We start from the raw sequence: 282354 nt of genomic DNA, 5'->3' as shown, positions 1-282354 counted from the left end.
CTGCGACTCCGTGTATCGCCCCGATAAAAAAGATATAGCAGGGAGATACATGCTTTCCGCTAGCTATCAAATAAACTTCTCCTCTATTTTCCCGATCCCTTAAATGAAGGTATATCGATGTGCTGTGCAGTTTGTTTTTATCGCCACCGACTGTTCCGATTTGGAAAATTTTTAATACGTTGAATGATACTCTAACTTTCAATCAATCAATTATGTCTACTGTCCTACTTATAAAACTTACCTTATGGAGTTAGTGATGGCGAAAAATATTTTTTTTCTTATTTAAAAGCCAGAAGAAAACATTGCTTCATAGTACTAATGCGAAAAATAATAAAAAATAAAAATATATATTAAAGAAAACTCTGTTATGTAAAAGGAAGCATTTCTGTTTGCACGTAATATTTGAGAAACTTTTTACAAAACTTCCGGATTCCTGCTGCGTTGTTTTCTGGTGACGTTTCGCCAATCATCTTGTTGGCTTCTTCAGAGCTTGACCGAAACTGCCTCGTATTTTACTCTGTGCCAGCTTATATATTGTTTGAGGGGGGCGAGCTAAATGAGGGATGACTGATTCCCAAATTGGTGATTTTCAGAGGTGTATTTTTTTTCCTCCGAACTTTATCCCGACCATCGGACCCAAAAAGATTAATTTTTGTTTCGTCCTTCTGGCAACGCACCCAGCAGTTTCGAATCGTTTGAGGGCTAACATTTTTTGAGAACTCTTCCCTGCAAACCATGGAGCGCTTGTTTTATAATTAATTCGATTTTTTTTCACAACAGAAGATTCTTCTCGTGCAGTTAACTCCCTGTGACGACCAGATCCGGTGGATTTGTATTGATTTATTACATACCGTACGTGACTTTTTAATTATTTGACCGATATCTCTAAAGGTTTTTTTCTCTTTCCATAAATTTCCTAATCAGTAATGGGAGATCTATTAACAAAAATTACTTAGACTTGTAAATATAGAACAAGTTTAATTTAAATTTTAATCGCTTTATGAAATTTAGCTAAAGACAGCGGCGCTCGGTGCACCCAAAAAGGGGTTCGACCTCGTTATAAACTCAGTTATCGCTTACATCAAGCCCTCTACAGTTTGAAATTGATAAAATCCCATTTATAGGTGACGGTTGGTTTCACTTATAAAGTATTAGCAATCGCTTTACGTGATATAGACTCCGGATTTCCCCTCGCGACAGTTTATCATCATACGCTTTCCCATAGCGTCTACTATTCTTTCTTTCTTTTAACCGGAGGCGGCGTTGCCGCCCGGCGACCCGAACCGTGGCGATCCCACTTCTGAAAATTGTCAATTTTTGACATTTCGTTTAATTCTTCCCGCTTTTGCTGGTATACCTTGTCTCAAAGTATATCGTCTTAGTTTTGGTCGGCGATGATCGCAATAATATGTTTTAAAAATATAAACATTTTTTTAGAAAATACTATAAAGACAAATTTTCATAAATTTACATAAGTACTTTTTTAATTCGAAATCTAATTCTGTGCGATCGTCAGAATAGCCATTAAGATTAATTAGGATTTTCAATGTTGAAAATGTACTATACTGCATTTTGACAGCTCTAATATCTAATATCTGGACTTGAAGTATAAGTAATATCTGGGTAGTAAAACAGTACGCTCTATCTCTTCAGCGAAATTGTTTTGTAATTTTATAATTAATAATTGTTGAATTTCAGTTTTTCTACCCGATGAAGTTGGTCCTGTTTTAGCGGGAGGCTGTAATCTCGGAATATTTTTAAAAGGTAATTTTGCCAGCAGCTTTCAAAAAGATCTGCACTCGTATGCTGGATTTATAAAATTTTCTCTTTGTGGAATAGACATTTAGTAGCCATAAATTCCAGATATATAGTTTCCGTGTACATTCATCGTGGAATATGGTCAGAGAATTCAATTGTTTTTTGTATATATTCGCTGCAGTGCCATATAATAAGGTCGGTTTTGTTTGTTTATTTTTCTTGAAATGCGGCTATTTACCTATAAAACATTATTATATTTTTCACTGCTATTTTAATCCACTGGCATGCGGTTTTATTCTCCAATGCCTAATAAGGCGTATTAACAGTTTTAAAGTATAAAGGATTATACAAGAACAATATGCCGAAATTAATAGTATATTATGCAACAAGTGCGGTAAACGAGTTTATTTGGCACCAGCTAAGTTTACCAAACGAAGATAAGAGGCATTTAATCACAAGTTATGCATTCAGAATAACCAATTTTTTGCTATTAAAAGCTTTTCTCTCTATTTATAAGATTACTGGGAATTGTGGCAACGTCGCGAGCCACCCTCGCAGACGAGTCACACGTCACGCCGTTACGTCACGGGACCAAATTAAGAATATGATCCCGGATATTATGTCACCCTTTAGTGTCCCGCCCAGTCTCTAATTGCGGAACGTTTGTAATTTTAATTTAGTTATAAATCGGGGATTTCAGCGAGGGAAATCGTCGTCGTAAACGACGTTAAAAAAGCGAGAATCTGGCAATCTCGACAATTCTTTTTTTGATGTAAAGAGTCAGGCAAAACTCGTTAAGTTGAGAAAAAAAAGAGAAGCGACTTTGTTATTTCAAATATAATACATATAAAATATAATAATAATTCAGATGACGAACACCAGTTCTAAACTTTATCTTATTAGGTAAGTCGTTTGTTATTATATTTTTGGTACGTTCCTTCAGGTTTTCTGAATACCTTGATTAATTTGAAAAAGAATCGGACTTTCGAAATTGGTATTCAGATTTGATTTATCGTTCACAGGGTATGAAAATATATATCCAATATATCACAAAGATGCAAAACTTCATTTTTTCAAATATGCCACCTCGTGATGCACGTTTTAACAGTTTTATTTTGTGTGTTATTTCAAAAGACAACGTGAAATTCCTTTTAGTTAGTTGATTTGGACCAAATTTCGATTTTACTGTTTTGATTTCATGTGACAATTAAAGAGACTTTTTGCCGTTTTTCATATTAATTTAATTTCTGAAAACAAAATTACCTTTAGTTTCTGCAAACATAGCGTTGAAAAAGAAAATATGGAATAATAAGGAAACAAGTAAGGAGAAGAACACTGTCAATAAAAGCAAAATTATTCTGTACCTGAAGTTCTAAACAGGGTGTCACAAAAAAAGTTGAAAATAATGCAATCTCTCATCAAAAGTTGGACACCATCCAATCCAATTGTGAAATTGTTAATCGAAATTCTTGTGCTTCTGTTTACAGCATAAGAGCTTATCAACATTTAATTACCATTCGAAATATGCTGCCGGAGAAGTGAAAATCCGAGGGCTTCAAATCAGGAGATCTAAGCTGTCGGTTCCAGAGTCTCTTATAACTCCTTTGACGTAAATAAAACCAAAAAGATGTGAAACGTTGTCAAAATTGATACTAACTAGAATATCCTAATATACAGGATGACACAAGAAAGTGGGAACACTTTATCACTTTTAAACAGATTCTTGGACTCAGGAGATCATTCTACATAGGATAGGACGGTTTTTCTCATTTGTTTACCATCATAAATACAATTTACCAGGTCACATGATCATTGGAAAAATGTAATGAACCATTATTTTTTTAGGATAACCTAGTTTTTTTGAAGTAGCACCCTAGTGGGAACAAAAACAAAAAAATGCAGAAGGAACTCTCGAAAAGCTCATGCAGTGGAAAGAAAAAAAACAAATTATTATCAAAAAAAAAAAAATTCAAGGGAGATTTTCTTCTGAGATTCAACGATTAGACTTTTTTGTTGAAAGTGTTTTATTATGGTAAAATATTGATACGCTTTTGGAATACGGGTATATCTCAAGGCTATCTCAAGCCGTTTAAAAGTTATAGAGTCACCCGGTATATAATTATTATATCCAGATATGCTCAATATCAATTCAGAGAGAACGATTCGCGTGTTTTTATTTACTGCACAGCCGGCTATCAACAATTTTAGAAACATTGCAAAATAGCACTTGCGGCATCCAAGTTAAAAAAAAACTGACTAGAAACATATTTTTATTATATCGATGCATTTCGCTGCGATCGAATGGGAAGAGAACTATTCTGGCATTAAAAAGACTGGAAAATCATAAAGATTCGGGTTACCTAGTTGTAGTATCAAGGGGACGACATATTATATACATTGCGTGAATCTATTCAACTTTGTACGAGACGGACAACAGAGATGAAAATATTGCCGTTCAAAATTGTTTATTATTTACCGCAGTTAATTACAAAATTTTCAAAACAGTTTACAAAAGGCGACAGATCGGATTTGGTAATACGAGAGGTCAGTCACCCGAGTAACATAAATCGTAGTATTATATTTTGGATCGGGTTAGTAATCAAATTGGTGTCAGTCGGCGAAAATGCTTGCGTCTGTATTTTGCATGTATCGTTGCACCCGTTTAGGTTGACGACTCCGAATTGCAACCAGAAAAACAGAACGCTCCTTACATTTTGAAGTGGGACGTTCTTAGTTTCGAAAGCTAACTGAGACTTGTTATTGGTCCCACTGAAGAAAACTTCATATCAACGTATGTCCTAAACTTTTGAGATACAGGGTGGTTACATTTTCAAAAATAATACCGTGTGACACAATAAAGTGGGAACACTCTATAACATTTAAACGGCTTCACATGGAGATTTGAAATTATATAGCCAATGGTTAGCGCTTCCGGTTTGAGCGGAAACGACAGGAATCTATTTTTTTTTTCGATTCAGGAGATCATTCTAAGTGGGATAGGAAGGTCGTTTCTATTTTTTTTTTAATTTTTACCGAAAAAATTGTAAATGAAACTTGTCTAATAGCATTTAATGTAATGAGCTATTAATTTTTTAGGATGACCTAGTTTTTTTAAAATGCAGAATAAGTAAGAACAATAGAAGAAGAATAAGTAAATACATTTTTATAAAAAAAAATATTACATAGGCGGCTTTGCTTCTGTTCATCATCAAGTCGGCATGATTTTGAAATTCTGACAATTTGTACATTTTTATCTGATCATCGATTTTGTCGTGTGATGGATTTGGATTATTCTGGAAAACAATGATCAATTTACAAATGGAGAAAAAGTTGATGTGCAGAAAAAACTCTCGACAGGTCCGTGCATTGTATGTATTTACTTGTCTGTTTTTTCCTTAATGTGAGCTTATTTTTTAACAGATTTTGAAAATTTTGGTGTCAAAATGTTGCAAAAAAGTACCGGCTCTAAAAAGTTTTTGTTCCGACTAAGGTGCCATTTGAAAAAACCGGTAGTGCCTACATATTGTCAAAAAATTGGACATTCAGCCAATATTAAATAATCCAAATTTCAAATCGCTACCTCAAGCCATTTAAAAGTTATACAATGTTTCACTTTCTTGTGTCACCCGGTATATTGGATATATTTTCTATTAAAAGTTAATTAAAACCCAAATATTTTTCACACGTTTTTGGTTTTATTTACGTCAAAGAAGTTATTAGAGATTAGATGTTCTGATTTGAAGCCCTTGGATTTTTACTTCGAACGGTAATGACACCCTTTAACTGTTGATAAGCTTTTATGCTGGAGATAGAAGCACAAAAATGGCAATGGAACAGTTCAAAAAGTCGAAGCACGTGAATTGTGAGGAGTAATTTTGAAATGTTAATAATTATTATATAATAATATTAACAGTGCCATGCAAGTTTAAAATACTTATCATCACACGTAAAAGCAAAGATTCACCAAAGAAATACACGTTCCTGACCAAAGAGCTTTTCATCGAATCTATGAAAAATTTCAACAACCATCCAGCCTAGCCAGAAAGAAGAGAACATTGAAGATGACGTAAATTTTAATGATGCATCGATAAACCGAAAAATATATCACAACTTTTGTGTTTTACGTTTTTTTCCAAAAAGTTAATTGATCGAACAGTTCATTGGTTAGTTTTGTAGTAGGTAGTAGACATAAGTTGTAAGTTGTTATTTATTTTATGTTTATTTATTTATGTTATTTAGTTCGCAATGATATGGCGGTAAGCGCAGTAAAATTACACTATATTTGTCTACTATATGTTTTGCGTAAATTTGCTCTATGTAGTAGTTGCTTCTTTATGAAATTATCTTCAAATTTTGGTTAGTTTTGGATAGTCTTCTCTATGCGTTATCCTTAACAGCAACTAGTATTATATAACCTTCATTAATCCTCACATGATTTATAATATATAATACTCAATAGAGCGAGGATATTTTTCCTAGTTACAGAGGTGATTGATCCAAGCTGTGAAGGAACTAGTCACGATCTTTGATAGAGTTCTAGCTGAAACGGTTTGAAAACAGTGAACTGAAGTGCCATATATTAAAACCAAGAGTTGCGAATTGAAACATGTACCAATGAGGCCGATGTCAATGTTTCAAAAATATCATCGAGTGTGACATTTATAATAATGTTGAGATCCCAATGCTAAGCTTCCCCTACCTACGTTCTATTATTATTCACTGATTTTGTGTGTGTTAAAAAAAATGTCCAAACAGCATCTGAATATTCCTTACTAAAAAATATCGCCCAAATCGCTGTCAAGGACGACATTGTATTATTGGAATTATTAAGAACCATGAATGAGGTGTATCGAGTTACACTAACGGAGGAACAAACAAATTTCAGATAACAACCATTCACTCGACAAAATAAATCTCGCACGTGACTCATGTAGGAACGATTCGAAATGATCGGTGCCGAAAAATATCGATTACTCCAGTATTTGGGAAAGCAGTGTTCCTTATGCTCCATGTGGCGTCATCCGTTGGCTAATTCAGATATCCTGCGACGAATATGTGTAAAGCGCATCAAGAGGGTGAACGGCGAGATTTAAGCCAGCGATTGCCACGCATTCTTTGGAGAGTTAATTACATAGATAGGCATATATTTCACTTACTATATTTCAGTGCGATACAGATTGTAAAAGGGCAAATATAAAAGTAATTTAAAAGTAATAGTATTAATTATAAGATAAACATTAGCAATATAAACTAAAATTTTTGTTTTTTACTCCCTTTTGCAAAATACCTAATTATGCACCGAAATAGAGTGCGGAAAACGTCACTTTACCACGTGAATTTCGTGCCCCACGGATCCGAGCCACTTTAATTTTCTACTTTTTGTGGCTGTATGTAAAATATCAAAATTGTCGTCAAAAATGTGTTTTTCTGTGTTTAAATGTGTACCATAATTAGACGCTCTTTTATGTTCGTTAATGCGGTTCTTGAAGGATCTACCTGTTTGTCCAATATAAATTTTAGGACAAGATTCGCATTTCAACCTGTAGACACCTGATTTTTTGAGATTTTGGACATTTCGTTTTATTGTTTTTTAAAAAATTTCCTATTGTGTTGTTAGTTCTGAAAGTTATTTTTAAATCACATTTTGATAAATTTTTTCACTAGCTTCACCTATGTATGTAATTATTTTAAATTGCTCGTGCTCTGTATTAAGTTTCGGATAAATAGAGTTTACTGTTGTCTGGATTTGTTTTTTATTCATAATTTTATCTATAATGGACGGATTGTAGCCGTTGTTCAGTTCTTCAGTTATAATTTTCTGTTGAGAGTGGCGTATTAAGGAGTCTATGTATAAAAGAGTGTATTAAATTACAGTATTATTAAATACGAATAAATAGTATTAAATATAAGCAATATAAACAATACACATTTAGACATATATTATTCTAGATACTGCTTTAATCATAGATTCTAGAAATACTTCAATAATAGTTTTAAACTTTATTCAATTAACAACAATTTATTCATGCCATAGAATGCGACGATAAAAAATATTTCTCAAACAAAAACATTAAATATCAAATAGTGTAAAACGTTTTTTTGAATTTTAGCATTCTCGCTTTGGAGATACTTAAGCATTCCGGTATTTTTTCCTAACCCGGCATGCTGATTAATGCTGATTTGAAGTGAAAATATTTCTTAATTTCCACTAATATCATACAAAGCATATAGAATAACAAAGAAATATGCGACAACACAAGTCCAAGGATAAAGTGAAGTAAATAAAAACATACTAGAAATGAAGCTGATTTCGAAAATAACAAAGAATTCAATGGCGTGTCAAGTTGAGAGCAAAAAAAAAACATATTACTCAAAAGAATTAAAACTAAATACCTAAAGACATGTGGCCTGCCTTAAGGAAATTAGATCTGTTCATTATCCGATAAGCATGACATTCCGCGGCACCTTACTGATTATTCTGTGTAATATTTTTCTTTAACTGAAGTACGGTTGATAATCTCAGCGAAATAACAAAAAAATTATCAATCTTACAGTTTCAGTTAAGCTCTGAAGAAGCCAACAGGAAAATTGGCGAAACGTCAGCAATTTCGACTAAGCAGAAACCGACGCAGGAGGAATCCAGAAGTTTTGTAAAAAGCATTACAGTAACCTGTGGAAAAATGAAAAAATTAGCTGAAATAAATTTAATATAATTGCATCAAACTAGTAGGGGTTAATCATTCGTTGTTTCCATCGACTTCGGCTCCGCTGGATTGAGTGGCGCCCGCACGAAAATTAATTGAAAATTTAAAATGTTCTTTAAACGTATCCATTGGAGTTCCACAAGGTTCCATTTTGAGGCCTCTATTAATCCGTATTCCTGTATCAATCGGATATATCTATTATTTCAGATCGCAATTTGTGCAACAAATTACGACCTTCACAAGCTATCACTATTTTCCAAGATCAAGATCAAAACTTACAAAACGACAATTTTGCCAGAATTTGGAATAGCTTTTTTTAGAATTTTTAACCGGGCCATTTTAGCCTCGGTATTACGCAAAGGTCTAAAAATGGACAAATACCCGGAATTTATAATTATTAAAAGAAAAAACGAATAAAAAAAATTGGTTAATCTTTGAGGTGGGCCTCCTTGCCCCACCCACCTTTACGTTTACAAGCGTAGCTTTTTTTTCTATTTTATAGTAGAGGTTACGCTCCCTGGCGGTCATTTTATGAACTTGAAAATAATTTTCGACTTTTTCTCTTGTTTCTGAGATATGGCCGGGGTCTTTTTTTAAAGGGAAATATTTTTACCCAACTAAATCAACAAAAAAAAAATGTTATTACCAAAACCTTCGAGGGTCCGTCGCTAACGTTCTGTCCTTTAATACCTCCATGGAATGCAAAATGTCAACATTGTTATAATCAGATTATCAGACACCCCTTTTCCGAATGGCGAAAGAACAAAACGTGCCTTTTGATAAGTTTTGTTGTTCTCTCTGCCGCAAGTAGATTACAATAACAATGTGCTGATGCATTTCCTTTCGACCTGCGGAGTGTTATGTTACCGCGTGGCCGTATTGAAATCGTACCGCGGTCCTTAATCGCTGACACGATGCTTTTGACGGACACAGTGTCACTTTATATATGTACGTACTCGCGGCTTTGGCGATATCTTTATGAGTTTAGGACGTCTTTGGACACAGTACGCGTATTGTACGTGCGCACGGTCATCGTGAGAATTAAATTATCTCTAATTTGACAAGCCGATAAAATTTCGCCACGATGATAACATTCAATCGCATAATGGATGAATTTTTTAAAACTTTATCAACAAAATAATAAAAACACTATATATTATAATAATACTATAATAATAATAATTAACCAGTATTAGTTTTTCTAATTATTATCTAGGGATAGTAATGGAAGAACTAAAAGTTCAGATTTTCACTCAATTATATACAGGGTGCTTCAAAAAAATGTATACACACTTTAAAGTATTGTAGTTTTCCCGCTCTACAAGGCTAATGTTATATTTCTTCGCCAGGTGCCAGCATAATCGTCCCTCTATGTTATATTATCAGTTGGAATTTGTAATATCAACATGGGGAACGTACGTTTGAGTTTTGAAGAACGTAAGCAGGTTATTAAGTGGTACTGGAAGTTTGAGAATGTAAATGAAGTTCAAAGACAGTGGAGAAGGGAGTATGATACAGAACCACCTTCAAGATTAACAATTACACGCATACGAGACAAATTCGAAGTTCATGGAACAGTGTGTGATGTGCATAAAGGTCATTCAGGTCGGCCTCGAACAGCTACAAGTGATAAGTCATCAACGGCAGTCTTGGAACTGTTTCAACGCTCTCCTAATAAATCTTCAAGGCAAGGGGCACGTGAAAGTGATGTAAGTGCTAGCAGCGTGCTACGCATTCTGAAGAGAGGCAAGTATCGTGTTTACATTCCAAGGCTGGTGCAACAGCTAAATGACGACGATCCAGATCGAAGGTTGCAATTTTGTGAATGGATTCAGGAGATGGTGATACGTGAACCGGGATTTATGGGTAGCATCATTTGGTCGGATGAAGCCCAATTCAAACTTAATGGAACTGTCAATAGGCACAATTGTGTTTACTGGGGTGAAGAAAATCCTCACATTACAATTGAAAAAGCTGTAAATTTGCTGGTGTAAATGTGTGGTGCGGTTTGTCTTCAAGGGGACTCATTGGACCTTTTCGATTTGAAGGCACTGTAACTGGTATTAATTACCTAACAATGCTTGCTGATTGCATATTTCCTGCCATTCGTGCATTATACGGTAATGATGATTTTTATTTTCAACAAGATGGTGCTCCGCCGCACTATCACAGGGACGTACGAGTTTACCTGGATCAAAATTTGTCGGGCCGGTGGATAGGACGCAGGGGGCCAATCGAGTCTCCAGCACGGTCTCCAGACCTTACACCACTGGATTTCTTCTTGTGGGGCACAGTAAAAGATGAGGTGTACAAACGTAAACCACGTAACCTAGACATTCTTTGGAATGAGATTCAAGCAGTGTGTAGAGAAATCTCATTGGACGTTTTGATACGATGTACAGAATCAGTGGTGACTCGTACTCAGAATTGTATTGATGCTGCAGGTCACCAATTTGAACAGTATTAACATTTGTTATTGATGTTTCATTTACATTGGACTCTTTCTATTTTCCTGAAATTTAACTTTGTAGAACGGTAAATAAATTTTCTGTGGAAGTTCAAAGTGTGTATACATTTTTTTGAAGCACCCTGTATATTCACATGACAATTGTTTCGACAATAATATAATATACAATAAAAAATAAATTCAGACAACAGCAAACCCCATTTATCCGAAAAAAGGGGAAAAAAATCAAAAGATTCACTAATGGTAATATATTTAATAGCCCGTTGAAGAAGGTGCCTTATCGAGCACTGGAAACATGACATTGAATTTGAAAAATCTTAGGGAGGATTTAAGAATGTCAATCGAGCTTTGCGATTTCTTTATGAACATTGAGCCGAAGAGGCAAACTGCTTTTAAGCTTTGAAGTGTTCGGAAACTTCAATTGATTTTTTTGTATATTTCTTTTATTGTAATTTTGTCTCCTACGAACATAAATTACCATTCGTATATTTGCGGCATATCTATGGAACATATATATAGAGAATAATGAGCTTTTACTGTAATTATTATTCAGTTTTTTGGGAAGCATTCAGCTCACCACCACTCAAGAGGGGATCTGAACTACAACGATGACCCTCCGTCGGGAAAAATCGTTACAAGTGCACGGCGACCGAGTGCGCTAATGAAAGTGACGTCAGAGCATCGCGACGCCGAGTTCTCGGGCAGGGCGTCGGGTCAGCGGGCGTCGTCGACGGCCAATTGCGCCGCGTCAGCGTTTTCGATTGGAGGGCAACTTGACTACGGCGCGCGCCTGAGACGCCCAGCGTCGATTGTTCTACTCACCTGACGCACAAGGTGGGTGTACAAATCGCGTTTGCTTTGTATTTGCGTAGCGTCGTATTATTGCGATGTTTGTTTACAGTTTTTTTCATGTTGTGTGCTACCACGATTTATTTATTTTGTTCTCGGCTTATACAGCTGACTTCTCTAATTTTCTTAAATTTTGTAAATCTCATCGATACGCCGATGATACTCAGTTATATTTATCTTTTGTTGCTAAACGCCGCTTCTAAAATAAATTTAGATCTAAACACAACACAACCTCTTATTGAATACTAACAAAACGCAGATGTTATTATTTGGAAATAAAAGGGGAGATATCGTAAAAAACGCCTCTTTTAAGATTACACTAAATGATGAGATTATCTGTCCTTCTTCAGACGGGTGTAAAATTTAGCATTATGGTTTGACGGTGATTCGCGGTTTTCTAAGCATGTTGGCTTGGTGTTACAAAAATCCTTTTATAAGTTGTGGACATTGTATATTGATAAACATTTTCTCAGTAAAGAAGCCAAAGTTAAGCTCTGTGATGTGTTAGTTTTATCCCATGTCGTTTATTGCAGTATTCTCTATTGGCCAGCTACACTTAACCGAGATAAGGAGAGACTCCAACGACTTCAGAATGCTTGTATTCGTTTTAGTTACAATCTCAGAAAGTATGACCATATTTCGCAATGTCTCTCTGATTCAGGTTGGCTCAAGCTGGAGGACCGATATAAAGTTCCACTTTTGTTTTTTTACTGAATTCCAATAAGACCCCATCGTACTTGTTTCATAAACTTCGCAGAGGAAATGGTATTCATAATCGAGACCCCCGTCATTGTTTAAGATATTGCGTTCCTGGACGCACTTCGGTAACTTTCCAGAGATCTTTTAGTTATAACGCAGTTAAATTATTTAATGAAATTCTTTACGCTATAACATACCACAATAAAGTCCTCCAAAAAAGCATTAATATTGTTTATTAGACCCGCCGTAACTAGCAAAAGCGTATGAGTTTATGATGTGCGCCTATTTCTTCCTATTTCTTCTGTTTATGATGTATATACGGGTGTGTTTTTTGTTGACTATTATGGTGTTGGTGCTGTTCTTCTTGTGGTTATATGGAAGAGCGCAAATTGCGTATGTCGCCACTCTTGTATTGTTATAAAGACAGTTTATTATTATTATTATTAAACAAAACTTACGAGACCGGCGCAAATATTGATGAAATGCTTTGAAAATTGCTGGGGTGAGACTCTGTAATTCGTTTTATGTGAAGAAGTAGAGATTATTTCGGTAATAGAGCATTTGTAAACTCTATAAGCGTTTTCGGCTACGTACCGTGGAGCCGAACGTATTTCCGAACTTCAAGCATCAGCAGAGCATCAGCATCACACCCCATTTTCATGCGGTGTGATGATTGCTATACGAGTCCCATCCATACAGCCAATAATTCCTGGGGAATCCACACCTTTTTCCATAAAAGCTCTTTTAATTTGAGCATTTCCCTGTTCAGTTTGGAGAAAATAGATCCAACGATTAGACAGTTGTTGCGCAATCAGTTCTTGTTTGCTTTGGAGAATTGGAATTTGAGTCAAATTGAAATTTATATATAAGTTACACGAGTCTCAGTCCTGCTCGCTTGTTTTGGTAATAAGATGTGTTTTACGAAGTTTCTGGCCAATCGCATTTTGTCATTGGATATGTCATCCTTTGCAGCTTAATACTCTTTAAAACTTTACGTGTAGTGTCACCAATAAAATCCGCATCATATCATAACATTTTTTATTAGTGACTAATGAATTAAATGGATCGATCAAGATCGAGAAACATCATCAATTGTAATCACATCAAATTGTAAAACAAATAAAAATGGAAAGGAATAATTGTTTTTAGGAGGGCAATTGATCAAAACAAGAATAACTCCAAAGTTCTATGGAAAAACTTAAGAGTTCTTCTCCCTGGAAAGAATACAACGGTCCCTGCTGAAATATTGTTTGGAGTGGAGGCAGTTTCAGACGAAATGGAAATCGCCAATAAATTTAATGAATACTTTGTTAATGGTGTTGCAGAGAATTTATCCAGTATCCCACAATTCGATAACGTAGAAAATATCTATACAGGGTTTTCTAAATATGTTAAAAAATCTGTTTATAGTATGAAAAATATAGGCGGTGGGACGAGTGGAATCTCGACTGGGGTACTCAGAGATGTCTTCAGTGTAATAGGTAAGAGTCTTTTAAACATTATAAATACTTTCTACAGGAGTATTTTCGCACGAGTGGAAGACATCAACTGTGATTCCAGTTCCAAAGGTTCCAGGCACAAACCAGCATGGAGAATTTAGACCGATAAACACTGTTCCGGTTTATGAAAAATATTGGAAATGGTCGTCAAAGAGAAACTGCTTGCATTCTGCGATAACAATGACATTTTAGTATCCAATCAGTCTGCCTTCCGTCATCAACATTTCAAACAATTTCCTCAAAGCTGTTGATAGTAATAATCTTATTTTGGCTATGTTCTTGGATGTTAGGAGAGCTTTCGAAACTATTGATAGTATACGAGGTTCAGTTTTAAATTGGTTCGGATCTTATTTGTATAACAGAACCCAAAAACTTAGATTTAAAAATAGTGTGTCCGATTCTGCCGATCCAATGTATGGAGTGTCGCAAGGAACTGTACTGGGGCCTCTATTATTCCTATTGTATATTAATGACATAGTTAAGTAATTAACGATAGCAAAATCTAATTATTCGCAGATGATACAATGTTATATATTTGAACCGAATATATGAATGGTTATGTAAACACGAACTTAATATTAACACGTCAAAGTCTAAATTTTATATTTTTGGGAAAAAAACAAAAATTGAGTACTGTTAATATAGAAAACATAAAAATTGAAATAAATAACGACATGCTGGTACACGAAAATAAAATGAAGTACCTTGGAGTCATGTTAGACTCAGAAGTAACGCTACGACGGCATGCTGATCATGTAATGAGAAAATTTTCACAAAAAGTAGGATTTATATGTAGAATAAAATACCTTTTATATAACAGCATTGCGGCACCTCATCTCAAATTTTGCTGCACACTCCTGTATAAGATAAATTAGTTTCAAGTAATTGAAAATGGAGCTTTAAGATCGATCTTCTACACACTCCTGTAAACCCAATGTCAAATGTTGGTAGGAAAAAAATATTTTGTTGTATTTTAAATCTACAAATACATCCTCAATTTAACTGGTCGAACTTCAACTTTTGTCAAAAATCTCACAAGACGCTGATGTTTCGTTTTTCTGACGATCATCAATTGAAATATATTATATTATATTATACTTGCTGACGTTTCGCCAATCATCCTGTTGGCTTCTTCAGTTTGAGCAAGTTCGACTAAGCAAAAACCGACGCAAGAGGAATCCAGAAGTTTTGTAAAAATATGGTACTTTCTCTTTCTAGAGAATAAGCCAATTTTGACCAGTCCCTTCACCAAGACACTATTGATATCATAAGCATCGCTAGAATAAGATTTTTTTAATCTTAGTATGGCTCGGTACGTATCCTCACAAGTTATCGGATGCAAAAAAAAGTAGTTTCCTCCAGTGGAATCCCTTCAACACATGCACTCTGTACATTGTGATTCACCGTTAAGATCTTTATAATATTCCTCGAGACAGAACTAAAAAAACTGTTAAGATCGTTTGCTGATAAATCAGATTCTTTATCACATCTCCCAAGACAATTTCTTTCATAGTTAACGATTTTCCAGACATCTTTGTTTTTATTGGTTGATTTTTCGATAAAGTCATCAAAATCAGCTTTTTTGGTTTGTTGAATTTTTTGTTTATATTCCTTATTTAGCGATTTATACACTTCTGTATAAAGAGGGTTCTGTGAGACTTTACTGAGAGTTTTAACAGCTGACACTCTGTTTCTAAGAGCTACTAGATCTTTATCAAACCAGTTGACCGGTGATTTTTTATGAGGAATGTTGTTAACAGAACAATTTTGTTGATCAAGTCTTGAACTTTGTGCAATATAAATGACGACATAAAGTTGACATCGTTAGAACCAAGGCAAATATTCCAATCCACAGCCTCCAAGGACTTCCTAATATTCACAATACCTGATTTGGCAATCCGCCCTACCTATGCTAAGTTTAATAAACTGGCCTCTGTGGTTTGACATGCCAGGGCCAAGAACTCCCACCTCATAAACGTCTTCATTCAAGTTTGTTATTATATTATCAATGCAAGTTAGCAGAAGAGCGCGCAATTCTAGTGTTATCGGAAATAGTTAACCTCAATCCAAAACTATTTATAATACTTAAAAATTCGGAGACAGCGTTAGATGAAACATTTACATTTATATTGAAGTCACCCACAATAACCACTCTGGTGTTAAACGAGAGAAAATTGTTCAACAATAACTCTAGCTGCTCAAAGAATATCGCAATATTGCCATTACAAGATCTGTAGCAACAAACTAACCAATAATTTCGCCGAAGCAAACCGAAGAGCACAGAACTCTGCGTCAATCTCCCTGCGGTAACTCGATACGTCAATTTTCTCGCAGTCCAGACCACTACGAGCATACAGACACACTCCACCGTGAATGCGAGTAGACCTAGAAAAGAACGAAATCAAATTCTAATCTATAAGATTAATATTCGAAAGAATGTTGTCGTTCACTACCCAATGTTCACTTAAACAGATTAAGTCGAAACAATTACTATTCGCGTACAATGACAAGTCATCATTTGTCATCTCACCACTGTCCTTGGGGTTTATCTCTCGATTCGGTTGGTTCTCCTTAAATGAAATAACCCCAATATTAATATTCCGATTATTATTTAAAAACGATAAAGTGAAACTGTTAAAAAATTACTGTGTTTAAATTTATAGCGTAAATGTTATGAATGAAACTGATAAGAGAGGTTCCGTAAAAAAGCGCATGTGTCGGATATCGAATACATTGTATACACAAATATTCGCGGCATGATAATTTTAATTCGCTCGAGACTATCGACAAATTTAATTAAAAAAAAAAACGAAACAGACGCAAGTACGCATATCGAGGTAGTATCGAGCATAAAAGAATCCAGAAACACTTTTACTATCGATTGATTATTCCGTGTGGTTTGATCCTACGCGTCAGCAAAACATTTCTGCTGCCGATGCGATCTCCTGAAATATTGAATGAATCCTACGCGACTCACATAAGTTACAACTACCATATTATATCGCATTTCTTATAGAATGGGTGCGAACATTTTTTTTCATTTTAAAGATTCAGTTTGTCATTAATGTGAAACAATTTAAACGTTTATATCTTTTAACTTTTTAGCAGAAATATTTACGAATCCGAGCCATTTCGGACATTTCCGGGATTTTACCGCACGAATTTGGGACCGATCGGATGTTTTCGTAGATATTTCCCACGGTTTGAATTTTGACATTTGTCAATTCTGACGGTCATGTCAGTGAATGTATTTGTATTGTTTTGCGAAAATGTACCCAAAAACTAACGGTCGTAGAAAAAGTATAGTATGCAACACCTTCGGTAAACTTTTTAACTCACTCGTTTATTAAAGACTCGCTCCGCTCGTGTCAAATAAACTCGTGAGTCAAATGCCGTTTACCGCACTTGTTGAATAATATGCTATTTCCATTATTATTATGTTATTAAAGATATTGTTTAAAAAAAGGGTTCCAATTTGTTGTCGATTAGGGACATGCAAAAAATTGTTTCTTTTTTTCTCGAAAACGACACAAATTGCGAAAAAATTTCAAGGTAAAAAAAGTGAGCTGTCAAATGAATTCAATGAAATACCATAATTTTAATTTAATTAAAACCTAATTAAAATATCGGTCAATGGATATTGAAGATGTTTATTAATCACCTTTTTTTTAATTTGTATGTGTATCTTAAAAAGAATTTTGTAATTTTTTCATCTAGAATGACCACTTGAATTATTCAAATTTTATTTCCAGACGCCCTGTATAAAATATGAAACATTTTAAAAATTTCAAAAATTATGACAATAATTAGAAATTGATTAAAGATTTATAATTTAACAGTTTTAATTAATAAAACTCTCAAGTTGAGCGTGGATTAAATTTTTTCTCTTAATTTTTATATAAAGCAACTTCGCCATTTGCAAACTTTGCGATAAAGACTTTAAAGAAAAATTTAAAAATATATATTTTGTCTAACTTGCAGTACAAACCCAGTAAAAAAAAAGAAACCAAAATCTAGGGAAAAAATGTTTGTTCGAAATTTATCACTAACTTATCGGCTAGTTTTTTCACCCAAATCAGCGGTGCAGTAAAGTTGTAATATGGCCAATTGCGAACTTTATAAGGGTATCGCAAACAAACTTTTCTAGCAGCACGAAATTTAAATTTCAATTAAAAAAAATTCGGTTTTTGTTGAGCTCGACTGGAATAATTTCAGCCATGCTTTTAGGATGATTGGCGAAACGTCAGGAGGAATCCAGAAGTCTTGTAAAAAGTATCACAGTAGCCTGTGGAAGTTTCTTTAAAAAAAAAATAAATTAAAATTTAAATATGACTATCGAACTGCCAAAAAGTTACTCAAAATACTCAAAATAATATTGAAATTTATAACCCATGAAGAATTATTGTCATCAATATAAACGCGGAAATTTTTTATTTTCTTTATTTAATATTGTTAAAATTTTCACCAAAAAATGTTCTCATTAAATAAATATTTATAAAAATATTCTGTGTGTTTTGATTTGAAATCTGTCATAAATCCAAAATTATTAAAAAAGTGCGTAAGTGACGCAACTAGTATTATTTTTTTTAGTAATTTAATAAACGGCGAAGAAAAATAAAAACACATATCACGTCTACGCCAGCATTTCGCTGGACCTAAATTTTATTTACAACTTCGTTATAACATAACCATATATCATATGCATTAAGTAACATAACCGTACGGGTTTAAAAGGCCCGGCCGATACAAAAATACTTCAGATTATTATAAATATGTACAAAAAAGAGGAAAAAAAAAACAAAAAAAAATTTAAGATATGCAATTGATTTGGAGCGTCGACCGCTCAGAAACGTAATAAACATTTTAATTATAAACGCAAACGCATATAAAATAACATTGTGCGGGTCGATATTATTTACACGAATAAGATTCGATTGTTTGAGGTTGTTTTTTAGTGTTATTATTGCACTCGGCGTTACCATTGAAAAACACACACCTCACTATCACTCAAAATATCCTTTTTTCACGTCGAAGCGGCTATTCTGTTCGGCTTCTGGGTCGAAATCAACTATAGCCTCCGACCCGGGAAGCTGTGTCAAAGGTAAAACTCCGGCGAACTCTGGCCGCCGTCGGAGTTGAGGTTGTGCACGTGGCTCCTGCCGAGCTGCAGCCTTTGCTTCAAGAGGTCCCGCTCTTGCACGACCCTCGCGAGTTCCGACTTTAACCTGTGGAGCTCGTGTTGCAGGCTGCGATTGGTTTGCTCCAGGTCCTGTCGCTGCTGCAGCCTCTTCGATCGGCAGTTCTGCGCGTAGCCGCGGTTCTTCAGCGTTCGCCGTTTCTGCTTCAACCGCACCACCTCCTCCCTGGGACACCCGTGCAGCCTTTTGTTCAACTCGCGCACCGTAAGGGTCACCAAGAGCTCGTCGTTTAGCCCCAAATCCTCGGAACATGTGGAGTAGCCGCTATTATGGTTATTCACGCGTGCGGATAACGCACTGGCACCGGAACACACCGATTGCGATCTGGTGTGGTGCAGCGTGTGGTGGTTTTGATTCTCCAGTATCATCCCCGACGGTATGTACTCCCTACGTTCCCAATCGATATCACTTATGCAATGCAGCGGACGCAAATCTAACGGCTGAGGGTCGGACCGCATCGCCTGCGGGAACCACATCATCTCCTCCACGAGACCCGGGGGACGGTAAGCGATGGGCGACTGGCTCGGAGGTGTTTCCGGGGGGGTGCCCGGGTCCGTCATCAGCGACATATTTATCAAGCTGGGCTGTTGGTACACGGTTTCGGGCGTAGACGACATGTTCCTCCGTTCCTCCCAGCTATCGGGTCTGCAATTCCGCGTGTCCTCCTCGAGCCAGTTCGAGCACGCCTCGAAGTAATGCTTCTTGTCCTCGCGCTTCACCGTTATGTCCTCCAAGTGGTCCAGGACGAAATCCTGAACGTACTCTTCGGCTAAGTTCTGCTGGTCCACCTCCATCGTTGGCGCGCACAATACAAAACCATGTAAAACACTTTTGAGTTTACGTTGAGGAGTTTTCCCGTTGACGCGACGACGGACGGGACGGTTTTGCCGGCGGCAGCGGCTGCCGGCTCCGGGTCCGGAACGGAGAGGCGGCGATTGCCAGAGCCCGCCCATTTTGCGTCGTTTGAGGATAGGTGCGAGCGAGACCGTCGCGGAAATTTGTTTATACCTCAATGGCCAGTGAAAAGTGAGAATGTGAGCTATGCGATCGTACGCGTGTTGTTGTAAATTCGACCCGTAAAATCTTTGGAGGTTTTATTGTCGAAGGACGCGTCCAAGTAGTAAAAGTACATATTGAGGACGTCGGGGTGTGAGGGACGTCCGGAAAACTTTTCGACGGAATGCCTCGAAATCTGCGTGTTTAATATTTTCGCGCATTCCGCTCTATACATTGTATAAACGCGTGAACGTCAATGTTCGCCATCGTCCAATCAGCTACGCTCGCAGCCAAATTTTCTGCTTAAATTGATATTTTTGCCTCGTTTTATGCATTTCTACGTTTTTTCCTCTGAATTTAATGGTATATTATGCAACAAGTGCGGTAAACGGCATATGACTCACGAGTTTACTTGGCACCAGCGAAGCGAATGCTTAATAAACGAGTGAGACAAGGAGTTTACCGAACGCGTTGCATACTATACTTTCTCTACGACCGTCACAAAAAAATCACAATTTTACAAACCATTTAAACATTTAACTCTGTGCGTTAGACAGAGAGAGAGAGAGAGAGAGAGAGAGAGAGAGAGAGAGAGAGAGAGAGAGAGAGAGAGAGAGAGAGAGAGAGAGATGTATTATTGGATATGTCATACAAACAACGGAATAAACACAATTTTAAAAAGTTAAATAAATATTTAACTTTTACAATTGATCATTCAGTAGTTTACTTGAAGAAAACGACAGTAATTGGAAGAAAAATAAATAAATTAAGATCGTATGAGCAAAAAAAAGCAGGTCCTCACTTTCAATTTTGTTTTCTTTGTACTGACATGGATATTCAAAAGTGGTTCAATTGGCGTTGCCAATATATTAATATAAAAACTGTAAATTTAAAATTAAAAAATTAAGTAAAATTTCTGTGGGAAACTTAGATTATAAATGTCACTTTACCTACCGACTTGTAGTATTTAAATGGTCTGATATATTGCATAACATTTTTCTATATATTAATTTTTGGGTACATTTTTGCAAAACAATACAAATACATTCACTGACACGACCGTCAGAATTGACAAACGTGAAAATTCAAAGCGTGGGAAATATCTCCGAAAACATCCGATTGCTCCTAAACAAGTGCGGTAAAATCCCGGAAATGTCCGAAGTGGCTCGGATTCGTGGGAAACGAAAGTGACGCTTCCCGGGCGCTAGATCGGTGGCTAATTAGGTATTTTACAGACTGCAGTAGAAAAAATGTTTTGTTTGAACTGTATTTTTTTGCGTATTTTACAAAAAAAAGTAGTAAATATTTCTGTCGCTTCTAAAGAGAACACAATTAATTAATTACATCAAATAAGATGGTTATTTTAAACCTTTAACAAATATTTTATAAATCTTTTCAGTTCTTTGTTTTATCAAGCAAAAAATATTTTCTAATAAATTTGATTTTTTTTTTTCGAAGATTTTAATTACCTTTTTTGTGTTAAAATCATTATTGTTATTACCATAATGACACATACCTGCCACTTACAGTAATTAAGTAGAGAAAACCATCCAAGAAGATGTAAAGTTAACTCGGATAAATAAAAAACTATCCGAATATCTGAAAAACATCACGCAATGTTATTAGAAATTATTATATCAATTAAGTAACCTACAGATAAAATAGCAGATCCATGTGCATAGTTTTTAAATCGTTATGTCGGATGTGATTAGTAAATTCGATCTTGTTTCGGCTATAAGTTCGCAAAGGTCATTTCATTATTATTGCCGATTATTAAATTAAACCTAAACATTCCCGAAACAATGTAGCTTTATCGGACATAAACTGATTCATAATGTTGCTGTGCATTTTTCTCAAGGATAAAATTTGAACAAATGAGTAGATCTACATATCCTTAAATTTGAAATATTAGAATCATTCGCAGAAAAGTCCATTTCATAAACTCAATATTATACACACAATTTTTGGACCAACTAAAAAAAAACAAAAATAAATTTTATGCATGGCTTTTTCATAAGAATTATTACATATATTATATATAAAATATAATATAATACAGTGTGTCCAAGATAAGGATGCACAGCATGGGGATCTCGGAAACTATAAGAGATACAGTGTCGGTTAAATTAGCCAAAAGTTGCGCATTTTGATACCGAACAAGATCCCGCTTTACAAATTTGAAAATTCCAAGCCGTTCCGGAAATATCCGAGAAAAACCGAAATATTGCGATTTCGTTTTTATTATTTTTTAAAGCTATTTGAAAAGATATGAAAAAACGGAAAACACTTTTCCATTGGCACTTTTTAATCTCTCCAAATTGACGTTAACAAATTTTCATTACAGCGTTTCGATTCCATGGAACCACCATCAACTTTGATTTTTCTTATGGGACGGAAAAAAAGTACACACAGTATTAGGTTGTGCTTTTCATTGCGAATTCAACGATGTACGATACAATACGGTTACTTATGTTTTTATCCAGAAAAATGGATTTTTAATACATTTCTAGTATTTTATTGTAGTAGGCCATGAGATCCGAACGATGAAAGGCAAAAGAAAATGGTTGACAAGTTCGAGTTAATGTGTTTATTTATTTACTAACTCTAACTGTTCATTTAACATAACAACTAAATCCAACAAGTTAATGAAAAACAAATTCTATAACAAATGTTCGAATAAATGACCTCCATTTTCTAGGCATAAGTACGCCCGTCTCACGGTAGACTCCAAAACACGACTTAACATTTCAGGAGTAATTTTATTAAACGCCGCTCGTACTGATTGACGTAATTGTTCCTCGTTGTCAAAACATTCTTTGAATACCTCATTTTTTATGTAGCCCCATAAGAAAAAGTCCAAGGGAGTTAAGTCCGGGGACCTTGGAGGCCAACGTGTTTTATAAATTATATTACAGCCGCAAGTGTTACATAAAATCTCGTTATAACTCTGATAAATAGAAAATTATACAGCAGAATGGCTTCGTCTCTTTTTTAATATTTTTGGACAGAAATGCAGTTCGGGAAACTTGTATTAAGGATACTGAATTATTTTGTTCTTTAGTCATAAAATAAGACCGTTTTGCTGTGCCAATTCTAAAATGTAGTTTTTAATAAGATTACGACTTAAAAAAATCTTAGCCCGTCTACCTTGATTTTAAGTAAAAATATAACACCATATTCGAAGCTCCCCTAAGATTTTTACGAAATTATAAACTAACAAAAAAAAAGTTAAAGTTGCAAAAGATACAAACCCCACACGAGTGGTATTCAGACACTTTTCTCTCAATTTATTGATCTGTTTTTTGTCTATAATTTAATCAACACACACAATACAAACGCCCAATCTCTTTTTAAAATTGAATTTCTCTTTCTTTATGGCATTTTACGGGGCATAATTTTTTTAATTGATGTTATTTACAGGGGTTAATCGAGACGCAAAATTCGAGCAATGTTCGAAAACACTTTAAAAAGAAAGAGCACCACACAGAAAGTTTTTGAAAATTTCGAAAACCTAAAAATTTATTTTTAAAATCGTTCAAAGTCCTATAATTAATGAGAAATCTTAAATTTGTCCGTGAAATCCGTGAAATGGTTGTGTGAAATGGGGTGTATAACATTAAGAGGAGATCGTTAAATGTATTTTTATCCCATTAAAACCTGCAAAGAAACCGAACAATCAAAGTTTCGGGTCATTCTGTAGTCCCTTTGCGTACCTGAGGTTTTACTACTCTCCACCTGTCTGAAATAGACTTTAGTTGGGTTTACCATTCACAAAGTAAACCATTATTTTGTTGCAATTAACTGGCAATCCCGCAGCCGTAATGATGCAACTTCTATAATCTTTGTGTAATCAAACCATCGGTCCGACAAACAGGTACGTACGGAGCGGGGTTAAAGGGTTAATATGCCGAAAATTTTAATTGTGAACAAATAATCGGGTAGCGGGTATTTGAACAATTTGCCCGCCTCGTTAATGAGAGAACTACTATATTTGTTACGCGAGTTACGTTAAAAATAAAAATAGGTTTCGCTTCGACTCTGCAAAGCAAATTTAAGCATTGATTAAACGAAAAATTAAACGCTATTAATTAAATAAATAAAAATTAAATTGAATTAAAGACCAAGATGATACAAAAATATTTTTTTTCACACTATTTCCTACAAAGTGGAAACAATAAATACGGCGCATTCCAACTTTAAAATTGTTAAGCTTCTTCTATTTTTGATTAGTTATTTACTAGAAAAGAAATTTGAACGTACATCTATTATTCAGTTACTTTTTTGCACTATAGTCAGCGATTTGATTTGGCACGAGCGTAGCGAGTGTTTAACACTGTGTTTTTTGCATACTCCTTCTACTACCTCAAATTTTTGGGTTCAATTTTGCGAAAAAATGCCATCACTGGCTAAAATCTACCGAAAACATTCGATAGGGGGCGTGTTGGGTTGGTTACATAGGAGAACCTAGCAAGAAAATTTCGAAACATCTATCTAAATTTGGCATTAATATTGTTTTTAAAACCATAGGACATTTTCTAAAAAACAATAAAACTAAATTACCAAAAACTCAAAAATCCGGAGTCTACAAGTTGAAATGTGGATCTTGTCCCAAAATTTATATCGGATAAACCGGTAAAAACGCATTAAAAATAAACATTCGGATTCTAACTATGCCATTCCTTTAAATTCAGAAATGCACAAACTTTGACGATAATTTTGATGTTTTACATAATCATTCAAAAAGCAAAACAAAGAATTTGTTGGAAGCCATGGAGATAACAATTTATCACTTAATGACCAATTGGATTTAAATGCGTCTCCGTGTTAAAACTGTGAAAATCTGAACATTTTTTGTTCTAATTTAATTTGTTTTACGAGTATCGTCAATACAGAAATTTTGCAAAAGAAATCTCAAAAACAAATACTACTATTTTACTAAAATGGTGTCGCATATTTTTTATTTGTTTGTTATTTAAAAAATGCTTGTTAAAACATGAAACGTACTACCAATGCTGAATTGAACGAGGATTATAAAAATACAAATTTAATATTAGGTGCGCCACCTCCAGCAGGACTTATTAAGGGAAACCGCCGGCCATAAATCAGGGAAAGTCAACTTCTAAGTTTTTCCATCGGGACTGTCCGAACATCTGAAAACTAATAAATCTGCCATGCGACGCGATAAAATAGATATTGCTCGAGAACTCCAGCGGGTTGTAGGGTTAATATTTCAAATCGCTCGGTCCGGTTTAACATCGGAGAAGTGGCCACGTAAGTCCCTTATCTACTCTTGTAAGTTACGTATTAGCTAAAAATTATAAACTAATCCAATCCATTTGATAGTTTTAACAGATTTGGTACTTTTTGTTGGTTAGTTTTTAGCTTAGCTTGGTGTTTTTTTTTAGTTAATTCGATTGATTTTAGTTTTGCACAAACTAATTTAAATTTTAACATAAGGGTTAATACCGTCTAATACCTGTAACAGTAATAATCATATAATTTGCTAGATACCAAAGTGCTATACTTTAAAATTCACCAAAAGCTACATGGGTTGTTTTTTTTTTTACTTTTTAGATTCTTTTGTTAGACACTAAATTCATATTGCGGGAGCATTAAATTAAAGAAAGTTCAAATCGTCGAAACAAATACGGAAGCAATTCTCTAAAAGCAATAAAACTACCCCAGCTCTAAAAACGTGCAGCCATTACATAATAAGCATTCGTTGTCATGCGACGAAGATTAGCTAATAAGTCAACATACAGTATGTCATTAAGTTCGATCATAATAACGGTATTGTTCGTCCTGCATCCTGTCGAATTGTCCTCCGGAAGAGATGAAGGTTACATCGCTCCAGCTTAATCGAAACCTCACAATCGGCTCCAAACGGGTAAAGGGTATAAAAGCGGATGGAATTTTTAAAATTTCTGTAATTAAATGTTTAAACTCCTGAGTCAAATAACGTTTACCGCACTTATTGCATAATATACTATTTAGCGTCGCTTCGAAAACGCTTATATTATCGGCATTTGGTACGGCCTCTATTCATATATATAACGGCTTTTTGGTACATTAATCTTAAATGATTCGCCGCGTATTTCGGTATAATAAATTCTTCGTTCCTGATTTGATTTAAAAATTAAATAAATACAAGACATAATTTCGAGAAATTAATTTTCCTACGAAGTGCTAATTTTACATTTACAAAGTCGCTCCAAAGTGGCCCTTCTAATTCCAGAAAATATATGCTTTAAGGTGCAACTAATACTCCATCAGAAAAAAAGTTTCCGTAGACGCGTTTACCGGAAATCGCTTTTAAATCGATTTACTTTGTTTTATTCGTTAATCAAGAGTTAAAAAATTGGGAATCACTCTCCATGAAACCACAAAACTAAATTTTTGAATGCATTTCTATTTCTTAATGAATACATGAAAAATTATAAAACTATACAGGGTATGAATAAAGGTGTCTCACTAAAAAACTGTTTGCTATCTTGGTGGCTTTTATTTTATAATAAAGAATCGTTCCATTATTTCTAAAATTGTTTTATAAGAAACACACATATACACTTATGCACTATTAGTCTCTCGTCTCTCCCTCTTCATCTTCTTCTTCAGCCCCTCTTATGTAAAGTACATTGTTACACCGAATAAGAACCTCTCCCAAGTTCCCTGAAACAACAGAAAAGAAGAAAGATATTCATAAATTGCTAGCATTACATAAAAAATCACCTGTAACACTTCCGTCGATATATTCCTCTGTATTGGCCAGTTGTAAATTCATGTAACCGTCTACTGATACCAGATATCCCTTGTACTCGTGTCCCCATTTTAATTTAACCAGAACGGCTTTACCTGTGAGACTGTTCAGGAATGGTTTAGGGTTTATCGGCATAGCAGTCGCCATTGCGAAGTAAATATGAAGCCACTTAATTTAAGTAAAAATGTTTCACTTGTAGGAATGAATGAGCGTAGTATTTTTAGGTTAAAATAATGCCGCTCAGCGTAGATAAACTGCAGGTAGGGACTGACGATAGTCTCTGGTACGGTTGGTATGGCACAGAACCCAAACGGTATCGACTAGAATCTGTTTTTTAAAAATACCCTTTTAATTGCCGGAGGTTGTGGGTTCGATTTCCACCGGGAGCGTTGGGTGTGTTTGTGTTTGTCCGATTTTAACGACTACCTCAATTGCCTAATTTACTCGTTGATATGTGGAATAAGCTGGGCAGCCGTCAAGACGCGAGCTCATTGTATAATAGGAAAAAAAAAACCTTTTTCCAATAGTATTTCTCTATTTCCGAAACTATTAGTTTTTCGTCCTACGTTCGCAATATTTCAAAAATAAAAGTACATTCATTACTGAAGTATTTTATTTATAAGATTAATTAATAAATACACTTTAACCATAACCATATTCATAAAACAAAATCAATAAACTTCAAACATTTTTAGTAATAATCTGGAACAGGAGCACAGGCAATTTTAACAAAGTCTTCATATTTAACAAGAGTGTGGTTGTTGACATTAGCCTCACGGAAGATGCGGTCAACTTCCTTGGCAGATAATCTCTCTCCCCAATTTTGAAGTAGATGCCGCAAATGTTTGGCCTCAATAACACCACGTCCTTCTGCATCCCCTGCTTTAAACGCGTCAACTATCTCTTTGGGCAAATGTTCAACCCTTGAGTGGATATGCATCACTTCCAAAAAGTCAGCAAATGACATTTTTCCTCCCTGAAACACCTCAGTTAGTTAAATTAATGACAAAAATTGAGAAACAATTGCCTTTTGTTTGAAATAGCCAGCTAGCTCAGAAATTGTTGGAGATAGGCCTAAACTTCTCATAATCACAGTTAACTCATCTAATGATTTAATGTTACCGGAACGAGCAAATAGGTAAAAACATTCTCGGAATTCTGCAAAATGAAAAGTTATGGTTATCATATACCCAAATGGGGATAATTTCCATTAAAATGGAATTAACATACAAACATACCATCAATGTCCTGTTCTTTAAAATATCTCGCCTAAAAAGCACAAAAAATGAGAAATATTAGAAATTTAAAATAAAAATAATTATTAGAGAAACACTAAATCTTACCATATTTTAATATGAGAGTTCAGCAAACAATTAAATGGTACTATTACAAATTTATGACACGTAAACATATAATGACAGACACAGCTAAAACATAGATCGAACATCACAGAACGTAACGTTTCAGGATTCGAATTTCAGATATCCAATCAACTGTTATTAAAAGAAATCGAATGTAATAAAAGTAAAAAATCCGTCTTGAAGCACTACAAGAATAATGATTTTGTTTCTGTTTAATGCATTTGTGTTACGACGGTTATTCTGAAGTTAGAAATTGCTTTTTGATGTTCTGTGATAATTTCTTTACGGTCACAGAACGCTTAAAAATTATGCGAACAACCAATTTATTTTCATTATTTTTCCGGGTTGACAAAAATTTCTGTTTACCTCTTATGAATTTATAAGACTATCTTCCTCATTGTGCTGGTCTTGAGATTGTAGGTACAATGCAGCAGACATAGCTCGTGTAGTTCAAAAGTAAGTTTCGCTCTTAAAAATATCGGGATAAAGTTTTGGATGCGCGGTCATTTACCCCGGGCAGGTAAACATTGATTTCCCAACATCTACCGCCTATAAAGGTCAACTTTTCATCCAAATATTTAATATGGTGGTTGTTTCATTGGTATGATTTAGCGAATTCGATTTCGCAATGCAAAAGAAGGAGGAGAGTTTTGAACAGAAAAAGTTGGATTTAGAAGTATGGCTTCAGAGGATGGAGTCCAGAATAGCGAGTATGGCACCGGTGGGGCACACCGCTGACGTACTCGAGGCACAACTCAGAGAGCAAAAGGGTTTACATGCTGAACTCCATCAGTTTAAAGCTCAAATTGAGTGTTTCCAGCAAGTTACTCAAAGGTTAATCACTGCTCACCAACATGAAGACACTAGCAGATACAAGAAGGTAAGTTTTAAATATTTTTCTGAGAAAACATTCCTTTCAATATCTCACCATATTTTAGGCAGCTGAGTACATAAATCAACATTATTTACGGTTGGACGCATGTATCATTAATCGTGGCAAGCTGCTCCATTCAGCATTGAGTTCTCTACAAAATTTTGATAGATCTCTGGATAAATTCTTGGCATGGCTCAGTGAGGTTGAGTCCGTGGTAGAGACCCTAGAAGGCGACAGTGAATCAAGAAGAGCAGCTCATCAATTGAAAGAAATTCAGGCTGATATTGAACGACAATCTCAGACGCATGCAGCTCTACGTTCTTCTCACCTGGCCCTTTTAGGTACTCTATCGCCTGAAGATGCTGTGATGGTGCAGCTTAGAGGAGATGAAATGGAACGGAGGTGGCAGGTAAGTAACTTTCTTATTTACAGTTCCGTTGGCTAATTAAATTTAAAATGCGAATAGAACATTTATACATAAAACTACCTAAATGCTATAAAACTCTAGGAAACTTGCACTTTTTTCAAGGCTCTTAAAACCCGTACAGCTGACTTGAGAAATCGTCTTGAGCATAATGTTGACTATTGGAATTCAGTGCTTCTTTCTCTGAGAGAACTGACTGAATGGGTCATTAGAAAAGATACCGAACTAGGTCTAGCAGCAAGGCAAGACGACCACAGAGCATTCCGCCAGCAGCTTGAAGACAAAAGACCTCTTGTAGAGGCCAGCTTACGCAGCGCCAGGCAGTTCGTAGCCGGAGATCCATCTGGAGAACTAGCCAGGAACTTAAGAAGAGAGCTCGTAAAACTTTCGGACAAATGGAATGCTCTTATAGATAAATCAGATAAGCTTGCCGCCAAATTTGAACAGAATTCTTTGGTATGTTCTTGAATGTTATTTCACAAAGGAAAATAGTATAAACCCAAAAAATACTTTAATTTCTCTTTAGAAATTGAAACAGTTGACTAGTGCTCTGGAGGAATCATGTTCTGCCGTCTCTCGACTAGAAAGAGCGACGCTAACATGGAGCGGGCCGAGAAGCGCCGCCGAGGCACGCGAGCTTTTAACAAATCTCCGAATACTGGAACAACAACTTCCATCGCTGCAGCGGTCACTGGAAGACGGCAGAATGCAAGCTATGAATATCGGCAGCGCTTTGCCTAATAATTTGGCAGTTCAATTGGAGGATTGCACCGCTAGATGTAGAGCTCTGCAGGCTGCTATAAGAGAAAGAAGGGAACAGTTGACTAGTAGTTGTCAAGGTTGGTAAATTGTGTTTTGTACTAATTTGATTTCAACGATTTAACTCTTCCTAGGAGAAATATCCCCTGGCCCTTCAAGCGTCCAACCCCCTTGGGAGAGAGCAACAACTCCAAATAAGGTTCCGTACTATATAAATCACAGCACAGAGACCACCCACTGGGATCATCCTCAAATGCTAGAACTGGCCGGCTCGCTCCTACAACTTAATGATGTTCGGTTCTCTGCTTATCGTACTGCCATGAAGCTTAGGGCAATTCAAAAAAAACTATGTCTCGATCAAGTTAACCTAAACGTTGTATCCGAAGCGTTTGATTTGCATGGTCTTAGGGCTCAAAATGATAAAATATTAGGTAAATTCCAAGGCACGGAGTGTCTCGCTATAATAATTTCGAATTGGCGTTCAATAGATGTCGCCGACATGGTTCTGGTCCTTAGAGCGATCTACGGTAGCCTGTCGTCGCAGGATCCTAACGCTATAGATTTACCCCTCGGCGTTGATTTGGCCTTGAATTGGCTGCTGAACGTCTATGACAGCCAACGTACCGGCCAAATTCGCGTCCTCAGCTTCAAAGTTTGTATCGCGGCCGTGGATTTTATCTTCCGTCAGCCGTAAACGTTTTTAGGTGGGGCTTACGTTACTGTCCAAAGGTCATTTGGAGGATAAATATAGGTATCTCTTCAGATTAATCGCGGATCCCCATCAGAAAGCAGACCAAAGGAAACTGGGTCTCCTGCTCCACGATATACTGCAAGTGCCCAGGCAGCTGGGCGAAGTGGCCGCTTTTGGAGGGTCTAATATTGAACCCAGCGTTAGAAGTTGTTTAGGTACTGTTATGGTTGTGTTTAACCGACCAATGACACCGCAAATGGCCTTATTTTCTTAAATAATTATATTTCCTGGTGTGGTACATTTGAACTACTATTAAGTAACAAGGGTTAAGATTTTTTCAAAGTATCAATTTCTTCCACGCCGGTACATTTGAACTACTGTTAAGTAACAAGGATTATCAATTGACGCATCTCTTACACGCTATTACAGGAGAGAGAGAAGACTTGGAAGCCGCTCATTTTCTGGCCTGGTTAAAGCAGGAGCCTCAGTCTCTTGTCTGGCTGCCGGTGTTGCATCGCATCGCCGCCGCGGAGAATTCCAAGCACCAAGCGAAATGTAATTCGTGCAAACAGTACCCGATCGTGGGCATGAGATACCGTTGCCTCAAGTGTTTTAATTTTGACATGTGCCAGAGTTGTTTCTTTTCCGGCAAGTTGACGAAGGGACACAAACTGACGCATCCGATGCACGAGTATTGCGGCGCCACCACTTCCATAGAGGACATGCGCGATTTCACCAAAGCGCTGAAAAACAAATTCAAGAGCAAGCGATACTTCACGAAGCATCCCAGGATGGGTTATTTGCCGGTCAGGTCGGTTCTCGAAGGGGACGAGTTGGAAAGTCCGGTGGCTTCGCCGCAGCACAACGACATGCATTCTAGGTAGGCGAGGAGTTTATATTTTTGCTTATGTTTATTATTCTAATTATAATTTATAAGCAAGGAAAAACAATAAATAATAAAATCACTACAAAAAAATTCTCACATTCGGCAACGTCGCATTAACACAATTTCTAAAGTGCAAGAAAAAAACAAGAATCAAATTAGTATATTTCACAGGACATTTTTGCGTAAGAGTTTTAAGATTAAAGGAGTGAAGTAATTCTTCATATACAGCAATAATAATATTAAAAACAATAAATTGTCTATTGTGCATGAGATACAAGCTTTTAAGTCAACATAACGCTAGATTTTACTGATTACAGGACGTTTTAGGTTAATAACATATTAAATTTAAATTTTGAATTTGGGATTAACAAGAAAATAAGTCGTTATAAATAACATTTGTGATAGAATTCGGTAACACTGAATTAAGCTTGAGTTGCTTAACTCGTCTGCTGCCTTAAGTGTTATTTATTTGACAAAGTGAAATATATAATCCTAGCCTACCATAGCTTAAACATAATTTTCCACTAACCAATTTGACACTTTATAGCCAAACCCTTTAGATGTTATAATATTTTTCATTTCAGCAGGAATTGTGTTACATAATTTATTCCCAACATACAGGGTACACTGTCCCATCCTTTACTTTGCAAATGGTTCTATTAAGTTTTCTTTCGCTTTTTCCCTAGTAAAGTGACCATCATCAATCATAGTGACTTATAAACTAGTTCAAATGGCTGTCCGATGCTATGCCAAGATATATGACACTGTTTTTATTTCTGTTTGCCACAATTCGAATCTTTGTGTCAGGTTTACCACAATATTGTTACTTGGTAATATTAGCGAAGGGTACATACACAGTTTTTTGCGAATTTATGGTAAGTGTTCGTCAAACCAGTTGGTTATTGCTCAAAGACCTGCCTTAGTTTGCAATTGAACATTATTTCAAGCGTCGGCTTCCATCATTTTAGACTGTATCATCCGCGAATGATATAAGTGTTCCATTAGTACTCATCCTAAGTAAATAATTTAGGTAGATATTGAATAAAATGGGACCTAAGACTGTTCCCTCTGGTATTCCACAGTTAACAGTTGGTTTGATTCTAATTACCTACGATTTACTGCATCAAAGAGAAGACTTACCTGTAGAAATTAATCTATTTATTATATAAGATAGCGGTTGGCTCATTTGTTTTTCAATTTATTTTAGAATCTTAACATCAATTCGATAAACCAATTGAGCAATTGACCTTACGTAATAGCAAAATAGTTCTTTTAACAAAACCTACTAATGTGTATGCTTTATTATTATTTATTATAGGTTTTCTTTACTTTTAAGTGAGGCATGAGAGCTTTCAACAAAATGGTTTACATTTGCCGGCGGCATTTAAGTTTTCTTCGCTTTTCAATCACTCGAATCCTAACCAATAGAGAGTTGCAGAGAGATTTAGGGAAACCGTTATCATTCGTTCCTTATGACAATTTACCGTGGGTTACCTTTTAGGTTATGTTTCATAGGTTAGAAATATATGCCTCCCGCTTAGCGGAGGTAGAATTGAGGGCAGCTTCTCCGGAGGATGAACACAGACTCATAGCCGACTATTGCCAGTCACTAGAAGGGGCGCCCGCTAGCCCCGGACAGTTGATGCTCGTAATCGATGAGGAGCAACGGGCGGAACTTCAGGAAATGATCAGGGAGCTAGAGTTCGAAAACCAGGCCCTGTTGCAGGAGTACGAACAATTGCAGGTAGTAAAACTCGAGACGGCATATTGCGAGTATCGGTAACCTTTTTTGTTAGCACGGGCCGACCCCCCATCCTCCGCAACAGCCTCACCACGACGTTCTAGCGGAAGCGCGACTGCTCAGGCAGCACAAAGGGAGGTTGGAAGCGAGGATGCAAATTCTGGAAGATCACAACCGGCAATTGGAAGCGCAGCTGCAGAGATTAAGGCAGCTCCTCGACGAAACACCGAATTCTACTCTTCAAACGAGAAGTGTGACCGCTTCCCAACTTAACCAGGACACTCCGGGTAGGATTAGCCAGCCCCCACCACCAGCCGAAATGAGATAGGCTGGGTTAAAATAAAATTACTTCAGATTAAGAAGTAAGTGGTTACGATGTTAGATTAGTATCTAAACTAACCAGTCTACGTGCATATTTTAAGTTTTGCTTTAAGGAAAAATGTCGAGCTAACCCTTTTTCGGTTTGCAGTTTGAAAGACGGCATTTAATACACTGCTAAAAAAAAAGTAAGGACTAAAAATTATAAGTAAAAATTTCGATATTAAAGGATCGATGGGTTTATAACATTTTTACTTTTGTTCGTTTTGTTTTTGTTTTTTTTTATAAGCCCAACGCAGAACTCATCGATTTTGTAATGCTAACAGCGTTTTAACAACCGCTCACCACTGCAAAATGGCTTTTGGCCAATTAAAAATAAAATTACTATTGGTAGTATTAGTTCTTGACGTTCGGGGAAAATATGAATAAAAACAGTTCATTATTTTGCAACTGTTTAATATTGTTACCAAAAATACAACATTTTGGTAGTGTCACGTATGGAACCGCCGGATAAAATTGTCAAAAAAGTAAGGGTTTTATTCGTAATATTGTTAAAATTTTAGGAAAATTATTAACATTTCACTGAGAGATGTCTCGAAAACTGAACATGGGATCGATTTGGCCCCACTATTGTTCAGAAAGTTAGCTTTTAGATTTTGTACAATCTTGTATGTCAATAATTAAAAAAATATATTCTAGTGAATTTTTCAACAAAAAAAATACATATTTTATAGTATGTGTCGGTGAAATAAGTCTGCTATTATTTTCTGCCTTATTTTCTTCAATTTTAAGGTAGAAGCGATTATTATGGTTGTCTAGTTAATTTCTATAATAACAAATACAAAAATACTGTAGAAAACATGATATCGGACATCAGCCTAAAATGAGATGCGATTATTTTGTATATTTTTTTCCTGATCTACCGATTTATCGACAACAAACTTTCACATTTGTTTTTCTTTTATCTCCAAATAAATTTCGTAAGATATACAGACGTATACGTGACATGAAAACAAGGATAAGTAAGCTTATAATTTGAATTATGACAATACTTGCAGAAAGTAGAATTTCGCCAGTTTAAGGACTTTGCAGAAAGTTGTGCATTAAAAAAACAGTATGAAATCGAAGAAGACTGAAAAGAAAAAAAAAGAACCAATTTTAAAAGAAATGCTAAAGAAACGTGGTGTTTTGGTTAGTTTATCGATATAAAATGAGATAGTCGGCATCGTATTTTTCGACCGAACGTGGATATTTTAAAATCGAAGTGATTGAACATCTTGGCAAGATAGGGAAAGATGAGAAAAACGATTCATTATTTTGCAACTGTTTAATATTGTTACCAAAACTACAACGTTTTTTTATTCTCTGTGTTTTCTGATTTGATTTATGTAATCAGTCACATATGGACCCCCATTAAGGCTTTTATTTATAATATTGTTAAAATTATAGGAAAATTATTAAAATTCCACTTTCTTCAACTTTGAGCAGAGATATCTCGAAAAGTGGGATCGAATTGGCCCCGTGAAGACAATTGTTCAGAACGTTAGCGTTTTCTTAAAAATAGGCCGAAAGCCATTTTGCATAATAAAAGTGAGATGACCGAAACTTATTGAATTTCAAACAAAACTATTTTTAACACATTTTTCATTGACTGTCTAATATTAAATTCTTTCTACTCTAGATCGGTCGGGTTGCATAGTTTTCTCACCTAATTAATTAAAAATTTACTTTTTGTTGATGTGTGGTTAGTAGTTTTTTATATTTTATAAAAATACTTTAATATTTACACTGCCTCTACCCAACATTTCTGTGGTTGACTATAATACGAAGCACAAAGGTCGACGAATCTCTGTATAGTATCTTACTCATAAGCTTATATGTGTTGCATAAATGTGATATTGTATACCATCCCTCCTGTCGACGCACACGAATCGTTGATGAATATTTTTATTCGATCGAAGTTGTTTAAGTGTGTCTCGGGCCCTGGTGTAGCGTTTCTGTTAAACTTCACATATATATATATATATATATATATATATATATATATATATATATATATATATATATATATATATATATATATATATATATATATATATATATATATATATATATATATATATATATATATATATATATATATATATATATATATATATATATACATTTTCGGGGTTTTTAAAAATTGTATTCGTTGTGACGTGTGTATTATTATTTACGAGCATACTAGGAGCCCCATTTAATTTACTCGTTTCGCGATAGAGTTCGCTGCAAATTAAATCATGACTTGATATGTATAATAGGCTAGGCCAAAACATTCAACCATTTTGAATTTTATTCAGAATGACGGGAAAAAAAATATCGTGTTTAAGTTTAAGCTCTTAATATTAATATTAATATTTTCGATTTTTTAAACCTAATGATGATGATGATACGTCAAAACGATTGAGGTACACAAAAAAAAAGCTCTGAAAATTTTTATCAGATTCCTTTGTGAAGTTTAATAAGTTTTTTCGGCGTAACAAACAAATAAATATACAAAAAAACATATCGTTTTTTAAAGGGAATTTAATGCTCTACAATTAAGTATCTTAATATTTTTTTCTAGAGTTATTTCTAAAAAAGTTATTCCGGATTGCACTTGAACCAAAAGTGAAATCCTTTTTTTCTTCGTTTTGCACCCATTTTTTTCAATTCAACGGATCAAATTCATATTCCACGTGATCGAAAATTATTATATCATTAATACAATTACTAAAAATATTTTGAAAATTGTTTATACATAATATTTTAGGCATTAGTATATTATAAATAATTCGTATCCATTTATCACTTTTTTGTATACTTACTATACTATATACAAATTTTTAAAATTGTTTTTAGTGATTGTATTGATTATATAATAATAAATAAAATATATAAAAAAATTGCTGAAACCAAAAAAACAAGGATTTCAGTTTTCAGTTCAATCGTGAATAAATGGTGAGGACTTTTTTTATGGAGGGTTGAATTCCCTTTGCAAATCGGTATTGTTGTTTTTTCTAGAATGAGTTGTTGTTAAGTTAAATCACAAAAACTTATTAATGTTTAAGGCTTAATTTCTTGGAAACGACTTTATAGAGAATTAAATTTTCCCAAAGAGCTGTTTTCAAAGCTCACGATATTTCGTTTCGACATTCTCAATGATTTTATTTCTATATATTTTTCCAATTCCAAAAAATAAAAATGACAGTGTCAAGTAAAAAAATCAAGAATGTTTTTTTTATCCAATAGTGTTTAATTTGCATCGGCTCTATGACCAGCAAGAATTCCATTATATTTGGAACATATCGTAGATCGTTAATACTCGAAGATCCAATTGAGATATTTAGTCCTTAAATATTGTTAAGCTTTGCAACTCCATGTTAAACGATTAGTACAAAGTAGCGTTAATATCCAAGCCATATCATTTTGCACATCATGTTTGTTATGTAGTTCAAATAAATTGGAAAAATTGATATCAGCATTACGCAGTTTTTCTAAAATCTTTTCGCGGAAATCTAGGAATTAAGATATTTCAATCAAATTGTCAACCACAGACCGACCAGACAGCGTACGGAATAGTATATTATGCAACAAGTGCCGTAAATGTCTACATTTTCGCAAAACACGTTCAATTACATGACTGTCAGGATTGGCAAACGTGAAAATTCCAAGCGGTAAAATCCCGGAAATGTCCGAAGTGACTCGGATTCGTGGGAAACGAAACCGATGTGGTAAAGTGACGCTTCCCGCACGCTAGATCGGTGGGTAATTAGGTATTTTACAGACGGGAGTAGAAAAAATTATTTACTGCGCCACCCAGCCGCCAAAAGGGAACGAGCTTGTAGTTTAATAGGCTGGCTTCTAGGGTTGTGAAAGCATTTAGGCGGTGTTAACACACTCAGGATTGGTATATATATTTGGGAGAGTAGTAATTTTTGTTTTCAATTATTAAAGAGAGTTTTCTAAAGCGGAATACGTGATTAAGGCTTTTACCGCTTCATATATATATATATATATATATATATATATATATATATATATATATATATATATATATATATATATATATGGGGTTTGTTACAGCTCGCGCCGTTTTCCCTCTCTCAACCAGACTCTCCATTCATCTTTGTCATCTTTGTCATTCCAATCTCCGTCTTCCAACCCCCTTTCCTCCATGGCTTCATCTATTTCATCCCTCCACGATCTTCTGGGTCTTCCTCTCTTTCTACGTCCCGTAGGGCTCCACTCTGTGATTTTCTTTATCCACCGTCTATCGTCACTTCGTCTGACATGACCATACCATTTAAGCTGTTTTTCTGCTATTGTAGTTAATAAGTCTTTTTCTACATTCATTTGCCTCTTGATTTCTGCGTTACGTATTCTATCCATGCGTGTTCGTTGGCAACACCTTCTCCAATATTCCATTTCTACGGCGGTTACTTTAGATCTGCTCTTTTTGTTCAATAGCCAGGTTTCTGCTCCGTATGTAATTATACTTTCTACTATTGTCTTAAATATTGTTGTTTTTGTTTTCTTTGTTAATTTCTTGTTCCATATAATGGAGTTCAATTGTTTTATACATGTTCTACCCTGACCTAGTCTAGATTTGATTTCTTCTTCTGTTGATCCATCTTTTGTTATTATACACCCAAAGTATTTAAATTTGTCTGTTGCTTTTACGGTTGTGTTTTCATCTATTTCCAAATCTTCGATTTCCCCTTCTTTTGTTGTTAGATATTCTGTCTTTTCGAAGTTTATTTCCAAACCTACCTTCTCATATTCCTCTTTCAGCTTTCTGAGCATGTAACTCAAGTCGTCTTCATCCTGGGCTATGACCACCTGGTCGTCGGCAAAGCTTAGGGTGTATAAGTGGTCGTCGCGTACTGGGACTCCCATACCTTGACATTTTCTTTTCCATTGTGTTAGCGTCCTCTCAAGATAGATTTTAAACAACGTTGTTGATGTAGGGCATCCTTGTAGTAGGCCCTTTGATGTTGTGAATCGATTTGTGTACCTATTACCTATTTTAACCGACAACTCGTTGTTCTTGTACATTGTATCTACGGCTTTTATTAGTTCTCTTTCTATCCCAATATCTTCCATTGCTTTCCAAAGTTGTTGTCTGGGTATAGAGTCATAAGCTTTTCTTATATCTATGAATGCTAAATGGATGTCTCTGTTTTTAGCTTTTTTCTTTTCGATAGTCTGCCTTACCGTATATATCTGATCAACGCATGACTTCCCTGCCGTGAAACCGGCTTGATCTTCACCCATTTTCCCTATTATCTGGTCTTCTATTTTGTTTTTGATTATCTTTCCATATAGTCTTCCCATGCTTGATATAATGCTAATTCCTCTGTAGTTGGTACACTTCCTACGATCCCCCTTCGTGAAAATAGAGCTTATATATGCCGTATTCCACTCCCTTGGTAACGTTTCTCCATTTATTGCTCTTTCAAACATGTTTTTCAATATTCTGAATAATTTGTCCGACCCATACTTAATAAGTTCATTCACTATCCCCCCTGGCCCTGGTGATTTTTTGTTTTTTAATTCTTTAATGGCTTTTATTATTTCTTTTTCTTCTATTGTTACATGCTTTAGATTGTTGTTAGGTTGTATTTGGTATGTTAGTTGTTGCCAGAATTGTGGTCGTGTCTCCGTTAGTAGTTGTTGATAATAATTTTCCCATTCGGTTTCTTTGATAAACTGTATATTGACTTTCTCTTTGGTATTTGATCTGACAGATCTTATTGTTCTCCATGATTCCGAGCATCTTGTACCTCCTGTATACTGTTGTATGTTTTGGCAGAGTCTATCCCATTTTTCTTTTTTTTTTGTTTCTCTGTTTTTGTCCTCATATTTCTGTAGGTCTTCTCCCGAATTTGTACAGAGCCATTTTTGGTGTAAGCGCTTTTTTTCCTGAATAGCTGCAATAGCTTCATCACTAAGTTCTTCTGTATATTTTTTGTTCTTTCCGTCTTCCTCTCCTAATGCTTCATAAGCTGCTTCATACCGCTTCATCCCCTCCGTAACTTTTTCGATAGGTGTTGGTTTCTAGGTTATGTGAAAAGTTTATACCTTAAAATTTCATGTTTAATTGACAAATATTAACTGACACGCCATTAAAAACTTAATAAATTTTATTGACTTACAAATTATTAACAATACGAATTGTATTTATAAATATACATATACTATGTGCGCACACATTTACAAATGAAAAGGGATTGACCATCTTTGCGATGTTTAATTTTTCTGGCGAGGCGCTTGCAAGAAAAATGATTTCGCCCAAAAACCACTGCAACCGGAACTGTGTTTTATTTTCTATTGATAATATGATATTTGCAATTATATCGACACACAAATGGGAACTTTCTTGCGAATACATACTGCGTCACGAAATTGTCACTTACTTTTAGTTTATTATCCCTTAACTAAAATCTCGTTAGAGAAGTTTTACACACACCTTTCGTAAATTAAAAAAAGGCCAAAACAAATCTTAGAAATGGAACAACAAGCCTGCAAAACATAATCAACATTAAAGTTAAGAAGATTTGCACTAAACCTTATGTAATATCACAGAATGTTATGGTGACTACTATGGTGAAATTATTTTGAAGAAAAACAGATATTGAGCGGATTAACATCTCGATGTGAATATTCCACCGAATTAAATCGAACAAAATTCAATCTTCGTTGAATATTTTTAAAACTGACTTTGTAACTAGTGATGCCTTAACTGTCTCTTTATGCGTCTTTCAAGTATATGCTTATTATTTACTATATAATTTCTGTTCAACACCGATACAAAACAAAACAAAAATGTCTGTTAAACTAATTATTTGGAAGAAAATTGCACTTAAGCGTCTTTAGTTTTGGACCACACACGGTATACAAGTCTTCATAGCTAAACTTTAACAACGATCCCCAATAAAATTATTTAAAAACAAAAACAACACGAAGCGACCAAGTGAAAGGCATTAGGTTAAGAACCAACGAATCGCAAAATATACAATTGGCCAAAAATAATCGCACCCTGGTATTCCGTAGACCTACATTTTCCCTAAACAAGATTTCGAATTTTGATTTTTGAACGCGTACCCCAAAAAGCGATGGCCGACGTTCTCAAAACATATCTGCGAAATTTAAATATCTACAAGTTAGTTTTATAAGTACTTTAGCCGTTTTATGTGGTGACATTTTATTTTAAACCCTTTCTATATCAACTTTAACCTAGAACAATGAAATTTAAATTATCAAGCTGTCGTCTTCAGTTTGTCGAAGTTGGATTAATCGCAATTTTTTTTTTTTTTTGGATTTTGTGCCTGTGACGTATTCAAAAGGACAAACAAGAAATAGCATCTAACGTACAACAATAAACTAGCATCGCTAGTGTTAATTATCTGTCTTTTATGCGCTTTTTCCCCGACTGTCCTATTATTGCTATCGAAGCAAGGCTAAATTGTTTGCTGTTTTTTTTTTACCGGCAGATATGTCTAAAATTTCCTATAAAACCAAAACGACAGGGATTTTATACGAATTCCGCGTTTCGCCAAGCTTTGGACGTGCAAATTCCGGGGCCTCTCCACCAATCGTTCACGTCTTCGTAGTGCCTGGGTAGCTGAGGCGTATGCATCATGGCGCACAGGCGGCACCAAAAGTGGGTGTTAATGAGCTCGCCGGTGCCCTTCCACTTAAAATACGAATTGTACAGGGCGTTGTCATTGTCTAAACGGTGAAGGTAAGCGGCCAGCTCTTCTGGACTAGAAAACTCGTCGACGTGTATATAGGAACCTTGAAAAATATATCGTTGTATCTATATTTCTTATTTTCACATTAAAAACGATGATGACTTTAAAAGGTAGTTTTATTAGCAAGGAGATTTAGTGGGTTGCCAACCTGGCATTGCTTTCGTGTTAATCTTCCTTCGAATTTCGGCAGATAAGAATAATATGGGAGTTGTAATGAAATTTGGAGGTGGTTGTATCATTGAATGAGAGTGTTTCTCCTGGAATGGTCTTGGTCCACTTTACGGAATAAACGACATGCAACTATATGCAAAACAGAACAAAATTGCATGTTCTAGTTTCGCGAGCCAAGTTCGCAATATTGGGACACTAATCAGCGTTTTTAATTCTTTTAGTGATACTATAGGTTACGAAAAAGGTATCGGAATGCCCTTGTCACTAGCGTGGTAGACTCTTATTTGATCATCTTTTGGTACAAAAAAATGTTATCATTTCATTGCGAAAATAACGTTTTATTTAGTGAGGTCACATAACGCGCTCTAGCGGCGATGCAAGCAATCTAAATCAAACCTGCTCAGGGCAGCGTTGATGGCCTAAAAAGAGCATTTTTGTGCAAAATTTTACAGAATGCCTACAACAGCCGTTCTGAAGTTAATAAGTTAACGAAAAAGAATAGAATTTATTTTTACTTTTTAAGAAACAACCATTTTAGAAATGTAAAACTAAGTTCCAGCATTTTGTCTTGTTCGCTTTTGTAATACACTTTTTTATTTCCAAGCCTCAATGAAGTTTTATTACTCTACAACTTTCTTGACTTTTCAGTTAACACGGGACTCAAAATAGGTTACTTTTTAATCGAATTTAAATCCACATCATGAAAAGAAAAACAGTTCCATATGCGATTCCCGTCGTGTCATATATAAATATAGGGCTACTAGAACTAACCTTCTGGTGCGCTTTTTTGATAGTCCTCGGGCCTGGCACCCATTACTATAGGAAGAACGCTGTGTCCCAGGCCGTTGACGAAAAACTTTTCGGTAATATAGTCTCGGCAGTTCGAGTTCTCGAACGCCAAGTAGAATTTGTACTCTTTGTCCAGCAATTCGTAGCACTTTTTATCGGACCTGGGACACTTTAGCGGGCCGCAGTTCCCGTAAATGTCCACCGAAATATATTTGCTCAATTCCCTCGCGTACTGGAGCCGGTTGTTGCGAGCGCCACAGTTCGATACGAACCACGCGACCTTTTTCGTCTTGTTCGCCGCGTAGTCTATGTGTTGGGTCTTTTGTCGTACCTACGATCGAGATAAATTATTTCGAAATTAATGCATTAATCGATGGTGGTCACCTCTGGATCGTAATAAGTCCAACGCTCGTAAGGAGCAACAACGTCACTGTCTCGTCGATAAGTCGCGGTCCAGTTGATAACGTCGGCGAATTTTATGCTCTGCGTATGGTAGGGGCATTCGAGAAAGTATAGTATCCAAATCTACCAACAGTAAGTTTGGGCTAGTGTCAATTTTTTAAGGAATACAATTAAACGATTAATGGTCAGGTATTTAAAAATACCTAACGTAACATAGCAATTTAAATTTTAGTTAAGAAAAGGAATGCACTAATACTTTTAATTCTGGGGAACGATATTAAAGGGCCATCTATGATCTAAAGGACGACTCATCCATAAAGTTAAAAAGATGGTGGCTCGACTCCTTTGTTGCCAAGTTGTACTGTCTTTCTACTGTACATATTTTTAAATAATGGTTCTCTCCCTACAACTCAACAATAGAAATGCTGAAAGCCAACAGCAACGTTGCAGCACTGTCAAAGATCATGTACAATTGCAGTAACTTAAGCGCATGTTTACACGCCGATCGAGAAACCTTTCTTTGGGTGCATATTTTAGTTATTTTTTGGTTGCAAATAAAAGTTTGTGAGAGAGTATGTTTGTGGAGACACGACAAATTAAAGTGTTTGTGAACTGCTATTTTTATCGAAATTTCATACAATATAATGTGATTAATGCCGTCCAATCTAGAACGAGCTGGAAATGTTTTTATTTAAAAAAATCAAAACTGGAGACTGCGACTTGTTGAATAATATGTGAGAACTTTTTCATGTGTCCTTTTTTAAAAATAGTAAATTCAATGGTGGTTAGTGATTTTCTTATAAGCAAGAACCTTCTGCGACGCTGAAAGAAAAGGCAAGTTGGATTGGCGAGGAACTTTTTTTTGTAAATCGATATTGATTTGAGTATTGACGACCTCTTAGAAGTGCATTAGACTGTTTTTTTTTCGGTTTGAATGATATTAGTTTATGATATTAAAGCGGGCGGCCGGAAAGAACGATTGAATAATTTAATTAAAAAATAAAATACATTACTCATATAAGCATGGGTCCAACGCATACTTTTCAAGATACAGGGTGTCAAAATTTAAAAAATAGCGGATTTTGTTGAAATTTGGTAGTGTTGTTTGTTGTGACAAGAGACCCATTTAGAATTAATTAAATTAAAATTATGAAGTCCAGTGGCGTCTTCTACAAATTATAATTTTTTCGCAGATCATACTTTTTTGACAACAAATTATTAGCGTTTTTCCATTAATATCTTTATTAACCGTTATTTGAATTCGTTAAAACGATTATGTGTGGTGATAAGAGGCTAACTTATCAATAACTCGACAGTATTTATTTGATTTCTATTTTTTCTCGAAAACAAAACAAGATTTTTTAAAAGTTTAACATCCTGTATCTTGAAAACTATGCATGAATAATAAATATAAAAATAAATAATCATATAAAAAAGTAACATGACGTATTAAACCTAACATATTAAAAAAAAACTTTGAAATTTAAAATTTGTTCTACCTCTTCAATTAAAAAAACTGAGGGTGAAGTAGGCGTTAAATAACAACTCCTAAGTATCCCACATGCCCAATTTCATAAGTGTTACCTGGTTCATTGGTCTGGGGACTCCAGGACTAACGAAGTGATCCTTAAAAATGATGGCGTCCGCGTCGGCGGCCCTACTTTTATCAGCCGTTAGGGAACACCGGCTCACGGGACACTCTTGGAACACGCTGGGACCGCTTTTCGCACCCCAAGAGCCCAGTCCAGTGTACGCCAAAATCACTTTTTCCGGTGAATCGTAGCCTGATTCGAAAGAAAAAATGTTTGTAAGAAAACTGCTTGCTAATACTATGGGCTGGTTCGTGAAAAAGCGTCAGGGATAGCTTGAACGATAATTTAATAGTTTAATTTTATAGCGAATTTAGTCAATTTAGTTCCCGACAGATTTGTTAAATAGTCTAACAAAATAACTAATATTAATTAATATACTAAGTTATTCATTCATTAATATACTAAGTTATTCATTCATTCATTATTAATCATTTCATTGAGTTTGAAAATTTGCCGTAATGAGCCCGACAACGTAGCGTTCTATCTTGCAACACGGCAATACTGGATTCTCGGGGCTTGGAGGGGAGGATCACGTGTTCCCCATATGATCCGTAAGGGTTTGAACTCGCTCGGGTCATTTAGTTGTCTGTGGCGATTTTATTTATTAGATAGGTTTTTGTAGTTTGGTCTGAAAACGAGTGATCAGGTTCTGGTTAAGAATTGGACACAATGCAATTGAAATTGCATTTTCCGAAGAAAGAGAGTCGATGGTTCCTATCGTGTGGGGGTTAGGAGATTTATTTCGAACTTCTAAAGCAAAATATTTCTCCATATTTAACGATCGCCATTGTGGACTACAACATAACTAGATAGAATAGAATTTCTTGTTACGAGATTGCATGTTTTGGTGCAAAATATATAATTTCGTGAAAATAGGTTTTTCCTGTCAAAACACTCCAATTACGAACACCCTGTACACATAAGTATTCTATTGCTATCCCTAGATAATTTGAAAAACTAATACTGGCCGTAGAAAAAAAATAAAACTTTTTAAGTCACTCGTGAGTCAAATGCCGTTTACCGCACTTGTTGCATAATATATCTACTATTACCATTACCCTGGTAATCTTCAGGAATGTACATAAGCTGATCAATAATCCTATCGCCGTCCGCCTGATCCGGGAACAGACGCACCGGACCTTTTGTTTTGACGGGCAACATCGTCCCGTCAGTCAGGTACCAAGGTTTTTCTTTCTCCACGAATTTTTCGTCGATCTCATTGCTCTCACCGAAATTGCTCTGAAACGTCAAAATCCGATCGTACGCGTACAAGATTTTTCGAAGATTAAAATGTATGACAAAATTGATAATCACGAGGAATTTATTACCTAGCCGGGACAGGTTTGGAAAATCAATTTTCCTTGCCGTCGGTGTTATTTATAGCTGCCATTAAGATTATGCTGGCGATAACAGTTTTAGTTTTTAACTCCACGAAGAAGATAATCGCTCGTATTTTTGTAAATAGGAAAACTTGTTTGACAATATTTTTATTTATACACGTAATTTCTTTTATTTAAATACTGGCGATTGGTGATAAAAAATTTTCACCCGGAAAGGGCAAACGGTTTGATTTAAATAAATTAAGAACAACCGAAATTCCTAACTAAAATGCCTGCTTCTGTGAAGAAAATTACTTAAATTTGAAAAAGACAAATAAATAGAAACAAAATTTTGAAAAAAAACTATAACTATTGACAATACTCTTTCGTACTTTTTGAAAAAAGGGTTTTAAATGTATTTTTATATGTATCATTTTTACTTAATGCTTGTTTTGTTATGATTGATTATAAAAATGTTCGAAAATTGAACTGAGGTGGCTTTTACTTGATGAAAATCCATTTATCAAAATAAATAAGAACTGAAAGTTCAGATTTTCACGAAATTATATGTTATGACGTGACAATTGTTTCGACAACACCGTGTCTTTATCAAATGTCATACTTTGATAAAGACTTTTAGTTTTTATTTATTTTGATAAAAATGTTCCATAAATGTTATCCTTTTGGAATAGTGTTTATTTATAATAGTCCATATTTAGTTCACTAGTCTAGAAAATTAAAATCGGTAAGGATAAAAATTTAAAAGGAACCCTGAACCGTTTAAACAGTTTTTGAGAATGTCGAAAGAATGTTCTGATCTGATCTGATCTGATCTGAATGTTTCGCGTTTTATTAAACTAATTGTATTTAACTAACATAACCTTGGTTTTTGACTTATTTTAGCAGTTGGCATTACTGAGTTAACGCAGAAATTTGTGGAAAATCACAACAAGTTTTATTTCGTGAATCAAATTGTCAGTGCTAAAACTACAGTTAGAAAGCGTTTACGAACCTCATCAAGTACGGCAGAAGGTAGTGCGGGCGCATCTTCTACAGAGTGTTCCTCTTGCAAAGCGGCGGATTTTTTCAAAGCCGGTAGCCATGGTACGTTCAGTTTCGTACTTATAAGCACTGTCACGCCTATGAAGATGATGCCTATGAAGAAGAAGCGGCGCGCCGAGAACCGACGTAGCATTTTTACGAAGACATTACCTGTCAAACATAAAAAACATGTACTCAGTTTTTCAGGCGTCAAGACGTCTTTCTGAGCGTCTCTGTTGAGCGCAAAATAAACAGAGGACTTTCCATTTAAGCCTCGTGCCACGAAATTCTATGATATAAAAGAAAAAAAAACTTGTAGTTCTCGAATTTTCAACGACCAAACATAAACAGAGAACAATGTGCAATTAATATAGCTGACGGCTATAAAACAGGCGGAACCAGTATAAAAAATCTAACCTATATCCAAAACTGTGATTTATAACAAAGAATCAACAGAAACAAAAAAAGAAGTGTAAATAAAATGAGAAAGAAAAAGAAACGAGGCTGTGCTGTAAGTCTTTTTGAATACCGGAAGTGTGGTAAAAATTCAAATTTTTGTCTTTGTTTCTTGGTCCGATCTTCATATAATTAGTAGTAGAGTTTACTTTATTATCAACTGCCAGTACCAAGACTGATGAGCAGCAGCTTTTCCCCGTATAAAATGGAAATATTTTTGGAAGGATTTAAGTTGAAAAGATGACCAGTGGCGGAATCATTAATCCTTCCATGGGGAAAGCTTACATTTGTTAATTGGAAATGATCTTACTAGTGAACACGCCCACTTTTCAAATTTTCGTTTTGCAGTATATCAAAAGTCTAGCGGACCAAGCAAGTGGTTGTTTGCAGAATTATGACTTTTGCCAACAATATCGACACTTGTAATATAGAGCCTCTTCTCGCTTAGACTGTTTTGTATGTCTATAAATTTCTATCAACCCTGATTACTCCTGCATACGATCTGCTGGAGAATGTAGCTCTAGTAAACTTTAACTGAGTATACGCCACCGTAATCACAGTGATCGGCGGTGCAATATAATCGGCACGTAAAGGGAAATATGGGATTAAGATGCGACATACCTGATATACTCTCATAAACTAGCGAGCAAAAAAAAATGCTGGAAAAATGGTTGCGCTGATATTTGTGTGGGTAGACTTTGCCTTTTTTGTTCCTCAAATATGTTTACTCATTCAGAACGTATTTCTAGGTTTAGATTTTTGTTCGGTTTAATCACTTTTAACACTTTCTGGGAAGCTGTTCTCTTAGGTTGTGAATTACACGTGGCAGATATATCGAAAATGTGGTTTTATGTAGCACTTACACGTCGGTTAGCACTTAAAGGCCTTTGGATGACGACAGATAGCAACACATTATTTTTGTTTAAGATCGTATGGTATCGATTTTGCGATAAAAGATAATGTGATAAAAAATGCGGCGACGCATATTTACTGATTTATGTAAAATACGTATTGTTCAAGTAACTGTTGCCGTTCTAGCTAAGAAAAGGGTATAATTCAATCAGTTTGGCGGCAATAGAAGCCTTTTGTGTAAATATTCTAAAGTTCACCACATCGAACAGGATCGGAGGAGTTATAAATTTTGAAGTAAATTTGCGACATAATAAATCGCAAATTTAAAAAGTCGCCACAATATTATAAAGTGTAAACCGCAAATTTGTATAGTCGCAGCAATGTTATAAAATATAAATCGCATGCCAAAATTGCCGATCAAGTCTATATTATTTTTTATCCGTTAAAAGGAAAATCTGAAATTCGTTTTGCAAAGACCCGATAAGATGTTATGTGTGCAATAAAAATGTATAAATAGGTTTGTTGAATCTTTGTTTGATGTGAAACCCATGAATAACTAAATAAATATAATGTTCAAATTTATAACATATTTAGGTTGAAAGATATATGATTCTGTGCTTATGCCGCTTAAATTTTGTTTGTTAATACTAAAAGTCATATAATAATAACGGTTTGACACTTTATCGCTATGCAGCTTGAAGTAAAGGAGTTTATTGTTGATCTACTCTCTCTACTATCTCTTGATAGCATTAGTACGAAGTAGAATGGTCTCTTCTTTTTAAAGATAGTATATAAATATACCTTAGTGCATGTAATATACAGGTTGAACGATAAGTGTGCGGTACTGTTATCATATCCTTCAAAGATTTTCGCGTTGCGTTGTACTAGAAGTCTAATACAGGGTGCGATAAAAATTTTCATTGTCCGTACAGAAAGAGCGCGATCTGTGTCCCGTTTACGACGATAATATTATACTTATTTCGTTCTCAAAGTAGTAATTACAATGCGTAAACAACTTACATTAACATTTTTACGAACGTTCAATGAATGTGTGACAGAAATACATAAAAGTCGTCCACGTCGCGTTGGTCAAAAGTGGAAACTGACAATTTTTTTTTTGCCTATTGTACGATTTTGTGCGGCAGAGAATTTTCAAATTAATGCAACCAATTAGACGAATTATCGCGGCAGTACACTTAATTTGTATTTACGCATAATAAAAATTGACTGGCGCGGAAACCACAAAGGTGGGTCGGTTTTTGTGACGGTTATTTTTTATTTGAAGGACTGCTCGTTAAAACGTAAACGTAAGGTTTAAAAAATACGATTTTGTGGTTAATATAAACACTAATGGCAACAGTTTTCAATTTAGTATATTTTAATTTTAATCAAAACCAATTACACTATTTTTTTTTTCAAAATTCCGAAACTTCAGATTAAAAGAGTTTTTTATTGGGTCTCGTCATTTTAAGCAAAAAACTTTATACAAGCACGAGCAGCGGAGCTGTAACTGGTCATTTTTTTTAAAAAGTGAGCTAGGTATCTTAATTATTTTTGAAAAAAATAAATAATAACAGTGTTAGTTCGATATCTAGCTGATCTCTCTAGAATGGATTTGTCTTGAGTTAAATTAGAACAAACGATGTTTTCATATATGATGTTAAGAATTCTTTTTACATATGACTGAGGGCTTCTACGTAGTTTTAACTAGAATATATTTTTTTTAATTTTATTTAGTTATCTATAACTGTGTTAAGGTACAAGCGTATTTACAACGCGTTTAGTTATATAATTAAGTGTGTTACATCTATTATAAGTACTCAAATTATCAAATAAACATATGCTATCACCCCCGTAAAGGCCGATAGTCTAAGTGGGTTTCACCATTCTCGATGTTTCATCATTTGTCACTAGCATATGATATTAATTATTGTTAATGGTACTATGATTAAATATTTGTCATTCGTTCACGCATTCATTCAGTCATATATACGGACTTGTAAGAAAAACACAAAAATCTAACTCAAATTTCGTCTTTGCTAAGGAAATTCACACTTATAATATACTATAATATTTCACACTTCATTTGATTAATTTTTAGCCTTAATCAATTTTAAGTAATTGTGAAAATCCCTGTGCAACTCTTATTAATAATTAATAATTTTTAATAATAATAAAGGTACTACTACAAAAGTACTTGTTGTTAAGTTCCAGTAAAAATGAATATAAAAGTTACGTTACGAAACTTAACCTAGAGCCTAACGTAACATAAGCATTAACTCTAACAAACAAAAAAACAAAAGGAAATGACTGAAATTTTTAATTATGTTTAACGGAGTAATAACGTTTTTACTTTGCTAATGGATTGTGCGAAAAAGTAAAAATCAAATCGAGTATTGCACTTGGAACACATTAACAAAATAGGTGCAAATTTTAAAATATTTCATCGCAATCAAACGTGTTATTTAAAATTTTTAATGAAGTCGTTAATTAATGGTAATCATGATCACTAAGAGACACATAATTTAATAATAATTTGTGCCAAAAGAAATACACCGTCAATTTTGTACTGTGCATATTTCAAAAATTTATGCTAAATTTCTGCAGGTTTTTAATATGACAATTCTGGAACATGTTAATAATGTTATGTTACTGCAATGGTTATAGGTAAATTTTCCAAAAAATATATTGAAAAAGAGCGTTTAAAATAGTCTAGATTCTAATTATGCTACACACTTAAACACAGAAAACCACATTTTCGAAGACAATTTTGATATTCTACATACAGCCACAAAAAGTAGAAAATTAAATTTATTGGACAAATGAGACATTGGAATGTATTGCTTAACGATCAATTAGATTTAAATACCACTCCATTATTAAAGTTAAATTCTCACAACAACATTATTTAAGGTTTATTGTCATTTTTCGGTATATATGGTAACAGGTAGTTTGTAAATATTACATTTGATAAAAACACGGTGTTGTCGAAACAATTGTCATGTGAAAATATATAAATTCATGAAAATCTGAACTTTTAGTTGTTATTTATTTTGTTAAATGGTTTTTCGTCAAGTAAAAGCCACCTCAGTTCAATACCTGACCGCCCGTAGCTCTCCTACTGATTGAGATCGAACCTACGTTAATATAAACTTGCTTCAAATAATGAGATCTGTCGCATATTTCACACCCTGGAAGTTGGATCTTCTCGTACACCCCGTATAATATTTAATGCAAATGTCGTATTACTTTGCGAAGGTTTGTGCACAGGCAAGGTTATCTAATCTACAAATAAAAGTTTGGCACCTTAAACAACTTTTCTCTCTGAACTATTTGATCGGGAACAAAATTTATTCGGTGTGCGTGGACCTTACTTTTCGAGTCGAATCTGGCGGACGAACCTTCGTCCATTAAACCTTTCTCACAGTACCTTAATGGCATTTTGAGCTATACGTTTCCGATGACATTGAATTCCTTTTTGTATAAACATTTTATCAGCACGTACTTAGCTAGTTTTAAACTGTTTTGCGCGCACCTATTTTGTGGTTAGGCACGTTTTATCTCTGCCTCGCTAATAGCCCGTGTTGCACACAAATCGTGTTGCACAACGCCGAAAATTTCGAATTGAAAGTCATTGACGCTTAAATGGCGGAAAACGAGGTATGCGACAGGGTATGCCTTAACAGGACCTGATTATTTTACCTTCACTAGCATTCGGATTTAGTTATCTTTTCCAATTTTCTATATAGAAAGTGAAAATAGATTAATTGTCCAAAAAAAAACCAAAACAAAAATATTGTTTTTAAAAAACAAGATTGCTTTCGAAAAATCGTCACTGGGCGGGACAAGTTCGTGGCGCGTAGCTCGAAGCAGCTTTTTATTATAAAAAGTTTCGTGTGTGGCTCCTGCGGACCACTATGGAATTTTCGCAAAGTCGATGTAATTTAATTGCGCATGCACTCTGTATAAAATGTCTTTCATAACTCGTCGAACTTCAAAGTTACAGCAAACATCGGTAAATATTAAAATGTGTACAAATAATGTTGTCGAATGATATTTTTTGAAATATCTCGCGCCCCGTATAATTGACGAAACCTGAAGCTCGCTCAAATTATCCTATCTTTAATGGTTTTCCATTTATCGCCAATAATTTACCCACAAAAACGGAATTTTTTATATTTTAGATTTTTTGTCCATAAACGACGCACCCTGTATATGATACAATCATTGTTCGAAGCCCTGGATTTTCCACGTTTCGTGGTTCAAAAAATTTTTGAAAATACTAAATGGTTTTCGAGAAAATAAGTTTTTTCTGAAACCATGCGGTGCGCCGTAATAATCAATGACGTCATCGCGTCTTGACAGCCCCCGAAATAATGATTTCAATATGGATTTTTTCAAATATCCCGAGCAGCGTATGTGATAGACGAAACCCGCAAATACAAAGATTGTAGCTCTTGATGCGGTCTATGACACCGTTTGAACCAATTAGCCATATTTTTTACGATTTTTGATTTGCCGCTAATAATTTACTCTGCAAAAGAACAACCTTCTCAGTCTTTTCGATTTTGCCTATAATTTGAAAACCCTGTATATAATCGAATAAATGCAACTCACAGGTTACGTCTTTAGCGATCACTATGGATGAAGATGACATTCGAAGACACCTTGACTTGATTAATTGGTATCTTTTATCATTTCGTCGGAAAGTTCATTTCTATAACAACACAGATATGTCAATGACCTATAAACATAGGTTTATATATTTATAGGAACGTAAGTCTATTGGCTATTTAACTAATTCACAAGTTACAACATGCCACTTCAATTGTGACTGATTAAAAAAGAATTTTTTTTGGAACAATAGTTTTAGAGTACTTGCTTAATCCACAAGTTATCAAAATGTCATTTGCATTATGACCGATTGAGAAAATGAGATCTATTGCGATGAAAAGATTTTTTCTTTGGAACATTATTTTATTGAGTATTTACCTAAACCACAGGTTATCAAAATTCGAACTTGTGGATATCGCTTTAGATGTTATAATTAATAACGAACTACAGACGTTAGACTTTACGAGGTGTGATCAAAAATTAATGTTATCCCCTTCAAAGTAATCCCTCAGATAGTGCCAACTTGTGCACTTATGGTAAACACTTTCTGGCATAGCCTTGAGTTATTCCACCTCTTTCCTTTCATGGGTTTCGTGAGTTTTGAAAACAGGAAAAAGTCGCAGGGGACCATATCCGGTGAATATGGTGGATGAGGCATGATTGTTTTGTTTTTGGCCAAAAAGTGAGACACAAGCAACGATGAGTGATCGTGATGCAAAATCCATGAATTGTTTTGTTTTTTTAATGGAACCCGGTGTATATTTTTAATTATTGAACGGAACCTAATATTATTAATATCATCAGGTTTTCTGGAAAGTTTTGAACTTTGAACTAGTATCTTTTTTAGTTTACCACTCGATTTTTAAAAATGTACATTCTCTATTACGGTTTTTACCATTAAATTAAGTGACATTAATTTTCGTCCATCTCTTGCCAGAAAGGAGAATTTATATTCTTTCATACTGTTGACTTGATTCATTTTTACATTCGATCTGCCATTCATCACCTTTGCGCTTATTAACATGATGCTCTTACCTCGCCGTATCACCGCCCCGTTTCTAATGATCCAAAGCCATAGCAAAAATTCGGCTAGTATAAAATACAAATTCGCCACTAAAACTACTGGTCAAGCCCGCTGACCGATAAACGATACGCCTACAGCGTATAGGGTGACTCACCTCTTTAAAGGGGTGAATAGTGACGACATGATCACTACTGGCGGCCATCGGCGTACAGCATCCTCGCGGTCAGGTCGGAAAATCCATAGTCGGGAAAACCGGGCGTGCGCGCTTGATCGTTCAAAGGAAACTTCGATTCCGCGATTATAGAAAACTGTAGCAAACGCTTAAAAGGCGGCTTTGTTTTCAAAAAAGAAGTTGGCGCATTGTTGTGCGCGAACATCTCTACGTTGCGATCACAGTTATCTAAACAGTAGCTCGAATTGAGGAAAGTGTTAGCGTAAACATCAAAATTGATTGGGTACATAGACGCGAAAATAGTTCATTGTCGTTTCAAGTGTTTATTGCGGTGGGTGATTCGGCTTGCAATTTGATACGTGGGGGCGGCGGGTCTATCGTTATAAATTACCTGTTATCATCGATTTGAAAATATAACACCACGTACACAAAACAAAATAAAGACACTGACGAGATTATTGTAGCAGTAGAAGCCAAACTTAAAAGATGGGCCCCTTTTGCCTCCACCCATAGACCAAATAAAAAAAATAAGACAAAAATAAATTTTTACTGTTTCTAGTGTATCCGGGTATAGTGAACTTTCGATACAGTGAAGTAAATTCCGTCAAGACTAAGTTACATTTTAAGTTTTTAATGAACATTTTCGGGGGTTCCCCCGGTGATTCCCGGGAGAATAAAATGAACTTTTTCGGGGGTAATTTCAAGGAGAAAGGATAAAATACATAGCACATTTGTTTGATGTTTTGATCTCAGTTGTGACTTAGATTTTGTAGAGAATATTGATGACAGACCTTGAAATGGAGAAGCGAAAACGAAAGGCTTCAACTTTGAAAGAAAAATACGATGTTATATAAAAAATTAAAAGTGGTATGAAACAAAGTGTCGTGAAATGAACTTGCCTAAAGCAACTGTCACCATTCTCTCGTCCTATGGTCAAGTGAACGTAAGTTGTAAAAAGCTCAGAAAATCAGCTCATGAAAGCGTCAATAAGGGACTTTTACAGTGGTTTACCCGAAAAAGAAAAGAAAATGTTCCCATAAGTGATCCAGTTCTTCAGCAAACAGCAAATGCAATGGGAAGTAGAATAAAATGAACAGATTTTGTGTGTTCCAGAAGATGGATTGACCGTTTTAATAAGAGAAATTGTATCTCAGGAGGAAAAATTGTTGGTGAATCTATATCAGTTGATATGAATGTTGTTAATAACTGACTCACAACAATTTGGACCGATCTTTTAACCCTTGATTCGAATAACAGTTCTGGTTAATGTAAAGAGAGAGAAAAGAGTAAATCAGTTAATCCAAGATGTTTCAAAAACAAGACCCTACCAGTCAGTACAGGGCAAACAGCAAAGCGTGGATGACATCTGACCTATTTATCGAAGAGCTGCTCCAATGGGATACAAAATTGAAGAATAAGAACAGTAGATAATTGTCCAGCACCTCTCAATGTTATGTTGAACCTAATCAAACTGATTTTTATGCCACCCAATATCAGATTAAAACTGCAGACCATGGATCAAAACATAATCCATTCCCTGAAGTGTCAGTATAAGAAGATTTTGCTGATAAAGATGAGTTTTCAGTGAGCTTATTGGATGCTGTAAATTTTATTCACTGTGCTTGGCAGGAAGTTAGCAAAAATACTATTGCAAACTGTTATAAATATGCAGGATTCTTTGAAGCAGAAGATGATTTTAACTCTGATGATGAGATCCCGAAAATACCGAGGAACATACGGACTCCCAGAAAGCCCTTGAAGCAGAGATTAGGAATAGAATTGAGAAATTGAACTGAGGTGGCTTTTACTTGATGAAAATCCATTTAACAAAATAAATAAGAACTAATAGTTCAGATTTTCATTAGTTCTTATTTATTTTTAATAGAATTGAACATTTCGACTTGGAAAGTTAACAAAAGACGAAATTATGTAGTTAACGTCAACAGGTATCTATAACATGAAATGTTCAGATACAAATGCAGGATTGAGTGAAGCTGAACGAGGAGGCTATTGAGGCAGTGGCCATGATCAAGGTTCCTTCATGACTGAAAAAACAATAGAGATTCCAAGAGTATGTGGCTGCATATATTTTTTTAGTTTAGTTTAGTTAGTTTAGTTGCAAATATCAATCGAACCGAACAAAAAAGTGTGACACTGCATTGTGACCTATATACGGAAGTTATCTTTATATTATTATAATTACCATAGCGGACAATGTTGAAGACCTACTGCGATTTGGATCACCAGGAGAGGGTGTAAAGTTTGTGATCTCGTTTAATAATAAATAGACTTTTTAGTGACTTTTCACCACTTGCCTGATATTTGCACCTCATGATCCCTTTATTAACTGCAAAGGGAAATGAATAACACTTAATAACACATAATAATAGATACTCCCATTTTTAAATTTTAAATTTTTTAATTTGAGAAAAAATATCCACCTTAGATTAGATTTAACGTTAATTTATATGAAGGTACGCACATTGAACTAAAATCAGAAAATATTTGTTGTTCCGATCTTATCTATCTACTTGACACCTTTCGATTATCTAATGGAAATGTAAAAAAATAGTGCAACATTTCTTCAAAAATTCATACATATTTATTTATATTTAATTTGGTTGACGATTCAGATCGTCAATCTGGTTTATAGGCGTTTTTGAAAAATAATCCACTAGACGACTAAAGAAGATTGGTTGTGTTAAATTAATTTCAAAGCTAGGCTGTCAATCAATCTAGAGAGCGCTATCATACTTAATAATAAATTATTATTATTATTATTTTGTATTACATTGTAATTTTGAATATTCCATGGCACATCTTACTAACTCAAGGAAAATACGCACTTTGCAAAGTGTGCCGTATATGTCGTACTTATGTTTTCGTTTCTTTTTATTCTATATATTTTGCTAATTTACTTAGTCTGCTGATGTGCCTATTATGGGTATGTTTCGTTAAAATCGGAATATTATAGTAAAAATTTTGACGATAAATATTTTAAAACTATGAAACCTATGAAACAGTATATGTGGCAACCTTGCATTGTTCCAAATAAATTATCATCGCTCTCTTTTATGACCGCAGCCTAATATTTGAATGCCTATCTATACGCCTATACTCTGACGCAAAAACATATGTATTTAATCTATAATATGTATGTATGTATATTATGTAGGTAACATAAAATAGATTGACTTTGAAAAAATAATTAAAAAAATTTGCGAAAAACATTTCTACTGTAAATGGATGGCCGGACGAAGAAAAATTATTTAAACCTCTGATATTCTCATTGGAGGTAATGAAAACAAGTAAATTTTTTTAAAATAAATATAAAAGGGTCAATAAATTTCCGTTCGTATTATGTGAATACGGGGTTATGCGTCAAATTTATTGGCATTAAAAATTTCGACCATGTCAACGCAAAATGTGTGATGTATCGATTATAGCACCAAATATGCAAAATATTAAATGTCTATTTTTAAAGCTTGAAATGATTAACTCAGCAACATTTTTCTTATAGATATTTGGCACAGAGGTTAAGCACGTAGCAAAAACTTTTTCTAAAATAATTAGCGTTAGTTTTATAATAGTAATAATTAGGATTAGCACTAATTTTCAAAGTTTTCGTACTCTGTCTCTACTACTACTCCTACTACTTTGTCTCTGCTGTGAAAACCGAAAACCACACATTCCGTAATTTTTTGCCGATTCCTTGAATGGTGCTAAGGTCGTTTCGCCAGCACCGTGTTTCGTAACCTACTTAGTTTCAAAGTTACAGTTTTTTATTCAACATAATTTTTGCTTTTTTAATGAAATTCTAAGTTAATTTAAAATTATTAAAGTATATACCGTATTTTAATTTAAAACAGACCTAATTTTTTCTAAAAAACTACAGTTTTCACACAAAAAATAATTTATTAAATTAATTATTATTAATAATTATAATTAATGACTCATATTTGATATTAGCGATATTCGAAGATGACGCGAACGAAATAAACGAATATATTTGGATTATTTTAAATTGAAAAATCTCGATTTTCGGAGATATTTCCCACGCTTTGAATTTTGACGTTTGTCAATTCTGACGGTCATGTCAGCGAATGTCTTCTTGTTGTTTTGCGAGAGTGCACTCAAAAACTAACGGTCGTAGAAAAAGTAGTATAGTATGCTACACGTTCGGTAAACATTATTTTGGACAAAAAAAATTGAATCGACCTTGCTTTAGTTTTAGGAAAATCCAAATTTAGTTTTTTTTAGTTTACTGACTTATTTGTTCAGTTGTCAAGGCAAAAATTTGACAATGTCATTTTGCCATGGCCAACTTCTAACAGCAACCGTCTAGATAGGAAATTGAAGACTTTTGTCAGATCTTTACGAAAAAAAAAACAAATATATTAGATTATTTTGAACACATTAATTCGTATATATCTATTAAGTAATCTTCGAAAAATGTTAATATCAAATATCAAAAAATAATGGTGCTGTCGTATGTTTTTTTAGAAAAATTTAGATATTGGAAGAAATATTATCGGTACGGTAAAAAAGTTGAAGCATTTTCGAACTAATGAAAAACAAAATTAAAAAAAAGGGTGTTCAATTGTAAAAAATGTGTTATTCCCACCGCTTTTTTGAACCACTTTAATATAAGTTTGCATTTAGCATCTTCGAAAATTATAGTATACCTTATTAAGCATCCTAAAAATCTTCGTATCATTGTACGTGCAATAGGCCATTGAGAGAAGGGTGAAGTCGGGTTCCGTTTCGGTGTTTAGAGATTTCCTACTTGTCGAGGCCATTTATATAAATAGTGACTAGGAGTGGCCCTAAAAGCGTTCCTTGTGGAACTCCGAAATTCATAGTTATTTGATATAAATGATGACTTGACATTTCCGATCCGCTTCGGACGACCAAATAAATCGCAAAAAACGGTTAACTTGAACAACGATTTTATTATCTCCAATTTGCCTCGCCGGAAACATGTAATATAATGTGCCTGCGTGTGTTTGTGTGCCATATCATCCGTGTATGTTACACAACAAATAAAAATAACGAATATTAAAGTAAATAAAGGTTTTTATTAAAAATTCTCAATATATTAACAAAAATAAAACACACAATAATTTGTTCTTAATTTAAAAATGGGGGACGGCCGCCGGGCCGCGGCCGTCGCGGAATGTTCGGTTCGTTTTTTGGGTAGTTTGGGGGGGGGGGGGGGTCGTTTTACGCGGATGGTCGGCCCGCGCCCTGCGGGCTGTTCGGGTGAAACCCCTGCGGCGACGGTATCATGTTATGCTGCATCGAGAGACTGGCCATCGCGGATATCGTGTCCTTGTCTTCCTTCTCGTTACGAAGGGCGTCTTGGTGGGAACAGAGGGCGGTTTTGGCCGATTCCTGCAGGCACGGCCAATGGGCGGTCTGTACGGCGAACACCTTCTGGAGGACGAGGGCCGCGTTGGCGCACGGCGCCCTCGAAAGCTCCACCGGCGAAATCTGCGACGGCCTGTCGCCCAGCAGGACGTGGACGCACTCCTCCGCAGAGTCGCAGATCGACGGCAGATCGTAGCCGCCTTCGAGGGCGAAAACCACCCTGCCTCTGGCCAGCTGCATCAGCTGCCGCGTCATGTAGCCGAAACACGCGGGCGAGACCCTGTACCCGCCCAACGGGGGCAGGTGGCCTTCCGTCGCGTCGAATCCCGCCGACACCTGCGAAGCGAAGGAACCAATGACGCTATGTCCGCAGGAATAATCATAACATTGTAAAGTTTTGACTTTAGTCACATCTTACCCGAAACATGAACGTGTTATTTGGAAGACAACGTATGAGTTTAAATTTGTCACGAGTGCTGATTTAACGGTATAAGGAGACCGGATCCTTTGCTAAGCGCCACGGAACCGGGTAGAAGGCGAATGACAACGACCCGTGGTGACCGCTTTATTGTGTCAACAATAATAAGAAAGAGGAAATGCGGTTCAACAGCTCCATGAAGTTTGAAGGGTGGCCATTAGTCAGTGGACGGTGAGAAGAGAAGACTGAAGGAAATTAACCTGACCCAAAAAAAAATGGTCCAAAACTTACTACAGCCAATCGACAAGCACGCCTACGCTTTGCACGGGGTCATCTGAATTAGACAATCAACCTGTATGTATGTAACGTGCATATAAAAAAGTGGCGACTAAGAAAATAAAAAAAAGGCCATTTTAATAGAAACGTAAGTAAGGGTGATGATTTAATATAAAACAAAGCTAGACTGTTCGGCTTATGTATCCGCTATCTTCCTTCCATTTAAGCGACGCTGGAAATGATCGAGTCTGACGACAAATTTTTTTATTAATATGCTAGATGCAATCAACTTCATTAGATAGCTCAGGATTTGCCTATAACAGCAGACTTGACAGAGGAAGCCATATTTTAACAAGGGTGAGGAAGAGCACTGAGAGGAAAAAGAAGTCGATCCGGGACCACGACGAACCATTCAACAAGCCGCCAGTTGAGCCGCTTGAGAATTTTTTTATGTATCATTGGGAAGATGACCCTGTCGAAGAAATGATGAAAATACAAGCCAAAGTACGAGAAGATGCGTATTGGCATACTAAAAAAATTCAAAAGAATAAAGTGGTGATGTCAAAATAAGTATATAAAATATTACAGAACATATTGTTATTTTTCAAGTGCCTATAACTCTATATACGGTAAAAAAAGCAGTCCCTCCAATTTCGACTGTATATTCTACTAATGGCAGTCCATACATTAATTGATTGGCACCCCTGGGTATATCGCGTATTTTGTCTACCACAACCCTTTCTTGTGGTGAACGAACTTTCGTCAGTCCATAAAATGTTTTTCAAAAAATTGTTATTCTCATTATGCCTATTTGAAAAATCCAAACAAAACTGCATCCTCCTTTGACATTGTTCTGCACTTGGTTTTTGAGTTTTACGAAATTTAAACGCACTATATTTATATTCTTTCGAGCAATACCTGTCTTTTCATATATTCTGATAATAGAGTAAACTGGATGCGCGTCAGCGTCATATATGTTTGCCTTATTTTCTTCATTCAAAACGTTATGATTCCGCCACTAATACTAATAACCGTTTACTAATATGTCAAACATATTTTTATTTGTCAGTCAGGGCACTCTTTGAAATTATATAAAAAATTCTTCCGATTTTTGCCGATTTGTCAGAAACGATTGAACTAAAATGTAAAGTGCGTTACGTCATTGTAATCGGAATAAGATATTCTATTGAACGCATGTATAATTTAGAGGGTGTGCGATTTAAAAAAATATGACGTAGGCTTATATGTCAGAAAATTGATAGGGTTGAAAAAAAAACTCGGCCACTAACCCCACATTTTGTTCTTTGGTTTACCTTGATATCTTTAAAAACCAAAAAGTTACAGCCAAAACATTATAGGTATTTAGTTCGTACATACATATTTTCCGCGATGATTCTCCATTGTATATTAAAATTTGAATCTAATGTCCCTCACCAGAACCATGTCCGGATTGAATTCCCTGGCGATGGGCATCAGTACGCTGCGAAACGCCGCCAAATACTCCGCGTCCCCTAGCGGCGGGTTCAGACCGCCCGACCACGCGATGTTAACGTTGTACCCGGTACCGGCACCCGTGCCGCACTCGTCGGTACCGCCCGTGCCGGGGAAAAAATTACCGTCGTCGTGCCGGTGCATCGACAGTACCAACACGCGCGGATCGTCGTAGAATATCTCTTGGGTCCCGTTGCCGTGGTGCACGTCCCAATCGAAGATGAGTATCTTGTTGACCCGGTGCTCTTTTTGCAGCACCCTCGCCGCGATCGCTATCGAATTGAAAAAACAAAAGCCCATCGCTTGTTGCGGTTCCGCGTGGTGACCGGGAGGCCTCACTATGGCGAAGCCGTTCTTTATGTCGCCGGTCCACGTACGGACCGCCAAGTCTACGGTGCAACCGACGGCCATGCGAGCCGCCGGCGCGGTGTAATGCTCGTTCCAGGTGGTGTCGGTGTCGACGCCGATGCCGCCGCAGTTGAGGCGGACGAACGCGTTCACCGGCAAAGCGCTCAGTTTGCTCATGTCGACTTTGTGCCTGCAAAAAGAAACGGAACTGGCGGAAAGCGGAAAAATCCCAACACTACTGACGCCCGCTCAAATTTGAAACGTCAAAAATCCCAAAGTATCCGTTAGCTCAAAATTCTTTTAACTACCCGTGGTCCAAGTCACACTGAGAATACAATGTAGATAGCATCGGCAATCAGATAGATACTACCATTTTAAATACTTATAAATAATAGTTTTTTTTTTTCAAAGAATCGTCCACAGGCTACTGTAATACTTTCTACAAAACTTCTGCTGAATCTGCTGACGTTTCGCCAATCGTCCTGTTGGCTTCTTCAGAGCTTGACCGCCGTGCCTGCTTATATATTGTTTGAGGGTGGCGGAGCTAAATGAGGGGCATAAACACCTTGGATGAATGATTCTCATATTGGCGACTGGTAGAAACCTGAGTCGCGGTTAAGATTGTTAGGTTGTTTATAGATTTCTATAGACTCTCGGATTTTTCGTGGATAGAAGAACTGATCACATGCAAGAATACATTCACTGACATGACCGTCATAACTGACAAACGTCAAAACTCAAGGCGTGGGAGATATCTCCGAAAACATCCGATCGCTGCCGGAAATGTCCGAAGTGGCTCAGACCCGTGGGAAACTAAACTGACGCGGTAAAGTGGCGCTTCCCCAGCGCTAGATCGGTGTGTAATTAGGCACTTTACAGACGGGATTAGAAAAGCATATTAAATGGATTACTTGTACAAATGTTTTGAATTTGCCGGACGAGTACGAGTTTAACCTCGCCCCGCACAGCACAGTCTGCGCAGGCGTTTCGACACGTGTCGCCGCTTGAGTTAAAAAAACGTTGCAAAATTTTACAGCGCTTGCGTGATTCTTGTGACAGTGACATTGTGACGTGTTCAGAACTTTCGTTTTCGAAATGCAAGTGCCAAGTCCATGGCGGACTGGGTTCAGTGCCTGATGCGTAAACTAAACCTAGCCAAAGTGAATTCAAAGAATAAGTAACCTGGCAAAGGTAAACAGTATCTCTATATTTGTTGATTATTTGAAAATTTTGATTACTGCTGGTTTTTTTAAGAAGGAAGCTTTGTTTTTTTCCAAAGAAGTCCTAAGGGACGGATTTGTTTTAAGTTTTATTATTCCTAAATTTAGTTCGGTAAAGTTTTAAATAATTTTTAATAGACGTTGTTAAGTTGCTAATTTTACCCAAAGAATGATCGAAAGACTGAGCCGTTTGTTCCTATAAAAGTGCCATTTACTTCAGTTTTACGGTATATTTGGATAAGAAAACCTTATAATATTTTTTTAGAGTCGAATATCCACAAATCTACGGTATGCATTGAATGATGATATGAGTAGATAGTAAGCATAAGGACTATAGTTGTTACAAATAGTTAACTCACTCGAGTGGTGCTTAAAAAAAAAAGTTATAGTCAGCTTACAAAAAGTGGGGCATCTATCCCACTTTTACCCTAAATTTTCTAAGTGTAGTGAATCTTTTTACACCTCCAGTGCAGTCAGGTTAATTTTCTTTTAATAACTCCTAAATGAAGCGAGAGTTTACTGTTCAACGAGGGAGACCCTAATGTCACTGTTAAAATCATTTCGTACGAATCGCGACTCTCAATTTTTGTATAGTGTCGCCCTACATTTCACACATAAATCTACGACTACAATTTCTATAGGCAAACGCATCTTCACTTTTATATTGAGAATTTCCACTATTATCTCTTGCAATCACTAAAGTTCAGAATTTTTTTTAATAATCCTTTATTCTGTCAGACACATTTTATAATTATGTTGTAATACACCATTATACTATCTAGACTGAATTATCTTGCAAGAATTTAATGAAATGTATTATTTCTTTCATAAATATTTTTTTATTTTTACAATCTGGAGGTGTGGCTATTTGACTTCTTAAGTTGTGCGAGTGTACTTCATTGATACGGGTGATTTTGGTGCGGCATTTGGTTTTGTTCTGTATTATTTTAAACATAAGTTTAGATTCAAATTTTAACATATTATTTTTATTTTTTTCTCTTTCTCTTTCCAAAGTAAAATTATTATTATTTTTCTAATTTTTAATTTGTTATTTAATAGCCAGTTGTGGCGTCGTTGTTGTTTGCTATATTTGCCAATTCTTTTATGTATATATAAAGACCGTATCATCTGCAAATGTATAATATTGTCCTTGCAATTCAGCCAAGCGCAGGCTCGAAACATACAACTTATCCAAAAGTGGCCCGAAGACGGGACCCTGAGGGACCCCACAATTACTCTGCTACTGCGGTCCTCTGTAGTTACGTACTGTCCCCGGTTGCTTAAGTATGTCCCAATTAATCCCTCTTTTTTTCAATCTCATCAATAAGAAAACGATGATCGACAAGATCCCTGGAATAACAACTAAAAAACAACAAATTTGCAATGTTTTCTTTTTTTTAAGATAATTTTTAAAGATATTCAGGTACAAAAACTGTTTTTTTTTATTAATAAACTTACAAAAAAAAACTTATAAAAATAAAATTAAAAAAAAAAATTGGTGATAAATTAATGCCATAAAGTTTCAGCAAAATCGCCAAAAGGACGAGATATTCAGGGAAAACTATTTTTTGAAAACCTACTTTACAACCTTACGATCATTATACGCGATTATTAATGCAGATATTTTAACGAGCGGAACGAGTTCTTTAATTATCGAGATTATTAATCGCCGCTTAATATATGATTTAGTTACAAAAATTTTCCGCAGGCTTACAGATGAAAAGAAAATTCGCATTTTCCAGCATAACGGTACCCAAAGTTTAAGTTTAAGAACATGAATTGAATGTGACGGAGAGAAATATTGTTTCAGAAATACAACTCATTTAAAATTTGTAAAAAAAAAACATGCAGACAAAATACGTAGCACATCTATTTAGATGTGTTGTGTGTGATCATTTATTTAAGGTTTGCAAATAAAAAAGTCAATTACAAAAGTTGTTCAAAAAATAATAAGCTATTTGCAAGATATCTTTTTATGTAGAGTGTTGCAGACATCACCAACACGTAAGTCATATATTTTTAATCGAACACCTCGTATATTATGCGCTATACATCTTATACAAGAAATGTGGGGACATTTCTTCTATAATATATCCAATGGTTTTTGAGATATATGCGCTTTTGATCTAAAAACAACATTAGAAAACAGAATAATCTTCTAGAATTTATAATTTAGATCTTAGGCGGCTGTGAGGCGGGCCGTAGTCAAAAAAAAAGAAACTTCGTTTTGCAACTGACAGTTACAGTTTTAGCAAAACTTACGTTCTCCTTATTTAAAAATGTCTTCTGAAAGAGAAAACAATTGAACAAAATAAATAAGAACTAAAAGTTCAGTTTGTCCAATACAAATTTTAGGACAAGATCCGCAATTCAACCTGTAGATTTTTGGCGCCAACTTTTCCTTCAAAGTATGACGAAATATCGAATGAATTCGACGTACCTATTAATCGAACTGGTTCCGTACAAAAGCGCGTGAGTTTCCGAATGACAGGTCTGTAGTTCTTGAGTGGTGGCTTTCCTGGGCCTCAGGCGGTCACACCTCGACACCAGTCCCGTTTCGAGCAGCCTGGACCATATGCTCTGTAGGCGACCCGCATGTTCCGGATGGATAGCGTTGTTGCCGCATACGCATGCGTGTTTAAGCATTTGGTTGTCGTAGGCGAGGCCGGTGGTGGGGGCCGACGACGCTCGCCGCCTGCTCAGCGCCGGAGCCACGCCCTCTGGCGTTCCCAGATGCACCACCGGCGAACTTAAGGCCCTAGACAACGGCCGAATACTGAAGAAAAACAAAAAAGCCACTGACTTTATGATTATGAAAAAGTGGGCACGTCAAGGTTTCCCTTACACATCATATTTTGTGACAACTTGGTTCAAACCATCTGTTTGACTTTTACTTTTAGAAATAATTGAAATTAAAATAGTACATTATGCGGTAAACGCCACTTGAGTGACGGAATTTATTTGGCACGCTCTGTATACGATTCCCTAAAAACAAATGCCCCTTTACGCCGGTTTCAAAAATATATGGCATGTTATAGTTATTTTGTTCATCAAGGCCAGAATAAGTCAAAAATAATTTAGTTGGCCACTGGTGAGTGATGAAATGACAGTTGCCGCACCTCTTGAATACAAAAAGTTGAATTAAATGATCTATGGATAACTACATTATTAACGAAGAACATTTTTATATTACAGAAAAAACAATGAAATTTGGTTTTGTGACGTCAAGAGTCATTAAAAGCATTTTTATCTAATAACAAATTAATTCTATTATTAAAAAAATCTATATGGAAATGGGTCATCATATTCTTTTTAAAAAGGTTTCCTAATTTGGACTTTACGGATAGAAATAAAAAATACAACTGTCTCCTATAGTTTCCGATATGACCACGCCTGTCTAGTTTACAAAATACGATATGACGGCATAGCAGAACTTCAGTTAATGGTATGTGCCATTTTTTTCAAAATATATTTTCTTTTGTTTGTTATTTTCTTAACTTATGCTAAAAAAATGCTGTCACAAACTTACTGTTATATAAAAACTCCAAAATTCTTTTATAAAAAGTTGAAAAAAAAAATCTATACGAATAATTTTTAGTTTTATTCGAAAACATACTGTTGCGAAAACGGCAACTTGCTATCTATAGAAATGAGGGAGATACCCAGCAAAAGTCCAAAAAACCGAATGCTTACTTTGTAATATAATTTATTATAGGGACCCAAGTGAAAATCCAAAAATAAATACAAAATTAACGCACGTGTTTTAGTTAAAAGTATAAATTTACATCGTTGCGCAAACAAATCGATTTGGACGTTATATCACCACCGAGTTCTTCGTAAGCTTGACGCGCCGACTTATATTTACCAGCTCTGGATGTCGCTACAAAGAATTGCCATGGAAACTTTCGTTGACGCGCCGTTCGTACGTGACCGAACCGGGCTCGGTATTACGTAATATATTTCAGAAGTGGGATTTTCGCATTAAGCAACCGGAATTCTGAATCCTTAAAAAACTGTTATATTGGTCGGAATAAATGAATTAACAGTTTATAACGAGAACAAAAGATGAGGTACTAGGTAAACTGAAAAATGAAGAAAAACTTTTAAAAAATTACAATAGTCACGAAGTTACCGATGAAAAACGTTACCGTATAACCACATTAGTATAGCGTAACTCGAAAATCTGTGATATATATAACTACCCGGCAAGTTTGATACTTTGTATTTCGTATAGTAATAAAATAAATAAGAACTAAAAGTTCAGATTTTCAGGATATTATATATTTTCACGCATTAACGAACATAAAAGAGCGTTTAAAAGCAATAGTCTAGATTCTAGTTATGAGATATACAAATGTATTGCTTAACTATCAATTAGATTTAAATACCTCGCCATTATTAAACTTAAATTCCCACAACAATATTAATTAAGGTTTTTGGTCATTTTTCGATATATATATAGTAGCAGGTAGTTTGTAAATATTGCATTTGATAAAGACACGGTGTTGTCGAAACAAAATACATAATTTCGTGAAAACCTGAACTTTTAGTTATTATTTATTTTGTTAAATGCACTTTCGTCAAGTAAAAGCCACCTCAGTTCAATTAATCGTATAGAAACGTTCAATATCAGCACGATATCTCATGAAAAAACATCTAAATGAGTATTGGTACTTGATTTGATATTTTAACGTAACGGCAAAGTACCTTGTAATCAGAAAGCTTTTCGGTAACCATCTGAGATAGAACTTTTCGCGACCTTCCCTCTTTGGGACCGAAATCTTACCATACATATCCGAAAAGCAGACAGCCAAAATAAGCTACAGGTTTCAACAGGTTTCAAATGCATTAACTAAAAATCGAACGAAATAACTTTTGGTTAGTTACGGTAAATACATTTTGGCTTTTTCATAAAAGCCAGAGCGAACGTTTACAATGAAAAACATAAGGAGGTTGATGAAATTTATGTGTTGGCCAGTGTGAAATAGAAAAATACACACAGAAAGGGGTGTAAAGTCGCGAGTTCTAACGATATTGAAACACAAAAAAAAGACGACATGACGGTAATGAATTCTACGAGGGAATTTATATAAGCAACAGTGCTTTTTATTAGTTCTCCTTTAAATTCCGGCTTGATTAATTACGTTTCTATACAGTGTCGGTGTTCATCATCAGGTTAGGCGCCGTCTCGAGATGCGGCGCCAAATGCACCGTTGCCGGTTGAATAAAAATGACTCCGTATTAGATCCTCGCGACAATTTTTACGACAAAAAAAAATCCATTTTTTTTACACTTTGTTTGGCCACTGTATATGTATATGATAGCGCCCCGGGCGCCGAGCGTCTCGAACTGCGTTGAAGGTTTTATCAGTGATAATTTAAAACAATAACACAAAATATTATTATAAAACAAATTTTATTATTTATGTTATTATATTATAATTATTATTGATTTTTATTTTTTTTTCAATGCTATAAAGAATACTATCAATTTTTTTTTATTATTTTCACCAAACAGTAACGTAAATTTAGAAAAAAAATAATCAACTTTAAAATTTTAAAACTGTTATGGTCTATATTTATTTTTTCTACGCAATTTAGTAAGTTACTAATCAACACTCCATCTTCACTTAACAAAAGAAAAACCGCTCCGTTACGATTTTCACTTGTTTTTCGCGTATCCTAGACATAAGTTTATACGCAAAGTATGAAATAATTATTAGTAGTAGTTTTTTTAGTTAATGTTTGAGTATCATAATTTTTAATTGTAGTAATTTTAAAGGCAGGCTCGTTTCAGAGGATGAAAAAGTATTTATTAAAAAAAAAAGTTTAAAAAAGAAGAAAAAAAAAATAACTGACGACAAATTTACAATTTAATTTATTCGGCAATATGTTATGATTGTTAATATTGTTAAAAAAATAAAATTTTATTCATAATAATTATAACAAAATAACGTAAATAATAATACAATTTGTTTTATAATAATATTTTGTATTATCATTTTAAATTATCACTGATAAAACCTTCAATGCAGTTCGAGACACTCGGCAGCGCTCGGCGCGCTGTCATAAATAAATTCATTTTGTTTAAACTAATGACGAGCAGTGAAATTTTCTTCCGAAATCTTAAACATGATTTTTGTTTACCAAAAAATCAGTTTAATTTTCATTTGTTAACTTGATATTTAGTTAAAAATACGAAAATAAATAATTTTAAGTTTGACCATGGATGCTGAAAATTTCCTAAATTTATCTCTTACGGTTGATTTGTAATCCATTTTTTAATTAAAAGTGCTCAAAATTTTCATTACAAAAAAAAAAGTTAAAATCAACATTTTAAAAAATCGTTCGATCAATTTTCCGTCATAAGTACTTATAAAAAATATATATAGATTAATTTTTTATGATCAAGTTGTGGTCCACTTGCCGCGATATTACTCAAATGTTTCGTGCACCTCGGCAGCTCATTATTTTGATTGCCTAGTGGACTGCATTTCAATTTTTTTTCTTTTACGCTTTTTTTGAGAAACTTATTTTTGTAGAATGACAGTTATTAAATCGAAATCAATATATATGAGTGATACAAAGTTGCGAGGGACTTACTTATGGTCACGATCAGCGCCTCAAAATGAGATATTAATCCAATTATGGTGTCGAAACATAAAGTCATTTCACTCCCGAAAACCGGTGGTAGAGGGCGGGACAACGCGACCGTTCAATTTACTTCAACTGAATTTACCAAATTTTAAATAGAGAATTTTTTAGATATAAAAAACAGTAATGCGACACAAAACCGATAGAGACCGCTAGTAGTGTGAGAATTAAATTAAAGAAAAGAAAGAAAATAGATGTAAAGGAAGTTTATGAAACATGTAGCAGAAAACCCTCTCAATAATAGTAATAACAAATAAAAATAGATAAGAGGTTTAAATCAAAACCGATCACGGAATACGGTATATAAAATATATCGTTTTCATTTATTTTTGCTTAAATTAATGTGCTCGGTTGCTTCTCCTCCACAACAACTCAATCATTTAAAAAACAGTAAGACATCAAAACAACATTTCAAATATCACACAAGTGATAGCTGAAAATCTAGACTCGCGATCTCGAACTTTTTCTATTTTCTTCTTTTTCTTTCTTTCTTTCTTCTTCTATACCGATTTTTCGAAGGCTTTTGACTGACTTGATCATACTCATACTTATTCTAAGGTGGACTCGAGTTTGAAGAGTATATCGGTGTACCTCAAGGCAGCAATTTAGGCCCCCTTCTATTTAATATTCTTATTAATGAAAGTGTTGACGTACGTTGACGATTTAAACTTGTTCCGCAAAATTGATAGTATTCGGGACTGTCCATAATAATTTGTCGTTAAATCCCATCAAATGTAATGTCACGAAGATACATAATCAATATCATCATCATAAATCAATCAAAATCGCGCATTTGTTAGATCTAAATTAGAATACGGTGATATTATATGGAGCCCGTTTTACCAAAACCATTTAACGAAGCCGGAATTTGTACGACGAAAATTCTAGACACTTTTGTCTTTGATATAAGCAATACTTCGCTTCGTAATAGGCATAACGTACAAAATTATTCGTAATCGGGTTGTCGGTCCTGACCTCTTATCAAAATTGAACTGTGGTGGTGTTTCCAGGGTTAGCTCAGGAGTAGATCAAACCTTTAACGTTTCTACGCCGCGTACGAATGTTTTAACGTTCTTTATTCGTTCGTTCTTTAAGGAATGGCACATAATTATTTTTGTTTCATTTTACGCTGTATGCGCATTTTGCTGTTCGTTTGTTTTTTTTTTTTAATTTGTCACTTAAGTTCCCGTTTTGTAGTTGGATTTATCCTGTTGAACGACGTATCTAAATAAATAAATTCAAATTTTTGAAAAAAAAACAAAAATCGAGCGACGACGCGCAAAGCGGCAACGCCGCTCCCGTTCCCGCGGTTCAATTTTCAGCCAACCGATTCTATTTTTGTACCGGTAGGTGGTCGTTACATGCTTTATTGATTTTTGCTATATTTAGAATATTAAAAAAGGCCGCAAGGACGCCGTTTTCGAACCAATCCGATCCTTCTCCTTGAAATATTACCCCAACGGGCAAACATAATTCCTGCCCTCCCCGCCGCCCCCCCCCATATACGCCTTAACGTTTAACGATCAACATCGTCGTTTTCTTTGGAAGAGTTTCTTATTAATTTAAAAACCTACCTTCTGGATTCGTTCGCCCTGAGCTCGAGATCTCGCTGCTCCTGCTCCTCGGGCGGGGGTTGGGGCGGCTCGGGCGGTTCTGGGAGAGGGGGTCCCCGGAGCAACGGGTGTCCCAGAGGTAGAGGGGAGGACTGCGTCCTGCCCAGGGGCCTGATAACCCCTCTGGATTGAGGTTCCTGCATAAATCGAACATTGGTTTCGTGTCATCTAAACTGACTAAACTACTTTCGCAAAATAAGAAGACGCTGCCTCGCATTTTACTTTTGTTAGTTTTTTGCCTATAACGGATACACCCTGTACATAGTTGAAAAGTGACCGGGATCTAAGTGATATCCCCAAATCTCTCGCCTTTCACGGCTGAAGAATTGTTCTGATCCGGTCTGCAACAATGCTTTAAACAAGGTTTTTTGATAAAGGAGGATTCCGTAAAATAATGTTATAATATTTGGACGCCCTATACATATTTAGAATTGTTGGCAGGTCGTTAAGAGTGATCCCTAAAGGAAGTTCGAAGGCATATGTTCCATAATAAACTGCCAATAAATTTCAATGTACGAAATATCAAACCAATATTATTTATCAGTTATTCAAATTAATTCAAATTAATTGCTTCGCTTATTGTTATCTCTACGTTTAAAGGGCGCAATTAAAAATAAAGATTATTCTGAAGTGTTGGACCACATAAATAAAATTCGAGTTATCGCCACTTCACGAAATAGTTACCGTATTAGAATAACTCAATAAATAATCGACGAGCAATGGGAAATTACATTAGCAACAATTTGTGGTTTTAAGTCACGAGATTGGCATTAAAATTAACCTTTTTCTACTGCTTACTCTAAAATGCGTCTCACGGTCGCAAGCCACTTTCATTTCCGGTACTTTAGTCACGGGTTTTCCATTCCTCTTGCGTCATGTTGGCTTTATCAGAGCTTAAAATCGCTTTTATTATGATTGAACCGAAATTCAACTTAGTCCTCGCATAGAATAAATACAACCGTTTAAATATTAGGAAATTGTTTACAGTCTCGCCAAGCGAAATCAAAGTTCTAGACCACCGACAGATACGAGCGATAAACGTAAACGTTTCATTAAAACAACTCCAAGGTCCCTTAGTCCCTGTAGTCTGTTCAAAAGTGGAGCCTTTTATTGAATAACTGAAATAACGTGGGTGTTGAGATCGAGTCTATTAGCCAGACACCACTGTGTGGCCCAAAATTAGAACCCTGTGGCGCCTGATGTGACAATGAACAGGTGAAACTAGTCAAAAACCTTCTGCAGTAATATGTGATGCTGCTTAATCTCGTCTACGCTCCCGACAAGCATCGACACATCAAAGAGTAATCATCGGCCCACACAAAACCGTTCGAATTTTGGATTCGTTAGTTATATAGTTAAAAGCGACCACTAAATAAATACGAATTTTGATGGCTTTTCCTTGTATTTTCGATTGAGGTTCAATCAATCGTTAGTTAGTTGGCGCGAAACGAATTAAAAGTTTTTGGCCGGGATTCGCGGCCATTTTGTCAAATTATTCTGTGTTTTTTTCTGCGTTCTATGTTTCTTTAAAACGGCGTCGACATAAAACAAGCACCGTTGAAATTTGTTGATTTTTAAGCTTCAATTTTTCTAAATATAATTAACCGGCAACGTAACAACTCATCGTAAAGTTTTAATTCCCCTGAGCCATGTTTGAAGACGGAAGTCTATTTTAATTGGTGTTTATTTGTAAATCATTTCAGTCAAACACTAGAACCCGAATTATATTCCGAAGATATTTATATACCATATTATCGCCCCCAGTTACTACAAAAATTTAATAGTAAATTTATAAATATTTTTATATTTTATAAACATAGACACATAGACATATTAAGACTTAAGATTTCAATTTATGAAATTTGGTACACAGATGTATCTAATTAGGACGGGTCCAACGGTGGCAGGCAACGTTGCCACATTCACGTTTTTTTCCCTAAGAGACCTAACTTTCTTGATTTAAATAGAATAGGAAGAATGTTATTATCCTATTTCTGGATTGCTTTTAAAGTTGTATTGTAGTGTATTTGTAACATTCCCTATATCCAAATTCCACCGTTCTTGCGGGAATGAGAAAAACCCAAAGTAATTAACGTTCTAATTAATAAACCAGAATTTAATTTGTGACCGACTAAGTATTAAGTAAAAATAATATATAAAAAACACTTAGAACTTTTTTCCAAAAAGTGAGAAATTATATTATCACAATAAAATCCATAAAATTTCAAAACAGACGTAAACAATTTTTAAAATGGTTTCTCAAAATTTTGTACCTCATTGTTTCTTTCTTCAAGTTTAACTAAGCTTTTTGGCCATTTTAATTTTCTGTCGATAAAAAATTATATTTAAAGTCAAATAGAAAAAAAGCAGAGAAAATATGTTTTATAACCTTATATTACATCTTTTAATCTTTCATTTACCGATCTTCATAAATTTCTTCAAATTTGAATTAAAATTATTTTTAATTTATTCAACAGCATGTTGTTCCTGCCTCGAGTGTTGTATGAGCCTAATGATTCTAATTCAGTTTTATTTTTAAAAGTAAAAGTAAGTAATTTTAATATAAAAACTGAAGCAACAGTTAAAATTCTATGCGTATCGCTCTTTAGTTCATTTATGCCCTGAGAGTTAACTGCAACAAACAACAATATACTTCTTACAAATTCTGACACTGGCCTAACCAATTTTATTGCTTCAAATTTAAGATCTACCTTATCAAAACCTAAGGTAATAGTAGAACCACAACGTATTTAATTAATTAATTTAACAAAAGATTTCGGAACATCAGTGAAGATACATGTGGTGTCGACATCAAGCCAAATCACAACTTACTCCTTGGTAGAATACAACAATAAAACTTAAAGAAAATTCAGCAAATAAAAAACAAAAAACACGAAATGAGACAACTAAAAAACGCACGCATAAAACAAATTGCACAACAGTTCATGAAAGATCATCTAAATACTATAAAACATATGAGCAATAAAGAAGAACTCAAAAAAGTTATAACAACAATTAAAAAAAGGGCAATTGGAATCCCCAAGCCATATTATGACGAATAAACAACGATATAGCCTCCTCCAATTATTTTTAAAAGGAAAAATGTATGGCAAGAGGGGAACAGGACGAAGACGTATCTCCTGGCTTCAAAACCTAAGAAAATGATTTAAAGAATAAGAAGAAGATTAACTTATCAGATAATAAAAAAGTTTTCTTTATTAAGTCAAAGCCCGCTTTTGCTTTGTGCCTTATCAATCGATCAACGTTTTCATTTTCATTTTTCAACGCCGACAAATTATAGTACGACCAAAAATATAGCGCACTTATTGCTTTGACGTTTAACCGTTGTAAAACCCATCCCAACAGAAGTTTATTCTGCATTAAGTAGGTCTTGCCATAGATGGATATTTGTAGGAACTTGAAATTTTTATTTGTAACGTAAATAGATCATTTTAAATTAGATTGATTGATTTGTTTTTTTCGAACAATTAAAAGCATTTATTTTAACATCGGATGATATGTATCGTTCTTAAGAGTTTAATTTAATCTTGGTATATATTAAAGGGGTATTTGACTGTGATCCTTCCAGTAAGTACGTATTTATGTACCTGGTTCACGATCTTTGACCCTGCGAGGCTGTTTGCACTGGATAGTTTAAAGGGTAAGTACTCTATTTATCTTACAGATTTTGGAGTAATAAACAGTAGGCAAAGTTAATCGCGGGGTCGGTTGTGAAAGCACTATATTTCTGGTCGAAGTATAACGTCTTTTCGATGTCAAAACACGCCGCGTATATAATCTTCGAAAGAACTCACCTGTAATTCGCTAATTGTATCCAGAGGGGTTTCCTCGTGTTCGCTCTCGATCGCCGGCAACGAGGGATAAAAGGGCAGGGTTCCGGGCAACATTTGCCCCGTGAGCGGCATGCCCAGACGTGCCGTACAGGCCGCCCTAACCGCAGCCTCGGACAGGTCAGGACTGAGCACGTGGTGCGCGGCCAACGAAATGTTCGGCATCGACGGGCTACTGAATAGCGGTAACCGCTGGTATTCTTCGGCCTCACACGGAGGACTCAGTTCCTGGAAGACGACACGAGGCAATGATGCGCCCATCATAAAAATCACCTCTAAACTTCAATACTTTCCAGGATACTTTCGAGAATATAACTTGCAATGTAACAAGCACCTAATAATAAACGTGCCTCGATATTTGGATGGAAACTAGTATTTGTTTATATAGGTGGCCGTATTGTAGACATGTTATAGCCTCCCTTACCTTCGGCGGTTCCTGCGGAGGCGATTCACTCGGCGGCAAACACGAGCTCAGCAGTTTCTTCTTGAGCGAGGGCGGAAGTCTTTTACTCATTGGGCTACTCCTACGTTCCATTACGCGTTGCTTCAAACGTACCTTTAGCAGATTAGGCTCGGAGGCTGAAACGTACAAACCATTGCACAATCAATTGTTAACGTACCCGATAAGCGGATCCTACCAGTGGCGTAACCTGTTGGAGTGGCGAAATTTCATATTAAGTAAAAGTACTAAACAAATATATATTTGAGCTAGTTGGTTTCGAATGATATGCCATCTGGAACGATCAAAATGATCAAACTACTGAATCGCGTCTACCAGACATTCCGTGGCATCCAAGGTCACCTAACTTATCACCAATTGACTATATGCGAGATATGCTTTGTAAAGTGAGCGGTAAAATTGATCTGATCACCTCGGCGGTAAAACCTAAAACTATGGGCACAATCTCGTTCTTGATTCTTGATTACACATTTCGGTAAAATTCGGGAAATTTTAAATCGCCAACGAGCTTAAAAAGTTTAACAAAGAAACAATACGCACACAATATCTAATATTTCATTAATATTATAAGAACACATTTTACAGCCAAATCCCACAGAATTAGCAAATAAAATTTAAAACTACCCAATAAACTCTTTTTTTATGTAACAAATTTTCCAATATATAAGTATATAAAGGATACCACACAGGACCTAAAATATCTTATATCTACACTGTTCGGAGTCCGATAGTAGCTGACATTTTAATGGATTCTTTAACATTTTAACTGGTTTTACTGGCACTGATAGACAGTTATCCAATTATTTTAACCTTCTTAATAATTTGCACCATAATATGTAAACGTACAACAGAAGAAGATAATTAATAATTAATAACTTTTTAGATATTTCATAAACTTTTTCACACTGATACCGCCATTCCAAATCCTTCTTGCACATAAATTTAAGTTTTTACAGTAGTATTGAATCTACTATAAACGAATTACATATTTAAATAACGTTTATTCGACCAACATCGTGGACAAAATCCTAGAGAAAAACAATATCAAAAATTATTTCAAAAATTATTTTACCATATATAGCATTTTTCATATTTCGCAAGCTTCAGTGCAAAGTGACCAAAATTTTACTTTTACAATTTACCCTATTACTTTAGGCTAACAAACTTTAAAAAATGTAGGTTGAACGTCCAATTTTTTGACAATAACTTTCGAATTTTAAATGGCACAACCTATTTTTTTTTGCATTTTTGGATTCAGGAGATCATTCGTAGGATAGCACGGTTTTTCTCATTTCAGCAGGCTTGACTATCATAAATACTACTAATAGCCGCCTAAGTAATATTTTGGTTTGATAAAAATGTATTTATCTATCTGTTTTTTTTTTCTTCCTTTTGAGCTTATTTTTTAACGTATTTTGAAAATGATGCAAAAAAAGTACCGACTTTAAAAAGTTTTTGTTCGCACTAGGGTGCCATTTTAAAAAACCAGGTTATCCTAAAAAAATATTAGACAAGAAAAGAAAAGTTTCATTTACAATTTTTCCCATGATCACGTAAACAATTTTCTGAAATTAAACAAATCTTAAACAAATGGAAAACCGCCCTAAAAATGTAAGTTGTGCCATTTAAAATTCGAAAATTTAAAAGTTATAAGAGTGTTCCCACTTTATTGTGTCACCCGGTATATAGATGAATTTTTACTAAGGTAACAGGTTTGTAAACATGTGTGAAAATCTTAGTAAATAAATTGTTTCTTTTTTTAAACCTCTAGGGATAATTATTGAATATTGACAATTTTTTGTATCTCGGTGTACCTTTTTGTATACATAAAATATATAATACATGTTCTGTTTAAATTTGTGTGCTACACTACTAGGTAATACACAATAAGAAGACTTAAAATTATAAGGGCCATTTCCGTTTAACTGGGATACAAAAAATATCATTGCAGCTATAAAAACTAATGAAATTGTAGCCCGGATCAAACTCGATCGGAAATCAATATTTTCGCCAGAAATGGAAAATAATCTTTGCTCACATGGCCATCAGGTGGACAATTTGCAAAATAGCATTTTCCTTTAGGCAGATAAAATAGAAATCTGTATTGTTTTATTTTTCTTTTCTCTTTGGAATAGATGATTTTTAAGTACTAGTATTAGATCATACCACGCCCCCACGATGATGGCTAAATAGCCAAACATTTATTTTTATAAAAACATATAATATTTCATCTTGTCTTAACAATACAAAAAAATATTAATTTGAGAAATAAATATTTACAAAGAAAGGGAACATACCGGTTTTCCGTAGTGGAAAATCGTTGTTCGTTGTCGACGAATCAGATCCCGTATCCATTCCCTCGGACCTGCAACAAATATTGTATATACAGGGTGGTTCAAAATCGAGGCACATCCAAAAACCGCAGATACTACGCGTAATGACATAGAGCAAGGATAACGGCGCGAAAGGTCATAGCCATGGTTATAAATAAAACGCGGAAAGGTCAAACACGTCGACGGTCAAGGGAGCGCGGTGAAAAAAAATTCGAAACCTATTACCCCGCCTACGAATACGACGGCCAAATAGGTTAAGGTGGAAAAAAACAGCTCAGAAGACACGTCGTTCGTAATCCACTCGTTAATATTTCAAACTGCGTGAGGTTTCATACATACAATCGATACAAGTGTTTTGCTAACAATAATCGTGTCATTTCATACACATATCGAGTTTCCCGCGAATGAAAACAAATAGATAGCCAGATTTTTTTTTTGAGCCTAACACATTTTTTTGGACTACTCTTTATGAGCAACAGAAAGTCAACGTGGCGCATCTAAATGAAACTCAGCGAACTAAAGTTCGCTCTAACAGAAACGCAAAGTGGGTTCCGGAAAGGCTGAATTACCAGGATCACGTGTTCACTTTAAACAATAACTAATTAATACACCAAGTTAGTAGCTTCCAGTACTTGGGAATTATGTTCGAAGAGACAGGAGGACAGGATACAGAATTAAATTATAGAACAGAAAAGGCAAATCAGGTATGCCATGCACTGAGTAAGGGGCTCGTATATAAAAAGGAAATTTCCAAGGAAACTAAAATGAAATGACTTACAGACCAACATATCGTCAGATAGGGACAAGAATAAAATTGGAGCAGCAGAGATGAAATACTTGAGGAGAGTGAAAGGAATAACCAGAAGGGACAAATAGTTAAAGGTGGAATCCACAGAAGAATTCAAACAACTTGGCTGGTGGGGCCATTTACAGAGATTGGCCAGCACTCGACCGGTTAAAAGAGTTTGGCAGAGTAAAATGCGGGGAAAACGGATAAGAGGAACGTGTGACAGCACATTGGGAAAGATTTTGAAAAAGAGGGGACGCCCATGGGTAAGAGCTAAAAATTTGGAACTAAATAGAAAATACTGGAAACCTTTTATAGGTAGCTAAATTGCATGTATGGTTGATATGGCGTTTTCATAGACGTTCCTTATCATATCTGAATATCAATGTCGACTGTACTTTCTTCCAGTGCATTGAGGATGGCAGGTAATTGAGCTACCCGTAGCGTGTGAGGGTGACATTTCTACATGCAATCTAGTTATCTATGAAAAGTTTCCGGTCTTTTCTATTTAGCATTAAAATGCACAAATTACCATTCGAAAATACCTCGGAAAATAGGCAAACACTTTCGCAACAGATGGAAACGAATTTAATTGCTTCCTCGTCCGACTAATAGGAATACATATCGAATAAGTTGACTAATAAAACGAAAATAACGACGTCGTCGTCGAAAATCGAGACAAGTCAAGGCCGTCGCGGATTCGAGGTATACGTACATTTATATAGACACACGCACACACACACCTTCTCTATAAATAGAACCGCCAAGAACAGTGGTTGGTAAGAACCGGAGTAATCACTTCTATAAATAGGTAAGCCGGTGTTATTTGGAGACGAATCGGGCGATAAATGGTGCTTAGGCATTGGTGGTATCCATAGGCTGATGAAACGGCAAATCTAGTCCGCTTAAGTTTGGTGTCGGCCTATTACACCAAATAGGCTCCGTTACCATTTTTCATCGGACAAGAAACACATATCTGAAGATGGCAGTGTATCAAACCGATTTGCGTCAACAAGTGAACATCAAATCATCAGAAAATACAAAGGGAAAATCACGCAACCGAAAGAAACAGGAGTACGAAAGCGAAACGAAACAGGAGAGATAATATCAGACAGAAACAATTCAATTCACAACACTATGTGAAAATCGGGTTGTTAACAAAATAATAAACAATAAAAACTGAAAAAGGGAGAAAACTTAGCCCGGAAACAAAATTAAAAATGAAAAAAAGGAACCCTCAGGACAGTAGAGAAAATGATATAATCGGAAGAAATAGAAGCATCGAAGAACTGAGGAGAAACTTTGAAGAAGGAAAGAGAGAGACATTTAAATTACAAAACGGAACAGGAGGGACAATATCAGGGAGAAAAAAAAATCGTTTGGTTAGGAATTATAGGTGTTCATTCAACTGGGCGACATTTTCTACCTTTAGGAGTCCTATTTTATTAGGTCCTTTCGTACGTATGAAAACCGTTGGATAGGAAAATATTTAAATCCTTTGGATTATTATATCTGGGAAACTTATAAAAGAATTCGTCCCCACTATTGACGACCTAAGAATTCGAACAATTGCAGGCATATTCCAGCGCAGATATTTCCAATACTTACTATACAAATTGCGTTCTTATTTTGCCTTGTGTCTGGTGTCATGCCCATTGTATATTTTTTAAATTAAGTGTTTTTATGTTCATAGTTTATGCAGAAACGCTTATTGACAAATTATGTTTAAAACTGTAACTGTTTAGAAGATAAATGATAAAAGTTGGTACAAAACGCACTAAAATCTTGCAATGCTTTTCATTTTTATATTTGAAAACCGTAAATGTTACGAGACAAAAAAATTCTAATAATCTGAATCTACCTAAATTTATTTTCTGCACGTCATTGCATAAGTTTTCCATTAAATTTATTAAAGGAAAATATTTGTCTAACGATTTGCGTTTTTATTTATATTTATTTTAGTTTTTCGCAGACACCCTGTACAGACAGCATATGTGTGTCATTCCTCTTTTCTCTAAAACCCTATTCAATAGCTTCATAATCGCCATCAAAACAATAAAACTGTTTTAACAAAAATACACATTCAACATTTCACGTGAAAATAACATCTAATCATGACCGACGCATGGACTGTTTTCAAGGCTGCCACTGATTCATTCAAAACTAAGAATCTGGTAGGAATAAGATGATAGACTCTTAAATATTTGACAGTGTCATTTACATGTACACGATTGTCATTTAATTTTTAATCAGTGTTTACTGGCATTAATCCAGTCTGTAAATCTTTCTGCAAAATTTAACTGTGCCCCATCCTAGTTATGGTTCTGTAAATATTGTAATTAATAAATAAACTTCGACCAGAGATATAGTGCTTTTACATCCGACTCCGCGATAAACTTTGCCTACCGTTTATTACTGCAAAAACGGCAGTCCCTTACCCGTAACCATTCCAGGACCGTCCTAGGAATTTATCTACCTACACTAATAAGTATGTTTCCAATCTTTTTCGCCGAGCAATTCTTGAAACATGTACATAAAAAAATAGTACAAATTAGAACAATTTATTATGTTCCATTTCATTACATTTCTACATAGTATTATTATTTATATACAAAATCGCAGCACTGTTCAGCAATGATCAACCCGCGAAGTACTAGCATCTTCTCTCACTTTCCTCTTGCAGTTGACTTCGGTCATGTCACTCGTTTTTATTGCTGCTCCTACTTCCTCTTCTGAATTTCTTATAAAATTGTAAACATTCAAAACAATTTGTTTAGTATTCGAAGACAAATGGATGCGTTTTTTCATTTGCCGAGGTAGTTCGTCTTCTAAATTGTCATTAGGTTCGACTACCATCTCCACTTCGTCTTTAAATTCTGCGTTGTTTTCCATGTCTATAATAAATATTTATCTGTATTCTTATGACGTACCGCGAACATAACCTATTATCTTAAAAAAGAATCGAAGAACCATGTCGAAGACGCAAAAATACAAGAAGAAGAATGTCGTTAAACAGGCACACAATACAAAAATGATTATTTTCATACTTACCTGTAAGATACCCTTCAAACTATCCAGTGAAAACAGCCTCGCTGGGTAGAAGCTCGTACTTACTGGAAGGATCACAGTCTAATACTTCCGGAATATATACGAACATATTGCGATTTAGATTAAACTGTTAAGAACAATACATATCACCTGATGTTTAAATAAACGCTTCTACTTATTCGAAATCAAATTTAATACGTTGAAAAAAAATTCGAGTTTCTACAAATATTCGTTGCGGTCCATATCAGGCAAGATCTACTAAATGCAGAATAAACATCTGTTGGCATGGGTTTTACCCGCGAAGGCCTGCGGTTAAGGTACGTCAAAGCAATAAATGCACTATATTTTTGGTCGTATTACATCAGGAAAAGCAAAGGCCCGAGAACACTGCCCTGAGGAACGCCCTGCCATTTATCTACTTATACTTAAGTATTTCCTTTGGACACCTAATGAGGTTTTATACTCCGCACCTTTCTGCAATAGACTAATCTAGCATTGACTTTTGGAAAAGCGGAACTATTGCGTTTTTCGATTTAAAAATAACCGCGATAAAAAAAAAACCTCGAAACGACAACAAACGTTTCGCTAAAGTTATCAGATGTATAACAAAAATTTACGTTGAGTCACGTAGAGCGCTCGACAGCGTCGGATTCTATTAATGAAGTGTTTATTTTTAGACACGGACGGTTTTATTTTTGGGCGCCTTTTATCCCGATCGTCACCCGGTGGCCGCCAATAGTAATTACGCTTGTTGTGGATGGTTGACCAAACCAACAACCCGTTTCCGGATTACAGGACCCATCCGAACACCAAAGAAAAATATCGGAAAATTTTTCCAGGTTTACTTTTGCAACTCGTTAGGTTTATTAATAAAATAGATATTCCGTAAAACCATCAAAAATGGGACACGTTGTACTTAAGGTTCCATTCTGGCAGCGTTTTTTTCTCTAAAAGATGATGAATAACAGGCAGCAAAAACTTAAAGGCAAACTTTGATAAACTATTCAAGTTCGGCTAAAATTCTTTGTGCTTAAACAAAACTAAATCAAATTATATACGGTTTCGTAGCTCACAACATAGAAACGATATAAAAGTTGCTGACGGGAGACTCTCAATGGTCGATAGTGCAAACTTCCTTGGCATTGCAGCAGGTTCTTGAGTCTAAATTCCTCTTCCTTTTAGGCAATTTAAGACAAATATTAACAACAAAGCGACTTATAACAGTTTAATATTGAAAATTCTACAGCCTTTCCGTTAGTACAGACGGGACAAATCGTACAAAAAGACGAACACTATAAATATATTCATTATGAGTCGAAGGGATGGATGCTTTGCGACTAAGAACACGACAGAAGTTTCTCACTACTTTCTGTAGCGACAATTGTCACAGAATGATAACTTCCATTGATTTTTTAATTTAATTTAAGACGCAGAAGTTTTTTTTTTAACAATTTTAAATTACAACAAATTATTTACTGTTCAAAACATTATAGATAAATTAAATAAAATATAATACTTCATAGGTGAAAACTATTATGTAGCAATGAAAGACAATGTTTTATATGGAAATTACAGATGCAAGAAAATGCCTTTTAAAGCTGCCTCTGCATGTCCATTACCTTTATATCATAAATTTCGCAGCTAAAAACGTAACTAGTTCCTTGGAAAAATCAAAAATGAATGATTTTCTTACCTGTTCACAAGATTCAAATTCAATTTCCGGGTCGCAAAAAAAAAATAAATTCAAAAAACGAGATTCCAATGGCGACAATAAAATTTGTAGAAGCGTGAATTTTTGAAGTGCAAAGTGGCAAAGTAGGGTGTTTATATATTGGTGGAAAAATGACCACAATCTTACTAGCTTATTTTAAGTACACCTTTCATTCTAGACATATTGCACATACAGTGTGTTTTGTTGAAATTCTATTTCTTGAACACGCTGTATATTTGAAACTACCTGTATAACATGCTATACCTAGGTCTTACCGTTTTTCATCAGATATACAGGCAACTTCATATAGAATGGGAATGGGAAATGGTGGGACTAGACCCAACATTCGTATTATAGTTTTTTGATAACTGTTATCAAAATTGTTAATGTTAAATATTATTTTCTTATCGTTGTCCGTACCTCAAAATACTTCAAACTTTTTAAATGCAAATAAGTTAAAAACCTACGTTAAAAAACCTAGTTGAATGGTCTTTCTATGAAAAATTGAAAACTCTTTCAGATTTGCGTCATGTTGAACATACAAAAATTCAATTTATCTAACTAATATTTTCGTTATAAATTCGTAATTCTTATGTCAAAAAATTAAATTAATGAAAAAAAAACAGAATAAAATTAAAACATTGACTAGACCCAACATTCGTATTATAGTTTTTTGATAACTGTTATCAAAATTGTTAATGTTAAATATTATTTTCTTATCGTTGTCCGTACCTCAAAATACTTCAAACTTTTTAAATGCAAATAAGTTAAAAACCTACGTTAAAAAACCTAGTTGATTGGTCTTTCTATGAAAAATTGAAAACTCTTTCAGATTTGCGTCATATTGAACATACAAAAATTCAACTTATCTAACTAATATTTTCGTAATAAATTCGTAATTCTTATGTCAAAAAATTAAATTAATGAAAAAAAAAACAGAATAAAATTAAAACATTGACTAGACCCAACATTCGTATTATAGTTTTTTGATAACTGTTATCAAAATTGTTAATGTTAAATATTATTTTCTTATCGTTGTCCGTACCTCAAAATACTTCAAACTTTTTAAATGCAAATAAGTTAAAAACCTACGTTAAAAAACCTAGTTGAATGGTCTTTCTATGAAAAATTGAAAACTCTTTCAGATTTGCGTCATGTTGAACATACAAAAATTCAACTTATCTAACTAATATTTTCGTAATAAATTCGTAATTCTTATGTCAAAAAATTAAATTAATGAAAAAAAAAACAGAATAAAATTAAAACATTGACTAGACCCAACATTCGTATTATAGTTTTTTGATAACTGTTATCAAAATTGTTAATGTTAAATATTATTTTCTTATCGTTGTCCGTACCTCAAAATACTTCAAACTTTTTAAATGCAAATAAGTTAAAAACCTACGTTAAAAAACCTAGTTGATTGGTCTTTCTATGAAAAATTGAAAACTCTTTCACATTTGCGTCATGTTGAACATACAAAAATTCAATTTATCTAACTAATATTTTCGTTATAAATTCGTAATTCTTATGTCAAAAAATTAAATTAATGAAAAAAAAACAGAATAAAATTAAAATATTGAACGCATGGTGGGCTTATCAGTGTATTTTGGCGTCGGGTATCTCCAGTTCAGGGATTGGAAGTCTTTATGTCATCATGGCCCTTGTTTCTGTCCGGATTGTTCCCGCAGGTTGGAATCCGGTCCCGGCAGGAAACGTCAAAAACCCGTATATTTAGAACGACCTTTGAGAGATAAAAATTCACTAAAAATACTATAAATTTCAGCGTCAAATTCGTGGGACATATGCGGGGGAGTGCAACAGAAGGAGTCGGCCCGTCGAAACGACTAAATTAATCCGGATTTATTTTTCGCGACGATGGTGAATGGATTTTGGCAAATAAAACCTTGTCTTGTCGTCAAATTTGCATAATAAAACATCGAACTCGTATTAGCGATTAATTAGAGAGACGGCTAATTCTCCCGTTGCTGCGTTCATAATTAGCGCGAACGAGATCTTTACTGCCACCGGGCAATTGTTGGACGCAGGTGTTTGATTTTCGCGCGAAACGCCCAAATACTATTTGCAATTCGGGAAATTAACTTGCGTGTATCTACTGATCAGATCAAAAAAAAAAAAAGTTTCTGCTTTTTAGGTCTTAGGTTAGGGTTATTGATAATTAGCAATTCCACACTTATTTTTTAATTATGGATATGACTCCATCTTGGCCTAATAATATCTCATACTCGATTAGGAATAGATCTAATCAAGTTCGCTATTGCTTCTTGTGGAAGGTTAAGCCACTCTTAAGAAAAAAAAAAGAAATTCTTCTCCATTTATCGAATTATGTGAAAATTCCAGTTCCAAAGGCGATTAATTTGAGTCCATAGCAAGTATGTGACCATCACCACTACTACTGCATGAACACGTTTCATTGGTTTAACCTATACGCACATAAAAGATCAGCACTGTTAAAAAATTTAAACTTGTACTAAAGAATATCAAAATTGTCTTCCCAATTAGCATGTTTGTTTTTTGGGCCAGTAAAATACACCAAAGTCAAAAATTTAGTGCTCCGATTTTTATGCATGCAAGTTTAGTTTGAGTTTCTACACGCACGGGGGCGCTAGAATACGCACAACTTAATGATGATTAGACATTAATCAATTTTACCTCCGTTTGTTTTTATCCATGAATTTACCGACCCCATCAAAATTTGAGTAAATTTCAATGTGAACTAACCAAAACCGATATTGCGAAAAGTAGTGCACGTTCCTTGATCATATTAGATGGCCTTCAAATATTTGCAGCGTACAGGGCAGTGTTAAATTTCCCTTATTTCAAAAACTGACCAAACGTTATTAGGAAAAGTTGCTTAGAATTGAAAGTTATGCACTGAACAACGGCTACAATCCGTCCATTATAGATAAAATTATAAATAAACAACAGTAAACCCTATTTATCCAAAACCTAATACAGAACACGAACAATGTAAAACAATTACAGTGAAAAAGTTTCAAAACATTTGTCAAAATGTGGCTTTCAGAACTAACAACGGAATAGGAAAATTTTTAAAAAACAATAAAACGAAGCGCTCAAAATCTCAAAAATCAAGTGTGTACAGGTTGAAATGCGGATCTCGTCCTAAAATTTATATTGGACAAACAGGTAGATCCTTCAAGAAACGCATCAACGAACGAACACACTTAAACACAGAAAAACACATTTTTGACGACAACTTTGATATTTTGTACAGCCACAAAAAGCAGGAAATTAAATTTATTGGAAGCCATGGAGATTAACATGGAGGTGTCTTTATCACATGTAATATTTACAAACTACCTGCTACTATACATACCGAAAAATGATAATAAAACCTTAATTAATGTTGTTGTGAGAATTTAAGTTTAATAATGGAGAGGCATTTAAATCTATTTGATCGATAAGTCCCATTTTCTTAATTTCCATGGCTTCCGATAAATTTAATTTTCTACTTTTTGTGGCTGTATGTAAAATATCAAAATTGTCGTCAAAAAAGTAAAAGCCACCTCAATTCAATTTTCAAAATAAAATTTGGCTAGTGTCGACGATTTATTGATAAAACCATAGGTGGATATTACTTCATGACATCTGAAAACTGCACTACTCAATGCGGTGACATACTTACTGTTTCCTGAAAGCCAAGTGCAAAACAAAATCCGTATTACTTAGATCGACTGCTTGTTTACGTTCATATATTGTTTGTCAACATTTACGTTCATTCTGACATGGCATTTCTTTCGCAAATTGTTTGTTTGTCCAGCTTTCGTCTAACATTAAATCCTTCTACTTCGCAAGCATAATCGAAAAAAATCAATCAAAAATTTGTACAATAAGGTTGCAAACAAAGCAAATCGTTATGTTTTTTAACTTTTCCGTTTGTTTATTTTTAACTCGTTATAAATCAGAAGCCGATCGGGACAGCTGTAATGTTTTAGTCCGGTTTTAGCTCGGGTCAGGGACGGGAGATTGATTTTGCCACCTGTTCGCAGTTACCAAGACTGGATATACAGGGTGGTCCGTAATGACTGCGCCAAAAATCAATCCCCGATTAAAGTTGTAAAAACGGTGATATATGACTCGGTTAAATGTCGATCGGCATTGAGTAAAATACGAGGTAATGTTACTTCATATTCAAGTTACGGTTGATTTTTATTGATCGAAAGAAAAAATCGCGCAATGTTATTTTAATCGGAATTAAAAATAACTTATAAATTCTGAATAAAAGTTAGCCATATATGGTTGCTGCATTACCTTTCTGGAATAACGTCATTTTTAGTTACTTTTGTGTAGACTGTCAACTGGCCAAACAAATTTTGAAAAAAATCATTATTGCCGTTTCCTTATAATACTCAATGCCGGTTTTGATTAGTTTCAAGTCACGCTTCAAATGGAATTCCTCAACAATTTGATAATGTAAATGAACGAAACAACTTCATATCTCGTCGAACTTCAATGTTACAACAAACATCGCGCCCTGTATAATTTACAATACTGTTCAAATAAGATTATCCCATATTTAACGGTTTTTCATTTATTGCCGATAATTTACTCACAAAAACGGACATTTTTAGGATATTTTAGATTTTTTGCCCATAAACGACACACCCTGTATATGATTCAATCATTGCTCGAAGTAGAGGTTAGAGCCCTGGAGTTTCCAAGTTTCCTGGTTTTTATGAAACCATGCAGTGCGTAGTAATAATCAATGACGTCATCGCGTCTTGACAGTCCCCGAAACAACGACTTCGATATGGATTTTTTCAAATCTCCCGAGCGGCGTATGTGACAGACGAAAACCGCAAATACAAAAATTGGCCGTAATAGTTCTGCCGCTGCAGGTTGACTGGATGGCTATAACCAATCGGTACACACAAAGATCTGGATCTAATTATTAATAGGAGGAATTTGATGTCTTTGTCAAACTTCGCATTTTTCAATCTTCATATAGAAAATTAAAGCGACGGCGTTACCGGTTACTTGAATATTTTCAAAAGGATGTCAATTCAAAGCTGACATTTCAACTTCAAACTCCGCTTGAAATATTTTTTATGTTTTTTGATGACGGATTGAAATGAATTTTCGGTAAACTATGCTCAAGACAATAATCGCCATGAATTCTCGTTGTCAAAAAGTGAACTTTTCAATTTTGTAGGCATTTAATTATCCTCGGGTTATCATTCATTGCCACATATTTAGCATTGTTGGTCTACTGAGAAAGACAGAGGAATTGATCTGATAAAAAAATGTATGAGCCGCAATAGATTCCAATTGATAAAGCAAAACTTGCACTTATCTGACAAAAATCTGTTGGATAAAAATGATAACTTTTCAAAAGTTAGACCCTTCTTTGATGTAATAAATAAAAAAAATCTTCAGTTTGGCATATTTTCGTCCAACTTATCCATAGATGATCAAATGGTACCTTAACTTATGGTAAATGTTTGTAATGTATTGTAACTCAAACGGTTCGAAAGTTATTCAGGAAAAACCAAAAGACGAGAACGGAGAACGGACAAACAAAAAAAATTTGACGGTGATCATTTCTGTACCAACGGCGATCCCATAAAAATCATCGATTTTCAAAATTTACACGACACCTGAAGAAAGTTCTGAAAAAAGTAGTGATAATGATGAGAATAATTATTGCGAAATCAAGAGAAGTCGTCAAGATGCAAGGGATGCAGTAAACGTACTTATTCAATATTTTGAAGAACAGCCTGCAAACGATGACATTCATGTACTTCAGCTTAGAAAAATGAAAGAAATTATAAAATGTAGAAATCAGTGATTTTTTTAAGTGATTTTTGCAACCATAATTTATTGTATACATTTTGCATACACTATATTATATTTTTTGTTACATGTATGTTGTATCTTGTATTACGTTGTATTGTTCTCTTTGGTTGACACATGTATTTATCTAAATAAATTTCAAAAAATAATTAAAAGAAAGGTCTTTGGATTATACGTGTGTTCGATTATCCCGCACAGGCTCGGTCCCGGCCGGCCCGGATAATCGAGGTTCTACTGTATTTGCAATGGTTTTTATTACAACTAAACAAAGGTCTTCGCTTGATTTCTGGCCGGATCGCCAGTACATTTCTAAAAAAAGTATATACCTGCTTTAAAACGCGATCGCACTAAAATCGAACCCTTTTTTCATCTAAACATCGCCACCTGATAACAAAAAATACGAAATTCCTGTCGAAGTATGTAGGTTTTTTTTTCCCGTACGTACGATCGACCGCGCAGAGCATTAACATACGTATCCGATCGCCGTACATTTAGATTAACAATTACGTTCGAATATTATCGCGGCGCACATAGCCGCCCCGAGCTAATAATAATTTTTATTTAACTAATCAACTGCCAAGGACGAATCCACTAATACTTTAAATTAGCAGATAGCGAGTTTTGACGTTAAAAATAGAAAAAAAAAGCTCGGACGTTTTTTCGAAACATCTCTGTGGTCCGCATCAACAGGTGTCGCTGCATTTTGTCTTGGTATTGTTCACGACGATAGGATAAAAGAACAAAAGAACAAGCACTTTGTCGCCGAATGTTTCGTTAGATTTTAACTTGGTCGCTACGTTTTTGTTATTACGCTATCAACGCGATTCTCATTTGTTCATCCATTAGAGTTCGTAAAAATCACCGAAGTGTGGTTATGTTTGAGGAACATTTCGGAAATTTCAACTATTCACAATGCACCGAGTCCGTTCACAAATACCGCCCCGCAAAAAGCTGACAAACACTCGAACACTTACCAACAGGAATTGTCGGGACGGGCCACCTTCGAATTGCCCGACCTCCTCTGCCGCAGGAAATCCTGCAGCTTCTGCTTGACCTCGGTGGACGCCACCGCACTCTCCTCATGCTTCTCCTTTTTCCTGAGCGCTTCCAATTGCTCCCGCTGCCTCAGCTCCTGCAGCTGCTTCTGCCGTTCCCAGAACTCTTTGAGGTGCTGCCTGAGCTGCTGCTCGTGCTGCTCCGCGAGGTGCTGCTGCTGCTGCTGAAAGTGCTGCAGCAGGATCTGGTGCTGCAGCTGGTGTTGCTTCTTGATCTGCAGGATCTGTTGCTCGAGCTCGCGTTCAGGCGTCTCTCCATCCGCCATACCCCTAGTTATTGTCCATGACATCGACGACGACGACGGTAGACACCGCGGGTACGCGCCACCACGCGACGCACACTCACCACCGATCACCAACTATTGACGAAAAACACTACGGTTTGTATTGAAACGCCACCAGAGCGAATGTCAGAATTAATTCGTCAATTGTGTGTGAGGTCATTTCGGTCGCAGTTAGCGCTGGATATTATAGGAACGCGCACGGCGGCGCAATCGCCGCGCTGTTGCCGCTTCTCTGCGTATTGATAAGCCGCGGTCGCGGACTCGCGAGCGCGGGCGGCGTTGCCGCCGTTGCCAACGCGGAAATCCTGCACGCGACTGGAGGGGGATCGCTCACATGCTTAATGTTAAATAATGAAATCGTTTATTATGTTGTATTTAAAAATGGAAAGGCAGTACTTACCTAGTCTTGGTTCAAATCATGGGTTGTCGGTGTGTAAGCTCTATGACAAATGAAAGCCGTTAACCATCCGGAAACCTCCGTTTTACGAGTCGAGTTTCCTTCCGGGGGCTTTTTGATTTACGCGAGGAAATGATTTGTAAATTTAACGTCGCTGACGAAAGCAATTTTATTTCGACACCTCGTAAAAGTGTTTACCGGACTAAACGTTAGACGCGACAACGGCGCACCACCAGCGCCTCCTTCAACGCGAATTTGGTTCGGGAAACGCCGATTCGCGTTTATTTCACTCGCTCTGCGACGGAACGGGTATGCTTGTTTCGTTTTGAACGGGAGCGTTTGCTCGTAGGTCAATGGCGTAACGCGCAGGAGTAGAACGTCCTGCTTTGTTTCCACGTGTCTGGTTGCCACACTTTTTTTTTAAATTGGCCCACAGGTAATACGATTGGGGTAAGACGATTTGGAAAAGCTTAATAAGGTTCAATATACTGAATTCGCCATTATGAAAGTTATTTTTCGACAGTAAATATTTGTTATTGTTAAAGTCAAAAATGCAGTTAATACAGTTAAAAATATAATCAATCACAAATGAAATGTACAAAACAATTAAAACACAGAAGCATTTATTAGAACAAAAGGTTTGAATAATAGAAGGAATAAAAATATCGCATAAAAAGCGAAAAATTTGTATATTATTGATATATATTTTCATTAATAATGACTGAGCTATTATTACAACGAATCACATACAATTAATAGGAAGAAAGGAGGTTTGAACAATGGAAGGAATAAAAATATCGCGTAATTAGCGGAAAATTTGGATATAAATTCATTAATAATTGAATGAGCTATTAAGTTTTTTGAATTCAATCGATAAAAGAATGAGCGACAGATTGTGACGACGGAATATAAAACCAGACTATCATGACGAACTATATTTTTTTGAAAATATTATACAAGAATAAATATTTCCTATTAACAAAGCTTATATAAAAAAGGAAAGGAAAATTAAACGGACAGAAAGGAATATAAATTAACCAGACAAAAAAAAGAAGAAAATATGTAGAAAAAACCTCAAAATAACCAAAATTGAGTATAAATAGAAGGAATAATAATGTTGGCCAATTAAATTGGTTGACGTTTAAATAATCCAAAGCTGGCCTTTCCTGGTCGACCTCTAAATTCCCCAAGTTTATGAAGTCTTCCAGTTCAGTGCGAATTGTGAATTTCGTACATACCACGTAAAGAATGGCGATGTAATTAGCACTCACGAAAGCCCTTCGACGCTCGCGTGTGCTGGGTTAAGTCGTAAGGGCCGTAGGTCGAAAAGGTTTTCAAGGTTTGCCCTGCGATAAGAGCACGTGTATGCCCTCAGAGTCGCGCGTAGTCGAATTGAGTCGTACACGCGGCAACAGGGTGAGGAATGTTAAAATACCAAGGTTGAGACGAAAATAGAAAATCTCCATTATAAATAAATCCGCTTTTTTCGTAACGGTTCACACAAATAGAGTTCCAAGAGGCGGCGAATGGCGAAAGCGATATTAGAGAGGTGCCCCTCTGTTGTTTTTTTGTATCTAAATAAAAATTCCCGACATTATAATTAGTGCTGCAAAAGACCGAAATAAAACGTTTGATTTAGCGGTCTGCCGGCTTCTTTTTTTATTTTTGGACGTCGTATTTAATGTGGCGTTAACTCTAAACCAAATAGCGAAGCGGGATTTAAAATATATGCTATAAGGTTCCACCTCTGCGTGCCAACTGGGAAAAATGACTGCTGATTGGCGGAAATTTGTGGTATTTTTGTGATAAAAGACATCAAAGAAAATTAACAATTTCAAACGCAAGCAGGCTTACCCATAACTTACCTGCCGTACGGAGCAACAGGTGATACCAAATAGCCATGAGATTGTATAGCGACTTTCCTAAATTTCGCACACTACTCAATTTTCTTTCCGGACTGCGATTTTCAGATCTTTAACTCGTCTTCCATTGGAAAAAAAGTCGAATTGAGAAACTGTCAGCGGCCATGTTGGGTGCCGCAAGTGTCCGTTTTATCGTGGTAAAATCGAGACTTGTGTAACTTATTTATTAAGTGCATATCACATATAATATATATGATCATATAAAATTTGTGCAGCTATTAATTATTAGTCGATAAAAAGGGCGTTAAAGTGAAATACAACTCTTAACAAAAGACGGGAGGTAACAATTAACAGCCCTCATAGTAAATTTTGTGTGTTCTGATATTCATTAAATGTGCGTTATTGGCGTAGAAAGAATTACGTATATTCTCTGGTATGACACCAAAGCCGCCTCTGCGCCACCGAGCTCTTCCAGGTTCGAACTAATGCAAGTTTTTCTATTGGAAAACGCCAATGTATACTAATAAAATGTTTTTTATCAACTTGGCAGTTGATACCCTTCCAGAGTCGGTCCTTTATGTTTCATGGTATGAAAATTCGATTATATAAAAACTACTAACTGACAAGAAGCATGGAAAAGTGAACACGTTTCACAATTTCACATTAAAAAGGTCGAAAATTCATTTTTTAGAGGAGCCCGCGTTAGAAGGTATGGAAAAATCTGATTCAAATAAACAAAACCCGCCTTCAACGCATGATTTTCAACTGCCAGTAATACATTCTCTATCAAATTATAACCTATTATCTAGATGGAATGTAAATATAATACTTTTTACAAATATTTTAACTTCAATGAGTGAATTCGACGACCTTGTAAGACGTATCTAACTTAATCAGATATACGATTTCATTTTTTCAAATAGATTGATTTTTTTTTTAATTTACATCCCCTATAGCTATGTTGAATTCAAAATAAAGCAATAACTATCGCAAGTTAAAAACACAAAATTTTGCAAATTGGCTGAAATGAAGAACAGGGTATTTGTAAAATAACATTTTTTTGGTTGGTTGAGAGAGAAATAGGCAGGACATAAATATTTTAGAGGTAATAAAAAGCTCCGTTTATTGCACAAGTATTTAGTAATGAAATATTTTTGGAAAACCAAATAAAATATTGCAAAATTGTTAATATGTTGATATTTTATACCCTTTTATATCCAGGTACTTTAATCATTAGTAAACATTTTAAAACACTGGACTTTCAATCATTGATTAAAAATCAAAGTTAATACGTTACTTCACCTAATCCCTGGCCTGCTAAAGAGGTTTCGCTTTGAGAGAATTGCCTTATCAGGTGTTCCTCAAGGCTCAATACTGGGACCACTATGATTCAACATTTTTATTAATTACATTGGTTGGTGTCTGTTTTGTTAGAAGCTGATTTTTCCAAAATCCGGTGGGAATTATCTCACTTTCCAGCGTAGTGCAATGAAGTGTATTTTATCACTGTGGGTGCAACTGTTAAACGTGACTATCAACTTTTTGAGAGTTGGGAGTAATATTTTTTAACTTGTACCTCCGTTAAAGTATCAGAGTTTGATCTCCTGGGTACAATGGCAATACTAAAAGCCTGGAAAAAATTTAGCGTAGGTTTTTGAATATTAAGGGAGGAGGTCGGTGTTGACTTTAATCTCGATTTAAGTTTTAGGCATTTTTTATTTTTTAGTTTTTCTAATGTTCTCTTAGCCTTGTTAAAACATTTTAGTAAAAAAATGGATGAAAAATTGGACGCCATTACAATTTTTTTGACATTTGAAGATTTCTTACTCTTACCACTTTTTGAAACAAACATTTCATAATATCAGATATCACCAGATAAAAGGCAATTAAAAACGATGAAAATATTTTGCGAGAATTGATTTCAATTAAGACAGGCTCAACTAATTGAAAACTCAACAGTCAAGATAAAAATACTACTCGTTTTGGGACCCGACCCATACTACGAAAATAAATAAATGAACCTTCAAATTGCTTTATTTATTTTAATTACTTTCGCATACACAATCATCACTCTCGTTCATAAATCAACTTAATATACGGAAACTACAAAATTAACGATAAAATAATTGTTTGTGCTTCAATGGGGGTATCTATCAGAAATTTTCAAAATCGAGATGTTAAGCGGAGAAAAATTCAATAAGCGAAAGAAACTAATTAATCTACGACGGATGATTTGTACGCAATACAGATATTTACAGCGACTAGAAACCTTGGCGCTTAGTACATAGGGTGTATTTCCATCGAAGTTCGTATTTGTGGCACATGAGTATTACCTACAATCCGTTGTTTTTATACCGGGTGTCCCGGTAAGAGCAACGAGGTGCGGCGCATTAGGGAAACGGATGCTTTTGAAAAAAAAAAAATATTAAGTACATTGTATTTTCGAGTTTTCTTGGGTTCAGGCCCTTTTTGTTTAAGGCTGCAAGGAAAGTTGTGGGGGTGTTGAAATAATTTTCTAAAAAAAGATATATTTGTTATATCCAGAATTTACCAAATAAAACGCTAATTTAAAATCAACATACAAATTTGTATTTATATTTTACTTTTTTTAAAAAATTAGCCAGTAACCGACGTTACTACGTTTTGATATCCTCGCCCCCGTTTTCAATTAATTTAATATTATCACTTATTTTTTCATTAATAATTAGGTTTAGTCAATTAATTTATTAATTATTGAATTATATAATTAGTAAACTGTAAATTGCATCATTCTTTGTTCCTAAGGCATGATAATTTTAATGAAATAAACATTTAAAAAACTTAAAGAAATTAACCAGTAGGCAAACAAGCGTTAAATATTTTTTAGCATCGTAAACATTAACAAGTGAAAATTTTCACAAAATCCAACTTTTATTCATATTTTTGATTAGGATAAAGATATTAAGATGGGATTTTCATTGAATTGTTGGGCTCCTATTCGACTATCTAAGAAAATAAAAAAATTGCGTGATTAAAATACATTTACCTTGCCTTAAAACCTTAAAAGAGCATTTACTCGCCTTAACTAACTAATAAAATTAGAAAATTTTCCGGAAACCTAGTTTTAAAATTGATGCTCACAATGACGCTCCCTGGAGGCCGTTTGAGAACATCTAAAATAATTTCCAGCACTTATCATTGGTTGATTTACTTAACTTTTTTTTTTCATTTTCCAGGACCGTCTTTTTCTAATGTCGTAACTCGCTGCCCTTACTGGGAGAAACGGTATACAAAAAAAAAACGCAACGGTTTAACACAACTAAAAAATAGAGAGCTTATCGCGAAATGAAAATACACTCTAAATGTTTAAACAAAAAAAAAACATATTAAACGTAGACAATTCTAGATAGCTATTAATAGAGAGAATATCCTCGATATGTAATATGCAGGCATAACAATTCGCCTAGTCACAAACAAGAGTATCAAAATACTAAAATAAAACGATTGAGAAAAATGACCATTACGTTTCCATTGCACTTATATTATTTTGTCTTCAATGCTTAATGAACTAATGTGTTGAAATTATACTTCCTCCGACTTACATATACATTATCGTTAATTCTATTCTGAAGAATTCAATTTATCTGAAAAACTTTGGCACCTTATTATACAAAATGCGAACTTTGTACGAACACCAAAAATTGAAGACTCTAATAAACAAATCCAATAGAATAGCCCTTGCAGCAGCAATTTTACGAACTCAATATTGAAAACAACTACTTAGATTCACTGCTTATAAACCTAGAGACTCCTAATAACTAAATTACGAAAAACTACCAGTCATGAAAATTATACACCCTTCTCTGTCGAGGGAAAGCTTACTACTTAAATCATCAAAGAACTGGCTGCCACGCAAAAAATAGGCAAAATATATAGATATATAATATATATACATCATAAACTTAATCCGTACTGAGATAAACTGCCCCGACACACTTAAACTTGCCAACTTGTGGGGCTACGTTCTATATTGACAAAAAAACAAAATTACTGTAAATAAAGAAAAGGAAAACAAAACGTGATGTAAAACGTGGTGTAGAATTCAACGCGACAACTGTCATGGTTGGAAAGAAAAATGAATAAAAATAAACCTTACGTGGAAAACAAAAGAAAGGCGTGGCCGAAAATAAACGTCAAATAAAATAAGGTTATAAACGCAGGTGATGTCTGCCAAGTGCGCGCGCGTCTACATATACATATATTATAAGTGAATGGAAACAGACTATGCGGATTTTGTATAATAGATAAACCTAAGACCTAAATAAGAGAGCTGGGTTAAATGGGCTATCACAAGGACTTACTTTAGTGAGTTACAGCTCTTTGGCTCCTGTCATAGTTTTGTTTTTTTTTTTTGTTAATATTCAATATATTGTTGTGCTTCTTTGTGCTACATACAAGACAAAGATCGTTTTTGTTTTGAGTATTGTTTTACGATCGGAACTAGGCCGTAGGGAGCCGTCGATATGTTCAATAGGGGGCGAATCGGTTGTACCCACTACGATAAACAGCTGCCTGCAAAAAAAAAATAATTAATTGATAATTTATGATAATCTTGGCGATAATAAGTACATACAAACATAGAAATAGGTTTTAACTCAGCTGAAGTTGTGTAAATAGCTTTAGAAATGTTTTTTACAGTTGTATTTCAGTTCTTACCTGTATTATTTTAAATATTTGGTACCTATTATAATTAAATATTTTCAGTAAGTGAATATAAACGTAATTGGTGGTCTAATATTATATTAATTAATTAATTTAATGTTAACCAGTTTATGTTGAATTATACATGACAAATTGAAATCAAAAATATATCTGTAATAGGAAATACTAACTAGACAGCAATTAACATTTCAAATACTTTTTGAAAAACGTCTGCATTCGTCCTGCGTCGGTTTTTGTTTACTCCGACTTGCTAACGTTTCGCCAGTCATCCTGTTTTCATCTTCAGAGCTCAACTGAAACGTGAGCAAGTTCGACTCAGCAACGCGGGAGGAATGCAGAAGTTTTGTAACGAGTTTAGGCAGCAATTATCTAAGCTCTGAAGAAGCCGACAGGATGATTGGCGAAACGTCGGCAAAAACCGTCGCAGGAGGAATAGAGAAGTTTTATAAAAAGTTTTTACATTTCGTTGTTTGTTAAATTAATTGATGTGTTTATCGCCTTGAATAATTATTGTTTCTCCTTGGGACCTTCTACAATGGTAAATTTACACTATACAAACGTAGTCAAAGAAAATTCTATTTGATTCTATCCCGTACCCTACGGCACATATTATTTTGACACTAATAATACTTTACTCACGACACGATTTTTTTTTATTGACAGTAATGGAGAAAATAGTGAAAGGTGCAATCGTCAATGGCGAATAGTAAAACACAACGGTGACCTACCCCATATCCAGCCATGGGTCCGATTCCGTGTCCTAGATACGGATCCGCGTAGTCCCTGCCATATCCCGCCGCTACGGCTGCGTATCCCGCGACTGGCTGCGCAGCTGCTGCCCCGTAACGCGCAGCTACCGCCGTATACGTGGCCGCGGCTGCGTAACTGGCCTGTTGAGCAGTCGACAATGGCGTTTTAAGTAAAGGCGACGCTGCTGCTGCGGCAGCCTAAAACAGATAGAGCCATGCACAGCCATGCACATCTAAAGCGGACTAAAGATATACATTGAGGCTGTGCGGTTTATACGGCGCATGGTTGTGTAGTAATCATGAAGTGCACCCGATTTTAAGACGCCTATTTAAATTAAACAGGGATCGTTTGCCTTAAAAAAAAACATTTTTATTGAACGCAGTTTCTATAGATTACGTTGTTTGGATAATATATAAATAGAAGGTGTCCAAAAAGTATGGAAACGGTGGAATAACTGTTTCATGGTAATAAAAATAAGTTCCCGCCCAACATACGTGATTTCGATTCTATGCCGCCAAATCGTGGATGGGGTTTTATCCAAGGTTTTTATCTTGGATTCACGCTAGATGGCGCTCTAATCGCAAAAACCATTTACCGATCAATATTATGAATCCAACTTTAGGGAACCTGAAGTAGAAATGGCAATTTCCACTTAACGTTGTATAGTTTCAACAGTGTTTTTATTCAATATTTGAAAGTATTTTTTCTTTTTTGAACATTTGTGTAATTCTGCCGATATTCCAACTTTTTGGATACTTGGTTACGGATAAAGTGTTAGCTAGGCCAGTTTAGAGAATAACTGAATTGTTTTATTTTTGATAGAAAATATTGTTTTATCTAAAATAGCTACGAGTATTGGTTGGTTCGTAGACTACCCAACTAGTTAATAAACTATAGACTTTAGCGTCAAAGTGCAAACCAGAAGAAAAAATATATAAAACTAACTCGTATGGTTATTATTTAAACTAACCAACGCTGCTTGGTTAATTCAGTTCAGGATAGTAAAATATCATTGGTCAAAATTACAATTTATTTATAGGTGCAACATGACGTTGCTAGTACTACTTAAATATATGTAAAAAAAACACACACCAAAGGCAAAATTATTTTTGAATGTAATATTGCACAAGATTCTCTATAAATCATATGCATTCATCCACATTCACGTATTCACCTCACTTGACAAATGTTAATGTTAAATATAACCTCACTCTTCTCATAACTCAACCTAAGTTAATTGGTTAGTTTAGCCCCTAACCAAAGACTTTGCAAAGTAGCCAAAAACGTCGTTTAATTTGTGTTGGGATTATAAACTTGCTGATGGTATATAACTAACCAGACATTTGTTTTTTTTTGTATACTATACAGCTGGCTTAGGAACTAACCAAGTTAATACTTTAACGGTAACATATGCAGGTGGAATCAAATGAAATTGAGTATAAGGCTGATGGACATGCACTAACTTTCTAACATTTAGACCTTAAAAAAGTATATGGATATTTAAATACCGTGAAGGGAGAGCTAACATTTTTTCAATCTGCCGATACACCAAATGGGCGAAAAGAATGTAAAACAAATATTTACATACGAGAAATAGTCGGTATGACGCGTCTGGGAAATTATGGGGTCAAACACCACAGGGTTAAGAGGTGAAAAACACAGTAGAAGTGCGTTTCATCGGCGCTTTTTAGTATAAAGCGTTATTACCGGAAGAAATGAATCGCAATTTCTTGGTCTTGTTCCAAGCAATGGATAAGGTGATTAATGCGATGTTAGAAATTAAGAGTGCCGGCATGCCTCAATGGGAAAGCGAGATTGAAATGTTGATTTTTTAAAATGTCATTTTCTCTCATTTGTTTCTAAAAAAATTTTAAAAATTCTGCTTTATGAGTGTGGTATGAGATCTGTTCAATAAAATAAGTAGTTGAATTGTGCTCATTTACATAAAATTTTCATAAATAAGGGAATTGGTGCTTTCTTTTCCAGGTACATCCTCGAGTATATAAAGCCAAATCGAATTGGATACATATTTTTTTAAATTAAAAACATTTTTGTTTAAGTTTTACCTATATACAGAGTGTTTAAAGAAAATTCAGTTTTATACCAAATGTTTTTCACATTCCGTTGGAATTTCTGTCAATACTATTAGAAGTCTTTTTAAGACTCATCTTTTCGCAGCATCCATTTGTTTATTCACGTCTTTATCTCCGTTATTAAATGAAATACGAAATTTAACCTATTAGAATATTTATTAGGTCAAAGGGTTAGGCACATCGTCGACACCCACCTGCCTCCTTGAATAATGTATAGGAAGCAGGGAAATTGATAGAGCAATGATCAAACGTCTGTGTGTGATGTGGTTGTAAAAAGTAGGTGAGGAAATTGACTTTTTATTTGTTTGATAAATCCCGTATTTCATTTAATAAGCGAGTTACAGAACTGAATAAACAACATGTCCAGAAAAGATGGTGTTGTGGTTTGAAAGAATAATTTCTCTATATGAGTAACATAACTAAGCAGTTTAAATCATACCGTTCTAGTTAGCGTTGATTGCTGATTGCTGTTCTTCAAAACCCATCACACACCTACGCACTGAGTTAGAAAGACACCTAATAGTGCAGCAAGGAACCCCAACAGATTGACTATAAGACTGGTTTTAAGTCAAATCGATTCAGCAGCTCGCGAGAAAATTCGAAGTTGTTGAATTGGAGTTGTCCATTAAAATTTTGATACGAAGTGTAGTATAAAAACATATTTTTTATATATCATAAATTATATTTATCAAAATTACTTTCCGAGTTTAAGAATTCGCAACGTACCGCCTCAAAATGGTGCAATGTAAAAGGAAACTCAGTTGTTGAGATATCCGCTGAAAACGCTATACCCTGTTTCTTAATGCGAGAGAATTAAAAATCACCTTTGAACTGTAAAACTTAAGGATCTTTGCTGTATTCCATAGGCGTGATATTATAGCTATGACGAATGTCATTCGAAGCTCTTCGTCACCCAAACTCAACATAGTTAAAATATGTATTGCCAATCAAGAATATACCCACCAGGTCACCAAAGAGAAATAGAGCTACATGCTACTATATATACCAAAAAATAACAATAAGACCTTAATTAATGTTGTTGTGAGAATCTAAGTTCAATAAAGGAGAGGTATTTAAATTTAATTGGTCGTTAAGCAATACATTTGAATGTTTCATTTGGTTAATCTCCATGGCTTCCCATAAATTCAATTTTCTACTTTTTGTTTCTGTATTAAACAACTGTCTTGTGAAAATATATAATTTCGTGAAAATCTGATGTTTCAGTTTTTATTTTTTATTTTTATTACCCTTTCCCGCATTAAGAAACATGGTACAGTTCTGAAACGTCGAACGACCCATTCGTTGTTATAAATTTATACCTGCAATCTGGTATAGTTCGGGTCCGTAGCTGCCGCGTGAGCCGCCAAGAACGGGTCGTAATAAACTCCGCCATCTACCGGCAGAGTGTTGAGTACCGGAGCGTATCCGTGTAGGGCGCCGGCCAGGGGCGTCGGATGTCTCGCGAAGGCTGCCGCTGCGGCCGCCGCCGCCGCGGGATAAGCCGCCCTCGCTCTGCCCCTTTGAATGGCTGCCACGCCCGCCCTAAGGGTCGCCGCGTCCGCTGGCCACTGAATCACCGGTACTGGAAGAAAGCAAGGGAGTTACGATTTATATTCGAGGTCAAAACATAAGGGCACGTCAACTAACCTGCCGGAAGAGCTGGAGGTTTCTTGGTTTGTACCCTTGCGGTGGCGTTGTTAACCTAAGCCAAAGTGAGGGAAATTAAGAAACGACCCTCTACAATCTAATATAACCACTTGTTTCGATTTTCGCGTTTCGAAACGGACGCGTCGATTGGCTGGGGCATAAACAAGTGCTTATATTAGACAGCTGGACATACGCCCAGTTATTTGTTGACAAACATCGTGCCCATAATCGGGAAAAAAATAAACACGCTCGGGTGAGTTTTATTAGTTTAAAGCTAATTCGGCGTCTTCGTTTCGTTATTTCTGCCCCGACTTTGGTTTACATATTCGGCGGAATATACTAAACGTCGATGACATTTTCTAACCGCTTTTAAAATGGCGATCAGTGGAACAAGTAACAAGAGAAAAGTCGCGAATGCTCGGTGTTAGAAAAGGTCACGACTATGAAACAGTATAAAGAGAAATTGTATTGCCACAGACGTTACGCTTCGTTTGCATATAAGTTCTTAGTTCGTAAATATATAAAACAACAATAACAAAAACAATTCTGACTAATCGTTTTCTTTTTCAAATAATAGTTATTACGACAAAACCAAAATTCGTACTCACAACGCAAGACAGTTTCTCTTTAGAATTTCATTAAATGGCAATGATTCAGAGTGTTCGGTTCTAAACGGTTTCTAGGCAATAAAAAGGGTTTTTTAAAATCTATTTTTGATATTTTTATCAGTAAACATACCCTTCGTTGAAAAATCATAGCAATGCCTTTTATTCTGTCTTTTGCGGCTCATATATAAACTTTAGTAAAGTATAGTAAAGTATAAAAATTCGCCGTATCAATGACTAAAATATAGATGATAAAAAAATTAAAATTAAATCAAAGCGCATTATTTAATTCAATATTGTTTATTTTACAATAAAACTTTCGCAGGTTGTAACTTGTAGGAACACCTCTTATGAATTTCCCCTGAGTAAGGTATCGACCTTCTGTCGTAGACGTTTCGGTTTTTCGAGTCTGTGCGCAGTACTGACGCGCATCGGTTGTGAATAACGTCATTATGAGTGATGGGATGAGATTTTATTAAAATTTATACGGAGAAACCGCAAACTCGATTAGTTCAATGGTCTTATTATGGCAATGGTGTCGTAATTAAAGTATAACCGATAATTAAAGATTTTCCCACATAATTCCAATCCCAAAAAATTTTGGAGTAAGGATGGTGCTACCATAAATTTTGGTGAATGAAATTAACTACCAAATAACATAAAGACTAATTTTCAAAAGTAATATAACTATCGTTACACATATCTTTCGTCGTACTTTAATCCCTCCCTCTTTTGATATATTTAACTTTTCCTGTAAGAACTGAAATTTACGAATAAACGTATATTCAGTCTATGCCTCCACTTTTTTTGCGCACTAAATTTTTAACAACACTATTACGAAAAATAAGTTAAAAATTGGTTTGTATGTTCACCCGCACCTTCACCAGTTCATTCGAAGAGGGTTCCTTCCAAATATATACCTATATCGAATTTGAAGAATGTCTTCATACCCGTCGCTAGGTAGTTATTTTTATTGACTGACGCAGTATTACATTACCACGGTATCATAAATGCTTAAACAGATTCCGTACTCGAACCAAATTAAATTATTTCGAAAAACTCTATTAAGCTCTAGAGGGAGATGGCTCACTGATTCCCTCTCCTCTTCATTGTTATGAAACTAATACGGGTTTTATTGCTCACAAACGCAAAGAGAGATGTCGGTTTAATTGTATTACAGTGTTTCATGATTGATATAGACTCTAGAATTTCTCTTGGACGGACTGATCTTCGTGTTGCCAATACCTGACGCAGAAGAAATCCAGAAGACGCGTAACCTGCAAGATCTAATTTAATAATTGAAAAAGAAAAAGATTTTGAACCATTGCCATCGTTTATCGTACACCTAAAGTTACAATAGCGAAATGGTAACACACTGGGTTGGCGTGAGGCGACACGGGCGCCCTCTCCCGGCTCAAAGGGCGTCCGCGTCGCCTCCCTGGCCTTATCCACTTACCTCCACGGCGGCCCGTGTGCGGGAGGGAGGGGTATCGGAACTACAACTGTCGCGTCATCATTGCGAGCCAATTATATGGCCGACACGGTCTAGAGACAATGTACAGAGATAGGAGAACGCAAAAAACCGATAAAAATGCGACTTATCAAGATTTCTGATTCGTTAACTGACTGATTCGAATATTGGATACGACGCGCGCCCTGGCGAAATTTCGCTTTGTCCGGGGGGACCTCCGAAGCGTCGGGTACCGCTAAATATATCGTTGATCGCGCGACGCGGCAAGATGGCGACGTCGCACGTGGCGACACAAATAAAACTGTCCCTCGGACAGCGTCATCTCGCCGCGCCACCTCGCAGACATATTCGGAACTAACCGGCGCGCCGAACTCCCCCCGGAAAGCCGCTTCGACGCCGTACGTCACAGACTTGGTTTCTTTTGGTAGTGTGTGCGGCAAAAGAACGTCAAAACAACACGTGTGAAGCGGGGAGGTGCTACCGGTTAGTCACTAAAGCCAGCAAGCCAGCCACACGGGGGTTTTGACCTTGTTTTACCGGGGAGGGACGGGACAGGCCAGTGCTACACGTAGAGCTATTAAGTCATGCACACCTCTATTTTTCTTCCCTCAACCACGGTGCCGTGTAGTCGGTCTCGTGCCCGCTCCGCATCAGCACTATTTGCGAATGTTACAAAACCGAACCCCTGCATGCAGAGACAGACAAGACATGCATTATAAACAGCTCTTCAAACTCGTGCAATGACATGATGACGTTAGACATTAGACATGCCTCTGTCTAGAAGCCTCATTCCACACTCTCGCTCTTTTCATTTTTTTTTTATCTTTCTTTTGAAATCGATCGAGGCAGACTACGTCACTGTTAGACTTTGAAGACCAGTAACGTAATCGGCATCTTAAATCGAGTCAATAACTCACATATCAGACTTCTAGCGGCTTTCTCGTCAAATTACAACAAAAAAAAATACTTCTCGTAATAACGACAGAGTGGATACCATCAACCACAAACTGAAAACCTATTCTAAACAGAACAGACAAGTGACACTATCTAACCAATAAAATAAAAAATAGAGACTATACAGAGCTGTTAAATCAATCGCGTACATTTTTTTTTAAACAAAACAATCCGTTTCGATAATTCGTCAAGAAGACGCCTGGCAACTTTAAAGTACTAATTTAGTCATTGCATTTGAAAATTGGTTAGTCGAAACGTCGCTATTAACAAGGCACGATTTAAAGAACAAATTTCATAACACTAAACCGTAGTTCGTTTTAGACTAATGTGTTCAGCAAGGAAAACCTATCCTGGTTTTAAACGGGCTGAGATGGATGCACATATCACGTGACGTTACACTTAACAAACTCATCATGTAATTTGGGATTAAGAAAAAAAGTACTCTCAATTAATTATTTTTTATGGTGGTGAAGTTTTGGAAAGGAAAAAGTGTATATACACTGTTCATCGTTGTTTTCTTTATGAATTATAAACATTATTCCGGTCAAACAATCCAATTTATAATTTATCTACAAAAAAAAAAACGATTTTTACAAATTACATCCTGTATAATAATTCCTCAACGCTAGACTTCTTAATTACTTATTAACATAAAACTGATCTGATCTGGCACACTTTTAAATTTCGTCGCCATTATACATTGGCGTACCACTTTTCATTTACTTAGAAGAAGGTTCAGATATGCACCCCAATATTTCAGAAAACAGTTTTTATAGGCTTAGGATTATAACGATGATTTGATTTTGTTTGGCGTTCCCGAAATATTAATACCTCGTAAAATCTGATATCACCTAATATCAATAAATATAGGAAAATCCGTTTTAAAACGATATCCACGTTTTGGCCTCCCGCGATGATAAAAGAATTGATGTATTGGGAACAGAAGAACCTAACCTAAAAATGTAAACGTAAAATCCTTCCCAAAAACAACGCAACCGCAACGACAGTGATAATAATAAAAAAGAAATAACGAGACAATTAGAGCGAAAATAATTTTTCTATCAAATATTTCCCGAAACAAGTAAATTTATGGAAAAAGTTGTCATTTTCTTTGAAAATTTCCAATATGTGCGCCACAAAAGACAAGAAACAAGATAATGAAAACAATTCGACTTGAAATTTAGATACGGATATACCACTAGATCGAACAGGCTAGTTTTTATTATCTCTACATAGAAATTTACTAGCAACATCAAAACGTCGGTAAAAGAGACAACTGTAAGATCTCTCAATGACACAAGGCGGAGAGAGAAAGAGATAGACGTTTACATGCCAGGTGCACACATAGATACGCACATCAAGCATATAATAGGCTTTTCAGGTTATACAGTTAATGTTGGGTTAAAATTTTCATGAGTCCGTTTTTCGTAAACTGTTACGGTGAACCGGATAGTACTGAGTTAGGTTATGAAGTAAAAAAAAAAACTACTGGTGAATTTATTAGGGTGTAACTTTTTAGCGAGTGGAGATTAAACAAAAGCTTTTAAATCTAATTCTAGGAGCACACATCCCAAGCCACCGTTTAAAACCACACAAAACAAAAATAAAATAGTAACAACCAAAAAAAAAAAGTAAATCCACAAGGCAAAAAGAAACTAACAGATCGAGTTTCGCACCTTAAATGGTAGCCAGACACTATAGGCGGAAAGATGAAAAACAATTGTCCGTTAAGAGAGAATGTACAACATTAAATCTAAACTAAGTAACATAGTCTAGCGAATTGTGACATTTGGAGACGTTGAAATAGTACGCTACCGAATGATCGTTCGTATATATAGGTATGTGTCTGGCCCAGTGCATCAAAACGGATATATGAAGTTGAATGGAACATGTCATCGAAAAAATAAAAGACGAAATTTTCAGCCGCTACAGCACAATCATTATGTATAAAAATTAAAACCAAATCACAGTACGCCATCATATGTCATGTTTAGTACAATAAAAAATTGTCAAATTGCACAATAATATAAACCGTATGTATTCAAATAATAACGAATGGGGGTGACCTCAAAGCATATTGCCGTCTGCCTTCGGTTGCCATTTTTTCCGCAAATTATTATCGGTTTCGTTGTACAGGGTGTCCGAAGTAATATTTCTCTCCGCTTAACTGAGAGATTACAAACTTTGGATTTTTTTTAAACTCTTTATATACTATCACAAATGACGATTACAGGACCCAAAATAATAAAACAATTGTTAAATTTTAAAATTATAATTTTTTCCGACTTTGCATTAAAATTTCAAGAACAAAAACTTAACAACAGAAAAATTCTAAATTGTTTAGGAAACTATAAATTTCCGGAATAGACAACCTTATAAAAAAATACCTAAATTTTTTATGCCAAATCGGATAAAATTTAAAAAATTGAGGGTTTCATTTGAAAAAAAAAGACTTTTAGAGTTTTTTATATTCCATTTTTGCTTACCCTGTATTAATTGGCATTTAAAAATGTCTGAATACGATAATAGGAGCCCCCTTTCACACGGAAACGATCAAAAATTAAATAATTAAGACTTCATTGTGGTTCAAATTGTTACGGCTAAGTTTTGGGACCTGCAAATGTCATTTTTGACATAACATTAAAAATATGTCGACTACGTTTAGACGTAAGCATAAAATATTATATATGAAAAAATCCAAAATTGCAACAAAATACAGGGCGCGCTTTATTTTTTAAATAATAATAAAGCTGGACGCAACACCCTGTACATTATGTGAAATATAAAATCTAGATAAAACAATGCAACTATTTCACCTTTATTTCGAACATCCAGTACAGGGTAAAAAATAAATTTAATTCTTTTATTTATTGTTTCAAAGAAAACCACACTTGCACTATACAGTATGGTAATTTAATTTAATTAAAATGCTACTTTGAATGCATCTTAAATGCACCTAACATAATTTTGGCAATATTTGTATTTTAGTTGTGCGGTTAGTTAATAAAAATGACCGCACTGTATACATTTTACAATGACTTAATATTAAATAAAAATATTATTTATCATTTTTTAAATCTACATTTTTGAGATGTTTTTTTTGCTAAAAATGCCACAAAATGTTTGACAAATTGTGAAAAAAATAGACCTACGATGTTGTAAGCTAATAGGCGAGGACAGTTTATCATCTTCGATGTTCAAAATTTCTGCTGCTTTTGCAGTAAAAAAACACGAATTTAAATGAAACAAAATATCGGAAAAGCACAAGACAAAACCAATAGACATTCCCAAAAACTACCGATAACAGCGGCGGCTCTACGTTGAGGCTCCCAAATCGAAAATATAATATGAATTCATGCATCGGATAATTACATTTCGTATAAAATAGTAAAACGAGTGTGGAGAGGAGCCTACGTCGCTTTGCTGCTATTAAATCTAGCACGTCATCGAAAATCTACACGGTGTTATTCACAAAAAGCCCATAGACGCGAAAAGTGCCTCGAATATTAATAAAAAAAAAAGAAAACTAACCGCTGTGCTCGTTACAAAAGTCATTTCCAAAAAACACTGAACGGCTTCAAGTAGTATAAAGGGCCATTCACGTTGAGTGGCCTATTAAAAGTTCTTGGGAACTAAATAGGTTTTTCTTTTTCAAATTCTATGGACGTAATACGCACAATACGAAATATTTACGCACTTTGCTGCGTTGCCGCTTCAACGCGAAACAGACGACAACGTTGGAAATTCAAATGAACACCTGTTTCTTAATTAAAGCTTATGTCCTAACCTAACTATTTCAAAATTTTTGACAGGATGTCCCAAAAATTTACATTTCAAAAACAGAAAACCTCGTTTGTTATAAATGAGAAATTACGTATTTGACATTATTAACTTAACCAAATATTTCCAAACAAACAATCAACACCGCTGTCAATTATTTCAGTTCTCAATGCTACTAAATGTGTTAAATGTTTTTTGTTGAAATAAAATGAAATACTGTTGAATACAATTCGTTGCTCTACATTTGTGCGATAGTGTGCGTAAAAAAGTTTTTACTGTTACTAGAACAGTAAAACAATTTCTAATGTTGTCGTTTGATTCGAGTTGAATTGGCAACGCCGCAAGCGCGTAACTATTTTAAAACTATAGATCAAGGCGCACCGTGACCATACACCGAATTTGAAACAAAAACAAACTATTTAACCTTCCGGAATTCCTAATCGGACAATCAACGTGAATCACCTTTTACATATCAAATTACCATGCATGTTAACAGCTATTGTTCTGTTCAAAATCGTATTAACTTTCGCTAGACCAAAATCATATCTTTAGCTACATACTGTTGCGATTTATTTAGAGATGGTTTCCGAATTTTTAAATGCCCAGGTAACACCTAAAACTAAAAGAAAACATTCTTCAGGTTTTCTCGGAACAAGATATCCGTTCGTGAACAAGAAAAAATCTAAAAAAGCACACAAATAAGCTGTGGTTTAAGTCTCGATTGATGCAAAGTATCACAGTTTCTCGAAAAGCCATGCCAAACTACGGACTATTTTATTCGATAACAATACAGTTTCGGCAGATGATCGCTAGATGTCGCCGCCAATGCGGAACACTACCGTTAGCGGTGATACTAACGAATCAATTTGTCACTTTGATGGAGAAATTTTTTGGTGTGCCAACTTTTCCGCTGGAAATACAATACCACGCACAATCTTACTCTATAGGCTTTAAACTGAATAATACCATAGACTCGATTAAAAATATTCCGCTGGTTTATAAATAAAAATCCCCTAGCGTGACCTAAAACCTAAATTGATTGTATTTTTCAAAAATAAATAGATACTGACGTTTATTTTCCTTAAATTCTCGAGAAAGAACACTGACGACAAGAACAAACCAAAAAATTTAATAGCAACATAGCCGGGCCGAATTTCGTCATTTTTGAGAACAATTTTTAATTTTACCGAAATAAAAGTGAACATACCTTCGATCCTCGTTCGTTAAATATAATTTCGACGTCTAATATCGGACCGAATTGCTGCAAAAAAGATATGGTATTAACCGAATCTAGACGAGCTATAGCGGGAGACTTACGCCAAACATAGCTCTCAAATCTGGATCTCTAAACCTAAATGGAATGTTCGAGACGTGCAGCCTTTTCGGTTGGTTCGTGAGTTCGGTAGCTGCCTGTGATGTCGGGACCTGCTTGGTACTGTCCGATGCCTCTGAGGTAGGCGGTTGTGCTGTGGTTCCATTTTGTTCAGTCTCCTAAAAACCATTATGATAGAAAACGTGAACAGCTTGGACGCTGCACAGAGGCCAACTTAACCAAACTTGTTGACAAAGGATACTTTGCAAAAGGTACGGTTTGATATCAAAATATTACACGGACTTCAAAGGTTTTGATAATAATATATCTCTTTTTTGTTTATTTAGGTGGGTATAATATTATTAAATTACACTTCGAAAAAACAATTACATTAAACATGTACAATAAGTTAACAGCTAGGAGAATATCTATATGTAATTAAATTTTGTCAGGGTCGGCATTGTGTGGTTTTGTACAGAAATGTAATGGTTCATAATTTTTATAATGTGCTGTACTGAATCTTTCCAGCTTTCGATTGCTATGTCACTAATTACATTTTTTAATAAATAAATATCATTTTCTGACAAATATCCCTCGATTTCAGTTTTGAACTTGATGAGGCTGTTGCTTTGCGTAGCACACTGTTATCGGGAATATTTTTTGAAAAATTGTTTTGAAACCAATTTTCCAAAAGTTCGGCACTTGTATCCTCATGACAATCCGTCTTCTGACCCAGGGTGTGTTTTGGTGATGTGTTTTCCTTTATTTGAAGGTGCTCTTGTCTGACAGTTTCGAGTGAAATCAACTCATCCTTTGGGTACAGTGTTGTGGATATTGAACTGTTTCATCAAGGTAAATTATGGATCCATTGGAATTCCATTACTACATGCCTTTTGTCTATTTTGGGGTACCTAAATCTCATTGTATAAACAACTCTACTGGGAAACGCAGAAAGTACTTTAGTAGGAATAAATTTTTTGTTAACGGCTTTACCCAATAACAATAAGTAAGTCCGTCGAAAGCCAACAAGATGAAGACTGAGACAGACTATATGTGAATTATATTTGACTTAGACAACAACCGAACAACCGAATATTTTCAGAAAAATGTATATACAGAAAACTTTGGAAAAAAAATTGTTTTGAGCACTGTCAAATACGGTACGTTTTTTTTAAAAATTGTGAGTAAGTGTAAAAAATGAATTCCAATTTGAATTTTTGAATTTAGAAATTTCTTTTGATCAGAAATTTTGCCTTGCTTTGTTGCGATTTTTTCAGACAAAAAGTGTTTTAATGGCTTTATGGCTGTAGGAAAATATGTTTATGTAAAATCTTATAAAATATATATATCAAGAAAAAAGTGAAATAAAATTGTTTATAAAAAAAATCACAACCTAGTTCAACACTACTAGAACTGGCTTTGCTTATCTACTAACAAACATCTCGAGACTATTTTGGAAAATCTTTCAAAATCATGTTTACCTACACCCTCAGTAAGCACTTCGTGCCACCCCTGAATATACCGATTGATTAATCACTGCAAACTTTCTCCTAGTGTTACGAATAATCACGAATTATACCTACAGAAAGTTTAATAAACTTTCTTGACAACTTGGTCCCGCGTAGTTTAATGAACCGTAAAACTTCAAACAAATGAAAACTGTTCTTTTTGTAGGAGTTCGAATAAGACGTCCGTAATTTAAAATTTTTGAACGAGTTTTGCCTAGAGCGTCAAGATGCAGGTTTCAAATTGGGGTAGTTGACCTGTCCTTCACTGCAATCCAAATTTTACTTATTTCTTTACTATTTATTTCTTCGTAGATATTTTTAAAGATTTAATCAATTGCTGAAGAGAGCAGGAACATAAAGTTAGGTGCCATGTTACAGCACCACTGGGAAAATGTATAAAGTAGCCCCTAAGGGGTGCCTTGGTAGTTAAGCCGGTGATTTCATTTATTTATTTTTTCCGAAATTGTTGTCTTACATGCGCGGTGTTACCAGGTCGGTGTGAATATCACTTTTTTCAGTTTCCCCTAATGAATTAAAATATTTGTCTTCCTTACCTGTGTCAAAGAATCGCATTTATATTGCTGCTGCGTGTGGTTCTGCTGCTGCTGTGCTAGAGCTACCGCAGCAGCGGCCGCCGCCGCGACGGGACTTCCCACCAGCCCGGCGGGCTGGTCCGGTCCTGCTGCCCCTTGCGGGGGCGGACTGAACGGGGGACCCGCTCCGGTAGATGCCGCTCCGGCGGGCGGCGGTAAAAGCGGCACCGACTTATCCTCAACCCCCTTGACCTCCCCGTTCTGGGCCGGAAACGCCGCAGCCGCTGGAGCGGCAGCCGCCGCCCCAAACGGTGCCGTCATACCCGTCTGGACCATGTGCTAGAAAAGGTAAGGAAAATGTTACGAAGAAACAACAGAAATACATAATCTACGTATACGGTCGAAACCTTGTACAACTCCCTAGTAAGAAGTATATACTTGAGTATGCTTCGTTGGTCTGGTCCACCCTATAATAAAAATATTCAGAAGAAATTTTTACGCCTTTTTGGGAGGTGAAAACATTCCCATATCGGGACACTCAGTAAAGGCCAAAGCTCAAGAAATAGCCGAAAAACTGAATGTGCGAAATTTTAAAGGATGGCTGGAAAAGTGGCGCAAGAGACATGCGATAAGTTTTAAGCGTATCTCCAAAGAATCAGCAGATTTGAGTCAAAAAGAGGTAAATCAGTTTAAAGATAAGTTGCCCACACTACTCTTCGGATATCAGTCACACGATGTTTACAATGGTCTTTTCTTTCGAGTCTTATCTAACAAAACACTTGCTTTAAAATCCGAAAAATGTAGTGATGAAAAATTTTATTTTGTGCTGATATGGTGGGACAATAACATATGGCATTTAAAAATTCACCGGCAATATGGAAATTTAACAAGAAAGCGTAGGTGACACGAGACATTATGAATGAATGGTTGTTAGCATTTGATAGAAAAATGGCGCTACAAAAGCGAAAGATTTTATTATTCTCGGATAACGCAGCATCGCTTCCCCGTGAAGTAAAATTACAAAACCTAAAAATTATCTTGCTCCAAATACGACATCAGTATGTCAACCTGTAAATCATCATTAAGATTAAAACTTTTAATATGATAGATGTAAATTGTAGTTTTTATTTGTATATTTTTTTCGTTATTTGCTCTTCCATATTCTTATATATATATATATATATATATATATATATATATATATATATATATATATATATATATATATATATATATATATATATATATATATATATATATATATATATATATATATATATATATATATATATATATATATATATATATATATATATATATATATATATATATATATATATATATATATATATATATATATATATATATATATATATATATATATATATATATATATATATATATATATATATATATATATATATATATATATATATATATATGAAGATATATATGAAGATGCCAAGTGAGATTTTGGCGAAACGTCTGCAGGATTCCAGTCGGATGCAGGATTTGCAGGATTCCAGTCGGATGCAGGATTCCAGTCGGAGTTCAACGAGCGAACGGATGATATCCCGGAATATAGTGTCATCATATTTTTCCATCCGTGAATCAATACGTGAGAATATATATATATATATATATATATATATATATATATATATATATATATATATATATATATTATTTATTAAGTTATTTTTTGTTTCAAAGTTCACAGAAAACAAACAAAACTCATGTGTCAATTTACGACATCCAATAATCAACTGGATAAAGATTGTCTCATCATAACGTAACTGCACAATCGCTCGGACTGGACTTCAGTTCGATTTACAAAATATTTTAGCATAATTTCCAATTTTTTAAATATAGTCGACGCTCGTACCCATTTCGTATTTGTTGAAAATGTTTCTAAGTTATTTGAATTTGTAAATCACTACTATTTGTAAGTGTTTATTTCATTTTAATTGTGCTATCCTAAAGTATTTTATTTATTTATTTTTTTTTATTTTTCTTTTATTTTATTTGAAAAAATCGAGTAAAAACCGCGAGAACTTTTTTATTGGCTTCCAGTGAGATTTGAAGTTGCGAAGTGTGTTTTAATTGTATTAATACAAACAAGACTAATAATACTATTCACACATAGAACGCTTTCAACTTAAGAACAACAACAAACTCATACATGAGAGTTTGTTAAACTTTAGTAGCCAATAAACATAAAGGATTTTCAGTTAGACAACAGAAAATATTTCGAATTCAATGGAGATCATTGGTTCTAAGATATGAAAATTACTCAATAATGATAAAAAAACGATATCCACGATAATTTGTATTTTTCTTCCCGACAAATCAAAAAATTTAATAAATGTAAATAGTTAGTAATGTAAACACAATGAAAACAACAATTCTCCAACTATGTAACCAAAAATATATCAACAAATTTACGGTTTTTCATTTTTTTACGCATTTTATCGAACTGCCATGCGGAATTTAAATGAGTGACTTCGCCTTGAATACATCTGAATACAACTATTCAAATAAAAATTAATGACGTCACAGAAGCCGTAGTCTTGACCAAGGCACACCGCGACCTTCTTCATGTTTTCAACATGGTTAAGGTCAAATTTTCTGAGATTATTGTGCTGTGTTTTTGGCAACTAAATGGGTATTTATTTATTTGCGCCTACATTTTTGGTTCATTAAAATAAAAATAAATGATAATATTGTATTTGTAAGAATCCAGAGAATCCAGACTAAGGCATGACGTACCAAAAGCAATCAAGGGTTCATTTATTTTCCTTAAAACCCATTAAATTCGTTAACTTAAGATTAAATCTTTTGTAATTAGAGGAAGGCAAAAGATGCCTTCCTCACGATTATTTACTATTTGTCATTTGAAGTATAAACCATCCAAAAGGATAAAACGTAGATTTACATTATTCTCCGATCTGCTGGATCACCACCAGGTCATATCCCGGATGCATAAGTGAGATTAATGTCGATCCAAACAATTCAAATTATTGATTAAAGAGATCGTAAAATTCCGTTAAATTTAGACGCCAACACTTTGGCGAAACGAAGTTCCTGGCAAGTCGCCAACCATCACAATTCGTCAGCGCCGAACAACACGCGAGTATATTCAACAGATCAATTTTACTATTTTTGGCATAAACCTTTTAGATTCCGCCTTTTGTCGGATGTTATAAAGGAGTTTCTAATTGGGTTTTGTGCATCGTTATCCCATATTCACGCTGGTGTCCAGGCTGGATGGAAAAAACCTAAACAACTGCCGTTTTAAATACGTTTTTGCTAGTTCCTGATCTGCGGAACTAGTCGGTACACTTCCGCGCATCACACACCCAACACAAAAACATGAGTTTCACATTCGAATTGGAAAACAACAACACCCTTTGCTTTCCAGTCATTCGTGTCAGTCAAAAACCAGACTTGACCCATTCCATCTATAGATTCTTCAATCAATGAAATTAACAAATATCAATTCCGTTCTTCTCTCCAATAATTTCCATTATAACAAGATATCACATCCATTAGAAAATGCACTTCTCATCACAACCACTTGCATAAAAAAAACTCTAAATTGACACTCCGTTTGTCACTATGGTGCTTCCGCCTGTTCAAAATGTGAGATCTTCTGAAAAAATATAACATCCAGTCTCTTATATTTCTTTTACCTATCAATGCCAAGCCTTCCATATATACCTTTGCCCTTGATGGCAGTGTTCTACTGTGTGTGCTGCGTTGGGTGTTCTACTAATGCGGCTCACTGATATTCTCCCATAGAACCGCATTTCAGATGCGTTTAGGTGTCCATGTTTCGCATCCACACAGAAGCAGGGTTTAGGTGGAACATTTTAGAGTTCAAAGCAGGAGATGGGAAGCTTGAGGTGGCAGAGGAGTTTTCCCAGCTTAGCCTACATAGCGAAGGACAAAATTCCTCCCAAGAGCAGCAAGGGATGAGTTAATAGTATACTGTGCAATTTCCTAGTAACATAAACCGAAGCACATGTTTCTACCTCCATTTCATTTGGGATTCGGGGAACCAATAAAACCCCTCCTCTCCCATTCGCCCATTCAAGAAGCATGCAGAGCATTCAGACCTCAGCCTCAGACCGCGCTCTTAAGAGTTTAATCTAAATTGCAATACGTTCGTATATATTACGGAGGTGTTTGAATGTGATCCTTCCGGTAAGTACGAGTTTATGCACCCAATTCTCGACCTTTGATCCTGCGAAGCTGTTTTCACTGGATAAATCAAAGCTTAAGGGTAAATACATCTACTCTATTCATCTTAGGGGTAAGTTTGAAAATAACCATTTTTGTGTTGTGCGCCTGACATTTAACAACATTTTTCTTCTATTTTTCAAATAAAGTAGAATGTTCTCTACGAAAATGATTTGAGAGAGTATTTTGTGTCTTCTACATAGTTCTTGGATTTTTAAACAACAGTCTTGGTTGTTTTTCAGACGGTACCAGGCGCCAAACATCAACAAAGAGCTCTATAAAAAGCGCCGGCGACATATTTCGTTAATTCCATCACCGCCGTTAGTTTAACCAAACAAAACAGTTTCGCCACGTTTTTTTTATTTTGCGCGCCATCAGTCGTCGACCGGTCGGCCAGTCTTTTTGTTTCGTGCTCTCGTGCGATCCAGAAATAGCTCCGATATCTTTTTATTTCACCGACGGTTACGTTTTGGCTCTGCTCTTCGCGCGACGAAGTCGCTTTGATCCCTTTTTTTTTGCCATTACTTCTGGTTTGCCTGTCGGGGGTATTTTTAGAGTCCATCTATGCTCCCACCGTTACCCACACTCTGCTTGTCCTAAAGCGAAAAAAAGGATGAGTCTATTTCAAAATGGCGTGGGGTAATAAAACCTCACCAGATATGTCAAAGGACTACAGAATGACCGAGCGAATACTTAAGCTACTTTCATACAGACAATTTTTTTAAAACAAACGGTCAATATTCGATATTTTGCTCCGCGTTAGAGACATTGGAAAAAGTTCTTCCGAATGTTACTCTACGCCATATACCAAATTTCATGACAAAAATTCGAATTTTTAGTTTTTTTTTAATATAATTATTACTTTGGTCAATACCTACACACAATAATTAAATCATCAGCTTAAATATTTGTAGCGATGAGAAGAGAATCTTTTGAAAATTTTGTTTTTAAATCAAAATAATGTTATCCATTTTATGTTAAATGATATTTGGAAAATAGAATTTAAAAATATTTGGCATTACAAAGTATATTTAATTAATCAGGCTAAATATTTCTAGGAGACTGACGCAAATATATTTTTAAAAAATTGTTCTCAAATCATATAATGTATAAATGAAATATAATATTTGTAATATCCTCCTCCTCCTAAGTGCCGTCTCTGCCGAGGTTGGCGACCATTGTGGCATACATTTCTCTGTTCTGGGCTTGATGTATGAGGGCATTTCCATCTGTGTGGGTCCAGTCCCGGATATTTCTCAGCCATGATTTCTTCTTTCGGCCTATGTTCCGTCTACCCTCTATCTTCCCTTCCAATATCAGCTGAAGCTGTTCGTGCTCTTGGTGGCGCATGATGTGTCCGAGGTAAGCGGTTTTACGTATTTTAAGGAGCGCGTACAAGTGTGCTCGTGTGTTCATTTTACGTAGCACCGTCTCGTTAGTTGTGTGGCTTGTCCAACTGACCCGAAGTATACGTCGATAAAGCCACATCTCGAATGCGTTGAGTTTCTTGATGTCGTCTTGCTTAAGTTTCCATGTCTCACAGCCATAAAGCAATAGAGCCCATACGTAGCATTTAAGTGCTCTTAGTCTGAGAGTTATTGATAGTCTCGGATGACATAGCACTTTACGCATATTTAGAAATCCAGTTCTGGCGATTTCTATTCTTCTTCTTATTTCTTTTGAGTGGTCCAGTTGGTTGTTGACTTCTCTGCCCAGGTAGATGTAGTGTTGCACCGTTTGAAGTCTGAGACCATTTATCATAATGTTGGTTATGTGCCCCTGTGAGGATCTGTCAAATACCATGGTCTTGGTCTTAGCGGTATTGATTTCCAGGCCCATTCTTGAGCTTTCTTCATTTAGGATGCTCATCAAAGTTTGCAGTTGTTCTTCCGAATCTGCTATCACCACGGTGTCGTCGGCGTACCTTATGTTGTTGATAATGTTCCCATTTATTTTAGCTCCTTCGGGGCAGGTCTGTAATGATGCTTTCACTATAGACTCAGCGTACACGTTGAATAGGAGTGGGGACAGTATGCATCCTTGTCTTACCCCTCTTTCTATATTTACGTATTCGGTGTTTCCAGTCTCCGTTCGTACGCAGCCCTTATGGTCCCAGTACATGTTGCGGATGATGATTATATCTCTACCATCCAGTCCTATTTCCATCAGGATTCGTATTAATTCCTCATGCTTTATACGGTCGAAGGCCTTTTTGTAATCGACGTAGCACACATAGTACATTGGACTTCCATGTACCTCTCTGCTATTAGAGTTAATCCCAGAGTAGCTTCCCTTGTGCCTGTGCGTTTCCTAAACCCGTACTGCGATCGGCTCAGATATTCTTCACATTTGTTATAGATTCTGTTGAATATTATTCGCATGAAGATTTTTGCTGCATGGCTCATCAGGCAGATTGTTCTGTGATCTTCGCACTTTCGGGCTTTGCTTTTTTTGGGTAATGCTATGTAGGTCGATGTTAGCCAGTCTTGAGGCAATATTCCATTTTCATATATTTCATTGAAAAGCCGGGTTAATGTTGTGATGGCGTTGTCACTTATATACTTAAAATGTTCTGCCGTCGTCTGGTCGTCGCCTGGTGCGTTATTGCTTTTTGTGTCCCTGATAGCCTGTAGGACTTCCTCTTTTAGTATGGGTAGTTTGTCCCCCTTCTGGATTTGGGGAGGTTCTTCTCTTCTCTGTTCATTTCCAAACAATTCCCTCAGGTAGTTTTGCCATATCAGTTTTTGCTTTTCGGGGTCGAGTTCTAGTTCGTTGTTGTTATCGCTTATTAGAGATATGTGTTTGGGTTTCCGCAGACCCGCCATTTCTTTGATCTTTCTGTGCAGTTCTCTATCTCTGTGCTGTGTTTGTAACTCTTCTACTTCATCGCACCTCCTCTGTAGCCAGTTTTCTTTGGCGTCGATGATTTTTCTACCTATCTCTCTGTCAATCTGTTTGTATTTCCATTGGTCCCTGTTTCGTGCTTGACGTCTCTTGATTAGATCCAGAATATCCTTTGTCATCCAAGGTTTTTTTGGCTCCCTGCCCTCCCCGCCTATCTCCTGCATCCCTGCTTCCACGACCGTGTCCCTGAAAGTCCGCCACACATTTTCCACACTGTCTTGGGTTGCTTCGCTTCTGGCATTAGCTATTTGTTTTCTTGATCTTTTTAAGTTTTATTCTCATAGTGGTGTGGTGACTACCGAGTTGTGGTCGGAACTTATGTCGCATCCTGGGTAGGTTTTAGTGTTCAGGATGCTGTTACGAAATCTTCTATTGATGGTGATATAGTCTATTTGGTTCCTGACAATTTTCTCTTCCTGGTCCTGTGGGGATTTCCAGGTATACAGGCGTCGTTTGGGCAGCTTGAACCAAGTGTTCGTCACTATTAAGTTGTTTTCTTGACAGAACTGAACAAAGCGCGCGCCTCTGTCGTTTTTGGTACCAAGGCCGTATGGGCCCACTATGTCTTCTGCTGTTTTATCCCCGACCTTCGCATTCCAGTCGCCGAGGTACATGCTGACATCGTTGCTCTTTATATGCTTTTTTACAGATTCAATGTCGTTGTAGAAGTTTTCCAGGTCTTCCTCAGAGCTGTCTAAGGTGGGTGCATATACTTGCACCAAATTGACGTCGAACGGTTGACCATTCAATTTGATTAACATTACTCTATCACTGATTGGCAGAAAGCTTTTTACGTAGTTGGTCATAGTTCTGTTAATTAAGACGCCCACGTCATTCTGTGCATTTTTTCCTCCTGAATAGTAAAAGCCATTGCCGCACTCTGTGCTGACGTGTCCCACGTCCTTCCATCTGACCTCGCTCATGCCCAGTATGTCCCAACTCATCCTGCTCATTTCCGCTTCGGCATTCGCCAACCTGCCTGCTCTGTATAAGGTTTTGACATTCCAGGTTGCTATTCTAATTTTTCTCCCTGTGATTCTTAGCACCCCCTGACCACTTAAGGTCGTGCAGGGACTGGGGGCCATGGTTTGTATTTTGCCTGCCATAATGGTTTGCTTGGGAAGTTAATGCGATGGTTTCCCTCTTTTCCCTCTTTGTAATATAATCTATAGAAAAAAAACGCAACACTATATAATGTCAAACAGCAGCCAGAACGTTTTGTAATAATAATGTATTAATTAATTTAATTAAGCATTTTCAAGAAATGGTAGAAAACGCCCAAATTTTTCACTAATATCTCAAGTGTTATAATTACAAGTAAACAGTTTTTTCATCTTTCACGGTGTATATTAATTTACTACACCGGTATGTGTACTACACATAAAATGTAGTTCCTTTTTCGTCACATTATCTTCAAATTCAATATTTTTGGGGACTAACCAGTCTTCGTTTCTTCGTATTCCCCGACATGAAGTTGGAGTTTTGTCTGTGCGTCGTGAATGATGGCTTGGGTTATTCTTAACTGTCCCTGAAATAACCGGACGACATTTTATATTTTCTTATCTCCGTGGTATAGAACTGACTGGTGAGCAAACGTTTTTTTAAAAATCCCTGAATTTGAGTGTGGCAGCAAGTCGCAAAACCGCGTGTGTTCAAACTGCCGGGCGTTGTTTGGCTTCGGTAAACTTATGTTTAATGTTACTGTTTGCCGTGTAAACATCGGTTTAACAGAAGAGGTCTAGAAGTGATTAGAGCTCGGGGTATAACGACCGCTACTAATAGTGGTTATAAACAACGACAGTTTCTATCGGTTTATGCAAACAAACACGATGCACGAAAAGGGGTACTTGAGAATTAAACTGTACAGAAATGGTAACATAGGATAGACTTTAACAATTGCAGATAAAACCTTTTCGATAAACTTATTTGATTGACATTTTGAAAAACGTCCACGTTTGACTTACAATCCTCTATACTTTCAAATTTACATTTATTTATTTATATTTATTTACGTTACGTTTCGGAGTTATTACGTTTAACATGGATTCCCAAATATTTAATCAAAAGATTGCCGAGTCTGGTCTAATAAATGTGGACACGGACTTTTACTTCTCTGCTAAATTTGAAGTTGATATCTGCAAATTAAAAGCAAAGAATTTTTGCATATGCTTCATTTACTGAAGTTATAAAAGGTTTTCGATAAAATACCCAAATTACAAAGACACTGTAGAAAAAAAAAGGGAAATGGGATGCAATATAAGTATCTAGACACTTTCCCAAAAATCTGTAATAATGTTCGAATCAACCGAGATTTTCATTTAATGCTGATAAAAAAAAAACGTTACAGAGGACAGTAATAATAAAAGAAAAAAAAAGCTTCAATGTACGCAAAAATTAAGTAAAGTAAAAATGTTGAGATAAAATAAATGAGGATTGTCTCAATACGTGTGACCGCGGTTATTCCACGTGTTTATTTTCCAAACAAGCAGCTGCTTCCGACAAAACGAATAACAACAATTCCTCATACGACCCGAATAACACTCGGAACGCCAGACGTCCTGTAAGGCACGAAGTGCGTCATTAAGTGGAACTTAATTTAAACAAATTAATGGCGATCGCAGATGGGTTTATGAGAACAGTCAAGGATACTTAAAAACGGTCATCATCCAATTTAATGCTCCCACCAGTCCAACGTCCAGAATTGCAAGCGTATATGAAACAAACTTGAAAGTAATACGAAAATAAATAAGGTCTATAGTTTGTTTCCGCAATATACAGAGTAATAAAAGTGGAGTTTACACCCATAGCCCTTTTGCATACTTGAAGAGATATCCTCATTCACGGTGTATAAAGAAGATGATTTTGGACAAAACAAGGAACTATCGACTAAACAATTAACGACAGCAATGCGTGTGAAATACTGTTACCCAAGCTAATTAGCATTTGGGGCACTTGTAATTGCCACCTGTCACCTGGGTATCAGGCTCGAGACCAGATTTGAGAGCAATGGCAGAATTTTACAAGTGGGGCAACTATTCATTTTTATGACTTGACAAGTTATGTTCGTCGATTTGCGAAAATTGTGAAAACTTTTTTTTTTCACAGAATTGAATAAAGTATATTCCGATAATTATTGGACTGTACTACTATCATTTAGATAAATAATGTGGCATTTTCTGAAAATAACCATACGCACCACTGCGTTAATTCTATGATTTATTTTGTTACATCCAGGAAATATTTTTGCACATCCATTAAGAAATTTTATGATCATCACTGCTAAAGGACATGACACAGTAAGCAAGAAGTAATCGTAATAGACATTTATTTGCACCCAGTAAGAAGTAAGTAAGAAAATGAATGATGACATTTTTCTTTCAAGAAGACCTGGGTATTCTTTTGGATTTTCTTAAATGGTAGCCGGCTTTATCCATGATTATAACAGACTCGAGAGGAATAAGATTCATTCAAGTTCAAGTGCGATTGAAAGGCTACCAAGCCATCACCCACAAACCCATTTTTTCTACCATTCCTACCTATCGATTTTATCCAAAACAGATATCCCTATTTTCCCTTCGGTGCTGTCTTAACTTCTCTTAAACATCGCCGTTCTCAGCACATGCGTTTTTGTTTGAAGTTTGATGATTTGAATTTTTTGCTAACCCACGGGTAGAATGAAATAATTATTTTGTAGAAGGTAAGTAAGGTTAAGTAAGTTAAGTAAAACGAGTGTATATTATTCTTTTAATGGCATTCTCTCCCCCTCATTTTCAGTTTTATTTTTATGTACCTCTCTTTAGTGGCATGGGTTTTCGGATACAGTCTGTTCATAGATAGTGACTAACTGATACGAATTAAGGAAAGACCCGGGCAAGCTGTAAGAATGAAATATGGCCGAACAGGTCCGTACTTTGCTTAGAATTTAATTATTTGCGGTTTGTTAGGAAAAATACTAAACAAAATTTATTTATTTATGTATGCATTTCTGTTTAAATCTAAAATAAAATTACGAATTACTTAAGTTACTTAAAATTATTCACATAATTTATCAGATCACTAACGCTATCATAGCCTGTTCTAATTATTATTTGTTCTATATTATTTGCAATATGGATATACGATTGTTCTGCTTTTTCTATATGTTTAACAGAATTTGCCCAACTTTGTGGAGGGATGTTAAAAACTTAGGTTTCTATAAGTTTGAGGACATTGGAGTTAACACGGGGAAAAACATTGTTACGACGAATTGCAGATTTCAGTTGGTGCCAACCATGGTCAATGGGAATAAATATACAGTGGTAACGTGGAAGCCTTAAAACTGTATGTCCTAGATTTTATTCATAATTATCACATACGTATTCCTTTTGTAGGTTCAAGCTTTGTAGAACCTCAATTAATTGCTTTTTGGTATAATCTTAGTGAAAATAAATGTTATTATACACGTAGTTTTGGATTGTTGCTTTTGTGTCACATGACGAAGGGGTTTTAGTCAACTCCCTACTGTGATAACTTGCATTGTACAATACAATTACGCTATTAGGAAGAATGTTTGGAACTAGTTCGTTTTTAAACCAACTCTGAAATAAATCAGCAGTGGTGTCTTCACGGTAATCCAGAGAAGAATCTTTAATGTTATTCGCAGACAGAGAAAGCCCATTTGGAATCCAACATGCAAATAGTTATTCTTTTACCTCTTTTGATGGCGCGTTTGTTTTACAACCCAACCCTTTTCCGGGGTATCATAATCTAAAACCCATGTGTTGAACACACCATAAGGTAGTTCTGCCACATTTAACACCGGTGTCATCTTTTTCAAGCCTCCTAATTAAGATATCTAATGTAGACACGCTTTGTTCCTCGTATAATTTCACGCCGTATTATATCATGATCGCTTTCATTTACACTGGAGAAAATGTCAGCATCGCTTCTTTTTTTCCTCGCTGAAATGGTATTATTCACAATTTTCCATACAGTTGAAGTTGGAATTTTCGTTAATGTGGCCGTTTCTTCTAAAGATGCTCGCGGATCACAATTTTACCTGAATTTAAATTCCGAAACTTTAGGTAATAATCTTGTTGCATTGGATAATCACATTCAAAAGCAATTGGTCACTTTCTTATATCTATGAACAGACCATACCTGATATTGAGATTTTATTAGTCTATATATACCTTTCGTTATAACATTCCGGTATAGTTAATAAGTCATTTTCTTCGATGTGGGCATGATAATTTACGCATAATAACGCGACACCACATACTTCCTTTCCCTTTTCAGTACGGTGCAACGTTTACGGAATTTAAATGCGGCACTTAGGCAGCACCGGGAGCTGGATGTGTCAGGCGCGTTCCTCAAAGCTTATGGCCACGACGTCCGCCAAGTCACACTTTGTATTCAAACTTTTTCCTTCCATTTCCGAGAGGCGCGCGACAACTAAATATTAATCGCCGCTTTGCCGACAAAATATTAATACGATATTTATAAGCGTCGGCTAGTGACGTCATACGAAACCGCAGTATACCAGTGCTATCATCCGCTTATTCGAATTACAATCGGGGTTAACAAACCCGAAAACAGTTTTTGCAAGGAACTTTAAATGGCTAACACTGCTCAAAGAATATCCAAATACCAAAAAACTGAAAAACTATATTTGCATTTCAACAATAAGATAAAATTGCATCTTTCATTCATTTCATATAATGTTCAACCAAATCGTCAATGAAGTACACTGATCTACAGTAATTTTGATGTTTGAAAAGCTGTTTGCTTATTTGTATAGTTTTGGGGAAAAACGCCATATTTTTGCTCCATCACGTCATTTTTTACAGAGCTCTAGCTAAATGTTATTTTATTAATATACATACCTATGACATGAATAGGGTTGTTCCATGTTAGGCATGAATTGATTTTTCTGAAATTAAATATAATTTGGCAACACCGGATAATATTAGATTTCTCTGCGAAGCAACAGAGTTGGCGCTGAAGCGACGATACAGCGTATTGGTCGTCGTGCTACTGTTGCGTATTTCTAGCGTACTAGAACGTATACATATGGAAAGAAGATATCGTGTGAACAATCCAGATAACTTTTTGTTATATCTCTGGTAGTTATGTCGTACTAAAGCAAAGGTAAACTATAACTTTGTGTGTGAAAAATTTATTATATTTTTTTATTATTAGACTAGTCCTGGGCTCCTCATAATGTTTGTTCCGTTTGCGATGAAGCATTAAGAAACTGACAAAAATGTGGAAAGAAAATTTTAAGCTTTGGTGGAAACGACAAACCAGCCTCTCGTATACCAGTCACAGGAAATTTTTGAAAAACTTTAAACAGGCAATCAACTGACAAAACCTTACAAATATAGCTGAGTATAGGCTGGATACTATAGCACACACTATAAGTCTGCGAACTTTTGACACGTTGATGTAAATAAAACACCCTGTATAATGTATAATATTGTTGTTTGTGTCATTTCATACTTTAAGTTAGGTAATATAAGGTTTCAAAATTTCTTTAAAATGATATTTAAGTCTCAAAACGCCATAGTTAGCTATCGCAAAAGAAATCGCAACAAATAAGCTAATGACATTTTCTCAGTAGTTTATTAACTATATAATAAATTACCGAGGAACATTTCAAAATTTTATTACATTTTCAAGGTGCCACTCTAAATAAAAAAAAATGGTAAAATCTTCAGTTTTCGTTATGATTCGTATAAACTTTTGAATAATTCTTGGAAATTATGTATGAATTTGCTCCGTAGATATCTATTTATTCTTTCTTAGAATTCTTGGTCCGTTATGGAAAATTTGGTTCGTTAAATGGAAATTAAGTGGAGAGATGTTTGGAGCATTTGTTTGAAAATTTTTGAGTCTCACAATATCGTGGGGAGACGCTCTTGTCAAATTAGATTTACATATAAATTAACACCGTTGTTTTCATTTCATCCTCCACACTTGGTTTGCTATTAATTTTCTTTGTATTTCCTGATAAAAAAAAGTAAACGAATTTTATGTAACGTTTTTTATCAAAACTTCTTAAAAATAAAAATCGCAAAGTTGTCGTATTTGCACTTGTATCTCCGTTTGGGCGACCATGTATATGGTGTGTAAAAATACAGTAGTGAAACATTTTTGAAGTTTCTGGACGTTTCGTACGAGTTGAGTTGTTATTTGAATTTAAATCACCAAAGACATCAGCACTACCGCCGACCTAAGAACCCAAAATACCGATGGAATACTTGGGACATGGTTAATATTAGATCCACGACGCACGTAGTGCAAATCATACCGCCCCGTAATTTTCATGACAAAGGCCGCCAGACAAAGGAAGTATATAAAATTACAGCCATTAGGCCGATGCCCCTCTCGCAGAGACATTTTCAATTGGCATTTGCGTTCATCGCGCTCAAAGCCTTTTAAACGGGCCAGTAATTGATTTAACTTTTGCCCGTTACAGACGTAAAATCGTTTGAACCAAGCCCAACGGGGAGTCGTCAGGAGTGTAGCTCTCAAAGTACAACCCAAAGTTATCTTTATTTTATTACAAGTACGTCCTGCCAGCTCTTAATAATAACAATGATAATATTTGCAACAAGAACACACCACACTCACACACCACACAAAAGTGAAATGATGAAGAAAAGAAAGCGAAATTAAACTCAAACAATGTACAATCACATCACAATGGTCCTGCCCTTGGAATTATGACATCAGACAACACCCAGATCTCTGGACGCATCATCGCTCCAAGTCCACAGCGTTGAGTGTATAGTCCGACAGTATAGGTCAATTTAACGTAATGGGGAAGTCGTTGATAAAAGTCGAAATAAGAAATGGACTTAAATTCGACTCTTGACGCTGACGTAGCGAAAAAAGCTTTAGGCTATAACACCCACATTCAACAAAGAATTCTAGCTTCTTCAGAGCTTCACTGAAATAAAAATTCCGTGGTCTATATGCGGTAATTTTTGGTGGTCGATTTGGTCAAACTCTAAAACTAAAGTTCCTTCCTCCTGTCTTTGAAAATTCGCATGACAGAATCTCCCGATTCAAAGAGCTGGGTGCTTTGTGTCAATGTCTGAGTAAATAAAAATACAAATGGAGAATGCAAGTTGTTTGGTTTCCGTAGTTCTTTTAAAAAGTGGTTTGCCTATTTTACACCACACTGCGTAGGACATTTGTCTACGCGTTTTATATTTTTTTTTTGTAAGTTTTTTGTCCACGATGCATTAATTTGAACTTTCATTCCATCGCACTCGCACTCATCGCACTTGATGAAACACCATCGTTCTTTTTATAACGACGCCACATCCTCCTGTTATCATTGCCTCGCGATCGACCACACGCGGAACCCATCTGGATTTTTTCACAGCCCACAAGTATTACTATTATTTTGGTGGTAGATACTTCCACTGCTATTTAAATATAAGGAAAACGGAGACATCTGCTTTAAGCATCCCATCATATAAAAATTAGATGTGAAACCCCCCGTAACACGGTCCAAATCCTTTCGGATTATGTACGTAAGTTTCGAAATCGGTAATAACTTACAAAGCGACGGATTGAATGCCGGATAACTGGTACAATAAAACGAACCGCTTCTATGGGTGAGAATGTGGGTATGTATGTGGTAGTCCGTATCATGCAGGTCAGTGGCGGCGTTATAACTTTTTATTGTGGCCGTTTCACCGTCTATGCGATTATATCTCGCTGACTAAAATCATATCTTTCCGGCGTTGCGTTACGAGCCATCGGGTAAATGGTATTCTGGGCCGCCCGACCATTACGTTAAAACATATATTACGCTCCGCCTAAATAAGCCCAGCCATGTGTTGCGTGCGCGTGGATTTCTTCTACACTGGAAAGTCAAGGTAGCCATTATATAGGCAGTGAACTTTTACTGACGCATCATAGGTTCACTTTTTTCACTTGTCGAGGATATTAACAGGTACTGCATCGGTTTCCCTCTCACTTTTCCTTAAGACATCGAGGTTCGACGCAATTCAAGCTGGCGCCGGTAAACAGGGCTACCCTACCAAACAAGTCGACAAGATTTTAGAACAACTAGTCGTCTAATGAGTCATGCGTTGAATCTACAAAAAATGAAAAAAATTCGGGTTTCGTAACGGCCTCAAAACACGTAAGGCAGAACAAGTACAAGTATAAGTGGAGGACTACGCTGAGGCGCTCGATAGGTGTCCACACGGTAAAATGATGGAGTCTATGGAGCGATTAGGAATTGATACCAAGGACATACGAATTATCAGCAACGTGATGTGTATTGTCGCCTCTGCTATTCAACCTCTACTCAGGGAACATCTTTAGGAGAGCGTTGGATGTAATTCGGGGTGGAATCAAGATAATGTTACGCCGACAACGCTGTTTTGATAGATAACAGTCTGGAGAACCCACAAGAACTAGTGAGGTCTCTTAATATTCCCAGCAACGAATATGAACTAGACCTTGATGCCAGAAAGAGTGATGATCAGCAAAACTCCAACACCATATATAGAACTGCTTATCAATAATGAAGCTGTCGAAAGGGTTGAGAAATTCATTGATTTAGGAAGCACTCTGCCTCAAGCATGAGAGCATTCTGTGTATAGAAAAAGCTTGAAGCACTTTCACAATGAATATGAATCCGGTGCTTCTGGAGAGTTGGACAAGATCGAGGGCTATGGAGAAACGAATTGATACCTAGACTAGATTCTAGCACAATTCATTGAGGGTGTGAGGTGTACTACTCATCTTACACGAGAGTGCAGCAGGGCTCTTTTACAGGAAAAAGCGAAGATGTGTGGGTCTAAGGGAAGGATCGCCGATAGAATAGGATAAACATGTTAGAAAATGTACAGTGATCAGGCGAGACAATTACTATTATTTCGGGAACACCTTTAGAACAAATTAATAGAAAAGAACGCTCTTTGCTTTCGCACATTTTGCACCTAATATTAACATAGTCATTACAAACCCAACAAAACATCCAAACACTTTCGAAATATATGTCATGAGTGAATCTGTGGCAAACGGCTACCGAGATATGTAAACATAATGTGTTTATACAAACACTCGATCCTCTTCATTCCATACCCGCTCTTCGTTGAAAAGTGTTTATAGTCCAGCGGAAGGAATTATAATCGAATAAAAACGTCGGGAATCACGAGTACTACAATAACCGAAAAGTAAGCAACATTTTTTCAATAAATCCACTACTTGCGCATTATATTTAAAAACTCAAAAAAATATTTTCGATGATTAAGTAGAAAAAGAAGGAGAAACTGCTTTTTGATATTAACAATAATACATAAATAAATAATCGAATTAGATGGAAGAAAACTAACCAAACAAAGGAAAACTAAACTCAAGACCTTAAATTGTTCTCAAACGGAGTGGATTTATATTTAGGAATTTGAAATGATTGTATTCCTAGAGTTGTCACTGGGAATCCTAATTAGTTTGTTGGATAAATATGTGAATGTCTTCGACGTGATAATTTTATCAGTCCGCGCAAGAAAACGATGATGATTGTGAATTGAAATGAATCAGCGGTGCGTTTTGTATTCTTTAGATGCGTGTTTTTATAGAAGATTTAAAAAGTTTGTATACACTTACGCAGCAAACAAAATATATTTATTTTTTTCAAGCTATATAATACTCTGAAAAGTCAAATGACCTACGAATGAACGGCGAATAGCCCGAGGAAATATGATAAAGTTTGCTCCCAGGGGGCGCCACTTGGGATGAATTTTATCATACATTTTTGGAATAAAATCTATTATCTATTTGTATGTACGTATTTATATGCGCTTATTTTCGGCACAGTAATTCCAGACTTCGATCCCGCTAATGAAATACCATGCCAACCAAAAGCTATATATAAAAAAAAAATTGTAATAGTTCTTTCGACTATATAGTATGTACTTACTAATTTAAAAATTCCGTTGAGAGTACCTTATTTCCAATTCATGATCGTCAACATTTAACGCACCTGACGACCCAGCCTATGCGTTATTAAGAATCCTTGTTGACGGTAACAAAGAGTATACTTCCCATTTTACAATTTGAACTGAGCAAATTGTTTGACGCTTACCTTGATTTTTTTCATTTTAATTTTCGATGGCCGCGCTAAAAACTCAACCATCCGTCTGAACTAGAAACACCCCAACTGCGTGTAATTAGACATCCCAGCCGAATTAAAATGTAACTCGCCAATTAAGGTAATTACATACCATACCCGTCTCGCTAACGGGCATAACTTATTTTTAATTGTTTTAAAAGTTTCGGCGGTGTTGAAATAACATATTATATGAATTACTTTTTAAATTGCTACCTCGTAAAACCCTTTGCTGGCCTAGCTATCCGGGTTTGACCAATATAAACTCGCGAACAAAATTCATACACGTCAAGTCGTTTTTTCCATGTAAATTTAATGAGGCATGGCCGATGAGCATATTTTGACAAAATTGGGCTGAAAAAATGTCATATAAATACTGAAAATTCTCAAATTAACTGTCCAGGTCTTATTGGCCGTATATTCCCATATCAAACAATATCTACGTGCATGACGTATTTATTTCGCTGATTCCTTGGTATCACTTAATCGATAGTTTGCTCAAATAGTGCCTTAAGGTCTTTTGAATGTCACGTTATTTTTTGCTACAAATGCGTCTATATAAGTTCTATAGGACTTAATTATATATTATATTAATTGAATATTTGTGCAAAATTAATTTGAAGTCTTCTTTATGCACCTTGAATGATAGCTTGCGTTATCCATAACTATTACTGAAGATATTTTATCACTTCATCAAAATAATCTTCAAAATTATCCGCATTCATATGCTCGTGGTAATCTCCAGTATGACAAGAGTGAAAGACCAGCCAAACCTTGTAAAACTCCCTCTTGGCTTTCCACAAGGGCAAAATAATAATTGTCTTCGTCGTTCTTCTGAAGAATTAATTGATCGTGTTTATTTTGAATAATTAAACTCCTATTATAGGTATTGCATATTTATTAGATACACTATATACTAAAGTACTATACCAAACTGTGAATTGTGGCTCTAAGACGTCTGTCTCCCAATGTTAAATCAAAATAATCTAAACGTTGACAGTGACCCTTGCCTTCATTTTTTTTAACTGATAGTAAATACAAAGTCTACAAGGTACGATCATGAAATGCAATGGTGATATTACTTATTGGTTATAATTCTATGACTATTGATTGTTTTTTTTTTAAGTTTGTTGCAGAGACATTAAAAATTTTAATATGATAATAACAAGACGACTGAGTTTGAAAGGTTAGAACCATGCATGTTTTTTTTTGCGTCAGTTGACTATCAAAACCATAATATACAAGGTGATCACTTTAGTGAGCAACATTTTTTTTCCAACTGCACAATGAAAACACTAGTATTGCCAAAAGATGGCGCATGTTCCAAAGTGATTTCAAAAAATTTGGCAAAATGTTAAGAAAAGTTGTTCAGAATTAATTAATATCAAAACAAGATTAACAAAAAGTTTTTGCTAGAAAAATGCCTTATTATTACCATCTTTTGCAATAATTTTAAATATTGTCTCGAATTACTCAAAATGAAATGAATTTAGCAAATTTTTGTTCCAATTCCATCTTATTTGTAAAATTAACTAAAATTTTTAATATTTTCGTGAAACACAAATTTAAGATTTATTACGACGATGTGTAATTTTTTATTTTAAGTTTTTGATAGGAAACTGTAGGTACAAAACTAAAACAATCCCGGATATAAAGAGATGAGACTTTAAAGTAAACATTATGACAATCTGATGAGATTGATTCTTATTGTCAAATAATAATTGTTCCTAAATAGCATTTCGATCAGTTTTTTGTGCAATTTTTGTCCTACCTTCGGTGCGGTTTGACTTGCATATATTTTAAGTGCCCCTAATATGGTTATGGGACAATTTTTGCCAAAAAAATACATACGTTGCACACTAAAACGGCCATTCCTCGATTTTTTGGCTTCCAGGGAAATTTCTGAGGACGAGAAATCTGAAAATCTCCATATCCTCCAAACGCCGATGGGAAAAGCGTATCACCGTCCCTTTCCGTCAAATCTTTTACTTCAATTTCGCACCTCCCACCTAAATTTCTCCCGAGCCAGCACGTCCAGGTGTGTTTTACCCTGGATGGAGCCCGTCCGACGCGCATGTGCACGTCGTGCGGCAAAACGGTGCGCGACGTTGCCGGTCCATATCGGATATAGGCGTGGCAGCGATAATGAATGGGGATACCGCGTAGCAACCCTTATTATCCCTGAAGATTCGCGTGGGAGATGAGACGGCGTTTTTGTTCTCTCGACAGCGCGAAACGTAATTATCGGAAACGGGCAAAAATTGCTTCCGGATATCTTTCCCCGTTCAGGACGTTTAATCGATTTTCGGAGACATTCCACGGCATTGGTAATGCTCGATGGACTTAAGACTTCGGCGGCGGCCATTTTGATTTTCGCAGATGCCGTTTATTATGCACCAGAAATGCCAGCAAGTTTAAGATTTCTATTCGAAAAATCGGAGAATAGAAATGAAACAGAGAAAACAGATTCTATGTTGCCAAATTTATCCGTCGTACATAGATTATGAATTTGATAGTCAACTGTCTAGTCATTGATGTTTTATTACCTGGCATGGTAAATATAAATATGATATATTATATTATATTATGTTCATACTCAGCAGTCGTCAATAAGATTAATTACAATTAGCTTTATGTTATTTTGTATGTATGATTTCCAGCTCTCACCAGGCCTATGATTTTTAACATTTTTTCTATTTCACTTAGGGTCCTAACTTTTCTATAGTGTTCCACTAAAATTAACAATACGTACCCGATCGGTCAATAGGACTCTATTCGTTAGCAAAATTAGGAATATCTCGTCCGCAGAAGAGCTTTACAGTCGGGGGCACGGTGCACTACTAAGTTAGAATTTCGTATCCAATCGCGATAATGCGTTTTTAATGGGGATAAAATGCAAATTAAAACTGGTATGGCCTGAAATTTTTAAAAATGCAGAATTTACGTGAAATCTGGCGTTCACGACTTGAAAACTATGCCGAGGGAAAGGCAGTCGGACTGTCCAACTAACGTTTTTCGCGGGTTGAGGTTTTATTATGAGGTAAAGCATATTTACGAGAGGTTTATAATAATAATAATAACAAGTACCGCAACGCTTGAGTATCTCCAAATCCGAAAAAGCTGGAACGATAAAATTCAATACTTTGGGGTTTCTGAACATGCAGAATTCAAAAATGCTAACACCAAAATTGTAACCTTTCACCCATACAATATTTAAGCTTCCTATGTCAAAAACCTCCAAAATTATATTTAAAATAACAAAATCATATAAGTAAAACCGATAAAATTTACGCTTCTGTTACCATGTTTGAATTCTGCATGTTCAAAACCATTTTACTGAAAAAGCGGCAAATATGCCCTATTTATTACGATGCAACGTAAAAGTGGTAAATCTGGCAACAATGTTGTTTTCTACCCCCAGTTAATGAATTTTATCGTTCCAGCTTTGACAGTTTTGGAGCTTTTTGGTTAGTTACAAGTTTCGTAAGACGTCATATAAATACCAAAAGACTTGGCGTTTTACAACATTGCATCCAAAACTTCACTTTATCTAAACAAACCTTTGGTGTTGGTTTTTAAAAAGATAAGCGCTCTTAAAAGCGGTATAATAAAACTTTGCTCTTGAGCTTTTATGGCTTGCTCCGTAAAACCTTTATAAATCTTAGAGCAGCTAATAAATATTTCACAACTACTATGAAACGTAAACCCATAGGCCGGCAAGAAACTTCTGGAAGAAAATTTGGCAAAAAACTAACAGCTTTTACAGAAAGTATGCTATGTGAGAAGGTCATAGGCGGTGGTGTTTTCCCTAGCTACTTTCTTTTGTTCAAATTTTAAACTTTATTTATTTATACACTTCTTTCGAGAGCAAATAAAAAGTGAGGTTATGAGACATTAACGATAATTGCCTCGTAACAGTTTTCAATGAGTTTTCGAAGGTTTTTTATTAATGCCTTTTGGTAACCTATAAAACTGTAAACATTCCAAAATTGACTTAGGTTTTATTGCAAAAGCAAGATTTTCATAAGAGTAATACAAGTTTCCAAAATGTTTAAATATTGAAAAACCAAACTTGATGACATAAATATCTACACAAAAAATGAATAATAACCCATATTAAGCAATTTAATTAAATTAAATTAATTAAACTGCTCAAATAAATAAATTTGAGAGTAAAAGAAAAATACAAGATAATATATATATCGCAAACAAAAGATGAATTTGTTTGGTGTTGATAAACACTATAACGTTCATAAGTTGCAAATGGGGAGTAAAAGTTTTATAATGGACTGAAATTTAAGTTTTACTTGTACAGTCTTAAATCGTCATGGAAAAAGGAAGACTATCAAAGCAACAAACCTTCCGTTTTATCATTCACTTGTCCAAAATCAATGGGTAAACTAAAATGTGATCTCGAAGTCGTCAATATACAAGAGGAAAAGTACAGAGCCCTGAGGGACGCCCATTGTTACCATGGGTGAGTTATTTCAGTGCAAACACCAAGTAACTGGCTTTGAGGAGGAAATCGAATTGGCTATCGGATAATATTTTATTATTTATGCTATAAAAGTCGTTCCAATTACGCATCTTCAAACAACTTCGAGAAAACCATGGTGCCTGCAAGTGGTCGGTAATTATTAATATTTGTTTTACTATCTTTTATATGTAATGGAATAATCTTTCCAATTTTTTGACTTGAAGGACAGTTTCCTTGGCAAAGGATTTACGCATGCTTGATAACACAATTCGGGGGGTATCGTCACATCCAGCAGAACGTTTATTTTTAACTTAAACGTCATTCAAAAATATTAGTATTAAGGGAAAAACCGCAGTTTCAGATAAGCAAAACGGAGTGTACGTGTGTGTGATGGATGTAAATCCAATTCGAGATGAAGTTTGTTGCTTTCGAGAGTTTGGACGTAAGCTAACCAAAGGGCCGCCGATGTTCGGCAAACTCTTAATGGATTTCCATTAGGCCTGACCGCAGATATAAAGTGAATCCATGTCATCCCGGATGACACCCGATCCCACGGGAAGGAGCGAAAAATACCAATTTTCAGATAGACGAACGGGACTTCCCACTTTTCTTATGGAAATTGAAAAATTTTCTGGAAATTTTATAGAATACAGTTACAGGTTGATAATAAATAGGTCGTGACGATATATATATATATATATATATATATATATATATATATATATATATATATATATATATATATATATATATATATATATATATATATATATATATATATATATATATATATAGCTATGGCGATAGCTTCCTTTTTCATATCTCTGAAACAGGACAACTTGTTATAGACCATCTATCATATCTTAATGAGATTTGGGGGAAACAATTTAACTGGAGACTTTTATCGGTTTACATATTTTCCTAAACATCACTAAACGTCATCGAGTGTTAAGAAAGTGTTTCAACAAATTCGTTTTTATCGTCTGGAGATAACATCGAGTCGCGCCTCGAAACAAATATATAAGAAAAAAACAAAAAAGGTCAACTTATAAACACGACATACAAAGGCGCCTTTATGCGAAGAAACTGTCAGAAGTTATCGAGATGAACGAACGACCGACACTCGGGTTAAGGATTAATATACGACACGACGATAAACGGAAATGGACGCAATTACAGCAAACATTTTCGTTCTATATATCGGCGCACTGCGATTACGAATAATGTTGTATACGTATGTCGGGCACTTGATCGACACCATCACCATCTCGAAGATCACAACATTCGATTTATAACGCGTCACGTTTTGCCGTACAAATAATTGAGCCGCTTTGATGTACTTCGAGAGAACAAAAGGAAAACTGTCCGTAGTGATTACTATTTAGCACCTAAGATTCTAAAAAAGTACAAATACAGTATTGTCCGCCTACAACGAAACTGCTATTTGCAAACTTTTATTAATAACGAACCAAACCTATATACGAACGAACTGCGGAATTGTGAATTAAAATCCTATTATAACGAATTTTCGGATAAAACCGACTGTAAATTTTGATATGATCCTATTTTTCTTTCATAACGAACCAAAAACGGCATTTCACCGCTAGGGATTCATCTTCATTGTGTTGGCTTTTGCTAAAAAGCTTTGGTAATATTTTTTTTCTAAGTATTTAAAAAAAAAATATGTCGAAATAGTTGAAAATTATTGAAATTACATAGTAATAAAATAATGATTAATGATAATCTTAAAATAGCGAAACTATTTTAGTAATATGAAAAAGCATATTTTAATAAAAGACATGTAGATACGAAAATATGTTTTAACGTATATAATCTTTTCCTCTTTTTTATTGGTCCTCACTTTGGTTTGTTTTTTGAAATGGTCTTCTTCATCCTCTATTTCTCCCCTTTGATCGTCACTATGCTTTGGTTTTTTTATTGGTATTTTTTCAGTAGTTGATTTTTCGAATTTAGACAATTTCCTGTCGTTGATTTTTTTTTATGTTACAGAATCACGTCTGATGAACCAACCAATATCCAATCGTTTGCTTCATTGGCTTATTAATCCAAGTTATCATTGCTACCAATGCACAATGGGCTATTTCATTTGTTGAAACTTATTTCGTCGAATAAAACGCTAACAAGACGATCCTCAGGAGTGCTTTTCACAAATGTATCTTCCAGTTGATTTAATACGGTCCAATTTGATCCTGGAATGGTAGGAAAATCTTTCTGGTATTCATTCAAAGTCCTTATAGTTGGTACATATAGAAATTTCGCTAGCAGCTTATAAGTTTATCTTATATCTTTTAATATTAAAGCTTTTTTACACAAATAATTTGACGATGCATCTATTATTTTACTTCATTTTTCGTTTTACAACAAATTTGTTGTCCATCCTGTCAATTCGGCTTCGTAATCGACCTACACTTCTAGCCTTTTTGTGCAGCCTTAAAGATTTAGGCGTTAACATTTTAATTTTTTTTACTTTAGACTTTAGTTACAGTACTTTAGTACTTGGACACAAATACTAGATGGCGTTCGTAACATTCCCCTATATCTTATACTCTTTGGTTATAGGTAAATTGGACATCACAAACGGATAATAATTTAAAATATATATTATGATAGATAACACTCTACAATATTATTTAAAACATTTTCTTCAATCATGAAATAATACCCAAATTGTTCTTAATTTATTACAGGAAAATAAAACAAATTAAAATAAAAGATTTTTTTTAAAGTAGACCCCTTAAGTACCTTAATACCACATTTTTTATATTTATCAGCATTTATCCGTATATTACGCATTTCGCACTATAATATTTTTTTATTGATTGTCAATAAAAATACTTTACTTCCATCGCAATTTGATGACTGCTGTCAGTGACTAATAAAGAAAAAATCATAATCCTACAAAGACTTGAACTAACACGAGAGACAGCAATGCCTCACTTAAACCTGTTTGATAATTTCGACGGCATCCATTTGGCAAACGAAAAATGCGCAACCCATCTACAACTAACCAAAACATATTCTTTAATTTTTACATCATAGTTGGCTAAGGTCTTACTTAATCAACCATATGGTTTTCTTGGTACCTGCGATGAAAAAAGGCAGAAGTATAGGGCATATTGCTGTCAATGACAGTTAAGGACATAACAGAAAATTGGAACACGCCCTATATCTCGGTCGGTAATAAAAATATCGCAAATGTTTCTCAAAAATCGAACCCTCGACGTGCAAGTCCATTTTGCTTTATCTAGTGCAGAAAAGGGCTAATGCTCAATGAAGATGGTCAATGCCTACTGCTTGAGATGCTTTTCCAAGATGTATGAATTTTGCTGATATTCCATTCACAAGGTCCAAAGTTAAAGTGAAAAATGGTCGAAAAATTCGACGCAGCTAACACTTAAGGCTGGTCCCTGATCGATCTCTAAATTGTATGACTATTTCAGCTTGGTCGGATTATCGGGGATCTGTCTAACCAAGTCCTACTTGTACTTAACCTCCGAGTTGATGTTAACGTGGATTCGGCGCCGAGTTAAGTTGATAAACCTGCCCTTAATCGTGCACGTATAGCGTCCGTGTAGATTAAATCCGATCGCAGGCGAACTTGGAATCCAAACAGGCGCGATTAGAATACAAACACACGTCAATTTATCAATGGTTATTTACGAACTCGAAATGAGATTTTACGGACGGATTAACCTTTATTACATCGACGGACAATACGAAATATTTTGGGACGCGGCCAAATCGTCAGTGTGAGAGCCCGTTCGCCCGCACCAATAATAAATATATAAAAACGAATTGTTATCGGCGAGTAAGTAGCACTGGAAACTGGCAGTTCTCAGGAAACGTTCGAATTAGCCGTTTTCGTTTGACTTTTACATTCGTCATTTAATAGGGCAACGCGTGTTATTTTTCAAACCCAAACTTAATCTGTATATGCGAATCGACAATAAACGTTCGGGAATAAATAATAATATCAATAATAAATGGCTTTATTGGTAAACTTTGGTAAATATTAAAATTTGTACCGGTAATTGCGATTTAAAATTAATGTTTTGAAGCCATGCAGTGCGTCGTAATAGTGACGTTCACCCATTTCGATATTTTGAACAGCGGATGTGATAGAAGAAAACCGTAAATACAAAAATTTAAGCTCTCGATGTGGCCTATAACACTATTTAAACCAATTAACCTTTTTTTTTTAGGAATTTTGATTTACGGCTAAAACTTGACCATGGAAAAGAACAATCTATTTCATAACAATGTTCAAAAAACATTCGAAAATCTAAACAAAAAAGATGGACGCCAAAGTCTGATCAAAACCATTTTTACTGGTTTATGTGTCCTGTGGGCTGTTTAAAGAGCTCAAACGATTCGATAGTTATGGCGATTTAATGTCCCATCGACAGGGAAACGGAGAACAGAAAATTTAAAAAAATATGTAAATTTTGATTCGCATCAATATTGTGAAATTGCGCAGAATGTTAAAATCTAATTTTTCAAAATGGATGAAATCCGTAAAATCATTTGTGGCTCTCGGAAATCTTGGTTAAATCTGTATAATTTGATAGTGGTGTGCCTAAAATTTATTACAAAAAGAAAAAGAAAACATCCTAAATAAAAATCTTTCAGTAAAATAAAGTTATCGTCAGGGTTCTACGAAAACCTAGAATCTTCAATCTTCGGTAAAAATAATTATACGACATAATCATCCTTTGAAAAAACTGACAGGTTGACGTTAAATGTGATCCATTTCGAACGTTCAAGCCAGTTGCGAAGTAAATTACGAAAAGTTTTAAATCGGCTTGAGCCACCCCGTTGCAACGAGTGTATCTATATACGCGGAGACGTTGACTTCTGAAACTGATCTTCCTTTGGTCTTTTTATGTGTTCTTTGTCAGGGGCACACATGCACGGGTCTATTTTTAAACGACGCTCCGAATAGTCTTAAATCTTGTAAAAACTGCACGCGACAGAGAAACGCAGCGGGTCCGGGTCTCTGTCTAACCACGAAAAGTAATTAATGACAAAAATAAAAGGGCAGTTGTTAATGAACAACAATAACGATAATAATAATGAAAAGCCTTTTTGAAGATCGGATAAATCGATTTTTTAAATTTATTTATAGGCATGGAAATCTAATATCTATAAGATTTTTTCATCCTTTCAACAAAACATTAACAAATGAAATGTAAAAACGATTTAAAATATATACATTTTTCCAAATTTTAAAAATTTTCGAATATTTCAATGGGTATAGTTTGTTCATAGATATAAGGAAGTGACGAATTGCTTTTGAATGGGATTATCCAAGAGTGTCATTAACATACAATGCAACGAGATTATTACCTAAAGTTTCGGAATTTAAATTCAGGTAAAATTGTGGTCCGCAATAGAAAATAATTTTATACCTACCTGTGTTTAATATTCTTTGATTTGGTATACTACTTAATTTAAGTTTATTAGTAATCATTCTTATTTCGTGTGTTGAATCGTGTGCGAATTATGCAAAATATGTGCGAGTCTAGTGTATCTCGGGGGATGTTCCCGCCCAAATGTAGAAAACACTATTCTATTGAGACTAAGGAAGTTATAAACAATGTTTATTTGATTCTCATTGAACGTCTTTAGAAGAAACGGCTATATTGACGAAAATTCCAACATCAACTGTATGGAAAATCGTGAATAATAATTTTAAGTAATTTAAGTAGGTAATAAACATTATTTGTAATTTTATTTTAGATTTAAACATAAATACATACATAAATAAATAAATATTGTTTCATATCTTTCCTAACAAAACCCCAAATAATTAAATTCTAAGCAAAGTACGGACCTGTTCAGCCATATTTCGTTCTTACAGCTTGTCCGGGTCTTCCCTTTTCCTTTTTCGTCACTTTTTTATATCTATGAACAGACTTTACCTTCCATTAAAGGTAACCACCCTTCTTTATATGGTCGGTCATTTTATACACACCCCAAAAACTTAATCTTGTCTCCCTCACTCTTGAAAATTGAAAATTTTCAATTTAATTTTATTGTGTTTCGGGAACAATTTCTGTGAGTTGGTTTCGAACGGTTTCTGGTTATTGCTGAAAGTCACGCCACAAACTTACATTATTTTATTAAATACTAGGCACCGATTAAATTCTGTAAAGCTCTATGACTCTCTGAGCTTTTTAGTGCCTTTCTGGCAATAAGAGACAGAAAACTTAAATCACGTGCGTTAAAAAAAGATACCTATCCATTCGTGGAGTCCTAAGTCCCGCTTTTGAGGAGGTAGAGGAAAAGTAATACCGTAATAGGCTCAGCTAAGCGAAACAGCTTATGAAGTATATAAGTGCGTACCTTGAACGCTGAGAGCGAATCCTTTCTCAACCAAATACTTCTCGAAGTTTGCTTTGCTTGATTTTGATGAAAGAGAAATACACCAAAAGATTTAAAATTAATAGTACAATGCATATATGTTATGCGTACCTTCGAAGCAATTGGTTATCTATAAATACCTGGTAAATACATAATGGGAAACTAGCCTGGGTTTTTACCCGATTTGGTTAGTTGTTAGTTGGTTAATAATAAAATGTTTTTTTAAAGAATTTTTTTTTATATTTTTTAACAGTTGGAACAGTTACAGTTGAATACATTAACACATATTACATACTCAAATCTAAATAGCTTAGTTGAATTTTAAACTTACTCGCTCAGCCTGCATTGGTTCTTGGCCGACTTGAAAATAGCAGTTGATTTTAGATTGGTCCTTTTCTTTGCATTTTATTCACATTCGCAAATTTGTAACGCTTCTAAGAGTATTTGCAACAGATTTAATCTCGTTAATGTCACACATTACACATTACAAGACGCGAGAAGATGAATTTTTAATGAAAATAAATTTCTAACAGATCAAATTTCTGACTTGGAAATAAATACAAGAAAAAGGCGAAAAAATGAGGTAAGGATGATGATGATGGGATTTACGTATCGTCTAAATACAAACGGCACATCGCTAGAAGCGATAAATGTTAAACTCGAAATGCACCCGAACGAACTAATGCGAATCAAAAATATTTAACTTCAGAGAAACTCGGGCAGATTTTTGTAACATTGATTTGGTTTCTTCAATTTTCTAACAGCACACGGCAGCATTAGTGCAAGTGCATTTTTTTTAAATCTCATAAAGGATTGGACTAAACGTGAATAAATTAAAGGGGAACTTTGCGCCGTTTTCTTATTAAATAGCTATCTTCACACACTTAACTCGTTTTTCACAACATTGAACGAGATCTGGGCATATTTCGCGAAAAAAGAAGAATCCAAACTTATTGACGATCCGTCAGCGGCCATACGGTTAACGCTAAAGGATAAAAAGACTAAAGATAACATCGCACAAGTTATTCAAACTTCTCCGTAAACGGAAACAACATCAGGTCCGCAGATGTGTTCCATCCTACTTAACACAAACAAACGCGTACGCTGTAAACATGACGTTGTTTTTTGTTTACCAAATTAAATAACGCGTACGTTGCAAATTTCTACCGATCTAGTTGGCGCAATGATATGTTCGGAAACGATTTATTATTTTGTCCACTCAAATTCTGCCAAGCGTTTGATCTCGGGCTCCGGCGACTTTGATCATGACCGTCGGCGAAAACCAAACCCAACAACGCCAAAAAGTCGACCGCTGGAAAAATGATTTAAAACTAATGCTGCCGAAAATCCGCTAAAAATAACTTGAAATCTAATTAAAACACCTAGTAATGAGAGTCGAGTCGCCTACTCCAACGCACGGCAGACAAACACGCATCGTTTATTCGAGATTAAAATCAAAACGACAGCGGGCAAACGATCTTTTGTTTGTGTTTTCGGAATTTATAACCTCAAACCATTAAACTTGTGCGTCGCCCGTATCGAATGTCGCCTTCACTTACCGGGTAGTACATGCCCTGAGGAGGAAGAAAAAATGCCCCGGCACCCCACAGTTTGACTGCAGTTTAAAAACAGTTCACAAGAAGAGAAACACTGCACAAGGCAAAAGTTTGGACGCTCGTTCGGTGACCGATCTGAGCCTTTTACATACGCGTTTTGATCTACGGCTATTGCGGATAAATTTAAAACAAAGAAACACCGCCCGTGGTATACACGACAACAACGCCGTTTCTTGACAATCAACTACCCTGGCCTGGTATCAGGCGGCGGAGGGGCACATGCTCGAGTTTAGCAGCCTGGCGGCACAGGCGACTCAACAAAACGGTGGGGGTAACAATCAATGAACATGAGATCGCGCGCATCTCGCAGGCAGGATAGCTTTGCGGTGGTAAGGATGCCAGTAAATTGGTCACAACGGACGATTGTTCTTTTAATGTTAAAACCACGCTGCCGGAGCAACAGGGCGTGGCGTTTGGCGTGGGTTGCGATCAGACATATTCTATAACGGTTTATGATTAACAAAAAACGTTACTACGACGCAGGGTTACATTGGAATAAGTACGCGGGCCTCTTGTGGCATCCCGATTTGGCATTTTTCGTGACCACTTAAACTTTTAATTGTATCAATACTTCGTGAATGTCACTTCTGTTTACTGTCAAACCTATCCGTCCACGGCCCTCTATAAAAAATGAAACCAATGAAATGGGCACCTTACTTGGCCAGTTGACTTGAGTCGCGAAATCGTAAAAAGAGATAGACGCAAAGCGTAACCTCGTCCTCCCAAATAGGAAATTTCTTCTCTTTAAAAAAAAAACATAAATTTAAATAAAGATGGAGTGTCGAAGCGACAACGCACATACTAATATGCACCGATGCACCGACAGTTTTTGGAAGCAGAGATCGAAGATAAAGCTTTGAAACGCGAGATAACAGATTATAATAACCAATAGATTAAATAGAAGAGAAGTAGTTGTGTTTGAAATGATCGCATCCTATGGCAAAAAATTAAACCTAAAATCCCAAGGACAAAATCACCTCGACCTTGACAGTGACCAGACACAAAAGCTTTAGAAAACAGCTTAATTGTCAAACTCCATCTCTTTCCGCACGCGCAAGCGTACTCTAATTAGTTCCCTACAACATTGTACAAAACTTATAAACTATATAAGCAGAGCAATTAACTGCCTATTCCATTACGATATAATACTTTGGCATATAACTTTCTACTTCCGTTATAGCATTGATAAATTTAGGCATGAAATTAAATCAATAAAATATTTACTTCTTTCATATTTTGTTTCACAAATATGCGCTTTTCTTGTTGCAAATTGTATTTGTAAAATGTAATTTTCAAATCCATATGCCTAGATAATTTTATGGCACGATGGCGATTTAACAAAACAGTTAAAATACCGAGACGCGCAGTGATTGCTTAAAATCAAAAATCATACCCATATATTACAATTCAACAGTTCCCACTCGAAGTCGAGCTGTAGCTTCATAAGATATTTGTTGATATCTTCCGTCGACATATTTGTTTCCTCGAAGATTTTTTTAAAAACTTGCACTTGCATAGAGTGCTGTGGCGAGTCCGCAGGTTTTAAGTTTAAATTCGTTTTAACGGTAGTGCCAACTATAACGCATGGAATATTTGGAATAACAAAAAGGAACAATAATCAGAACTTGGTTATTTATTATTGTATAATTCTCTATAGTAACAATTATGGTGATGCTGATTCTTGCCACGGTTTAATGAAGCAAATTATTTTTACACCGAAAATTACATTTTTTGCGTGCATACCTTCTTATTATGCAATTAATTATCGCACATGAATTTCATTGCCAGAGACGTGTTGAAACGCGTGCGCACAGGCGCTTATCGATCGCGTCGCACGTTGTAAAGAAAAAATTAGGATTAACATGAAAGGCACATATTATTTTATGGGCGGCGCACTTTTATTTATAACGTGCTGTTTGTTGGTAGCATTTGCTGATCAACAAAAGGTTACCTACTCCTTCACCGAATTTCCCTATAAAGAAACGAACAAAAATGTACGTTGTAACAGCGATATTTTTATTAGATTGTTTTATTTTATCAGTATCGATCGATTTCAGGAGATCATGTACAGAGAAATAGAGGCCGCTTGCGAAAGAGGATGTTTGGGTAGAAATAGAGTATCGAAAGTGCTTTGCATTAGGCAGTGTATATCGCCATCTTGCTACCGAGACTTGTATCAATCAGATTTGGTAATAACTACATAAAATAATTATTAACCTCCTATGTCTAAATAATATGAATTGTTTTTCTTTTTTTTAGCTGGAAGAGGGAGAGGTAGATGTAAGATTCAACTCATTCAAAGGATGTTTTATTCAACGTTATAACAGATCTAGACTCTAACAAATCAACATGAGTACAATATTACGCAATTGTTAACAAGTCAAAATATCAAAACCAATACCAAAAAGTAACAAGTCAAACCAGTTTAACATATGGTATGTTTGAACTACTCTCTACATTGAAAACAAATTGAACCCTTTCAAATAATACCTTTCATACCGAGAGGATGATACATTCGAATTACTGACTACATTAGGACTTTTACAATATTATGAAAGTGATATTTTACGCTTCTTACACAGCTTAGAATAATCGAGAGAGCAAATGACCTTCAGACTACATTTGTAAAGTGACAGATGAATTGAATATGGAAAACTTAGGGATCACATTTGTGCTATGGAAAATTAAAACCAAAATTCAATCAAAAGTAGTTTCTAAATATATATCCTAAAACCTTTTAGCCGACAACACATTATGTACAAAGTTTAAAAACTAACTTTTTACATATCACATTTAAATGAATGTTTATCAAAAACACCTATAAATTTTGTTATTAAGTATGAATTGGCTACATTTATATACAATACTTAAGACATCAGAAAGACGCAAAATGGTTTTAATTAACTTGCCGATAATGCCGTCCGCACTCATACTTTTAATGCCACAACCCTTTATATTCTGTCACAATTATATTCCAATGTTTAGTATTGACTAAAAGATTGATAAAAGAAGACAGTTTCTTTCACCAACTGTCAAGATAAACGGTTTTAGCAACTAATGCAAAATAAAGTACATACAGCTGATGTTCTCAATATATTAATTAAATGTAATTTACTGTAAGGGGCAAAATTGATACAATAAAAAAATTCATAGTGTTAAAAATCATGGCTCCACAAACTAGCCAGTCTTCTTGGCACATTTCTGAACTTACCTGAATGTGGTTTTCATTATGAAATCTATTTTTTATTTGGAAAAAAGTATTAATAGTTGTTAGTGACACTCATTGTGGTACATTTGAACTACCGGCCTAAATTAGAAATCTGTACTGTAGGACTACACGCATGCACATGTTTGCCAATTTAAAAAAACATGTGCATTGAATTTATATAATTTAATGCGAATTATTTTGTTACCTATAGAATTTGTTACTTCAGACTGCACTAACATGCACCGAATGGTAATTCGTGTCATTGCCCGGTAAATCCGTCAGACCGTCGTTTATGGATGTTAGTTCAACTGGCTGCTCCCCCTGAGGCACGCTCTTTTTATGTTTTTTCGACAGGCCGGGAAGTTTAGGCAAATGCTTCAGTGCAGATCCTTTGCTTTTCCCTTTGTCTATATCTTCTTGCTCTTCCGTGATCGAATCCAACGGCACTTCTTGCTGCTGCTGCTGCTGATTGTCTTGAATCGGAATATCATCTAAAAAATATATATGTTTCAGCAACTCCAGAATCCCTACCGGAAAAAAATTAACCTGGCAGTTTTTTCGTCCTGAATGATGCATTTGTTATCATTGATTTGGATATGCTGTGGGTATGAGAGGGTTTAGGGGCCACAGACACTGTCGGAGAACTTTCCAACAGATTTTTAATAGCACTACCCGTTAATAAGACCTCTAAAAAAATCATTATGGCATGTAAACGACTGAAGTGGCAAAATTTATGAATTACTAAAAATTTTTCAATAACTGGAACTTACCTGAATATGTTTCATACGTAGCTCTTAAAATAATATCGTGAAGAGCTTGCACTGCTCCACTTGCACATCGTTCGGCCCCATGGTAAACTATGTGCAACAGTTCAATCAGTAACGGGCTTGAAACTTGAATTCGTGGAAGAATACTTAATGGCTGTTGGAAGCTACACTCGCTAGCACTAGTAATGGAACTCCTCGCGCTGCCCGAACTACTACAGTTAAATCCTTGAGTTACTAACCTAGAAATACCCCTGCAAGTGAACTCAATGCCCTGAGTGACAACATTTGCAATTTGCTGATTGTAAAGGAATAACAAGGCAGTAACGACTCTCTGCCTGTTCTGTGCATTTAGACAGTCCACCTGAGGCAGGGGCCCCCAGTTCACTAATTTTGTATTACACTCCTCCCACCTGCGTAAAGAACTTTCTGCAATGAATGCGGGTTCTAGTGTACTAGAATCATGATAAATGGAGGACTGCACTATGCTGGGTATTCTAAAGGACAATGTACGCGGTTGACCCTTGGAATCTACAACCTAATAAATTAAAACGACAAAAAAAAATCTTAATTAATTGGTATGAATACTAACCTCAAGGTTATACAAGCTAACTAATAATGTTTGAACAGCAGAAAATGATCTGTCTGATAAGTGTAGGAATACAAGCACCGGTATATACTGAATGGCAAATTTTCGTAAATGAGGCTCGCCGGATCTGTAAAAATTTAATAGCTGCTGACAGACTCCGTCTATTAACTGCAATAATTTCCACATAAGTTTAGAAGAGGATGTAAATTAATATACCTACATTATCCGATTTGTATTTGTGCGGTTCCGTAAGGACATTATAGAGAGCTACCATTACTTCGTAGTTATGTTCTTGTTCGGTTGAATATGTATGTATTTCGCTTTCTGTTAAAGACTCAAATTCATCCATCCATTCAAAAACCAAAGCGTAAGCCATGATAATACGTATGATGGAATTTAAAAGCGAATTAACAAACTGGTCCTCTTAATGCCGCGCGTGCACAATACCCGAAGCATAAGCGCAAACGGAAAACTGAAAAATTTATCTGAAAACCCAATGTTCCAAAACAAACTTTAAATGACCGACAAAGATAAATGACAAATCTTATTGAAAAAGGAAAAAACAATTCTAGCCTCTTCTTTCTTTTCCAAAACTCAATTTACAAAGGTCATTTGCCCATTTCGGAATAATTCAAAATTAATATATATGATATGTGATATATCAAACAACTACCCGAATATTCCGAAAAAACGTTTTTTGAATTATTTTGTTAATTGTTCGCTTTTATTATTCGGGTTAAAGTTGAACATTATTTAAGCTGTGCTTGTAACCAGTTTGATCTTAGCACTCGAGGCAAGCAGAACGAAGAGTTTTTTTTTAAATATCAAACTTATTCTGTGGTGGAACATTGCACGCGGCGGTTTAACCTCCGTTCGTTCCCTACAGAATCCGTTGTATCGTCCAAAAATTTTGAAATCGGTCTCCACTGAGTAGATTTAGTGTTTTCAGTGTTTTGTGAACGTTGTAAAGTGATAATCGTCGCCGATCCCTTCGTTTTTCCCCGTTCACGCCGGTATAGAGGTCGGATGGGCCCGGATGGTCCGAGGCGGAAGCGGGGGATGTCGGTTTTTTTTTGGTATCGGTCAAATTTGTTTTTTTGCTAGTTGAGCAAATATTGGTTATGTCTTCTTTGTACGTGTTGATCCATGACCAAAAGCGAAGATCCTCGACGGAAGTCGGCAATGGGCGAATGATCCTAGCAGTTTTGCCCAACATTTTTTTGTGAAACGCATACTTGGAATATCAAACATTAACCTAAATTGTACATAAAATCCCGACGTATTTAATTTTGTTTTATTTTATTTAGCAGACTATTTATCACAACATGGCTCTTTTGTCTGGTATTTGTTTAGTATGTTAAATATTAAATATAGTGTCAGACAAGTAAACGATTCAAAGCAGTACAACTGTGCGGTTTTAAAATGTCTTCTGATAGCGATGAAGAATTTTACCCCATTGTACGTTTTGTGAGACTGTATTCTGAAATACCTATTGGCTCATTATATATTCCCACGCAAATTATAGGACTATTCAGCATCAGACATGATTTATACAGATCCCCGTTTAGTTTCCGGCCTGTTGAAGGCAGTGTTGGACGAAGACATATGTAGAATTAAATGCGTGCTTGCTCAAGGCAGATCCGTAAATGTGAATGATAACAATGGTAACACCGCTCTTCATCTAGCGACGATAAGAAATTTGTAAGTCGACACATTTTTGTTATTAACGTTAATAATCTTGATATTTTAAGTTTAGGCCAGAAATTATAGATTTTTTACTGTCAGTTGACAATATTAATGTGAATGCAAGGAATGTTTGGGGCCAAACGCCCTTATATATAGCAGTAAGGCAGACATTTTCCGATATTGCAGCAAAGCTGATTCAAGCCAATGCAAATGTAAATTTGCCTAGTTGGGAAGATGTAACTCCTTTACATTTGGCTACCGCTAACCCGCAACTAGCTTTAGTTCTAATAAAAAATGGTGCACACATTAATGCACAAGATTATAGTGGCGAAACACCTTTACACGAAGCTGTGTCAAGAGGGCATCTAGAAACTGTTTGTATGCTCTTATATTTTAACGCGGATGCAAACATAACTTGCGAAAATAACCTAAACCCCTTCATGAGATCATTGCTTAATGGTCATCACGGCATTCAGTCAGTGTTAATTGAGTACGTTTCAGATTTTAATACAACTGCTATAGACGGTTGGACTACTTTAGATATAGCGATAACTCATAATACTCCATATCTCGAAGAAATTATTCGCAGAGGTGCTGATATCAACTATAAACATCCGGAATTAAATGCTTTTCAAATGTGCTGCTCCTTACCAAATGAGAAAAATTTTCGACTTATTTGGAATAAATTTGAGTATCAAAAGCTCTCCGATGATACAAGTTACTGGGGCAGTATCGTAAACATCGACGACATGAATATGGTGCATGCGTATGCATGTATAATAATTGATACAGGAAATGTAAAACCGTTTGTTGAAGAGTCAAAATTCTTACCGGAACTTGGCTTCCTCTACGTTTTAGAACCCGCACAAAAACAAGATTGGGCAACTACTCTTCCCAAATTTGTTTATTTACTATTAAGCTACGGTGTTATTCCAAATAGCACACATATGGACACGATTTTCCAGAATTTCCCTCATTGCGAATTATTTTACACCATGTTACATATGGATGTTTCTATCACAGGGACTTCCATGACATTTGCAAGGCTTATTTATGATTGTTCTTTGACAGTGGATAAATTCATTGAAAAGATCCAAGAGCAAGTAGCAATTAAAGGGGTTGCGTTTTATGAGGCAGAACTTAAGCAGCTTGCTATTCATCTGAGGCATCCAATATTACATAATCTTCTGGGCTTAACTCCACAAATACCATCCCTCCTTGAATTAACAAGAAATAAAATTAGAGAATACTTTTATAGCCACGGCTTAAAAAGTTCCAAAGAATTTTACTCTGTCATTAATTGGCTACCAGCACCGAAAATATGCAAAGAAATTTTATCATTCAAGAGGCCAATATATCTCGAAACCTGGTAATTGTTAGATTATGACACGTTCTGTCTTATTTGCTTAATGTTTCCAATAAAATCTTCAAATACTTTGTTTTTGCAGTCAGTGTACATTTTTCCGTTGGGCATGTTTATTGGGGCCACACGCTCCCTCGGGAGGATAGTTAAAATCGCGATTTTTTTTTTAACTAATTTCTTGCGAGTGACCTAACCAACTCGAACACGTTTCATGTCTTTTTTTATATTGACCGATCAAAAGCTGAATCCGCGTGAAAGAAATATCCGAAAAATATGGTTATCAAGTGGCACTATTCTCTCCAAATAGACAATAACAAGCAGTAATATGATTCTTTGTTTTCGGCTTTTCCATACTCTGTAGAGAAATGAACATTAATGTTCTGTGGGTGCAATAATCTTTGTCGAATATGTTAACCTATTCATTGTTAAATCAATTTCGGAAAGTGGATTAATCGTAAAACTAAATCTAAACAAGATGGCTTTTAACTTTTCTGCTTTGGCATACATAATAGCTTTGATTGTGGACGCGTTTTTGATCTTTTTCTCACTTTTCCACGTAATCGCGTTTGATGAACTGAAAACGGATTACAAAAACCCGATTGATCAGTGCAATAGCTTAAACCCTGTAAGTTATAGTGACCATTTAACCAATAATTACTTAAATATATTTTAATTGCAGCTCGTTTTACCAGAATATATCCTGCATATAATATTCAACGTATTGTTTGCGATAGCGGGGGAATGGCTATCCTTGTGTGTTAACATTCCCTTAATCGCGTACCACATAAATAGATACAGGACGAGGCCAGTAATGTCCGGTTACGGCATTTATGACCCCACTAGCATTATGAATGCTGATGTACTAACAAGGTGTCAAAGGGAGGGATGGATTAAGCTAGCATTTTATTTGCTCTCATTTTTCTATTACCTCTATGGGTATGTGATAGCTTTAGAAACGGCAAATTTAGAGCACACGTAACTGACACTTAAGTATTCAATTTTTGAAGTTTTATTGTATTGTTGGTGTCTATTCCGTAACTTTCGATATTTAGAGCAAATGTTACAGAATTCAAATGAAATTGTTGAAGTTGTAGAACAGACGCCTCCACAGGGATATTGACACTAGAACCGAAATCCCTGACTAAATGAACATCTTTCTGTTGCAGAATGATTTACTCGTTAATATCGTCCTAGTGGATGTCTGGCAAATGTGAGCCCCAAGAACAGAAAGATAAGCCAGTGAAACATGGGATTTCGATTCTGTTGTCACAATTAATTTGTTAAGCGTTAAGAATTCTCCTCAAGAGTGATGTAAAATTCATATTCATTTAATGTTTGAACCATGCCTACTCCAGTACATCATAAGCAATGTTTAATATTAGGGATATTGAATTGTAAATAAAGACTTACCTAGACTAATTAATGTTTTATTTAAATAAGACAATGCTTTTGTAAAAATTTGAAGCGATATATACAAAATTTAAATTATACAATTTGGAATGTATGTACAGAGTGAACTTCCAGTGTAAAATGTAGGAACCAGTTATCCTAAATTATAACAAAATAATAATGACTAAAAGAAAAAACTGCTTCAAAAATCTAATGAGAAATTGTTCTTAACCTTGTGTTTTTAGAATAACTAATTCCCGAGCTTAGACAATAACCATTCTTCCGTCAAGTCTTCCAGTTCTCGAACTTCATAGGCTCGAGAAACATCTGCTTCTTTTTGAAGAGCTATTTTAGAGCCAGCGTACATCATCTGCAGTTCAGCATGACTGTCTCTAGGCGTAAAAAATATAAAACACAAGGGGTATGACACCCGCCCATCTTTGTGTTCTTGTTTATAAGATAATATAATGTATCTTGGTTGATGACTCGCAAGGCTTTCCTGCAAGTCTTCAATGGTCGTGTCTTCGAGAGTGTCATCAATTACTATTTGCTGTTTTTCTCGGTCTACTTTCACTAAAAATAAAACGTTACTTGATTGTCGAAACGAAAAATTAAAATTCATCCTACACACAAGCGCCCTGGTATATTGGGCCTTGCTGAACCGAAACTCCTTCAACGCTTGTTTTACTTCCGAAGTAATTTCGCAGATATTTACTTGACCCGACTAAAAGAGCAAAGTTTTAAGCACCAATCCCTTGAGAACTGCAAATTTATATCTATTTACCATTTTCTGACATGTAATTTCTATCCATCCGTTCCTGTCGTCATAGATAATTGTCTATTATGACTAATTCGTGATCTGAGCATAGCGAAAGGAAAATGCTGAAGTGCACATCTCTAAATTAAAATTATTTGAACAATTTTCCCTGTAGATGTAATTAAAATTAATCAATTTTTTTTTGTTTGAGAAGAACCTTAATTTGTTCACTTTCGCTAATTCTCTGCAAAGCGCCAGCTTTAGTTCACTGTCGTCCATTGATCTTACATTATAAAATTCTAAAAATAGGAAGAAGACAAATAAAGAAACCACAAATTAAAGTAACACTTTTTGAAAATTTTTGATACCATCCCGTAGTCCTAAGTTTATACACACTATAATTCAAGTCGATATTTGGATTTAGTTTGTGTGATTTAAAATGCCTGGCCGTACATGTGCCGTAGCTGGTTGCAGAAACAATCAGCTAATTTTAAAAAGAAATGGTGCGCGAAAAGTCATCTTTCACAATTTCCCTGCCGCAAGGGACGTACCCTCACACGCGGCACAAAAGGAATGGATTTTCCGATGCAATAGAGCAGATAAATTTAATGTTAAAAATTCATGGGTGTGTTCAGATCATTTTAATGAAGAAGACTACGAGCGTGACCTTAAAAACGAGTTGTTAGGTTTGCCTTTAAGGAGGAAATTAAAAAAGAACGCATATCCCACACTAAAACTACAACTTGGTAGCAAAAACACAGTCGACAAAATCAAGGATCAAATTGATAAGAGTAATAGTGATCGAGATTCAGCACATGAAGATGATACCAATATGACACAAGAAATCGAGTTGGGCTTAGTGGATTCTATGAGGGAAGAGTAAGAAATTTTTCATTTATGTGTTATGGTAGTGGAAAACAGCCAATCGGTTTTTATGAAATTTTGACGTCCTACAACAAAAGTGTCAGTCAATTGTTAGAGATTTACATTTTTAATGGTTCTAAACAATGCATAATAAAATCCTTGATTTCAAATTTAAATTTCCAACGGTTATTAAATCTACTTAATTCATTTATAAGTCTTCTAAGAGGTAATATATTATATCATGTAGGTTCCAAATATTGGCTACCCGTACTTATCTATTCACTATAGTTCTAGTAGTATGCAGGGTTTAAAGTGACTTTATTATGTGACTTGTTTTAATCTGACTCTACCACTTTAAATTTGTATCCGTTTATAGTTTTTGCTTCTAAAATTTGTTCATTTAAATTTTTAACCAAAACACTTTTAAAAACATATAAATAGCCAATGAAAAAGCCATATTCTGTAGCACTTTCACCACTTTTTTTAACTTTTTTTCAATTGAGTGTGTAAAATGAGACTATTTTTTTTTAGGTTCTCTGGGTCAGATTTTTAATTCTTTCTAATGCCATTATTATGGTGGAAATGTTTGTGGTTAGTGAGGAATCACTTTAATGTTGCGACATGGAGAGATAGCACCATAAGTTTCTAGCTTCTGGAAACTCCACCCATGGAAATTCCTAAGTAAAGTTTGGTGAAATTTTTTGGAGGCTACCAATTCAACATTGGCAATCAAAACACTTGGTTAATAAATAAGAACTATTTTATTTCTATCATTTTATCCATATAAATTCCCAGGAAATTCTTGATCGGAGAGGTTGTCATCTTCGTGTTCAGATTCTGGGTCTTTTCGCTTCCTACCGTACGCCCGTTTGCTGGTCATGGGTAATACATCCGTTTCGCCGTGCAGTAAGGAATTCCTATATAAAAGCAGAGGCTGCCAATCCTCACCCCGACTGCTGGGCATACCTAAAACGATAATAATTTTTAACGTTCCATGATAATTTCACTTAAAAGTTGTCCGTCACCTGTGGTAATTCTCCGATCCAAGAACGTCATTACGACTTTCTTGTCTTGCTTCAAAAGTTTGTTCGTGAATTCGGTTAGTATTTCCAAAAACGGAAGGTTTGGGGGCGGGCCGGTGGGGTCGTCCGCATTTTCGGCACCCATGACCGCGAATAGTATACCGGCTCGGTGCAAAGCCGTGATGGCTTCCCTATTTTTGACGGCGTCCAACCCGAAGGACAATGCGAAACGCTTGGCCAGTTCCTTAAATCAAATTATTTCGCTAAAAACGTCTGTCAAAATGTTTGATCTTTATTCTTCTTTTTTTTTTTTTTTTGATATATGTAATGTATTCTTAAGTGCAACACAATAAATAATCTCAGAGCAAAAAAGTTTTTTTTTCATGCTTGGGATAATATGGGTGAAGTGTAGATCCAATAGAATAGAATGACGGCTCTGAGATATTCGTATTTTTTATTGGTAATTCTTAATAGTAAAGGTACTCGTAGTTTTAAAAATCGTTTACCCAATTGCTTAATTATTAGCAATTGCCCTTTAATAATATTCGTGATGAGGTAGCATCGGTCATTGCCAAATGTCAATGTTTCGGACTCAACACACCGATTTGCCATGTAAGTTATAATTAGTGTTTCAGTTCTTGTGCGCTTTTTAATCATTAGAGACTATTTAATGAATTTCGTGAATATTTATCTATAGATTACTGCTTTGCAAGTATCGACAATGAGTAACCATAGTAATAGAAAAGAAAATCTTTCAAAGATACTAATGTTCAGGAATTGCCACAACTGTCATAAATAAACAAAAGACGTGGCGTTGGCGTGACGTCATGGTGATGCAAGTGACGATTTTATTTTTAGTTAATTCTAATGTGAATTTTTAATAGGTGTAGTTTCTAGAACCGAAAAAAATGACGTAATTCTTTAAACATCTATTGACGATTCGATCGTAATTTCGATCTTTTTCAAAATATTCTAATTCTGTATAAGTCATATTTATAAAAATTGATGACATTTGACGTTCTGTCAGCGAATGTTTCATGGCGGCTGGACTGGCGTGCAAAGCAGGTACGGATGTTTTTTGATTTATTTTTATATATATTTATATATTACTCGCTACATCAAGCAATACATACTGGCTAATTTCATTTTATTAGTTTAAAATTGAATTATATATTTTGTTAAGGCCTTGAGAATCGGTTTTGTAAATAATTGATGTTTTTTATTTCTATACATTCATAAAATTCTCTTTTTTTGGTATTGGGTTCTGTTAGTAGGATTTTAACTTTTTCAAAATTAATTGTGTTGTTGGTGCTGTCACAATGGGTATAAAGAGCTGTTTTTTTTTGTCATACTTATGCCTTATACACACTGTCGCAATTAGAGCCAGGAATTTCATATACTATATTACTTCTCTTTTCAATCCGAAATTTGGCTAAATTATAACCTTTGTGTCCTATTTGAATCTTATGTTCCTTGAAAATGGTTTGAAGTTGGTTGGTACTTTACTAGAGATATTATTTAAGTGCGTGTTTTGCTTTTTCAATTGTAATAATGATAATAATAAAGACGGATTTTTTTTCGGGCTAAGAGATGATTAGATTTATAATTTAGATAACGCGGTTTCTTTCCGATTCTGGTAAAAATTTACCAATATGCGTCTAGTCATTTTAAGAATTGTGGCCTGCCTTTAATTTTTTTTTTTTTTTTAAGTGAAAAATCTTACTGTTACATTAATTTTCGCCTACCTTGAGGGCAAAAAATTCCTCGTGCTGCCTCGAATTTCTCCCGTTGCACAGCCTTTGCACCTCGTTAAACATCATGTTCAAACTGAGACACATAGTCAGCGCGCAGTTCACTTTGTTGATCTCCCTCGCCTTGCTCAATGTGGTCTTGATTATGTCCCCGTACTCGTTGTAACACTTCACGTAATTTTTAAAAACGTCTGCAGCCGCCTTCGTAGGCATTATATTGTACACTATTAATTTACAATAGGCGGCCAGAAAGTTACGTCTCTTGTGAAGTTCCTCGATTCGGTGCTCGTCGTGTTCGGAATCCTGCTCGGGAACGAACACGTACGTCTGAACGAACTCGTTCAAGAGCAACTGGAGGTTCCTGTCAGGCGTACAAGCCAGTTCGGCCAAATACTCGTGGCCGGACTTCAACTGGTCGCTGAAGACTATCAACAGATCGCAAAGACCTATGTAGGCCTCCTCCTTGATCAGGATGTGGGGCGAAGATTTAATTAGAGTTTGAGAGGCCTCCAAGAACTCGTCTAGTTTGTCTCGAAGGTCTTGAACTTCGGCGTGTTGCAACCCTCCCGCCTCGTGGCTACTTTCGAGGTCCTTCAGGCCCCACAGCAAGTAGTAGTAGCAAGAACTGAGGCAATATTTCAGCGCCTCCGGAGGGAGTTTACTTTCGAGGTCCTAAAATTGACGTAAGGTTTTTCTTACCCGAAGAAGACCGGATGTTTACAGAGAGCACGCCCTATATACAGGATGTTATTGAAATGACATCATATAATGTGCCAAATTGTGTTACTGGACAAATTCAAACTCCAAAAAATAGTGTGATATTTCGTTTCTTAATGTGAGAGAGTAATAAAATATAAATGTGCAATGAAAGGGGCCATTAAACAGGGAGGACAATAAAAGTTTAGATAAATTTCGGTTTTTCAGACTTAAAAAACTTCAAAAATTTAACTGAGGCGGCTTTTACTTGATGAAAATCCATTTATCAAAATATATATTTTTACATGACAATTGTTTCGACAACACCGTGTCTTTATCAAATGTTATATTTATAAACTACGTGCAACTACATATACCGAAAAATTACAATAAAACCTTAATTAAAGTTGTTGTGAGAATTCAAGTTCAATAAAGCAGAGGTATTTAAATCTAACTGATCGTTAAGCAATATATTTGAATATCCCATTTTGTTAATCTCCATGGCTTCCAATAAATATAATTTTATACTTTTTCTGGCTGTATATATCTGTAAATACCAAAATTGTCGTTAAAAATGTCTTTTTCTGTGTTTAAGTGTGTAGCATAATTAGAATCTAGACTATTGTTTTTAAACGCTCTTTTATGTTCGTTAATGTGTTTCTTGAAGGATCTATCTGTTTGTCCAATATTAATTTTAGGACAAGATCCGTCACCTCAGTTCAATATCTCAAAAACCATTTACTGTTCTTCCAAAATAAATTTTTTTTATAAGTATTTATGCATGGTTCTCGGCGTGGGCATGCGCATAAGTCTCCGTTTTGACTTTACTTGATGATGCTTCAAAATGTAGATGGCGCAGATTCGTTACATTGACTTAAACTAACCAAAAATCATGACTGCAACTTAATATGTTCCTAAATTATATCCCAGACATTAGGATTTAAAAAAGGATTTAAGTCTCGGGCAACAACATTAGAAGAAGTTAGATGTCTTGGACGCATTACATTTTATTAGAATAAATTAAAAATAAAGTAGTCAAATAAAAACATTTCAAAAGCAACAATTAAAGAACAGTGAAATAGAAGCAATTTTTTTTTGAAAATTTATCGTGTGACTACATCTTGAACTTCATCAAGTTCGTACGCTTCAAATACAGTACGTACGTACAGTAAGTAAAACAACGCAAAAATAAGAGGTAGAAAAAGTTTCTATTAGTTTTATAACAAAACCATGTCTCAGATAAATAGCCTACATTGATTTTGCTCATTTGGCAACGTAAGGAAAAAACAAAACATTGATTAGGCACCATTTATAGATAGTACTCTGTCAAACTTTTAATTTCATAATTTTTTTTTTTGCAATTGTGAAGATCAAATTAATGATAAAGATAGCGACAAAATCATTTCCATAAGACTTGAGTTAACAGTGTTGGATACTGTCAGTGTAATACAAATATAAATAACACGCAAGACGTAGTTAAGACAGAAATGGACACAGAAAAAATAGTACTGTTACGACAAAGCAGTAAAAGGAAAAATTTTTGGCAATGTAATCCGCCAGTTCGAACTATAATAACGGATAATAATATCTAGAACTAGAAATAAATATGTTTTAGGATCAGTTAACTCTGGGGTAAAAAACGTTCCCAAGCGATCGAGGTGCATACCAATTAATTTTTGACAGCATATATTCAATGTCCTGATTAATGATACCACATAATTATCCCTGTAAACTAAATAATAATACTGACCTTAAAGTCCAGGAACAACATGTCCCACAAATCCCACTGGTTCAAATTGTGACAGGCGTAAAACATCGACACTTTTTTCATCGAACTAACCACGTTGAAAATTTCGTCGGCATTGGGAGTCTCCTCGCCCAACAACAAGTTACGCCAGTCGTCGATCGCTTCCTTGTATGCGGACACGATCATATCGATAATCGTCGACCTGGCAACGTCGCATTTCGTGTAGATCGAGTGCCCTTCCGTGCACAAGATTTCCAGAGTTTTGGCGAGCGTTTCCAAAACCTCGGGTTCATGATGCACCTGCACTATATATTTCAATTTGACCAGCAAAGCTTGCAGGCAACCTTCTTGCCGTCCGCTGGTATAAAGATCCAAATCGAAGTACTGCGGGATGCTTAGTAAATTCGCTAGTTTTTCGGGATCCGCCGAAAACTTATCCAACAGCGGTGGTAACGTTACGATAAAATGTTCGGTCAATTTTTGCTTATCTTCGCCGGTCTGAAAATTTCAACTCATTCATTCCGGCATATTTCAAAATTAAATTAGAACAAAAAATGTTCGGTTATTTAGTGATTTATGATAGCTGTTTCGGCAACACCGCGCCTGACTACATTCCGACCGCAGCCGACGAAAAAGACCGGCCCTGCCGCGCGAAAGTCACGTGACTCTAATAGATCCAGCAATTGGAGTCAGTCAGGCTGCGGGCCGGGAAAACACGTGTGTTTATGTATGTTACCGGCGTATTAAATTGTTTAAAACTCGGCTTTTCATTGTTTTCTTTTGTGTCAGTAATAAATGGAATGTTTTAAAAACCCGTGCGGATTCGTAGTAAAAGCCAAGTGACATAAACAGTGCAAACTGCCCGCGAAGTTGTGTCTTTGGATATCGGTGTTTGTAGGTTATACCGCCGTATTTTGAAACTCGTTTTTTAACTGTATTTTTTGTGTTATCAATAACTAAGATGTTTGAGAAAACCCGTGGACATTTGTGATAAAAACCATGTACCAGAAAGTACAAAGAACAGTGCAAACATGCCGCGATGTTGTGTTTTTGGGTGTCGGTCAAATTACAAGTCCGAAGACCCGTTTCCACTTTCAGTTTACCATCTGATCCGAATCAAAAAGAAGTTGACTAAAAAAGATATCTAATGATATTAGGCAATTAAAGAAACCAGCTGTATCTATAAAACATTTTGCAGAGAAAGATGTTATTTGGATTGACAAGTGCCTAGTTAAAGGAGAGTACAAAGAATATGCTCGCGAGAGGCCAAAATTAGCGGAAGGCGCTGTGCCAACTATTTTCGAGAATGCCCCAAAGTACTTCACCCAAACACAGTCCAATGTTGTTCGTTTAGCTGATGTCGAAGCAGAGCAAATGGAGGCAGGGATAGAAGCCAGCCTAGAGACACAAAAAAACCTTTGAAAATGCAAAAAAGGTTTTATCACTGGGAGATATTCAGCTGTTTTACAGTAACAGTAATAATAATCGGTTTAAAAGTTATAAATTTTTATATATATTAACCCTGTTTCACCCTCTCAACGGACCCCACCGGCGCGCTTATTCCCTCTAAACGAACATCTAGTAACAATAGAAACATAAGTAACAATTTTGTTTCATAAGGTAACAGACACCCTCGCCACCTCCTGCCCCTATATTTTTTTTTCTATTATATTGTCACCCAACATACATCACTATACCGAATTTCATTCAAATCGGTTAACGGGAAGTTTGTTTAAAATCGATTGTAAGATTTGACGACAATAACATCTACATTGCATTGCATGTTAAATAGTAAAAGCCATCGTTACAAAATAAAAGTATTTCAGAAATCTGTCACTAGGGGGCGCTTTACCTACAATTTTTTTTTTGTTTTCCTTGTACGTTATTTATTCGGACTGATATTGCAAAATAGAAAACAATGTTACCCTTGTTTTAAGTTGATAAGTGTTATCGTTTAGCCACAAATCGACTTTTTTATTCTCGCACTGACACTGTAAAATATCGAAATTATCGCCAAACTTGTGTATTTCTGAATTTAAATGAATGGCACAGTTAGAATCTGAACTTTTATTTTTATATTCCCTTTAACGCAAGTTAATGATCCGCATTTCAACGTCGACTCTGGATGTTTGAATGTTTAGTAATTTAGTCTTATTGTTATTTAAAAAATGTGATATGTTGTTTTCAGTTTTAAAAGCAATCTTGAAATTTTGTTGCTGCTAGGTTCTCCTATGTATTTTATTGTTTTATAAATTTTGTTTTCGGTGTTTAATATGGGATAGACAGAGTTCAGAGTTATTTGAAACTGCTTTTTAGTTATAAATTTTGTCTTAAAGCCTTTACTTGACGAGATATAACACAAAGTTACATTTTTTGAATGGAATACCATAATTAAAAAAAAAAAGTTTTCTACTAAATTTCCTATCAAAAACAGGTGTTTTTGTTAAGGAGTTAGAAAGATAGCTGCAATTTTTAATAATTACCATAGTAGGCTGTGCTCTGACTCTGACGTATGCATTTTTTTAAAAACAATTGCCATCATACGCAAGCCGAAGTGTCAAAACTGTCGTGTTCGTCAAGCTATAAAAATGTTTGAAAACTTTCAAAAGTGCGACATGATAAAATGTTATATTGAAAGTAACGATAATCGACGGACGGCGTTAAGTCTATATTTCCAGAAATATCCGGAAATAAGGTAACCCAGCTCAAAAATATTTTTGAAGTTAAAACGTCATCTACAAGAATACGGATCCTTTACGAGCCAGAAATAGAGATTTGGAAACTAACGACTCTGGGAGAAATAGAAATTAACCCGAATACTACCACGTGGGGCTATGGACAGAAATTTTTCATCAAATTTGATATTTTAGAAAAATTGCAAAATTACCAGCTTCATTTCCCTTAAGGAAGTGGCCTTCCTCGTGGGACCCCGCCCCACGGGTGCCTCCCCGCTCGCGGCCTGTTTCACGCAGCACACCATTATCTCGATGAGGCTCGTCTCTTGCCTGTTGTCCAAGGGTTCTTCATGGGGCCCGGGTTCTTCCAACAGCAGATCGGTCATGCATTCCCAATCTTTCATCATAACGTTGGACTCGATAAGCGAGTCCACCAAATAAGCGGCGTGCTCGTGCAATTCCGATTCTATGAAGAACTGCACGAGATCTCTGATGAATGGGGTGTTGGGCAAACGCCTTTTGCCCCGTTTCGTTTTGCCGGGGTCCATATCCCCGGGCTGGAAGAGCCTTTCGTTCAAAAATTCACCGGCGGCCTGTGCCACTGCTCTATGAGACGAATATACCTAAAATAGTTTTTACCAATGTGTTATTATTTAAAAAAAATTATTACAGTAAACGCAATACCAATTCATAAACGTGTTCGCAGTCTTTGTCGGTCAAAATTTCATGATGGTGTTTCAAAATCGAAATCACGAGTCGTACTGCTTGTACTGCTACGTCATACTCTTTGTCTAATGTCATTGCTACTATACGGTCTTTAAATTTGTTAGTGAAAAGCTCTAGTTTTCCTTTTAATTCTTCACTAGCGTACAGAGGCTGTAGGGCTTGTAAACACCTTAGTCTAACCTCTCCAACCTGAAAGCATTCATTAAGAAGTAGATGCAAATACGCCAGATTCACGACTGTACTTTGTCATGTAACGTCCATCCGATATATTTTAAGTATGAATCGTCTAAGAAATTTGCATGGAATTTGTGCATCCACACTCCGATTTCGGTCATTGCGATAGCTCGGATTTCTGGCAGGGTATCTCGGTATCGGTGAACAAAAACTGACTTGAACATATAAGTCAGCATATTTTTAATTTCGTCCATATTTTCCTCCAATTCTTGTCTCTTGCCGAGCAGAGCTTCTAAACGATCACTAGCTCTTTTTTCCCTAGTTTTTTGCCTTTCCGCTTCGTACTGTCTCTGAGTGTTGTCCAAGTTCACTGACACTGTTAAAGCGACATCTACTAAGGCGGTCATTAATTTCATGGCACCTAAGGTGGCAGTATGCCTAAATGCACGTACCTAGAAGTTAAATTCTTACATAACTAATGTAATATTTTGTCTTAACACTTTTAATTTTCATACGATAAAGATTGTTTTTTTTTTTTAATCTTAAAAGTACAATCACAGAGTTTCAAGCCTACTACTCACTTGAGAGTCAGATAATCCCGTTAATAAAGATATAACATTATCCATCAAAAATTGATCGTAAATGATGGTGTATTGACATTGCTTCACCAATGTCTGCACAAAATCGCAAAAATTTTGGCGGAATTTCTTCCAAGTCTGGCCGGCCATTATTAAAGGATACTCTCCAGACTCTTCGTCGAATTCTTCAGTCATTTTCCTAATAATAGCCGCGTGCTCCATTTGAGCCTGCATTTCTTGTGTAATACGACCTTTGCAGCCTGCTGCGTTGATGAAAAACTGCATGAGTTCTATGAGGGCCGCTTCCCGATTCACCTTGTAACTTTCGATCCAGTCATCGACTATGTTCGTTAAGGACACACGCCCATTTTTAATAACATTGTACAAAGACGTCTCGTCATCTGTGTCATGACGTAAATGAATGTCTGCGACGTGATTTTTGCGACCGGGAGGGCGCCCCCGACCTCTTCCTCTCCCAGTTGCCGCAGTATGTGTTGGAGAATATGATGGAGGAGGTGGCGGAGGATTTGTTTGTCCCCGTGCTTTTGATCTGGTGATTCGTCTTAGTCCGGGAGTCGGAGGTGATTCAAACATGCCATCAGACGAGGCGCCAGAAGTTCCAGCTTGTTCTTGATAAGAATCATGGTAGATACCGGATTGCATATAAGTAGTACCATAATGCTCCGGTTCTACTTGAGGCGTCATGGGGTTTTCATATTCGGGAGGCGGGTCGTCCAGACGAATCCTTTTGCCTCCGCGTCGGTGCATAGCGAATGTTATTTAATTTTTATGTTACGTTACTTAATTATAAAACCTAAACCCTTTAATGCGCGAAACAAACTAGCGTTCCTGCAAGAATCATAACAATTTTTGTTTTCGTTTACATGTACCACTGAATCAGTTTCTTCGTCTTCTTTTATAGAGCATGGGGCAAAACAGGAAAATTCGTTCATTACCGACATCCGAATCAGGGCAATTCAATTTCTTTAAATTACTGGGACTAACCAAAACTACTTTCTTCTTCTTTAACGTTTTACTTTTTGCCATGTAATGTGCGTACGTTCTTTTAACATACCACGACTCGCTTATTCTCTGATAGATTAACAAGAGTATTTGTGATTGGTTCAAAAATAGGTATTCCAGGAACTACTCAAAATTGTTTTTTTCCCAGTTTTCATATTACTAAACTTACTTATTGATATCCGTTAAAATCTAGTAGTAAGTACCCAGTGATAATTAAAATGTAGGATCTATGTACGGTTATTCTATTAATAAAAAAAAGCATTTAAGACATATTTGAGTTTGTACCCATAATTTGCATTACATTTCATTGAAAAATTTCTAGGACTAGGACAGCATAGTAAAATTGGCAAATTTTGATTACAATTTAATAATTATTTTTGAATGACATATAAAATAATAAATTAAGGCAAATATACAAAATATTTAACGTAATTTCTAAATGTTTTACTTTAAATATATGCAATTTTTAATGGATGCATATGAACCGCCAGCAACTTTAAAGGTATAAATAGCAGTCAGTGCTAGGATACCATACAATGGCAACAAAGAAGCTACATAAACTTGGTATCTATTTAAAAGAGTTAAGCAAGACGCCAACAAATGTGACCCCACAACACATGCAACTTGAACTTTATTGTCATTATCACATGCATGGAAGAATATCACACTCCAGAAGGTGTGAAGCAAAATAAAACTGAGACTTGTCGCGGAACTTGTGAGGAAAAACATCTCGGTGCCCGATTTCAGTCCCATCGTACCAGGGCCTACTGCGTCAGCGATGACGTTCACCAGAGAGAATGCTCCGCTGATGATTCCAAAGCCCAAGCCGCTGACATATGCCAGTATATGTTTGTTGTCAATTAATGTGGCGTGGTCGTCCGTTATTTTCATTAAACCGCCCTCGGCACGCCTTAGTACTTTGTAAATGATATACCTAAACACTTCTTGAAACAACACAGAGAATATCAGTCCGAAAACTAAGTCTTTACGCAAGGGCACCACCGCGAACCATAATAACGACGATAATAACAACGAGAGTAACCAAAAGAAGGCAGCCGCAATTAGTATGATTATTCTTACGGGGTCGTGGGCTATTGTGAAGGTGAACATGGCCAAAGGGGGCCCGAAAGCCACAAAGGTACAACCGAAAAATTCTACTACGGTCATAATTTCTTTAAAATAAAAACAGTGAATGTCAATGTCAAAGCACGGATAAAGTTCTTCATCTTTTAACACAAGTTATACATTGCAGTTAAGATGATTCGCTCATTATAGAAATCCGTCGTCGTAGATTTGTGTATCATAGACCATAGATTCTGTACCGCTTAAAACAGTTTTTATTGGAAGCAGGACAGGTGTTAACTTGCAATGTTTCGCAAGAAAAAATTGAAGGACTCTTTTTTAAAGGTAAACCTAAAATTTAAATTTTGTGGTGAATTTAATGTATTACTCAAGACAAAAAAAACTAATAACTCATTTTGTAAGTCTCTTCGTAATCATTTTCAGTAAAATGAACTGAGCAGACATAGCTTTTATCTGGATTAAGTTTGTCCTCTTTTCTACATCGAACTATCCACTCGTTCCGAATAGTTCGGGATACTAGATCTTTCCCTTTGGGAAAGCGATGAAAACTACATTTTTGAGAGCTTGCTTTTTCATCACAATAGCTGTTATTGTACCCATACATGGCACATCTTGTTCTAGGCATACCTAACTATTTTTTGATGTAACTTATGCCACTGAAAAAGGTAAAAGAAATGTATTTCTTACCTTATATAGCTAACTAATAACACCGCTAATAAGCAGCACGAACACAAAACTTTTAAGTCTTGTTTAAGGTTAAAAATACTGTTTTTCTCAGTTCTCGCCACTCAAGCACATACAATTTTAAAGTATTTGTTAAAGCTTAAAAACACTGTTTTGTCCAAGTTTTTTTTTACAGAAACACAATTAACACAAAAATAAGTCAACTACTGACTAGTTTAAATTATTTTAATTGTTCAACGAACACAAAATACGACGGTTTAATACGCATTCAAATGCATTGACACAATACACAAAAACTGTTAGAGGACTTCGCTTACGTCACAAGCGACCACGTGCGATCGATAATTTTGGCGAACGTATGTCTTATGGGATGGGCAATCCTATTAGGTTTACGAATCTTGGTTACAACCACTGAATTAAGACACTAACCTATAAATCAATTCAATTCAATTCAATGATGCGTTTCACAGATAGCTGTTGGGCACGACTACCAGGATCATTCGCCCATACCTATAAATCAAGTAGTCACAACCCTAAGTCTTCTTTTTAATTGAGATTGGACAAATCTTCGAGATTAATATACGACGCAACTCGAAGTGAAACTGCAAATTCTGAATATTTTTGTATAAGCGTATTTATTTAAGTGTTTTTTTGCTTTATCTGCGATTACATACTGTCTGTAACTGCGAAGGTGGAAGTAAATAACATCTAATAAATAAAGGTATTAAGCAAATTCTCTTCGTAACAACCAGTGCCATCTCTATTTCGATATTTATCAAGACTCATAATTCCTTTCCATAAAGGAAACGCGTACAAAAAGTCGTCCTTTTGTGTGGTTTTAATTTGAGAAAAAAAAACAATACCGCAAAATTGCGGTAGACAGTGAACACACAAGAACGCAAAGGGATAAAAATGTCAACAATACGGGATTTAGTGGGTGCGAGGCGCGAGCGTACAAAAATGAAGTTGGAAATGTATTAGGCCGCTAATAAATGAGGCTCATTTACCGGCACGACAATTTGTAGACGTTTAGGAGCGACACTTTTCACGCCCATAAATCTCTCTTTTAATAGTCTGGAATGTACGGCTGCCCGTGTCATCAGCTCTCGTAGTATTTCGGGTTCATCCTTTCGTGAAGAATTCCCATCGCCGTTTAATCTCGGGGGAGGGTGTTTATTTTTATATAGCGTTATAATTATAATGCGTTATTTATTGCGTCGATTGTTCGGTATTTTATAAGCGAGAGTTTTTGTTTTCGGGTTCAAATAAGGTGCCCGCTGATTATCGTGACACGATTTTTATCTTCCTTACTATGGGATAAATTTCGTGTTTGAGATAATTATTGAACTATGGATGGAAATTGGAATTTCGTTGTTTGTCACAGAGTTTTTATTTTGATTCTAGAAAAATATTTACCTACCCAACATCTCAAACATTCAAGTGGATTCGGGCATATTTTGACGAAGTGTTCTTGAATATATGCCATTTTGATTGGATCGTTTAGTTCGTATTGGTTGAAAATAATATTTGAATTGATCGCGCACGCGACATTAGAGTTGGAAATGTCTTCCACAATTTTTTTAGATTTTGCTTTCAAAAATGCAGAAGCTTAGAAGAGAACGCTGACAAAAATCAATACTCAATCCGGGTATTTCATATTTCACTTCGATATTGTACGTAAAATGTATAACCTAAAATTATTTTCATGTAGTAGGATGTTCTACACAGACCATGTGACCAATAGCGCCAATAGGAAGGGCAATGCGCCCTATCGTAGATCAATTGAGGTGAATCCACAACTAATTTAGAAACCACGCCAGTGCCAATGGAATGTTATAAAATAAAAATTCGGCTTCGCACTTTGCCGGGGTCAGGGTTGCCAGATTTGGGTTTTTAATGGCACTTGGTCTCTTTGTGATTGTCAGTTGGAGTTGATGTTAGAAATAAAATTGTTTATAACGGTTATTAAATCTCTTGAATTCGTTAGCTTAAAAATGATTTATTTGGCGTTAACGGTTGAGAAAATATGGCAACTTTCATCGACGTAGTTTGAAGGATTCATGGATTGATAATTTTTGGGACGGGCCGTAATGAAGTTATGTTATTAATTTATTCTATTAATGTTATTAACATGTTATTTAATTAATCTAGTAATAATAAAATTCAAAATACTGTGCCATAGTGGAATAATTGCAAAATTTAAATGTTAATAACGTGCTGTCGTGCTGATGACACAACAAAATGGACAAGTTAATATAAACCGGATCGAATTCGTTATATGTTTACTTTTACTTCTTCCTATTCAGTTTGTTTTTAGCTTTTCAAAAATATATGCTGTATAGATATTTCGAAAAATAAGGTTACAATACATATAAAGTTTTGGGAATATTTCTTTTCTTATTAACAGTAAGGTAAAATACCTTAATGCTTCATTGTTTAATGCAAGATTCGGTATATAAGATAAATATTTGCACAGAGTAGCTGCATTTGGATGAGTAACTAATGTAAAATAATATCACCTTGTTACTTTCGAAAAACCGATGAAATCAAAAAATAAGCATTTCAATTTTTTTTCTGTTAAAAAAAAAAGAAAAATGGATCCCTTTATTCTTGAACTGAAAGACTGTGCTTCGGATGTCAGTTGGAGATTTGGAGATGGAGATTACCCTGCGATTTAATTGTTTTTAGATAGTTCAAAGCCTGCTTGTTGAACACTGCGGGAAATAACGAAAAAACGTCACCCGTCACCGTCGTCCCGGTCCACGGATTTAAAAATTGACGGTACGTACGCATCTGTATATATCTCCTTGGGAGTTAAATGGCGTCAATTCATCACCTCGCGCGGCCGGATACACAAATACGTTCGGGAAAGGAAGACTTCCACCCCACTTTTAACAGTCGACGCGCGATCCTTTGCCGCCCTTAAACACCCTATTTACTAAACACGTATTTGGTTTAAAATCTTTCGCCTACACACGAAGATTAGCCCACATAAATCGTCCGGATAAGTGACTGTCGGCACATGTTCAAAAGGAGTTCTATATTTGCACCGCGTTCTACGTATATACAGGGTGTCGGGTTTTCGTAAATAGGGCCCTTTACAAAGGGGTTAAGGAAGTATCTGTATCTGTAATAATATGGCTTTTAGATTTTTATGAACCAATTTTTTATCATTTGTTTACTTGTCCGTTACAAATTTCATCTTTTCATTTTGGTTTCTATTTATAATGCAAATTAATTTTCTCGAAAGACCATTAAATGGGTTTTTTTCTTTGGGTATAAGTTCAGCTGTCCCCCTTTTCCCAGATCATGCGAAATGGCGGTTTTGGTTATTTTTGTTTTTTTGTTGTGATACTTAGAACCATTGGATAATCTCATTGTCAGTCTTTGAAAAATTAACAGTTTTGTCTTGTTTTTCTGTAGTGGTTTTCTTTCTTAATTGTTAAAATTCAAATAATTATTGTGGTTCAGTTAAATAAATCCCCAAAACTGTGTATTTATGTGATTTTTATCCTTGGAGAATGTTGTCAAAATACTGATTTTTCTTCAATTTTGATTAGATAGTTGTCTAGTTTATGCTTAGATGCTAGGTATAGTAGCCCTGTCTATGCTGAGGCCATTCCAGCCAGAATTTCCAAATATCTTATTTATTATTGTTATTATTACTATTATTAATATTATTATGTAAAAAAATACGAAAAAAGTCATCAATACAGAAATAAATTATATAATTAAAATTCACAAATTTTGCAGCAATAAACTCACATTTCCACATATCATATTGGCAAATGGCGTAATTAAAAAATATATCCGTAAGTTTTTTACAATTGGGATATGTGGTTTGTTGTTAAACTTTATTGCAAATTTCGCTTATATAACATTTCTTAAGTGTTCGAGCAATTGAAATTATATTTTAGCAAAATTCAAATTATTTAAAATACTTTAACATATAGGTATCACAAGCCGGCATGCAATTTTTTAAAAAATTATACCTGTGATGTATTTAATGCTGTTTATTATTTTCTTTTTTTTTTATTTTTTCATTTTTATTATTTCAAAAATAGAATTTAGTACCCACCTTCTGGTTTATAAGTTTTAAAGAGATCCTAACGGATATTAATAGTGTCACGACTACTAATTATAATTTCGAAAAACACCGTTTGTTGATAATATATGTTACTCTGAAGATCAAGATTTTTGAAATCGGGATGCTGCAGAACTTTCATCCTGGGTAAAAATACATAGGGCGTTCTATTAAAAATGAGGATTTGTCTATCCCTAAGACGATTATTACTTTCGAAAAACCCAAAAACCGTTCTCTGTTCTTGTATATTTCGACTCTCTCTAAGATTTTTGAAAATGGCGGCGATGGGACATTGCCGACCATCTTTTTTTTTTCGTTTTTCTACTGTTTTTTGGACATTGCTATGAAACAGGATAAGTGCTCGAAATTTGAAGCTATTGACTTCAAATTTGGTACAGACACGAAGCTCGGTTACCTGATCGGCAAAATTCATCAACCAAAAAACGCGGAAGATCCAGCCCTATAACTTTTATTTTTGGCATTTTTTCGATTAAGTACAGCGTTTTTCAATTATGGGCAAAAATCTTGATTAACCGTAGCCGTAAATCAAAATTCGTGAAAATATTTGTATTTGGTTTATACAGTAACAAAGGCCGCATCAAGAGTTATAATTTTTTTATTTACGGTTTTAGTCTATCGCGCACGCTTTATTTACTTACTCATATTTTTATCTCACTCTCAACCTGGGCGCGGTGACGTCATTTACCTTTGATTTCAGATAACATGTATTTTCTCGAAAGCCATTTACTTTATTGGAAAAATTCATATACCAGGAAACGTGGGAGATCCAGGGCTATAACTTTTACTTCGGTCACTTTTTAGGTTATGTACAGGGTTCGTCAATTTTAGGTAATAAAAACAAAAAGACCCCGAAAATGTTGTTTTTGTTGGTAAATTATTAGCCGTAAGTGTTTTAAAGAGTATCATAACATATATGGAGAGAGAGAGGCTGCGTCTATCATACAGGATGGGCGAGATATTTGAAAAAAATGTCAAAAGAAATGGCCGTTATTAATACAAATTTTCGTATTTACCAAAGTTTGCCGTAACATTTTATTTTTACGTACCTTCTTACGAAAGAGAGAACAATGATCGTCTATAATAAAAAAAAACACACACACACACAGAACCGAACGTTCCGCTGAAAGCCAACGTATAAAAAATAACGACGGAAATAAAGCTGTCGAAAAGTCCGCATTAATGTCCCCCGAGATCAAGCCTCTCCAATATATAGTTTCTTTATTTTCGATGATTTCGGTTTGGGGATTATATAGGACGCGTTAAACGCCTCTCAAAACAAACAACTCGTCAAAATGTTAAATGGATATTTTGAAAAGTGTCATTCCGAATCTTTGTGTTTATCAAACTCGAGCAAACACGGACAACAAACACTCATCGCCGTATGCAAACAAGTCACTTTGTAGTAAATATCATTTTAATTTTTATTTACTAGCGTTTATTACATACGGGGTGTTATTGAAATGACGTCGCTGTTCAATGCATGGAAAGTTCAGCTTTTTCGGTATCCTAAATTTATTCATGTAAACGTAGCTTTAGCGTTAGGCTATAATTTAATAGTTGCTGACGGAAGTGGACCAACATAACCTCAAAATATATTTTGTATATTTAAGTTTGTGCGGCTGAAAAATTTCAACGGGAAAAACTTAAATGAACTGAGTGATAGTGACTCTGAAAACAACAAAAAATGCAGCAGACATTTTTCGCTAGGACGGCTAAACTATTTGATGGCAAAAAGTGTGCTCGTTTTGGCTCCGCTGATAGCGAAAATCAAAGAAGTATCGTTATTATTCTTTTTTTTTTGGTAGCTACTTTATTGGACCCTAACTCTGTTTATTGCATATATATATATATATATATATATATATATATATATATATATATATATATATATATATATATATATATATATATATATAAATAAATAAATACGTTTTTTTATATTTGGATGTATTAAACGACTAATGTGGACGAAATTTTGTTGACACAAATACTGAAACGAGATTCTTTAAGCGTTTAAAATCTTATGCAGTGAAGTTGTGTGTGACGGCGCACTCTCTCACCGTTTTACGGGCATTCCCGTATAATCCCTAGGGAGACGTTAGCCGAGTCAAAAATACGTCTCGCGGCTGGCGTTAGTATAAAGAACGTTCACCCAAAAAGTGGCCATATTTTATATGGCCTAATCGTTTCGGGTTTGCGCTTTAAATAAAGCCTCTCGCGTTCACGAAGTCGCATTTCGTCACGTTTTGGGCTATTTAAAACATTCAAAATGCCCGTGGCGTATTGATTCATGACTGGCGAAATTATCGGGTAGGTGGCAAATAGATTCCGTCAAAAAAAGCACCACATCGACGGTTAAATGGTACGCGAAAACATGAGAAACATATATAAAAATCAGTTTTAACGTAAGGAACCTGTTTGTTTGACCAATTTTTTTCTATCTTGTCAAATTAAGGGCGGGGGAAGGGTCAAATATTGGTTTAGAAAAAGTTGATAACTTATGTCTTTCTAGTGCGATTTCGACGAACTTAGTTTAGTTTTAAGGAGTATTTGCAGGAGCTTCCACTGACATGTCAATATCACGATATTAATTCTTTTACGAGTCGGTAGGGGGCGCTTCACGGCAAAAACAGCTATTTTTACGATTTTCTCGAAAATTTAAAGTTAAAAACACAGAAAGTGGTTGGTTGGCTCCCAACAAAACCCCAAATAATTAAATCCTGAGCAAAGTACGGACCTGTTCGGCCATATTTCGTTCTTACAGCTTGCGCGGATCTTTCCACAATTCGTATCAGTTAAAATTGAATGAGACTGAGCTTTTACGAAGTTCATTCTGTCTATGTGCCTATATGAAATGACCTGTGCCGCATATACCTGGAATTTTGTCATGAACCAAGACGTCTACCCCGGTTTTGTTGATTTCGAAAAAGTATTCAGACGTCATAATTGCGAGACGGTCGCTCCGTGACGTCAGTGACGCAGCCTTAGCGGTATAAACAAAAACACCGGCTATAAATAGGAATAAATTTTGTGATAGCCGCCCACGTCAACCAATTTTTCTCGACCGGGGGACCCCGAAATACTGTTAAAATCGGGAATCCTAGTCAGCTGTCGCCTGTATATCTTTCTGAAGGCGACACTCTGAGCCGGCTTCCTGTCGCAAAGGTTAAAAGAAACTCTCCCGACCGGGATACAAAAATTTTCGGCTAATGTGGTTCCCGCGTTAAGTGTCAATCCGGTGATTTACTGCGCTTTATTAATATTACGCGTTCGTATATCTAAAATAAAACCACTTTTTGAATTCGAAGTTTTGGGTATCTGTTTTGTTCTATACTTAGTAAGGTCGGGGCTCTCTAGTGTTTTAGGAAGCGATTTTATTTATTTAAAATGTCTATGTTTCAGTCTAACTGCGTTTAGCTTGGAACAGATCATTGATTGGTCGACCTATATAGCTACTAGACATATAGAAGCCCTGCAGATGGTGACAGTACAGAAACTATGAAGCAATTACGTAAAAACTTTTTGAGAAGGTCCATTCAACGTGCGCATGCGCGAGATTCAAAATTTCGTTTTTAACCAATGGCAGCTCTGATGGTAAATTCTGACGTAGGACCCATAAGACGTTGCGGCTTTCAACAAACAAAATGGCCGCTGTCAGAAAAAATAGTGGTGCAGTTTCCTTTTTACTTGCTCTAACCATTTGTTTGTTACGAAGCAAGCATATATTTTTTAAATGCAACACCCCATATATTATCCTTTACATTAATTGGAAATCATTCAAGCTTTTCGAAAATATGTATTAGTATAAGGTAAGAACTAAGCTCAATTTTTTTTTAAAATTTTTTACTCTATTTGCGGAAGTTATTACTATAATTTCGGAAAAATAGGATGAAAATATATTTTTTTAACATAATAATTATTAAATTAATATAATAAATATTATGTTAATATTAATACAATACAATTAAGAAGCTTCGGGATTATATAATATTTTTTTAACGGCTCTAAAAACTAACAAATATGTTTTATGAGTTTATTTTTTAAGTAGGAGCCTAACTCTTGACATCCCCTTACTCTACATTCACTCTGAAGTTAAGGTCTTAAGTGCCGGTGTTCCTATAATGACGCCATCAGATTCTGGCACTCCTTATATAGTATAATCGTGGAACTAAAAATCTAGACTTAGAAGTATACCACAAGGTTACGGTCTTGATCCCCTGTTGCTTCATTTGTTCGTATACTTTTATATGTTATTATTTGCACTGTGTAATTCCCTTGCATATCGAAATTCGTAGCTTTATGTAGACACTGTGTGCGTTCCAAGATCTCAGACGTAATCAGGAACGGGAGTGAGTCAGTCGAAAAGAAAAGCCGGGTCTCACAACTATATATAATCGCCGCACGTAGATAGAGGCTTTATATAAATTCCTAGTGGGGTGTATAGGGAATAGTAGTGTGCAAATAGCTAGTGTTATTTTCTATTTATGTGTATTTATTATATAATTAACCGGCTTAACTTTGTTGCTACTGAAACTTTTGGGATCAGCATCGGCATGGTAGTTAGAAACGCAGTTCGAAATGAAACGTGTCTTCGACGAATTTATAGAAAGGTTTATTTTCAAGGCCATGATAAATTATTAAACACGTACAATGCAATAAATTAAACCAAAACATTATTTTCTGTCCTAACGCTACATCATCGGACGGAGTAACGAAACGGAAAGGTTGACATTGATAAAAAGACTCTTTTACATTTTACGTCCAACCCAAATGGAAATTATAAAAAAAAACTGTATTGTGCACTAGCGATACTCGTATAGGCGATTTCCTTAAGATTTACCAAAGCTTGCGAAATTCGTCTGGGTTTTAAACATTACGACGTGACATTTGCGCTGACCAAAATATAGTCATAGGTACCATCTCGTTTCTGAGAAAATAAATGTGCTTTGCTCATAGTTCCAAGTCAATGACACTGTATTCGTGGACGAGTTTTATTAACAGTATATAATTATTCCTTCGCCTAACATATACAGGGTGACAGAAGAAAGTGGAAACACTTTAACTTTTACGAAATCAATGCACGTCCTGTTTGACCGGAAACGACGGTAACATTTGATTTTTTTACACTTTTTTTTTTAATTCGAAATATACCCAAAAGGCCAGATTTAAGAAGAGCATTTGATCTCAGGGCTTAAAAAAAAAACAATATCCAAATATTTCGATACCGTTACTATATAGCCAGAGTTTTCGGGAAAAAGTGTTCACATTTTCCCAAAAGTTTCCCCTTATAGCGAAGAACCGAACAACATTACGATTCAGCGAAAATACTATAGTACATTAACATTGTTTTAATTCTCTCTTCCTCTATTTTAGTCACACCACGGATTGCATATTTGTTACCGAATATATCTAAATAAATCACATGGTTTGCAGAGGTCTATTCACATTGCCCGTTTGAAAGAAAAACAACTATTTACACTTACACTACAATAGATTAAAGTACTTTTTTATCACTTGCTGTGTCTTTGCTCCCCTCTCTCTTATCCCGCATCCTAAAATAATCAATAAATAAACCTGAAATATCTTTGCTCCGTATCCTTCGACTAGATGTGGTCTGCGCTTCATCACGGAAAGTAGTTGTGAATGAACTCTGTAGGGTAATCTTGCTCGTCTTCCTCTTTTACTGTAGTCACCACTGTAACAGTAGTTGTGGGTCAGCGGGGGGGTGAACTATGGGGACCGGGGGAGTACTCACTCTCGGGTGGCCAATAGGGGGGGTAGCGCATCGTAGTTTCTTGCCGTACGCTGCATGGACTGAAAGCCGCTGCTGAAGGATACCTGGAAAAATTCAAGAGGTCATTTTTTGGAGGCAATTAGTTTTTCGATGTTGAACTCTAACTCATAAAGTCTATTTCAGAATGGTGTAGAGTAATAAAAGCACATTATATACGCAAATGCACTACAGAGCGACTTAACAAATAGTTGAGCATCGCTGATTGGGTCATTTTATGAGTTTTTGATATTCTTATCAACTCGTCAAACTGGTGTGAAGTTCAGTGGTATAGTCAACAAATTTTGTATAATAACCATTCTCGAGATATAGCCCAAATGTAGAAAATTCGTCTTTTTGCCTATGATGAGGGCTTATAATTTTTTATCTATAATAGTTTTCTTTCCTATACATCATGATTGGAGAGAGGGCAGAGTCGGCTCCTGGGATGGACTTGTCTGGTACACGGACGGGTCCAGAATGGGAGATCTGGTCGGAGCTGGAGCGTACTGCGAGACAACGGGATCAAGCTTGTCGGTCCCTCTGGCGGAAATTTTCGCTTTATTGATGGCGGCCAGAGAGGTGCTTCGGCTCAACTACGGAAGCAGGAGAGTCTTCTTCTGCTCGGATAGTAGGGCTGCACTCATGGCGCTGAAGTCAGTGCGTACGCGCTCCTTGTTGATAAAGGAGTGCAAAGGGGTACTGAGGAGGGTGGCCGAGGAGAGAAAGGTCACGTTGGTCTGGGTTCCGGGTCACACCGGTGTCCGGGGCAATGAGGCAGCGGACGCCTTAGCCAGGGAGGGCTCCTCGCATAGGCATATAGGGCCAGAGCCCCGCTTGGGGATCGCCCCGTGTGTGAGGCGGGGAGCTCTCGAAGCCTGGGCGAGAGACCGGGCCGCGGGGGGCTGGAGAGTTGCTCCGGGAATGAGGCAGGCGAGGCTTATGATGGATGGGCCCGCCCTTCCTCGGACCAGGGAGCTGCTTAGACTGACCAGGAGGGAGTGTAGAGCACTAACAGGGGCCTACACAGGACATTGCAGGCTTAGGAGGCATCTCTGCTTGCTAGGCATTGGAGACGACCCGGAGTGTAGGTGGTGCATGGAAGGGGAGGAGACCCCGTATCATCTGCTCACCGAGTGCCCTGCCTTGACATGGGCAAGATTGGGAGTCTTCGGAACGGCCCTGATCGATCCGGACTCAGTGCACGGTATTGGGCTAAAGGAGTTGCTGACCTTCTACAGGAGGGGCGGCATTCTGGACGCCCTCTAGAGCGGCCTGGGGGCACAACGGGCCCATCTGGTGGCCTAAGTGCTTGGACGCCCGCGAGGGCGCCCCCCTTTAATACCAATACCAATACCAATACCTATACATTATTTCCTGATAGTCCTTAAACTGACTCCCAATGTTTCCGCTACTAGTTCCTGGAGACTGGCTAGCAAATTTTCATTTTATTTTTATTTCTTTAAATAATTATGTTCAAAATTCAAAATGCATCAAAAATATCTCTGCTTTTCCTGCGACATCAGTGCCTTCTGAAAGGATATTTTCGAAATCTGGCATCATTAATTCCAGAAAAAACACAATTTCACCGAAAAATGTGGATCAAATCGTCGTTTTTTTTAATGAAATATCATTTAATTTTTCAAAGAAACTTCCACAGCCTACTGTAATGCTTTTTAAAAAACTTCTGGATACCTCCTGCGTTGGTTTTTGCTTAGTCGAAATTGCTGACGTTTCGGCAATCATCCCGTTGGCTTCTTCAGAGCTTGACTGAAACTGGCTCGTATTTTACTTTGTACCTGCTTATATATTGTTTGAGGGGGGCGGAGCTAAATGAGGAGTATAAACACCGTCTCGGATGACTGATTCCCAAATTGCTGACAGGTAGAGATCTGAGTCGCGGTTAAGATTGTTAGGTTGTTATGCTATAGAAATCTATAAACACGACACATTAAAAAAAAGATGGCGTGACAAACAGTAACAAGTGTGTACTAGACGTGCCGACATAATCATTCTTCATGCTGGGTCCAAAAATGGTTGGGTGGAAGATGCGTGCTAAAATATCAGTACGAAGCTGGTCTAGCTGTGAAAAACAAGTAATAAAATCATCGCGAACGATTAGTGACGAAACTGATCATTGACAATTGACAGGTGACAGTAGTGACGATTTTTTAAGTGACTGATACTTTATTAAAAAGAATACATAAAATATTATATATATTTAACTTAACAAAAAAAAGAACCCATATCCTTTTTTTATAGGGGTTTTTACCCCTAATGATAAAATCACCCATGATTAATACTAATTTTTATTTGTGTATCTTACAGATAAGTTTGAAAATAATCATTTTAATCTTGTGTGCATGTCGATTAGGAACATTCTTCATTCTTCTTCTTGTATATTTGTGTCTTCTACATAGATTATATTCGCTGTACGTCGTAAGAATACAGATAAATATTTATTAGAATCTTACAATTAAACATTTTTTAAAGGTTCATGTTTTTTAACACTTTAAAATGTGGAGACCGTGGAATGAAGCAGATGTTCCCCTGTCAGAAGAAGATATGGAAAGCAACGCAGAATTTGAAGATGAACTGGAGATGGCAGTCGAACCTAATGACAATTTAGAAGACGAATTACATTTCCATTTGTCCTTGGATGCTGAACAAATTGTTTTGAATGTTTACAATTTTATAAGAAATTCTGAAGGGGAAGTGATATGACCAAAGTTCCGAAGTCAACTGTGAGAAAAATTGTTGCAAATGGGATAGTCAAGAGGAAACTGAGCTAGCAACACGCAGATCTAATTAGGCGTATAATCTACGATGCTTCTAAAAAAAGTACTGACTGAAGGGTGTTTGCGTACTTTTTTCAAGAAAATGGATTTTTAGTTCCAAACGTGGTTCGACACTCATGACACAGTAAAAAAAGGATAACAGGAACAAGTCACATGGAAAACGCATAACAGTTCTTCATCCTGGGTCCAAAAATGGTTGGGTGGAAGATGCCTTATTTTTGTCTGCCAAAAAACGTACAAGATTCAAGTGTGCTTAAATATTAGTTCAAAACTATTTACATGTTTCAAAAATTGCTCGACGTAAAATATAAATTCCTAGGACGGTCCAGGAATCACGCGCTCGGTTGTAAAAGCACTATATTTCTGGTTCGAGTATACCAAGTTAACAAAAAAGAGAACCCAAATCCGAACAATGGTGATTGTTCCGGGAACTTCTTGATCACTAAATAGAACACGCAATTACGCTTACGGTTGCTGAGGATATCCGGTGGAGTTGCAGGTGCTGTAGGAGGTCAGCTGCGACTGGCCGAGCCACGGAGCGTCGTATCTGGAGTAAGCTGGAGCGTAGGTCGGCGGTGTGGTAAAAATGTTCCTCGGAAGTGTCGGCAACGCGTGTTGGCCGAAAGCATCACCGAAGAAAGTTTTCGGATACGGCGCCGACGCAGCGGGACGTTTCATTCTCCTCCTGCGCTTGAAGTTCCCGTTCTCGAACATGCCCTCGTACTGAGGATCGAGCATCCAGTAATTGCCTTTCCTTTCGGCACCGCCCTCCCGCGGCACCTTGATGAAACACTCGTTCAAGCTCAGGTTGTGCCTGATCGAGTTCTGCCAGCCTTTCTTGTTGGTCTCGTAATACGAGAATTTCGAGGTTATGAAGGCGTAGATTTCCGATAGGGTGGCGCGTTTCAACGGTTTCGACTTTATAGCCATCGCGATGAGTGCCACGTAAGAGTAAGGAGGTTTGGTTTCGGTACTGCTGGGCGTGTTGTTGCTGGGGGTGGTGGAGGAGGAAGGCTGAGGTTGAGGCGACTGGCAAGAGTTGCCGCTCGACGCTCGTGAGGAATGTTTTGGGGTTTTGGGCGAGGCGTTATCGTGACTCTCGAGGACACCGGTCGGCGTTCGACTCAGGCTACAGTTCGGAGACGGCGGCAGATCTGAAACTAACATAGCATAATTTTCCAAAGGCTCTGGGACTTGGAAGTACTGGCTTATTCATTCACCTACAGAGTTAATTTTGAAAAAAAGTTTGAAGTCTCTATTGTCTGCGGCAAATGTCAGAAAAACAAACGACGATCGCAAGCTGTCAAAATGGAATGCCCTACATATTGCTAGCTCAAATCGTGGATCTCTTTTTCCTGATTTCAAAAACATATAGCCGTTTTTGAGATATTTCATTCGATTTCTGGACAACGGCCATATTGTTTTAGAAATGGTCAAGTCTGCCTTGATAGCGAACATAGTTCTACTTTTGACAATTAATCTAACCTAAAGATATGCAGGGTAACATTATTAATTAGTAAGGATTAATACACGAGGTGATAAAATCAGGGTTTTCATATAATAAATTTTATTTTTTATTTATTATTTAAAGAATCGGTAACCGGTTGGACATTATGTGGAGGTGCGCCATCTTGATGCCAAATTAAATTAAAATAATTCCTAACTGGCACATTTTCCAACAACTGTTCCATTTCTGTTGAAAGGAAATTTAAATATCGTTGGCCATTCAAGGATAATTCGTACATAATTGGTCCGACAACCATATCGTTCAACATACCACACCATACATTTGACTGACGTTCATTCTTTTCACTGCCTGCATTTTGTGTGGATTATTGGTGGATCAAAAATGTTTATTCTTCCTATTAAATAGACTTGCTGCGGCGAAAGAAGACTCATCCGTAATTATTAATTTGTTTAGAAAATTTCCATCTTCTTGAGATCTTCTATACATTCTGCCTTTTATATTCATCGGAAGGACCTTATACGGGTGTAACTTATACTTCACTTTTAAATGACATGTCAGTAAACTATATAAATAATCAAGTAAACACGCCATGTAAAACCGAATCTCGATATCTCTTTCCTAACCTAAAATACGACAAAACGAATTTAAAACCCTAAAAATTCAAACTTTGAGAGATGTTTTCCGTATACCCGTCGTTACTAATTTCTGCTTGTCATTATTTTAGGAAAATGAAAACTATTTACTGCTATCATACGCATATGGCAGTTAAAATGGCAACAGTAATTCATATTCATGCAGCACGTATGAACGTGATATCTGGGTAGGCCTTGAAACAATTTATTTTGTCAGTGCCAGTGACAGTTTCGAAATTACAATTTCTGTTTGAAAAAAAATGTTTTCCAGTTTCTTGGTTACTTTAAACATTAATACCATTGTCGAAAAAATTGTAACAGTTCTTAATATTGATGATAATTATAATACCTATCGGGATGCTGTCAACATATTAGCCCCGTTAATGTCCCCAAGGTCGTCACCAAATTAAAAAAAAAACTAGATCTGTCGAACACAATTTCAAGCAAAAAACATGCCATTCGAACACAAATAAAATCGGCCAACGTTTGTACAAGCCCCGAGAGATGGAATCGCGTTTCATGGTCTGTGCTTGGTTTCAAGGCCACAGACCATATTTTCTTTAATTTATGCTGTTGTATGTTCCAAGAATAATTATTATAGTTATTAATAATTTTGCTGCCTGGGCGTATTGTTGCTAGGGGTGGTACAGGAGAGTTACAGGAATTTTGTAGGGTTTGGGGGGAGGGCTTACCGTGATTGTCGAGGACGCTAGTCGGCGTTCGGCTCAGGCTACAGTTCGGAGATGGTGGCAGATCTGGAACTAACGTAATATAATTTTTTTAAATCTGTCGAACCTGTATGGATGAAGAAGTCGGCAGAAGGATAGGCGAAACATCAGCAAAACAATACCTGACGCAGTCGAAATCCAGAAGGAGTGCAGGGTGCAGCGCACTGATTTTCAATTTAATCGTCTAAACAATAATGCAGCCAGGAAAATATATTAACGATTAAATTACCGCAAAATAGACAAAGAATAAGTGGTAATTGAATTAAATTAATTAATGCTCCCTGAATTGTCATTGGTGTGACGATGTGAGACAAAATTTCAAGACAAATGTTTTCTGCCAGATTTTAAACAATCACATAGTGGGTGCATATTTTTTCCGCTAAAGTGTTACTAGTGAGATTTACAAGTTTTTGATTTTATTCACCATCGGCCATTAAATGCGTGACACGTTTATTGGTATCAGAATAATGGAGCTGCTTGTTACAGTGCAGCCAGGATCAACGAATATTTCGATAGAACTTTTCCGCACCCCTTCATTTTTTTTTTGTGGGATCGTTTGAAGAACTTAACCTTAATTATCTAGGAGAAATTATAAGGCATATTACGCAACACCGCATCAGTCATCTAGAAGGGCAATCATTTGTTTACAAAAAGACGGGAGGCGTATGTAGATCTCAATTTTTGAGTTATTTAGTTTCACTTGTTATTGTCAAATTAAAATCATATAAATTAGAGCACTTTAATTGCAATACTATTTTTATCCATCATAAAAGTAATTCTAGATAATAATAGATTTAAAATGGTAACTTTTGAGTGTTTAAAAATATAAGGAATATGATTTTGTTGCTCGTCATGAAATTTTTGTATTTTGCGATTCTTCACCTCTCGTTCTGTCATGACCTATACATTAGTTGGTGGAATGATGTTGGGCAGCAACCAGAACGTTTAGATGCCGGATTTTATTTATTAATATATACATTATTTGGATCATTTCCATTATTGTTAGGTATTTTTTGACTGTGGCTCAAACATATCAATTAAATGAAGTGTATTAAGAAAATAAATACTGTTTCATAACAACAGAAACAGTCTAAATACTATGAATTGGTAGAACTGATAAATGACATTTTGAGACGTCAATTTAACTTGTCCGCGGTGTACGTTTGATCGAGAACTTTATCAATTGCTTGATGAGTTTATCGCCAGTGCAAAACAAGTATAAGAGTAGACTCGAAATAAACACTGCTTTCTATGAGTGCATACTATGAGTTGCTAGGACCTGTCCTTTGACATTTTGAGACGTCAATGTAGGTCATTCCCAAACTATGTTTCGCGAATTTCATCGGGCTCGAATTTATAGCCATCGTATTGAGTGCCGCGTAAGAGTAGTTGAAGTTGCTCAACGCACGTAAAAATTCTTCCGGTGTCTTACCGTGGTTGTCAAGGATGCTGGTCGGCGTTCGGCTGAGACTGCAGTTCGGAGATGGTGGCAGATCTGGAACTAACATAATATAATTTTTCAAAGGCGGAAAAGGTGGAACCCGGAGGTGCACTTCTCGATTTCTCCTGCACTTATACACATTTAAATTAAATGAAGTCTATTGTTGTTCCATAACAACAAAAATAGTCAAACCTAACCTCTAAATACTATGAATTGGTACAACTGTCAAATGACATTTGTCCCGTAGACCCCAAATGGTGGTAAGGTATCATATTTAACCAAAACTTTCGATGCTGGCCGAGAAATAAGCAAAAGCAAAGCGTTTGCTTCTATTTTTAGACGCTTATTATATTTTCCGAAACAAAACGTTGCAATTTATTCGCACTTTCCGAAAGCGTACGCGGAATCGTATATCACTTTGATCGCTGTTTGATGCTTTCGCGAGACGTATTTATAAAATACCACATTAAAGTCTAAAAACAAACACGTAAAATGTTGAATGATCTAGGAACTACATTAGTTCGCGCGGCACGTGTGGAAACACGCCGGTACCGGCGGAAAAGTTAATTGTACCGTGATTTTTGTGAAAATAAAATTGACATTTGCAGTGCAATAAAAGTGTAACATGAAATTTACCGTTTTTTCTTAAAGCAATGATTTTCCCGTATAATTTTTACACGATATCTAAATCATAAAACATACAAAAATAAGTACAAATACAAAAGTTTCGTGGGTTTTATTGAACCCAAAGAATATTTGATCGGACGTGTAAAAAAAAAAAATGTAAAATTTTGATCGACTGATGTGATAATAATAATAATGCATGAGTTGTTCTTGCGTTGACATTTAATTCAAAGTTTCGATCACAATGTGGATCTTTACCAAGAAAATGTAGATATTATTTCTTCGACCTTGGCGTAATATGTTTGACTTAAATTCTATTGATGAAAGAGTATCTTTCTTTAATGAATATATGAACATTATATTGAATGCTAATGCTCCATCTTTAAAAAGAAACACTTACCTTGGATCACAGAAAAGTTTCTAATAAAGTTGAGAAATAAAGCCAAATTTAAGTACAAAAATAAAAACCACCTGAAAACCAGACCCGTTATAGAAAACTAACAAAGTGATCCATTGCGAGAAAAAAGCATATATAAACAATAAAGACAAAACAGTATTTTGGAAATCTCTAAAAAAATAAGTGCGGACACGTACGAGTGACATGTACGCGCGGCCTCTGAAGATGCCAAGTGATATTTTGGCGAAACGTCAGGCGAATGATCCTACTCCAGGGTCAAACAACGAACGGATGAACACCCGGATTACCACCAATACATATATATATATATATATATATATATATATATATATATATATATATATATATATATATATATATATATATATATATATATATATATATATATATATATATATATATATATATATATATATATAGGGTTTTTCACTTAAAACTCCGCACGCCAATAAGTCCAAAACGAAAAGAAATATTTAATTTATGTAAAAAGTAGTCAAAGTGTGGGGTCGAGTAGATATTTCCTAAAGTTTAAAAAATTCGGCGCCTGCAAAGAGCTGGGCGTCGCGACGCGTCGAAAAATTATTCGATTGCAGAGACTTTGGAAATACGCGCATACAAAAGTACATATTATTTAAAAAAATTTTTTGTTATTTACTCAAACTTATTTACTTTACCCGTTTCTAAGTTATACCGATTTAAAGTAAACATTTCTTGATTAATAAAAAATGTGATTAACGCTTATTTTTACAAGTATGCCATGAATGTTAGTTACTATGGCAACCATTGTTATCGTAGTTGTTTTAATTGCAATTACAAACGTAAGTTGTTATTGCTGTATCAAAAAATTGTCACATTTTGTCACAAGAAATATCCAAATTTGTTCGGTTAAAAAAAAACTAAGAATTATTATGTGAAAATGGTGCAATTTAGCAATGAGGAAAAAGTAGACATGTTACTGGTGTTTGGAGAATGCAGATGCAATTGTAGAGAAGCAAAAAGAATTTACGCACGGCGTTATCCGCATAGAAGAGTCCCCGATGCAAAAACCTTTTCAAGTTTATGTAAAAACTTAAGAGAATATGGCAGCTTCATAAAACCTAAAAGAGATAGGAACAGGACGGCTACAAATGATGAAAATACTGCTGCTGTAATTCAGCAGGTTGAAAATAACCCCAAGATATCCCTATCAGAGATAAAAGAAAATACCAGTGTTACCCTAAGTTCTTCGTGGAGAATTCTACATAGAAACTCTTTTCACCCGTACAAAAGTAAACTAGTTCATAAACTAGAACCAGGCGATTATGCTAGAAGAATGTATTCTTAGCGACATTGTCCGATTTGTATAGGCAAGATGCAAATTTTCTCTCGAAAATTTTATGGAGCGACGAAAGTCGATTTCAAAATAATGGAATCGTTAATAGACACAACTGTCGTTTTTGGTCATATTAAATGGATTCCTTACTGGACCTTACTTTTACGAAGGAACTTTAAATGCAGATCGCTATTTAAGATTTCTTCAAACTACACTTCCGGAACTATTAGAAGAAGTGCCTCTTGACACTAGAATCAATATGTGGCTACAGCAGGATGGAGCGCCTGCACATAATACCCAAATAGTAACGAGGTATTTGAACCGAGAATATCCCAATAGATGGTTTGGTACTAATGGACCGGTAAGGTGGCCGGCGAGGTCCCCGGACATTACACCACCAGATTATTTTCTTTGGGGCTACCTAAAAAACGTTATCTATGAAGAACCTATCGAAGATATGGCTGATCTCATTAACAAAATTTGTGCAGCGTGTGCCGCTATCACAAGAAGGAATCTCCTACAAGTGACCCAAGCTCATCTGTTAAAAGTTTTTGATAGTTGTGTTCGAGCAGATGGACATAATTTTGAACAAAATTTTTGAAATGTCTTATTATGTAGTTAATTGCAATAATAATTTTGGTTATTAACTTGTAGTCATTTTACTGTTTTTTCATTTATTTATCATGTTATCAGAACTAAATCGATAAAAAATAATAAATAAAATCATACTAAAATAGTTGAAATCTATTGTTTGTAATTGCACTTAAAACAACTGCGATAACAATGGTTGCCATAGTAACTAACATTCATGGCATACTTGTAAAAATAAGCGTTAATCGCATTTTTTATTAATCAAGAAATGTTTACTTTAAATCGGTATAACTTAGAAACGGGTAAAGTAAATAAGTTTGAGCAAATAACAAAAAAGTTTTTAAATAATATGTACTTTTGTATGCGCGTATTTCCAAAGTCTCTGCAATCGAATAACTTTTCGGCGCGTCGCGACGCCCAGCTCTTTGCAGGCGTCGAATTTTTTAAACTTTAGGAAATATCTACTTGACCCCACACTTTGACTACTTTTTACATAAATTAAATATTTATTTTCGTTTTGGATTTATTGGCGTGCGGAGTTTTAAGTGAAAAACCCTGTATATATATATATATATATATATATGTATATATATATATATATATATATATATATATATATATATATATATATATATATATATATATATATATATATATATATATATATATATATATATATATATATATATATATATATATATATATATATATATATAATATAAAATAATAAATCAGAGGCTAGTATTTTTTCCTCACCCTGTGCGTTGTCGAATTTGAACTTTTTAATTGCAAATATTAAAAAAACAATATAGTTTGTAAACCATTACCGTATACACCAACTCTAGCCCTGCGGCAACTTCATCTAACCCTTGCAACTTCTATTTCGCGTAACACGCACAATTACCCTATTACGTCGAACATTTTTTAGGCCTAATTAAAAGGCCGCCCGAGAAGGGAGTTAATTGAGCGACTAAATGCCGAATTTAAACCCCCGATCGGAGCGGAACAAATCTAAAGTTACCCCCGCACGTGAAATCAATCCGCACCGCCGTTATCGCGGGGCAAGAGGCTAATTAATGTTCGCGAATCTGTCCCGGAGGCGTGCTGTCATGCGATACGCCCCTATTCGTATCATCCGAGCGTTAGCTCGGAGACATGTTTCATCAGCTACCTGGTTAATTACACTGCCGATCGATAGCTTACGGTTTCGCAGATAAATCTACAGGCAAACGTCTAACGGGATCTATATATCATAAAAATTACAAAATGACGAATGGATCTATTCATTCAACTGCAAATAACACTTTCTTCAATTCGAAATTTTTTTTAGAAAAACCGCGCCAGAAAAAAATCACAAAGATTGACGGGTTTGTGCAATAATTTTGAATAGCTGAAGCAAAATGTTGGTTCGATAATTCGGTGTTTCAGAAATATCAAATTTGCTCGGCGACTTCAAAGAGAGTGCTATTAAGTTTCGAGAAGCACTCGGGGCCTTCGAAAAGGAAAAGTTCAAGAGCTACAAAATGAACGATCAAGAGCCGAGAAAGATTATTCGTAGCGTATCAAACACATCAAATTCGCTCAACATTTTAAGAATAACTTTGGGCCTTCCGAGAGAAGTTCGAGAGCCACGAAATGCACAATAAAATAAAATAGTTGTCAAGTGGGTTGGTGATTTCGGCATTGGAGGTCGCCAACATATGGTTTAAACTTCTTACGAATCTGTATACTTGGCAGTCACCACAACATACTCCAGATCCTATAGGCCAAACAGCATCATCGTCTTATCTGATTAACTGCTAAATCATTGGAAACAATATACCCAACTTCTGTTTAGCGAAAATAACCAAAGAATCTTTCAAATAGCAGAAACAGCAGAAGCTTTAGATATTTACTATTTAAAGGGTGATTTAAAAAATATCTTCTTTTTGTTGACCTTTTATTTAAATAAAATTCAAGGCAAACTTATTCTTATTAGGATAAAAAAATTCCATGGTTTTTATGAGTTTAGGTGTCAAGCTCTTTTTTTTTTTTGGTAGTGGGTGTGTCATATTTCTGCGGAGGATTATGGCGCTTAAGATTTGTAAAATGGTATTGTTGAAATTATCGCGAAAACCATGACATGAAGCGCCTCCTACCGACCCTTAAAAGAATTAATATCGCGATATTTAAAAACTAAACAATATTGTTACCCAAATTCGCCGGAATACGGCGTAAAGACCACATTGTTTTTCACGGCACGAAATATTATACAGTCGACCATGTCGAACTTCAGTTTGGCGCAAAAATGGCCCCATTCGGAGCAAAGTAAACCGATCCCCGGGATTTTTTTTCCGTACGTGGTCCACGGCAGGACGCGTACGTGCCAGCTGCGCGTCAGTTGTTTAAAATTAAACACGAGTCAACTGTATCACTTTGTTTGCAAAACATAACCACACAAAATATAACACGGAATGATAAATTGCACTTGCAAAATGTCATTGTTTTCCACGCGGGGGCGTTGTTTTTAATGGCTTCAGTGCGTGGAACCAGCCTATATTTTCATTCTTTTTATCTATTATTAACAATATTTTGTTTGATCAAAAATTTGACCGTTATAAGAAAAGTATATTCCAGACAAGCATTTTTCAATTAAGAGAATTTCAGGAATAGGAACTTTAGTGAAGATCGACTCTACGCCGAAATTAACCAGAATATCTTGTCTATTTAATGTAACGCTTTTTATTTAATCAATGAAGTGAAAAGAATTAAGTACGAAACAGTCGCTTTTCTTTGTAAAGGGTTTTAATAGAGAAGCTAGATATTTCGCTAGAGAATATGGTCCAGGGGGAAAGGCAAAACTAGACATAAAATGTTATTCGATTAAAACAAAAATTCTTGCATGTAATCAATTCTTCTGCCAACCTTTTATCTTAACCTGTCACCAATTTGGGAATCAGTCATCCGAGACTCTGCCTCATTTAGCTCCGCCCCTCTCAAACAATATAATAAAAGCAGGACTTTTTTGCCAAAGTGACGCGTGTTTCACGTCATCATACTCTTTCGATTGTCCTGGTGACCTACGACCGAAGATAAGCCGTAAACGAGGTCGCGGCCTTACTATCAATGTTGTTGATGTTTCCCTCAATACCAGCAAGCGCCGCAACGTTGTTATCTGCTTCAGGTTTCTTGTCAGTAGCTTGGTCCATTAAATTTTGTTTAGAGATTAACAGTTTCGGGTGTTTCAAATGGGACTATCACGAGTGGCATGACGGCAGTTTAAATTGAACCATGGAGAGACATTAATACAAATGTCGCATTTCAAAAGTAGTTTTTATTCATTTAAAATGACCCAAAAAAAAGCAACTTAGCTTTTTTTATTTGGTGCCAATTAACGTCAGCAATTGTTCATTTAAAATACACTGGTATTTTGATCAGTCAATAAAGAGGAAGTATCCCCGAATCATCACAGATACAGGAAATTTAACTTTTCAACACAAAAAGTTATATCTTTCAAATTTCGCACCTAAATGAACAGTTTCGTGTGAGAATGCCTTTGACTAACATAATCACAATAAAAGACAGTAAAATGGTGCGAAGTAGGCTACGGCGAAAGGAACACATAAAATGCCCCCAAAACTTTTTAAAGTAGGCTTTGATTGAGACAAGTGAATTTCTTTGCTGTTTGTCAGTATTTTGGGTGTTTTTAAAATGTTTGGGTTAGTTTTCCGATAATGTCAAGACATTGTTTTTTAACGTGGAGATACGCGACATAATATGTTCATACCCACCAACAGATGTTTATATACAGATGATGGTGATGTTTATATACGGATGATATGGCCATCGAAAAATGATTACACTGGAGCTGAAAGAAGAAATTTTAGTCCAAGTAGCTGAAAATTCGGAAATAAGGAAAACGCCGACCCAATGTTTTTAAATGTTTAAATGTTTTTACTTTTCGAGACATATTGGAGACCTAAAGATGGGAGTCAAATACATTCATTGGACGCCTAGCAGTCCAGATTTCAATTCGATTGATTTCTGTGTTCGAGGGTACTTGAAGTCCGCTAGTGCGTGAAGAAATAGTTCATACTCGAGATGAGTTAGGGTACAGGATTGAAAATGCCGCTAAATCATTTCGCAACGAGGGATTATTATTTAAAATCGGGCACTCTTTTAATAAACGTGTCTCTAAATGATCGCAGTGAATGGAAATCATTTTGACATTTATTCCCGAATGAGAATCTTTTTTTGTGTAAATTTCATTGACGTCGAAGTTTTTTGAGTTTCTCTTAAAATAAATAATATCCTATGTATTATCTACATTATTTTGATTAATGGCATAAAAAATGTACTGAAATTTTGTGTAAAAAAACTGCAAACACTGACGCGCAACAAAGTTAGGAAGTATCAGATGAAAAGCACCATACGTAGCGACTTCTACTTATGTCAGGAACTATTTAAAAAAAATCAAAAATGAAATTGCAAACCTGTATCTCGTTTAATATCAAGTTTCGTTAAATCGTAATATTTTAACCTAAAGCAACTTCTAATTTGCCCTGTACTATTACTTATTGTACACCCTGTATAAAAATTGTATGTAAATTTAGAATTTGTTGCCAGTACTCTATAATTAACTTACCGTGGGGGTGTAAAATCAATGTGGAGGACAGCGAGGACAGACCATAGTTAATGTCGGATTCGGTTTTGACCTTGTGGTAGTCCGTACTTAGTAAATTCTGCAAGGACAAAAAAAGGGTAATTAGTTAACGCAAATGAAGCAAACATTGCTCGACACTTGTCAAATACAAAAATTGTAGCTCTCGATGCGGCCTATAACACGGTTTGAACCTATTAGCCATATTTTTAACGATTTCGTCACGGGGCAAAGCTGCTGTGCCAAATATGAAGTCGATTGCTTCAAATTTCGGACACTTATCGTGTTTCATAGCAAGGTCCAAAAAATAGTCGAAAATCGTGAAAAAAGATGGATACCGGCGTCGGATCAGGGCCATTTCTTATAAGCTTATGTGCCTCGTGGAGGGTTAAAAAGGAGGGAAATTTCAATTTTATAGCTCCAACGGTTCCAAAGTTATTCAGGAAAAACCAGAAGACGAGAACGGAGAACGGACAAACAGACAAAAAAAACTTTTTTTTCGACGGTGATCATTTTTGTACCACAGGCGATCCATAGGAGCTACCGTTACCGAAATATAAAATTTTTATAGGAGCGCAGATACTTTCGAAAATTAGATTTCATCGATTTTCGAAAGTAACAAGACATGTCCGAAAAAATGTGGCAAATAACGCAAATTGACTATAGAACAGTCATTAAGTTTTTGACAAAAGAATGGTTAGCACCTAAAATTATTAAACAAAGGCTGGATGGTGTGTACGGCCAAAGTTCTCCTTCGTATTCTGCGGTGAAAGAATGGGCAAACCGTTTTCGAACGGGGCAGCAGGAGTCCCTTGAAGATGATTCAAGAACTCGTCGACCAGTGGAGGTCACAACGGAAGATATTGTAGGGATTGTGGAAGAGGTGGCATTGGGTGATCGACGTTTAAAGGTCAAAGAAATCTCAGAAATTACTAAGCTTTCTGATACAAGTGTTCGTCGAATCCTGCATGATCATTTAGGTGTGTGCAAGATGGGTTCCTAAAAACCTTTCGGCTATTCAAAAACAACGCCGTGTCGAGTGTGCGCGGTCTTTTTTGAAACTCTGTGGGTCGGAACCGAAGCCTGTGATAGAAACTATTGTGACGGCAGATGAAACCATGGTTCTCTACTATGACCCTCTATCGAAAAAAGTCAACAAAACACGATCTTTTGGGTTTGTGAAGGAATTCTTTTGATAGATTTTAAAGAAAGTAATACCACTGCCAATGGTAAATATTACGCAACATTATTACATAAATTGCGAGGCTGCATACGTGTAAAACGTCGAGGAAAACTGACCAGGGGCGTGCGTCTTTGCGCGATAATGCCTGTCCATACTGCTGGTGTTGCATAAGCTGCCGTTTTAGAGTGCGGATTCCAACAGATAAATCATCCTCCCTATAGTCCAGATGTGGCCCCAACCGACCATTATTTGTTTGGATATTAAAGGGATTGAGTTGTTAATAAAGAGATGTAATAAGTGTATTGAAGTTAAGGGGGAATACATTCAAAAATAATAAAAAATTATTACTCTACTTTGTTTCTTTCATATTCAGGCCGGGAAGTTTTGGCGCTGCCCGCGTACAAACTAGAATATAGATATCGAATAAATCTAAAGGTAAAAATAGATGAAAAGATGCTGTTAATTTAGAAGTAGAAGATAAAAAACGCTTACGTTAAAAAATACGCTAAACAAAAGGCAGTTTATTCCGCGAATTTCATTTGGTTAAAGTGCTTACTAATGTGGTTCAATAACCTGCCGACTAGACTTTTGCGATCCTACACCGGCGAGAGGTCCGACTTAATATTTACTTGGTCGCTTTTGAACCACTAAATTTCGGAAAATGGTATCATAAATTTTAAGTTGCGAAATCGTGGCTAATAATATGAATAACGTAACAATCCAAATAAGAATAAATATCATCGTTCGTTGTTCTTTATGGTACAGATACGGTGCCGCCTTAAATTGTTTTAACGTTCTTATTTTTAACCTCACGCGACCTGAGCGTCACACTCATAAAATTGTTTTGTGAAATTATCGACTTTATCATAATATTGCCAATTTACATATAAAGGCCGAAATGTCGTAAATGTACACATTTAAAATAATTACTCTTATCTAGCTGATATTAATGTAAGATTTTGAGAAACACGTAGAAAACATTGTTCAAAAAGCTCAAAAGACTCTTGGATTTATTTTACGGGTGACTAACATTTTTTTCGTTATAGTGAAAACATTCATTTCTATTGGACGCAGTCTTTGGAAAGTCGTAGAACAAGTTTTTTATTTATTATTTCTTTATAAAGTTGGAAATAATTTGAATCTGAGGTCTGGTTCACGTTAGCTGTGCGAACAGTGTTAAAGAAAACAGCGTGCTTTGTTTTGTAAATAAAATTTTTATTTGATTTTAATAATAATAAATAATAGTAATCTTTACTGTCTAATAGATTAACATCCATAACTATAACTATAATAAATAGTCAACTATATATATATAGATAACAGTTCAACCTAGGGATATACCTCTGTTTACTGTCGAAGAACTAAGAACTGCAGTTGGAAAAATAAAGGATAGCAAAGCCCCTGGACCGGACAATCTCCCTCCTGAAATTATAAAGACAATTGCGAAGGATTATATTGAGGAGTGCACAGACCTCATGAACAAAATATTGCTGAAGGGAGAATTTCCTAGAATATGGAAATTGGCGCGACTTATCTTTATAGAGAAACCAGGTCAGGATAAGAACTATAGACCCATATGCTTAATCAATGTAGCTGGTAAGCTACTGGAACATTTGCTGGTAAAACGTCTCAAGGAAGAAATTGAAAGGACTGGCGGACTGGCAGATGAACAGCATGGGTTTCGGGAAAAGAGATCAACTATCAGTGCTTTGAGAAGGATACGAGAAAAGATAGACGAAGTAAAACAGACACCGTGGGGAAGGAGGAAGTTATGTGCTCTTGTCACGGTAGACGTCGAAAATGCCTTCAACACGGCACCATGGTGTGGTATATTGGAAGAGCTTCGAAATTGTAACATAGCCCCTTATCTGTATAACATCATAGCAAGCTACTTCGAAGATAGGCGTTTAAGCATAGGTGAGGCAGCGCAAATGGACGTCACATGCGGGGTCCCGCAGGGATCAGTAATAGGTCCAACCCTATGGAATGTGTATTACGACGGTGTATTCCGAATTCCTGTTCCAAATGGATATGCTGACGATCTGGCTATCTTAGCAGAAGTAAAAGAAGCCGAGATGATGGAAACAGTAGCCAACCATGCCCTTTACAATGTCACGGAATGGATGAAATCTAAAAACCTGAAATTAGCCCCCCAAAAAACGGAGGCAGTCCTACTTGTTGCTGGAAGGAAAGTTAAAAACATTTCAGTCACAGTGGAAAACCCAACAGTTCAGAGTCAGGAAGTAGTCAGATATTTAGGTATAAAACTAGATAGAAACATGTCCATGGGGGCCCACATCAGAGCCGTAACAGAAAAGGCCAACAAGGCCTTGAACAACATCAGTCGCCTTCTACCAAAAGTGAATGGGCCTCGTGAAAGCACCAGGAGGACATTATGCTCAGTAGTGACTTCAATACTACTATATGGCGCCTCAATATGGGAGCAAGTAGTTGAAAAGAAAGTCTATAAAAGGATTCTGAGTAGTGTTCAAAGGAGGGTAGCCATAAGAGTCTCCGAAGCATACAGAACAACTTCCAATAAGGCACTTATGGGGATAGCTAGGATCCCACCTATTAATCTCCTAGTTAAGTGCAGAGCCCGTATAGAGAAAGATGGACCAGACGCTAAAACGGAAGCACAAAACGCGGTGATGTTGTGCTGGCAAGAGGAATGGGACATAGATGATGGTACAGCGGAATGGAGTAAAAAGCTAATTCCAAATATAAGACCCTGGTTTGAGAGACGACACGTTGAAGTAGATTTTTTTTTTACACAAATACTCACCGGGCACGGGTGCTTTGAAGCCTACTTCAAGCGTTTCAATCTGGCCGAAACCGAGGAGTGCCTTTATTGAATAAACGTGGATACGGTTGAACACACTCTATTTTTCTGCCCAAGATGGAACATGCAGCGGAATATAGCAGAGCAAATACTCGGTCACATAAGCCCAGACAACCTAGTAGAAAAAATGTTAGAGTCACCGACAAATTGGGACCACGTCTGCAAAATGGCGAAGCAAATACTTTCTGCCAAGAGGATAGAACGGCCAAATCTTATACAAGCTCGCTGAACCTTAGTCAATAGGAGACCGAAAAATCATGGGGAAGATCATAGGGCGCGAGAGAACATCACGCGCGTCCGGACGACACTCCATCTGAAGTAATGCTGACGCAGTTCCAGATGGAGGGCACACTGTTTTGTCGTCAAGAGAGGAAGTGTGAGTACGCTCACACTGGGTTTACACGGTCGACTGATGCCAACCCGTCGTCGCCAAGGGGACACACCATCCATCCCCAGGGTGTCTAGAGACGCCCAGAACGGGCTGAGGGAGATTCGCCTTATAACCTCTCATACAAAAAAAAAATAGTCAACTATATTCACTCCAGCAAAGTAATAGTGAAACATACAATCCATTAAAATATTTGAAATTTACGTGTAATTAATGTGGTAAACTGCAAGCGACTAAGACAAAAAACGGCAATATTATTACCGAAGTCATTAAATAATTTCATCAACTGATACGGAACACATTTAATTAAAAAAAATGGTTCTTCCAGTTACTATCTATAGGGGTAGGGGCACACCAAGAACCAATAACCTCCGAATCATTCTGCAGAGACACAGAGTCGACCACTCTATCAATTATTCGAAACAATTTCACATCATCAGCAAAGAGCAAAATTTGACACTATCAATATTAGCTACGATATCATTAATGAAAAGCAAGAATATCCACGGCCCTAAATCGCTACCCTGAGGAACACCGCAACATCTGAGCATCCTCGGTTTAGCAAGCAGCACAGTGTCGGCCGCCCGGTCAAAGACTTCGCGTCGCCGTCGTCCAAAACACAAACGTCTGGCTGCAGTCGTCCTAACGAAAGAACCGAGAATCGGCAAGACCGAAAAAAGTACGTCAAGTTCGATCAAATGTTAAAGTTTTGCTTACTGTTCTCTTTGATTATCGTGGCGTAGTAGATCAAGAGTTATGAGTCGTTTGCGAGAGGAAATACGAAGAAAACGTCCGGAATAGTGGGAGAACAATCATCATAAATTGCTATTTTCCAAAAAAAAATCCTTTCAAATACCATGAAAAGAACACATAAGCCGTATGTCCAGCAGGTGCTGAGTTTCCCATGCTTGCGATTCTTATCTCGGACGCACTATATATGCAATGCTATGCCATATAGACAATTTTGAAATCAGTTTCTTCTTTCTTTGAAGTTTTGCCTTTAATTTGGTATTTGAAGTAACCGGCGTGGGAAATTTTCGTCATTTCATTGGATCCGGGAATTAACCTCGCCGAGTCGGATCGAAAACGAGCGTTTCTCGAAATCGATTATACCGAAATCTAATATGACAACACATACCGCGTTGGTTTGCTTTTGCCAACGCGTTAAACGTGAGCTTCGGTTGTTATGGGCTGACGCAGGCCAACGGATATTATATCTGAGGCCGATCGAAACGGCAATAAATTAATATTATCGCCGTGCGTGTCGGAGATTTAAAACGGGAAATAAATCTGTCAGATTTTGAGCAACATGCGCGAAATTAACGGGCCTACCGCCGTGGGCACCGAAATCTATTCTTAATTTCTTTTCTATTTTACGTTTATAATAATAATAATAATAATAATTGTACAATTACAGGAAATACTAAATATAAATCATCCAATAACACTCGAAGACACATTAATCGACAAAACATCATCACTACAGTGGCTTCATATCCTGATGTTAGTAGGATAGGAGGAAGCTCCTCTCTAACAAGATCACATTACCAATACATGCAAAGCAGAGAAATCTGAGACCGATAATAATAATAATAATAATAAGTGGTTGTTGCCGCTATAGTAATAGGAGCCACGGGAAAAATACCAAAAATCCTAAAAAGGTCAAAATTTAATCAAAATATCTGAAGTGCTATAAAATATTTTATTTTTGCAAAATTTATCACCCTGTAAACAATGGGTTACAAGAAAAGTGCCAAAACCCAAGAAGTACCTCAAACGACTTTGGACCGGTTTATGGAAAGGCCATTCCTGGTCTGGAAAAAACACCTTTCAACGGGTTGTCTTTAAATGGGAAAGAAATGTTTTAGGAAAACCAAAAGAGACACTTGCAAATTGGAAGTTTACTACGGCAGAGAAAAGAAAATAAAACATTCTTCTCGAGGACCCCACAGTACCCCACAATAAGATCTCCAGATAGCCTAAGCCTAAGTAGACAGTATTTTTTTAATAGAAAAATATGTTTTAACTATTGCTAAAAAAAATAAAAAACAATTTTTATAAATTTAACTGACACCCCACACGGGCGACCTTTTTTTTCTATTTATAATCATAAAATATTTAAACAGCGTCTTCATTTATCGTCATTTCAATTATGCACGCCGTCGGTTGAATAAATAAAAACAATCGGCACATGAAGTTTTGGATTCTGTTTATATTATATTTACATTGTTTGAAAACATTTGCGTATTTTACACATTATCCGCTTTTATTTTATAAACTTGGTCATTAATTCCCAATAAACTACACAATCCGTTTCGTGACGCGCGGCCATCTTTATTGTTTTCATTGCGGACACTAAACATTTACGCGTCAGCGATGAATATCGATCGTTGCGCCTAAAAGGAAAGTTCGCGTTAATTGGAACCCGCGGCAGAGATTTCATAGTAATATGTATACGTCGTTCCAAAACGCTATAGGAACTACCAACTTGCAGTTTTGTGGTAGCAGCGACGTTCCACTTCTGGTTATACGTCACGTACTGTCGAGTAAGCAATAAAAATGGTGCTGCATCGGGTTATTTTTAACCGGGTTCAACAAAAGAGGTAACCGTAATACCTAATATTCATCAACTTTTGGTTATTATTTCAAATCGCTTAATAAAAACTATGGCATATTTAACTTACCGAGGGCAGCGCCAAAATTTCCCGGCCTGAATATAAAAGAAACAAAGTAGTAGTATTATTTTTCAATATAACCCCCTTTAACTTCAATAAACTTATTACATCTCTTTATTAACAACCCAATCTTTCTCTTTTGGTTTGTCTGCAAAATCAGCTAAAATAGCTTCTTTTAGCTCAACTTCGTGGTTAAGCCGCCGTCCACTTTTTTTCCAATATCCAAGCAAATAATAGTCGCTGGGGGCCATATCTGGCCTATAGGGACGATGATCTAGTTGGAACCCACACTCGAAAATGGCAGCTTGTGCAACACCAGCAGTATGGACAGCTGCATTATCGTGCAAGAGACGCACGCCTCTGGGAATTTTTCATCGACGTTTGAGACGTACGCAGTCTCGCAATTTATGTAATAATGTTGCGTAATATTTACCAATAACAGTTTTTTTAAAATCTATCAAAAGAATTCCTTAACAATCCCAAAAGGTCGGGGCCATAACCTTTTTTGTTGACTGGCGGACTCTGAATTTTCTTGGAGGCGCTTCACCCTTACGACGCCACTCCATTAATTCTTTTTTCGACAGAGGGTCATAATAGAGAACCATAGTTTCATCTCCCGTCACAATAGTTTATATCACAGGCTTCGGTTCCGACCCACAGAGTTTCAAAAAAGACCGCGCACACTCGACACGGCGTTGTATTTGAATAGCCGAAAGGTTTTTAGGAACCCATCTTGCACACACCTAAATGATCATGCAGGATTCGACGAACACTTGTATCAGAAAGCTTAGTAATTTCTGTGATTTTTTTGACCTTTAAACGTCGATCACGTAATACCAAGTCCGTTATGACCTCCATTGGTCGACCAGTTTTTGAATCATCTTCAAGGGACTCCTGCCCCATTCGAAAACGTTTTGCCCATTCTTTCACTACAGAATACGAAGGAGAACTTTGGCCGTACACACCATCCAGCCTTTATTTAATAATTTTAGGTGCTAACCCTTACTGTCAATAAAAAGCTATTTGATGCAAGACTTCAATTTTTTTTCGGAGCCTACTAAGATATATATTTAAAAGAAGAAGTTTTATCGTGATACCGGAGCTGCATCTATGTCAGGCCGGGAAATTTTGGCGCTAACCTCGTATTATTTATTATAAGTCTTGACTAAAGAGGAACACAAACAAAATGTAACATTATCATAATCACTGCCATTATCATTAAATAAATTTATACACAATATACCTAGTTTCCCGCCTGTCGCCTTGCGCTTTACGGTTAGAACATACCGAACACTACTTTTTCTTTCCATCATTTTACCGTTTTGCCAAAATTAGCGGCTGATTTGAGTAGTGCGTGTCAAATGAACAATTCTTCTGCAAGTGGTATCGGTTTAGAAATGATGTCCTCTACATCCTGGGTTATTGAGTAATAATTTTTGACACAGATGTAACACTACCCTTGTACTTACAGGCAAATCAGGTCTCTGGTGACTGACTTTCTGAGTTCGAGCCCTAAGAGTATCGTCATTTGGATCGTTTTCATGCAAGTAAAGCATCCAAAAAAAAAATTGTAAAATTCGTTCTCTTCTAAATATGCTTTCGTTTGCTATCAAATTGCAATAAAAAAATTCAAAAGAATGAATGAATGACGACCCTGAGAGTGAAACAGAAATAATTTTTGAATTAAAACTGGTAGACTATTCTGACCATTGCCTTCAAAAGCCAAGATGATATACTTCGAGGCATAATTACCGACCCGTCCCTTAGTTCAGCACTTTATCAAAAATTTTTGAAAAATTTTATAACACTACAATACCAGAAATTAAAAAATGTTGAAATATAATTTTGCAAGAACCAGGCTTTTAGATTTCAGTGCACCGCAGGTTATGACATTGAAGAATCACTTGAGAAGCATCCATTGAAATTTCTTTTTATTAACTTAATTTGAATATTTATTGCCGTGATATACCTAATAGGATTGCCGCAAATATTGTTTCTCTTTTACAGTATTTTTACTGGTTTGACCTCTGCAGCAAAACAGCAAAAAGTCTTGTATATCAAGTCGTACATTTCGTGTCAGCAGAAAGTTAACATTAAGAGGATACCAAATCACATATTTAAGCTGAAGGCAATTAATTAATCCTCTAGTTTACCATGGCAGCCAAAAAACTTGAAGATAATTTAAAATATAATAAAATTATATGTCTTTACAGCAACAATTTTCAAACGTTAAGCGACCAATATAATTTTTAAGCACTTGTTTGTTGCGTTAGAGGTTTTCATATTCTATAGGATTTATTTGTACATACTTCTTGCAATTCCATAATATGTTAGACAGAAACAGCCTGAGCAATGGAAACAGAAATTTTGCAAACAAACTTACTCAATTAAAATAATTACAATGTAACAATATAATCATGTATCATTGGTTTATTGAGTCCTTTGTCGACTGTCGACACCAGGCTATGTTTTTTCTGCGTCACTATTATCTTTTAATCCCAATGACATCACATAAACTTCCAAATATATTGAGTGTTTGGTATGGAATTTCTAGAATATTCTCGAAACTTGAAATTGCTGCTGAAAAAAAAACACGGCCGTATATCGATCAAAGCAACGGCGCACAATTAAAATCCCATATCCGTCACTATTATAATTTTATCGTTCTTACGAAAACAAATTACTGAAACGTCCAAATTTAGGACGCGGACGACCTTCTTAGCCAGTAATCTAATTTAAAATAGGAGCACGAACATGAAAAACAACGATAACAGAAGTCACCAAGATGTCAGTTTTTTTAAGTCTTATTATCGGCGTTAAATATACTATCGCGGCCCGCGGCGAGATACCAATTTATATTAATTGCTGTTTACAACGTACGTAATTGACTACGCACTTATAAACTGGATATCCGCAATAGCACAGTTGAAACTGTTGTCCTTCCTGATACTCCAAACAACACTGACCACAGATCAAATGTTCTAAAGAAATATAACATCACAAATAGATTTACCACTTGTCCAAAAATCTGTCCGTCAAAGACGAAATTCCATTTGAGATGCCCGGAGCCCGTGCGTGTGCGACAAAGAACACATCGGAAAGACCGAAATAAAAATTTTAACTTGGATCAAAGAACATGAAAGACAAATAAACTCTTCAGCAGTTGGCGAACACAATCACGAAACCGAATATAAAATTTAATGAAAAATCGGAGACTCTATAGAAATCTATAAACAATCTTAACGGCGACTCAGGTCTGTACCTCTCACCAATATGCCCCTCATTAAGCTCCGCCCCCTCAAACAATGTATAAGCAGGTACAGGGTAAACTGCGAACCAGTTTCAGTCAAACCCTGAAGAAGTCAACGGGATGATCGGCCAATCGTTAGCAACGCAGGAGGGATCCAGAAGTTTTGTAAAAAGTATCAAAAACATGATGACACTTGGGCTAAAAAAAGTAGAATACTAACCAAAACAATAGATTGTCCATATTTATAGTCGGTCATCAAGGTAATGTTGAATCTTGAACAGCATTACTTGCTGGCGTTTGGCGAATCATCTTGTTAGTTTCAGATAGTACCAATTTTGCAAATAGTACCTTACCATTTTGATTTTTAATTCGTCCTTCGGTAAATAAAAATTTCTTTCTGAGGTATGAGTGCAGAACTTAAACATAATTTATATTTCCTCGATTTCATTTTGAGTCGGGAAAATGTTACTAGATTTTTAGAAAATCTGTAACGAGATTTAAATGCACTAAGCTCATAATGTGTTGTTTTTCTTTTCTTCATCACAACAAAATAGATTTCTCCCAGAATTATCAAGTTCTGCTTAATCCACAAGACGCACTTTTTTTAAAATGTCGATGATACGTTAAACTTTTAAAAAATGCACTTTTTTTTATTAATGCAAATCAAAAAAATTGTTACTATCTTTAACGTCCTACAATCCTGTAACGATTGTTATCGCAAGTTGAATCATTTAGGTCAATGGTATTGCAAAACAGTGCACGTGTCGTTTATGTTAAATATCGGTTCGTGTCTGTGAGGTGTACCACCGCACTAACAAAAATCTGGTCAGCAAAATTGAAAAATATATACATCGCAAGGTGACGCGCTCCGCTAAAACGGGTGCCGCAATCAAATCAAAATTTAAATAGTTCATTTCGTCAACTCCATGTAAAGGTGAAAAAAACTCAACATTATATATACACAAAAAGCATCGTTAAAAAACAGGATCAAGTTATTCTCTATAAAAGAAAATATGCAAAAAATATATCAAATCTTTAAACGAAAAAAAAATTAAAAAAGTTTAAATTTAAATACTATCTCTAGTCGAGGGCGAGTATATTGTCTGGGGTACCACAGGGTAGCGTTTTGGGACCTTTATGTTTTTAAATTTATACAACGGGTATTTCAAACTTTATAGTTGCCTGTAGGGCTGAATTGGAGGGTGTGTGTAAATTATCATCGGAACAAATAAAAAGGTCACCGTAGCTAAACAACAAACTTTGAAAATTAATAATATTCCCTTAATGGACACGGACTTAGATGTCGTGAACACGTTAAGAAAGAAAAAAGAAAATCTATGGGAAAGCTTAGCACATTTTAACCACTGCGACTTATTTATCTTGAGTTCAGGGTTCGCATTCAAAAAATTCAGTATAGCTGATGTAGGCTTGCTTGCAGTCTTCGTAAATATGATCATGTGTATAAAAAAAGAATTGTTCTAGTAAAAAATGGCGAATTTACATTATGCCCAGGGGAACACTCCTAGCAAATTGTATTGAATTTTATTTTCAACATTTAATATTTATATAGATTTTATTTATAATGTTTCAAAATATTAACTGTCTTTTTTTCAATTCTTTTTACAGCACAAATTAATTAAATGCAGCAATAACTTCTTTGTCTCTTGGGAACTATGTGATCGATGCTTCTATGAAACGTTTTCACCAAAAATCATTTTTAAGACTTTGGGGGTTCTTAGTTTTTTTTTGCAACTACTTTATTAAGATTAATTGTTAATTGCATGGAAATTGCCGTGTATAGGCAACCTTCTGTATTGAAGAATTACTTTTCTATACAGTACTTATCTAACTCCGCCTGTGGTAGTGATGGGTGGATCGAGTAGCCCATCACTGCCATTGCCGGTCCCAAGCCCGGATAAAGGAGGAGGGTTGTGGCGTTAGGACTTAGCACCCTATCACACGTAAAACCCCAAATGGGAAAAGCTAGGACAAAAGGCAGAATGAAAATACAGAAACGGAAAAATGGTCCCCGGGTGGAAATCCACACCTTCGATGAAGGGAGCCCCATAGGATACGGGGGGTGGGGGGGGGGGCAATTCTGCTTTTGGTCAAACAGCAAACCCAAGCTTACATCTCAACCAAACCAAAACAAAAAACAGTAAAAACAGGAAACTAGTATGTGCCACCTGGAACATACAGGGTTGGCGAACAAAAGAAACAGAAGTCAGAGGGGAATTTAACAAAGGACAAATAGACATACTGGTAATGAGCGAAACAAAAAAGAAAGGACATGGCACAGAAGACATAGATGGGCACCTACACATGTGGAGCGGTATTAATAAAGAAAACAGAGCTAAAGCCGGGGTTTCGGTACTTATCAACAAGAAATGGAAGAAAACCATTACATCATGGGAACCCATTAATGAACATATAATCACAGTACACCTGAAAATGTGCGGCAGATCAATAGTTTTATTAGGAGTATATGGACCAACAAACGACAGCGCCGCTACAGAAAAAATTACATTCTTTGAAACTCTAAAGGAAGAAATTGAAAAAGTGAAAACTAAACAAGAAATAATAATAGCTGGGGACTTTAACGGAAGGACGGGAAATAAAGCACATAACAAAACAGTAGGCCATTTCGGGGAGGACACAATTAATGACAATGGTGAAAGATTAATTGAAATTTGCGAATTAAACGACTTAAAAATTACCAACGGCTTCTATAAACATAAAGACATTCACAAATACACCTGGATACAAGAAACTAGGAATCTAAGATCCATAATAGATTACATAGTTGTTAGGATAACTACAACAATTAAGATACAGGATGTAAGAGTTAAAAGAAGCGCTGAATGTGGAACCGATCATCGACTAGTAGTTGCGTACATGCACTTTCCTTGGTATGGAGTAGCAAAGAAAAACAAAGAAGAGATAGCAAAACAAGAACAACAAAAAGACAACCAAAACAACCAGGAAATAAAAGAGAAAAGATTTAAAATTCACCTCCTAGAGGAAGAAACAATAAGAGATTTGTACAGACGTAGACTTGATGAAAAACTAATAGAGTCCAATTTTAATAATTTAACAGACACTTACGAACACGTGAAGAAGAGCATTAAAGAGGCAGCTTATGAAGCATTAGGAGAGGAAGACGGAAAGAACAAAAAATATACAGAAGAACTTAGTGAGGAAGCTATTGCAGCTATTCAGGAAAAAAAACGCTTACACCAAAAATGGCTCTGTACAAATTCGGGAGAAGACCTACAGAAATATGAGGACAAAAACAGAGAAACAAAAAAAAATGAAAAATGGGATAGACTCTGCCAAAACATACAACAGTATACAGGAGGTACAAGATGCTTGGAATCATGGAGAACAATAAGATCTGTCAGATCAAATACCAAAGAGAAAGTCAATATACAGTTTATCAAAGAAACCGAATGGGAAAATTATTATCAACAACTACTAACGGAGACACGACCACAATTCTGGCAACAACTAACATACCAAATACAACCTAACAACAATCTAAAGCATGTAACAATAGAAGAAAAAGAAATAATAAAAGCCATTAAAGAATTAAAAAACAAAAAATCACCAGGGCCAGGGGGGATAGTGAATGAACTTATTAAGTATGGGTCGGACAAATTATTCAGAATATTGAAAAACATGTTTGAAAGAGCAATAAATGGAGAAACGTTACCAAGGGAGTGGAATACGGCATATATAAGCTCTATTTTCAAGAAGGGGGGTCGTAGGAAGTGTACCAACTACAGAGGAATTAGCATTATATCAAGCATGGGAAGACTATATGGAAAGATAATCAAAAACAAAATAGAAGACCAGATAATAGGGAAAATAGGTGAAGATCAAGCCGGTTTCACGGCAGGGAAGTCATGCGTTGATCAGATATATACGGTAAGGCAGACTATCGAAAAGAAAAAAGCTAAAAACAGAGACATCCATTTAGCATTCATAGATATAAGAAAAGCTTATGACTCTATACCCAGACAACAACTTTGGAAAGCAATGGAAGATATTGGGATAGAAAGAGAACTAATAAAAGCCGTAGATACAATGTACAAGAACAACGAGTTGTCGGTTAAAATAGGTAATAGGTACACAAATCGATTCACAACATCAAAGGGCCTACTACAAGGATGCCCTACATCAACAACGTTGTTTAAGATCTATCTTGAGAGGACGCTAACACAATGGAAAAGAAAATGTCAAGGTGTGGGAGTCCCAGTACGCGACGACCACTTATACACCCTAAGCTTTGCCGACGACCAGGTGGTCATAGCCCAGGATGAAGACGACTTGAGTTACATGCTCAGAAAGCTGAAAGAGGAATATGAGAAGGTAGGTTTGGAAATAAACTTCGAAAAGACAGAATATCTAACAACAAAAGAAGGGGAAATCGAAGATTTAGAAATAGATGAAAACACAACCGTAAAAGCAACAGACAAATTTAAATACTTAGGGTGTATAATAACAAAAGATGGAACAAGAGAAGAAGAAATCAAATCTAGACTAGGTCAGGGTAGAACATGTATAAAACAACTGAACTCCATTATATGGAACAAGAAATTAACAAAGAAAACAAAAACAACAATATTTAAGACAATAGCAGAAACCTGGCTATTGAACAAAAAGAACAAATCTAAAGTAACCGCCGTCGAAATGGAATATTGGAGAAGGTGTTGCCAACGAACACGCATGGATAGAATACGTAACGCAGAAATCAAGAGGCAAATGAATGTAGAAAAAGACTTATTAACTACAATAGCAGAAAAACAGCTTAAATGGTATGGTCATGTCAGACGAAGTGACGATAGACGGTGGATAAAGAAAATCACAGAGTGGAGCCCTATGGGACGTAGAAAGAGAGGAAGACCCAGAAGATCGTGGAAGGATGAAATAGATGAAGCCATGGAGGAAAGGGGGTTGGAAGACGGAGATTGGAATGACAAAGATGAATGGAGAGTCTGCTTGAGAGAGGGAAAACGGCGCGAGCTGTAACAAACCCCATATATATATATATATATATATATATATATATATATATATATATATATATATATATATATATATATATATATATATATATATATATATATATATATATATATATATATATATATATATATATATATACAGTACTTATCTAATTTTGTTTCTTGTTTGTTTATTTTATTGTTTCTGGGGGCATAAAATCTGCACATCTCGATCACACTGCAGCGTGTAATAAATTACCTCTTACGATTTGTTTTAAAATCCTTAAGTAAACAGTTCCATTAAATCGCCATACGTATTTGTAAACATCGATGTAATATTTAATATTTTGGTATTTTTTATCGGACGTTTTTTTGCGCTGATAAAAATATAATGCCGTCGCATTGATGTGATGTTAGCACATTGCATAAACATGTTTTCCACATTTTATATTTATTACCACAATGTCAGAGACCTGCGTTTCCGAAGAACCAGCATTATTTCACCATTTTAAAAAGGCACCATGCAGTGAAGCCACATTGTTTCGGAGTTTTTCGGAGTCTTCTAGTACAACCAAAAAGGAGACATCATTTTGTTATTTGTTTTCTCAATATTTATGAGTCGCTGCTGTTGTTTTATAGGGTTGTTCGGAAAGTCATGTCGTTTTTTCCCGTCAGGGGACTTAATTACGTTTTTTCGAAACCAACTTCACACTTAAGCCGCATAACCATTATATGTCTTGAGAGCTGATATTGTAAGGCTTGTGTGTGAAAAAGTTCTATTAATTGTACGCAGTAGTTTTTGGTTGGTGCCCTTTTAAATATGGAGAGCAATAAGCAGCATTTTCGTCATATTTTACTTTTTTACTTCAGAAAAGGTAAAAATGCTGTCCAAGCGAGAAAAACATTGACGGATGTGTATGGAGAAGGCGTGTTAACAGTACGTCAGTGCCAGAACTGGTTTGCAAAATTTCGATCCGGCAATTTTGATGTCGAAGATGCACCACGGTCTGGAAGGCCGGTCGAAGCTGACAAAGATGCGATAAAGGCATTAGTTGATGCAAATCGGCGAATAACCACACGAGAGATCGGTGAGAGATTAAATTTGTCGAATTCGACTGTTTATGGCCATTTGAAGGGCATGGGCTTAACCTCGAAGCTCGATGTGTGGGTGCCCCATGTCCTTACGGAGCGAAATTTGTGTCGTCGCGTTGACGTGCGTGATTCGTTCCTCAAACGTCAAGAAAATGATCCATTTTTGAAGCGGATTATTACTGGGGACGAAAAATGGGTTGTATACAACAATGTTAAACGCAAGAGGTCATGGAGCAGAAAAGATGAACCGGCTCAAAGCGTGTCAAAAGCCAACATTCACCAAAAAAAGGTGATGCTCTCCGTTTGGTGGAATGTCAAAGGAATCGTTTTTTTTTGAGCTTTTGTCGGACAATACAACGATTAATTCAGAAGTCTATTGTCATCAACTGGACAAATTGAATGATTCACTTAAAGAGAAGAGGCCCGAATTAATCAACAGGAAGGGTGTAGTGTTCCACCAGGATAATGCGAGACCTCACACAAGTTTGGTCACTCACTTTGGCATTATCAAGTTTGACGAACTGATTTCTACCTTTATGAAAAGTTTAAAAGTGCATTTATGTTGTTGTTTTTTTTTTAATATTTTCATTGTTTCTGTATCTAGTAAAACATAAAACTCCTAAACATACACGTAAACACTTTTCTTATTTTATGTAAGGCATGCATTTGGATCAATTTTCTGAAAACGGGCAATGTCTAGAAAGAAACGCAAGAGCCAAGAAAGTGTCTAAATTGAAATCTTATGCTTCGATAACAAGAAAAGTGGTAAGACTTTAAATTTTGTTTTGTTTATATGAAAAAGTCTACCAATTTTTAAGACTTTTTGTGTTTTTAAGGACTTTTCAAGCATTTTTCTCGGTTTTAATCGTATCATAAAACTAATATTTAGTAATCCGATTATAGAGGTTATATTGTGAAGTGTAAACTTGGGAATCCATATTTTATATACAGGGTAGTCTGAATTATAATAGAGAAACTTTAACAACCTACTGAGCAATACGCAAAAAGCCATACACAATTGAGACTAAGGAAGTTATAAACAATGTTTATTTTTGACTCTCATTGAACGGGGCGCCAGCGAGCAACCATCTTTAGAATAAACGGCCATATTGACGAAAATTCCAACATCAACTGTATGGAAAATTGCGAATAATCCCGTTTCAACGAGGAAAAAAAGAATTGATGCTGACATTTTCTCGACTCTAGATGAAAGTGATCCAAGATACGGCGTAAAATTTACCAGTTAGGAGAGGAACAAAGCGTGTCTACATTAGATATCTTAATTAGGAGGCTTGAAAAAGGTGAAACCGGTGTTAAATGTGGCAGAACTACCTTATGGAAGTGCATTCAACACATGGGTTTTAGATTTTAAAGAATATCTAGAAAAAATTAGGATTTACAGAGAACAACAAAGGCCAATTATTTACTTGGATGAAACCTGGTTTGACACTTATGATACCCTGGAAAAGGGTTGGGTTGATCTATCAAAAAGGGGTAAAAGAATAACTATTTTGCATGCTGGCTCTGAAGATGGACTTTCTCTGTCTGCGAAAAATATTCAAGATCCTTCTCTGGATTACCGTGAACACACCACCGCTGATTTATTTCAAAGTTGGTTTAAAAACAATTCCAAACATTCCTCCTAATAGCGTGATTGTAATGGACAATGCAAGTTATCACGGCAGACAGTTCACTAAAACCCCTTCCTGATGTGACACAAAAGCAACAATCCAAAACTCCAATGTCCTCAAACTTATAGAAACCGAAGTTTTTAACATCCTTCTACAAAGTTGGGCAAATTCTGTTAAACATATAGAAAAAGCAGAACAATGGTATATCCATATTGCAAATAATATAGAACAAATAATAATTAGGACAGGCTATGATAGCGATAGTGATACTGATATATTATGTGAATAATTTTAAGTAACTTAAGTAATTAGTAATTTTATTTTAGATTTAAACATAAATGCATACATAAATAAATAAATATTGTTTAGTATCTTTCCTAACAAAACCCCAAATAATTAAATTCTAAGCAAAGTACGGACCTGTTCGGCCATAACAATTTGTTTTACACTTTTTTATTATTTCGATTAATTAAAACGGCGTCACGCAAGGCGCTGGTTAAAAAAAATTATCTACGCTATAAATTTGAAGTTTGAAGGGTTGTCAGTTCTCGCATTATTTCCTTGCATGCCCGAAATGCAAATGAAATTTTGGGGCAAAGTAATGTGGACTTTTTTATTTATTTTTCCCTGCTGAATACGCTGCGTGCCTGTCTTAAAAAAATAATTATCGGGTTTTCGGGTGAGATTGAGACACATCGCGTTAGGAAACATGGCCTGAAATACCAACTTACCGATGTCAAAATATGACTGGTATGCCTGTTCCCCGCGAAGGTTAACGCTTCCGGCAAAGTCGACGGTCCTGTCATGTTCATCACCACGGTCCTATACAACTCCAGGATTGCTGGAGGTGTCCGGGTCAAACTTTATCACACAAACAACCAAATATAAAACTTTTTCTGTACGGCCGCGGGCTGATATAAAACGTACGATTGTAGTTGCTAACCGATAAACGCTTTGCCGCGGTCGCAGCAGGCCGTGTCCAATAATCGCGCCGACTGGAGAACAATCGAGTATGCAAATAAGACGGCCGAGCTTTCCGACTGGTTTCGGCGGGAAGTGCGTGGCTCGTCCCTGCGTTCCCCCACCCTTTGCCGCATCAAGAAGCGCCGCCTGTCGTCGTCGAAGCTCGCATGACCAGCGTTTATAGTTAGGGATGTTCCGATACCATTAAAGTATCGATACCTACTCATTTCGATAGTACTCGAATCTTTTTTCGATACTACTCAAATAAATACTCCTAAAGTATCGATACTTATAGTAGTTTATTATTTTTTTATTTATTTTAAGGAAACTAACAATGACCCTTGAAGGGCAATAATTATAACAAAATTAAGAAGGAACAGAAAACTTTTATTATAAAGGTTTGCGTCACATTAAGCACGTACTTTAAACAAAAAACTCCATGATAACATTAGAATAATAAGCAGATGATTACAATAAATAAAATTATTCGTAAGCAAAAAAAAAGAAGGGCGGGCATCTTTCTCGCTTTTGGCTCAGGCTCAATCGAGTAAAATCGGACGAGTTCATCTTGACTGGCGCGAGACAACGCGTCACCATAGATCAGATTTGATTATGTTTGTCTGATGCGGTCGGTTTTTTTTTTTAATGGTGAGAAATCTTGTTTCACCAATGGGTTAACCTGTTTACTAAACTAACCTAGTTTATTGCATTTAAATCTTGACTAAAAATTAATAAGTCAGTTTTTCGCTTATATAAACAATAGTCATAATTTGAGTGAACAAAGTTAAAACTTAACATGAAATTATGAAAGCATTCTTACCAATGTCGTGGACTTTCTCTTTTCTTTTAATTTTTGATTTTTCAACAACCGCGGACTTCTGCTACCATGTTAAAAATGATAAAACGGAATTCTTCTAACTGAATCTTTATGACTAAAACATGTGCACCACCACCATTCTGTCTTTTTTCTGTTGTCCCTCTTAGTTTCTGGTCGAAACCAAACACAGATCACAACCAAAAGGCACAGAATGCAAAATGGACATTGCTATTAGATTAGATTTAAATAATACCTCACCTTTATTGAACTTAAATTATCACCACAATTTTAATTAAGGTTTTATTGTCATTTTTCGGTATATATAGTAGCAGGTAGTTGGTGAATATTACATCTGATACAGACACGGTGTTGTCGAAACAATTGTCATGTCAAAATATATAACTTCGTGAAAATCTGAACATTTAGTTCAATTTTTGAACCATACAGGTTTTCGTATTTTGTTTTTATACGATAAATAATAAACGTTTATTAATATTATATTCTTTTATACATATATTAAATTACCTATTAAACTTTTAAACTTATTTAAATCCAAAAATTAAATTAATTTTTGTAATGGAATGAGCAGCGACACACCGCACGAGCTCCCCCGATTTACCCAGGACACAAACATCGGTTTACCTGTCGGCGTCGTAATCGGAACGCAAGCCATTAAGGACGGCCAATCGGTGCGTGAGCGCGCAATCACAATGGCGTGGGAAGGCGTGCGCGACTATGCGTAGACCCGCCCGTAACCGATCTCGGTGGTCCTCGCGAATTGTCTGCTTTCGATCTGCTTATATTAGCAACAAAGTTATTTCTCTTTGGACTTTATTGGCGGATCGTTTCGTGTCGTATTTTAGGGTGTCGTCCGGAGTCCCCAGATAGCACACAATATCCCCAGTATATCCGGCCGATGTCCCATTTAAGCCGCTTGTGAATAGATAGACATACCACAGTAAATAGCTATTATGTTTTTTAAAAATAAATAGGACGTAAATGTAGTATAAATAAAGCATAAGAAATATAATTTAATAAAATATATATCATTGCGATTTTTTAGTTGATACTTTTTTTAAATAAAATCCACTTTCTCTTCATGGTTTTTGAGCAGTTAAATTTAGGCATACAAAACTAAACTAATTTTTTATTTAAGTAAGCAATGTTAAAGAAAATCCCCCAGAACAAAATTATATTTTTAATTATATCGTATACATAATACATTTTATTCTTAAAATGGATGCAAGCATCAGACCCCAAAAACAAAGGAATCATCCTGCATGAAATACAGTTTTTACATTAAAATGATTGTTGGGTTTATACATGAAAACGTTTTTCTTTTTTTTTCCAAGGCTGTCTTCATGGTGATAGTAGGTACCATCACAAGCAAAAAAAAAAACTAGAAAATGTTTAGGTTGACAAAAAAATATTGCATGAAAATAGGCTTTTACTGTCAAACTGAAAGTTCATATTTGTTCTAGTTTTTTATGCACGCGATAGTACCTACTCTCATGAAAGAGATCTCACCGATGAGAGTTTAATGAGTTTTGTATTTAATGAAATGAAATACATAAATGTATATATAGTCTCGTTCTTTTTTTTTATATAAAGCACGGATATATAATACCTGTCTTTCTCAAAACTAAAATAGTTTCAGATGCGGATGAGAAGGCAAACACGTCACAAACATCAAAGATACTTTAAGTTAGGTTGTTTTTCATTGCATTAAATGTAGGACCAAATTATTTTGGATATTAATGTCACAGTTTTAAACTATGCAATTTCTAAAAATAATACAAAAATTGTTGACCTACCTTATTTCAATTTTTTGTAATAGTTATACTTAAGTAGTTTTACGACCACAGCTACTACTACCTACTATTACCAATGGGTAATAATATGCCAGATCGACAAAAACTGGTAATAACGAATAAATATACTATTGCATAGGTAGCAGGTTAATACCTACGACAAGTATAATGCTCTAAGGTTAGTAAATATTGGTAATGAGAGACAACATTATTCTGTATCTATCTAATTTTTTCAAGAATGAAACAACCATGAAAAAAATTTGAGAAGGTCTATTCAACACGCGCATGCGCGAGATTTAACAACAACCAACATGGCCGCTGACAGATCGTCAATAAGTTCGGATACCGCTTTGCCTTGAAATATGTTCAGATTTCATTAAATTCTCAGGCAAAACGGAGACACCGATGTTTTGACAGGAAAACGGCGCCAAGCACCGGTTAGTAGGTGAAATATAGAGGCAGGAAGATGATTTCTATCTCTACGAGAATAACAAGATTGCTTTGAAAAAATCGTCGCTGGGCGGGGCAAGTTCGTGGCGCCTAGCACAAAGCAGTTTTTTATTATAAAAGGAAAGTGCTTCGCGGTTTCGTGTGGTAAAGGGACGCATTGTTTTTCTATTGTGCTCCTGCGGACCACTATGGAACTTTCGGAAAATCGATGTAATTTAAATGTGCACGCAAATTTGCTATTCAACACGCGCATGCGCGAGATTTAACAACAACAAACATGGACGCTGACAGATCGTTAAGTTTGGATGCCGCTTTTTCTAGAAATATGTTCCGATCCCATTAAATCCTCAGGCAAAACGGAGATACCGATATTTTGATGGCCCAAAGCAAAGGTTAGTAGGTGAAATGTAGAGGCAAAAAGATGATTCCTATCTCAAAGAAAATATCAATGCCACCTGCGTATCAATTTTTATCGTATAGTCTAATAGTACAGCCGACGACAGATTCTTGGTTAAATGAAATAAAACAAAACCAAATAAAGAATTCCTTTTTATTGAATCATTTTTGCAATCCATGTACCCATAAATTGGCGTATTGTCAGTTAAAGTCAGACCGATATAGTCATATCTCTTACGTTATAGTTTATCTGAATCGATCGCTCTATATTTTATTTATAATGTATGTTTGAAAACAGGTATCAGGTGATGTCAGTACATAGAATCGGAATCGTTTCTAACCTACAACTAGAGAACTGGGCGATTTAAGTAATGTGCTGTTTGCTTGTGCTCTTCATTGGGAGAAATCACAACAGTTGTATGAACCACTCATTAGTGCTAATTTTCCTTCGCCTCTGCATATTAATTCCATTTTATTTCACGGCACTCAGTTGGATTTTGCTGCTAGAATTGTTTGCCGCTTTTTAGATGCATGTGGATTAAAACTTTGCATATTGTTTTCACATATTCTAATTCTTTCGTCCATTTTTTTTTTCCTGTATAGCCGTCCAGTAGGATGATGGTATCACCCAGACCCTCTTTACGGAGGCATCCTTCATGGAAATAGTTTATTGCACACCACTACCGAGAAGCTGGCCGAATTGCCTTGGCAGCAGTGGCCAAATAAAGTGTAAATAAAAAAAAAACCTACAACTAAATTACATTTGCTTTGGTCATATAGCTATTAGATAATATAATTGGTATTAAAGGGCGGCGCCCTCGCGGGCGTCCAAGCACTTAGACCACCAGATGGGCCCGTTGTGCCCGATAATATAATTACTACGGTAAAAACTGATGTGCCGCAGGCGCCATTGTTGGTATCGTAGAGAAGGTAATGATTTTCCGCGTATTTAACCCACTAACCAGCACATTTTCCTTCGAAACAGCGATATCCACACACTTTTAACGAGCACATTTAACGAGATCTAGTCATATTTAAAAAAAAAATAATACGACCGTAAAAAGAACATGTCCGAAACTTATTGACAATCTGTCAGCGGTCATTGCGTATCCTCAGGCAAAACGGAGATACCGATGTTTTGATGGTCCAAAGCACAGGTTAGTGGGTGAAATGTAGAGGCAAACAGATGAATCCTATCTCAAAGAAAATAACAACGCCACCTGCGTATCAATTTTTATCGTAGTAGGGCCACCATAAAATCTAATAGTACAGCAGACGACAGCTTCTTGGTTAAATTAAATAAAACAAAACCAAATAAAGAATGCCTTTTTATTGAACCATTTTTGCAATCCAGGTACCCGTAAACGCCAGGTCTCGCTGTAAAAAAAAAAAAAAAACAAAGTGGGAGTGTATCTCCAAAATACCCACACGCTTTGGGGGTATCTGGGTATGGGTACGGGGACCCGGAAACTAATCCCTACGCTTCTTCTTATCGCGATCGTCGCGCTTCTCCGGTTCCTTGCGCTTGCTCGCTCTCTTAGCTTGCGACAAAAACTGATCCAACCCGAACGGATCCTCCTCCTTTTCGAACTGCACGGGACCGCTGCGTCCGGCACCGCTCCTATCCGTCCCGCTGAACTCTTTATCCGGCACGAACCGGTTAGTTCGGATAGCTTTCTCCAATTCCTCGCCCCCGTACACGTCCTTATCGATATTCTTGCTCGGCCGGTAAAGATGGTTAGCCATCGATCCGCCTTCCCTCCACGGTTTGTCGTATACGTTATACGCCTCGTCGTCTCCGTAACCCTGACCCAAACCTTTGGCCTGACCGAACAGTCTCTGATCGAACTGGGTTTCGTTGGACGAGGGTCCGCGGGCCGGCATGCCCAGTGCGATTTGTTCGGAAATGTCGCGTTCCCTTTGCCTTTCCAGCTTGCTCCTCTTATCGGGCGCCGCCCGGGCTAAATTCCTCTCCCTCGCGCGTTCCTTGTGCCGATCTTGCCTGAGCATTTCCCGCTCTTGCTCTTCATCGTCCATGGTCTTCGCGTGGCTCGAGACGGTCTTGAAGCCGGCGCGTTCGTCGCGCGCCTTTTGCGCCAACTGTCGCAGGTGTTCCTCTTTCTGCTCCTTCTCCTTCTGGGCCAGTTTCTTTTCCAATTGGGCCCTGGTTTCGACGGCCTCGCGGGCCTTCCTGTCCGCTATGTAAAGGGCCTCGGCGAGTTTCGCGAAATTCTCGTTGATGTGCAACTGTTGCAGACCGCGTCCGTCCGCCGCCAACCGTTTGTCCAACGGGACGGTGTAGCCTTTGGCGTTCTTCCAGTTCGATATGCACGGCGGTATCTTCCACTCTTTTTGCTCTTTGACCTGCGGGAGAAACGCCGGTTGAGGATGTTGTTAGCTATTTTTGCAAAATACTTTGGACCAGATTTCCGTAATAATGTTAAAACTGTATCCACCCTATTGTTTAATAACTAGTTAATATTACAAATGTATCGTTACAATCTAAGTCAGTTCAAACAATCGGGAAAATGGCTCTCATTACTTCGTTGAAAAAAGCCCCCTAGCTTGAATGAACTGAGACCAATAGGCATTCTTCATGCTGCCGCAAAGGTGAAAATGTCAAATTGTATCATTTGTATTATTATGTGACTTGTTCCATTTTCCATTGAGGCAACCATAATTTTTTTTCTTTTAAATATGAAAGAAACACAGACTTAATCTAACTACTCAACACAACATAAAAAAAAAGCAAAAACCAAACACCTTAAATTTAAAATATCAATGAAATTAGGTCCATAACCCATTATCAATTAAATTCAGAACAATTTCTTATCAAAGCAAGCTTAGCGGTACTATACACCTTTGCTTGTAATAGTTTTTTTAAATAAAAACTTCAACTTTTGGATTTTCAGCAAATTCTAAGTTTTTCTTGTATCCATTAGCTCATAGGAACCTATATATATATATATATATATATATATATATATATATATATATATATATATATATATATATATATATATATATATATATATATATATATATATATATATATATATATATATATATATATATATATATATATATATATATATATATATATATATATATATATATATATATATATATATATATATATATATATATATATATATATATATATATATATATATATATATATATATATATATATATATATATATATATATATATATATATATATATATATATATATATATATATATATATATATATATATCCTTACTGGTTAATTGAATTTTTTTGCACAATCTCAACAAAATTAGAATATAAAAATGGCTTAACGCACCGTCACCCTGCGAGTGGGACTGTGCAAAACAGGAGCTGGAGGTGATGGCGGGCCCCTGGGAATCTTCTTATTGGTCTTAAACCTGGGAGGCTCCATTGGATCCACCTGCGCCTCCACCAGCCTAATAACTCTCTGCTTCGCTCCAGAATTGAAGGCTGCTCCTTGCTGGGAGGGGGTATATCTAATAAATTGTGCCGGTGCTGCTTTGTCGGCTGCCCGGACCGGCATTGCCGCGGCAATTTTCGAATTTGTAATCTTCATCAACGCCTGTCTAGTCCTTTCGGTGATCTCGTCGAGCTCTTCCTGCGCCGGTTTTTCCAATGACGGATCATTTTCTGCCACCATTTCCACTGGCAATAAATCCGACAGTTTGGAATAGACGATTTTATCTTTGGAGTGGCCCTGCCGGGCTATAACGTCATATTTCACTTTGCCTTCGGCATCGAGTTGTACTGCTAATGCGTTGGAGGCATTTTCTTTTTTACGTCCCATTTCTAGAGGATATTGAGCAACGGCGATTTCAGGAAAGGCGCCTCCGTCGCCATAATCGGTAACGTTCCGCGGTACCCAACCTCGCCTTTGTCCGTAGGGAGGTGCTATGGCTTGAGCGCTGACTAAAACGGTAGATGGGTTCGCAGCGGCCCTCTTTTTGCGCTCGTCATCTCGGTCCCAAACAGGCTGCACCGGAGCCGGCAAAATGCTCGACAACTCCATGATCTTAATAACACAATTTAACAAAACTTAATTCACCATAAGAAATATTTTTCTAGCGATACAATTGAATGACACTTCTTCTTCCTTCTTCTTTTTGTTTCTGCTTCTTCTCAAGTCCCAAACATAGGAACATCATTCAGCCAACTATGACACTGCTGCAAATTCTGCAATACCACCTTAGCTTATGACAAAGGAACATTGGCCAATTTAGCATTGCACATCGCAAAACGTTTCTTGCGGACTTCAAAGAGAATCCTCTATTTTTTGGTATAAAACTTATGATACCGTTGTTTTTGCTATTCACGGCGTTTAGAAACTGGATGGAGGTGTTTTTGCGATATCCGTTTAAACACTTTTTTGTAAACATAAGCGATAATATGTGTCGGCCAGCGACCGAAATTTTAGAATCCTCGTTCGAGTCGGAAATGGAGGAATGATCCTAACCCGCTTGCCCAATAGATTTTGTGGGATATATTGAATTGATCGTCTGTGATTTTGTCGCTATTTTACATCAAATTTTGTTATACGAAAATAATAAATAAATATGGGGGTCCCAAAATTTTTTAGATATATTAGCGAACGGTATCCTTGTTTAAGCGAAATCGTTCGGGAATATCAGGTACAATTTTTCGGCAACTGCTTCAGTGTAATTTTATTAGTGCCAATTGTTTTAGATACCTGAATTCGATAACATGTATTTAGATATGAATGGCATTATTCATATGTGTTCTCATCCTGACGATAACAATCCACATTTTCGTATAACAGAAGAGAAAATCTTTGAAGATATTTTCCACTACATTGAGGTTTTGTTCCGTATGATCCGTCCTAGGAAACTGTTCTTTATGGCTATAGACGGTGTTGCACCACGAGCTAAGATGAATCAGCAACGTAGCCGAAGGTTTCGAGTAGCAAAAGATGCCATCAAACAGGAACAAGAGGCCAAAGAAAGGGGTGAAGATTTGCCAACACAAACAAGATTCGATTCCAACTGCATTACTCCTGGAACTGTTTTTATGGCTAAACTCCATGAGCAACTGAAATATTTTGTTGTGAGAAAGATTTCTAATGATCCATTGTGGAGAAATTGCAAAGTCGTACTGTCTGGACATGAGACCCCCGGTGAAGGAGAACATAAAATAATGGACTATATACGGTACATGAGATCACTGCCAGGTTATGATCCTAACACCAGACATTGCTTATATGGTTTAGATGCTGATTTAATAATGCTGGGCCTCTGTACACATGAGCCACATTTTTGCTTGCTAAGAGAGGAGGTGATTTTCCCCAATTCATCAGGTATTTATTATCTACAATGTATTTGCTTTGAAGGTTAAATTTGGCAGAAAATCAACAAAAAGACAATCAGTGCCTGAGGAAATAACATTCTTTTTGTTACACCTATCTCTGATGCGGGAATACTTGGAGATGGAGTTTGCTCCCGTGAAAGACAAGCTGGTAGGGTTCGAGTATGATTTTGAGAAAATCATCGACGATTGGGTAAGACGCTTCAATTATTTGTTAGATTTTTCATTGCTTTTTATTTTTTCGGCAGGTTCTTATGGGTTTTTTAGTTGGAAACGACTTTATACCAAATTTGCCAAACTTGCACATTGCCAATGGAGCCCTTCCAGTTTTGTACAAAGCCTACATGGATGTTTTGCCAACATTGGATGGTACGATACTTTCATATACAACATTTTGAATATTTCTTGATTTTTTTGCAGGATATATTAATGAAAGTGGCACATTGAACTTGGAAAGATTCGAAAAATATATGCAGAAGCTCGGAAGCATTGAATTGGAGACTTTTGTAGAATTAAGAGATGATCTTCTTTATATGGAAGCTAAAACAGGCCGTAAACTTTGTCTGGGAGTAAGTGTAATTAGTAATGAATGTCATGTGGTGCTATCGGTTTATTTAAGGGTGAAATTGCCATTAGAGACCATGAAAGATCCAAAGATTCTGGCCTATCAGCCCTGATAAAGGAAACAGAAGAATTGGTATGTTTTGTTAGTTAATAAGCAATAAATATACAGATTATTATTCTTAGCATATTGAACCATCGGAAGATGAGGAGGACATGGCATTTCAGTACTACAAAAACGATTATTACAGGAATAAGCTTGAATATAAAAATGTAACACCGTGAGTATTACTCTATCTGCTTATTTGTTGTCCCGCACCAAAATTCTAAAATAAGACAAAACAATAAGTTTCTGAATTTGAAGGACTCGTTTTATGTGTTTTAAACAACAAAAAAGCTTAGTTACATATAATGAAGTTAGTTATTATCCCTATAGAGAAGTTATGAGAACCCAAGCGGAAGGTTATGTCCGGGCGATCCAGTGGAACTTAAATTATTATTACAACGGTGTTTGTTCATGGTCCTGGTATTACCCCCACCATTATGCCCCATACATCACCGACATCAAAGGGTTTTCAGATGTAAAATTCGAATTCGACTTAGGCACCCCGTTTAGACCCTACGAACAAGTACGTATCACCTTTTCCGACATTTCGAGTTACTCAGTACTCCACTTTAGTTGTTGGGAGTACTGCCGGCTGCCAGTAAGCAACATTTGCCCCAAGCTTACCATAATCTTATGACTGACGAGGAATCGCCCTTACACAAGTACTATCCTGAAGATTTCAAGACGGATTTGAATGGGAAGAGACAGGAATGGGAAGCGGTAGTATTAATCCCTTTTATGGACGAGCGGGTGCTTTTGGAAGCGATGACTCCCTGTAATGAACTCTTAACAGAAGAGGAGAAAAGGAGGAACACTCATGGCCCTATGTTGGTTTACACTTATACGGATAAGGATCTGGGTCCGTATGAGGCACCGGACTACTTCCCAACGGTCAAACACAGTCACAGCGAGTTGCAGTGTTTTTCTGTGGATGATATTAGAGTGCCCAAAGAGAAATTGATAAAAGGGGCTTATCCAGGAGCGAACATGGATGTGTACTACCCAGGATTTCCTACCATGAAACACCTCAAATATGAGGTGAGGATCGTGATTTACACGATTATCGATTCAGCCAATTTCTGGTCGATTTTTCAGGGTCAACTTCAAAGAGCGAAGGTGAAGGTCTTCGAGCAACCCAGCAGGAATGAGAGCATGATAGTCAATATAATAAGTGATGGTGGGGACGATATTCCTTGGGAATTATTAGGAAACATTGTCTGGGTGGGATGGCCACATCTTCTGGAGGCTAAGTGAGTCTATGACATGTTAATGGCTACTAACCATATTAGCAGTTTTGTTAACCTTAAAAGTATGTAGCCCAAATATTTATTTATTTTATTTGTTTATATGACAAAAATAGTATGAATAATATTCAATAGTAACCAAAAACAAAGTCGCACTTCAAAATTTAATTGTAACTAACACTAAAATTGCTAAAAAAAAGTGTACAGTTCAGCTATCCTGATCAGTTTGAAATTAAATTGCTTGTGTCGCCGCTAGATGGCGCTTTGCGACATCACTGTAAATGAAATTTCTTTCGTCAAAAAAATTAAACGCAGCGATATCACTTTTGAAATGTATTTTTTGAATATATTCTATGTGTCGAACCCTTTTTGCATTTTATCAAACTTGAAATAGTTAAAAAAAGGGCCCTTTTCAGCTATCGACGTTGCACGGAGCAGTTTGAAATTAGATTGTTTGTGTCGCCGCTAGGTGGCGCTTTGCGAAATCACTATAAATAAAATTTCTTTCCTTATAATCACTTTTGAAATGTTTTTTTTGAATATGTTTTTTGTGTTGAATCCTCTTTGCATTTTATCAAACTTGGAATTGTTAAAAAAAGGGCCCTTTTCCGCTATCCACGTTGCACTGAGCAGTTTGAAATTAGATTGCTTGTGTCGCCGCTAGATGGCACTTTGCGACATCACCGTAAATAAAATTTATTTCCTCAAAAAAATTAAACGCAGCGATATCACTTTTGAAATCTTTTCCCTAACCTGTAATATCAGTAAAAGAATAAAATCTTAAAACTGCCATTATTGAATCGTAATTTTAGTTCTTTTAGCGGTATATATACCGGGTGACACTAGAAAGTAAGAACACTCGTATAACTTTTAAACGGCTTGAGATAGTGATTTGGAATTTGGAAGGGTTAATATAGGCTGAATATCCAATTTTTTGACAATATGTAGACTCCGGTTTGAGCGGAAACGACAGTAACTTTTGAATTTTAAATGTGTCTAGGAGGCTGTGACCATCATAAATACTAAACCCCAGAACTGTTAAGAAGGGTTACAGCAAATGTAATTTCTATAGCCAGGGAGTGTCGTATACAAGAAGGCGGACATTTTGAAAACATTATTTCAAAGTTGTTTATTAAGTTAATATCTATCGCACACAAAATAAATGAATGTGAAGCAATGCAAAACTTGTCTCACAGTAAAACACTTTCAAATCGATTCAACCAACATTGTTGATGGTTTATTTTCTAACGGATTTGCAAAATATTGTGTTGAATTATCCCAAAACGTGACGGATTTGAAAAGAAAAGAAAAAATTTCTATTTTTAATCTTGCCGACTCGATGATGAATAGAAGCAAAGCCACCTAAGTAATATTTTGTTTTTATGAAAATGTATTTACTATTTGGTTTTTTCTTTCCGGATTTTGAAAATTTTGGTGTTAAAATTTTGCAAAAAATGGATCGGTTTTAAAAAGTTTTTGTTCCCACTGGGGTGGTATTTGAAAAAAACTAGGTTATAATAAAAAATTAATAATTCATTACATGAAGTGCTATTGACCATTAGACAATTAAAGAAAAGTTTCATTTACAATTTTCCCGTGACCCGGTAAATAGTATTTTTCTATTCCCGTCTGTAAAATGTCTAATTACACACCAAGCAAGCGTCACTTTACCACGTCAGTTTCGTTTCCCACGAATCCGAGCCACTTCGGACATTTCCGGGATTTTACCGCCCGGGTTTGGGAGCGATCGGATGTTTTCATCATCAGTGAATGTGTTCGTGTTGTTTTGTGAAAATGTACCCAAAAACTGACGATCGTAGAAACAGTATATGCAACACGCTCGGTAAACCTTTTAAGTCACTCGTTTATTATTCGTGAGTATGATATACTATTATGATATTCACAGCCTCCTAGACACAATTTTCAAAAGTTAGAAAAAAATTAAAAAAAAAAAAAAACAAAAAAGAATAACCGTCCTATCCTACGTACCCTGAATCCAAAAAAAATCAAAAATTACTGTCGTTTCCGCTCAAACCGGAAGTGCAAAAAAATTGGTCATTTAGTCTAGGTTAAATATTGCCCATCTGGCCACATGAAATTGGAAATTTTTGATGTGAATCTGATAATAATAGGTAATATTTTCAGAGTGAGCGCTATTTTCAATAGTAAAATAAAATATATCTGCATGGGCGAACGAAACCAGTACAACGTTGAAGATTTAAACAATCCGTCACTATTCGCAGCAGAGTACCGCGAAATCGTCGATAGGTAACGTTGGCGACATCGAAAGGTGGGCGACATTTGTGAAAAACGCGTCTTGTAGATATAACAACCGGCTGGGTATCACATTCGGCGAAGTAAAAGTGTTGGTGCAAGTGCAAGTGATGACCGGTCGCAAGTATGTGTTTTCTCACAACGGCCGCGTGACATTGGAGAAGCAGTTCTCCGAAAACACTGCCAATTATCCATTGCAAACGGTAGTGTCCAATATAACAGCCTATGACTCCCATCCTTCTGCGTTTAGGGATATCTTCGATGTTTTCCCCGAGGGTTGTTCATGTTTTACTTTGAGCAATCCCTATTACGGATCTCAAGGTGTGGTAAGTTATGTTTTTTTATTATTTAACAATTATTTATGAAGCTGAAGCTGATCATTTATTTTCAACTTGAAACTAACTATTTACACTCATAGTGCGTTCCGGCTTCTCTTTGCGACCAACTCGCTAGCGACTGCGGCGTGGTCAGAGCTGGGCTTAGCACAATACAGGGTGCCCGGAAATAACGTTGAAATAATTTAATTTTAAATAAGAAATTGGGACCGAAAATTCTTAGTTTCCAAACTTAAATAAAAAGGCTTCTTGTTTGTACTGACAATAAATATTTTTTTCGAAAAAAAAAAAATGCTCGAGCAACTAAAATGCAATTTTTTTCAACATTCTTTATCCAGACTTTTTTATTCTTTATCCAGATTCCAAGGTCGTACCATAAATTGATTTACTTGAAAAACGTTTTCTTATTTTTTCTCGAATGTGATTTCCGAACACCCTGTATAAATTATTTCTGGGATATGAAATTTTATCCTGCCTTTAATGTAAAATTACTTTTCAAAAACGACCGGGCGTTTTATGGTGATTTATAAATATCGTATGTTTAATTGAATGTTCTTTAGGTTTTAAATAGTAAGGAGACAATAAAAAGCGGGCGCCTTAAGGTATTGGTATCCGTCAAAGAAGAACCGAATTTCGTAGCGGCGACGGTTCTACAGGGCGAACTGTTCAGAAATTATAAGGCCTTGCACAATGTAGCGAGCCCTTTAGGGATGAGCAATATCCTGTTTTCCCGGGTGACCGGTTCGATATTCGTTAACACTAGGAATAACGAAGGCGAGTTAAAAAGCGTTAACATCGGACTGGACTTGAAATTTAACAAGAAAAACAAAGAAACGCCCGGCTATACGCGCAAAATAGGGTCGACATGGTACTATACCGACAAGGTTGCCGATTTGGTTAAGGAATACGCTGAAAAGTTTCCGGCCGTGTTTGACTTTATTAGTCAAAACGATTCGTACGATAACGCGATGGCGGATTCGATTTTTGGCAAAAATAGGTAAATATGCCGATACGAAACTTGTGTGTGGGAGTAAATTTCATTATCCATCCATCCATATATAAAAAATATTTCACAGTATAGTCAATTATGAACGTTTTTGTCTTTAATTTGAAAGTCTTTAAAATTCTATTTGATATTTGGTAACTTATTGGAGAATTTAGGAGCGAAATAGTTTTCAGGATCTATATCCTCATTCGCATGGGTATTTTACAGGTGAAAGGGATTATGTGTTGTATAATTATATTTAGGTTCTATTATATAAAACAAACAATATATTGTTCACAAAAAAAAGGTTTATAGAAACGTCCTAAGTCTAACAAAGTTTAGGGGAAACGCTATTCATTATGAAAAAAAAAAACTAAAACAGAACTGTCAACCCAACTAAACAGAAACAAGTGAGCATCAGGGAAAAAAACTTTACTTAAAAAAGATCCCAAGCAACCTTAAATCTCGTTATTTAGGCTTCTTTATCAAAGTCCGTGAAAAAGTCGGTCACCCCTCATGACTCTAAAATTTCTCATCATTCACAAACCAGGATTAACCCTTCGACCTATTGATTCTCCCTAGCAAAAGATCTAACTTCTATATAAAAACCCTTTACAGTTTAAAGAGCCCTAAAGCTATCTCAACCAGAGTCACTGAATCCAGAATTAAAGCACCTCACTTCTCCTCTCTCTAATAATTTCCTCATTAGAGGTATTAAGTGTTCCATCACTAAATACACTTCACCACAACCTTCCAAAGACAAAGTCTACTTTAGTGCCATTCTGTCTTAAGTCACTTTCACCTTGTTTAATGTTTTTATAATCTGTGTTTTTTTTAAGTTATAATGTCCTTGACCTACTTCAAATAAAAATAGTTTTGAGTAGTTATAAGGTGTAACAGGTAAATTTCCTCAACTGTGACGATGTCGGTCATTGCAGTGAGGATAAAATAAAGGAAATTCAAACCTGGCTTAAAACCCTGCCTATCTACGGGCTAGAAAGGCGACCTTGCGGAAGACAAGTGGCGGAACCGGAAGTGATACAAATAATTGAGGAAACCCTAGACAGGCCGACGAAAAAACTAGTCTCGAAAAAAGTGACTATGCAGATTAAACCGCCTCTTCTCTACCAAGTAAAAAAAACGCGCGCACACGCGCAATATGCATTTAAAATTTGACTTTTCAGCCCGAGATTCAAATCGGCAATTTGGTACCCGATCCCAAAATGAAAGTCAGACTTTTCGATCGCATTGTGAACGTCCGATCCGGTTATAGCGTTCCTTTAGGTTTAAAAGGAATAGTGGTGGGTATATGGGAATCTCCTGATGGAAATGATCGGGATACCATATACGATGTGGTGTTTGATGAAGTTTTCAAAGACGGTCTGACGCTCAATTGCTCTCCCGGCAGAGGTTACAGGGTACCCAGGAATTCTTTTATTAATATCTCGTATGGGCAGAGGTTATTGGAACAGAAAACCGGCAAGACAGGTAAGAGAGATGGTGATAGAAACATCATGGAGACATCATATTATAATAATAATAATAACAAAATCCAATCAAAATTGGATTTTTAAATAACATAACATGAAAGATTATACTTATTTTTCTAAACAGGCTGTTTAAAAAGAAAATAGAAAACATTAATAACAAACTGGTTCATTCGTCTTTTGCTCCACGATAAAGAAAGATATTTAAGTGTTCAAACGGCCCTTAACCTTTGTTTTAAATTGTGTAAAAGTTAGTCCGCTCCTGGTGAATTAAACAACAAACTATGTCCATATTCATGTCCATTTTTTGTAAAAAAATTGTTTTATTCTGCTCTAAATCGACAATATTGCCTACAAGCGATGAGATAAGAAAATAGAATATCTGGAAAATTAGTCATAATTCCTGATTTAAGTCATAATTTTTGAACAATAAGTAAGGATTTCTGACATTAATCTCGTGCAAGAGACCGTGCGAATCGAAAAATCGGATTCAAAAGGAATGGGCGATCTCTGAAATGGAAGTACTAGACACGAAAATATTATGACATGCTCACATTTGATTTGAAGTTTTTTTTATTACTATTATCAAAATTAAACATTCTTTCAGACCTTCAGCTACCGAGGCTCACTCGACGGATAAAAATTACATTTATTTAAATTGATAAACTAAAACCTATATTTTGTTGTTGGTGACATTCAAAGCTTATATCATAACTTTCCCACCGTTAGAAAAAGATAATTGTTCGTATTTCCTTAGGCGGAGTAAATTTTCTATCCGACACGACAGGAAAAGGTTACAAAGATGGCAGACCGTCCGCACAACGTCCGCAGAGTTATCGTCAAAGTTTCGATCAACTCGCGCCGAAGCAAATACTAACACATGGGCAAAATTCGTATCAAAACTTTGCTCAAACGCAGCAGTACGCCAGTCCGACTTCGTTTAACCAGTCCAACTCGGCGTTCGCAATGTTTTCGACCCAAAAACAGCAATCCTGGCGTAGTCCTGAGAATCAGAAGGCCGGCGCAAATCCTCAGCAGCCGATTAAAAGCGATAAGAAGTTCGTTAATGGCGGTCATTCGTCTTCGTTTCAGAAGCGGGATGCCGGAACCGATTTTATGCCTAGTTTTGCCAAAAAGGTTTTAACGAATTCGGATAAGCCTGCGGACGAGATTGACGTTAGAGTAAGTATCATTCTATAGGTTTTTTTTCAAAAGGAATGCTCATAACTGTTGTCAGGATACCCAACCCAATAAACAAGATAAAGTAGTGGATGAAAACACCAACGTCCTGAAAAATATCCTTAAAATTAATAACGATGAAAATGAAACTGCTCCACCACAAAAAGGACAACAAGGGGTTACTTCGGAAAAATCAAAAGTCAAGGAACAACATTCTCCGAATGTTTCCTTTGAAATGTTGGCAGCCGTGAGTGAAAAAAATCTAAAACTAACCAAAATGATATTGTTTATTGATTTTCATAGCAAGTAGCACAGGTGCCAGCCAGTGTAAGATTGATGACATACTATGAATCTAACGGGTTGGGTTTGCCTCGCTACCAATACCTTCTGACGGATAATGCGTTTAGAGCTCAAATCACGCTACCCAATAGCGAAATGATACTAGGTAAACCGGCGTATACAAAAGAGGAAGCCACCGAAAACGTTGCCAGTCAAGTGTTACATATTTTGATAAGTAAGGTAATGCCGGTACATTTGAACTACTTCGTTTTACTCACTTTGCGCTCGACGGTATACGTTTCTCTTCGCAGGCGGCACTAAAAGAGCATAATTTACAACCCAAAGATGCATTCCCGATTCCTCCAAAAACTTGGGTGGAGCAGGAGAATAAGTCCGCCAAAGGCAAATCTCCGGCGATGAAAACTCAGTTCGTGCCACTTCAAGCGATTAAAAATCAAAGAGGTAAAGGGGCGGCGACGAGTCACGAAAAGAAGAGTAAATCTTCGGAGGATCATAAAAATAAAGGCAGCAAGAACGAGGCCCCAGCCGAAACTAAGTCTGCGGAAAACGTGGAAAAGGTATGTTCCACTTCGCCACGAGTGGTGTGTATTTTTAATTTATTTTTTGGACTTTCAGAAAATAAAAGGCCCAAATAAAGGAAGACCCAAATCGCAAAGGAAACCTCGAATCGCCGCGAACTTTGCGAATAAAAAATTAGCATAAGCCCAAACTTATTAAGTTGGTCGTCTTAATTAAAAAATAAAGTATATTTATTATAAAGTTTTACACTATATGAAACTTGCCACAAAATCCTTTGTGCCAGAATGACTACAAGGAGAAAAATCCTATTGACATACTGCCAGAGCGTTTTTTTTTATTCTGGTTTCTGCAATATTAGTTAATATAATTCAAAATTTCTAATGGATGCCCTTGTAAAGAAGGAGGGTCTGGACTAGTCCACCATCCTCCAGGTTTGGGAACATATTCATCCGGTCTGGATACCAGCGTGAATATAAGATGTCTGGAAACTGAGCACTACACCATACACTACACAAAACAAGCACTAATTCACGAAACTACCCTGGAAAGAAACGAAAAAAAAAAAACAAATTTTGAAAATATTGCAACAAATTTTATTGGAATAAATAAATAATGTATTTACAGATTACTAACCGTTCCCAATCGCCAAATGACATACTTGCCAATTACTTACGATACTTAGAAGTCTTAAGAAAAAAAGTAGTCCGACTAGTAGTGTAAATTCTAAAAAAAGGCATTGTAGGTGGTAATTTTAATAGGCTCTAAAATACTCCCAGACAAATATATACATACAGAATGGGAACCGTAACGATGCGCTTTATTTGAAACGGATCGGAGGATTAGTTTACTCCGTAGTTCCAAGAAAGCGCTATATTTCCATCATGTAACGTTTTGCGAATCCTGTGAAACTTAAGTACAAGAAATTGAAATCTATTGATCGTAACACATTTTTTTATTGTCCAACCGTGAAGGCGCATGACCTATGCTAAATTTACTTTTAAAAATTATAACTGAATACATTTAACATAAGTTTTGTTTAGCACTACCGACAAGAATTATTGTCCAACCAACTTTTAGGTGACCTAAATGAGGTAGGAGTGCTCACAGTCTCATCATCTGCTTACTCAAGGGAACTTTTAATTTTAGCAACAATTTGAAGTTAAACGAACCTCTCAAAATTACGGGTGTGATATAGTAAATAAATGACTACAACGATCAGTAGATTCCAGGAGCGTGAGAAAAATCGGGCCTAGAGTTAAAGTTAAAAGCCAGTCTGTTTCAGTCCGTAATTGAAATCTGGGCGTATCCTATTAAAGCTCTTTCGTCGGGGGTTTCGTTGGTACTCACGCCAGAGTTCTACAACAAAAATTGTCGTTTGCCGGCCCCAAAACCCAACGAAATGGTCCAATTACCAATTGGAAGGTGATCACTTTCAGCGTGTGCCTCTGTTCGATCAGAGTCTGAAGATTTTGCGTGATGGCCGTGATATCGCGCCCATCTACGAGCCCCGCTCCTACCAATTCGCTAGCGATACCTTCTGCAGAGTCCCTACCTACTGCAAACTCGAATCTGATGTCGTTTAATTCTCTCTTCGCATTTCTAAATCAATAAATGACAATAAATATCAAATGAGCTTTCATTGGCTTCAATTTATTATGGAAATTGGGATGAAGGTAGGATCAAGGATCAGGCTACACACCTAAAGGGAATTGGCTTTCCAAACTCTCTGAAATTAATAAATTGAAAGTAGGACAAAACCTTTCTCCTATAATCTAACCTCATTCTTAGCACCAAGTTTACTGGCGGAGGATCTCCTTCACTGCTTTCATGGTCCGAACCTGATGAACCAGCCGATACCAAAGTGTTCATGGGTTTGGTATCTGTATCACTTTCGCTTGACTCGTCACCTTCACCTTCGTCCTCGCTCGACCACACCCACTCCCCGGTCTCTTTTCGATGTAAGCGACCAGAAGTGCCTGGCTGTCTTTTAGAAGCCTATAAAGACCCCATAGGTAAATCCCAATTTTTGGAGACGCCAACTTTGTACCTTTTGCACCCGGGTTTCCAGGCTGGGTCCGATGGCGACCAAGGTCTGCTGCAGGTACTTTTTGTCTTTGGCCTTTTTGAAAAATGGATGCTTTAAGAGTTCCGCGGCCGTTGGACGTTTCGAGGCCTCTTTTTGCAAACAGTCGGTAATCATTTTTCTAAAAGTTTTTCCGTAGGCCTAACAAATAAAAACGGAAGTTTCAACTTTAAGGGGAAAGGAATGATTGCAATTTCTTCATACCTTGTACTGATCTTTCTCTTCTGCTCCGGTGTCAAGATTTGGAGGGTCATTTTGCAGAGTTAACATAAGTACCTTCATGGGTGGATATTTGTGATATGGAGCTGTACCTGTGGCCATTTCAATAGCCGTTATTCCAAAGGACCATATATCCGCTTTAAAATCGTATCCATGATCCTGTCAAAAGAGTAAATTACATTTTTTAAAATATGGTGTTTATGCATACCTGTTCCATGACTTCAGGCGCCATCCAGCATGGTGTTCCGACAAATGTGTGTCTCACTTTTTCTCTAGAAAGGTCTCTACCTGTCGCCAGCCATGCCGAAACTCCAAAATCGGCAATCTGAACTGTTCCATCTTCACCCAAGAGAATATTACCAGCTTTAATATCCCTAAAAAACGAATTTGTGCAATAGATCAAGACGCTTTTCACTAAAAGTTACCTATGAATCTGACCATTACTGTGAAAATACTCCAAACCCTTTAACACTTCCTTCAATACAGTAGCTATGGTTGACTCATCAAATACGCCATGTTTACAATTAGAGATTCTCATCTTGTGTTTAATGATATCCAAAAGACTTCCGCCTTAAAAAAATCAACTCTTGCAATTTCCGACAACAAGGATTAGACTATAGAATGGTTACCTTCAAGCAGTTTAAGGACAAGCCAAAGTTCTTCGCGCACCACAAAACTGGTGTAGTAGGTGACAACATTTTCATGGTTGCAGCTGGACATAGCTTGAATTTCCTTGAGAAGCTCGTCCATGGAGGTGTTCCATTTTTCCAAGTTGATCCTTTTGATCGCGCATTTTTCATTGCGAGGTTTGCAAAGAGCTCCGTGCACAACAGCGGTCGCTCCGACACCTGTAGAATAAAAATTCCCGAACTAAACAATTAACCAAAATCATTTTGTAGATCCCATGAAATAAAACACAAATAAATTACACGCGCAATTTATCTTATCAAGTCTAAAATACCTCAAGATTAGAAACTGATCACAATCACTTGACCCAATCAAAAAGGGGTCACATTAACAAATTAATTCCCATGGAGTAATTTTAAATTAATGAAAAGCCCGAACTTAAAAAAATAAAAAAACACTATTTCGATAGCACACAAATTGAACACAATACTTAATTAAGGGAAAAGGTACCGGAACATTAATACCAAAAAAAGAGCACATAACCTAAAAAACGAGTCTCGATAAAATAGCCGGTAAACTATCACTTGAACTAACTATCACTGTACTTTTTCTTGGAGAAAGGCAAATCGTCACCTTCAAAAGACCAAATACTAACCGATAACTTTGCCAAGTTCGTAATCGTCTTTAGAATTTGGCCACGGAACTGACGGTGCTGAACTTGTTGCCGCCATCTTCCTAGACAAGATGTTCCCTATATTACCGATTGAGACCCGCACGTATTCACCAATAGTCAATGGGTGGTAATCAAAGTTTTGAGGTTTCTGTCGGAAGATTCCGGCACTGCCAGGCGGCAATAATTCTTCCGAAATTTTTCTAAAAACCAAAAAGGCCTTTTAAACATTTTCGCCAAATTAATAAGGGATCAAATAAATACTTAGTTATCAGAACAAAAAGGTTTGTCCGAAGCCATCTGACGATAAGTAGTTGAATCTGGCTATATGTGATAGGAGCGATAAATAATGGATAAATGCATATATTGGATATTAAATTTCTATTTAGATATTTCATCAGTAACGTACCTCTTACCGATAGTTAACGTGCTAAGGATTCTTTTCTGATTTTGGAAAATCACCCCATCGGTACCATGGTCCATTTCGTAGATGCTGGTCTTGCGTCGTCTCACGAAACTGCAAACAATACACTAAACGGTTTTGCCAAGAACTGTTTATAAAACTATTATTTTCGTGATTTAATGCGAGGAAACTGTTGAAGAATTAAATGCTTCAATGACGCTACAATGGGTCATGTTTCAATATCATGCCGACGGTATTTGTTTTTCGCAATGCGAGTGTGAATATAAAATTTAAACACCTGTAGCAATTTATTAAATAATCAATAAATTTCGTGTAGCGTACCATCTTGGGATAGTTGTGTTGACAATTTAAATACACATTTTTTGTTACCATTTTTAAATAGGCAAGGGTTTTTTCTTGTAGCGCGACGTTGCCAAATTATTATCCAAGTCGAGAAATGAGGGACTTTTTAAAAACCATTAAGTAGCTATTTGCAGGCCCATATTTAGTGTTGTAGGGTACTTAGTGCGCGTTACAATAAAAAAGTGTTTCTGCTTTTAGATATGGCAAGGTTTAAAATTGATACGACCTTATATGTAGTACGCATTACCATATTTATTTATAGAACAAGCCCAGAGACAAATTGTTATACTAATTTATCACTATTAATATACACACGACTCTGCAACATTGGCGCTGCATATAGGTACCTTTTTTTAAAACTCCTTTTGAACCATTTCGATATTATTTACATCTTAGTTTGGTTTTCGCTGTGATGAGGAGAAGACGATCGATGACCGTCCGATAGGAAAAATGCGACGTAATAAAAAGTGTAGATCGCAGTTTATTATGACTTAAATGTGCTAAACCTACGACTCTGAGGCATGCTTTAAAGCGTATAAATTAAAATTTATAATTGAATTGCTTTTCATAAGTTAACAAAGGTTTTTTTGGTTGAGCCATAAATGTTAATTAATAGCGAACATTTTTAGTAAATATATCGTACTGTACTGTACCGAACTTCGTATTTAACTTGTTGCCAGTGTTTTTAATTTGCCTTGATCCAGGTAAAATATGGTTTCCAAAATGAAATAAATGACAGTTTTGTCCCTTCATAAGGACTGTGAACACTGCAAAATTTGGAAAAAAAGCTTGACACTTAGATATTAGATATCACCTATTTAAAGCAAAAAAAAGAAAAAAAGCACTTATTTACATGTAACTGGAAATTTTCACCTTTTAAATGACTTGAGTAAAAAAATACTGTGGTTACTGTTTCTGTCTGTGTTACTATAAATATAGTCACTTTGCAAAATTTTAATAAACGTCGCATTCATTTACAACGAACTAGAACTTAGAATTTTTAACACTAATTAGTATATTATTATTTTTGGTATCGTCTTACCTTCGATTATCGGGGAACCCGCACTTTTTGTCACTTTTATTCTCGGGCGTTAACATGATCACATCACCTTTACACCATAAATTGTTTATTTTTTAACAAATTCCTGAAATTAATGGATACGTAAGGTACGAGATATTTTGATCGTGTTATTTCAGGTCAGAGCCGAGACCGTCGTTATTTGCGTTAAACATTGCTAACCAAAACGGTTATAATTTAAAGTGGAGAGGCCTTAGGGGACACGGATCAGGTCTAATTTATCTATTAAGCTCAATTAAGTGGTTATTTCTCATCGTATAGGTAGGTGAATGATACACAGTGTGATTTACAATACCTCGTTGCTCTGCACAAGGTAGATTGTGAGGGGCTCCAAAAATTTATATTCAGCAACGGTTGCCGATTACCGCAAACTGATATCAGAATAACGCAGAATTCAATTTTTAATAAAAAAAAAATCTAAATCTTTTAAGAACAGAATTTCCGGAATTAATTAAGTTCTAGATTTTTTTCTGAATAATTTTTATATATTGCACAAACAGGCTCATTATCAATTGGAGTCGAAATTAAATTTAATGACTAACAACTCGCTAGCATATCTGGTTTGGCATTTTGAATGGGTGAACGTCCTTCGTACATTGGTGGTTCATATTTTTCACAATATTTAAGCATGTGCCATTCCAAATCGTAGTCTCTGGATATATTTTTCGAGGTTAAGTTAATTTTTGTATAATTAAATATCTTTTAACTAAAAATATGCTTAATTCTTTGAAAAGATGGTGTTCTTGACGCGTTTATTGTCAGAAAAAGTTGTTAGGAAATCTAGAAATTATTTGCGGTATGGGTTTAGAGACTCTCTTCGAATATTCGTTTCCGGGGGTAGTGGTGGCAATGGGCTCCCCAAGTAATTCGGTGATAAATGGTTGCCGTGTTAGTTTAGTATTTTCGTTGTAGGTTTGGAGGAGTTGGGGGTAAAGGTGGGGACGTTATCATAGAGGCCAAAGAGGGTATAGATTTGGAGAACGTTTTCAAAACCAATAAATCAAAACGTTATAAAGGGGCTGATGGAAAAGACGCGTCGCATAATTTTATTTTAGGTCCTCCCGGAGAGGATGTGAAATTCGAAGTTCCCGTCGGAGTGACTGTGATTACTGAACTGGGGAAAAAATTGGGTAATCTTATTTATTAACAAAAATTAACTTCATGTTATTTTAATACATTCAAATTTTAATGACAGGAGAGCTCAATACGGTAGGCGAGCAATTGATAATTGCTAAAGGCGGTGTCGGGGGGCATGCAAAAAACGGCTTCCTGGGTGTTCGGGGACAGTCATATCCTGTAAAATTAGATCTAAAATTAATTGCTGATATAGGCCTGGTGGGCTTTCCCAATGCTGGAAAGAGCACCTTGTTAAGGGCTGTTTCTCAGGCCAAGCCAAAGGTAGCTAGTTATCCCTGTAAGTACTTATTAAAAAATTCTCCAACTGATGAGTGTTCAATTCAATATCTTGCTAGTCACAACAATCCGACCCAGTTTGGGTGTGATACAGTATATAGATTTGAGGCAAATAACTATGGCAGATTTGCCGGGCCTTATAGAAGGGGCCCACGCCAATAGAGGCATGGGGCACCAATTTTTAAAGCACGTGGAAAGAACAAAGCTGCTACTTATGCTGGTTGATATAAATGGATTTCAATTAAGTCCACAACATCCCCACAGAACATGCCTGGAAACAGTTATGTTACTAATTAAGGTAATTTTATATATATTTATTTCAGAACTTTACATCAAAACCAAATGAAATATTAGTATTAGTACTTTGTTGAGAATCGTAGATATATTTGCCTCAATTTGATAGAAAGATCGGTTTTCCTTTTTTTTTTTCCGAAGGAGTTGGAGTTATATAAAGAAACATTACTAACAAAACCTTCCTTGCTCTTGGTTAATAAAATGGACACTGAGGGGGCAACTGAACTTTTTCAAGAGGTGAAAACCCATTTAAAAAATTTCCCAGGTTTGTGCTGAATTTATACCTCGGCTGGTAATTATGTACCTATATTTTGTTTATAGAGTATGTTGCTTCGTATGAGGAAGAACTACGACCCGCAAATTTTCCAAAGTTTTGTGATGTAATACCAATATCGGCCAAGGAGAGTGGAGAAGACATTAATTTGGTTAAAATCAGGCTAAGACATCTACTAGACACTACTGCAGACTTTGAAAATGAAGAAGATAAAGTGGGAGAGATGCACGAGCGGATTAAGGCTTCAATGGTAGAACAAGGGCCACCATTAATTTAGAAGTCTATTTATCAATATACAAATTGTTTATAATCCTTTTGTCTTTTCACCACTGACTTTTTGGAAGTGACAATTTTGAAAGTTTGATCCACTTGCATCTTATACTGGCATTTCTTACATCGTCTATAAGGCTCTGTCCTAATGGGGAACTTCTTTCAACATCTACATCATCATATTTATCTAGTACTCCAATTTTAGCATTCCACCTGAAAAATGCCGAATCAAGCAAGTGTTGATTTGAAATTCTAATCTAACCTCTCAACTCCATTCCAGGCAATCATCACCCCGTTGTCGGTGCACAATTTCGGAGGGGGCCTGAGTAACTTGTATCCTAACTCCTCACACACAATGCGTAATCCTTCATTAATGAAATTATTACAAGCTGCGCCACCAGATACAACCTAAAATATTTAATCAGTTATTTTTCACATTCTAAAGTGCGGTCTTATGATTAAATTTGGACAAAGTTAAACCAAACCTACATTACCAGTGTTTGGTTTTCTGGAGGAATTAGCCCTTTGCGAGAAATGTATTCTATGCCCCTTTGAAGTCTGTGGCATAAGTGCCTTGTCATTACAAGCAGAAATGCAGCACAAAGGTTGTTTGCGCCAGGAATGATACTATCCGGAGCTAGTTCTATAAAACACAGTCAATACTGACTTCATTTTAAGAGTCTAAAGGAACACTTTACTACCCAAGTCAGCTTCTTCTTTTTCAACATGTCTTACAAACTGAGTTTTAATTCCTGCCATGCTAAAATTACAATCCTTGTACTGGGACATGGGCTCCTTGAAATTATACTGCAATGGATCGTCGGCTCTAGACGCGGCAATTTCGATAGCTGCCCCCCCTGATAATGTCGAATATTGAGGCAAATTCTTGAGTTTGAGTCTACGGGCCATCTAAAAACACTTCCAAAGCATTCCCGGGGTACAAATATGGATCGGACGAACCTTATCAAATGCTTCACCAGGGGCATCGTCGATACTTTCGCCAAGTAGGAGAAAGTCTTCTATGCTCTGAGCGATTGCTAAGAGGCAATGACCACCACTAATCAGCAGTACTAAAAAGGGAAATGTCAGGGACCTATCGAACATTCTTGCGGTTAGAGCATGTGCTTTCATGTGATGTACTGGTATAATTGGTTTTTTGTATTTGTTACATAAGTATTTTGCATATTTTGTTCCCACAGATAGAGACATGGGCAAACCTGAAACCTAACGATTAAATGTAAATTCCGCTTATAATAGCAGTGAAAAATACCCGGCTTCACCGTTACAGCGATTGCTGATACTTTATCAAATGTTAAATTTGCATTTTCCATAGCAACATTTACTGTTTTCTCTATATTTTTTCTATGCAAATTCCAAGCAATTGGTGGAATGATACCACCATTACTGCAAACGAGTGAAATTGATTAAATAAAATGACTGCTGTTTATAATATGCCTACTTGAGGTGCACTAAATGTTGAGAATGCAAAGCTTCCCCTAGAAGATTACCAGTACTATCGACCAATGCACATCCAGTGTCGTCGCACGAAGTCTCGATTCCTAAAATCACTTGCCGCGACGTGCAAAACCTCATAAAAATAAAAGTTCCAATTTCCCGAATAGATTTATTTCGTAATTTATTTATTATAAACATTTCGTTTATAAATAAATCAAGTAGTAAAGCGAGGTTAACAGCACTTACTTCTTCTTTTCAGGGCTATAATCATATACGTTAATGTGCTTGAATCAAACGTATACCCCCTTTATTTAGGTTCTAAATTACTGCTATCTGTCAGTTTTTGTTGTGTATTCAATTTATTTTGATTCTTTTGTCAAACCAGATGAGTAAAATTTTAATACTGGTTAATAACAAAGGAAAATAGGTTCTCGATGGCAACGGACAAACAAAATGCTTAACTTGTCTAAAAAAAGAAAAAGCGATTATTTTGATCTGTGCCAAAAAACAAAGGTTCGTTTTGATTTGAAAAACATCTCTAAATGGAATAACAAACTTTAAGGTTAAGTTTTTCTAAATAAATTGAATCATGGTGATACTGGATATAAATAATCTCGTCCAAGATCTAGAGAAGCAGGAATTAGAGGTAAATTTTTGAATAATTTGGCAACCGCACCCCGTTATTTATTGTTGCAGTCGAGTAATGGGATAGCGACGGCACAAGTGTACGCACAGTTACTCAGTATTTATTTATACCAGAACGATTTGTAGGTATACGAAATCGTCATTTAAGCTTGTTGATTGTATTTAATAAACTTGTAGGTGTAACGCAAAGTTTTTGTGGAAACGAATCCCCGCTAATATAAAAACCTCCAATCCGGAATTGGGCCACATATGGTCAGTGGGTAAATCTTTGTGGATGAAAGATTTTCCGGCCACATATAAAGCTTTAAATGCCGTCAATTGGCCGGAAACAGTTGCGGATATTATGAGCCAAGTACAAGGTTGGTGTTATTTTAATTTAATTATAACAAAAACGTTCAACGATTTTTATAGCGGTTGTAAGATCCAGGGCGGTGGATTTAATTTCTCAGGCCTATTCATCCATAACACTGGAGACAGTATCGGCAATGACAGGATTGTCCTTTGATCTTTGCCTGAACGCTTGCAAAGAAAAGGGTTGGCGTTTCGAGCCCGATTCGAACATAGTTTATCCGGTCAGGCAAACTCCGGAACCTGTAGTTCAAACAAGCAGCGAAGATCAGTTGTATAAATTAACAGATTTCGTCTCTTTCCTTGAAAATTAACTGTCTTCTCTGTAATTTATGATAGCAAGTAGAAATAAATAAGAAACAAACAAGAGATCTATCAGGTTTTTAATAAACAAGAACTCAATGTATCTGGTATTTATAGTGATCTATGCAGTCACATCCTACATCGATTTCTTTTTCCACTATGTGCGACCAGCATTCGAAAAAATGAGGCTTTCTGCTTTTCAGAAAGAAACGCTTCGTCCTTAAACTCGAACACCGATCGGATCTAACTAGACAAACGTCCTGTAAAAAAATAATTGCATGTCGGATTCACAAACAAAACTTTTTCCTTTATGGACGATTTTTATTGCGCAAAATACACAGGGAAATTTAAAAGTGATGTTTTCTCGGTAAACATTTGCAACCCACGGCTATCACCTCTCGAAATGGTTTCCAGCAATTAGTATTATGTTTATGTTTTGTGAACCAATGTTCTTTTTCTATAGTTATGCACCGTGTGCCATTTACGAAACACACATCCTAAAATTAAGTTTCAATGTTCAGCTATTTTGTTTGTAGGTTTATATTATTCAACGAGTTATTATAAACAGTATAATTTTCTTCTCTACCTTGAATCAATGTTACTTTCGGTTAGGGAAAATTTTTAAATAGAAAATTGTTCTTCAATAAAAAAATTTTTGTCCTTTTTGTGCAACTGCTACTTACTTGGTGGCTCGAAGATCCATCTGCAAAATGAATAGAATCAGCTGGACGGCAAGAGTAACTAACGTAAGATTTCGGAAAGAAGTCGTAACCCATCTCCGTATGATGGTGAATGCTCTTTTCAACCCTGCATAACACTTGACTTTTCTAAAATGAATCAAAACTGATTCATTTCTAAGTGGCCCTTAAAACTGGGTTTTTACCTTTTGGCGGTTGTTATCCCTTTTGTAGGGAAAATCCGAATAAACGTTTTCAAAATAATCTTTTACCGAGCTAGATAAAGTGTTATTTTCACCGGAATCCACGTAGTTTGAATTTGCAAATTCGTAATTGGCCTCGTCCGAAGGAACGTCCACTACGATATCTTCGATGTAGTCGTCGTTCAGATATCGTTCCAGTCGTTGCGTTTCAGCCGGATTGCAACTGATCGAGTCGAAGAGAATTGTTAAAATGGAAACCCAGTAAATCTATAAAGCGAATAAAACACATCCAAGGGCTGGCTAGCGTTAAAAAAAAAAATCATATTTTGCAACTTACTTGTGAATACATATTTTGAAACTCGTCTACAACGGCGGCATGTATTCAACTGAGATCGGACCGAGGGCGAGTCAATAGCTTTTATTCTTGCTAATAATTCCTAACTTGCAGATATATCACGGCGATAATGCAGATATATTCATTTAAACCCCGGGTAATCTATCGCAGCCTTGCTTTTTAATCCATACAGAGTTTTTTTTTTGGCTAAGTTGCTGATTTGTCTCTCGTGTGGGTGTTTCCGTTACTTTTCGTTTACAGGACGATGAATAATTAATAGTTTTTACAAACTAAATAGTGTCCTATTATTTCGATTTCTTTATCTGGAAACTTTTAGATTTATGCGATCCATTGTACAACATAAAATATCCGTACATATTAATTAAATTACTTTTCGTTTACTTAGCGGCAGGTCCGATTAATTTCGGAAAGAGGCGGGGTGAGATAGTGTGACGCATAATCATCCTGTATATGTAAACGGTCGATGGCATATTAATCCCAATCCTTTTGATATGAGTAGTTAATTCCGTGCGCAAACAATGTATTTAATTAAATCAAATCTGGGTATATTAACGGGGTTGTACTCCGGACAAATCTGAGCATATTGGCGGATTTTATTGGCCGTGTTCGATTTCGACCTTCAGCTCTCAAAAAAGCTTCGGTCGCCAAAGTCCAAAATTTAAACCGAAGATTCTTCTATTTTTGTTTAGTTTTCCCGTCTTTCTTCTATAAAGTGAACATTATTTAAATACTACACTTTGTTCGTTAATTTTTTAAACTAAATGTCGGTGAGTAGCACCCAGAAGACAAATTTTTTTCTCGGAATTCGCGAAAATCAATGATTAAAATATATATATAAATATACATTTATTTGTTGAAATTTGACAATGAAAATATAACTTACGTATTCTATTTAAATTTTCTTCAAAGGCGAAATAAATTAAAACGATTTACTAAATTCAAGTGTAATTTGAAATAAACGAAAAGTAAAACATGCATTAAACAATGGTTACGCGAATAACAAGGCACGATTTAAACAAAGTTATATGTCGAGAAACAGTCAATGTCAATCACAACACCTACCACCTAAAATATACCAGAAACTTAAAAGTTTGGCTATATGCATTCGTTTTTAGGCAACCAGATAATCATACTGAATTTTGTTAGGGCACCTGCGGCAAGGTGGCGCTCGAGACGTTTTTAACCTCATTTTGCTTGGTTTGTTGATAGTGAAATCTGTGCTTATCGAGAATGGGTTCCTGACTATAGCAATATATTTAGCAAGGAGATAAACGATTCAAATAGAAGAGATGTAACATTTTAAGGATATTAAGTTAAAGAATTGAAGATAATGGGGAAATAAAAGAAAAGGTAAAAGTAATTTGACAAATTTTGGGCATAATGGGCACATACATGAGATAAAACTTATACCGTTTTACCGTCCATAGTTAACTGTGTACGAAAATTATTTAGTTATTACTTAAAACGAAAACAACGTGTTGTTATGAAAATTCAGCATCTCCCAAATACAGTCTACGAAATACCTTCCAGAAATTATCCGGACACATGTTAATAGGAAATTTCAGTTCAATTTTTATTCCAGGATTAGGTTGACTTTTTAATCGCTCTGTATTTTTCGTTGGATGTACTCGTTCTTAAAAAAACGCACATATTATAGATATATTCTTATGAACTTGAAAAAAACTTGTTTATAACATGTAATTCTACATCCTTGAACAAAAGTTATTCTTTGTATAATAGTTGAGGGCAAAATATTTTATGCAAATTATAGGTTTATTTAAAAATTTGTTAGAGCTATATACGTAATTAATAATCCTAGAAGGCTGGTAAGAGGCTGATTCATTCATGAAAAGAGACAGAACATCGAAATTAGCATCATCGAGCATCATAATAATTTTTTTTTTATCGAATTTATGGTTACACAACCAACTAACTAGCAACCAATTGCAAATGGTGAAAGGAAACCCAAGCAGAAGACAAAACCAAAATGATCACAGCCTATGACTTCCAACCGACGGCGACGTTGCCAATAGTTGCAAAAATAACATAAAAAGTTGTTGGTCGGTGCCAATCAACTGAAATTTTTCTAGCTGCCCCCAATATTATTTCTGATTTAGACGGTTGCTCCAATAAGCCTGCGTTGCTTTAATATATTGCCTTGACTTATCTAGAATTTACATCAAATGGGACTCTTTCATTTTTCTGACAACAGTGTAAAGTATGTAACTTATTGTAGGTTTACATTATCCCAACTCCTATTCCTTTCTCTCTTCCTGAGTGTTTTGTCTCCTCTGCCAGCCTTATAGGCGTATTCATTTTATGGCTATATAATATATATCATGTTTCCTACTAAAAAGGCCTTAAGTTGTGGCGCCTTCCGTCGTACGTCCGTCTCATTTATTTTAGGTGGTAGGTGAATTACAAAAGAGTAAGATCACGTCAAGTGGACACCCCATTTAACACTTGATCATAAAAATTTAATCTATATATATTTTTTTTATAAGTGCTTATGATAAAAAATTGACCACGATTTTTTTTAAAACTGCGACTTTAACAACATTTTTTTATAATGAAAATTTTAAGCACTCTTAATTAAAAAATGGCTTAAAAATCAACCATAAGAGATAAATTTATGAAATTTTAATTATTTGTTTATTTTCGTATTATTAACTAACTTTTAAGTTAACAAATGAAATTTTAACTGATTTCTTGGTAAAAAAAAATCATGTTTTTTTTATCGTCACATTTAAGTTTAAGATTACGGAAGAGAATTTCAAACCTCGTCATTATTTTATTTATGTTATTTAATTATAATTATTATTAATAAAATTTTATTTTTTTTAACAATGTTATAAAGAATACTATCAATTTTTTAATATCAAAATTTAATAAATTTATCTCTTTTTAATCCATTTTTTAATTAAAATTGCTTAAAATTTTCATTATAAAAAAAATGTTAATCAATTTTCCATCTGAAGTAGTTCGTCATCTTACTCAAAAGGCATAATAATAAAATTGCGATCCGAAGCGTGCGATATTAATCGAACTTATGGGAAATTAACGGAAAACGAACGATCCTCAATTGTTTGCCGTAATCGCACAGCACGGCGTCGTGCAACAACGTCAGACGGTTAATGAACACAAAAGGGTCCCTGCCGAGGGCGATCGTCCTGACGCATTCGCCGCTGCGAACGTCCCATATTATTAACCCGCCATTTTTGGCGGTCACCACCAAGTGCGAAGCCAGCATTACGATGTCGCTCGTGAACACTTGCCCGACCAAGATCGTGTTCAGCAAGTGCCCCTGAAACCGTTCCCACACGCAAAGACGCTCGTCTATTCCTAATGAGATTACGTAACTGGCAGAGTAGGTTAGGGAGATTATGCAACCGTCGTGCGCTTGGAGACTGTACATGCACGCCCCTAAGAGAAGGGTGAAATTTAAAAAATATATTTAAAAAATTATTTTCCTGTATTGTCTAAAAAGACGACACACAATCACACAGAAAACATTCGAACAGCGGACTACGCAGACTTTGCCAAAGAATTTGATTAAGATGGAAAAGTTACGATCTTTTTTGATTTTTCTGTATAAAGCTACTAGCTAGAGATGCAGAGGCCCTGCCTAACGCTGATAACACTTTAACTTATGAAGCAACTATGAATTTTTTTTGAAAAGTTTCAATTAATACGCGCCTGCGCGAGATTCATGGCCGCTGACAGATCTTCAATAATTTTGGATGGGGCGTTTTAAGAGCAGTGTTGTCTGAAAATATCTCAAAATCCCATTAATCCTTCCGATAAAAAAGAGTTAAGTGTGTGGATACCGCTGTTTAGAAAGAATTTTTTACCTGTTTAGAAAGAATTTTTTACCCAAGTAGGGCCACAGTATTACCTGATAACTACATGGGATTTTCTGATGCTATGGTGGGGGTTGGGTAGCACTCAACACATCAAATTATATCATTATAATATTTTTATTGACGATATTGCCGATTGCTTTAGAAACACAAAATTTTTATTGTTTGCTGGCAGGTTTTTTTAGATATGAGTGAATAAAATTTAAGGCGGGAAAACTACAATAGACTGAATCATAATCTATTTTCGAATGTAAATAAATATAATTTTAGAAGAAAAGCAAAAGGGTGTATTAATGTTGTAACCTAAAAGTAGCATACCGCAATAGTTTGAACTCGTTAAAGGTCTTGGTATCTGGTTCGAGGAGCAACTGACTTTTAAAATACATTTTTACCAAAGCCGTTGTTATAAATGGTCTAAAGTGATGGGATTTGTGCTGTACAACTGCAGAGAGTGGGGAAGTAAAAATATATATGTCAACTGTCTATATGTTGAGTGCAGATTACTGGTCTCCTTCTATATTGCCTGATTAGAGGGGAGAATTTTAAATAATAGTTAAATGGAAAACTTGGGTGTATCCCTGTTATAGTTTAAAGACAGATTAGTTGTTGATTAAAGTTGTTTTTTTAACGGTTGCTTTCAGATTTTTATCTGATATTTATGTTTAATACTTTTTATGTTTTAATGGGATTGATATATATTATAAATAAACAAAAGTGTATCACCATTTTTATCAAGCCTTATCACATTCATTTAAATTTGAACATTAGCAGGCTTTAAATAAAAATGAAGCTATAAGCTGGACTACAGAAATTTTCTGCTTCTAGTATTAAGATGCATAGTGTCATATAGACTGTAGTTTTCTCGAAATAATTGAAGATTTTTTGCAATTACCATACTTGATATTTAATTACAAATCATTTAATTTTATTTATTTAGGGTTTGGTCTACTCTTCCTTTTTAGCAATAGCAATTTAAATTTTTGGACAGTCAATAATCCAGTTTTCTCATCATCCTTAAGTTATGCTTTCACACCGTTCACGCACGTTATAAAGTTTAAAGATTTACCTGATAGCAAGTCCCATACGCACAACATACCATCTTGGGAGCCACTTCCCGATGTTGCCGTGCATACCCTGTCTATAAACAGACATGTAATGGGCCCGCAGTGCCCGTGGAGGGTATAGAGTATGTCGGCGTTCTCTAGTCTGTGCACCTTCAACGTATGATCTTGGCTTCCGGTTAAGATTCTGCCGCCCTCACAGTCGAGACACGTAATGGATTGTTGGTGAGCCCTCACGCTCGCTATTTTGTTGCACCTCAGATCTTCGGAGGTAAGCTGCAAGCGAAGGGGTTGGATTCCTTTTAAAACTTCGTTATTCGGTTGGATTACTTGAACGTCTCTCTCGGGCATCGATCCCATGGAGCCGGTCCTCACGTGCGTCCTTCTGTAAGCGCAGCTGAAGCTCCAATCCACCGGTCGGCCTTGCGTGTAAGTCTGAAGTTGGAACAAATCCAGGGTTCCGCACAAATGCGCCGCGATCAATTTCGTTCCCACTATTTTGACGTGCGTTATTCCCGATTGAGTCCCGTCCTCGAATAGGCACTGCGAATAAGAAATTTCAAATGTGCGACGCCATTGTTTCTCTTTGTGAAACGAAGAAATGGACAGTCAATGTCCTATATTTACTAGGACGTATTTCCCTTATTAATAAAGGTTTCGTGAACGAAAGCTTCTTTTCCATGAAGTGGCAGACGCCTCATACTTGGAGAAAGTGACTCAAAGAAAGAGGCGACGTTGCACCACAGCCCTGCGGCCGCTAGTTTGTCTAATTTTTATTGATGACATAATTCCACACTGGTGATAGTTAGAGACCTGAGTAGCAGGCTATTTCATGTTCTTTGATTTTAGTTGATATTTTACGCCCGGTCTCTCCAACGTATTCTTTGCCGCATTTTTGGACAATTGGTTTATCTGATTTTCACGTTATATTTCTTAAGAACATTTGATATGTGGTCAGTGATGTTTTGAATGTAACGAATGACAATACTGGCAAGTGTGGGATGGAAAGTTGGGGTGAAGTGTATTTTGTAATTGAACGCTTAATATCTTTAATGTGCGCTGAGATAGTTTTACGACTCTGTAAACAAGAAAGCTGATAACCGATGATGTTTGGGCCGGATATATAGAGTTTAAATGTCTAAGAACATCTACTAGGGATCCCTGACCATGAGGCCAAATAACAAAAGTATCATCGACGTAGCGTTTTCCATATTCCTACACGAAATTGACACCCAAAACAATAATACAACATATATTTCGTACAAAAATCCAAACAAATACAATACAAAACCAATGAGTATTTAAATTTGCTTTCATTATTCATAAGTCTAATAGAACTAAAAGTAAGGTTGATTTATAAACAACCGACGCAGAAAGAATCCGTGCGATTTGTAAATAGTTCTATTAGACTTAATAATAATAAAAAGTTATTGTTTCTGTATTGTATTTGTTTGTATTTTCTTCGCTTGTTGAACTCCGACTGGAATCCTGCAGACGTTTCGCCAAAATCTCACTTGGCATCTTCAATGCTCGCGCTCCGAAGTGTTCGAAGTGTTTTCGGAGCGCGAGCATTGAAGATGCCAAGTGAGATTTTGGCGAAACGTCTGCAGGATTCCAGTCGGAGTTCAACGAGCGAACGGATGATATCCCGGAATATAGTGTCATCACATTTTTCCATCCGTGAATCAATACGTGAGAATATATAAATATATATATATATATATATATATATATATATATATATATATATATATATATATATATATATATATATATATATATATATATATATATATATATATATATATATATATATATATATATATGATGACACTATATTCCGGGATATCATCCGTTCGCTCGTTGAACTCCGACTGGAATCCTGCATCCGACTGGAATCCTGCAAATCTTGCATCCGACTGGAATCCTGCAGACGTTTCGCCAAAATCTCACTTGGCATCTTCAATGCTCGCGCTCCGAAAACACTTCGAACACTGGGAGGTTATCGGCGGTGCGTGAGGTATTTATACTCTGCGCCGGAGATGGTAACGGTGCTGCTTGTGCGTGGGGGGAGGTGGCTCCGCCCCCTGAATTGTCGCGTTGTTAATTTCGCCCGATCGTAGTTGCGATGTCCCCGTTGGCTGCTGCGCATCGCTCTGCTGTTTGATTATCGTTCTCCACGTGTTGGATAAATGCAGAGCGTCGTCTCTCGTATTGAGGTGTCCGGACTTTTCTATTTCGATGGCCTCTCGTATAATCCTAGTCCTAAAATCAGGAATATTAGCTATTTGTTTGCAAGTGCCGAAATCAATTTTATGGCCTGTCTGATGTTGGTGCTGAAACAAAGCAGATGTTGTTTGTTTGTTTCTTATGGCTAAACGATGTTCCTCGAGCCTGGCTGAAATCCTTCTGTTGGTCTGTCCCACATACGTCAGGCTGCACGATCCGCATGCTACACTGTATACTCCTTGGTTTTCCAGAGTAATTTTTCTAAGAAACCCAAAACAAAAAATTACTCTGGAAAACCAAGGAGTATACAGTGTAGCATGCGGATCGTGCAGCCTGACGTATGTGGGACAGACCAACAGAAGGATTTCAGCCAGGCTCGAGGAACATCGTTTAGCCATAAGAAACAAACAAACAACATCTGCTTTGTTTCAGCACCAACATCAGACAGGCCATAAAATTGATTTCGGCACTTGCAAACAAATAGCTAATATTCCTGATTTTAGGACTAGGATTATACGAGAGGCCATCGAAATAGAAAAGTCCGGACACCTCAATACGAGAGACGACGCTCTGCATTTATCCAACACGTGGAGAACGATAATCAAACAGCAGAGCGATGCGCAGCAGCCAACGGGGACATCGCAACTACGATCGGGCGAAATTAACAACGCGACAATTCAGGGGGCGGAGCCACCTCCCCCCACGCACAAGCAGCACCGTTACCATCTCCGGCGCAGAGTATAAATACCTCACGCACCGCCGATAACCTCCCAGTGTTCGAAGTGTTTTCGGAGCGCGAGCATTGAAGATGCCAAGTGAGATTTTGGCGAAACGTCTGCAGGATTCCAGTCGGATGCAAGATTTGCAGGATTCCAGTCGGATGCAGGATTCCAGTCGGAGTTCAACGAGCGAACGGATGATATCCCGGAATATAGTGTCATCACATTTTTCCATCCGTGAATCAATACGTGAGAATATATATATATATATATATATATATATATATATATATATATATATATATATATATATATATATATATATATGTAATAAGTAATTATTACAAAACTAATGTATTCCTCCTACGTCGGTTGCTGCTGAGTTTGTTGTTGTTGCTGAAGAAGCCAACAGGATGATTGGCGAAACATCAGCAAGTTTGACTCAGCAAAAATCGAGGCAGGAGGAATCCAGAAGTTTTGTAAAAAGTATTACAGTAGCCTGTGGAAGTTTCTTTGAAAAATTAATTATGTAATAATTAATAATAATAATAAGTATAGGGAAAAATGGATACTTTTTCCGTCAGTGGTTTAGATTGACTTCGGTCCAATTATTCAGAAGAACAAGTCCACTTCTTACCTTCAATTGGTTTGTTAGCACATCCCAAAACTCCAGCCTCCCGTCCGCGCAGCCCACCACTAGCAGGTTGTCCAAATAATCTATGCACCAAATGGATGGAAACTTGTTGGGGTTTTCCTCGTTAGCGCCGCTCGAAGCCCTCGCCTCCATCTTCAGTTTCGCGCTTTCGCCGTGAGTCGAGTAATGGTACTTGAAAGTTTTGTAAAACTCCTGTCTCGCGTTAAACGGTTCGTTTGAGTTACTGTTCGGTTTAACGCCGGAAAAGTCCGTGTTGATCCTGTTCATCAGTCGTGGAAAAGCTTCGCCACGCGTGGGTGGCGATCCGGACTCGTAGTCCGACGACGCGTCGTCGTCGTCCCTTATGCTTTCTTCCGTGGGGCTGTTTTCCAGAAAGTAAGACAAACGGTCGATATGGCATATTAATTCTGCCGTTACGCTGTCCCACACTTTAAGATGGCCGCCTAGACAGGCGCTCGCCAAATTCAATCCGTCCGTAGCGATGCATTCCACATCTTGCTGATGACCTGTTTCAACAGTTTTGATTTCCGTTATCGTGTTAATTTAGTAATTTTCTGTCGTTACTCTTCATAATAGAATAAAAGAATGGTACCATACCATACAAGAGCGAAAGAATTACAACTACTCTATAAATTCATACTCTTACTCTTAACGTCACCGCCTTTGCTATGGTTTTTTATAATATACGACATATAATATACAAAAATATAAAACGTTTCACTCCTCTAAAGCAATCCAGGTCAACTCATTTTTCATGAAATGGTAAACCCCCTCATACTTGGAGTCAGTGACTGTAAGAGAGGCACGACACGAATTCTCTACTCAGAGTAGTTGAAAGGGGTGTGCCTCAGGGCAGCGTTCCGGGGCCGCTCCCTTTTCTAATTTTTATTGATGACAAAAATAGTCCATTTTCACTGCTGTTCTTATTTGTTCAGGAGTACTTAGATTTTAAAGCAGCACTTTTCGTGTCTCGTTAAAGCTTTGTTATAGCATCCGTTTTTCGCAGCCCTTAATGAAGAATAACCTAGTGCGTCCATATATTTAAATATTAATTAAATTTATTAAATATTTAGTTTGAAAATATACTTAAATATGATTCTAGTAGTTATAACCATTCAAAGCGATGTTTGTTTAGCAAAGTCGATTATATAGTCAATTTTTTTGGATTAGTTAGCGCCATTAATAATAAAAGATTGAAAAATTGATAATTTATTCCGGTACGATATTCGTACGGATTATTTGTGTAAGAAACTAAATAGTGTGCTACTTTTGCTACAAGAACTTTACGGTGAAAGGGCCTTTAAACTCCAGAGTGGAGTATCTTTCAAGCAATTCAATATTTCCTTCTTAATATATTTTGGAAAACCTCATGAGGTTCGTCTAATAAACATAAGTTTATACCTACTCACCGTACCGTAGAAGTGTCAAAATAATATTGGTCAATAAATTTTTTTAACACTCTTGCAAACAATATTAAAACCGTGGAAGTTAAACAATTTAAACCCTTTTTTGAGGTGTGATTTTTAAAGTTTGGTACCTTCGACGACCACAGGAACAGCCTCCAGAAGCACCTGTTCGTCGACCGGTTCTTCGCTATTCTCCGGAAACCACGAGGCCCTCCACTCCGCGTAATTGCGAGAGCACACGCACTTGTAGAGCAGAATGAAAGCGTAAGCCAGAACGATGACGCTGATTAAGATTAATATAATCAAGAAAAATATCTCCATCGGCGACTGGGGATATATAGGTTGCTCGGACGAGTGGGCGGAGTTTGTCATGGAATCATCTAAGACACGAAGAGGATTTTATTTAAATCAATGCGCAAGGACGACACAGTAAAGTCTGTTCATAGATATAAAAAAGTGACTAACTGATACGAATTAAGGGAAGACCCGGGCAAACTGTAAGAATGAAATATCGCCGAACAGGTCCGTACTTTGCTTAGAATTTAATTATTTGGGGTTTTGTTAGGAAAGATAGTAAACAATATTTATTTATTTATTAAAAAATTACTTAAAAAATATTCACATAATATATCAGTATCACTATCGCTATCATCGTCTGTTCTAATTATTATTTGTTCTATATTATTTGCAATATGGATAAACGATTGTTCTGCTTTTTCTATATGTTGGACAGAATTTGCCCAACTTTGTGGAGGGATGTTAAAAACTTCGGTTTCTATCAGTTCGAGGACATTGGCAGATTTCAGTTGTTGCCATGTTCAATGGGATTAAATATACCAAAGAATATTAAACACAGGTAGGTGTAATAATTTGTTGCATTGTATGTTAATGACCACCCTTGGATAATCCCATTCGAACGTAATTAGTCACTTTCTTATATCTATGACCAGACCATACCTCCGTTGAAGTCGATGGGGTCTAGGGCGATCGCGAGCGCCCGCCACTCAAACTTATCGCCATATTTTTCTTCCGGGTTCCGTAAAAGGACCGCCTGTTCCGGGCTGACCGCGTGGGACAGCTTGATGTTCGGCAAAATGGCCACGCTACGACCGCTGACGGATATGTTGTAATTTTTAAGTATGGACGACCAGTGACCGGGCACCAGTTTAAACCACGGATCATATTCCGACGGCCTTAGTTTGTCCATATCGTAACTTCTATTGTTCGTCGGGCCATCTTTTTCCCACGGACTGTACGTGACGTAATTGAGTGTCACGGGCGGCTTCAGGTTTATATCGATGCTGGAATAATTGGGTGCCTTATCGGACGATTGTTTATCGTCGACCGCGGTGAGCATGTAATTATTGATCAAGTCGCTGTTGTAGGCGATCACGCTGATCCACATAACCATGAGGACCATCAGAGACCTCTGGAAGAACCGAGTTCGGGCCCAAATATTCACGAGGCGCAGCCTCTTCGGCAGCTTTTTGTCTTGATTGCCGTGCTTCTGGCCCGCCACCACGTTGGTCGGGAAACTCGGGTGCGATTTTGACCGGTTCATGCCCCTGTTCTGGAACCCGCTCCTGTCCAAAAACCATGGCTCGTACAGGGCGCTCCGGAAATTCTGACCGGTTTTCTCCATCGCGTTACTAGCCCTCGTAATGTCGATCGATATAATCGGGAGGAAGAAGAATATTTGCAGGAATAAGCCGGAAATCAGGCAAAGTATGGCGAAAAGGCAGAACTCCTGTATGGCGGGGACGAACGTGAACAAACCGAAAGTGAACACGGTAATTTCTAGTAACAAATTTTTCGTTGTCGACCATCCCTCCTTGCTCAGGCCTTGGGCGATACGAATCTTCGCGTCCAAATTGAACGGGGTATTGAGCACGCTTTTCGTCAGCACCAACACGTTCTCCAGTCCGACCAGAATAGCGAGATAAGGAAAAATCCATTTGCCCCGTTGATTGTTAACGCCCAGGCCGAAAAAGAACCCGATCCCCATCGTCATGGACAAGCTGCAAATTACCGTGACGGTCGCGGCGAAGGCCATACCCGGCTTGCTTTTGATTTCTTCCACTTTACGAACGTAGAAGTAGTAGTAAAGAAACAACAAAACGAACGCTATAACCAACGGGGACACTTCCAAGTAGTCTACTTCTTCAGGAAACTGGATTACCAGGGTGTCGTCGGGCAGCGGGACCGACCGGTTCTGATGCAGCGGGTAGTGAGTGGCGAGTTTCTCCTTAAGACCTTCGATGAACCTGCAAATCGGCTATCAGTGGTCGTTTTATCCGTACGTTGCTTCCGGCATTACTCTTTGTCGAAGTGCTTAAAAAATAAGGTCACGGCGTATTGAATGATACGCTGCCGATTCCGTAGGGGGTAGCGTTTGATACCAGTTTGCCGCAGCCGCATCCCGAACAGCATTTCGGCCAATGAAACTTTACCCTTTTGGAATTTCTGAAAGCGAACTCGTAAAGTAATCCTCGGTTACTCGAATGGTCGCCACGTGAAGCGGCAAGTTAAAAAAGTGTAAAACTCTTAGACGCCAATTATTTTTATCCGTTACTTGACCAAAATTTGCAACTATTTTAAAATATTATTTTATGTACAACTAACAACTTTCTTATTTTAAATATAACGAACTATATAAGGCATTTTTTGGATATTAGTTAGTAATGAATTTTCAAACGCTATGGAGTACTTCAAATGCTGCTTTATGATGATTTAGTGCCGATAATTTTCTTTTGAACAAAAATAAAACCCAAACTTTGAAAATACCGACTAACTCGAGGTTAGCGGTTAGGAAACAGCGTAATTACTCTCTAAACTAACCAACCAAAAGTAAAAATCACTCACAATTTTACAATTAACGTTAAAAACACCATTCCGCTGCATAAGTCTGTTTCTAATTCTTTGAATAACACTTCGTCTAATAGATTGCCGCAATTGTTAAAATTATCTATAATAAAAAAATTAACGGAGCAATGAATATCTGCTTGCTCATTGTTTTCGTTCGGTTCAGGAATACCTTGACAGCAGTTTTGTTTTCGATAAAAAATGAAATAATTACACCAAATTTTATGGATCTCCCTATTGTTGGTTAGTTGCCTGTGTGCGCTTGCATTTAATTTATATTTAATTATTTTACATGTACAAAAAAAAACACTTCAAAAATATTATAAATTAAAAAAATAATAATAAAAAAAACGTTTTCCAAGTTATATTTAGTATCCAAAATGGCGACATTGCATATTTTTGTAAATTTGTAGATTTTAATATAAGAGTAATAAAACTTTTTTGCATTGTGACAAATAAAGAAACACAAAACTTATCTGGCGAAAAAATTTTGACATGTGCTGAAAAATATTCAGAAGAAAAACTTACGGGAAACCATGTTAAGAGAAAAATAAAAATATTTCTGTATTTTATAAAAAATCTCATTTACCAAAATATCACACAGACCCAATACCATAAATAAATTAAAAATCGAAATCGATAGACTTAAAAATGCCTTAATATGCAGTGTTTTCATTAAAATAATAAAGTTGTCCAGGGAAGTACAAACACATATTGAAATATACTGTTTTAAAAGCATAAGTGAATCCAAGCAACTTTTGTCACCAACTTTTCTCGACATTTTGCACAGGATTTGAGATAGGTGCGCGTATCTCATAATTTAATGAGCACTACGCGCAAAAAAATTAATCAATGTCTCAATGGCAAGGAGGGCGATGGTAAGAAAAAAAAAATGGTGGAGCAGTGACGAAAGTACCTGCTACTAAAGCGACCCTTATTAATGCAACCTACGTGTTGGCTAAAAATTGTGGTGAGTATGGAATTGTCTTCATGGAACTCTTGAATGTCTTGGTGCCAGAAATTGGCAGGAGACAAGACGAGACAATTGTACTGCGGCATAAAGTTCGGCGCATCTTTGTACTTTGTAACGGCTTCCACGTGCAAGCAGACGTGTCCCAACGTTTTTCCGCTGGAAATCACGCGAATAACCAAAGATTCACTTTAAAGAGCGGCAATACCTCTGCGTGTCCTCGAAATTCCTAACAATTTCGAGTAACTTGAAGGCCTCGTACAGAGGCGCACGGAATGCATCACCTCGACTTAGGCCCGCCTCCCATGGCACTACTGCTACTTTTAGTACTACCTGCTGAACGAAACAGAAAGGCTGAGAAGGCGTTTTGGTTAAGTTGGCACTGGACGTCCATTCTTGCTGAGGCGATCGGAATGGTAGTGGGATATTAATGAGAGGTGAGCTGAAAGTAAATACATATGATCAATTATCAAATTGCTGAACAAATATATTCTTTTTCTATTTAAAGCCCGTTTTCTTTTACTGAACCACAACTTTGTTGGTATTCAAATAGTCTATTTGCTGTAGGTTTGAAGGCAAGTAACAATGATTTATTACAAGTCATTTTACTAGTTTTTTCATTTTAAACTTGTTTCCAGGAGGATAGGTAAGGTAAATTTAATTAGGTTTACGATTCTTGGGCGGGAACCAATATATAACTACAGTAAATGTGCTTGTGCAATATACCATAGATAAATCAAGATGGCCAAAATTATAGGTTAGTTTTTTGAACAGCTGACATTCGCGCACCACAATAAGCGTGTTATAAGAAGTATTGCAGAATAATAACATTGAAAATACACTCAAATTACCGCAAAACAAACCATACGAAATTCAAAATGTCGTTTTACTAATAACGGCTGAGAGTGCCTCTACTGCGATATATCAAATGACGTAGCGGCGTTGCCCGATTTACAGCGCTAAATTTTCAAGCAGACGAGTTGTCAAGAGTCGCTTATACTCATTTTGCATTTTAGAAGGGGCTGTTCATTTGAAAAGGAAATAAATTTCAAAGGCAATTTTAATTTTCTCAAAACTAGAATTAATAATTATAGATCTGGTAAACGTGTAGAATGGAACTAGGACTTGGAAACCTATTCAACATAAACAAACGTCCTATAGAGGGTATTTACTCCAAGGCACTTAGATTTATTTCTTTGCTTTAGAAATTATGGAATTTATTTGCAAAGTGGTCAAAATGCAAAAATTTGATTGATTTGTGTTTACCAAATGAGAAGGTCTTCCTATATTTCTAATAATGCAATATATAAATTGCTATGCCACTCATATATTTCATTTTTTTTTGGCAATATATTATTCTTATAGGAAGTAATAAATATTTATAATCAATACTATTTCCAAATAATATCATTATTGGCACTTATATTGCAGAAAATAAAAACCAAGGTTAAATTTGAAAAAATAAATTCCCTTATCCCTGCACAATTATGATGATGCTAATGCGTGCGCGAAATACAAAAATGACAGGCGCAATTTATTATTATAATCCATTTAATGCAGCTTGTTCTATATTTATTATTGATCTTTACTTTCAAAAGCAACCTTGAGTAATTACATGACAATTTTATGTATATTTAATAAGAGGAACACAATCAATTTTGTTGTTTTCTGCATCAGCAAGTATAATAATTTCAATCAGATAATGGAACAATTATTTTAATGCACAAAAACAATCTTGTTGGCTGCCTACTTACCTGCAACTTATTATAACAAAAAGGGCCCCGATTAAGACAGAAATTGGGTAACTGCTGCACAACAAGCCAATGCTGTAAAACACAGTAGCAATTTTATCTTGGATAATGGACTTTCCTTGCGCCCCCGTGTGGCGGAATGGTTCCCCAGGTGGGCTCATGTCACATTCACCATCCTTTCCGGGTCACTTCATCGGTTTCTGAAAACAAATTACCCATTTAAGGTTACAGACTTTTCATAAAACCCAAAACATCAAATTAAATAAGAATTATACCGATCAATTAAAAATACTGAGTTCATAATACCTAAATGTTTAATAGACTATTATTAAGGACAAATTTACAACATAAGCAGTCAGGGCATAATTAGCGTGTGGTTAAAGATGCTTGGCGCATTACAGTAAAAAATTATTTTTAAAGATAAAGAAATTCTAAACGGTGTCAATCTTTATAGTATAGTACTTACCAACATGCTGAAACTTGCAGTAAATCTTTTATGGATTGTGGATTAAAAAAAATCTGTTGGATTTTATATCTGAACTTAAATATCAATAATACACATTATTTAATTAACTGTGACGCATATTCCGTTTAGAGGTATTTTTTTCCAAAATAACAATTGTTTTACGATACAATTGCACTGAATAGTTTGAGAATATGAGTTTACTAAAATTAAATTAAATTATTTAAAAAAAAATAGACAACCTTACGTGTTTTTAATAAAACCATAGCGGTTCTTGCTCAATGATGTTAAATGTTAACCTCTGCGTTTAAAAAAATTGTGCAAAATATGGCAAAATGAATCATAGAATATCAAAAAGGTCCATCATCGCTATGCGAAGCGCAAATTTATAAGGATCATTCGCCCAACCATGTAAAAAAACAGAGAAGAAAAACCATTTCATTTTTTAACAGGCGTTTTGGTTTCGAGTTTGTTTATTGTTATTAATTTGAAGAAAGATCTTTTTCGTTGTCGTGGTTGATGAAGAAAGAAATATTTGTTCAATGATAACGCTATTAAAAAAGAAGACAGTTTGCTTTGGAGGTTATGTACGTAATTTTTTATTTTGTTCATATTGATGTTTTTTCGATGATGAGCAATTTTTTGTAATTTGTTGATATCAGGAAATTGCTTTTTTTCCTTGATAATTTGAGAAAGAATTGTTATTGAAGAAAATGGTAATAAATTATTAGGACATTTAATTTTACTATTTTGTGGGTTTAATGTCCAACTGTGAATTTTAGCACGGTAGGTTAAAGGTTCGTACCACAGAGGAGCAAAAAGCTATTAAAAAGAAGGAACAGCAGAGAAAGTTGGTTGCATATAGAATGGGAATGCAAAAAATTTTATGTTCTCGTAAGAGTGATAATTTTGATCCAGAGTCATTTGCAATCTCTTCACAACTGTTATGTGTCAATCCCGATATATACACCCTATGGAATTATAGAAAAGAAGTCATTTTATTAGAAATAAAAAATAGGTATAGAAAATTTCACATATATTTTGCAGGAGTTGATTAAGCGAAAATGTTTCAGGGAAAAGGATATTGAGGAGGAAGATTTGATGAAATTCTTGGAAAATGAAATTTCTTTGACTGAACAGTGCCTTTTGTCGAATCCCAAATCTTATGGCTCCTGGCATCACAGATACTGGGTCTTAATGAAGCACCCAAAACCCGATTGGGATAAAGAATTTAATTTGTGTACTAAATATTTAAATTATGATGATAGAAATTGTACGTATTGTTTGACATATTTAAAAAGCATATCTGAAACCAACCACCGACATTTTAGTTCACTGTTGGGACTATAGAAGGCTGATACTAAATAAAATTGGCGTAACGTTAACTGCTGAATTAAAATTCTCGACAGAGCGCTTAAATGCTAATTTTTCTAATTATTCATCCTGGCATTATCGAAGTACATTAAGAAAGCTGGATGAGACTTGCATCAATGATGAATTTTATTTAGTTCAAAATGCCGTATTTACAGATCCAGGTGACAGTAGTTCCTGGTTTTATTTGCGCTGGGTGTTGAGTAATCCCATAGTAACTAAGGAGAAACGGGAACAACTACTGGAAGGTCTAGAGCAGCTGGAGGAGCTCGAACCTGATTGTAAATGTATGTCGGTATTCGTACTACTTCTCAATAACTACAACGATAAAATTTTAGGGATTTTGTTGGCTAAATGCTGGCTTATGGGCAGTTTAGTTTTAAATGATCCTGAGTACATTGATTTGAGAGTGCAATTCTACAATAAACTTATAAAATTGGATCCATTAAGGAAGGGCCAATATCTGCATTACTTGACTTTGGCAAAAAAACGTGGAAGTGAACGTCAGTAGACCACTTGTTTTACATTCCTTTGAGTTTTTTAATTTATTAAACTAAATGCTTAATGGACAAATTCTCTTGTTGGTGTTTAAATTAAGAATTTTTTAAAAGTAAATGGATGTTTTATTTGTACAACTTAATGCACCAAAATTTAATTTTTCGTCTGCCAGTTTGTGGCATACACTTTTTATTCTCTAAAGCACTGTCGAATTTTTCCACTAAATAGAACTTTGCCTCTGACTCAATAAAACTTTATCCTGTGAAAAAAATAAAATACTTAGAACGGGATTAAATCGTTAAATCCATTTAACAAACCAGTCCAAATTCCAACAACTTCGACGTCAAAATGAAGCATTTCTATTGGTTAGAAAATGACACACGTCAAAGTCTAATTCTACCTTCTCAAGGGCTCCTCATTGAAGTGGTCCTTGAGCAAGATTGTTTGAGAATGACAACTTAATAAAAAAATATATGCAGTATTTTTATCTGCCAAAATTGCCTTTTTTTAAAGGAGTGGTTCTAAGGTTTAGTTAAATGTAACCAGGTAAAAAATGTAATAACAAACAAGTGATTAAACACAGGAATAATTTATCATGTACAACAACAAAATAATGTCATTTAATATGTGTTTTTTCTATTTTGGAGTTCAGTTGCTATTTTCTCTTCTATTTTCTCAGGGTCGATGGTAATCTGAAACATATCGATTTTATTTGACTACTGTTGGCGTTATAAGGTGCATATCGTCCGAAAAATTACCGATTCCTGTAATGTGCTGTATTTGTTGTTATTCTCCGATTTCTGCAGGGCTTTCAAATATTTCTGTCTAAAGTATAACACTGTGTCGATGTGAGTCTTGTGTTTGATGGCCAAATCCAATGCCCTGCAATTAAAAGGCAACCCGAATAACGTCGGGTTTATTGAAAACAATTTTACCTTGTCCAGTTGTGTGTATTAATGTGGTTCAAAATGGCCTGGAAAACCATTCCATTGTGAAGCAGTATCGACTCGCACTCGTCCATTTTGCCCCCCAGCAAAGCCATTTGAGCCTTTTGTTCGGCCTTTGTAGGCAAATTCTAGTGAATTAAATTATAAACATTTTTCTGTCATTATTGGTGCCACTACGTTACAGTTGTTTTTTAACTGTGAAATTAAAAATGGCGTATTTCTTTTAATCACTTGAAATATAAAGGCTAATTTACGCCCAAAAGCAAACTAGAAACTTGTTGGATTACCCAAAAATGTGGATTTGTCCTAAATTTAATGAAACTGAAATTAGATAGATTTGTCTTGATTTTTAAAAGGACCCAAGATCATTGCTGAAAATTGGTTAGTTGTAGTGGCAGTTGGTCAGAACGTACCTTAATATATTGAATGTAGTATACTTTGTCGTATAGGCCAATATTGGAAAACGCCTCTTCGGCGATATCCAGAGTTTCTTGAGTGGACTGAACGGCCAATATCGCCAAACAAGCCCACGCAATATCGATGTTTATATTTCTGCACAGATTCACTGCTTCTTCCCATTTGTTTTCCTGTAATTTTCTAGAAATAAACGCATCGCAAAAATAAAGGTGCCCCATATAGTTTGGTTCAAACTATGTCGTGAACATTTTGGAACAAAACCTAATAATAATAAAATTAATTTGTAGTATTAGCAGATGTCATAATACTAGTAGTAACATTTGACCATATTGAGCATGAAATGGTAAACAAAAGAAGAAAGATCCAGTGGCGCAACAAACATTTTATGCCAAGGCGGTGGAGACATTTTTCTCAAATACTATTCACATAGGATGCCAGCGTTATAACGGGCATTTTCGCCATCTGCCCGTCGACTCTGAAAGTCGTTTCAATAACAGCCTGTATATCAATATTTAATTATCCGGTACGGATGACTGTACTGGGTTACTCAAAAGTTAACCAAAAATCGCGTGTGCAAGGGTCTACAAAAGAGAACATTTTTCAAAAATCGTTTACTGGACCGAAAAAATTCTTGAACCGGAAGACGCAAAAGAAATCACTCCATAAACTTGACAATTTTTCAAAAATATACCGGGTGCGCCGCAAATTCAGAAAATCTGAAAAATGGTTCCCCCTGTTATTGAAAATTGGCAATAATTTGAAATATGTGTTTCAGGTGTCAGTTACTTTTACATGACGATATAGCCCATATAGACGGCTTAAACTTTTGTATTTACGGTTTTCTACGGGGTATTCGCGATATTCCGTGCAATATTAAAAAATATAATAAGTACTACAAATTTGCAGCTACCGACTTCAGACTTGGGAGAGAAGTAGAAGTCTGGACCCGCATTTAGACCCTTTAAATTGGGAGTAATAAAAAATATTTTTTTAATTTTTGATTTTTTTTGTGGTTATTTTGGCATCCAGAAAAACAGCTCACTATCACTATTTCTCCCTCAATCTAGACGCGATGACGTCATTTACTATTACCACATACTGTTGGTGGAATTTTACCAATTTATATTTTTCCTTGTTTCACGTCCGTTTTTTCTCTCATTTCTTCTATTTGCTTGCCTTTGCTCTCTGGTCATGTCGTCGTTTACATATATTTTATATTTTTATACTTTCTTAAGCTTCCTCTTCAAATTTTTTGTTTTCCTTGTTGAGCTTTAAATTTTCTTCTCTAATTTTCGTTGTTTCTTCTCTGCCTTCTTTCTGTTCCTGTTTTATTTCTAGCAATTCCTTTTTTTGTTGTTGCTTATTGATTTTATTTTATTGGCAATGTTACATAAAAATTTTCGAGAGAAATTAAAATTTGGAATAAAAACATACAATTCCCGTTTAAAATAAAAAAAGTGCGGTGGCTTAGGGAGTTAAATTGAAATATTTTTAAGCCGGTCCTGCACAAATTTGTTACGATCCAGCCGTTAACGGTATCATTTGGACCAAACTATACTTACAAGTGAATCAGTTCGGGAAATGGCGATACCGGCACGTTAATCAAGGCGCCGTCCGCCCTCCTAACGGACACCGAAGTACCGACGAAATCGCTTATCCTGGGACTTCTGCCCAAATCGGAAGATTCGTATTGAAACGAGCACATTTGCAACAGTCGAGTGTTGAACGAAGCGCTAGGACAGTACCACACTGTGACCAGGCCGTCCTGGATGGCCCCCAGGATGTTCACTTTTGCGTTCCACCTGAACGATTCAATTTTTCTTCCTGGAAGAACATTTAACCGGTTGCCCTTTGGACTAACAAAAAATATTTCGCTCAATTTGGCTATTTGCACTCTAAATCATTTCTGTGCTGTCAGCACGTGAAGCTTTATTGGTGTTTTCAATCAATTTAAAGCTATCCTAATCTCCATTCATTTAGACTTAAATTGGTAAAAATATGCCAGTAGGTTTAATCTGAAGAATTTAGGAGCAAAATATTTACACCTAGGTTTCTACGGTCTGTTAAATTTATATATCTACATTAACAAGCGTATTGCGCACCCTTGTTTATGATTTATTTTAATAAAATTTTGTTGTTTTGTTTATTGCTTCAACTTAAAGTCATGGCCAGCGGAGACTATTTAACAAACTACAAAGAAGAGAGAAGTATTATTAGGGATTATTTAAGATATTAATTGTGCAACGAATTCTTATTCAGGAGCACTTAGAACCCAACTGTTTCGATTTTTGTAATGTCTCAATACAGGGTGTTTGAAATATCCTTTGTACATCGTTGTAAAATCTTTGATTACGGTTTGATTTGATTTTTTTCTTGTCGGATAGATCTCTCAAAAACTTACTACAAACTTATGCTCCTTAAGTTTTATGTGGTAGTGAATAAGACCCGCTGACACTTTATTTTCAAAGAAATCCCGTTTTCGATATTTGACATCAAAAATTGGTCCCAGTTAGCCATTATCTTTAGGTAGCCCAGTTCTGTATTCTACCTATTATCTGGCCAGGATGAAGTCGTAATACTTAATAATTTTTGATGATTTTCTCAGATTCATTCAAATTGAAAGAAATCGAGGTTCCTGATCCTGATGTATATTATAAAGTAGACTTTTTCAGGCTAAAGAAGAGCAAAAATTATACTTAAGCTATTCCCATTGCATTGCTTTTTTTTTGTTTTTGAGATATTTCAAACAATCTAAAATGACGATTTTGGAAATTTTCAAAAATGTTAAACTCGTTGCCAAAACCTTGTAAAAATATATTAAATTAAGTTTTGTTTCTTGAAATACATTTTTTTCTTTGCGCCAAAAAATGCAGTGCGACACTCCTAGAAGGCACAAAACAAAGTAGTCTGGGCGCATATCAAGAACGTGCAATTATAACGTGGATCAATGTGAACCTATAACCGTTATTCGTTAAACCACTTTTTTAAAGCGTAACTTACCCAGTCTGGAAAACGTTTTGTTCGCACTTCTGACTTTGACGATGTACAAATCTCTGGACTTATCTAGCAACGCCATCGTTCTATTCGTAAACTCGCCCTGCTGGTCCAGAGCTATCTCGATCACTGGCACGGAATGCTGAATGGTAGCGATCATTTCGCTGTTGGTTCTACTGTTAATCAAGTCGACTACGTGTATCGCTAAAAAACGAATAAATAGATGTTTCCGTTGTCAAATCTACATTTTTTCAATTTATTTTCTTCTCCCCCCCCCCAAATGTTGAAACATTACATTCTTTGCCCCTAAATATTTTATTTATTTTTTACTACTGTTACGCTTATATTTTTTTCGTAAATTAATTCGTGATATCAAACAAATTCACGAAGTTCTTCATAGAACTTGTTCGAATTTTCATTAAACTTTGGCGGCAATTAAGTGATGCCAACTGTTGGAATAAATAAAAAAGCAAGGTTATTATACGAACTACTATGTTCCGAAACAACGACCGACACCCAGTTCTTTTTTTTTTTGATATCTCGAAAGTTGATTTTATATGGACGAATTTGGATACAATTTATTGAGCAAAAATTTGTCATAGTTAAAAGTCAATAAAATTTAAGAATTATTATTAAACAGTGACTCTACTGCCTTACCTTTTTGGTCGTTCACGTCTCTTACTACTAACGTATCCGAAGATAGTGAAATATGGGCAACTCTAACTCCGTCCAATTTCATATTCGGCCATTTTGGAGATGCCTTTAATTTCCCCTGGTAACTGTATACTCCTACGGTGCTTCTTTCTACCAGCAACATATGACTGCAATTTGACATTGTCAATCGAAAATATCTGGTTTAATTCCTTAAGAAGAAGAAAAAAGGTTACTTGTTTAATTAAAAACATCGGTCGACCATAATTAGTCACATTAACTAACCAAAACTAACCAAAACAGTGGGTACTTCTATTTTGAACAGTACTAAGCAGATGTTAAGAAAATATGTTCTGCACAGATATGTACGAGTATAAACAATATACTCAACAGTATATTATAACAAAGCTATGTTTGAAAAGAGTTTCTTCTGACTGTGGACTCGCGAACATTAAGAAAAATAAACATAATAATAAGACTTAAAACGTATTCCCGCTAAACAATTAAAATTTGATATATATTTCACATATCTCAGCTGTTGGTGACGTCACGACGTACGATTTCGCGTTGACAGTTATCAGCTCGACATTTTTTCGCGAGTTTTAAATTATTTCATTAAATTGCCTATTCCAGAAAAACAACGAAAAATTTGGTTAAAAGCCATTAGACGCGAACCTACAGACATTTCATCAAAAAGCGAAAAAACTTTAAAAACTGCTTTCCCATTCAAAAAATAAATAAATAAATAAATAGTAGCCTAACCTCACTTTTGGTTGTTATTGACCATATTGTCCTTTTTTAGTTCTAACAGGATATGGAAAACTATATGGAAAATGATGTGAGTTAAAAAAACAAAGAAAAAAAAATTTCCACACATTTTTGTTTGTCAAGAAGTATTTCAAACTCTACTTTACGCATCGATGAGCGTTACACGCAGGAAGAAATATGATTTATTAAAAAAATGTGAATAACATTATAAAATGTACTGCTACAATGCGTCGCTTGTCTTCACATACCTCGTGATGTCACAACGAATGGAGTAGCGTTTTTTGCGTTAATTGCAGAGTAAATATATTTCTGTTTTTAGGAAAAATATTCTATAGTGTAACTTATTGTATTCTAGAATGAATTTAAAAATATGTACAACAGGCCTATTGAATACTTGGCAACAATGAAAGAAAAAATCGAACAAACTAAAATGTACAAAACAACGATTAGACCAATACGACAACGGAAATGAAAGTATTGCGGAGCATTTTTGGGAAAACGACTGGATATTAACTAAATAAACTAACCAAAACGACTGGATATTGAAACAAAACAAACATCAATTGCACGGATGACTCGAGAATATTTAAAAAAGCTCGTGAAAGATCACCCACAGACCGTAGAAGGATAGAGCGAACTCGAAACTAAACAAACCAATCTAATATAATTTATTTGTTATGGTTTACAATGAAACGACAACCTTACTTTTCGGCCATCTCCAAATGCACCACCGCGCCATCTTTCAAATCGAAAATCGTCGGAGTGTTCCAGTTGCTCGTTTCGTACGCGTAGCACTGGCTGGGCGTGATGGCGACCAAATGCGAGTACCGCATCGCCATCCGGATGACGCGTTCGGGTAGTTCCAGATACTCCGACGTATCGTCCGACACGTTTTTCACGACTATCGCTTTTCTCTCGCTCACGGTAGCCGTAAAGTTCATAAAACTCGCCTTCCGTTCAATGACGTGAGCGAATAGGACTTGACCGTTTGCGCACGCGCCCGCCAATTGCGAACCGTCGTTCGACCACGCCATCTTGTAGACGCTGCCCGCGTTCGGTTTCTCGAACGAACGAGACCACTGAAAGTATCGGTAACAATGCGCGACGTTGCCGTCTCTTCGACTTTACCCCAGAGTAATCGCAGAGTTTTAGAGTGTCGTAGGCACCAATGGCGAACAGATCACCAGCGGGAGCCCACGCGATCGACGTTACGTGGTGATCGTGAAGTGAACTTGAGAAAACTGGTCTCCCCAAACTATCCCAGACGCGGTATCTGCAATCCTCACCGCCCGAGACGATAATGTCTGACGCAACGCTCCACGCCAAGCAAAGAACCAAACCTTCGTGAGCAATCCACTAAAAAGTCCATTAATCACTATCATCGCCAAAGAGTCGGCTTTACCAATGACTAAAAGTGAATTTTAGTTCATTAACGAAGGAGGAACACTGCGAAATCATAATATTTGTTAAGGAATAACAAAAACAAATAAGTCAAAATAACTTTCTCGTAAAGCGCACTGCTAATCAAAACAGTGATTTATATAGAATGGGCCGTCTCTAAGCTGCAAGTAATAAACACCCAAATAATGTGATTTTGTTCAACAAAGATCTCGGATTTCTGAATTTTGTCCTTAGTTGGTGAATTAATAATAAGTACTTAAACTGTGAAAAGATAGCGGGAGCAATAAAAAGTCAATATTTAATAATAATAAATATTTTGGTGTCTAGTATCTTAAGTTTATATATTATGAATTTATGTCTGAAATTCTGACTTGTCTTCCAGAAATGTTATAAAACTAATACGTACATTTTGTTTTTCGTGGCTTTCAGAGACTTTCATACTCTTTAGATCGGAACTACATAATCAGAGATAAGACTAAATGATCAGATAAGACTGATCAGAGATAAGACTAAACCAACACTCAGCAATACTTAACATACGTAGGACAGCCGGTTTTACAAGAAAAACTAAATTTGATTGATTTCATGGTCATCGACAGCAGCCCTTTGCTAGAAGTATTACATAGGAGTGTATCAGATGGGCAAGCAAGTTACAGGTGTTTCAATCAGGGACCACCGCACCAGAACGCCAAGACAAATAAATATAAAAAAGCCGTGCGACTCGCCAAAAGTTACTTTTACATTGTCATAAGGCATTTAACGAGATAGCAAGTCAACGAGTTAAGGATCCCAGGGCACGAAATAGCCCAACAAGGCTCACGATTGGACCAAAAACCTTTTTACTAATCAAAACTAAAAAAGTGCAAACAATTGAAAGTCCATTGCTAAATCACATTTGCTAAGCTGTCAAAGAAACAACGTAAACAACGTGTACACCTATCTCGGGTGCTCATTTTCTGTAACCAAAGCGAAGGCTACAAGCAACACTAAGGAATCACTACCGAGGCTATTCACTCTAATCGGAGACCCGAACCTCTAGCTCTATAGCTAGTTCTCCCAATTTGTATTTTGAATCTTGAATAGCTGAAAAAATCTACAGAGATATCTTTAATATAGAATTAACTTGTTAGAGCGGAATGGTAGCTATGTATCGATCTTCCACCACAGATTCCACATTTTGAACGAGGCATATTATAGGTACTCACCTTTGTGGGTTTGGTGTTCGGTGCCAACTGCTTAATCACGACACATTTTCCTTGGGTATAGGCGATGCTCTGACTATCTGGCGACCAGCAAGCCGAGTAGACAGAACACTCGCTGGTAACAACCGTGGACCTCAACATGCCACCCTTGGACCATATTTTTATGAGGCCGTCTTCACCGGCTGAAATTCCCAAAGATCTTTTGGTTCCGTCCTTACATATATATATATATATATATATATATATATATATATATATATATATATATATATATATATATATATATATATATATATATCCAAGTCGGTAAATCGCTTTTAATTCTGTACAAATGTAAATAGAGGCTCACGATTTTCCCCGTTCCGGGGAGTCTTTGCTTCGCGCTCTTAATTAAGCGGTTTGATCCCTTAAAGATTTCCAGAGGCGCTTTGTTTTTCCGCTACCCATTTCGCTCGGTTGTGGATTTAAATGAGCCTTTGAATAATTTTATTGAATGTTTCGTAATTATACGGGGTATCCCCTTTAAATAACTTTAAAAAATTAGGACGAATTTCTAATATTTTTCAAAATAATAAACATAAAAATAAATGAAACAAACAAATAAGAAAAACGCAAAAAACCAGCTCACCTAGAGTCAAATAACATAACATAACTTTTGGATTATTATGTATTGTTTAAACGATTTTCGTATTTAGACAGGTTATAAAAATATAAACAGGTTATAAAAATATAAACAAACATAAAAAAGTAATGGTTTAAAATATTTTTGTGTCTTTTGGTTTACGTCTCCGCTTTCAGCAGTCGTAATAATAATACATAAAATGATAGAATGGATTGAATTTATATAAAATCAGACTCCTTTTTGCATACAGCCATTTTGGGGAAGTAATTGTCATCGTCATAAAACATTCGATTTCGTAGATTCGATGAGAAAAAGTTAAAAGTTGCTTAACGAAAAAAAAAAATCATTCCCGTGCTTATAAATTTGCATTACAGTACCCAAAAGCATCGTCTCCTTACAACAATTCGCAGAATATCAATTTTTCGACGTTTGACAGATTTTTGACAATTAAAAATGGCGATAATCATCTTTGGCCATTACGAAATCAGTAAAGAAGATGTCCGTTTTTTACTTGTATTCATTTCATTTAAGACGGCTATTTAAAAGAAGGTTGGCTAATACTATACCGGGTGACAACAAAACTACAGTGTACGGCGATATTTCCAAATGGCTTGAGATAAACATATGCTATTTGAACATTTGTAACATAAAAACTATTGAATCATCGACTTTGTTATTTTAAATTTAACGCCCTGTATATTTTTAGTTTTTTGGAGTCGCTAAACAATTTTTTGTCCAAATTATTTCTGAAAAAAGGCCGTTAAAAATATGCCACAATTCTAAGAAAAACATACTAAAATACACATACATATTACTTGAAATACAGATTTTTTTTCGTTGCCCTGGATATATGTGAAAATTTTTATGTTTTCAAGTGTCCAGATCACGAATATATATATATGAAAGCGCTGAATGTGCTCTTGTTTTTATGATTTTCACGAATATTATAATTTGAACAATAGTCGGCTTTTTATTAGGCTTCTGCACAACTTTTTCGCGCATACAAACATCACGTGATCCTTACTCTTAGCGATCCCCACCCTTTGCTCCACGGAACAGGTGAGATCTCAGTTATTCGACAATACGAAGTACCTACACGAGAATCTAAATAAGTTCTTATGAACAAAAGTTACACTATCTTCGGAATCATCTAGATAAATTCCTGGATAATTTAGGGAATTATAGTGAAGAACAGAGAGAGTGGTTCCACCAGGATCTAAAAGTGATGGAAGAACGGTATCAGGGTCGCCGGGATTGTCACATGATGGCAGATTACTGCTGGTTTTTAATAACAGATTGTCCAAAGAAGAGTTATAAAAGAAAAGCTATTAAAGTCCACCGTTAAGTATTCTTACCAGTTAACAGTCCCGTGCCGTCGTTGCTCCACTGTCCTACCAAGGCGGCCCCTTTGTGCGCCTCCACGCTTCTTTCAATACGCCCGGTTTTGGTCATTATGTGAAATTTACCGTCCATGGCGGTGACCAGAATCAAATCGGCGTGTTTTCCTGTCGATGCCCCTCCAGTTTTCGGCACGAAATGCATGTCGGTGGCGTGAAAATCTTTCTGGAGGTCGGCGATTTTCGTCGGCATGTTGTCCGTCACGGACCAAGAACGCAACTGGTTATCGTCGCTAGAAAATCGCATTTTTTTTATGAAGAACAAGCAAATTGCTTCAAATCCTTAAGATATTTTTTATTTTTTTTTGAATAATGACCATTTGTTATTCTATGCTCTAAAATACCTAATTTTATGACACCAGGGGTGGGACTCTGTGATTCGTTTTATGTGAAGACGGAGAGATTGTTTCAAGGCAACAGATCGCTAAGAGGTTACCTCTAAAAATTGCATCTTAGTTCCTGTTCCTGCAATATTGTAGTTTTATTTTCTGTGTTAATGTTTGTTTTTTTTTAATCTGTTCCTTGTGATGTTTTTTTTGTGGGCAATTAAAAAATAATAATAAAAATGGTACAACTAAGTCCAGTTTTAAAAACACCAATATATTCCTTTGAAGGGAACAAATATAATTAAAATATACCTCGAAATACTGAAGAGTGCAACTTTCTTATCATATTCATTCAAAAACAATGATTGATATATCACATATTTCTCAAAACAGGATATATTTGTTATTAAAGTTGGGGATTATGAACACAAATTTTTAAATTTTTTATGTTCTAGGAGGTTTCAGAAGAAAATACGAGCATAACCAATACCTACCAGTAATGCGGCTATTCTATTGTTTATTTTATGTTAATTTAAATTAAATTAACTTAAATGTGCAAAAGCGAAGTAACAAACATCAATCAATCAAAATAAAAAACGATTTTTGGTTAGGTTGGGATTTTCCTCATCATTGTTTCTATGTCTTAACACGTGGAGTATGATTATCCGTGCCAAATCATTATCAGCAACAAGAAAACTGCTTCAAATCCTTCGCACATTCCTTACATTTTTTGAATAACGACCATTTCTTTTTCTATGCTCTAAAATACGTAGTTTTACGACATCGGTTTAATTAACCATTATAGAGAGAACGTGTCAAACTTTCCTATAAAAACGTTAATCGGCAAATGGCACGGCTAGTTTAAGAAAATCCCAAAATATAAAAGGCAGCCCTCGTATAACCCGATTTAAACCACGACTGATCAGCCGGCAGGATATCGTAACTCTTTTGAAAATCGTTCATCTTAGAATCTTAGACGTAGTAGGCAGTATACTACTTGAACGCAGATAATTGAGCTCGGTGGGGTTTTATAATTTAGGCTTTTGCTTGTTTCCACTTGGCAGTGAACTAAATACATTAATAATTAATTAATTATACATTAATATATAATTAATTAATATATAATATATATTAATATGAGCAAAGCTGCACTATCCTAATATCGATATTGTCATATTCGTCATCTCAATGTGACCCACATTTTCGCAAACATTGTTTATTTTTTGATAATGCATTCATACCATTCACAAATAATTTTAATAAAATTAGTAAAAATTCCCCTTTAAATGTACCTGATAGAGTAAACATCCTCGGCACTTGCCCAGCCGACGCAGGTTATGGGAACCGCTGTGGCGTTCAGTCTCTGGCTCAGGGTCACTTTGAACTTCATACCGTTAACAAAATATAGTTATTTGTGTAAACTACGACAAACTACCAAATATTTGCAAGGCGCTCTCATTACTTTATAAACGGCAGCCCGCGTGTTTGTTGTGTTTGGAGCTACGTTCGTCGCCATGACGACGAGCTTGACGCTTGTCTAATTATTCCACTAATCGTCTTCATTGACAAGAGTCAAGTTAGGGGTCATAGCCGCCTGCCAAGGATTTTTCAAGGAGGGTGGGGCAAGGCGGTCCCTTTTTTTCGTTATTAGATCCTTTTAAATAAATAATTATAATTATTGAGTGGGAGTTAGTCAAAAATAAATCGACTTGTGTATTGTTATTTTTCAAGTACCTATACTGTGCTGATTACTTTGTGAAATTTCGTTGGCACAAAAGATTGCCCTTACGAAGATCTGCAAGAATCATTTAATTCTCGTTGACACACCCTGTATATGATACTGCTGGTTGACCGCTAACACACTAAATACACAACACAACCACCCCTGTAATTATCCGAAAAATACGTCATCAACGCTCTCGATAAAAACCGGGCAAAATGTCCGTCAATCATGTCCGTCAATCAAGTGAGTCATAAATTATGGAATGTCCGTCCGAAACGCCGCTACGGGTGTGAAAACCAATAAAGAGAATGAGTCACTCCTATCAAGAGTACAAGCCCAATTGAGTGAGGGCTTTCACCCACATGTGATCGTGACAGGTGCGCCGCTGCGCTGTTCGATAAACTACAATGTGTGTTTATATGGGACCAGTATATATGCAGCGGATTAAGACAACCGTGTGTCGACACACGAATAACAAATGAGACCGTCCGATCGATCGACATGTTTTGCTTTAAAAAATGCTTTTGCAGCAATTATCGATTTGTTCACCAAATATTCCTGTGATCCCCCCAGTCCAACCCAATTTTATTTATTTGTATTGTATTGTACAAAAATTTTCCATTTTCGTGATGTCCGAAAAGAACCGATCTCATCAGACATGTACGTAAAGGGTTATTCATTGTAATTTGACACCCACCTGCAGCGTTAGTTTCGAAAGATAGTAAAATACAAAAGTTTGAAGATTTTTGCTCTATTATCTTTCGCAAATGTCAGAAAAAATAAACTACCATCGCAAGCTGTCAAACTGTCAAAAATAATTTTCATTCGATTTCTGGACAACAGTCATATTGCTTAAAACTGGTCAAGTCTGCCTGGGCAGCAATTATCGATTTGTTCACCAAATATTCCTGTGATCCCCCAAGTCTAACCCAATTTTATTTACTTATATTGTGTTGCACAAAAATGTCCCATTTTTTAAACAAATACTTGTGTAAACTTAATACGAACTCTAACCTCTAAAAAAAATGAATGCTAAAAGTAAGTATTGTGGTTTAACGGTGACCTTATGATCATGCGTCATAAAATCACTTCGTGATGTCAGAAAAGAAGTGATCTCATCAGACATGTACGTACAGGGTTATCCATTATATTTTGGCACCTACAGGATTGATTTTGAAAGACAGTAAAATAAAAAAGTTTGTCTTATGCAAATGTCAGAAAAAATGAACGACGATCGCAAGCTGTCAAACTGACGGCAACATCATTTTTTTTTAAGGAATAAAAACATGTAGTTTACTGGCATTTCATTTAGCCGTTTTTGAGATATTTCAGTTTAAAAATAATTATGATTCGAATTCTGGGCAATAGCCATATTGCGTAAAAATGGTCAAGTCTGCCCTGATAGCAACCATATTACCTATGTTTGCAATTAATAAACAATGTTCTAATTTTAACGACTACTCAAAACTAAAGACCTGCAGAGTAAGGTAAATAAGTAAAGATGTTTTAAATGGGCTATACTTAAGAAGAAAAACTGAACTGAGGTGGCTTTTACTTGATGAAAATCCATTTATCAAAATAAATAAGAACTAAAAGTTCAGATTTTCTCGAAATCATATATTTTGACATGACAATTGTTTCGACAACGCCGTGTCTTTATCAAATGTGATGTATTTGATAATGACACGGTGTTGTCGAAACAATTGTCATGTCAAAATATATAATTTCGTGGAAATCTGAACTTTTAGTTCTTATTTATTTTGAGGAAGAAAAACGCCGAATAATAAAATTATATTATCCAGACAATAAAAATATCAATAACTAATGCTAAACATTTTCCATATAACGTCCAATATTTTTTATACATCGGAAAATATTTCCTTTCAATTTCCTATTAATACACGATGTGATAAAATCCCTTGTCACTTGTAAACTATCAGGCCTATTGTAATAAATTTTAATGTTAAGTATCCCTACAAAAAAATGTCACCAGGATTCAGGTCGGCGCTGTTGGTAGACCAATTCATAGTTGTTTGTCTACTTATCCAAAGTCTGTATTTATTACTGAGATAATCCGTAACTGATTGGACATTACGTGGAGGTGCGCCATCTTGACGCTAAATCAAATTTAAATAATTCCTAACTTGCGCATTTTATTTATTTATATTTATTACTCTTCTATTTCTGTTGCAAGGAAATTTAAATATCGTTAAATATCGTAATAGGTCCGACAATCATATTGTTCAACATACCACACCATACATTAACTGACGTTCATTCTTTTCACTGCCTGCATTTTGTGTGGATTATTGGTGGATCAAAAATGTTTATTCTTCCCATGCGTAATCCGTAAATATTATTTTGTTTACAAAATTTCCATCTTCTTCATATCTTCCATAGATTTCAGTTCAAAATTCGAGCATCTGCCTTTTATGCTCATCGGTTAAATTTTGCACTGGAAGGAACAGGATTTTCCATAAAATATGAAATATTAAAATATTGTATTCATATATCGCAGATCGTTAGTGTCGATTTGTTATCAAAAGTAGAACATTGTTACTATCAAGGCAGACTTGACCATTTTTAAACAATATGGTTATTTTTCAGAAATCGAATGAACATTATTTTTAAACTGAAATTTCTCAAAAATGGCTAAATGAAAAGCCAATAAACTATATGTTTTTGAAAAAAAAAAAAGATCTACCGCTCAAGCTAATAATGCATAGCTCATTCCGTTTTGTTTTTTTTTTGACATTTGCATAAGATAATAAAGCCAAAATCTTTAAATTTTTGTATTTACCCTATTTTTTTTCTATATTTCAAATTTAAACATCTAGGTGGGTGTGAAAATATAATGAATAGCCCAGTACAAAGTAATGAATTTCCACTACAAGCAAAATAGCAAAAAAAAATAGGATCCAAAATTTATTATGTGCAAAAGTGGTACGCCACTGCTTTTCTGGTACGGTTTTAAAATGTCAATCCAAAAATAAAGCGTCGGTTTCTTTGGCTATCTAATTCTTTTATGAAATTATTTCAAATCGTCAATAAATTTCTGAAAATTGATAAATTGCTGAAAATTGATATGAACTATTTTGGACGACTGAAAGTTGTAACTAGTTGTTTTATACCCAATGGAGAAACTAATTTAAAAAAATGCATTTTTGTGATTGGCGACAACTACGTGCGAAGTCAATCACAAAATATCGACTGAGTTTTTTTCATTTTTGTCTTTCGAACCATTTAATTGTCAGACTACTTAAGCAATTCAAAGTAATATCAATAATGTTATCAAATGGAAAATATGGTGAAAACAAGAAAGTCGTTTTTTTTTATTCGCTACCGGGTACGGAAGATTATATTTTCATTCAATATTAGTTACCAAACTTATTCGGAAGTTTTCCCAACTCTAATAAATTTCTACCATCCTCGACGACCCCAAGTCCCCTCCACAATAATAATTGCCTCGGATCGAGTCTGGATAGAAATCAGTTCGTTTTATATTTTATCGGGTTATCAAAACTTTACAATTTGGCCAGATAAATCACAAGGACGTGTATTGCGAAAATCGAAATTTGATATCAGGACTTATTTGCACTTCGTCGTTAAAAAGCTTCGCTAAAATATCCAACTACTTAATAGACTCAATTTTAAATTTGTGTGGCAATTGTTAAACCAACCTAAGCTCGGTTATTTATGGGTTTTTTGGTATCGGCGATGGGCGAGTGTCCATAGTATACGTGCCCAATAAAAGCAAGGAAGAAGAAGGTTTCTATGGAATTGTCATTGTTGATGTGGTAGTCGTTGTGTTTGGAGTAGCTACGAGCGTTTTTTTTTTATTATTCTAAGCAACTTTCATAAAAATTTCAATTATGATTATGAATCAAATTTCTATCGGAGAGCGTAAAATTATTCTGAGTTAGTACATTTGAAACGTCTTTGGTAAGTTTGTAGAATTGCAAATTTGTTTTTTACAGTTGTCCATAAATGTCATTAAAATACCTATATTTTTTAATAAACTATAATCATTTATGCTTAACAAGTATTTGTAGATGCACGCAAAGGTGTAGTTTAATTTAAGCTAATATTTATTAGTTTCCTAATTGATGCACACGCGCATATCCGATCTCACGATTTAATGGATGATAATTCGAATTGACAGTTGTAATGGTAAGAATGAATCCTACCGTTGCGTGTCGTTAGTGACAATATTTTGAAATACATGAAAGTGTTCTTGGGTTTCTAGTTCGTTAGGAAATTAGTAGAGTAGATGAGTAGAGGGAGGGATAAAGAGGGATAAAGCGTGGGTACATCGACAGGTGTGAAGGGAACGCACATTTCACCTACCGGAAGTCGATACGAGGGCCCTTAAATGATGTAACGACCATTCCGTAACTGGAGAAGTGTTCTTCCTTTTATTTTTGCGACTGCTATAACTTTACCTATGAGATTATCGTTTACTCAAGATAAAAAGATGGTGAGTTCTGATTTCTCCAAAAGATCTTTTTTTTTTGCTCTTTCTGCCTTCATGTAAAACATTGATATTCTAATTGGGAGGAAATTTATGACCCAATGGTCAAAAGATGACCAGTGTCGTTTTTCACCCAAATGGAAATCTTCCCCTTAGACTCTCCGATATAAACTGTATTACACTCTTCAACCTTCAAGGAATATGCACCTGATTTAGAAAAATTATCGACAGGATCCTTAATTTTAATTATAAGTTGCTTCAGTGATTGTTCATTTTTAAAGGCTATAGAGAATCTTCCAGTCTTGAATAACTTAGCCAATTGTATTGTAATATTACTAAAGCAATTTGGTATTTATTTGTGAATTTTTAAAATAATTTATATGGACAAAGCTTTTTAAATTATTACATTTTTTCAAGCCTTCCGGATTTTTTTTTGAATTTTTGAATTTTTGAATTCACACAAATCAATTTTCAACCTAATTACGCTGATACGCCTTTTAAAAAAGTCTTCACTTAATGGAAAATTACAAACTACACAATATAAACTTTTACACACGCCTACGCGTATTTTAGTTAATACACGATCCCATTTATGTCTTTATTCTCCCCCCCACCCCCCAAAGGTGTCTCAAAAAAGTTTAGGAGCGATTCTTGTTTAAAATAAAGCGTAGTTTCTTATATAGACGTTGGGTCTAAAGTCAACCATTAAGGGATATATTTCATTTTTAGTTCAAAAACAAAATTAGATAGCATATAATATTACAGAAGTATTACTATCATAAAAATACTTTCGGTTTATATTTTTTTTTATAATTACCATAGAGGGATTTAATTAGACTACTACTATCCTTTTTCTCACCTAAGAAAAAACTTATGCAATGATATACAAAAAAAAATTTTTTTATAATACTGTTTCCAAATTAAGAAAAGATAATCTAAAGCAATGCATAACGAAATCTAGTTGTCTGATGTCACTTCTTAAGGCGTATATTGCTCAGTTAGTCTGAATATAAAATACGACAAATTTAATCAAAAATTATATCTCCATAGCATCCAACAAATTTAGATTTATAATTTTTGATTCATTCATATAAATTTGGGGACATGAGCCACATTTTAACTCGTAGACTCGGATAAAAAATCGAATGTCATTATAGAAAATCGCACTACAGCTTCTGTCTCGGTCTGTTCAAATCTCTGAGGGCTTTAAAGCTGAAGGATTACGGTCCTGCTATTCCGGCGGATTTTCGTATCAAAATCGGAATGTTGTGAATACGAATAATTACGAAAGTTTGCGAACAAGGCGAAACAACTATTTGTACTTCGCAAATCTATTTATGCGTTATTTATTTAGCCGTACGTTTTGCCCGGATAAGTTTGCGTCTCTGTTCCTAGTTGGCAAAGTAATAAATTAGTTTCGCTATCGGGAGACATTTCGTAGGAGCGCAATGACTAAGTATCAATTTTATTCGATATTTTTCGTGTCGACGGCGGGCTTTTAATCCAATGCCGTTCGCCCTTTGAATGTACGCCAAGTTTTTTCTAAGTGACGTGTAAAGTTAACCTATACTAAATAAATAAATAAATTTCGACAAAATTAAAGGAGAAAGTGAAAATGTATTAATGCAGCTTTACTCTGAAGCATTTTTTTTTCCAATCGATTCCTCATAATATAAACGTACCGCCGATATTTTTTCCTAAACCCGAGGAGGCCCACCCCTTCGCTGCTGCCAAGTCACGTGCCACACGCCATTCAGTGATTAGTTTTATTATATATATATATATACACTTCCATTGTTACCGAATATTAAATACTGAATTCGTGGGAATAACGGTCAGTGACGCGGTATTGGGATGAAATATTTTCCAATAATTGCAAAGTTCAGCAACGGCGGATTACTTAAGATGTTCAGGTGGTAAGGTGAAATACTTCAAAACACTCCAAATGTTAACTGGCCTCCACGCACCCCGGACCTTAATCCTCTGGACTTTTTCCTATGGAACTTTTTTAAAGCGAGAGTGTATTAGACAAAGAAAACTACGCTTAGCTTGGACATGTTTAGAACTGCATGCTTCCCGACCACATACACCTTGCAGATCATTTTGATAACGTTACTTCTCTAGGAATCAGTTTTAAAGTCAATAGTCACATTGAAATTGAAATTTCTCCTATCAGAAGAAAAAGAAAAACTGCAAAGGAACAGAAAAACTGAAAAGCTGCACAGTTGTGTACGAACACCCGAGAAAACCATTTCTAAACTGCCTTGGTATGTCGCAAATACCAGATGACTTGAAGATGGTCTTCGAAGATGTGGACTGAAGCGCGATAGCTATCACGGAATAGTTTTGGTTAGTTGCTACAAATTTTCTTGGAAAATGTGCTATATTAGTGGAAACAGAAATGTAAGCATACATAACATACTCAACGAACTAATTATCTTCTGCGGATGATCAAGTTATCACGGCTCAAGAATACGAATTCTTAAATGACATGATGAATATGAACTCTGGAGCATTTAAATAAAGACAGAAAAAACACAGCAAAGCAATGCCTTGTTTGACGGGATCCTCTGAGACAAAATGCATATCAGAGAAGAGCGCAATAATTAAGAACTTGATAACGTATGGATCGAAGTATGGCCAATTAAAAAGAGTATGGAGAAGCAATGTTAATGTCTAAACGCTAGTAGAAGAGAAAGAAAAACCAACGAACGCGTTTTATGGATTTATATATATATATATATATATATATATATATATATATATATATATATATATATATATATATATATATATATATATATATATATATATATATAAATATATCTACAGGGTTTTTCACTTAAAACTCCGCACGCCAATAAGTCCAAAACGAAAAGAAATATTTAATTTATGTAAAAAGTAGTCAAAGTGTGGGGTCAAGTAGATATTTCCCAAAGTTTAAAATATTCGACGCCTGCAAAGAGCTGGGCGTCGCGACGCATCGAAAAATTATTCGATTGCAGAGACTTTGGAAATACGCACATACAAAAGTACATATTATTTAAAAACTTTTTTGTTATTTACTCAAACTTATTTACTTTACCCGTTTCTAAGTTATACCGATTTAAAGTAAACATTTCTTGATTAAAAAAAATGTTATTAACGCTTATTTTTACAAGTATGCCATCAACGTTAGTTACTATGGCAACCATTGTTATCGCAGTTGTTTTAAGTGCAATTACAAACGTAAGTTGTTATTGCTGTATCAAAAAATTGTCACATTTTGTCACAAGAATTATCCAAATTTGTTCGGTTAAAAAAAAACTAAGAATTATTATGTGAAAATGGTGCAATTTAGCAATGAGGAAAAAGTAGACATGTTACTGGTGTTTGGAGAATGCAGATGCAATTGTAGAGAAGCAAAAAGAGTTTACGGACGGCGTTATCCGCATAGAAGAGTCCCCGATGCAAAAGCCTTTTCAAGTTTATGTAAAAACTTAAGAGAATATGGCAGCTTCATGAAACCTAAAAGAGATAGGAACAGGGCGGCTACAAATGATGAAAATACTGCTGCTGTAATTCAGCAGGTTGATAATAACCCCAAGATATCCCTATCAGAGATAAAAGAAATTACCGGTGTTACCATAATTTCTTCGTGGAGAATTCTACATAGAAACTCTAACTCTTTTCACCCGTACAAAAGTAAACTAGTTCATAAACTAGAATCAGGCGATTATGCTAGAAGAATGTATTTCTTAGCGACATTGTCCGATTTATATAGCCAAGATGCAAATTTTCTTTCGAAAATTTTATGGAGCGACGAAAGTCGATTTCAAAATAATGGAATCGTTAATAGACACAACTGTCGTTTTTGGTCCGAAAACCATCCTCGTTGGATTACAGAAAGAGGTAACCAACGAATTTTTAGTATCAATGTTTGGTGCGGCATATTAAATGGATTCCTTATTGGACCTTACTTTTACGAAGGAACTTTAAATGCAGATCGCTATTTAAGATTTCTTCAAACTACACTTCCGGAACTATTAGAAGAAGTGCCTCTTGACACTAGAATGAATATGTGGCTACAGCAGGATGGAGCGCCTGCACATAATGCCCAAATAGTAACGAGGTGTTTGAACCGAGAATATCCCAATAGATGGTTTGGTACTAATGGACCGGTAAGGTGGCCGGCGAGGTCCCCGGACAATACACCACCAGATTATTTTCTTTGGGGCTACCTAAAAAACGTTATCTATGAAGAACCTATCTAAGATATGGCTGATCTCATTAACAAAATTAGTGCAGCGTGTGCCGCTATCACAAGAAGGACTCTCCTACAAGTGACCCAAGCTCATCTGTTAAAAGTTTTTGATAGTTGTGTTCGAGCAGATGGACATAATTTTGAACAAAATTTTTGAAATGTCTTATTATGTAGTTAATTGCAATAATAATTTTGGTTATTAACTTGTAGGTATTTTACTGTTTTTTCATTTATTTATCATGTTATCAGAACTAAATCGATAAAAAATAATAAATAAAATCATACCCAGCTCTTTGCAGGCGTCGAATTTTTTAAACTTTAGGAAATATCTACTTGACCCCGCACTTTGACTACTTTTTACATAAATTAAATATTTCTTTTCGTTTTGGACTTATTGGCGTGCGGAGTTTTAAGTGAAAAACCCTGTATATATATATATATATATATATATATATATATATATATATATATATATATATATATATATATATATATATATATATATATATATATATATATATATATATATATATATCCATTGTACCATTATTACTGTTAGTCGTATGACGCACGGCACTGTCTAAGGGCGCAGGGTGGTAGAAACTTTCGATTTTCACGGTTGCCCTCGTTAGTTTTACTTCAGTGGAAATGTATGGGCATAGTTAGGATACTAAAACGGAAACGGAACGTGTCAAACGGAGCATATTTTTAATCCTGATTAAGGGGGAGAGCGGATTTTCTTTGAGCTTCCCATGAAATTGCCGCCCCTTACTGTGTATTACTTTTCCATGCGCCCGAAAATGCGACGTTCCACTATTTACAGCATGGGAACGCAAACGCAAAAATTCCGAATTCGAATTAACTGGTGTCTTAAGTAGTCTTGAAGTTCTAAATGGGTTTTTCTTGTATTTAAATTGTATGAAAATCTTTGTTTTCATTTCGTTTGTAACGAAGTTTACTTTTCGAGCTACGATTAAAATCATAAAGTGGTTTTCCGTGTTCTTACGCGAAATTTGTCGTTTTTGACGCCCGCCCACATAAAAAAAAGCCGAGAAATCGTTTATTTTTAAATTGCCAAGCGGTGAAAAATTAATTTCGAGTTTCCTCGTTTCAGTTTTGATGGAAAAATTTTCTTAAACGGGTAATTTTCTTTGACGTGTTGTTTCGAATCATTCAGATTTTACTGGTCCCTTGAAAAAGTTTTGTCCACAATATTTCGATGTGATTATTTCCATTTCAGAAAATGATCTGTAATGAAATTTTCAGTAAATTATTTAACGTTCGATCTTGGTCACTATTGGTCTCTAAAATATCAGCACTTTCCATTGAAATAGATCCCTTCCATGAGGAAGAAGACACAAAGAATTCTTTCTGTCGAAAAAATTTCACAGCCACAATTACACTAAAACTTATACAATCTTGACTGAAAGTAAAGTTCTACTTCATAGCCTCCTATCATGTTCATGGTATGGTTATACAGCTTATACAACTTTCTGATTTTTGAAGATGCTTATATAATAATAATAACTTGTATAATAATTCAACTTATACAACCTTTTGGATTTTTATAATGGATATTTATAATAACTTGATTGTAATATTACAGATCGAATTTATAGCCACAACTACTTTATAACTTTTACAAACTTTTGGATTTTTTAAATGCTCAGTTAATAATATCTTTATTGTAATACGAAATCATAAGCGGGGAAGTTGAAGCTTAGTTTTCTATCATCAAAATTGAACTTACGCAACTTTCTGGATTTATTAGAGGTTTATATAAAAGTAATAATTTTATTGTAAGACTAACTCACAAAAGGCGAATTTAAAGCTCAGCTTCCTATTATTCTTATGATTTGATGTTTTTATATCTTAAAACTAGAACCTATATTGAAAGATCTAGTTTACAGTAACAAGTTCTACAACTTTATAGAGGCTTTTATAAGAATTAATGAATTTATTTATTTATTGTATTTATTTATTTATTACAAAGGTGCCCTAACATGAAGAACTAACTTCACAATTTACAAGGACACACTAACAATTATACCATTATTTAATTAACAAAGTAAAACTTATAAGTAAGTACCTACCTATATCTACGCTAAGCAGAAGATAAAAAAAAAATAATAACAATCAAACTTACCAAACTAAACCAAAACTAACACTGCATATTAAGTGCGTGAATTACAAAAAACAAATGTGAAAAAATAAGGAAAACAAATCAAAAATTAAAATAAATTTTGCCTTATTTCGAAACGAATTAAGTGATAACGCAAAGATGTCAATGTGCGAAAAATAATTATTGTAATGTCTATGTAAAAGAGATATTGGGGAATTGTTACCTAAGTTTGTATTAAATTTAGGCACGTAAAATAATGAAGGAGTTCTTGTTATAACGACTCTGGCATTGAAGGATAGTTTTTCCAACAGTAAAGGACAGTCAATCCTACTATTAATAATATTATGCAAAAATATAGCACTGGAGATAATTCTTCTAACAGATAACTTCAGTATATGGTAGAAATTAAGACTAGCTTCATACGAATGAGTTAGTAAGTTACGGTTAAATCTAAAATTTAAATGGCAAACAAACTTTTTTTGTATTCTCTCGATTCTGTCTATATATTTATGATACTGAGGACTCCATATCACACCGCCATAGTCAAGGTGAGATCGAACGTAGGAATTGTATAGAATAATAAGCGATTTGTGATCCTGAAATTCCTTGCTAACTCTTAATATAAAACCTAAATTTTTATAAGCTTTTTTTACTATATTCTCAATGTGGATATCAAAACTTAATTTTACATCTATAGTTATTCCAAGATCCCGAATCTGCTCTACTTTTTTTATTTTTACACCATTGAATGTGTAGTCAAAGTTTATATCATTTATCCGCCTGCTGAACTTAAGACAGTAACATTTATCAATATTTAAAAATAGACGATTTTTTACACAGTATTCATAAAAACGATCAAGATCTTCTTGAAACTTATGACATTCGTTAAGGCTTTTAACGGGCGCGTATGATTTCTGATCATCTGCGTATGATGCTGATTTAGCAAAAAGAAAACATTTACTGACATCTGCGATAAACAGTGAAAATAACAATGGTCCCAAATGGGACCCTTGAGGAATTGCAGAATTCAATTCCACAAACTGAGTCCGAGGACTGATGTAGGATTGAAGAATTTTATAAAGACATAAAGAATTATGACTTTATTGTAATATGAAATCACAAAAAGCGAAGTTGCTTGCCTAGCTACCATTTTGATGATTTTCTATCTGAAAACTGGAGGTTTTGGAGTTTACACTCACTATCTAACCAAAACTATAAGGCAATTTAAACAATGCTTTGGATTTTTTTAGAGGCTTGTATAATAATAATTGTATTGTAATATAACATCATGATAGGTGAAGGTGATGCTTAGCTTCCTGTTAACTTCATTTATTGTAATCTAACCTAAGGTAGCAAAACAATTATACCTTCAAGTCTTTTAATGCTAAAAGACCGAAGACAACAGCATATTCCACAGTAGCAATGTTGTTAAAGCTATGGGTACTCTTGATAACTAAATAATATTTCATATTGTGTATTATGCTGATATTTGTTATGTGTTTGTTAATTATAGATTATTTCTCTTTGATATAAACAGTGTGGATCTTAACTAGAACAAAAAATGTTCAGATTTTTTCAGTTTAACTTAGTTTATGTCAGCTGTTTGGTTGTAATTACAGATTTACCACTTTTTAATAGCAATAGAACAATACCAACTAATTATATTAATTCATTATTCTTTCTTCAGTTCTTTTGTAACAGCACCATCAGTTAAACTTTTAACAAGGTTAATGGTAAAATTAGAATCTCACGTTACATTTTTCTCACCGGAAAAACTCAAAAATCCGGAGTCTACAAGTTAAAATGTGGATGATGACCCAAAATTTATATGTTTATGTGCATATGTTTTAGGAAATAGTCATTCTGGGGACCCCATTCAGGGGCCCAGAGCACCGAAGGGATCCTAAGTCCTAAGTGGCGCAGTTCTTTGACATGGCATGTAAATTTAAAATTTGTGAGGTTAGTTTATGACTTATCAAACCTGAAACAACAAAACATCTACCATGATAGTAAGGAATCTGTTGGTTTTTAGACTTTCTTTCGCCTGCTTGTTTAAACCTATCAACTATTTCTTCCTGTTGGCCTGTCGGATGACTCG

General features: G+C 35.8%; 24 protein-coding genes across 45 annotated transcripts; 7 read left to right on the top strand and 17 right to left on the bottom strand.

Moving 5' to 3' along the window:
- Window positions 1–18703: 18703 nt before the first annotated feature.
- Window positions 18704–20024, bottom strand: LOC132696980 (transcription factor MafA-like). The gene has a single exon (XM_060662196.1). The coding sequence runs from the start codon at window positions 19966–19968 to the stop codon at window positions 19072–19074; it is 897 nt and encodes a 298-aa protein (XP_060518179.1). The 5' UTR covers window positions 19969–20024; the 3' UTR covers window positions 18704–19071.
- Window positions 20025–26652: 6628 nt separating this feature from the next.
- LOC132696880 (small nuclear ribonucleoprotein F) lies at window positions 26653–27196 on the bottom strand. The gene is made up of 2 exons (XM_060661975.1): window positions 26900–27196; window positions 26653–26839 (listed from the first exon to the last, which is right to left on the bottom strand). The coding sequence occupies exons 1-2, from the start codon at window positions 27072–27074 to the stop codon at window positions 26748–26750; spliced, it is 267 nt and encodes an 88-aa protein (XP_060517958.1). The 5' UTR covers window positions 27075–27196; the 3' UTR covers window positions 26653–26747.
- A 326-nt stretch (window positions 27197–27522) lies between these two features.
- Window positions 27523–28391, bottom strand: LOC132696890 (calmodulin-like protein 4). The gene is made up of 4 exons (XM_060661996.1): window positions 28271–28391; window positions 28166–28196; window positions 27955–28085; window positions 27523–27903 (listed from the first exon to the last, which is right to left on the bottom strand). The coding sequence occupies exons 1-4, from the start codon at window positions 28271–28273 to the stop codon at window positions 27619–27621; spliced, it is 450 nt and encodes a 149-aa protein (XP_060517979.1). The 5' UTR covers window positions 28274–28391; the 3' UTR covers window positions 27523–27618.
- A 252-nt stretch (window positions 28392–28643) lies between these two features.
- On the top strand, window positions 28644–36014 carry LOC132696872 (dystrophin). Its single transcript, XM_060661965.1, has 10 exons — window positions 28644–29168; window positions 29227–29571; window positions 29692–30042; window positions 30113–30425; window positions 30480–30776; window positions 30834–30997; window positions 31050–31251; window positions 31466–31916; window positions 33438–33666; window positions 33719–36014. Exons 1-10 carry the CDS (start codon window positions 28917–28919, stop codon window positions 33989–33991), a joined length of 2877 nt encoding a protein of 958 aa, XP_060517948.1. The 5' UTR covers window positions 28644–28916; the 3' UTR covers window positions 33992–36014.
- Window positions 36015–41534: 5520 nt separating this feature from the next.
- LOC132696346 (glycoprotein 3-alpha-L-fucosyltransferase A-like) lies at window positions 41535–58130 on the bottom strand. Of its 6 annotated transcripts, none has more exons than XM_060661114.1 (8): window positions 54031–54156; window positions 52999–53098; window positions 47045–47244; window positions 45772–45952; window positions 44706–44905; window positions 43104–43244; window positions 42702–43050; window positions 41535–41802 (listed from the first exon to the last, which is right to left on the bottom strand). In XM_060661114.1, exons 2-8 carry the CDS (start codon window positions 53036–53038, stop codon window positions 41540–41542), a joined length of 1374 nt encoding a protein of 457 aa, XP_060517097.1. In that variant the 5' UTR covers window positions 53039–53098; window positions 54031–54156; the 3' UTR covers window positions 41535–41539. The 6 variants fall into 6 exon arrangements, with proteins under 6 accessions (XP_060517097.1, XP_060517101.1, XP_060517098.1 ...); XM_060661118.1 differs by lacking the exons at window positions 52999–53098; window positions 54031–54156 and adding exons at window positions 51481–51666; window positions 51756–51894; XM_060661115.1 differs by lacking the exons at window positions 52999–53098; window positions 54031–54156 and adding an exon at window positions 54174–58130.
- Window positions 58131–59249: 1119 nt separating this feature from the next.
- LOC132696232 (histone deacetylase 7) lies at window positions 59250–91634 on the bottom strand. The gene is made up of 9 exons (XM_060660950.1): window positions 91345–91634; window positions 90580–91281; window positions 78189–78256; window positions 75856–76010; window positions 75396–75659; window positions 71542–71717; window positions 65755–66090; window positions 61690–62284; window positions 59250–59897 (listed from the first exon to the last, which is right to left on the bottom strand). The coding sequence occupies exons 2-9, from the start codon at window positions 90948–90950 to the stop codon at window positions 59415–59417; spliced, it is 2448 nt and encodes an 815-aa protein (XP_060516933.1). The 5' UTR covers window positions 90951–91281; window positions 91345–91634; the 3' UTR covers window positions 59250–59414.
- Window positions 91635–95816: 4182 nt separating this feature from the next.
- On the bottom strand, window positions 95817–143554 carry LOC132696107 (RNA binding protein fox-1 homolog 2). 2 transcript variants are annotated; one of them, XM_060660727.1, is made up of 9 exons: window positions 143240–143554; window positions 112579–112896; window positions 110522–110695; window positions 110412–110465; window positions 105063–105155; window positions 102395–102449; window positions 102067–102329; window positions 98633–98851; window positions 95817–97754 (listed from the first exon to the last, which is right to left on the bottom strand). In XM_060660727.1, exons 1-9 carry the CDS (start codon window positions 143249–143251, stop codon window positions 97710–97712), a joined length of 1233 nt encoding a protein of 410 aa, XP_060516710.1. In that variant the 5' UTR covers window positions 143252–143554; the 3' UTR covers window positions 95817–97709. The 2 variants fall into 2 exon arrangements, with proteins under 2 accessions (XP_060516710.1, XP_060516711.1); XM_060660728.1 differs by having other exon boundaries at window positions 98633–98794.
- A 1558-nt stretch (window positions 143555–145112) lies between these two features.
- LOC132696283 (uncharacterized) lies at window positions 145113–145695 on the top strand. Its single transcript, XM_060661024.1, has 3 exons — window positions 145113–145290; window positions 145354–145485; window positions 145556–145695. Exons 1-3 carry the CDS (start codon window positions 145159–145161, stop codon window positions 145634–145636), a joined length of 345 nt encoding a protein of 114 aa, XP_060517007.1. The 5' UTR covers window positions 145113–145158; the 3' UTR covers window positions 145637–145695.
- Window positions 145696–146726: 1031 nt separating this feature from the next.
- On the bottom strand, window positions 146727–148387 carry LOC132696282 (hyccin). Its single transcript, XM_060661023.1, has 5 exons — window positions 148078–148387; window positions 147861–148025; window positions 147275–147806; window positions 147051–147191; window positions 146727–146995 (listed from the first exon to the last, which is right to left on the bottom strand). The coding sequence occupies exons 1-5, from the start codon at window positions 148231–148233 to the stop codon at window positions 146727–146729; spliced, it is 1263 nt and encodes a 420-aa protein (XP_060517006.1). The 5' UTR covers window positions 148234–148387.
- Window positions 148388–148992: 605 nt separating this feature from the next.
- On the top strand, window positions 148993–150953 carry LOC132696090 (nuclear factor NF-kappa-B p105 subunit-like). Its single transcript, XM_060660687.1, has 3 exons — window positions 148993–149315; window positions 149383–149558; window positions 149614–150953. The coding sequence occupies exons 1-3, from the start codon at window positions 149280–149282 to the stop codon at window positions 150914–150916; spliced, it is 1515 nt and encodes a 504-aa protein (XP_060516670.1). The 5' UTR covers window positions 148993–149279; the 3' UTR covers window positions 150917–150953.
- Window positions 150954–150983: 30 nt separating this feature from the next.
- Window positions 150984–152319, top strand: LOC132696091 (protein cornichon). 2 transcript variants are annotated; one of them, XM_060660689.1, is made up of 3 exons: window positions 150984–151531; window positions 151586–151842; window positions 152073–152319. In XM_060660689.1, the coding sequence occupies exons 1-3, from the start codon at window positions 151382–151384 to the stop codon at window positions 152098–152100; spliced, it is 435 nt and encodes a 144-aa protein (XP_060516672.1). In that variant the 5' UTR covers window positions 150984–151381; the 3' UTR covers window positions 152101–152319. The 2 variants fall into 2 exon arrangements, with proteins under 2 accessions (XP_060516672.1, XP_060516671.1); XM_060660688.1 differs by having other exon boundaries at window positions 151586–152319.
- On the bottom strand, window positions 152312–153229 carry LOC132696092 (glia maturation factor beta). Its single transcript, XM_060660690.1, has 3 exons — window positions 153080–153229; window positions 152923–153019; window positions 152312–152868 (listed from the first exon to the last, which is right to left on the bottom strand). The coding sequence occupies exons 1-3, from the start codon at window positions 153080–153082 to the stop codon at window positions 152546–152548; spliced, it is 423 nt and encodes a 140-aa protein (XP_060516673.1). The 5' UTR covers window positions 153083–153229; the 3' UTR covers window positions 152312–152545.
- Window positions 153230–154483: 1254 nt separating this feature from the next.
- Window positions 154484–164186, bottom strand: LOC132696089 (cohesin subunit SA-1). Its single transcript, XM_060660686.1, has 8 exons — window positions 163289–164186; window positions 162776–163159; window positions 162492–162722; window positions 162020–162430; window positions 159136–159630; window positions 156684–157361; window positions 154942–155182; window positions 154484–154882 (listed from the first exon to the last, which is right to left on the bottom strand). The coding sequence occupies exons 1-8, from the start codon at window positions 164051–164053 to the stop codon at window positions 154692–154694; spliced, it is 3396 nt and encodes a 1131-aa protein (XP_060516669.1). The 5' UTR covers window positions 164054–164186; the 3' UTR covers window positions 154484–154691.
- A 405-nt stretch (window positions 164187–164591) lies between these two features.
- LOC132696766 (gamma-secretase subunit Aph-1) lies at window positions 164592–165541 on the bottom strand. The gene has a single exon (XM_060661775.1). The coding sequence runs from the start codon at window positions 165473–165475 to the stop codon at window positions 164753–164755; it is 723 nt and encodes a 240-aa protein (XP_060517758.1). The 5' UTR covers window positions 165476–165541; the 3' UTR covers window positions 164592–164752.
- Window positions 165542–174778: 9237 nt separating this feature from the next.
- On the bottom strand, window positions 174779–209653 carry LOC132696557 (forkhead box protein E3-like). Of its 2 annotated transcripts, none has more exons than XM_060661450.1 (7): window positions 209400–209653; window positions 190587–190683; window positions 183009–183077; window positions 181541–181609; window positions 179218–179908; window positions 175936–176018; window positions 174779–175875 (listed from the first exon to the last, which is right to left on the bottom strand). In XM_060661450.1, the coding sequence occupies exons 1-7, from the start codon at window positions 209478–209480 to the stop codon at window positions 175805–175807; spliced, it is 1161 nt and encodes a 386-aa protein (XP_060517433.1). In that variant the 5' UTR covers window positions 209481–209653; the 3' UTR covers window positions 174779–175804. The 2 variants fall into 2 exon arrangements, with proteins under 2 accessions (XP_060517433.1, XP_060517434.1); XM_060661451.1 differs by having other exon boundaries at window positions 179218–179902.
- Window positions 209654–214434: 4781 nt separating this feature from the next.
- On the bottom strand, window positions 214435–217226 carry LOC132697239 (SNW domain-containing protein 1). Its single transcript, XM_060662577.1, has 2 exons — window positions 216434–217226; window positions 214435–215469 (listed from the first exon to the last, which is right to left on the bottom strand). Exons 1-2 carry the CDS (start codon window positions 217145–217147, stop codon window positions 214576–214578), a joined length of 1608 nt encoding a protein of 535 aa, XP_060518560.1. The 5' UTR covers window positions 217148–217226; the 3' UTR covers window positions 214435–214575.
- A 379-nt stretch (window positions 217227–217605) lies between these two features.
- LOC132696748 (5'-3' exoribonuclease 1) lies at window positions 217606–227747 on the top strand. Its single transcript, XM_060661756.1, has 20 exons — window positions 217606–217766; window positions 217822–218427; window positions 218483–218650; window positions 218706–218826; window positions 218878–219026; window positions 219077–219154; window positions 219205–219299; window positions 219455–219647; window positions 219698–220162; window positions 220220–220374; window positions 222514–222636; window positions 222692–222968; window positions 223538–223974; window positions 224901–225093; window positions 225147–225450; window positions 226207–226631; window positions 226687–226875; window positions 226932–227147; window positions 227219–227485; window positions 227544–227747. The coding sequence occupies exons 1-20, from the start codon at window positions 217692–217694 to the stop codon at window positions 227628–227630; spliced, it is 4623 nt and encodes a 1540-aa protein (XP_060517739.1). The 5' UTR covers window positions 217606–217691; the 3' UTR covers window positions 227631–227747.
- Window positions 227748–228035: 288 nt separating this feature from the next.
- LOC132697315 (serine/threonine-protein kinase OSR1) lies at window positions 228036–233060 on the bottom strand. 3 transcript variants are annotated; one of them, XM_060662705.1, is made up of 11 exons: window positions 232855–233060; window positions 231456–231563; window positions 231032–231249; window positions 230379–230597; window positions 230175–230319; window positions 229958–230123; window positions 229735–229908; window positions 229495–229671; window positions 229225–229442; window positions 228860–229046; window positions 228036–228803 (listed from the first exon to the last, which is right to left on the bottom strand). In XM_060662705.1, the coding sequence occupies exons 1-11, from the start codon at window positions 232908–232910 to the stop codon at window positions 228726–228728; spliced, it is 1746 nt and encodes a 581-aa protein (XP_060518688.1). In that variant the 5' UTR covers window positions 232911–233060; the 3' UTR covers window positions 228036–228725. The 3 variants fall into 3 exon arrangements, with proteins under 3 accessions (XP_060518688.1, XP_060518689.1, XP_060518690.1); XM_060662706.1 differs by lacking the exon at window positions 232855–233060 and adding an exon at window positions 231792–231813; XM_060662707.1 differs by lacking the exon at window positions 232855–233060 and having other exon boundaries at window positions 231463–231540.
- Window positions 233061–234086: 1026 nt separating this feature from the next.
- On the bottom strand, window positions 234087–236828 carry LOC132697316 (tRNA N6-adenosine threonylcarbamoyltransferase, mitochondrial). Of its 4 annotated transcripts, XM_060662711.1 has the most exons (8): window positions 236601–236828; window positions 236412–236545; window positions 236102–236358; window positions 235843–236050; window positions 235636–235784; window positions 235404–235549; window positions 235267–235354; window positions 234087–234184 (listed from the first exon to the last, which is right to left on the bottom strand). In XM_060662711.1, exons 1-8 carry the CDS (start codon window positions 236792–236794, stop codon window positions 234122–234124), a joined length of 1239 nt encoding a protein of 412 aa, XP_060518694.1. In that variant the 5' UTR covers window positions 236795–236828; the 3' UTR covers window positions 234087–234121. The 4 variants fall into 4 exon arrangements, 3 of the variants coding, with proteins under 3 accessions (XP_060518694.1, XP_060518691.1, XP_060518695.1); XM_060662708.1 differs by lacking the exon at window positions 234087–234184 and having other exon boundaries at window positions 235060–235354; XR_009618137.1 differs by lacking the exon at window positions 234087–234184 and having other exon boundaries at window positions 235631–235784.
- Window positions 236829–236971: 143 nt separating this feature from the next.
- On the top strand, window positions 236972–238023 carry LOC132697318 (COP9 signalosome complex subunit 8). Its single transcript, XM_060662715.1, has 4 exons — window positions 236972–237242; window positions 237293–237363; window positions 237419–237600; window positions 237653–238023. The coding sequence occupies exons 1-4, from the start codon at window positions 237186–237188 to the stop codon at window positions 237901–237903; spliced, it is 561 nt and encodes a 186-aa protein (XP_060518698.1). The 5' UTR covers window positions 236972–237185; the 3' UTR covers window positions 237904–238023.
- LOC132697317 (uncharacterized) lies at window positions 237988–241502 on the bottom strand. 2 transcript variants are annotated; one of them, XM_060662713.1, is made up of 4 exons: window positions 239110–241502; window positions 238776–239039; window positions 238576–238719; window positions 237988–238152 (listed from the first exon to the last, which is right to left on the bottom strand). In XM_060662713.1, the coding sequence occupies exons 1-4, from the start codon at window positions 239119–239121 to the stop codon at window positions 237988–237990; spliced, it is 585 nt and encodes a 194-aa protein (XP_060518696.1). In that variant the 5' UTR covers window positions 239122–241502. The 2 variants fall into 2 exon arrangements, with proteins under 2 accessions (XP_060518696.1, XP_060518697.1); XM_060662714.1 differs by lacking the exon at window positions 237988–238152 and adding an exon at window positions 238163–238389.
- A 144-nt stretch (window positions 241503–241646) lies between these two features.
- LOC132697313 (sterol regulatory element-binding protein cleavage-activating protein) lies at window positions 241647–255435 on the bottom strand. 8 transcript variants are annotated; one of them, XM_060662701.1, is made up of 11 exons: window positions 255351–255428; window positions 255107–255131; window positions 254644–254840; window positions 253098–253331; window positions 252871–253048; window positions 251375–251520; window positions 250015–251321; window positions 249189–249437; window positions 247634–248157; window positions 244054–244591; window positions 241647–242550 (listed from the first exon to the last, which is right to left on the bottom strand). In XM_060662701.1, exons 3-11 carry the CDS (start codon window positions 254799–254801, stop codon window positions 242165–242167), a joined length of 3720 nt encoding a protein of 1239 aa, XP_060518684.1. In that variant the 5' UTR covers window positions 254802–254840; window positions 255107–255131; window positions 255351–255428; the 3' UTR covers window positions 241647–242164. The 8 variants fall into 8 exon arrangements, with proteins under 8 accessions (XP_060518684.1, XP_060518686.1, XP_060518687.1 ...); XM_060662703.1 differs by having other exon boundaries at window positions 244054–244324; window positions 244379–244591; window positions 255107–255424; XM_060662704.1 differs by having other exon boundaries at window positions 244084–244324; window positions 244379–244591; window positions 255107–255424.
- Window positions 255436–255679: 244 nt separating this feature from the next.
- Window positions 255680–257074, top strand: LOC132696786 (geranylgeranyl transferase type-2 subunit alpha). The gene is made up of 5 exons (XM_060661810.1): window positions 255680–255819; window positions 255886–256121; window positions 256177–256376; window positions 256435–256761; window positions 256813–257074. The coding sequence occupies exons 1-5, from the start codon at window positions 255817–255819 to the stop codon at window positions 256983–256985; spliced, it is 939 nt and encodes a 312-aa protein (XP_060517793.1). The 5' UTR covers window positions 255680–255816; the 3' UTR covers window positions 256986–257074.
- A 429-nt stretch (window positions 257075–257503) lies between these two features.
- Window positions 257504–269761, bottom strand: LOC132696849 (intraflagellar transport protein 80 homolog). The gene is made up of 12 exons (XM_060661931.1): window positions 268990–269761; window positions 267330–267604; window positions 265356–265534; window positions 263878–264105; window positions 263455–263828; window positions 261988–262151; window positions 261337–261534; window positions 259899–260160; window positions 258333–258516; window positions 257908–258047; window positions 257731–257854; window positions 257504–257664 (listed from the first exon to the last, which is right to left on the bottom strand). Exons 1-12 carry the CDS (start codon window positions 269085–269087, stop codon window positions 257593–257595), a joined length of 2298 nt encoding a protein of 765 aa, XP_060517914.1. The 5' UTR covers window positions 269088–269761; the 3' UTR covers window positions 257504–257592.
- Window positions 269762–282354: the final 12593 nt, after the last annotated feature.

Source organism: Cylas formicarius, unplaced genomic scaffold (genome assembly GCF_029955315.1).
Source record: "Cylas formicarius isolate icCylForm1 unplaced genomic scaffold, icCylForm1.1 PGA_scaffold_1__22_contigs__length_36826433, whole genome shotgun sequence".
NCBI lineage: Eukaryota > Metazoa > Arthropoda > Insecta > Coleoptera > Brentidae > Cylas > Cylas formicarius.
The sequence above is the reverse complement of the archived record's forward strand: the minus strand, read 5'-3'. Positions and strand labels throughout refer to the sequence as shown.

Bases quoted from the DNA above. Each gene is read 5' to 3' on its own strand.
- LOC132696980 (XM_060662196.1), bottom strand. From the start codon at position 19,968: ATGGAGGTGGACCAGCAGAACTTAGCCGAAGAGTACGTTCAGGATTTC.
- LOC132697318 (XM_060662715.1), top strand. From the start codon at position 237,186: ATGGTGATACTGGATATAAATAATCTCGTCCAAGATCTAGAGAAGCAG. The intron at 237,243-237,292 runs GTAAATTTTTGA...TTATTGTTGCAG, and splicing joins TAGAGAAGCAGGAATTAGAG to TCGAGTAATGGGATAGCGAC. The intron at 237,601-237,652 runs GTTGGTGTTATT...CGATTTTTATAG, and splicing joins TATTATGAGCCAAGTACAAG to CGGTTGTAAGATCCAGGGCG.
- LOC132697313 (XM_060662700.1), bottom strand. From the start codon at position 254,801: ATGAGCCCACCTGGGGAACCATTCCGCCACACGGGGGCGCAAGGAAAG. The intron at 251,521-252,870 runs GTAGGTTGCATT...GTTCGCTTTCAG, and splicing joins CCACAATTTTTAGCCAACAC to AAATTCCAAAAGGGTAAAGT. The intron at 244,592-247,633 runs GTAAGAAGTGGA...TCTTATTCGCAG, and splicing joins TGCTAACAAACCAATTGAAG to TGCCTATTCGAGGACGGGAC.
- LOC132696872 (XM_060661965.1), top strand. From the start codon at position 28,917: ATGCAAAAGAAGGAGGAGAGTTTTGAACAGAAAAAGTTGGATTTAGAA. The intron at 30,043-30,112 runs GTATGTTCTTGA...ATTTCTCTTTAG, and splicing joins AATTTGAACAGAATTCTTTG to AAATTGAAACAGTTGACTAG. The intron at 30,426-30,479 runs GTTGGTAAATTG...AACTCTTCCTAG, and splicing joins GTTGACTAGTAGTTGTCAAG to GAGAAATATCCCCTGGCCCT.
- LOC132697317 (XM_060662713.1), bottom strand. The intron at 238,720-238,775 runs GTAAAAACCCAG...GATTCATTTTAG, and splicing joins GGGATAACAACCGCCAAAAG to AAAAGTCAAGTGTTATGCAG. The intron at 238,153-238,575 runs GTAAGTAGCAGT...ATTTTTTTACAG, and splicing joins ATGGATCTTCGAGCCACCAA to GACGTTTGTCTAGTTAGATC.
- LOC132696283 (XM_060661024.1), top strand. From the start codon at position 145,159: ATGAAAGGCACATATTATTTTATGGGCGGCGCACTTTTATTTATAACG. The intron at 145,291-145,353 runs GTACGTTGTAAC...GATCGATTTCAG, and splicing joins ATAAAGAAACGAACAAAAAT to GAGATCATGTACAGAGAAAT. The intron at 145,486-145,555 runs GTAATAACTACA...TCTTTTTTTTAG, and splicing joins ACTTGTATCAATCAGATTTG to CTGGAAGAGGGAGAGGTAGA.
- LOC132696107 (XM_060660727.1), bottom strand. The intron at 105,156-110,411 runs GTATGTTCACTT...CTCTGCATGCAG, and splicing joins TTAACGAACGAGGATCGAAG to GGGTTCGGTTTTGTAACATT. The intron at 102,450-105,062 runs GTGTGCATGACT...ACTTTGGCTTAG, and splicing joins TTGAGGGAAGAAAAATAGAG to GTTAACAACGCCACCGCAAG.
- LOC132696880 (XM_060661975.1), bottom strand. From the start codon at position 27,074: ATGGCGACTGCTATGCCGATAAACCCTAAACCATTCCTGAACAGTCTC. The intron at 26,840-26,899 runs GTGATTTTTTAT...CTGTTGTTTCAG, and splicing joins TATCGACGGAAGTGTTACAG to GGAACTTGGGAGAGGTTCTT.
- LOC132696748 (XM_060661756.1), top strand. From the start codon at position 217,692: ATGGGGGTCCCAAAATTTTTTAGATATATTAGCGAACGGTATCCTTGT. The intron at 219,027-219,076 runs GTAAGTGTAATT...GGTTTATTTAAG, and splicing joins GCCGTAAACTTTGTCTGGGA to GGTGAAATTGCCATTAGAGA. The intron at 223,975-224,900 runs GTAAATATGCCG...CGGTCATTGCAG, and splicing joins TCGATTTTTGGCAAAAATAG to TGAGGATAAAATAAAGGAAA.
- LOC132696786 (XM_060661810.1), top strand. The intron at 256,122-256,176 runs GTATAGAAAATT...AAAATGTTTCAG, and splicing joins TTATTAGAAATAAAAAATAG to GGAAAAGGATATTGAGGAGG. The intron at 256,762-256,812 runs GTATGTCGGTAT...ATAAAATTTTAG, and splicing joins GCTCGAACCTGATTGTAAAT to GGATTTTGTTGGCTAAATGC.
- LOC132696849 (XM_060661931.1), bottom strand. From the start codon at position 269,087: ATGAAGTTCAAAGTGACCCTGAGCCAGAGACTGAACGCCACAGCGGTT. The intron at 267,605-268,989 runs GTACATTTAAAG...GCGATTTTCTAG, and splicing joins GAGGATGTTTACTCTATCAG to CGACGATAACCAGTTGCGTT. The intron at 263,829-263,877 runs GTAAAGTCGAAG...CGATACTTTCAG, and splicing joins AACTCTGCGATTACTCTGGG to TGGTCTCGTTCGTTCGAGAA.
- LOC132697315 (XM_060662705.1), bottom strand. From the start codon at position 232,910: ATGTTAACGCCCGAGAATAAAAGTGACAAAAAGTGCGGGTTCCCCGAT. The intron at 231,250-231,455 runs GTACGTTACTGA...TTTGGTTTTTAG, and splicing joins ACGTTAACTATCGGTAAGAG to AAAAATTTCGGAAGAATTAT. The intron at 229,672-229,734 runs GTATGAAGAAAT...TTTATTTGTTAG, and splicing joins AAGAGAAAGATCAGTACAAG to GCCTACGGAAAAACTTTTAG.
- LOC132696282 (XM_060661023.1), bottom strand. From the start codon at position 148,233: ATGGCTTACGCTTTGGTTTTTGAATGGATGGATGAATTTGAGTCTTTA. The intron at 148,026-148,077 runs GTAGGTATATTA...AAATTATTGCAG, and splicing joins ACAAATACAAATCGGATAAT to TTAATAGACGGAGTCTGTCA. The intron at 147,807-147,860 runs GTTAGTATTCAT...TTAATTTATTAG, and splicing joins TTAGCTTGTATAACCTTGAG to GTTGTAGATTCCAAGGGTCA.
- LOC132696091 (XM_060660688.1), top strand. From the start codon at position 151,382: ATGGCTTTTAACTTTTCTGCTTTGGCATACATAATAGCTTTGATTGTG. The intron at 151,532-151,585 runs GTAAGTTATAGT...TTTTAATTGCAG, and splicing joins AGTGCAATAGCTTAAACCCT to CTCGTTTTACCAGAATATAT.
- LOC132696090 (XM_060660687.1), top strand. From the start codon at position 149,280: ATGTCTTCTGATAGCGATGAAGAATTTTACCCCATT. The intron at 149,316-149,382 runs GTACGTTTTGTG...CGCAAATTATAG, and splicing joins ATGAAGAATTTTACCCCATT to GACTATTCAGCATCAGACAT. The intron at 149,559-149,613 runs GTAAGTCGACAC...TTTTAAGTTTAG, and splicing joins CTAGCGACGATAAGAAATTT to GCCAGAAATTATAGATTTTT.
- LOC132696346 (XM_060661114.1), bottom strand. From the start codon at position 53,038: ATGTCATCTTCATCCATAGTGATCGCTAAAGACGTAACCT. The intron at 45,953-47,044 runs GTTCGTAAACGC...TTGACGTTTCAG, and splicing joins CTTCTGCCGTACTTGATGAG to AGCAATTTCGGTGAGAGCAA. The intron at 44,906-45,771 runs GTAATGGTAATA...CTTTCGAATCAG, and splicing joins CATTCCTGAAGATTACCAGG to GCTACGATTCACCGGAAAAA.
- LOC132696089 (XM_060660686.1), bottom strand. From the start codon at position 164,053: ATGCACCGACGCGGAGGCAAAAGGATTCGTCTGGACGACCCGCCTCCC. The intron at 162,431-162,491 runs GTATTGCGTTTA...AAACTATTTTAG, and splicing joins GCGAACACGTTTATGAATTG to GTATATTCGTCTCATAGAGC. The intron at 155,183-156,683 runs GTAGGCGAAAAT...ATTTGATTTAAG, and splicing joins AGGAATTTTTTGCCCTCAAG to GAACTGGCCAAGCGTTTCGC.
- LOC132696232 (XM_060660950.1), bottom strand. From the start codon at position 90,950: ATGTCATGGACAATAACTAGGGGTATGGCGGATGGAGAGACGCCTGAA. The intron at 78,257-90,579 runs GTAAGTGTTCGA...TATTTGTTGCAG, and splicing joins CGTCCCGACAATTCCTGTTG to GTCCGAGGGAATGGATACGG. The intron at 75,660-75,855 runs GTAAGGGAGGCT...GTCGTCTTCCAG, and splicing joins CTCCGCAGGAACCGCCGAAG to GAACTGAGTCCTCCGTGTGA.
- LOC132696092 (XM_060660690.1), bottom strand. The intron at 152,869-152,922 runs GTAGGATGAATT...TTTTATTTTTAG, and splicing joins ATATACCAGGGCGCTTGTGT to TGAAAGTAGACCGAGAAAAA.
- LOC132696557 (XM_060661450.1), bottom strand. From the start codon at position 209,480: ATGAACATGACAGGACCGTCGACTTTGCCGGAAGCGTTAACCTTCGCG. The intron at 176,019-179,217 runs GTAAGCGTAATT...GAATTTTTCCAG, and splicing joins ACCGGATATCCTCAGCAACC to GTATCCTTCAGCAGCGGCTT. The intron at 175,876-175,935 runs GTGAGTACTCCC...CTACTGTTACAG, and splicing joins CCCCTATTGGCCACCCGAGA to TGGTGACTACAGTAAAAGAG.
- LOC132697316 (XM_060662708.1), bottom strand. From the start codon at position 236,794: ATGTTTATAATAAATAAATTACGAAATAAATCTATTCGGGAAATTGGA. The intron at 235,785-235,842 runs GTAGTAAAGTGT...TGTGTTTTATAG, and splicing joins AAAAGAAGAAGCTGACTTGG to AACTAGCTCCGGATAGTATC. The intron at 235,550-235,635 runs GTAATGTAGGTT...TAAATATTTTAG, and splicing joins CTCCAGAAAACCAAACACTG to GTTGTATCTGGTGGCGCAGC.
- LOC132696890 (XM_060661996.1), bottom strand. The intron at 28,086-28,165 runs GTATGTTTGTAT...TTCATTTTGCAG, and splicing joins TAAAGAACAGGACATTGATG to AATTCCGAGAATGTTTTTAC. The intron at 27,904-27,954 runs GCAATTGTTTCT...GAGGTGTTTCAG, and splicing joins CTGGCTATTTCAAACAAAAG to GGAGGAAAAATGTCATTTGC.
- LOC132696766 (XM_060661775.1), bottom strand. From the start codon at position 165,475: ATGACCGTAGTAGAATTTTTCGGTTGTACCTTTGTGGCTTTCGGGCCC.
- LOC132697239 (XM_060662577.1), bottom strand. From the start codon at position 217,147: ATGGAGTTGTCGAGCATTTTGCCGGCTCCGGTGCAGCCTGTTTGGGAC. The intron at 215,470-216,433 runs GTGCGTTAAGCC...TTTCTCCCGCAG, and splicing joins GTCCCACTCGCAGGGTGACG to GTCAAAGAGCAAAAAGAGTG.